This window comes from Mirounga leonina, unplaced genomic scaffold (assembly GCF_011800145.1).
Source record: "Mirounga leonina isolate KUSES-001 unplaced genomic scaffold, KU_Mleo_1.0 Mir_91, whole genome shotgun sequence".
NCBI lineage: Eukaryota > Metazoa > Chordata > Mammalia > Carnivora > Phocidae > Mirounga > Mirounga leonina.
The window spans coordinates 42,130,431-42,373,673 of record NW_023270839.1 but is presented as its reverse complement, the minus strand read 5'-3'; the positions used below and the strand labels follow the sequence as shown (position 1 = coordinate 42,373,673).

The following is a 243,243-nucleotide window of genomic DNA, read 5'->3' as shown; positions in this document are numbered from 1 at the left end:
CTCACCTGACACCCTGACTTGAGTTTCTTCACCTTTACACACAGACTGCTCTTAAACCAAGTGGTCTCCATTCTAATCTTGTGCTACTGGAATCCCAAGAAGCCGGAAGTGGAACCTTAGAAATTATTTGCTCTTGTTCCCCCATAGATGAGGACACTCAGAACCAGTGCAGTTAAGAGATAGCCCTAGGTTCCACAGCAAAATCCAACCTCATCCCAGGATTGCTCTCTCTTTCAAGCCAGTCATTATAGCCCAGCCTCGGGGGTCTTATGGAAGGAGAAGGCACTGATACAAAGTAACGATGGGAATATTTTTTCTCAAATGGTGAACCCCCAGTCAGAAGGGGAAACACGATCATGTTTCACTGGAGTCTTAACTCTCATGAGCTGAGCACCTGACTAAAGGAAATTTGATGAACCCACACTCACAAGTGTGTCATATGATTTAGCACCGAGTCTTCTGTCAAGCACCATCAACTCTGAGAATGCTTTCATGTGAAACCTGCCTTTTAGGGATTGGTAGTCACATTTTAAAAACCGCTATGTGCACCCACACTGCAGGCAGCCCAGAAGTGACCAAATCCAACCTCTGGGCCTTCAGGGGCAGCCTTTTCCCCCAGGGCTCCACGGTCCGTCCATGCCCCCACCCCACCCCGAGCCTACGGCAAGAACTGGATGGTCAAAGGCATAACTTGTAACTTCAAGGAGTTCAAGCCCTCCCCTTGTGTCTCTCTTCTCTTTCTCTTATCAATTCTCCCTTTCGGAATTTATCTGCTCTGGGGTATAAATGTTGGAGATGGACCTTAAAGAGTACCTGGTGGGGCCTCAGAGAAGATGCATTTCCTAGGGAGCAAAGCTCATGCTAGAGCAGTGCTCTTCAGGCCCAGGAGCTTGGAAAGATACCTATGCAAGGGCCCACCCCCAGATCCAGATTTAATTGGTTGGGAGGGTCCGGGCACCATCTTTGTTTCAGAGTTCCCCCCCTTCCCCTCCCCCATGACTCATGTGCAGAGTGGAGGTCAACGAGAAGGTAAATATATAGGCTAGAAAACAAATAAGGGGTTAACATGCCCAGGTGACCTTCCATTACGAGTAATGAGAACTATACTGTCGTCCTAATGTTCAAGTTAACCGACTCCAGCTTGGAGTTGGGAAGACCTTCTTGTTCCAGCAAGTCTCTGGAATGGGACCTGCTGCAGAGTTCACCCAGTTCTCCTGCATATCCAGAGCCCCAAGGGGACTCTTGGAGAAGTTGAACACATTTGCTATTGTCTGGAGGAGAGACGAATAGTAGTCTCTGAAGCAATTTTGGCATTTAGCGGCAAGCAGGCCAAAATGCAACCTCCAATCAACATAAAATTCATATTGTGGTTCACAGATGGGTATTATTAGCAGTGCTCTATTCTGTAGTCAAGAATAATTATTTATATTAAAAAAAAGAATAATTATTTATGATGGAGCTGAGGGCTGAACTCAAGAGTGCTAATCTGAAATGTAGCCAACTTAAAAAGGGTTCAGTCTTTTAAAAGCATTACCAGCCATCCTAGGCATTACTCTAAACAAGCTGCTTTGACTTTTGGGTGGCCCCGTGGTACTTGCTTAAGCAAGACTATAGCAAACAATCGCATGGGCGAAAAACACGGGGCAAGGTTTGACCCTTATAAACCAAATACCAACAAATGATGGTTTCAGAATTTGGTCCGTGGATTGTCCGGATTTCCCTAGTTCTAGGCTCACCGTCTCGTAGAGGAAAAACACAGGAGTTGTGAAATGAATCGTGAGAGATGTTCTGTGAGCTTCCACTGCTCTTCTCACATGGTGAGACCCCAGGTGGAATGGGGGTTCCCAGAAAAGATCCCGAAATTGAGGGGCAGGCCTTGGATGGCCTCAAGCCTTGTGCCACCAGTGCCCAGTGCTCTGCAGGGAAGTGGACCTCAGTTCTGGGTCCTTCACATCCAGCCAGCTGAGCAGGGAAAAGAAATCCAGGCAAGAGTGCTGCTTCTTTCTGGCATTAGATGGTGTGGGCACGTAAGCTTGCAGGACTAAGTGTGCCTCTTTGAGCACATGATCTATCCCGAGCTGAGCGTCTCAAAGTGGGATCCCAGAGCTGCCCAGATCAGAACCACGAACTAAGTTCCACCCCAGACCTCACAGATCCCATTTCTGTGAGGTTAATTCCAAGCACATTAAACTTATGGAACCAGCAATCTGGAGCCACCATATGCTCTTATTGTCTAGACTTCCATGTCAGTTTCTTGAGCAGTGTAGCCCTTCTCAGCTGCCCTTGGATCTCGGTGGCAGTGGTCATCAGCAAAACCCGCCCAGGGGTGTCCTTCCAGCACAAAGAGTGCAGTTTCCGGGTTTTCCTTTTGTTCAGGAAGGTGGTATTTTTAACAGATAGCTATCAGGTGGAAGGGGCAAAGTGCTAACACAAACACAACAGAGAGAGGGAGAATAAATGTGGAAGAGCTTCTGACAGAAGGTATGGACCTGGCCTTTCCTACAGGTCTTTAAAAGACAAGTTGCTGCCTCCATCAGCATTCAAGAGTTTTTCGTGTCAGTGCTCCCCCAGAATATGACACTAGCCTTCCGTCAGTCCCCCTGGCCTCAAGTCCCAGGATGCTAAGCACCCTGTAAGAGAAACGGCCAGCTTACTCATGGTCCTTTTCCGGCATGACTCACTCTAACCACACCTCACCCCAAACAATAAAGTGGCCAGGTCTCTCCACCACCAGATATGCCTTGGGTGGCTTAACTTAGTGGTTTTGAGTGGTCTCCTGTCTTCAGTCACCACCACATTGGCCTGTTTTTACCTTCAGTTAGCATCATGCCGGCCCTTTATTCTGCACTACTTCTATTTTTTTGAAATCCCCCAAAATTATCCTAATACTAGTATTAACATCAGCCAGGCTCCATGCAGAGGGCAGTCCAGCTTAACCGACCACATTAAAATTATGCCAGCCCTTCTGTGTCACCATCCATTCCGTTAGCTTTGACCTCACACTGAAGTAGGACACCATGTTCCACACAGACACTGAAGCAGGAACGGAGTTTTGCTGGTTAAGCGTGGAGAGGGGGTTAGAAGCCTGGCACCTGGGCTCTGAAACTTTTCAAGACTAGTATGTACCTAGCAAACTCACAAGATTTGAAGTAGGGTATGAGCAGAACATTTTCTTAAAAAAGGGGATACTATTCCCAAGTTTCAAAGTAGGGTACGAGCAGAACATTTTTTTTTAAAAGGGGGACACCATTCCTTAATGGATTTGTCCTTTCTAATCAGTTGTGCGCATTCTTTGTCCTCATCTCCCTGGCACTACATACAAAAATGACAAGCAACAACTCAAATGATAATGTTTTCTGAAATGTTTTCAGAAAATGGCCCAAGCCAGAGTCAAAAGGTAACATCGTGAACTTCTGTTTGGGAAATTAAAGTTAAAATCTGATGAGAAATAGAAAATCAGATTTTAGATAGGGGCATCTAGCTAGATGACAAGCTTATCGAGGGCAGGGATCATCTTTCTTGTTTTGGTATGCACGTCCGTGGCACAGTACCTCTGCTGGAGGCCGGAACACAACCCCGGTCCTGCTCTCAGGACAGACCAAGCACACCAAATGTACAAAGCCCAGGGGAATGAGACTAGAAAATTTTATCTAAGCTTGCCAACATGCTAAGTCTTTACGAACCACCTGAAATGTGCTTCTCATGTTGACATTTTCTAGATCAAGCATCTGATGAAATATATTACTACCAGTATTTTCTTTAGTCTGGTCATGTTACTTTAATAGAGCAGAAGTTACCTCGAAACAAAGAAAAAAAAAAAGGTTTAGAATTTGTCTGGGTGATTTCCAGAGGCCACCTGGATATTGCAGCCAGCATGCACCTGGCAGAGATGCTAAGGGGAGCTCTGTACCAGCCTGACAGTCTGATAGTCGAAGAGCATTGCTCACTGGGTCGAGACCCGGAGCTTACCCTGGGCTCTAACATTCAATCCTTGTGTGACCTTGAACGGACAAGTCACTTTTTTCTGGGTCTACCACCTCAGCTATAAAAAGAAGACTTGCACTAACTGGTGTTCTCAGGTCTCTATAAAGGGATGGGAAAGCTACCCTAAATCTAAATTTGAAAACATGGTCGTGCGGAGGATGTGCTCTAATACCACCATATGATAATACTCTGGGGGCAACCTTAACTAACGTTAATTAGGCAAATGAAAGAAATACAGAATATGAATACTGAAATGGGAAGGCAAAATAATCATTACTTGTAAATGATGTGTATCTGGGACATCCAAAAGAAGCAAGCGAAAAATTTCATTTTTTAAGAAAAGGCAAATCCATTAAGATGCCTATGTAAAAACATTAACATTTAGAAGTATACGTAATGGGAAAAAAATTCCTATCCATAATATAAACAAAGAACCTGATAATAAAAGGAAGATGTTTGTAAGAACTTCATTTAAAAAAAAAAAAGTCTTTAAAAAAATTCTCTAAGAGACGTAAGACTTCACTAAATGGGACTATCTTTCCTTTGGATAAAAAGGCTCAGACTTACAGAGACAGTCTCCCTAAATTAATCTGTTAAAGTCAATGATAAAATCATCTTTCAACATAACAGGACACCAAAATTCATCTGGAAAAAAAAAACATACACTAATAAAAGAATTAGATTCCCTCCGCAAAAGAAGGCAAATGAAGACATATTAGCCCCACTAGTGTTAATATTTAACATTTACCAAGCATTTCACTGCTATGTGTCAGGTACTTTGTTAAGTAAGCATCTTGATTCTCTCATTTGCTCATCACAGTCCAAGTTAAATATTATTGTCCCAATTTACAGAAACTAAAGCTTGGATAGAAAAGTAACTTGCCCAAGGTCACAGAGCTAGTAAGTGATACAGCCTTGACAATAATCCCCAGAGCTCCTTCACTCGGCCAGATCAACAGAATAGAAAAAAGAACCCAGAAAAAGATCCAATTATATTATGGAAATTTGGTTTATGATTGAACTCAGTGGAAAATAATTAAGGAAGTCTTTGGCTAGCTGGATCCCTTACATGAAAATAAATTCCAAAAACATAAAAAATAAAATAAATTCCAGGTAGATAAAAAATTTAAACCAAAGAAAAGGGGGGCGGGGGGAAGAAGGGAGAAGAGACGTGGAAGGGAGAAGCCATAAAAGCACTGGAAAAAAACATGGGTAAAAAAGATTTATGATCTTGGAATGGAGACAAGCAAGATACAAAATTCAGACTCCATTTTAAAAAATTATGATAAATTTGACTACATAAAAATGTAAATTTCTGATATAAAACTACTATATTCAAAATCAGAAAAACTATAAGCTGTGACATATGACAGGAAAAATTTCCTTAAACTTCCAAAGAATTTCTAACTAGTAAGAAAAAGACCCCAACCCAAAAGCAAGCAGAAGAAATACAAATGTGTCAGTAAATATATGAAAGTGTTGGGCACCTGGGTGGCTCAGTCGGTTGGTCATCTGCCTTGGGCTCAGGCCCTGATCCCAGGGTCCGGGTCCCGGTCCCGGTCCAGTCAGGTCCGTCCCACATCAGGCTCCCAGGAGGGAGCCTGCTTCTCTCTCTCCCCCTCTGCCCCTCCCCTCTGCTCATGCGCCCATGTGCACACGCTCTAATAAATAAAATCTTCAAAAAAAAAAAGTGTCAACCTCATTCATAATAAAGGAACACTAATCAAAACAATGAAATACTATTTTTCATTAAGCATCTTGGCAAAAACTAAACGATTAGGTAAAATCTGATGTCAATAATAGCATAGGTAGATGGAAGGCAATTTAATGACTTCTACCAAAATTTGAAATATTCAGCCACCAAACCAGAAATTCCAGTGCTAGGAATGAATTTGTTCTATGAATATAGAACATAAGGATGTTCAATGAAGCTTTATTTTTTTTTAAAGATTTTATTTATTTATTTGAGAGAGAGAGAATGAGAGAGAAAGAGAAAGCATGAAAGGCGAGAGGGTCAGAGGGAGGAGACTCCCCGCCAAGCAGGGAGCCTGACACGGGACTCGATCCTGCGACTCCAGAAATCATAACTTGAGCAGAAGGCAGTTGCTTAACCAACTGAGCCACCCAGGCGCCCCTGAAGCATTATTTAGAATATCAATAAAATGAAAACCTAGAAGTCCAACAACAAGGTCTGGTTAAATAAATGCTAAGCCCACTCATAAAATTAAATCTATAAAGTTGTTTAAAGAAGAAAAAAACTATAGATACCCATATGAAAAAGCCTAAGATATATTAAAGATTTATTTATTTATTTGACAGAGAGAGACACAAGCAGGGGGAGTGGGAGAGGGAGAAGCAGGCTTCCCACTGAGCAGGGAGCCCAATGCGGGGCTCGATCCCAGGACCCTGGGATCATGACCTGAGCCGAAGGCAGATGCTTAATGACTGAGCCACCCAAGTGCCCCCACCTAAGATATATTAAATGAAAAACACAAGATACAGAGGAGAGTAGGAGAAAGTTCATTTGCATTTTTAATAAATGAAAAGGAGAAAAAAACATACATATGCACAGAAAAATTCTGGGAAGCTACTCAAAAAAACTAGTAAATAGTGACTGCCCTCTTAAGAGTCCAAATGGGAGGCAGGTAGAGATGGGAAGGGCATTGGGTTTTTTTGTTTTTTACTATTTGAATTTTTCTTTACTATCTGAATTTTTTCCCCAGGCACATATAACTTTGACAACTCTTTTTTAAATGAATTCGACAAAAGATCATCTCCACTAACACACACTGCACAATAAAGACACAAACTTCAAGGCAGGTTTTTTTCTTTTTTCAAATATTTACTGAACATAAACACCATTTTTTTCCTTTTACACAGCAATATTGTTAGTTTCAAATTAGCTGGACTATTAGGACTGTCAATTGCCACGAAATTAAAAATGATTCTACATGTCAAACTCAAATAGAAAATGTCATGCAATATATAAATCACTAACAGACCTCTGGTGCAGTCAGGAAGTTTACTATGTTTATTAAATTCACGTAAATGGTTTGACAGAAGTGCACAACAGAATGACATCACTGGTTTGTTATAAATCACAGCGAATTACTAGAATACAACAAGGTCGTTTTTCTACACGAAGGATTACAGGATGGGGTGAATATTATAAAGGATAGGATCTTTTCAACACATTAGGGCCAGTCAGATTTTACTCCCCAACTATGTACCTCTGAAAAGATTGGTTAGCAAAGCTGAGGGGTTTTCCTCATCTTTTCTCCTCTACCAATTACTAATAAGCCACAACAAAAAAAGCCATGCACAAATTTTACAACACCTGATAAAAAAAAGATACAAAACCTTGTTTACTTTATCACTTGGCAAAGCTTGCATCTTCGCTCCTTCATTTTTCTGATTAGGCCACTCATCATATGACTCACCCCTAAATGAAAAGCTGTTAATAATTTAGCAATACTCACCCCTGCCCACATATCAAGATACGCTCCCCATGACCATCAAGTCAGTGTCCCTTCCCTGCACATTAACACAAATGAACACACCACAAACCTAGGACTAGAGACCACATTTACTTTACAGTTTTAAAAATTAATACATCTATCATCACTATCAGTGTATTTATGTCAGATCCCATATTTGGGAGAGGGGATGCTGTACATACACCCCAGGCCATCTGAGGATTCAGGCAAATCTGCCAGAAATGTATGAGAAAGCCCTGCAATGTGCCATACATAACCAGGAGCTTTCTAAAACCTTTCAGAGAGGGTATCCAGAGCAGAGCCGTGCATTTTCAGAGTAGGAATAAGCACAGAGCTTAACATCTTATAGACTAGTAACTTTTCATAGAGCATAAGGCAGAGTTTTGTTTTCTTTAATCCATTTTAATGTTACAGCATAGTCAGTGAGGAAAACAGAATAGTCATCTGTACGTAGATATACCTGGCTAGCCTAAAAAGGAACATGTAAGATTTTTACAGAAAAGCTACCATAAAAACAAGTCCTTTATTATACTCTTACCCATCTACTCACTAGTTCAATCACTGGCTGCTTCTAAACCCAGCAAACTGTAACCCAAGCTCCAGCAACTCACTCCCCACCCCGCCCCATTACAAAAAAGAAATGCTTCTGCGTGTATAATCCAAAATGGTCTTATCCATAAAGTAGCTGCCTCAGACTGCAGTGGAGACTGGTGACGGGGTGTTGTTCCCTTGGGATCTGAATTTTTAAAAACACTTGCCAAATGCAGAGTTGATAGGGAGCTGCTGCCCCCAAATCATGTTACTTCAGACAGTGCTATCGTACCTAAGTTTCTCATAATTATCAGTTATTAATCAACTATCAGTATAACGCAACAAAACCCTTCCCAGAAATGAGCAAGACCAAAGCTTACTTTTCGGTTGGTTTGTTTAAAGTTCCCACAGCAAAGAACCTTAAGGTAGTTGGACCGTGGCCTGCTAGAGCCATCCAGGGTAGACTGAAGAAAACTATGTTGTGTCAGAGTTCTTACATCAAAAATTTCCCCCTTCTTTATCAATTGAGGGGATGGATTTGCTGCCTTTTCCTTGAGTTAAATAGCTACCTAAGTTCAAGAGTTCAATTTCACCAACTCCATTAAAAGTATAAAACCCACCTAAGTTTCACATGGTTTGCCCAGGTATTCATCCACCTGGGCCTCTAGTTCAGCCAAATTTGTAGGACAATGACCGAGCAAGGCAAAGAAGTTTTGACTGAACTTGTATTATCAAGGAAGACTTCCAATCCGAAGCATATTTCTGCCAACAATAAACAGAAAGTGGCTGGAAATGGAGACAGCCTAGAGTTCTCAATGAGCCGAGATACAGAACTATTATCTTTCTTACCGATTTATTTTCCTTGAAACACGCACACGCACGCACGCACACACAAAACAAAACAAAACAAAAAAACCTTAAGCTTGGGAAGGATTTGGCTAAACATATTTAAAATAATTCTGCCAAAACAAATAAAAAACAGGCATGTAGATCACTTGTTTCAAGAATGGTTTTATACAGATGTTTCACAATACATATTTGGATTTATTTTACAAGACAAAATTAGATCCTTAGCAATAGAGTGCACAGTGTACTAGTATACTATAGTAAAAAAATTTGTTACCATTAGCAGAGTTCATAGTTTATTCCACCGTCTTCAAATTCCTTCTCCAACTGTCAGCATTTCAATCAGCAGTTCTTTCTCCAGCATTCATCCCTTCTCAAAAACACTTGTCATTAAATTTTGATGTCTGAATATGTACATATAATCATTATCCTCATTTTTATAAATAAGCAATATCTAAAATAGCGTTGGTCCTGGGTAGCCAAAGGGATGAAATGGTTTTTAAAACATGCAACATTATCTGATATTTTAAGTCTTGGTGTTTAAAAATCATACATTAATAATGGAACCAACTGAATACCAAGTATCCTAGCCACTCCTCAGACTATCAAAGAAGCGGGCCTCATAGTCTGAAAAACACAGGGTCTGATCTAAGCTGTGGAAAAGGCGGGATTCACTCACCTTGAGGCCATGCATTTTCTCTTTCAGGCCATGAGAGCTGCCAAGAGCAAGGTACAGTGTTTCCTTGGTTCATACCAGGAGGAGCAAGGCCGGTAATTTTCAAATTAGGCCTCATTCAAACACCTCCCTTTAAACCATCCTAAAAACCTCAGGTTAGGAAAACAGAAACATATTACCGTGACAGAATTTACCATCAAAACATTCCTAGCTGAAGCAAGAACATGAAGAGTAACTACAGTAGCTGTAAAAGTATCTTGCATTCTTGGGGGAAAAAGTTTTTAAGCTTCCCACCTGCCATTCCCTCCCACCCTTCAAACTATTTCATTTCGTGGGGTATCTATTTTATTTAAGGCCCTAGGTGCTAATTTTGGCTTGGTCATTACTACTGATCCAACTGCAACCCTTCTCTTATACTTCACAAAACAATACGCATACATAAAATGACCACTGAAACCATACAAGTTTGGGGGGGGGGTTGTTTCTGGTTTTTTTTTTTAGTTTATATCTGATGTTACTACATAATCATAATGCTTTTCATTAAAGAAAAAAAAGCTGCAGGTCTTCACTTACAGTACCATGCACTATGAGTAGCTAAGGCATTCATTTGGCACTAGAGAGAAAAATACAGATATAGCTAATTTTACTTAGGTGTGTACCCTTTACTTGAATTTCTGTGATGCTTAAAAGATAATCACAGAATACTCTTTTAGGCTGACAGTTAAAATGCTACCATTAAAACAGAACAGAAAAAACACAGAGACCTCTGCATAGCCTATCAGGATCCGTGACGTTTCGTGTTGGAAAAACTTGCACCTCTCACAGAAACACCCTTCAAAGGAGCATTGCAAATTATTTTTGTCATCAAAACCATTTAATTTCCTAAACCATACTAGTGATTTTCCTACTAGTTATAAGGGACAAGGTAAAGAAAGCGAAAAAATTACAAATATCCTGGGTTCCTTTTCATCCGTCAAAAACACCTTATTAGGGGGACACAAACAATGCCCTCTGGAAAAGCAGTTTCCAAATTTTAAAAGAGACCACACAGGAGGAAAGGGAGAAAGGGACAAAAATAGAACGTATAACTATATTATAACAATTTGTTTCATAAGAAAACACAGCATTCATAATTTTTACATGTCTGTGAGCTGAGTCAAATGCAGACTGCTGCAATTTAGAGAAAGTACATTAAAACAGACTTCAAAGAATTTTAGAATTTAAGCCTGAAGGCAAGTAGTCCAACAATACTCTCTGAAAAACTGCTTTAAGATTATTACTACTTTGTATATACCACCCAGCATAATGCAACAATTTCAATGGATTTAACTTAACAAATGTGTAACTATTATTAAATTAGCACATTTTCAGACTAATCTGCAGCTATATTTTTTCGAAATCCTCCTGATGTTTTAATGTGTTGTATCACTCCACATAAATGTTGGAAGAGCGAAAACTACCTGCAGCAGTTTGGCACGTGCAGAACACCTGGGTATCCCGTTACTTTTAATGGTCCTTTTTAGTTGTTTTTCTTCAGGAGATCCTCAAAACTGCTGCAAGGATAACACGCTGACACAGGCTTAACAGAAATACTTTTTTGTAGGCAGTTTTTTAAAACATTATCAACTTCAAATCATAAATGTCCCTTGTTACATAAACAAAATATTTTATACTCATTCCTTAAAAAAAAAATACAAATGTCGAATCATTATGTTGTACACCTGAAACTGATATAACGTATCTCAATTATACTTCAATAAGAAAGAAAAAGACACAAACGAAGAAGAAAAAAAAGTTAAGTGACCAATATCCAGATACCTTAGATTATAGTTACACCTAAACAATGTGGCTTTGTTTAAAGTGTATTTGAAATCAATAACCGTTATGAGGCAAAAAGACCAAATACAGAACTAAGGAAGGATGGGCAGGGAGGAAGGGTAGTGGAAAGAAAAGTAGAATTTATGAACACATAATTCTAATGTCTGTGATTAAAGTCCTTTACTTTTTAGCACCACATTAAACGATTTTACATATCCAGTCACTTAATGAAATCCAACAAACTCTTCAAGAGTTCTGGGGATCTGGTCTTGGTAGTTAATGTCATTAGCCCGAACTGCTCGGGCAGCCAGGCACTTGAGACTCATCTTCATTTGAGTTTTAAGTAGTATTTCAGATACCCCAGTGGTACTTTTGTCTAGTGGAGTCTTATTCTGTTTATTCGTCATGTCAGTGTGAGCGCCAGCTTCAACCAGGCTAATGATGATAGAGTGCAAGGTTAAAAAATCACTGATGGGCCTGTTGTACTGAACGATAATGTGAAGGGCACTGTTCCCCTCATTGTCTACAGCATTCACCTCAGCTCCACAGTCCAATAGCAGCTTTGTGACGAGTGCATTTGGAAAGCTGCAGACATCATTGGTGTGGAAATCATCAACCGGGGTATTCGAGTTGACAGCTAGATGCAACAAGGTGAAACCTTCCCGAGTTCTGGGATCAAGGTGAATCAGGTTGTAGATCTGCTTGTTAATTTTGCACTGATCTTCTTCACTGCACTGGGTTTTGGTGGAGATGCACACTAAATACAGAAAGGTATAGAGATTACATTCATAATTGTCCATAGCGTTGTGGACATCAGCATCTGGAATATTTTTTACTCTGTTCATACTCTGTTCTATTTCCAAAACACTGCATCTCAGAACACATTCTATGTCTGGGGCCTTCACAGTTTCATTCAAATGTATCATCTGTGAGAAAACTTGAGCAAATCGAAGAAGATCCTTGTGGGTATTCCTGTTACCTTTCTGTCTCAGGTGCAGGGCATGCAGCCACAACTTGATACACTGTTCGAATTCCATGTTATCTGCATACACAGCTCCCCTGTAAATGATGGGATGGGAAACATCAATATTGTCAGCACCTAAAATCCGTTCCCGAACTATAAGGCCTTCCATATGAAGAGCATCTCTGTCTTGCCGAATGGATTCCAGTTCCCGAGGATTTCTACACTCAGTTCTATTCCCATAAGCATGGATTGGCGGAAGAACCTCTTTCTCCAGAATGTTATCACCATCCTGAAACCTCTCCAACATGGCTAAATATAAATAGTGGTACGTCTTCATGATGTCATAGTTCTCACGGTCATTTGCAAAGGAGGCACCCAAGAGTTCCAAAGCTTCAATCCGACTTCTTCGGTCACAATCAGCATGAGAGAGCAACAGTTCGACGACATCGGCTTTACAGCTTTCGGCAGCTACTTTTAAGGGCGTCATCCCATGGCCGTTCACTACTATAGCAGCACGCCATTTTATCAGCTCTTTCACGATATCGATGTGCCCGGCTTCAGCTGCAAAGTGCAGTGCCGTGGCTCCACAGTGTGCCTTAGCGTTGGGATCAGCACGCTGCTCTAAAAGGTATCTGACCACGTCGGTGTGGCCCTTATATGCGGCAATCATCAGGCAGGTGTTGTCGTATTTGTTGGCAATGCTGATGTTGGCATTATTTTCAACCAAGTATTTCACAATGTCCAGTCTGCCGTCAAAGCACGCTGCCCGCAGGGGGGTTGAGTTGGTTACTGTGGTGTGGTTCACGTTGGCTCCGTGGCTGACTAGAAGCTTAACGACTTCAAAATGGCCGGCTCCTGCTGCACACCAAAGAGCGGTGGCACCATCAATGACATACCTATTCATGAGAAGGACGAACAGTTAGAGAACGGAGGCCACATGCCCTAACATAAGCGTCAAGAATGGATTCGTTTGCACTGACCAAAACCTCAATCTGCGGAACATGAACACAACATTAGTTTGGGTGAAAATAAAATCAGGTAACTTAAGTAAAGCACTCCGCATTGTACTTATACCCAGCAGAAGCTCAAGACACATTAGCTATTACGGTTATTGCTACAGTATATAATCCAAAAAAAAAACAATCACCAACTTTCTACTAGCAAAAGGAAATACATTTCAGAAAACACAGAGGAAACGCATGGAGGTTCATAACTTCTTTACCGCCAAGCTGATGCACTGGCTCTTAAAGAAAAACACGTTCTTCCTTCCCAGTATCCCCCAGGTACCAGTTACTCTCAATAGGCCACTAAGGAAGCTACCCCAGTCCCTACAGTAACACTGTCTTAGAAACTCCTTTAGGAAAAAAAAGTATTTATGCAGATAATTGTCCCCTAAGATTATCTAAGCTAATCAAACATACCTCTACTACAGCCATGAGAATGAAAAAATTCCTGCTCCATACAGTAGGGAGGGATCACATAAACATGATGCTGAGCAAAAGCAGTCAACCGAACATAGTACATATTATATTACTACATTTACATACCTATCTGTAGTGTTGAAGTTGGGATACTGTTTACTTTTAAGGGGAGTAGATAGTGGGAGGAAGCACAAAAGGAACTTTATTAAACAAATATATTCACTTTGTGAAACTTTTATACGCTTTCAATTAATGTATTTTTCTCCATCCATTCTACTCCTATTTAAAGCTCTTAAAAATATGTATGGATGTGTGTGTGTATTATGGGTCTATGTACATTCTTCAGCTAAACCACTGCGGGAAAATACTAACAGGAGGAAACAATTAGCACTTTCCTAAAACCAAGTGTGCATCTTCCCTGACCTTCGGGCCATGTTTGCACTCACAGTCACCACTTACTGTCCGATATGCACTAGGTTTGCTACTTATGATGGAATTAGACTCTTGCTAGGAGGCCAATCTTTCCCACCTTTCTACGTTCCATTTTTCCCCAACCTCAATTTTTCAATTGTTTATCCTGTTACTGACCATCAGACCTTTGTACAGACCATATAAATGTCCATAAAAAGTAGATTTTTGCTGCAGATACTTAGATATACTGTGCGTGAACCACTAAAATAAGTATACTTGCAAGTATTAAGGAAAAAGGTCAGTCAAAAGCAATATTTACTAGAGCAATTAAGTATTCATACCAAAATCTCACTGCTGAGCTTCTCACTATACAACCTAATGTTATAACACAGGTCAAACTATATCTCCCATGAAGTGAAAGAGTATAATCCCCTGGTAGAATATAAATAATCATAGTTTAACCCCAATTAACACCCCCAAAACACCACTGTCTGTTGTTTTTGCTGAAAACAAAAGACCCACTTCATAATAATTCAAGCAGTTACTTCTTCAGTTTCAAACAATGACACAAAATGACACAAAAGCCTTCTCACTAACAAGTACCTATGGAGTCACCTACAGGAAAGGGTGTAGGACTAACTGGGAAGAGGCTTAAAGCTACTGGAAATGTCCTAAATCTTGATATGGGTAGTGGCTTCATGGGTGGATATTTAGGAAAATTATTCATCAAACTGCACACTATGCTTAAAAATTAGGGAAGTAGCATAGATCTATATGAAAAGCAAAACCATAAGAGTTACTTAAAAAAAAAAAGTACACAATCTTCATGACCTTGGAGTTAATGATTATTTCTTAAACAGAATGCAAAAAAAGCACTAATCATAGAAATAGTTGATTTATTGAACTTCATTAAAATTAAGAACTTCAATTCATCAAAAGATATTATGAAGAAAGTGAATATGAAATCCACTCACTGGGAGAAGACATTTACATTAAATGTATTTGACAAATCAGTAAGAAAAAGGCAAACCACCCCACTAAAAAATGGGTGAAAAGACTAAACAACTAAACTTCACAAAAGATATTCAAGTGACCAGTAAATATATGAAAAGATGTTCAAGATAACTACTTAAGGCAAATTAAAATCATGAGTTACCAATACACAGCCACCAGAATAGCTAAAATTAGTAAGACTGACATGACAATACTAAGTGTTGGCCAGGATATGAAGTAACTCAAACTCTCGTTGCTGGGAGGAATGTAATTTGTTTCAACCACTTTCAGGAAAACTGTTTAGCAATAACTATGAAAGTTAAACATACACCAACCCCATGACCCAGCTATTCCACTCTTGGACATATATTGACAAGAAGTGAACACAAACACCCACCAGTGAAGACGTATACATAAAAATGTCCATAGCAGCTTTATCCGTTAATAAACACTGGAAACAACTAAAATACCTGTGTACAGGGTAAATAAGTTGTCATATATTCATACAACGGAATACTACAAAGCATAAAAAAAAAAAAAAACTACTGATACACGCAACTGCACAGATGAATCTCATAGACAATGTGTTAAGCAAAAAAAAGCCAGACAGAAAAGAGCACACTGTATGATTCCCTTTATAGGAAGTTCAAGTATAGACAAAACTAATCTATGGTGATAGAAGTCAGAATAATCATTACTTCTGGGAAAGGAAAGGAGAGGAACTGACTGAGAAGGGGCACAAGGGAAACTCTGATAAAAATATTCTGTATATTGATCTAGAAGGTGTTTACATGGATGTAAACATATTAAAATTTTATCACATCGTACACTTAAAATTTATGCACCTTTACTAGATGTTATACCTTAACTAAAAATAGTCATAATTAAAAACAAAAATGAAAAACAATTAAAGAAAAACAGTTTAAATGAACACAAATAGCTAGTAAGTATCTTCAATGTGCCAAGCATTCATTGTAGTAAGTGCTCGATATGCAATATATCTCACTTAATCCTCATAATAACCTCCTCCCAATAACCCTATGAGGCTGACACTATTATTATGCTCATTTTACAGATATATAATTTAAAAGGTTTACATGAGATTAAAATACAAAAGTACTCTAGTACATAGTACCCTATATATTAAGGAAACATAATACATGTCATCCAGTTTCAATTTAAAAAGCACTTTTTCAAAAAAATAAATGAAAAGCATTTTTTCAAACTAATTAATAGTAATCTATCAAAAATATATAGTAATATATAGTTACATTTTCATAGTTAAATGTTTCCTTGCACTTTAAAAATATGAAGTTATTATATGCCAGGAACATGAACCCAAACTATATAAAACTCAAAAATTTTACATTAAAATAGGCATTCACATACATTCTTTTTAACTCTCATAATAACCATAAAAGATAAATATGACCCCCATTTTAAAGATGAAAAAAAGAGACAATAAGTGATTAAAGTATTTTTCTCACCTCAAATTTCCCAGAATTAATGATGTAGGAGTAAAAATTAAATTACAAGTATATATTTCACTTGGTCTTTGTACAGTTTAATACTTTTTGTGGTGTAGCCTAATCATTTCCATTTTTCCATATAGTGATGTGACAGGAGCCTCAAGAAAGTTTCAATTATATACTTTTATTGAGGCAATTAAAGTTTTTAAATAGTTTAGGACAAAAATATTCACTGCAGAATGTATTAGAAAATGACTAGTCCTTCAGAAACATCAGCCTTAGCAAATTTTGAATTTCTACATCTAAACAAAAACATTAAACAGATTAAAGGGAATAAGCCTAAAATCTACGACATTCCTTTGTCCACAGACTTCAGCTGAAATAAGGAGCACAGACTTCCTCAAAACAACATACCAAACACATTTATAACAGAATATAAAAATATGATAAAATTAATGCAATATGTACTTAGTCCCTATGGGAGAAGTACTATAAGACAACGATCTTTCTAGACTCGGTCCAAAATTGCAATGCAAACTATTACGCATTTCATTTTAAAAAATCAAGAAACTGGGGGGCACCTGGGTGGATCAGTTGGTTAAGCATGACTTTTTTTTTTTAAGATTTTATTTATTTATTTATTTGAGACAGAGCAAGAGAGTGAGAAAGAACAAGCAGGGGAGGGGAGATGGGCAGAGGGAGAGGGAGAAGCAGGCTCTCCACTGAGCAGAGAGCCCGATGCAGGGCTTGATCTCAGGGTGGTGAGACTGAGCCCTGCCTGGGGCTCCAGGCTCACTGCAGAGTCACCTTGAGAGTCTCTGTCTCCCCCTGTCCCATTGCCCCTCCCCCCCAACAAGCAAGAACGAGCTCCTACGCACTCTCTTTAAATAAATAAAATCTTTAAACAACAACAACAACAAAAGAATCAAGAAACCGGGGCACCTGTTTGGTTGAGTTGTGGAGTGTATGACTCTGTATCTCAGGGTTGTGAGTTCGAGTCCCACGCTGGGGGTAGAGATTACATTAAAAATTAATTAAATAAATAAATAAAATAAAAATAAACTATAACCTGATATTCACCTTTTTAAACAAAATGTACACATTAGATGATGGAAACATTTCACAATAAAAGATAACATTTCTGATCACAAAACTAAGCTCAAACTATTTCCTGGTTCAATTTAAAATAAAAATGTCTGGTCAAGTATTTGAAATGGAAATAAAAATCATTAAATGTAAATGTAAATGAGCAACACTTTATTTTAACCAAAGTCCTTAAAATCATTTATTAGATCAAATGTAGTTTCTTGAAATACACACTGCGTGGCAATGACTTTTAAATGAAGCCAAATGATGATATGCCCCTCATGCCTGTTCTCTGCCTGAACCTTAAAAGTATTAGTACTAGTGCCAACGTTAAAAGAGAACTCAACAAAAAGCCTCAGAACTCCCAGAGGTCCTGTTCTCCTTCCCACTCCTGTCAGCAAACCTCTTTTAGGACAAGGGTTCTCCCACAAACTCCGGCACAGAGCTGTCAGGCCTTAGGAACTCAGGCCAGCACACTATTCCACAGTCACAGGACACCTCGCCTTTCTTCTGTTCCATTTCTGTAACATTCTCAACAGTTTCCCATTCTCCAACTAAAGGTTCTTTCATTTCTACTCAAGTAATTTTTCTTGCCCCCTCATCTGTCACTTTTAGTCTTCACATATTAAGCCATAAGTAAAATAATCTCAAATGTTACTCTTAAAAATATGAACAAGGGCTCAAATATCACCATGGGGCTTGATCTAGGTAGGTAGTCCCTTCTTCCTTGAGAATGTGTTATGAATCCACTTGAGTTTAAGGTATTATAGAAACTTTTAGGCAGAACACAGACTTTTACAAAATTTCTAATAAGCTATTTATTTTAATGTCTCTCTCACACACACATATACACACAAATCATACTATATCAAACCGATAATTATACAGATAACTGTTGCTTAGGATGAAGCTAAGAAGTGAAACTTTTTTTTTTAATATTAGGCAAAAAAAAAAGGAAAGGTAATCAATAATTTGACAAAAAATTGTGAAGATGGGGGCACCTGGGTGGCTCAGTTGTTAAGCGTCTGCCTTCGGCTCAGGTCATGATCCCAGGGTCCTGGGATCGAGCCCCGCATCGGGCTCCCTGCTTGGCGGGAAGCCTGCTTCTCCCTCTCCCACTCCCCCTGCTTGTGTTCCGTCTCTTGCTGTCTCTGTCAAATAAATAAATAAAATCTTAAAAAAAAAAAAAAATTGTGACGATGGTACACAGGTGACTAAAAACTAGGAAACACTGATCTACTTCAGCACACACAGAGAACCTGTTACTCCCCACCTGGCCATGGTTCTCAAGTGCTGAGGGAATCTAAAGGGGGATTTAAAAAAATAAAAATAAAAAAATAACGGGGGAGTTAGCTAAGTACCTCTCAAAACGCCAGCCCCCAAGAGGTGAGTGAGCTTCATACTGTTAACACCTCATTCAGATTATTTTCACAATATTCTCACAACTCTGGAGTGAGTGCAAAGTGAAATCATGACATTTGCAAATAACACTCTTTTTTATCTAGTTCTGAAATGCCAAAATGACTGGAATAAACTGCAAAATATCAGTGGTTTGACTAAGCAGAAAGGTGGCCATGAACTTCAATTCTCCCTTGTTAATTAATTGGCAAGCTCCTCAAAAAAAGCAAAAACCTTACATTTTTTTCTGTATCCTCCACAGAAGGTCTAATAGGGCTAGGCCCATCACAGGCATTTAATAAATAAAATTCTCCATTACCTTTACACAGCAGATAATAAATGCATAATTGTAATAATCCAGAAACAAAAAGGATAGTTTTAAGAATGCTCAGCCAAAATCTCGAATGACTGAACCGTTTGCAATTGCAGTCTCCCCAATGGGACTATTGATATTTTACACAACGATCATCAAAATAAGGCCTCCACCTTTCTCCAGTCTCCCACAATCTCTTTCTTAATTTCTCCAGCTTAAATTCCTTCCTACAACCACACTGAAACACTTGTCACTGCAAGTTCACCAGGCTGTTGCCTGACCCCCTTCTTCACTTCCTTTAAGACCCAAACTCAAGCATCACCTCACCAGGGGAGCCTTCCCTGATTCCCCCAGGCAAAGCTGAGCAATTCCTCTTCCCATACTCCCTCACTCATCCAACAGACTTCTAAAACTCTAAATGGCATGGCATCTGCAGTTACTCATCTTATATATCTATTTCTCTGTCTCCCCCGCTAAACTGTCTTCCTCCACAGTGGGAACAGTATGTTACTCACCCCTGCATACCCAATCCCTACCACACAGCCCAGCACACAGTAGGAGTTGAGTAAGTGTTTGCCTACTGAACCATTTAATTTCACTGCCCAGTCCAGAATACTGGGCAAGTATACAGGCTCAATGCTATATTTCTAGTCCTTTCTAGTAATTTCAGGTTCTTTTAATTCCATCTCAAAAGATCTTTCTCTTTGATGGTAAAAAAGACAGCAATAAGCAAAGCCTTTCCAAATGCTTTAGGAAACTTTTTTTTTTTTCACCACTATCCTCCCCTCATCCAAAAAGGCCTCAGCAAGTTCCTTAGCTGCGATGTTTCCAGAAGCTGTTATTGAGATTTGTATCTCAGTGAATGCATGTGCCTATACAACTGGAATGGTGCTGGAAGTTCAGGGGTCATTCTGTATCACTCCTTGTCTGGGTATAGGAAAGGCTGTGGGAATGCAGGGAGTTCTAGAAAGGACACAGAAGCCAGTAAGGGAAAGCCAGCATCAATCAGGTTGCCATCTTTAATCAACAGGAAAAAGACCATCTCCTTGATGTCTAAGGAGGTGGTACCAGAGATTAACCACCAACATGGTCTATCGTTTGATTAAAATGTAATGCTCTAAAATATTTTCTTCTCATCTAAAAATATCTTCCTCTCATCGTTTTATTATTTGAACCTAAAAAAGAACCAAATTCAACAATGCCCTAGTCATCTTCAAGAAGCGCTTTTTCTTTTCTTTTTTTTTTTTTAAAGATTTTATTTATTTATTTCAGAGAGAGAGAGAGAGACAGGAGAGAGGGAACACAAGCAGGCGGAGTGGGAGAGGGAGAAGCAGGCTCCCCGCTGAGCAGGGAGCCTGACATGGGGCTCAATCCCAGGACTCCGAGATCATGACCTGAGCCGAAGGCAGACGCTTAACGACTGAGCCACCCAGGCGCCCAAGCGCTTTTTCAATGAGGTTTTAACCAAGCAGTTTTCAATCCCCAAAACTAAAGATACATATCTTTATGCTTGGACCACATCTACCAAAAACAGAAGAAAATGCTACAACAGCTTACGTACTGGCACAAAAGTCAACGAAAACAAATGCAATCAATGAAGTTTGTAATCTGAAAAACACTTTATAATAATCCAGCACAGCAAAGAAGATGTCAAACCTGACAATTCTGTGTTAAACATTACCATACCCCCAAAATATGTATAATTAAACCTAAAAAACAAATTTTAACTATGACAATATGAATTTTTTAACTCCCCACCTGAAATAACATAAACCATCAAGTTTCCCCACAGTATCACAAGATAACATGGATTAACAATGGCATTATCTCCAATACCAGGTCCAGGCCATTTCTGCAGCCAACCTATCTACCCCAAGCTACGTGGAAGAGTCAGAATCATGTCTAGGGATGTCTGGCTGCCTGACCATCCCTCAAGAGGCTGGAGTTCTAGGGCCTTATTTTGACATTCAGGCCCCCGCAAACCCGTCTGAAGGGACCACTCACTCGAAGGAGTAAATATTGGGTGACCAAATAACTCATCAAACAGAGGTTTTCAATGTTAATTGCTGACCGCGTTAATTTCTGATCTCGCTTACAACCCCAATACCGATAAAGGAAAAATCTGGGAAGGTGCACCTCCTCCATACCTACTTGCTCACGGACCCTCCAGCGAAGAAGAATACCCATCAGATATCAAGACAGAGGGTGTGGCTATTTACCCATAGAGGAAATAAGGGGTAGGGGCCGATGAGGTTGAGCAGCAAACCACGGGATGAAGTACTAGGCCTGGAAGACGAAGTGGGCATTCATGCGGCAGGAGGATGCACAAAAGGGAAGAAGCGATACCTCCACGGAGAGAGAGTGAAGGAGGGGAGGACCTGTGAGGTGGTGGGTCCGCGCTCGTGGGAGAGGGGCTGGGGTGTACCTACCCGTCGAAGCGGACGGTGCCAGTCTGCTGAGTCTGCACCCGGTAATGTTCTAACAGCAAGCGCACCACCTTGGCGTGCCCATTGCGGGCCGCGATGATGAGGGGCGTGGAGCGCTGCCCTCCCTGCTGGCTGACATAGCCCAGCAGATAGCGGATGTCGCTTTCAGACCGGTTGAGAAGCAAGGCGGCCAGGGTCAGCACCTTGCCCTCGCTGGCCGCCTTGTACACATAGCCAGCCAGGCCCTCCATGGCCGCCGCCAACTCCAACACCCGTTTGGTCGCCACCGCTGCTGCTGCCTTGCGCCCCCGGAGGCCGCGTTCGCCAGCGCTTCAAACCCGGGCCCTCACAGCCCATTCAACAGGGCGCCGTCGCCGCCGCCGCGCCCACGCAGCAGCGCGGCCCGGGGAGGGCGGAGACGCAGAGGTGGCCGAAGGCCGCAGGGGGCACGTCCGCGACCCGGCCTCGGCAGGGAGGAGGGCGGTCAGGGCCGCCCCCGAGGCCCCAGGCGCCGGCCCTGGGCCGAGGGGATCTCCATGGCGGCCGCCGCCCCGGGCCTCAGGCCGGACCCCTCCTTCCTGCGGGCTGCGACAGGCGCGTGCCCGAGCTACGGGTCGCCGGCGAGGTCCCAAGAGGCCCGCACGCGCCCGGGATGGCGAACGCTGGGCGCGTCTCCCCAGCCCCGGCCCGCCGGGCCTGAGGCCTAAAAACTGCCTCGGCCTCCGCCTCCGCTCTGCGTCCTCGGCGGCTGGAGGAAACCCGCAGGTCCTCGCCCACCACAGCTCAGAAGCGCCAGACGCTGCCGATGGCTTCGCAGCTCCACGCCTGGGGGCCTCCGGCGCGAGGCGGAACGCTCCCGCGGCAGCAGCCCCCGAACTCGGGGTGGGCAGGAAGGCGCGCCTCCGCAGACTGGGCCGGGAGGGGGAGGGTGCGAGCGGGAGGAACGGTTAAGCCGGGTGTCTCCTCCAAAGCTGCCCGGCCGGCAAACGAGGCCTTGGTGAAGAAAGGTTCTACGGTGCGAAGTTGGCCCACCCCCTTTTCGGGCCTGAATGTCCTCATTGCCCTTGACGCCTGGGCCGTCCTCCTCGCCCCCACACGGTCGGGGGGCTCCCTAGCCTGGGAGGGGGCCAGAGTCGGGGACCTGAGGCGATACCAGCGGTGGGCCGGGGGACCCGTCCCATTTTACCCTGGACGGTGCGGGACTCCTCTGTGCCCTGATTGGTGGTCCAAGGGAGGAGGTTGCACGCGCCCGACAGGGTCCATCTTAAGAAAAGGGCGGCGTCTCTGAGCCCCCGAAATGTGGGAGGACTCGAGGGCTGGCGCCAGGCTCGGAGAGAGGATTGGAATTCCGGCCTGTCCTTCCTGGAGAGAGGGGGATCAAGTGTGTGAGAAGGGGCGGGGAGAGCTGCGCCCACCGTGGAGAGGTCGAGGTACCTGGAAGGAAGGCGAGGTCTGTCTGATTCTGATCCTCAGCCTGATGGAACCTTCCTTTTCTCACGTATCTCTCAAGATGGTTCGGGTTTGAAGAGCTCGTTTATCTAACGAATACTAGAGATCTACTACGTGCCAGGCTCTGCTTGGCATTAGAGATTCGGTGGTAGACAAGACAGACACAGCGTCTTCCCTTCTGGGGCTTGTGTTGTGAGGAAAATAGGCAATAAACAAGTAAACAAATGATAGACCAGACTGGTTGAGTTCGTATCATTACCATTTGCTGTGGGGGGTTCGCTGATCAGTTTGAGTGGTCAGGTAAGAAGAACAAAGGGTATTCTAGGCAAGGTGAATAGCTCGTCCCAAAGCCCTGAGGAGGTCACAGTCTTGGTGGGCGCAGAAACAAAGGTCAGTGTGGCGGCCACAGAATGGGCCTTAGGAAGAAAGATGGGAGGCGAAGTCAGCAGGGTGCAGGTCACCCTCCCGCCCAGTAACCCATGGTGAAGTGTTTAAATTCTACTCTCAGTGTGATGGGGGCGTTTGAAGAGTTTTCAACAGGAAAGTGACAAGATAATTTACATTTTTAAACAGCACTCTGGCTGTTGTGTGGAGAATAAACTCTCCGAGGCAATGGTAGAAGCAGGAAGGCCATTTAGGAAGCAAGGTCTTGGACTAGAAGCAGAGGTGATGAAGCTCCTGGGGCAGTCACGGAATGTACAAGCTCAATAGGGAAGTTTTCCTCTCTCCCACTTATCCCCCAAAGGACAATATCTACCACAGAGAAAGACCAAATCTATGTATTGGCCCCAAGGGACCAGGCTGGGCTCAACAAGTTCACATAAATTATTTTATTTGACACTCCCTCCCCCATGCCAATCCTAGTTGGTGAAGGCCTCCCCTCAGTTGCAGAGCTATTGGTGGGGTTTGGCCACTTCTCAAAAAAAAAATTCTCTCCTCCATTGGGCAGCACAACTTTACCTATTGGCAGAGCCCTACACAAACATCGTTTTCCCCAACTTAGGATATTAAACAAAAACAATGTTGAAAATGAGGGCTGAAGATGAGGTTCTACTGGTGGAAAAGAGGGGGAAGCTGGTTGGTTTCATTCTGGGGCTCTCAGAATTGGTGGAATATCCGGTTCCTGACAGGCTGATCCAGGCTTTTTTGGCCTCTGGGGACTTGGCAGTGACACATTCAGATGTGTGACCAGGGGCTCCCTTCCAAATGGTTTCCTTCTGTAGCTCTGTAGAGCAACCAGGCTCCCTGTCCCTTCTCTCCCCCCTACCCAGCCTTTTGCCCTGCATCATTTTTTTTCCACCTAACTTTTTGAAGAAGGTGATCCAGACACAGGCCCTTTCTTCCCTTCAGTTTGTTTTCTGAGGGAGACCCGATTCATTCAGCTATTCATCGTTGAATAAGAGATTTCCTTCTCCCTCCTCTCACCCTTGCAAGATAAACTAGGGTTCATGCTAGCACTGACACCTCAGTTTGGTGGTGTAACTGGGTGGTTGCTGGGAGGGGTGACTGGACCAAAAGTCATGTGAGAGAGGGGCTTGAAACTTGCACTGTGTGACCACGGCCCCCAGATAGGAATACGCTTCTGCTCCAGCAGTGCAAGGTCAAGAGTCTTAGGGTGCTCTTTTCTTCTATATTTATCATAGTTGCTTACTATAGGGTTCTGGACTCCCTTGGTTACTCAATAGCCATTGGCCAACTGGAGACTTATCTGGTTGCCTCTATTTACCTGGGCTCGGAGGGTGACATTTCTGTGGTCAGGTTGTGCAAATCTGGAGAGAGGATGTGTAAACAGGACAAAGCAGCTTTCCCAAAGGCCAGAGCCCAGAAATAGCTCCTTGTGCTTCTGACCTATTCCCCACGCCCTTGACAAGAGGCTACTGAGCAACTGAACAATAGTAAAATATAAGTGCAACTAGTAATATCTTGATGGAGGTCAATTTGCTGGTGACAATAAACTGCAGCCTTCCACCTGGACCAAAGACAGGACTGACCTCCAGCACTTCAGCTCATGGGGATTGGGAGGAGGCCTAGAGCAGAATGGACTACACCTTCCTCCCATGGAGCAGTCCTTTCCCCAAGCCAGGTTGGCCTGACCTGATAGCTCTGAGTCAGTGGAGTTTCTCAGATTTTGTATAAAGGATGACTGTCGGCGTTGAACAGATCTGGGTCGGACTCCCTGCTCCACGGGCTAGTTGTGGCCTTGGACAAGTTTCTACAATGGTGCTAAGAAATACTTTCCTTGCAGGGCTGGTATGATGGCAACATGCAAGCTCCTTCACCCAGCCTGGTCCTGCAAAGGAGTATGGGTCAGTACACATGAGTTTTACTTATCCTAGTCCCCACCCAACTGGCATCCTCCTACTGTGCCATTAATCTGTTCAAGAAAGGACTTCCCATCCATCTGCATTTTCCCTGCAGGAGTGTGTCTGCTTGTGAGAATGGAAAGTAAATCCACAGTATGCAAAGGGTTGAGGAGGCTAATTAAAAAGAGTTCAGAAATTCCAACACAGCTGCAGAAACCACTGAGGACCCTTCCCTATTAGCCCAGAGTACTGGTGGTCCATTGGTCTTTAACTCCTTGTCCTCCCACTCCTTACCTTTCCCTGAAAAGCAGATCCGGTGATTCTCAGAAACAAAACCTAAGGTGGGAAAGGGGGGAGCCAGTCTGTGTTGTTTTGTAATCCAATTCACCCCAGCAGATTTAGATTTACCAGGAGCAGATTGCAGTAGACATATGTGTCTGCTTTTCTTCTAACCCGATTCCTCCCTGAATCATACACCAATCAGGCTTTCTGGGACAATAATAACAGAAATAACAATGGCTAGCTCTTTTTTTTTTTTTTTAAGATTTTATTTATTTATTTGACAGAGAGAGACACAGTGAGAGAGGGAACACAAGCAGGGGGAGTGGGAGAGGGAGAAGCAGGCTTCCCTCCGAGCAGGGAGCCCGAAGTGGGGCTCGATTCCAGGACCCTGGGACCATGACCTGAGCCGAAGGCAGACGCTTAACAACTGAGCCACCCAGGCGCCCCAACAATGGCTAGATCTTATTGAGTGCTTACTGTGTGCCATGTATCAGAGTAAACACTTGAAACAAATGAGCATGTCAATTTTGGATACGCTCCTGAAGACACACCATTATCATTCCCGTTCTTCAGATGAGGAAACTGAGATACAGATGTTGTGTAACTTGCCCATGGCCTCCTAATCAGAGTGTGGTAGGATGGCAGGATTTGAACTCAGGCTGTCTTACCCCCACCCCTGGCCCTGTTACCAGCCTTCTGTGCCTTCATTTATCCCCCTCTGAGTGGCCCCCACCCCCCTTGCTCTCTGCAGGTGATTTCTGGTCCAGATCACCTCTTCACCTGGGCCAACATGCCAACTGGCTAATCTGATCAGCCATCCTGAGCTAATGGGGGAGGACTAGAGGAAACCTTCCCCACCACCACCCCATAACATCTGGACATTCTTCATTCCTACTTAGCATGGGTCCAAATCCAAAGCAAAGCCATCTCATCCTAGAGATTGTCCTTGGTTTTGCCCTAAGCTTTATACAACTTCAGGGTTTTTTTTTTAGATTTTATTTATTTATTTGAGAGAGAGAGTGAGTGAGAGAGAGAGACAGAGAGACCACAAGCAGAGGGAGGGAGAGGGAGAAGCAGACTCCCCGCTGAGCAGGGAGCCCGATGTGGGGCTCGATCCCAGGACCCCAGGATCATGACCTGAGCTGAAGGCAGACGCTTACCAGACTGAGCCACCCAGGCGCCCTTTATACCACTTTATATCTCTCTTGGGACTCTTACCTCTGTCTAATAATAACCTTGTCTGTACAGCTCTTTGTAGTCTACAAAGCACTTTCTGATCCACCTGATCTACCCACCTCTTCCTAGGCTCCTTAACCACCTTCTGTAAGTGGGGTAGCACAAAGCGTGGTGGTTCAGTGCCAGAGCTCTGGAGCCCACTGCCAGCATCCCAGATCGGCCACTTGCTAGCTGTGGGAGGTGGGACAAGCTGCTTATTAACTTCTCCCTATCTGCTTCCTCATCTGCGAAATGGGGATAATAATAGGACCTCTCCTGTCTGTCTGTTGTGAGGATTTAGGAAATAAACACACGCACAGAGCAAGCAAACCCAGTAAGTGTTGCCTATTGTTGTCTCACTAGATCCTCCTCCAAACTCTAAACAAAGCAAGTCAGTTCTTGTCATCAGTAAAAAATGAGTTGAAACCAAATAATCTCTTAGCTCTCTTCCAGCCCCATCAAGCTCTGATTCTACCATGAATCACATTTATTTATGGACACATCTTAGCTCTTCTATACTGTAACAACCTCCCCAAGGCCCAGCCTTTCACAGAGGGCCTTGTATACAGTGGGCTGTCCTGCAGGTCAGTGTTAGCACCTAACAATAGTCCCTGCCTCATCCAGGTATTGGGACGCACAAATGAGAAATTCCTGAATAGCATTTAGCATAGTGCCTGGCACTAAGTAAGCTCCTAATAAATCATAGTTACTGTTGTGGGCTTGTCTGACAGTGAGACTCCCAAACACGGTTGTTAACACAGACTCTGGAACCACACTGCTTGGGTTCCTCCTGGTACTGACCCTGTGAGGCCTTGAGCAAGTTAATCAACCAACCCGGCTGCAGTTGCCCCATCTCTAAGATGGACATGATGATAACAGCAAGTGCCTAATAAGGTTGTTGCGTAGATCAAATGAGTTAATATAAGAAAGACTCCTAGAACCATGCCTTTTGTATGCTTGGTGTATGTGAGTGCTTTTTGTCATCATTTACAGATGTTGAGACCCAGGCTCATAGGCCTCAAGTGACGATTCCAAGCAGCGGTGGATTTGGGATCCAAATCTAACCAAGTCTGCATAATTCCAGAGCCTCAATCCTAGTATTAGGATAGGCTGCTGCCCCAGATGATCCATATACATTTCACCAGGAGCCTCCTTAACGGTGGAGATCTCAGGAGCGGGAACAGTGAGTTGGCACAGAAGCTCTGGGGTGAGGGAGACCACAGGATGCCCTCAAATCATACCACAGAAAAAAGCAGCTTTTTCCTCACCTGCATCCAGCCAAAGGGCTTCAGCATTCCATCAGGGCCACAGCCTAGAAGCCTATAACCATGGCGCCCCCCACACCTGCCCTCTAGCCTGGAATCTGCAGCAAAACCCTCATTATGCACTTTGATGTCACACTCAAACCTTAGCCCCAGCTCTTCAACGCAGACAGGCCCTGGCCTTGGGGCTTTTTCCATTTCTGAGACATGATTCAGCCCAGGAGACAAGACCAGACAGCCTCCTTCCGAGGAAGCAGAACTGGATGGTGCATGGAGAGAGAGAAAAACAAACAGGAGAGACAGGCTGCAGGGGGAGGGAAGAAGAAGGAAGCAGAGGGAGCCTGCCTGCTCCAGAGCTGCACAAATCATAGCCGCCCACTGGCCGATTTATCTTCCTTGCAGTCAAATTTATTGATTTAAACGTGAATCCAACTGTGCTTCTAAATTTCCAGAAAAACACTAATATCATTACACATTTATGTAGCACAATATGATTGTCAAAGCACTTTCACACAAATAACCTTAATTTTGAGTTGCTTTTTTAAAATAATTTCCTTCTCAAGACGCCTGGGTGGCTCAGATGGTTAAGCGTCTGCCTTGGGCTCAGGTCATAACATCCAGGTCCTGGGATCAAGCTCCCACATCGCATTGGGCTCTCTGCTCAGCGGGGAGCCTGCTTCTCCCTCTCTCTCTGCCCCTCCCCCCAACTTGTGCACACTCTCTCTCCCTCTCTCCCAAAGGAATAAATAAAATCTTTAAAAATAATAAAATAGGAGCGTCTGGGTGGCTCAGTCGTTAAGCATCTGCCTTCGGCTCAGGTCATGATCTCAGGGTCCTGGGATGGAGCCCCGCATCGGGCTCCCTGCTTGGAGGGAAGCCTGCTTCTCCCTCTCCCACTCTCCCTGCTTGTGTTCCCTCTCTCACTATGTCTCTGTCTGTCAAATAAATAAAATCTTTAAAAAATAATAATAATAATAATAAAATAAATAAAATAATAAAATAATTTGCTTCTCTTATTACAAAGCAGCATATGCTTATTGAGAAATATAGGGGAAATTTATTATTATAAAATTAAAATTTTGTAATATATGTATATTATACCACTAGGGATAACATTTTCAGTAAATTTCCAACTAGTCTTTTTTTCTAAGTTTATATATATATATAATTCATTAAAAAGAATTGGAGGCACCTCACAAAGAGTTTTGCATTTTTTTTTTCACAACATAAAATCACAGGCATTTTTTTTTTAAAGATTATATTTATTTATTTGACAGAGAGAGAGAGTACAAGAAGGGGGAGCGGCAGGCAGAGGGAGCCCGATGTGGGACTCGATCCCAGGACCTGAGCCGAAAGCAGACGCTTAATAGACTGAGCTACCCAGGCGCCCCAAATCGTGGGCATTTTTTAATGTCACAGAATATTCTGCTCTGATAATTCATAATGACTGCATTTATCAGTATAGATGTGCCACAATTTTTGTAGCCATGCCTTAATTATTGGACATTCAAGATGTTTACAAAAATACTACGATTATAAATAATACTGCCATGAACATCTTTTCAATTACATTTTTGTCTGTACATCTGATTATGTCTAAAAATAATAAATTTCTAGTAATGGATTTGCTTGCTCAAAGGATTTGAATTTTTTTTAGTACCCAGAGCCAAGTTACTCTCCAGAAAATATGTTTACTTTACACTCCCACAGGCAATGTGTGAGAGTACACCTCTCAGTCTCTGTGTTGAGCCAGTGAGCCAGTGAGTTAGGTAACAAGTTTCTCACATTACAGATGAGGAAAACTGGACGCAAAAAGTTTAAGTAACTAGTGGGGCCTTCATACAGCTGAGACCCAAATTCTAGTCTCCTGGATTTGGCACCAGGGCCCTTCCCACTCTGCCCTCGTGACAAGGAGAGCTCTGAACAGGTTTTCCTGAGTAATGGAGTTGTATAATAATTTATTTTCATATCGTTACTTGGTGAAAATATTTTTTTAAGTCTTCCATTTCTTGACCTTATTTGTGCCATGGACTCCTTTGGCAATCTGGTTAAGCCTACCAACCCCTTCTCAGAATAATGCATTGATATGCATACGTTAAATAAAATTAAAAAGGAAACCAGTGATATTAAAATATAAAAGCAAAATGATGAAGGCATCTGGGTGGCTCAGTCGGTTAAGCGTCTGCCTTTGGCTCAGGTCATGATCCCAGAGTCCTGGGATCGAGCCCCGCATCAGGCTCCCTGTCCAGCGGGGAGTCTGCACATGCTCCTTCTCTCGCTCTCTCTCATGCTCTCTCTTGCAAAAGTAAATAAATAAAATCTTAAAAAAAGCAAAATGATAATGTGATAATTTATCTGCTCCTTTATAAACGCATTAAGAACAAGGTCTAGCACTACATGTGGGAGAGGCAGTCCACATGGGTCCTGAGTGTCTCTGTACATTCTTGCTGAGTGTGCCAGACTGCAAGGCTTATTCATCATTTAAAACTGGGCAGCATCAGTAGCTGATTACTTAGGCAACCAGACTAGCTTATTTGCTGCTTGCTACATTTGTTTCTTGCTCAAAAAGTACACCAGCCCTGGGCCCTAAATTCCTGTCTTTTTTTTTTTTTTTTAAGATTTTATTTATTTATTTGACAGAGACACAGTAAGAGAGGGAACACAAGCAGGGGGAGTGGGAGAGGGAGAAGCAGGCTTCCCACGGAGCAGGGAACCCGATGTGGGGCTCGATCCCAGGACCCTGAGATCATGACCTGAGCTGAAGGCAGATGCTTAACGACTGAGCCACCCAGGCGCCCCTAAATTCCTGTCTCTTAACAAAATCTACTACCCGTGTTCCTGTGACCTGCCCACCCCCCCGCCACCATCCCTGTGGAAATAAAAATTAGGGAAACAGCACAAACACACGGACACTCTGGCTACCCCTTTTTGCTATGAGTAATAAAGTCTGTCATCTCAGATCCAGGAGTTTTGTGTCTTCTGTCATGGTCCATGAAACTGTGGCAAGCTGACTTGTTAGCTTGTAAGTCGAGTAAAATCTCAGAGCCTTCATTAATCAACCTTACATTAATTTCAAAGTATTGGTGAGCATAAATGATATTTTGAGATATATGCAACAGCTATAATACAGATTGAAAGTACCTCTAATATTTACTGGTGACAAATGGTCATAATTTTTACTGGTGCTGTGGCTACAGTCACTGTAGTTTTTGCTTATATTCCTAGTTGAAAGAAATGCTAAATTTCAGTTACAGGTTTATGAAAATAAATGTCAGTTTTTTTCTCATTCGAGTTCACAGATCTTGTCTGCTGCCAACTCCCCAAAAGAACACCAGCGAAACCTGTTAGTCAAGTAACATAAGTCTAAGTTTATTAGATATTTACTGCAGCAAGGGAGAATAACACCTTGATAGAGATTTGGTAGTGTCTCAGAAAGGGGATTTCAAGAAAGGAGATTTATAGCATTTGGGGGACTGGGCTCAAGTGGTTTACGGTGGTTTTTCAAAGCAAGAAACTGATGGGGATTGGGCACAGTTATTTAAGACAATTTAGGATTCATAGATCCAGAGAAGCAATGGTCTTGAAACAAGTCTTGATAAATAAACTTTGTCATAATGGTGAGTTCTTTGCCAAGTGTGTAGTCTGTGGTCTTGATAGGAGAGCAGTCCGGATGAGCAAATTATTTGCCCAGATAAATTAATTTCTTGAGCTAGCAATTAATCTATTTATCTTCCTAGGCAAAAATTTTCTGGAACAGTTGTGTCATGTTGATATGGGTGGTGTCAGTTCTTACTCAACAACACCAGCTTCTTAGCCTGAAATCTCCTTTCTCACAAAAGTGGAGGCCTGCCTACTTTTGCCTATTTTTGCCATCTATCCTTTCCATACTGTGAGTTCACCATGGGTGGGGCCTAAATCTTCTATTCCCAGATGTGGGGTTAGTTTGTTTTCTACATATTTGTATTCAAAATGTATAATATATGCTATTTGTAATACTTGCCTTTGTTGATATTGCCTGCTTAAAAAAAAAAACCTTAATATTATATCCCATCATATTACACAATCTTTATAAAGACTACTCAGTGGATCTACTAAATATTGGGTTGTTGAGAATATATCCTTAGCTAGATTCCAAGAATAAAACTTTTTAGAACCTTGATAAACATTACCAATTGCTTTCCTAAATAATATTACCAATTTACACACCTTCCAGCCATATATGAGGGCTCTGTTTCACCAAACTCTCCATAACACTGGATATTAATATTTTTATTTGCTAACTTGATAGTATTGATAAGAGAAATCTGTGTCCTAAGATGGCCGACCGAGCCAGCGAGAGAGTCCCAGTCCTTGCCCAGGGGCTCTTCCGGGTTCTTCTCCCTGCTCTGCTTCCCGCGCGCACCAATCCGGGTCCTTCACCCTGCCCCGCTTCGCACATGCGCCAAAAGTGCCAAGTATGCGGAAGCAGAAGTGTATAAATTGCCCCCTTTCTTGTGCTCGGGGCTCAGACCTTTGGAGATCACTCTCCTCTGAGTCTGCCGTTGTTAAATAAACCTCCTATCCTCCAAGATCTCCGAGTGCCGCTTGGTTCTTCCGTCTGGTGATCCAGTCCAGGTTCCATAACATTTGGTTCCCTGACCAGGAAACCCAACCACGCTGGCCCATTGTTGCCACCAGTTTGGGGGCAACGGCGGGGCGGTGACAGAACACGGGATCATAACGGAGAAGGCGCGCCCTGCCTAATTTGCGGCAGTCTCCCACCCCGGTCACCTCGGGCCAGCCCCACTCCACTGTTCCCACCGGACTCGAGGAGACTTGGCAGGTGAGGACCTGGTCCCGACGTTGGATTCCGGTAAGGCCGGGGCCCCAGGACCCAGACAGGCCCACCCCCATTGGGGTGGAAGGGGAGCCTGGTCACCTCCCAGAGACCTCTTAGAGGTCTCACAGGTAGGGATTCCCAGGGAGGGAATGTAATAACTTCTGGAGTGTGAATGTGTGAGTGAATGTGCAGTCCGACCTGGCTTGCTCAAGCAGACTGATTCTGTGACTCCACGGGCGTGCACCCTTAAGGTCCCCAGAAGCCTATGGAGTCTGAATGGGCCCGTCTGCGATTCCGTGGTGAACGGCATATGGTCTATGGCGGCATTGGAATAGTTTCCGATCGTAAGTCACAACGCAGAGACCCCTACGGCTAAGCCTCACCTAAGCTCCTTCGGGATACGGCCAGACGGGCATCTGATTGGTCTCCTCACCTCAGGAGCACCCCCCCCTTTGTCTGTCTCTGTGCCACTGCACACGGGGACATCACCATGGGGTCAGGGCAGAGTAAACCTATGGTTCTAGAGACCATGATCAAAAATTTCAAGAAGGTCTGGCCAAATTGCCTAAGCCCAGTCGTGTGTGAAATGCTTCAGAACACTTGATGGAGACAAAGCAGAGCAACCAAAATTGAGATCATGAGACAGGCCTGGGGGTCTGGAATTTGTAGAGGTCAGAGGACCTGGGAGTCAAGTCGGCCTTCTCTAACAAGGCAAGATCTCCAGCTGTTTAGGTTCTTTAGCTTCACAGAGCACCTTTCCCTGTCATCTCTGGGTGGTGGGAGGTTGGGGCAAGCATCCCCCAGGGATGGGACAGGTCTCAGGTAGGGAGAGGCAGGGGACACTGGCTCTTCTGAGAGGACTGGGGCAAGGAAGCCGGCGGAGGAACCCTACTAAAATGAAAACAGAGAAGAGGTCAGATCAAAAGCCAAGCTACTACACTGTTCAAAGGCAGATTCCAGTTGTCTGTCTGGGGTAGGGCTGACATTGGCAATTTAAACGATACCGGAGGCGATACAGATCCTGCTGGTCCATTGGCCCCCCTCTGAACAGCAAGGCTTAGACATTGTTTCCAGACCTCCTTTATAAGAGTCACCTGGGAGGACCTTGTTAAAAAGGCAACTATTTGGGGGATGGGATAGCCAGGTGATGGATATTACAGAGAGCACATGCTGTGATGAGCACTGGGTGTAATACTATCCAGCCTATGCAAACCCACTGAATCAAAATGGGTGGGATGGGGGGAATATCCCAGAAGCTATGTATTTAAAAAGCAACCCCCAGGATGGGGGGAATATCCCAGAAGCTGTGTGTTTAAAAAGCAACCCCCAGGGGCACCTAAGTGGCTCAGGAAAAAACTGTCAGATTCAGGATACCAAGCCTCACGGAAGAAGGCACAAATCAGCCAACAACAGGTTCAATACCTTGGTTTTCTCCTCATCCAAGGGAAAAGAGAACTAGGGCCAGAGAGGAAAAGGATCACCATATCCCTGCCACAGCCCCAGACAAAAAGGGGCCTACAAGAATTCCTGGGGGCTGCAGGATTCTGCCACATCTGGATCCCTGGGTTCTCAGCAATAGCAAGATCTCTTAGGGGTACCAGATCAAGAAACCCCTGCCTGGACTGAAAAGGAAAAAATAGCACTCGGGGTACTCACCCAGACTGTTGGACCCTGGCAATGACCAGTTGCTTACCTGTCAAAGAAGCTGGACCCCATGGCAGCAGGATGGCCACCATGCCTCAGGGCACTGGCAGCCACAGTCCTACTCATCAAGGAGGTGGACAAACTTACCCTGGGGCAAGAACTTAACGTCAAGGTCCCTCATGCAGTTGTGTCCCTCATGAACACACAGGGACACCGCTTCCTTTCCAACTGTCGGCTAGCACAATACCAAGGGCTCCTCTGCAAAAACCCATGGGTCACCCTCGAAACAGTAAGGACATTAACCTTTCTCCCCACGGAAGAGGGGGAACCAGACCATGACTGCTCCGAGGTGACTGATGAAGTCTACGTGAGCCGTCCAGATCTGTGGGATCAAGCCATAAAGAATCCAGAGCTCCTGCCATTCAGCAATGGCAGCAGTTACCTCCAAGAGGGTGCCCGGAAAGCGGGTTATGCAGTGACCACAACCACTGAAGTCCTAGAAGCTAAGGCATTATCAGCTGGATGGTCAGCTCAACGGGCATCCAGAGGACGGGAGCAACCCCCTTCGAAAATGTAGAGGTAGAATTCAAAGATTTGCAGCTAAGCAGGGGGTTCGAATATTTCCTAGTAATAGCATGCACATACTCTGGGTGGGTCAAAGCCTTCCCAACCAGGATGGAGCAAAGCCGGGAAGTAGCTAAAGTCCTCTTGCAGGAGATCGTGCCCCGGTTCGGCCTGCCATTAACAATCTATAGTGACAACGGACCCGCATTTGTGGCAGCCATTGTACAGTCTTGACCAGATCTCTCAACATCACCTGGGGACTCCACACTGCTTAGCAGCCCCAAAGTTCAGGGAAAGGGGTTTTCGGGAGACTACTGAGTCAGGATGAACCCCAGCAAGTTGAGAACCCTATGTGAATTGGAATGGCCCACCTTTGATGTCGGGTGGCCTTCAGAAGGGACATTGGATGTCCCAACTATTCATCGAGTATGGCGAGTCGTAACAGGAGAACCAGGACACCCTGACCAGTTTCCGTACGTTGACTCCTGGCTAGGAATGGCTCAGACCCTTCCCCACTGGGTGCGATTCACTTGCAGTAGGCAGGGACAGACCAGGGTCTTAATCGCCTCATCCAAGCAACCTAAAGAAAATCAGCAAAAGCCCCAGTCTCCACAAATCCTAGCTGGAGATCCCGAGGATGAACCAAACCTGCCCCCACCGTAATACCCCCAAGACCGCCTACACCTGGCCCTTCAGCTCCAGACACTCCGCCACCATCGGGTTCACCAGTGTCCCCAGGCCCAAAGGATCCACTTTCTCCAGGACCAGCAGCCAGGCTGTGCCCCAGGCTGGGCGCAAGCGCCCTCCAAATGCCATAACGAGATGTAGGAACCTGAAAGGCACGATGAAGACAGGATGGTCCAACCCGGCTGTTCCATGATGTTATTATCAGCCCTACTCCACCACCAACCTTCTCAATTGGAAACATAACACCCCATCCTACTCTGAGAAACCACAGGCCATGGTAGACCTCATAGAATCCCTCTTCCAGGCTCATCGTCCAACCTGGGAAGACTGCCAACAGTTACTCCACACCCTGTTTAACACAGAGGAAAGGAGGAGAATAATGAAAGGTGCACGGCAGTACCTGGAAGAGCACGCACCAGCAGGAGTCATCGACCCTGCTGCCTGGGCTAATACAATACAGCCACACCCGAAAAGCACCCAGCATGGGACTTCACCACAACAGAGGGACAGGCCCACATCCGCCGGTACCAGGAGGTCCTCCTCCAGCAAGCTAAGAAACCCATGAACATGACTAAGGTATCCTCGGTCACTCAACAACCAGGGGAGTCCCCCGGGGACTACTACGAAAGACCATGTGAAGCCTACAGGATATACACTCCATTTGACCCCAAGGCACAAGAAAGCCAACAGATGGTAAACACCTCCTTCGTGGCTCAGGCCGCCCCAGACATCAGAAAAAAACTTCAGAAACTAGAGGGTTTTGCCGGGATGAACATCACCCAACTAAGAGAGATTGCCAAGAAGGTCTACATGAACAGGGAGGTCACAGCCAAATGGGAAGCCGACAAAAAGATGAAAAGGAAAGTCAGCCTCCTCACCGCTGCCCTGAAAGAAAAGGACAACACAAAGACGGGGAGACCCCAACCACTGAAAGGGGGAAGCCCAGAACCCCACTGGCAAGGGATCAATGTGCCTACTGTAAAGAGAAAGGGCATTGGAAAAATGAATGCCCAGCCACTACAAGGAAGAACCCCGAGAGGAGGACCTCCTAGGCCTTGCGGGAATAGACTCAGACTGAGGGGGACCGGGCACTTTCCTCTTGGCCCCCATAAGCCCATGGTCAGAATGAGGGTGGTCAGCCAACCAGTGACTTTTATGGTTGAATACTGGGACTGAGCACTCTGTTGTCACCTCCCCAGTGGCCCCTTTCAGCAAAAGGACTGCGACCATCCGTGGGGCCACCGGCACGCAGGCGATACAACAGCCCTTTTGCCAGGCTCACCAGTGTGAACTCGGGGGCCACAAGGTCCGACATGAATTCCTTTATCTGCCCGATTGCCCCACCCCTCTCCTGGGCCAAGAGCCTCCGACTGAACCCAAGGCAAGGGGAGATGGGGTCTCTGAACAGTAGAGCGAATGAATCACACCCTTAAGGGAACCTTAGCAAAGTTTTGTCAGGAGACTAACTTCCATGGCCAGATCTGCTACCCCTAGCTCTCCTGCATGCTCGCTGCATGCCCGGGACATCAGGTTTCTCCCCATTTGAATTAATATATGGACGGCCTCCCCCGTGCTTGGCAAGCCTTCCAGGAAACTTGCATCAGGTTGGAGATAAAGGAGCAGCTTCAGGCACTGGGGGCCTCCCTAAATAAATGACAAAAGTACACCTTTGAGAGGACCCCAATCTCCTTAGGGTCTCAGGTACACTCCTTCCAGACAGGGGACTCAGTTTGGGTCAAAGATTGGAAGAAAGAAGAAAGTTCATCATTCGGACAAGGAGCCGCGCCAGTGGAAAGTCCAGCCAGACTTCACAAACCCACTCCGGCTTCACCTTCAATGAGATCCCACTGACTGATGGACACCTGCTCACTGTGGTCCCTGGCTCTCATCAGTGTGATTTCCCTTATCTTGGGAGTCGGACTCTACACTGTTGCCCCTCCTGACTGGACTTTCCCCCCAAGCCTTCTACCTAAGGTCATAGATCCCACTTTTACTGGCCCTCTGCTGTCTACTCCTGAGCGCATTTCACCATGGTTTTCCTGGCCCCAGTCAGTCCTGGTCTTCTGCTACATGGTGTGCTGTTAAGTTTATGATTAAGTCCATGTCCCCAAGCCTTGCAGTCAACCCTCAGAGTTAAACAGAATGATGCCCTCTAAACTAGGTGCTTAAAGGGGCATCAAAGGGGGGAATGATAAGAAAAATCTGTGTCCTAAGATGGCCAACCGAGCCAGCGAGAGAGAGTCCCAGTCCTTGCCCTGGGGCTCTTCCAGGTCCTTCTCCCTGCCCCACTTCGCGCACGGGCCAAAAGTGCCAAGTATGCAGAAGTAGAAGTATATAAATTACCCCCCTTGTTTGTGCTCAGGGCTCAGACCTTTGGAGATCACTCTCCTCTGAGCCCGCCTGCGTTAAATAAACCTCCTATCCTCCAAGATCTCCGAGTGCCGCCTGGTTCTTCCATCGGGTGATCCAGTCTAGGTTCCATAACAGTATAACTAATATCTCATTGGTATATCCATATCCATATTCTCTGAGTCCTAAAAATGTTGGGATTTTTTCATATATTTGTTTCCTGTTTTATTTACTTTTTAAAATTATGTGTTTTCCTTTCTTTTTGAAATTGGAACTCAGGTGCAGAGAATTAATAAATCACACTTCTTGGTCCATAGTTTATTGCCATCACAGGTTGGTACAATGGCTCTCTCAAAATTTTTCTTTTTTCTCCCTTCTTCTCTGATATATATATGAGCAAAACAAACTATGAAAAGAGTAACTACTGTGTGACTCCATTTATATGAAGTTCAGAAAACAAAACTAATCTTTGATGATAGAAGAGAAGTTACCTTTTGCAAGGGTTATTTATTGTCTGGCAGGAGACAGGAAGTTTCTAGCATTTTACAAATGTTTTATTCTTGACTTGGATGATGATTATATTGAGACACTCATTTCTACAATCAGTTGAGTTTAATGTTTATGTGCTTTACTGAAATGTTTACCCAAAAATCCACAATAAAATATCTTTGTTCATTCATGGGAAATATTCACTTGGTGAGGAGGCTCTGCGCTGTATCCTTTTTCATATATATGTAATACTTGAAAAAAAAATTTTTTAAATACCCTTCTATTGGGGCACCGGGCTGGCTCAGCTTGTAGAGCATGTGACTGACCTTGATCTCGAGGTTGTGAGTTCCAGCCCCACATTGGACAGAGAGATTAGTTTGAAAAAAAAAATCAATAAAATCTTTTTTAAAGAAAAAGAAAAAAAATGGGGGTGCCTGGATGGCTCAGTCGTTAAGCATCTGCCTTGGGTTCAGGTCCTGATCCCAGAGTCCTGGGATCGAGCCCCGCATCGGGCTCCCTGCTCAGTGGGAGGCCTGCTTCTCCCTCTCCCACTCCCCTTGCTTGTGTTCCCTCTCTCGCTGTGTCTCTCTCTGTCAAATAAATAAATAAAATCTTTAAAAAAAAGAAAAAAAATCACCTTCTATTGACCTTCCTAGCTACTGATTCTTTTTCCTTTTTGCTCCTTTTTTACATTAAAATTGCTACAAAGAGCTATTTGTACCTATTCTAATTACTCTTTTCATTCTCTTTTTGAATAAACTCTTTTATTTGGAAAAATTCCAACATGAACAAAAGTACAGAGAATTGTAGAATATGCATCACTCAGATTTAACAGTCATAAGGTCATCGTCAATCTTGGTTCATCTGCACTTCATCCCACATACACTCCCACTGTGTTATTTTGAAGCAAATCTCAGACGTTGTATCATTTCATCAATAATTATTTTAGTAGATCTTTAAAAGATAAGATTTTTTAACCTAACCATAATGCCACAAATCTACAAAATAATATAATATCTAAAATGTCATATGATAAAATAGCATAATACCATAGTACCTTAAAATTAACAATGATTCCTTAATATAATATCAAATCGGGGTTCAAATTCCCAACCATCTTACAAATAATAACACATTTTTTGGTTTGAATCAGACCCTGAAAAGGCCCATATATTACATTTGGTTGCTATGAACCGTGAATTTTTTTTTTAATATTTTATTTATTTGAGAGAGAGGAGAGTGAAAAAGAGCACAAGCAGGGGAAGGAGCAGGCAGAGGGAGAGGGAGAAGCAGACTCCCCACTGAGCTGGGAGCCCAATGAGGGGCTCCATCCCAGGACCCTGGGATCATGACCTGAGCCTAAGGCAGATGCTTAACCAACTGACCTAGGCACCCCACCTTGAATTTATTTTAATTTAGAGATCCCTTCTCCCTCCTCTTTTTTTTCTTTTAATTTGTTTATTGAAGAAACTAGGTCACTTGAGTTTCCTACAGTTTGGATTTTGCTGATCCCATCCCCTTGATATGTTGCTCAACATGTTCTTATCCTTATTTTTTCCTGTAACTTGGTAGTTGGCAATTAACCCTGGTGACTTGATCAGATTCAAGTTTAGATGATTGGCAAGTATAGTTCAGAAACAACACAATGATCTCCTGTCAGGGGGCACAGGATGTCTAGCTATCTCTTTCTTACTTTGTCTCTCTTTTGCAATCATTGGTGATCATTGTCTATGGCTTTTTTTCAGTGGTTACATCATTCTTTCTCCATTTAACAATGAGAATACTTTTATAAAGAGAAATTTCCTCCCATCAACTATCCGGCTATCCTGATATGCGATATATAGGGTTGACATAGAAAAGACAGGTCACACTTGACCCCTTTCTTTTTTCATTTTGCTTGTTTTCAAAATCATGAATTGTTTCCCTAGCATCCTCCAGAAGTGAACTTTGAAAATTTGGGAGTTTTTGTGGTGTCCTTCCAAACTCATGGATCTCAACATATTTTATATGTTTCCACTCATTCTAATTGATGGAAATTCCATTTCTAATCTATCATATTGTCAAAGATCGTTGTCTGAAAGCATACAGTGTTAGTGAGGCTGTTGTAAAATGGTTCAACCTCTACTGACGGCAGTTTGGCAATCTTTAACAACTGATAAAATGTACATTTCCCTTGACCCATTTACTTTTAGGAATGTATCCTCCAGATACACTCACACATGTGCAAAGTGGTTGCATACAAAGATATTAATTGCAGCCTTGTTTATTTTAGCCAAAAATTGGAAAGAAGTATTTGTACACCCCTGTTCATAGCAGCATTATTCACAATAGCTGAAAGGTGGAAGTAACCCAAATGTTCCTTGATGGACGAATGAATAACGAACATGTGGTATATGCATGCAATGGAAAATTATTCACTCTTAACAAGGAAGGACATTCTGATACCTGCCACAATCTGGATGATGCTTAAGAAAATTATGCTACGTGAAACAGCCAATCACAAAAAGACAAATGTTATACGGTTTCAGTCAAACTCATAGAAACAGAAAGCAGAATGGTGGTTGCCAGGACTAGCGGGAGGAAGAAATGGAAGAAAGTCGGTGTTTCATGGGCATAGAGTTCCAGTTGTGCAGGATGAAAAATTCTGGAGATTGGCTGCACAGCATTTATTTTGGCAGCACATATACTAAAACTGGAGACCGGCCGCACAGCAACATGAATATACTTAATGCGATTGAGCCGCACAGTTAAAATGGTGTACATGGTAAATTTTATATGACATGTTTTTTTTTTTTTTAAGATTTTTTTTATTTATTTATTCATGAGAGACAGAGAGAGAGAGAGAGAGAGGCAGAGGGAGAAGCAGGCTCCCGAGGAGCAGGGAGCCCAATGCAGGACTCGATCCCAGGACCCTGGGATCATGACCTGAGCCGAAGGCAGACGCTTAACCATCTGAGCCACCCAGGCACCCTATATGACATGTATTTTAACCACAATTACAAATTTAAAAATTTTTTCAACCATTAGAAAATGTCAGGAAAAATTTAAGATTTTAATTATTAGCATGAATTTTTACCATTCTCTGTATTGTGTAATGCCAGTTTTAAATGCAAATCATTAGTATTTAACTCACAGGCGGAATCATAGAAATTTCACAATTTTCGTGGTTTGGCTTGTCTCCAGGGAGTGCCTGGAGCTCTCCAGAAGAGACAAACCCAAGAAAGAGTGAGGAAGGTTGGAAGGAGGACGACCCTCCCCCTACCCCACACCCCCCTTCTCTCCCCCAAGCTCAAAGCCAGACCAGGGCACGCTTTCTTTTCCAACTCAGACCTGCGTGCTGTTGGGTTCCGGCTCCCGCCAGCCGCTGACCCCGGTGCCGAGTCTGGAGAGAGTCCGGCCAGGTGTCTCGCCTCCCCAAGGGCGCGCTGCCCCAACCAGGCAGACAGGCAACTCCCAACGCGACCGTCACCTCCGCGGGGCGCCACTGGCGCTCCGCCCCTGGACCCGAATGGGCGAGAGACCCGGCTCGGCCGGAGCCCCAGAGCCGGGAAGGGATGGCCGCCACCGCCCCGCCCTGACAGTCCCCACGACCGCGCCCAGGACCCTGGTCCGGGCGGAAGGTGGCAGCAGTGGCCGTGCGGCTGGCTCCGGAAGCAGGGATCGCGAGCTCTGCTAGGAACATCTAAAGCAATGCTGTCCAATGGAAATAATATGAATCACATATGTGAGCCGGCAGTATGTAATTTTAAAATTTCTAAGAAAGTCAAAGGAAACAGATGACATTAATTTTAATAGTATATTTTATTTAACTTACATAAAATAGTATCAACAGGTAATCGATATGAATAATTATTAAACAGACATTAAGCTTTTTTTTATACTGTCTTCAAAATCCAAGGTGTATTTTACACTTAGGGCACATCTCATTCCTTTTTTTTTTTTTTATTCTTATGTTAATCCCCATACATTACATCATTAGCTCTAGATGAAGTGTTCCATGATTCATTGTTTGTGCATAACACCCAGTGCTCCATGCAGAACGTGCCCTCCTCAATACCCACGACCAGGCCAACCCATCCTCCCACCCCCCTCCCCTCTAGAACCCTCAGTTTGTTTTTCAGAGTCCATCGTCTCTCATGGTTCGTCCACCCCTCCGATTTCCCCCGCTTCATTCTTCCCCTCCCGCTACCTTCTTCTTCTTCTTTTTTTTTTCTTAACATATATTGCATTATTTGTTTCAGAGGTACAGATCTGAGATTCAACAGTCTTGCACAATTCACAGCGCTTACCAGAGCACATACCCTCCCCAGTGTCTATCACCCAGTCACCCCATCCCTCCCACCCCAACCCCCACTCCAACAACACTCAGTTTGTTTCCTGCGATTAAGAATTCCTCATATCAGTGAGATCATATGATACATGTCTTTCTCTGTTTGACTTATTTTGCTCAACATAATATCCTCCAGTTCCATCCACGTCATTGCAAATGGCAAGATCTCATTCCTTTTGATGGCTGCATAATATTCCATTGTATATATATACCACATCTTCTTTATCCATTCATCTGTCGATGGATATCTTGGCTCTTTCCACAGTTTGGCTATTGTGGACATTGCTGCTATAAACATCGGGGTGCAGGGCACATCTCATTCCAAGCGCTCAGTGCCACATGTGACTTAGCGGCTAATGTAGTGGACCGGGCAGGTCTAGAGAATGAAAAGAGAAATGGGTGGCTGGGGTACTGTGGCCACTTGGTGTCCTAACCCTGGCTGCTAAAACGAGTCTCTACCAACATCTGTCAGTACATCACATGAATACGCTATTGGGCACCACGATTCCTGTGAGTAATTTTGATGACTCTTGTGTTGCTATTTTAACATGGATTGTTACAAAGATTTCAATATTCCTGTATATATGATTATGATATCATGCAGATATTCATTAAACCGTGGTTCTAATGCTAGCACTGAAAAACATAGCCCCAGATCAATAAAGACAGAAGGGGAAGTTAGATGTGTCAGTTCTCCATGAGGGAGACCAAGTAATAAACCTCACGCTCTGTGATGTTTATTTAGGAACCATCACCTTGGGAAATATGGGAAAATGCTGAGAAATAAAAATCGACATTCCAGCAGATACACTTTTAAGTTTGCAAAATGGTGACATAACCAGGGCTAAAGAAAGGCAAAAAAACAAAGCCTGGTGCCCTGGCTTCGAGATCCTGGCCAGAGTAAGGCACACAGCCAAGCAGCCCCACTGCGCGTGTAAACACTGAGAATTCCCCTGCAGGCTCATGGCCACTAGAACGCTGCCATTACGAGGCATCTCCCTTCCCGCCAGCCTTTTCCTATTAGGAGTGGCTTTACTGACGGACTAGCCTGTCATGTAGTGGTGAACGAGGGTAACTACAAGCCACTCTATAAAAAGCTTAATGCCTAGTATTTGATACATCAAAAGAATAAATGCAGCATAAAATAAACTCCCGGAAACCCGCTGCTCAATTTAAGAACTAGAACATTACCTATTGGTGCATCCACCTGTGTGCCTCTTTCCTATCTTACCCTGCCTCCTCACCAGAGGGAACAGAGGCTTGAATTTTATGGTGCCCATTTTTTTTTAATTTTTAAAAATATGTAGCGGGCGCCTGGGTGGCTCAGTTGGTTGAGCGACTGCCTTCGGCTCAGGTCATGATCCTGGAGTCCCGGGATCGAGTCCCGCATCAGGCTCCCTGCTCAGCGAGGAGCCTGCTTCTCCCTCTGACCCTCCCCCCTCTCATGTACTCTCTCTCATTCTCGCTCTCTCAAATAAATAAATAAATCTTTAAAAAAAAAAATATGTAGCTTTATCATATGTGTATGCATCCCCAAACAAAATATTGTTTAGTTCACTTGTTTCAGCTTTGTGAGTGTGGTATCATGACGATGCAGTTTTCCGCAACCTGCCTTTTTCATACATTATATTTGACCAGGTTACATGTGTAGCTGTAGTTCATTCACTAGCTGAATATGTAGGTTTTTTATTGATACATTCTCCTATCAATGGACGTTCCGCAGCCTCCAGTTTTTTGCTCTTTTAAACAGTACTGTGAGGAATATTCTTATGCATGTGCAAGAATTTCTCTGTAATATATCTAGTTCAGTTTTATAAAATATTGCCAAAGTGTCTTTCAGTTGTACCAATTTACAATTAATAATTTGAATAATCTAACTTGTAGATTCTTTTATTGTTTCCTATGTACACAATTACATTAGCGGCAACTAATGACAGTATTGTTTCCTTCTTTCTCTTTATATCTGTGCTATGCTTGCCCTATTGAGCAGACACCGTTGTTTTGGTCTGTTCTCTAAGGAACAGCGACTTCCAATGATTCACCATTAAGAATGATGACTACTGTAGGCTTTTTTTAAAGAAAAGATAACCCTTTAATGTTAGGAAGTTTCATTTTATTCCTGCTTTACTAAGAGCTTTTCTCATGATTGGATGTTGACTTTTACTGAATGCCTTTACTATTTCTGTTGAGATAATCATATAACTTCTCCTTTAACCCATTAATGTGAAGAGTTAATGTTACAGGTTTTTATGTTGAATCATCCTAATATTCTTGGGGTAAATCTAGCTTAGTCATGATGAATTGTCTTTATCATACACTGTTGGACTCAATTTGCTAATATTTTGTTTATAACATTTCCATCTATGTTCATGAGGGATTCTGGTCTGTTATTTTCTTTCTCACACGGGCCTTGGCTCATTCTATTTCAAGGTTGTACTAATCTCATATGAGTTGGGGAGTATTGCTTCTTTTGATATTCTTTATAAGAGTTGGTATAAAATCAGAGTAGAGGCGCCGGAGTGGCTCAGTCGGTTAAGCGTCCAACTCTTGATTTTGGTTCAGGTCATGATCTCAGAGTTGTAAGACCAAGCCCTACATCCGGCTCTGTGCTCAGCAGGGAGTCTGCTTGAGATTCTCTCTCTCTCTCTCTCTCTCTCTCTCTCTCGGCCCGCCCCCCAACATGCACACGTGCTCTTGCTCTCTCTCCCTGAAATAAATGAATCTTAAAAATAAAGTAAAATAAAATAAAATTAGAATAATTTATCCTATGAAAACCTGCTAGTAATTGCCTAAAACCAGCTAAGCTTGATTTTTTTTTTTAAGCCACTGATTCAATTTCTTTAATACTATTGGAAACTCAGGCTTTCTTATTACAGCTTTGACAAAGTATGTTTTTCTAGAAATGTTTCCCTTAGGGGCGCCTCGGTGGCTCAGTCATTAAGCGCCTGCCTTCGGCTCAGATTATGATCCCAGCGTCCTGGGATCGAGCCCTGCATCGGGCTCTCTGCTCCCTGGGAAGCCTGCTTCTACCTCTCCCACTCCTCCTACTTGTGTTCCTGCTCTCTCTCTGTCAAATAAATAGAAATGTTTCCCTTTCTAATAAGTTTTAAAATTCACTTATGTAATGTTATCCGTGGTGTGTGCATCCTATCTTTTTAACCGCTTCTGTATTTGCAGCTTTCTTCTGTTCTTTATTATTGCTTATTCATGCATGCTACTACTCTCTTTCTTAATGAATCTTACCAGAAGATCTATTTTCTCTGGCGTCTGCTCGTTGATCATCTTTATGGTACATTTATTGCCCATGGCATTAGTTTTTGCTCTCATCTTTACCTCTCCCTTATGCTTTGAGTTTATTCTATGGGGGTGTTTTCTTTCCTCTTTTCCTTCCTCTCTGCTCTTCTCTAGCTCACTAATTTTCAGTCTTTTTTTCCTAATGTAAGCATCTAAAGGTATAAATTTCTCTATAATAATTACCATTTTTGCTGCATCCACCAGTTTTGATATGTAGAATTTTTATCACATATCCTATAGCTGTCTTTATACAATGTTCAGTTTCTATTATGAAGTCTTACTTGACTCATAAATTATTTAGAAGTGCACTTTCTTTTTTTTTTTTTTTAAATATTTATTTATTTATTTATTTATTAGTGAGCGAGTGAGAGAGAAACAGCATGAGAGGGGAGAGGGTCAGAGGGAGAAGCAGGCTCCCCGCTGAGCCGGGAGCCCAATGTGGGACTCGATCCCAGGACCCTGGGATCATGACCTGAGCCGAAGGCAGTCACTTAACCAACTGAGCCACCCAGGCGCCCAGAAGTGCACTTTCTAATTAATTTCCAAACTTGGGGGGGGTGTCATTTTTCTTTCTGTTTCAGACTTCTAGCTTAATTGCATAACTTAGATCTATGATCATAGGTCATGAAAAGTGATTTATGTAAACCATATCATTTGAAATTTGTTGAAACTAGCTTTATGGTATTTTATATGGTCAATTTTTAGAAATGTTCATGTGTACTTGAAAATGTCTATTCCTTGATGGATGGATGCAGACTAATTTACATCCACTAAATCAGACTGGTTGACTATATTATTCAAATCTTTCTTGACCTGTTAATAATTGAAAGCATTGTACTGAAATCTCCCATTATATTAGACTAGTCAATTTCTCTCCATAGTTCTATAAATTTTTATTTTATGCGTTTGGATGCTATTTTAGTAGGTACCCACAACTGTGGTATCTTCCTGATGAACTAAACCTTTTATCATGATAATGATAAAAGGCCCTAGTAATACTTTTTGCCTTATAGTCTATTTTGTCTCGTATCAGTAACTACACCAGCTCTCTTTTCATTAGTATATGGCTGGTATATCTTTTTTCATCATTTTACTTTCATCCTTTCCATGTTCTTTTATTTTAGTTGTGTCTAAGTTTTTTTCTTTTTATTCATTCATTTATTTATTTTCTTTTAGTGAGCTCTAAGTCCAATGTGGAGCTCGAACTAATGACCCTGAGATCAAGAATTGCATGCTCCACCAACTGAGCCAGCCAGGTGTCCCTAGGTATGTCTAATTTTTTTTTTTAATCTAAGACTGAGAATCATTTTTTTTTTAAGATTTTTAAAATTTATTTATTTGAGAGAGAGAGAGCGAGCCCTGGGGGGAGGGGCAGATGGAGAGGGAGAGAGAATCTCAAGCAGACTCCATACTGAGCACAGAGCCCTACGCAGGGCTCAATCCCACAACCTTGAGATCACAACCTGAGCTGAAACCAAGAGTCAGACACTTAACTGGCACCCCTGAGAATCAGTCTTTTAATTGCTTGCTACTTATACTTCTTATGATTACTGATAATATTTCCATTTCTACTATCTTTTTACTTTCTATTTGCTATTTTCTAAAAGTCTTTCTTCCCTTTTTTTTTTAACTGAGTTGATTTTTTCCCTAATTCTATCTTCTCCTCTACTGGTGTGGAAATTATATCTTCTCTGTTTTTAGTGATTATCCTTGAAATTTTACGGTTTAACAAAGTCTGAAGTGAGTCAGTACCTAAACCTTCTCAGGAAGTTCCTACAAGGAACTCCACTTGACTCTCATCAGCCTCACCTCCCCTTTCCCCATCATTATTGTCCAGACCTGGTTCCCATCCCTTGTCAACCCCACATATTGTACACCATCATCATCTTCCACTAGTAGATTTATGCAGACAGTGTTTGTTTGTATTTATCTACATGTTTACTAATTTCTTTGCCTACTGTTTCTTCTTGCATTTTTAGACCTTCTTTCTAGGATCATTTTCCTTCTTCCTGAAGTAACTCTTCTAGAAGTTGTTTTAGAGAAAGTCTGTTAATGGTAAAATTCTCAGTTTTTTCCTAAAAATATCCCTTGTACACCTTCATGTTTCTATTTCATACTCATTCTTGAAAGATAGTTGTGCTGAGTATACAATTCTGGGTTAATGGTTATTTTCTCTTATACTTTGAAAATATTTTTCTGCCTTATAAATTCATGGTTGCCATCACCATCTAATTATTGTTTCTTTGTAGATAATTTATCTTTTCTCTCTAGCTGCTTTTAAGATCTTTGCCTCTAGTGCTCTGTGTTGTCTCTACAATATGTTTAGGTGTGGGTTTCTTTTTTTTCTTTTTTTCTTTTTAACCTACTTGATGTATGTTGTGTTTCTTCTGTCCATGGGTTCATGTCTTTCATCAGTTCTGGAAATTTGTAGCCATTATTAGCTTTTCAAATATAGCTTTTCTTTTAAAAAAAATATTTTATTTTTAAGCAATCTCTACACCCAACATGGGGCTTGAACCCACAACCCCAAGATCAAGAGTCACATGCTCCACCGACTGAGCCAGCTGGGTGCCCCTAGCTTCTTCTTTCTTCTATCTTTCCCCTTCTTCTGGGATTCTGACTGGATATTTTTTAGACCTTCTCATTCCATTCTCCCTTCTCTTAACCCTTCCTTCATATTTCTCATCTCCCTATGTGGAACTCTAGGTAATTTTCTCAGATCTGTCTTCCAGTTCACTAATTCACTATTCAGCTGTGTTTAATCTGTTGTTTAGCCTATCCCCTGAATTTTTAATCCACAATTAAATTCCATTTGCTGCTTTTTCAGATATGTCCAGTCATTTACAATAGTCTCTTCACTTTGCTTATTTTTTTAAATGACAACTTTATTGAGATATAATTCACAAGCAATAAGATTCACCCTTTGAAAGTATACACTTTTATAGTACATTCACAGAAGTTGTGATACTATTACCATTATCTAATTCTAGAATATTTCTGTCACCCCAAAAAAGAAATTCCATGCCCATCAGCAGTGACTACAAATTTCTCTCCACCCCTATCCTCCAGAAACCACTAATCTATCTCCTGTCTATATAGATTTGCCTATTTTGGACATTCCATAATGTTTCTAAGGTTCATCCATGCTGTAGCGACTATCAGTACTTCATTCCTTCTTATGGCTGAATAACAGTCCATTGTGTGAATATACCACATTTTGTTTATTTATTTACTAGTTGATGGACATCTGGGCTGTTCCTGCTTTTGGCTATTATGAGTGATACTGCTCTGAACATTTATGTACAAGTTTTTGTGTAGATGTATATTTTCATGCTATAAGACATATAAAGAACTATGGGGCCAAGAGAACATACCCAAGAGACACAAACTTTGAAGGGGGGCTCCCTTCCCAAAGCTGAGCTTCAGACCTCACTGAAAATTATGTGGTTGCAGCCCACTGAATGGCAGAGAAGATTGGAAGGTGGCATGGGTCAGAGCCTGTCCTCAGTCTCTGGAAAGTCAAGAAATAACTTTCTGGGGCACAGGTGAGCCTCTCTCGGGGAGCAGGGGGGCAGGCAAGCAGGCACACATAAGCTGCATGGGCTCCGCTGCTGGACAGAGGCCTGGAGCACCTATTATCCATGTTAGCCCCTGCAAGGTGATCACCAGGCTGGACAGGGGCTGCAAGTTCATGGAGACTGTGCATTCTCAGTGTCTGGCTGGGACAGAGCACCACGGGAAGTCCTCCCATCCATACCACCCTCCAAAGGTTCAGCGCTAGAACCAGCAGGAGAAGCCCCTTCCTCCCCCAAAGTCCTTCCCGTGCCTTCTATGGGAAAAACTCATCATGCTCACTGTAAGGCAATATGGCTAAAGGAATGTTGCCTATTATCACACAGCAGGTATTGATGAGCGAATTCGGACCTGACAGTCAATAAATTGATGATTGGCACACCAAGTATCTAAGTCTTGAGTACAGGGAAATAGAAGCTTATACAACCATTGGATCAGTAAGGGGAGTAAAAAGAAGGGGGGCTTCAACTGTGACTTCTGTCTGTGGCTCCCACATGGGTGGTTCTCAAGGTTTGCCCCGAGGCTACTCTGATCTCTGTAGCCTCTTGGAAGCTCCCACCTACCCTTTCAAGCTCCAGCACCATTGCTGGTAATTCTCAAGCACATCCAGAAGCTGCTGTGAACTCACGTCTGCTCAGAAAGTCGGCCTGCAACACCTCTGGAGAATTGTACCCTTTCTGTTTCTCCTGCCTTCAGAGCCTCTCCCAAGGGCCTCTGGTTTGCAGACAATACTGGAAACCCACAGGGCAGAGGATTCTGGGAAATGTAGTTTCTGCTTCCCTGCACTGCAGAGGAAACCTCAGAAGGTGGGGACAGTGACAATACACAATCCCTTAGAGACCTGAGCTAAAGTGGAGTCTTGAGTCTTAGATCCCCCACATTGCCACTGGCTCAAGGGGGACTTCCCGGTAGCCCCAGTAGCCGCTGAAATGGACATCTGCCCTCAGGGCCACCCACCCTTCCCTTTGCTTTCCAGTCAGGGCTTCCTATACATCTCAGGTTTGGGATGTTTTGTTTGATTGATTTTAGTGCTGAAGGGCCTTGGAGATTTCCCCTACTTCCTGCATACCCAACAATACAAGTTTTTTTTTTTTTTTTTCAGGATGTGGTTTTTTAGGGAGGGAGCCCTTCAGAGAATCTAGTCTATCACACTGCCAAAAGCAGATGATCCAAGTGTGTATGTATGTATGTATGTGTGTATTTATTTAAAGTTGGCTCCTCACCCAGCATGGAGCCCAATACAGGGCTTGAACTCAAGACCCAGAGTTCAAGATCTGAGCTGACATCAAGAGTCGGATGCTTAACTGACTGAGCCACCCAGGTGCCCTGATCCAGATACTTTTTTTTTTTTTTTAAGATTTTATTTATTTGAGAGAGAGAATGAGAGAGAGCACATGAGAGGGGGGAGGGTCAGAGGGAGAAGCAGACTCCCCGCCGAGCAGGGACCCCGATGCGGGACTCGATCCAGGGACTCCGGGATCATGACCTGAGCCGAAGGCAGTCGCTTAACCAACTGAGCCACCCAGGCGCCCCCAGATACTTTTTTAAAGAAAATGATTCCAACTCTGAGCACTCCCACAAAGTCAGTGGAGTAATTTTGATGCTGCTGCTGGTAAGAGAAAAAAACTGAGAAAGAAGTGATTCAGCCTTGTGGCTGTATCCCAGAGGCCTTTGAGGATCTGATGAAAGCTATAATTAAAGAAAAATATATCCTCAAAACATGTTGTATACAATTTCAGGTGGTTCAAAGACCCCTGATGCCCATTCACAGACCCTAGCCATAGAGAGTAAGAACATGACCAAAGAGAAATAAGGCCCCATACAAAATCTTGGCCCAGCTTTTATAAAGAGGACAAAGCCATTGGGATTTTTCTCCCAGTGCTTTTTTTTTTTTTTTTTTTTTAAGATTTATTTATTTGACAGAGAGAGACACAGCGAGAGAGGGAACACAAGCAGGGGGAGTGGGAGAGGGAGAAGCAGACTTCCTGCTGAGCAGGGAGCCCTATGTGGGGCTCAATCCCAGGACCCTGGGATCATGACCTGAGCTGAAGGCAGACGCTTAATGACTGAGCCACCCAGGCGTCCCTCTCCCAGTGCTTTTCTAAAGAGAAAATAAAAGCATCTCTAGTTAAATGTTCAGTGTTCACCATTTTTAGCATATTAGCTTTAAATTATATCAAAGATATAGTTGAGTTTTTCATGTTGCATTAAAAAAATGTGCAGGGGGATGGACCCCTTTGTGTAGTTAATGCCTACACTGTCTTTATGCTTATTTCACAAAGACTGAGCATAGTTTCACTAATAAGTTATTATAAGAGTTTCTACTTGTAATAACTTTGCTTTTATGAGATTTTCGCCACTTAATTTATGTCAAGACCTTAATCAGGAACAAGCTCCCAACTCAAACAATGCTCTTATGGGGAAAAGAGTTTTATGCAACGGTCGGTTTTTTTCAGGAATGCCCCAGGTGAAAAACTGGACTGTCTTGTTTCATGCATGTTAGTCTTGCCCCCACTCCCGCCCCCTGGCTACCTTTCAGGGTCCCCAGGAAAGAAATGGCATAGCAGAAAGACCTGGGAGTCCACTCTGACTTCTGCCAGGAAGACTCCGGCAGATTAATTCACATCTCCAAATTTCCATTTAATCATCTGTCCAGGAACAATGACAATATCCACAGACTGCTTGGGCAAGGACAGTAAGGTTGCAAACAACATTGATTCCCTGCACACTATCCTGGTGCAGCTCAACAAATGTTTATTGACTGTAACTGAGAACTGGTTCTGGTTAATTGTCTAGCTAGGAAAAGGGATCCAGCTTTGTCTGCTCGGTCCATTTAGAATTATGACTTGCCCATTGTTCAGTGGGGGATCCTGTAGCCAAACAAATGAAATGTTAATTGAAAGCCAGGCAACGAGGGTTTTTTGCTTTAGGTGGAAACTTAATTCCCAGACAATCCATACATTATGTATAAACTGCCTTGACCTGCTTCTGTGCTTGGCACTCAGGCCAGCGCCCAGCACAGGAAGATCATGGGAGGGTATGGGGAGTGAGGGCAAGGGTAGGGGTGAGTGACCCAGTTTAGAGCTTCCCTCTCACGCTGCAGGGATGAGGATACTCCTGGCCATCGGGGATGAACGTGCAACTTGATTCATCATCAGGATACACCGTGGTCACCTCTGCTACAGTCCAGAAGGTAATCTTTCTGAACTCTCCTGCCAGGCAGAGTGCAGCTACTTCCAAAACCACTTTGCACTTTCTAATAAAGTGAAATATATCCTCACTGTATGACCCAGCAGTCCCGTTTACCGAAGAGGTACTTAACTAAGAGAAATGAACATTTGTCCACACAAAGACTTATGTGTGAATGTTCTAGCAGCTTTATCATAATAGCCCCAAACTGGAAACAGCTCAGATGTCCTTCAACTGGAGCATGAATTAACAAACTGTGGTCCATCCAGGCAAGAGAATTCTGCTCAGTAATAAAAGGAACTGAACTCTTGGGCGCCTGGGTGGCTCAGTTGGTTGGGTGACTGCCTTCGGCTCAGGTCATGATCCCAGGGTCCTGGGATCGAGCCCTGCATTGGGCTCCCCGCTCTGCGGGAAGCCTGCTTCTCCCTCTCCCACTCCCCCTGCTTGTGTTCCCTCTCTCGCTATCTCTTTCTCTGTCAAATAAATAAATAAAATCTTAAAAAAAAAAAAAAAAGGAACTGAACTCTTAATATATACGACAACATGAATGAATCTCAGGACCCCGAAGTCCTGAATCTCAAAAGCATCATACTAAGTGAAAGAATCCAGATGGAAAGAGCTAGATGATTTGTATTTATATGGAATTTAAGAAAAGGCACAATTATAATGGCGTAAAGAAGGTCAGCAGTTGTCAGGGACTGGGGGTGGTGGGAGGGGAGTGACTAAAAGGGGCACGAGGGCATTTTCTGAGGTGATATAATTATTCTGTAACATGACTGTGGTGGTGGTTACATGAAAAGATACAGTTATCAAATCTCATCGAATTGTGCTTAAGATTAAAGAATTTCATTGTAAATTGTACCTCAAAGAAGCTGATTTTTTTTAAAAATTATGTGACTTGCAGGTATCAAGTTTATCTTGCAGTAAAACCTGAGACTAGCGAAGCTTACTTGAGTTTGATCTCAGACTCATTTTTCAGGTAGGTCAACGGACCTCAAAAGAATTCCCTAGGACCTTGTTCTGAGCCTGTGGTAGCAAAAGCTGCCGCAGGCTTCTAGAACTGAGCTTATGTGGTGCTTTCTGCTTCAGGAGTCCATAGGTTCAATAGTCCAGAAAGGAATTCAGGTCATTCCTGTGTTGTGGAACAGAATACCGAACCACCTGGTGGGGCTCAAGGGGACCCCAAAGTCCTTCAGACGACCCCCGGGGGATGGGGCTGAGGGAGAGAGAGAATCCTCAAGCAGACTCCCCACTAAGCGAGGAGCTCGATACAGGCCTTGACCTCACAACCCTGAGATCATGACCTGAGCTGGAATCAAGTCAGACGCTTCCCCGACTGAGCCACCCAGGTGCCTGCTGATCTAGTCAGCACTTTCTGTGGATTAAGCATCACCTTCCCAGAGCTTCCCACCCAGGAAACATCGTTTTTGCCACCAGGATGATTATCACAAGTTGTCAATCTTCTACCACCTTCGTGGAGCCTCCCAATGACCTTGGAAGGCGGCTGTTGCGATTGTCCCCATTTTGTAGGTGAAGAAACCAAGACTCAGAGAGCTTGGGTGGCTGTTCCAGGACCACACAGCCCTGAATCAACCCAGAAAGGGCCAGACCCTACCTAAGGCTTCTCTCTTCAAAGCCCTCACTTTCGGCAGCATGCTGTCTCCCAAGTGAATGGCTCTCCTACTGTTAAAGGATCAGGCCTCTGAAGATACTTTAAGAAGCTAAGGTTTTCTGAAGACTAATAGCTCTGGGTCTCTGTAACACTCCCATAGGTGCTTAAATTTCAAAGTCTGACAACAGAGTTCAGAGCTAACAATTCTTTTGTTTGTTTGTTTGTTTGTTTTTTAAATGTTTTATTTATTTATTCATGAGAGAGAGAGAGAGGCAGACGCAGAGGGAGAAGCAGGCTCCCCGCCTAGCAGGGAGCCCGATGCGGGACTCGATCCCAGGACCCTGGGATCATGACCTGAGCCGAAGGCAGACGCTTAACCGACAGAGCCACTCAGGCGCCCCAGAGCTAACAATTCTTAAACCGTTTTTAGAAGCAGGTATTACTCATCGCTGGCTATGGCCATGGGAAACACTCCCTCGGGCCTGCATGGCCTGTCCCAGCAGTTCGTGTGGGGGATTCTGAAGTACACAGGCCCCAGAGGAAGGACTACACTATTGACAGGCTGCGTGGTTTGGGGCAGGTGACTCGGCTTCTCTGTGCCTGAGTTTCCTCATCTGTCAGTGAGGGAAAAGTTATTCCTACCCCTTAGGGTGGTTGTGAGGATTAAAGGAAATCCTATACAAAAAGCCCTTGGGGCACCTGGGTGGCTCAGGTCATGGAGTCGGGGTCCTGGGATCCAGCCTGCTCAGCGGGGAGTCTGCCTCCGCCCCTCGCCTCCCCTCTCCTCTCCTGCTCTCTCGTTCTCCAGTGCTCTCTCTCAAATAAATAAATAAAATCTTAAAAAATAAAAATAAAAAAAATCTTTAAAAGCCCTGAGACCAGGACATAGCACACAGCAATTGTGCAATAAATATTAGTTACGACTGAAAGAAAAGGACCCTGAATTCCTTTCTGGGCTTTGAAACTATGGACTCCCGAAGCAGAAAACCCCACATAAGCTCTGGTTCTAGAAGCCTCCAACAGCCTTTCCCACCACAGGCTCAGAACAAGGTCCCTGGGAATTCTTTTGAGGCCCACTGACCTGCCTGAAAAAAGAGTCGAAAATCAAACAGAAGTAAACTTCACTAGTGTTCATTTCAGCGCTAAGGATATGACATCAGGACCCTGGCGGGCCCTCTCAGCTTCTTCCAGCTCTCAGCAACAGATGGGGTGGTGAGGGGGCTAGCTGAGCACAATTCAGCTTTAGGCTGCACTGGGGGAGGCAGGCTTCTGGACTAGGTTTGAATTTATAGCCACATGTAGATGAGACTGAGCTCTTTCATTAAGGAGTCGGGAAAGAGCACAGAATCTCCTGGTTCAGGGCTTTTGTTCGAGGGTGCAAGCCCAAGGAGTGAACTGTCCCCTTCAGCTTCTCCTGCCCATCAGATCAGAAAGGGAGCAGCCCTGGTTATGTACTACCTGGCCTCACTGATCGGCCCAGGGTGGGCACCTGCCTCAAGCCAGGCCAACCAGAATCCCTCACTGATGATTTAGAATTGTGCCCAGAAGAGTCTGGGCTCATTCTGCTTATCACCGTGGAAGAGAGGTGAACTTGGAAGCTGCTCTCTGAGGCCATTTGCTGTCATGCTCCCTAGGATGCAGGGAAAGCCAGGTTTCAGGGAGATAGAAAGATGGAACAGAAACAGAGTTGGAGGAAAGTGACTTTCTGGGTTCTCCAAACCCAGGCCCTGGGTCTCATCTCTTCTCCAAGACCCAGCTGCATCCTTGTGCTTAGATTTCTTAAGATGTCCCTGTATCCTTATACTATAAAATCCCCTTTTGTTATCAACCTGTCCCCAGTTGTTTCTAACAGTCTCAGCCCCAAGAATCTTCCTGAAAGCAACTTGAGGCAAACACCTCTTTCTGTCTTCTTCCCCATGGTGTGACTTCTGGTCACCTTCCCAGCTTCCTGGAGGGCAACTTCAACCTGAACAAGGGTGTCCCCCGGGCGACACCACTGGACAGGGGAGGCCAGTCTCCAGCTCCTTCTGTGGCCCCTCCCTCTCCCCCCAGTCCTGGCCCCCACTCTTCTCTGGGGCCTGTCCTTGTGCAGCCTTCCAAACACACATCATCCCTGTTTCCTGCACGCAGAGGTCCCCAGACCAGGTGTTTCCTGACTACCTTTCTTCCCTGTCCCAGTTCCTCTTTGTCTGCCCCCGTGGCTCTGTGTGTCATACCTCCCAGGTGGTGGCTGCCAGTTAACGGGGCCTTCAAAGTCTCCCAGGCAGCCAGTGCGGGGAGATGTTTGGGAAAAAGAAACATTTTCAGAAGTTCTTAAATGGACTTGAAAGAAAGAGTGCTGGCTTTGGAGTGAGGAGACCGGATTCTGGTCTAGCTTCGCTTCTAACTTGCTGTGTGACTTTAGGTTCCAGTTGCTTCAGCTGCTGAGTGACAGAAATAGATGAGATCAAAGGCTTGCCAGGGAGCCCCCTCGAGGTGCCTGGGTCATCACCTTGGAAACCGTATCAAAGGAAAAGGGATGGCCCTGTGGGGCTCCGTTTCTCTTCGCTCAGAGTGGCCCCACTGGTATCCGCTTTCTACCCTGAGCATCCTTGCCAGATGCTGCCTTAGCCCAGGTTCCCTAGAAGCAGAGCTCTAGGCAGAGTGTGTATGCCGCCACTTGGTGAGGGAGTGCGGTGCCAGGGAAGCTGCAGTGAGGAAAAGGGGGTGAGACAGACGAGGACAGAGAGCTTTGCTGAGGTGGCCACCATGAGCATCAACGATGCTAGATCCTGTGGGACCTTCTCTAAAGAGGCTCTGTGAAAGAGGGAGACAAATCATAAGAGACTCTTTAAAAAAAATTTTTTTTTAAAGATTTTATTTATTTATTTGACAGAGAGAGGCACAGCGAGAGAGGGAACACAAGCAGGGGGAGTGGGAGAGGGAGAAGCAGGCTTCGCGCCGAGCAGGGAGCCTGATGCGGGGCTCGATCCCAGCACCCCGGGATCATGACCTGAGCCGAAGGCAGACGCTTAACAACTGAGCCACCCAGGCGCCCCAAGAGACTCTTAATCATAGGAAACAAACTGAGGGTTGCTGGAGGGGACGGTGGGGGGATGGGGTAACTGGGTGATGGGCATTAAGGAGGGCATGTGATGGAATGAGCACTGGGTGTTATATGTAACTGATGAATCACTGAACTCTACCTCTGAAACTAATAATACATTATAGTTAATGAATTGAATTTAAAATAAAATAATGAAATAAAACAAAACAAAACAAAACAAAAATAAAAGAGGCTCTGTGAAGCTTAGGACAGTTCATCCAGAAAGAAGAGAAGATTTCTCTGCCAACCCGTCTCTTGTTGGTCAAAGGTCCACTTGAGGCCAGAAGTTCGGGGGGGGGGCATGCGTGTGGTTGGCTTGTGCTGGAACGAGACAGGCGGCAAGCACCTGGAAGATAAGTGTGGCTGAGGGGATCTTAGGTGGCGCATCAGAAAGTATCTGGTATGGCTATCTTTGAAAAGGAGTGAGAGGGCGCCTGGGTGGCTCAGTTGGTTAAGCGACTGCCTTCGGCTCAGGTCATGATCCCGGAGTCCCGGGATCGAGTCCCGCATCGGGCTCCCTGCTCGGCAGGGAGTCTGCTTCTCCCTCGGACCCTCCTCCCTCTCATGCTCTCTGTCTCTTATTCTCTCTCTCTCAAATAAATACATAAAATCTTAAAAAAAAAAAAAAAGAAAAGAAAAAGAAAAGGAGTGAGAACATCTGCTACATAAAAGTTGAAGGAATCTTCCCAGCTGAAAAGTGCCTTGACACTTTTCAGTGGAATGGCAGCTCAGAGGGCTGAGACCGTTCGCCCTTCTTGTGTGCAGGAACCATGTCCCAGAGAGTTGCAAGCGAGATACCTGGAAATGTGTACCCCTCAGTGCCCAAAGGTTGGTGCCACCTTTGCTCTGTCTCCGCTCCCCAAATGTCCGTGCAGTTTGAGAGTACATGAAGATGATGTTCTTAAAGAGTCCTGATGGGACAGGAAAGAGAGGGACTGATAATCCCAACAGGCTCGGGGAGGGGGGCAGTGGTATTCATCATGTTCATTCAGGGAGGCCTGGCCCCTGCTGCGAGCCTGGGCCCCCCTCCACTCAGGGGCAGCTGCCGGCTCCAGATGGGAGATAGATTTGTTGGTATTTAAGGGATTGGAAGATTAAATGGGCCAGAGAAGCTTCCTCCACACAGCCTCATCCTCTAACGACTGGAAGCCCAACCTTGGGTGTTATTAAACCGATACTACATCATAGGCACTTCACGCCCCTTCCTTTGAAGTCCAGCAGGCTTGCAAAGCCGGCAGAGAATAAGAGATTGGGGTCAGAGCTGGAAGCCTCAATCCTTCTTCTCTGGCATATACATAGAGCCATCTGTAGAACAAGATCAGACTCTCCAAAATCAAACCAGGAATCCAGTCTGAGCATTGTTGTTGGCTGACCTTGGGGACACTACTTCAGCTCAGGATACTGGCTTTCTCTGCTGCCAAATAGGGACATCGGAGCAAATGAGAGGGAAAAAAGCTATAAAGCCAACATGCTCTTTAGTGGGGCTGGGGTGGGCACTGGGGTGTGTGGCCTGTGGGCTGCTGGAGCCCGGGGGCGGGGGCGGGGGGAGCTGATGGAAAATGACCCCAAGGCAGGCCCCAGTCACAGCCAAGATAGGACATGGGCTCAAATCTAAATGAGAAGGAATAAAACTCAATAAAAGTCTCCCAAAGGAAAGTAGAGGCAAGAAAATGGAATGGAAATAGGCTCAAACCCATCATCTCACTCAGGAAACATCAGGTCTAGGGTCAGACTACGGCTCCGAACAAACCCACCAGCACCAAGCTCTGTGCCAAGCGCTCCATCTGCATGACGTCCTGTAACCATCACATCCCCCATGCAGTAGATGCAACAGGTTTCTCCTTGTTGCAGATGGGTAAACTGAGGCTGGAAGGGGTTGAGCAATTTACCCCAGTGTCACAGCTAGTTAGGACCAGTACCAGGATTGAAACCCAGGCAGTCAGCTTGCTGATTGTTCTCAGGTTTTGCCCTTTGTTCTTTCTTCTCACAGGGACACTGTCCCCCCAAGCAGCCTCTTAGGTTCAGATTATCATCTCTACTCCCCTGATTCACAAGTCAGTCTGCCCTGCTCCCAGGTCTGGCCTAAGCTTCAGATCCACGGGCCCAACAGCCTTCCTGACCCACCTCAAGCATATGTCCAAGGAAGAATTCTCATTTACCATAAACTTGCTCTAGCCCCCTTCCCAGAGGGCGCCTCCACCCCCCACCCAGCTGCAGAACCTGGCCAGAGCCTGGACTCTTCTCTCCTCACCCCTGACACCGGAGGCACCACCATGGTACCCACCATGCAACTGGGCTCATCAACTCTCTCCTTCCCACCATGGCTTTGAGCAGTGCAGGACCCTCCCTAGAACAAATGCACATCACGTGCTCCACCTGGTGGTCTCCGGTCCTGCCTCTTCTCATCCACCCCATTTGTCTCATCCAAAACACAAATATGATGGTGCCACTTCCCTACCCCCAAACTCTTGAACTGCTTCCCGTTGTTCCCAGGATAAAGGCCCTCTTCATCTGCACCCTTCCCCAGGCCACCTCCTGTTGCTCTTCCTTCATGCACTCTGCTGCTCTCACTGAACTTTCCTTTTCTCCAAACACCAGCTTCTCTCTGGATGCTGAGCCTCCTAGCTGGCTGTTCCCTCTGCCTGGAACACTTTCCCCCACTCACTGTGTTCCCTCCACTCCTGCTCAGACTTCAGTGTCATCTCAGAAGTCCAAAGTCACAACGGGAATGTCCATCCTCCAGAAGCCTGGTCTGACCCCACCCCCTCCAAGTCTCCGCTCACACCCTTTACCAATGCCTCCTTCCAGCCACCAAACGTACACCTTACTAGAGCTGGGTTCGTCCATTCCTGTCCACACAGTGTGCTACTCACAGCAGGGAGTTAATACATGTTTGGGAGGGATAGAGAGCAAGTGACTTTTCCAAAGCCACAAAGTCCGAAAGAGTGACAAATCCAGAATTAGAATCTGCATCAACCCACTCCACGCCACCCCAGGTTGGAAAGAATTCGCTGCTCCTCTCCGTCCTACCCTCTGATCCCGCCCTTTATTTAATTCCTAGCGTCAAGGGCCACAGAGGTGACATTTTAGGAAGCGACATCTTCCATCTGAAAAAGGAAAGCGCGTGGCGCAGTGTGGGAGGACATAATTCCCCCCACCCCCGTCCCTGTCCCCAAAGACAAGGGAAATCCAGCCTCGCCTCCTCCCCAGGGGAGCATCTGGAACAGGTGAGTCGTACCCCGGGTCCCTACCCCCCCAACACCCGTATCCGGTGTTGCCTAGGCCAAGCTTCCCGCCCGGACGTCGCCGGCGACCCCAGCAACGTCCAGCCCCCACCGGGCCACACGCGTTGCGTGCGCAGGCCCGTGCCCCGCTCCACGCCGCGGACGCCACCACCGTCGCGTCCCTCCGCCCCCGGGCCCGGCGCGCCCCGCCTCCCCCGCTCCGTCCGTCCCTCCCCGCGCCCCTCCCCGCGCCCCTCCCCGCGTCCCTCCCCTTCCTCCCCGCCCGCGCCGGCCCCGCCCCCCGGGCTGAGCGCTCTCACGCCCCCGCCCGCCCCGTGCCCGGTGGCTGCTCTGGCCGCCGCCCCGCCGCCGCCGGGCCAGCAGAGCGCTTCCCCAGCTTGAAAAGCGGGCCGAGGCGCCGGCCGCCGGCAGGGCAGCCATGGAGGCAGCGGCGCGGAGGCGGCAGCATCCGGGAGCGGCGGGCGGCGCGAGCGCGCAGCCGGGCGCCTCCTTCGTGCAGGCCAGGTGGGCGCGCGCCGGCGCGGGGAGCGAGGCCGCGGCCCCCACGTGATGCGGGGCGGGCGGCGGGGGCCCGGCTGGAGGAGCCCGGGGTGGGCCGGGGGCTGCGGCCGGAGTCAGTCTCCCCTGCGCTGCCCTCGCTGCGCCCTGGCGCCTGGGCCCCGTCTCCACCGCCCTTTCTCTTCCTGGGGACGCCCCGGGCCCAGGCAGGCTCAGCAGCCCCCGGCGCCCCCTTCCCCCCGGGCCGGCTCGAGGACAGTCGCGCCTCTGGGGAGACCAATCTAGGGGTCCAAGAAACTCGGGGTGGGGCGGCGGGCCCCAGGACCCCGGCGCACACTCCGCCCCCAACGCACCTGCACGCCCGGGGCGCCACCTCCAAGTTCTCGGGGTCCCTCCAAGCGGAATAGGACTTGGATTCTGGTGTCAATCGGGAGGCTCACTCCTTATCCCAAGAATGTGAGAATGGAAATTCAAGAGACAGCGAAGTGTGTGGAAGCTCCCCTCCCGAGAAAGAACGAGGAAGGGCTTTTCTCGTTTGGCCGTTCCCTTTTCTCACTAAGGGCAAGAAGTTACTGGTTTATATAGTTGAGACCAGGAGGGGCAGAATAAGAAACACAGAAACCACGTTTTAGTCTTTCCCTCCATTCTGCCTTCATCCTGTTGTGCAGGCCAGAAACACTCCTTGCATTAAGTATCGTTGGTGTGCCTAGTGCTGTGGTGGGCACTGAAGGGGTGGGTGAGGTGAAGCCAGAAGGGGCTAAGAGGTCATCTTGGAGAGCTTCGTGGAGGAAGTGGCACTTGAGCTGAGTCCAGAGTATTCAGTAGGTGACTCAGGGAGGAAAAGCTGTTCCAGTTGGGGGAGGAGGTGGTGGAAAGTTTGGGGAGAGGCAAGGGGTCAGTGGTGCTGGAGCTTTCTGGTATACAGCTGCAAGAGGATGTGGACTGACTGGGAAGGGCCTTTCCTGGCAGCAGGGCTGGGACTAGAATGAAAGCCTAGACTGCAAATTTTAAAGAAATTTAAGGAGACGCTCACTCTCGGGCACCCCTGTGTTGGGCCCTGTGTGCCTCACTTGCCTCACCCTAGTTCCTGCCCTAAATGGCAGGTTAAAAATGTAGCCTTTTTCTGGTAAGCACATGGGAGCCTCGGAAGGTTTTTGAGCACTGGTGTGCTCAGAGTCAATTTTAGGAAGTCTGTGGTATGATTTGAGATGAGGGGAGAAGTCTGAGAGACTTGGCTAAGGGTAGCTCTTTCTCCTGCTACTGAGGGTCGTTTCTGTTCTGGATCCCCTTCAAGTTGGGGGTCTTTGACTGCCCTGAACTGTAGCAGCCCAATTAGAACAATCTGTGGGTATCAGATATGATCTCACTTTATCTCATGTGTGGGGCTTCCTAAGCAGTATCTTAGTCTGGTTCTATTTTGTATATGTGGAAACATATACATACATATTTTGTATATGTACAAAAACATATTTCGTATATGAGGCCCAGAGAGATAATATCATTTGCTGGCAAGAACCAGGGTCTAAACCCAGGGCTTCTGTACTATTCCACTTGGGCTGCTGCCAGCCACGGTGCTCGCTGGGGATGGCACAAGGGCTGACTCACTTCCAGGGTATCCCTGCCACCCTGCTAGGGTAACTCTAGGACCATTTTCAGTATCATTGTAGCTTAAGACAGTAGGCAGAATCAACCTGTCCAGTTCCTAAGATGCTTGGATTTCCTCTCCTGCATCCATGCTTAGCTTACACACCTCTGATGACACAGTGTTCACTATCTTTCGAGGTAGCCCATTCCAGCTTCTGCCTGCTCTGTTGATAGTTTTTGTATTGCTATCAAAGTAATACATGCCTATCGTTAAATAGCACCGAAGGGCTTAGAGTAAAAAGCAATGGTTCTCTGTTCCACCTTTCCCTGGCACCAGAGACATCCACAGTAGCTTCTTTTAGCTGTTTCTACTAGAATTAAATTCATATTTTAAAATAGTATTAACAAATACTATGTAACACTTTCCATGGACCAGAGCCCACTCTAAAGTTTTGCACGTAAAATTCAACCACAACTCTTGAGGTAGGATCTACTGTTACCACTCATTTTATAGATGGGAACATTGAGGCCCAAGAGAGGTTAAGTAACTTGCTCAAGATCTGGTTGGTGGCAAAGCTAGGATGTGAACCCAGGTGGTCTCCAAAGTCCATATTCTTAAAAGCTATGCTCAACTGCCATTTCCTGATTTATCATTTTTTAAAAAGATTTTATTTATTTCTTTATTTGACAGAGCACAAGCAGAGGGAGCAGCAGTGGGAGAAGGAGAAGCAGGCTCCCCGGTGAGCAGGGAGCCGGATGCGGGGCTTGATCCCAGGACCCTGGGATCATGACCTGAGCTGAAGGCAGACACTTAACCGACTGAACCGCCCAGGCACCCCTTGATTTATCATTTGTACCTTCTAAGATAATATTTACTGATTTCCTGTTATGATTTGGCTCGCTTATACCTCCCTCATCTTCACAAGATGGTTCATCTATTCTCAGTTTTTAAACTATTCTTAGTTTTTCTCTTTGTTACCTTTGTAGCCTTAGGGAACATCCATACACCATTATTTCCTTTTGGGGGAACTATAGGCATTATCTCTTTATTCCTTTTTCAAAGAAGAATAATAGGGCGCCTGGGTGGCTCAGTTGGTTAAGCGACTGCCTTCGGCTCAGGTCATGATCCTGGAGTCCCAGGATTGAGTCCCGCATCGGGCTCCTTGCTCAGCAGGGAGTCTGCTTCTCCCTCTGACCCTCCCCCCTCTCATGCTCTCTCTCTCTATCTCATTCTCTCTCAAATAAATAAATAAAATCTTAAAAAAAAAAAAAAAAGAAGAAGAAGAAGAAGAATAGTCCCCTACCCTAACGTTTGGCTTTCCCTACCCTTTCCCCTAACTCCTATCCTCTATAGTTTTACTTTCATGTTCTCAAGTTTAATGGTATTTACCTGCTGTTTTTAGGCATAGTTGTCTTCCATGTTTTGTGTGTGCATGGATTCTAAACTTTGAAAATCAGTATGCAATGTTTTTATGTTTAATGTTTAATGTTTTAAGCCATGTAAACATTCCCTACAGAGCCAAGGAATGTTTAACAGTACCATATGCTCTCTTATATTGTTTTTGTTTTTCCTGGGGTTTCTAATTGCCTTTCTTTTTCCCTCTTATTTGCCTTCATTTTCTCATTTTTTGTTCAAGCTTTCCATCATGTCAGGTATTTTACCATTCTTTATATAGAACCAAAATTATTCCCGCTATAGTCCCCTGCTTGACTCCACCATGGCTGAGTCCTTCCTTTTCTCCCAGGCAATCCTGCAGATGCTGACTGCTTTGAATATTTCAGCTGTATGTTATGTGTTCCCCACCTGTCATGGTATCAGTTCCCCCATATGGTAGACTTGGAAAGCTGTGGAAGAGAGAAAAGGCCATCCTTGTCTTGGGTTACCTGCCATGGACTGATGTTCTCAGCTGCAGTTTCTGATGACTGAGATCTAGAGCTGGCACAGGCTGGGGGCTCAGTGTGTGAAGTCTGTGGAGTCAGGAACTTGGGACGGGCTTGAGGTTGCTCATCCTCAGGACAAGGACTAGGGGAGAGGATGCCTTCACCCTCCATAATCTGCCACCTGTGGTCATAGTCCCAACAGAAGAAAACCAGTCAGATGCTAACCAATCTTGATTTCCAAGTTGAATGCCCTGTATCTGTCCTTTTTTTTCCTGCCTGCTAAGCCAGGCTGGACTACTGATGGGGATCTCCACTAACTGAGATGCCATCTTGGGTAGAGGAGGAAATAATTACTGAGCCCCTAGTATATGCTAGGTATCCACAGCTTCCAGAGACCCATACCTGAGTACTTCCCCAGGCTTTCAAAATACGTTTCTCTTCTGTAGCAAACATCCTACTCCTTGCCCAGTTTGGAGGTTTCCAGAATAAAACATTGAGGGTTGTTATCCTCTTTCTCCCACCAAGTTCTTCAGGCCTGGAGGTTCTCACCACCTGCTTTTTGAGGCCTTGACTGATAGTCACTAAGGGGAAGGGCAGGTGGGCCCTCTAAGCCAGTCCCTCATCTCAGACCCATGTCAGAGCAGTCCTCACAGCGAGTTTCTGACTATCTGCCCAGTCTGAAGCCCAGCCATTCTCTCACTTCTCTTCCTCTCTACTGATAAGCCGGGGCATTCGACTCCATGCAGCGCCTTCGTTCCTTCCACTCCAGGTCTTCATTCCCACTCTCCTGCTTTTCTGCCTACTTAAATCCACCCATCCATGCTTTCAGGCTCTCTTCCTTCATGCAGGCTTTGCATACTGCCCCAGGCCTTACTGAGCCTTCTCTGTCTTGATCTCTTCATATGGCACATAGTTTATTGTAACAGAAACAGAAGAGGAAACTATTTAGAGCACAGTTCTTGAGTTCATATAGACACAGGTTTGAATTTATCCTGTTCGGGACTCCTGAGTTGCAAGTGACATAAAGCCAGTGTGAACTATAGCTCCCTTAGCAAAAAGGAATATATTGGCTCATGTGGCCAAACCGTTACCTGGGGGCTGCCTAGAACTCTCAGGGCTTTGCCTCTTCCTTTTTCCTGGTCTTCTCTGCAGGGTTGCTTCATTCTCGCCTGGCTGTCCTTTGAGGCTGGCTCCTTGGCCACAGGCAGCCCGGGACTTGCATCCTTAGCACCCCAGCGCCAGAAGGGAAGGCACTCTTTCCACCAACTCTGATGGGAAAAGTCCCACCGGGCTGGCTTAGGTTACAGGCCCTCCCTGTGGCCAAGGGAACATCATCTCTTACTAGAAGAGGCATGGAGTGGGAAATAGGCTGACAAAAAGAGTAGTTGCTGTAGCCCCTTACTACGGGGGTGGTCTTGGCTAAGCGCTCAACCCCTTTAAGCCTCAGCATCCTCATCTGTCACACAAGAGGGGAACGACCTCCTGGTATTGCTCAGTCAGTGAGATGGTGCAGGTGAAGCTCCGAGCACAGCACACACTCAGCACTCAATAAGTTGGGGGGTGGGCACTGAGTAAAGGAACAAGAAGACTTAGTTGACCCAAGAAAGGCCCACCCCACCTGTCTTGCCAGCCATCAGAGGATGGTGGGACCCCCTGTCCCCCACCCCAGGAGCTTGCCCCTCTGCCTCTGGGCTGCTTTACAAGCCCACTGTGGGCCGTTCTTCGATTGGCTGAGAGGGATCCCCAAAAGTTACAGAAGCAATAGGAGCACTGAGAAGACCTTCATGTCGCCTCTAATATTTGCCAGTAAAACGAATGAGTAACTAGAGATTGAGATGGTTTTAAATCAGCCAGTAATTGCTAAGTGTAAACCAAGAACTGAGCTGAGAACTCTGGGTAATATGGGCCATTCACACAGCTCTGCTCTTGGCACAAATAGAGCAATAAAACTCACACCTCAGTCATCTTAGGAAGTAGCAGGCTGCTTGTCACTGGAGGCATGCAAGTAGTGTCAGGGACATCGTAAAGAGGATTTGGACTCTGATGCGGTGGGTGAGTTGAGAGAACCTTAAAAGTCACTCATCTTCTTGAGGGGCTAGATATAAGCAAAACTCCAGGCCTGTGATGTCATGGCTAGACTAGGAGTTAGAGATGAAGCACCCCTGTAGTGGGGCTGGTGGGGTTTTGGGAAAAGCTTCATCGGGGAAGCCTTCCTGGAGGAAGTTGCGGATGCACTGGCCCTTGAACTTCAGCTCATCTGTGAAAAGCAGATGGCCAACGGCTTTGCAGGAGGGACAGGCATCCAAAGATGTGATGTCAGATGATGTTCCACTTCTTGCCGTGTCTCTTGGATCAGCTTGTCCCCTGCTGGCTCGTTGCACTGTGGGTTAGTGAGAAGAGTGACTCCAGCAGCCCTGTTCTTACTTCCTCCTAGTCCAGGAACTGAGGGAAAGGGCCTCTTGATCCCAGTCTGCGGTCTATAAGGCAGATCTCACTAGAGGCCGCTGATGGGTCCAGCTCAGGTCACATGCCCATCTGGTGGCCCAATCACTGTGGATGTGATGATGGCAGAGAGGTTAAAAATATAAGCTATGGAGTCTCATCATTTAGGCACACATATTTGGCTATGTAAAATGGGGATAATATTCCAACCTCAAAGGATTTCTGTGTGGATTAAATGAGATAATGCATGCAAGCAGCTATAATGGGCCCGGACTATAGTAAATGTTCAATAAAGGTTCACTGCTGTCATCTGTCATCATGATTCACATTTTCCAGCCACATTGCATCCTCTGCCCCATTTCGTCTCCCCGTCATTCTATAGGCGAGAATGCCCAATACCAGTTTGGCAGTTTCCTTCCTGAACCACAGAGAAGCTAAGCTAACAATAGGGCAGCTGGAATCCATTCCCAGGACACGTTCCCCTTGGCCTCAGAGCCAGTATTTCCAGCAAAATTCCTAGAAATTAATCCTCCTGCCCTCAAATCCCCATATCTCTCTGTGGCTCATCTCGGGGAAGATTGTCCTGGGCGGAGAGAAGAGCTGACCCCTGTTGTCCGGTTCCTTCCCAGGCACAGCGCCGCCAAGGCTGATGAAGCTGCAGGCACAGCTCCCTTCCACCTTGACCTCTGGTTCTACTTCACCCTGCAGAACTGGGTTCTGGACTTTGGCCGCCCCATTGCCATGGTGAGTGTGAAGCCGTGGACAGAGCCCCTACCAGCGGTGAGGACACAGTGTGACTTGAATTAGCCGAGTGACCTTAGACAAGTCACTTTCTCTACAGTAAACTGCGAGAATAGGCCTGGATGCTTGCATGTCCTTTAGCTCTGTGTGTGTGCCAGCAAGCGGGGGTCCTGGGGGCCTGCATAGTCATACTGTGCCCTGACTCTCACAGGGGAACCAGTGGCCCTAAACAGGGAGAATGTGCCCCTCCCCCACCCCACCGTCCCACACCCGGCTTTAACCAAATCACCAAGCCATACAACGGGGTGTGGGAAAGAAAGCAGAGCATTCCCCACGGCCTTGGTATAATATTATTTTTCTGGAGGTAAAGAGTATAGGCTGATTTTGCATATTATCTATGACTCTGAGCCTCAGGGAAGTGTTCATGCTGGCTTGTGACACCATCCGCTTCCCTCCAGGGTACTCCGTGCATCAGTGGACAGTGGTGGCCTCCACAGAGATTAATACCGGGAGAGGGCCCAAGCCCCTGGCTTGTAATAAGGACATACGTAGATAGATAAATAGGTAACAGAATGTGAACAAATTGAGTGAGGTACCACCATGTACCAAATTGTTAATTTGTGTGTGCGTCTGGTCACGATAACTATATCCAAAACTGGAACGGACATCTTGCACATGCTAGTGATAATGCAAATTAGTAGAGCCCTTTGGGAAAGCAGTTTGTCAAGGGGACAGCTAGGCACCTAGAACAGTTCCTGGCCTAAGCGCTCGATGCATTTTTACTTTTTTTATTTTTTTGAGATTTATTTTTTTTATTTTTTTATTTTTTTTAGAGATTTTATTTATTTATTTGACAGAGAGAGAGATAGCGAGAGCAGGAACACAAGCAGGGGGAGTGGGAGAGGGAGAAGCAGGCTTCCCGCCAAGCAGGGAGCCCGATGCGGGGCTCGATCCCAGGATCCTGGGATCATGACCTGAGCCGAAGGCAGACGCTTAACAACTGAGCCACCCAGGCGCCCCGAGATTTATTTATTTTAGAGAGAGAGAGCGTGCGCACACGTGAGCGGGGGAGGGGCAGAGGGAGAGAGAGAATCTTTTTTTTTTTTTTTAAAGATTTTATTTATTTATTCATGAGAGATAGAGAGAGAGAGAGAGGCAGAGGCAGAGGGAGAAGCAGGCTCCCCGCAGAGCAGGGAGCCCGATGCGAGACTCCATCCCAGGACTCTGGGATCATGACCTGAGCTGAAGGCAGACGCTTAACCGACTGAGCCACCCAGGCGTCCCAGGAGAGAGAGAATCTTAAGTAGACTCCACGCTGAGTGCGGAGCCTGACTCAGGGTGGATCTAAGGACCCTGAGATCATGACCTGAAATCAAGAGTCAGACACTCAACTGACTGAGCCACCCAGGCGCCCCTCAAAGCACTTTTATTGAAGGAACAATGATAATAATCATAATAATGGGAAAGTAGAAATAGTGGTTAACGTGCATTGAGTGCTCACTCTGTTCTAAACCCTTTATGTGTTTAAACTTATTGAATCCTTGCCTCAGCACTCTTGCTAATCTCGATTTTATAGATGGGAAGACTCATGGGTCACCCGAGTAGCAAGTGGAAGAGCCAGCATCTTCACGCAAACATCTGGCCCCAGAGCCTACCCCCTTGCTGTCATGTATATCTGCAGAACCCTAATATGTTCGTCCCTCCTGACCCAGTAAGACCCCTTCGAGAATCTGCCCTGAAGCTGTAATCAGCAAGAGGACAACAGCCTCTGTACGCAAAGCTGTTCCTTGCAGTGTTGCTTACCTTGGATGTGATTTCAGTGTCCAGCAGTAGGGACTGGGTACATCAGCTTTCTGTATCCGGTACAGAAAACGTCCTCTGGCCATGAAACAGGAATCCTGGGTACTCTAGAGCAGCGGGGGTCGTTCGAGGGGAGAAAAGGGGTGGTGGCGGTGTACATACTGCCCGATGGCAAGTCAGTGACGATCTCAGCATCTTGTACACATGGGTCAGAGACTCGAAGGGGATACGAAAAGCTAATCTGGGGCGCCTGGGTGGCTCAGTCGGTTAGGCAGCTGACTCTTGATTTCAGCTCAGGACAAAATCTCAGGGTCCTAGGATCGAGCCCCGCATCAGGCTCTGCACTCAGCGCAGAGTCTGCTTGGGATTCTCTCCCTCCCCCTACTCATTCTTGCGTGCGCTCTCTCTCTCTCTCAAATAAATACATCTTTATTATTTTTTTAAGATTTTATTTATTTATTTGACAGACACAGCGAGAGAGGGAACACAAGCAGGGGGAGTGGGAGAGGGAGAAGCAGGCTTCCCGCGGAGCAGGGAGCCCGATGCGGGGCTCGATCCCAGGACTCCGGGATCATGACCTGAGCCGAAGGCTGACGCTTAATGACTGAGCCACCCAGGCGCCCCAAGAAATACGTCTTTAGCAAAACAAAGCTATTCTGGCGGCACTGTTGGGGCAGATTTGGGGTGGATGCTGTTTCTCCTTTCTGCAGACTCTCTGTAAGGCTTACATGTTGTTTAAGTGTAGGAGAAAGAAAAGAGACTGAGCCAGGAGTCAGGGCACCTGGTCAGCTTTGTGGGTGGCTTTAGGCAAGTCACTGTCTGCTGGGCTCTGGTTCTCTCCTCCGTAAGAAGGCTGGTGGGCCTGGTTGCTCCAAGCCCCCTTCCCGCATGAAGGTCGCACACACTGGGGGCCAAAGGAGCTGCCCATCACACTGATGCTATGGAGAGGGGGAAATGAGGCCCGGAGCTGGCTCATGGCTGTCCTCTGCCCTCACTCCTTGGGACTCAGCCACAGCTGGCCAGGGCGGTGTCCCGCAGGGCAAATCACTTCCCCAGCCTGCCCAGCAACCTAGGTGGGCTTGTTAGGAGAGTATACATTTGAAAAGCTCCTGTATACTCTGGAGCTTTTGAAAGGTAGGCATGACATTCCCGAATCTGTAATAACGAAAACCAAACTCGTACAAGTTATAAAAGGTAGTATGTAGTAGTTGTAACGAGTCAACTAATGCCTAGGTCTATGCAGAAGTGTTCGATTCTCCCTTTCCAGTCCCACCCCTGACGGTCTGGGGCACAGCCACCCACTCCTTTCTCCGCTCCTGCAAACATATTCTATATTCTCTTTCCTTTTCCACCTGAAATGAGATCTTACTTTACGCCTATCCTACAGCTTGCTTGCTTTACCTTAGGATATACGATGGCTGTCTTTCCACGTCAGTACCCATAAGGGGTCATTTCTGATAATGGCTACTTCACCTGCTATGGTAAAGATGCGCTATAACGTATTCAGCTCGCCTGGTTAGATGAAGAGTCAGCCTGTTCCTGGTATTTTGCTATCACAAAGAGTATTGCAGCCGCTGTATGTATCTTTTTTAAAGAAATTTAAGTAGAGTTGACGTACAGTGTTTTATTAGCTTTGGGTGTACAACAAAGTGCTTTGACAGTTTTACGTTGTCCGTGCTTGGCGCACTAAACATAGGCACCATACCGCATCAATACATGACTGTATTCCTTAGGCGATACTTTTCAGCCCCATGACTTACTTATTTGGTAACTGGAAGTTTGTGCCTCCTAATCCCCTCCACCTATTTTGCCCATCTGGCAATCACCAATTCTCTGTATTTATGATTCTACTTCTGTGTTTGTTTGTTCATTGTTGTTGTTTTTTTAATTCCACATGTTTAGTGAAATCATATGGCATTTATCTTTCTCTGACTTACATCACTTAGCATAATACCCTCTAGGTCCATCCATATTGTTGCAAATGGGAAGATTCTTTTTGTGGCTGAATAATGTGTTGGCGAGGATGTGGTGAAAAGGTAACCCTTGTGTGCTGTTGGTAGAAATGTAAATTGGTTCAGCCACTGTGGAAAACAGTATGGAGTTTCCTAAAAAAAAATTAAAAACAGAAATACCGTACAATCCAGTAATTCCACTACTGGGTATTTACCCAAAGAAAATGAAAACACCAATTCGAAAAGATGTATGCCCCGCTATGTTCATTGTGGCATTATTTCCAATCGCCAAATGATGGAAGCACCCTAAGTGTCCATCAGTAAATGAATGGATAAAGAAGATGTGGTGTAGATATCCAAATATATATCTTGATATAGGTGAAGATACAGAGATACACACCGAGTAAGAGAGAAAGAGAGGGACAGAGTTTATATCCTGGGAGTTTTTATATGTGTGGGTTAGTTTTAACCAATGTGGCATTTCTGAATTAAAAGAGAGAAACATTTACAATTTCAGTTGAAATTTGTGGTCATTGCCTGTGTTCTCAGTCAACAGATCCCGGAAATACAGTTTGGGGGGTCATAACTTGTTTTGACTTTGCACGGGGGTTTTCACACTGACCCGGACAAGGCCAGGACCCACTGGGGTAGACCAATAAGAGAGGACTTTCCAGGCAGAGGAACTGCCCCTGACCTGCCTCTTCTCTCAGGGAAGGCAAGAAAGAAAGAACTGAAGCTACTTTGTAGAACTCGCTTATTTTCTCCTTTGTTTCCTAACGTATACTTTTGACCTGATTTGGAAGCAGTCCATCTGTTCCATGCATAGAGCATGGGGCCTAGTGGTCAGGAGATCATCATCATAGGACCTGAAGCGTCAGACTCCTAAGGGCCCAAGTCGACCACCTGGGTCACATTTCTTGGGTTGCAGAGGGGGAAACCAAGGGTCACCACGAAGTCCCAAAGCAGCCTCCAGCTCCCAGACCAGTACCCAGGGACATTTGTTTAGTACCCACTGGGAGCGGGGCACAGAGTCAGGCCCTGGATTTGCATCTACTAGTATGCCTGGGACAAGTCCATTTACCTTCTTTGGGACTCAGTTTCTCTGCTAGGTACCCCAGGGCTGCCAAGAGGATCCCCAGAGATCACAGAAAGAGTTAAGTGTGTGTGGAGAGGTGGGGGCTGATTCGCCGAGGGCCTTGTGGGGCTCTGCCCGCGTGAACACCGTTCCTCCCTTTGCTCCCCAGCTGGTGTTCCCTCTCGAATGGTTTCCACTCAACAAGCCCAGCGTGGGGGACTACTTCCACATGGCCTACAACGTCATCACGCCCTTCCTCCTGCTCAAGGTACAGTCCCGGGCTCCCTGCTCCACCTTCCCACCCTCATCCCCTCCTCCTCAGGCAAGAAGCTGGTGCCGAGCCCTGGGAGTCATGGAAGCAGGTGGAAACAGGCCTACCCTGCCTCAGCCTGGGGGGCGAAGGCTGTGATGGAGGGACACATCAAAGGCCTGGCCAGGAGGGATGGAGAAGCCCTCCCCAAGGAGGGGTGTCTGATTTGGGCGTCAGCCTCGTGTGCCAGGGGATGATGTGGGAGAGGTGGTCAAGCAAAAGGACCTGAAGACAGGCTCATGCTTGTGAAACTACAGTACATTTGGGGAGGCTGAGGCATAAGGAGTGAGTGGGTTGGTTGTCTGGGGAGAAGTCAGGGACCAGTTGGGAAGGCAATTAGGGTCCAGGTGGCAGCAACAGAGGTGACCTCTACTCTGGCCTAGGACTCCGGGATTTGGAGATGTCACAGAGCTAGCCAGGGCTGCCGGCTTTGCACGTCCAAATAAGGACTCTTAAAACAACTATCGCCATCTACCATCCCCATCATTTTGTTTCTAGAAAGATGTTTCTAATCACCAAAAGTAGCAGGGTATAAAATTAGAATTCAGAGGAGTCCTAAGTTAAATAGTTTGGTTTCCAAAGCATCCTCCCCACCCCCACCCCCCCACTTCCCTGACATTTTCTTCGTGATTACCATGCACCAGTGGCTCAAAATCAGAGGGTCCCGCCTCCACTGAGCCAGCCCAGCCACCCAGAGGCACAGCTGGGAATAGGGAGAGGGCCAGGCCTGGAGCCTGCATGCGACCTTGGGCAATCAGCTAGTCCCTCTGAGCCTGCTTCTTCTCTGAGGAAAGGGGGTGCTGTTTCCCAGTTCCTGCTGGCTTCACAGGGATCCTATGAGACTCTGGAGGCTGGCTTAGCCTGCTAAAGGGACCCAATTTCCGAGTGACTTTTCAGCCAGTGGCATCCATCCGATGCCAGGCAGCGGGGGAGAGACCAGGGGGTGTCTCATGTTGTGGAGGACGCTGAGTCATGTGTCCGGCGTCCCTCTGACCCCAGCTCATCGAGCGGTCCCCTCGAACCCTGCCGCGCTCCATGATCTACATCAGCATCATCACCTTCGTCATGGGCGCCAGCATCCACCTGGTGGGCGACTCCGTGAACCACCGCTTGCTCTTCAGTGGCTACCAGCACCACCTGTCTGTCCGGGAGAATCCCATCATCAAGAATCTCAAGCCAGAGACGCTGGTGAGGCCGCCTCCCCCACTGCATGTAAAGCCTTTGGGCACAGTCTGTCCTGGAGGCCAAAGAGATCACCCCGACCCATCACTGTGCTTGACCTGCTAAAGGCATTCCGCTGGGTGAGGGCACTGGACCCGCCGAGCTAGGATGCACTTTAGGAAGTGGCACTTTGACTGGGTGCTCCCACCCGGGCCCCCTGCAGTAGAGGGCAAGACCGAGGGTGGGGAATGAGGGCTGCTGGCGGGGAACCCGGGCCTGGGGAAGGGTGGGCTGCATGGGCCCCAGCAGCCCGCCCCCCGCCGCCATGCACCTGCCGCTCTCACCTGCCATGCCCCTGTCCTCAGATCGACTCCTTCGAGCTGCTCTACTACTACGACGAGTACCTGGGCCACTCCATGTGGTGAGTGTTGGGGCCAGTCTCAGCCAGGGAGGCAGCGCCAGCCGGCCTGCCTCCCCAGGGACCCAGGGCCCGGCCTCGCGGACACTGGACGAGCCTCTGGGTGTGGGGCGCGGGGCCCTCCGGGTCTCAGCGCGGCGGTGCCCGCGGCGGCCACTAGAGGGCAGCGAGCGGCTGTCCCTCCCCGGCCCTGCCGGAGCCTGGGGGGAGGGCCCAAGGCCCGCCCTCGGGCCGCGGTGGGGTGAGCGTGGGCGCCGAGCGGGGACCCCGCCGTGTCAGGACGCGGTCTTTGGGAGTGGAGGTCGGGACGAAGCCGAGGAGGGCCAGCTGGCCCCGAGGGGGGAGGAGCTGTCTGTCCCGCTCCTCGAACTCCGGGGAGGGCCCCCCTTCACCCCAAAGGCGGCGGGAACCTCCCAGCTGTGCACAGCCGCGGGAGAGCCGGGGCCCCAGCTGCCGGCAGCTGTCTGTTCCGCCCCCCACCTCACAGGAGGAGCTGGGGCCAGTGAGAGGGTTTGCTGGGGGGGCGGGGGGGGGGGGAAGCCAGCAAGCCCTGCACCCCGTAGCCTCAGCCCTGAGTGAGCTGGCTGGCTCCTGGCACACCGGGCCTACACTCCTGTTTCCAGGATCCATTTAGAACAGGCAGAGTTGGTCCTCTTGGCTGCGAGTCCAGGGGCCCTGGACAGGCCTTTGCCAGAGACCTTCCCCCGGGGAAGTTTGGGAAGGGAGGGGGGGGGCCGCGTGAGGGGGAGACAGGGTAGCTGAGAGAAGGGGCTGTGGGAGAGGAAGCCTGTGTGGAGAGGACAGAGGCTGGTACTTTTGGGTGGGATGCTGTGTGTGGGGAAGGGGTGAGGCTGTGGGTTAGGTATGGGCGGGGGGCTTTACAAAGCCCCTTGGAGGACCCCAGCAGGTATGGTTCCCTCTTTCTCATTCTCTCTTTTTTTTTTCACCTGGACCTGGAGGCTTTCCCCCCTTGGCCCTGCTGGGTACACCTGTTCCGGGGCGGGGGGGGTACTGCTGGTGTGAGGGGTGCCAGGGTGAGACAGGCTCCCCCTACACACACCCCCGCAGAGTGAGGTGGCTAGGGCCGCGTGGGAGGGTCCCCCCACCACGGCCTATGGGCCTCTGATTTGCCTGTGCCAGGAGCAGGCCTCCTCTTCCTGCTTCCTTCCTGCCCCACCCTGGACCCCCCGCACGGGGAGGTCTGGCGGGGAGGAGTGCCCTGGCCTAAACCGGGTGTTCTGTAAACCAGAAAGCAACCTGCATGGGATGGTGCAAGGGAGCAGCCCCAGGAGGGGCAGGGCCGGGTGGAGGGGCGATCGGCTGGGCAGGCCTCTGAGGCCCTGGCCTCCCTGTTGCAGGTACGTCCCCTTCTTCCTCATCCTCTTCATATACTTCAGCGGTTGTTTCACTCCCGCCAAAGCTGAGAGTTCGATGCCAGGGGCGGCCCTGCTCCTGGTGATGCCCAGTGGCCTGTACTATTGGTGAGTGACCTCAGACCTGGGGGAGGGTGGGTGGGGACACTTAGTGAGCCAGGCAGTAAAAATGTGCTCTTGACCACAGTCCCGCTCTGGGCTCCTGCTTCCTCCTCTGTCTAGTGGGGACAGTGACAGTGCTTTGTGGTAGCGTCTCTGTTACCAGGAAGCCAGGCCTGAGTGCCCCTCTCCATTCTCATGCTCCTCTGCCCTCCCTCCCGGAACCCCAGTGCCATAGAATCCACCAGTAATATTGAGCCCATAGAGCCCTGTAGGCCTCAGTTTCCTCCTTTGGGAAATTGGGACAGCCCCTGCTTGTCTCCCTCTCAGGAGATAGTGAGGATCTAGAAGGAGGCAAAGAGGCTTCATAAACTATAAAGCACTATGAAGGTGACAAGGACAGATAAGGGGGAAGTTCCTTGCCTGGTTTCTTTGTGCCTTCCAGAGCTCTCCTCCCATTTCAGAGGACTCAGGCCTCAGCCAGGCCCCTACCTCTGTTCTGTCACTTCTGCCCCGGGGACAGGCTCCCCCTGAGCATTGGTGGGTGTCATAGGAAGGACTGGACCCCTCTCTGATGGAAAGCTTGCCTCAGATTGAAAAGGGCCTTCTTTCCTAGGGCCAGGTCCCTAGGATCCACCCCTGGGTCCATCCCCGGCCAGGTGGAGAGGGTCGACCAGGGCCAATCTGTATGCGCCCTGAAGGCAGGATGAAAAAGAATGAGTGGCAACCACAGCAAGAAGGAAAGTGGTTCGACACGCAGAGGGCTTCTTGCCTGGCTCTCCCTGCCCCAGCGTGTCAGTGCAGAGATGGCCACAGTAGGAACAGTGACTGTTTTTGTTGAGCAGCGTGCTTTTCCAAGTAAGAGATGTACACAGCTCTTGTCAGTCTCTTACGTCTTGAGAGATAGGGCCACTTATGTCCCCTTTCTAAGTAAGAACACAGAAGCTCCAGGATGTCAAGGTTCCACAGCCACTGAGTTGCAGAGCTGTCATTCCTTGAGTGGAATGGGTCAGCATCATGTTTCTCTCTAGAGGCAGGGAGTGGACCAGACAACGTCTCAGAAGCCCTCCAACAAATGCTACCGATTCCTGGCTATGTGCTAGGTACTGTCTTAGAAGCTGCAGAGAACCCTGGGAGATCTGAGCCTGTCCCAGCCCTCAAGGAGACAGTAATGACAACCCTATGAATTGCAGCTGCATTCCCAAACTCAAATGCCTATAGGAACCAAGCTGGTAACAGAAGGGCATCAAGTAGGCCTCAAGTAAGGCAATAGGGAATGGTGGGGACTGTGGCAAACAGCAGAACCATGCTCTTTCTAGAGGGACAGCCATTTTCTCCTGTAATCAGTTTCGTGCGGGTATAGGGGCCTGACATGACCAAAGAAACCAGAAATCCGCATGTTCTGCTAATCTGTTAGTTAAATGTTGATAACAAACTCAACATTTTTAAAAAATAGCAACTCTACAAGCCAAATCAATATGCTGCCTGTGGGCCGTGGCTCAGAGTAGGATGGTTCCCTGCTCCTCCATGAGATGAGCTGCTCTGACTGACCCGGAGGCAGCCTGGTATGGGGGTACAGGGGGGGATGCCGGGCAGGATAGAGCCTCTGACTCACCTCCCCCACTGGCCTCTTCAGGTACCTGGTCACCGAGGGCCAGATCTTCATCCTCTTCATCTTCACCTTCTTTGCCATGCTGGCCCTTGCCCTGCACCAGAAGCGCAAGCGCCTCTTCCTGGACAGCAACGGCCTCTTCCTCTTCTACTCCTTCGCCCTCACCCTCCTGCTTGTGGCACTGTGGGTCGCCTGGCTGTGGAATGACACGGTACTCAGGAAGAAGTACCCGGGTGTCATCTACGTCCCTGAGCCCTGGGCCTTCTACACCCTGCACGTCAGCAGCCGACGCTGAGTCCCTGGCACCAGCCGCCGGTGCTCTGCCTGGCGGGAGACGGGCCGCAGAGTGGCTGAGCGGGGATGTGCGTGCATGCGTGTGTGCAGACGCGTGTATCCACCCGTGTGTGCGCTCTCCTAACAGCAGCCGGCCGGATGCGCATTGTGCACATGGACAGGGGTGTGTGTACACGCGCGCGTGCAGAGAGCATCGTCGTAAGACGCGATTGTTTGGCCCAAGTTTCTCTTCGGTTTGGATCTTTCCAGGATGGGCTATAGTTGGAGGCCGGGTGTCCAGGCCGAGGCGTGGGCCTGCCTTCTCGTGCACCTGACTGGAGTGGGGCCCTCTCGCTCACCGCTCAGGGCGGGTCTCTTCCTGCGGTGGCTTCTGGTAGGCCTGGCGGGTGGGGCAGCAGTGGTGAGGGGACTGGGCATATCACCCGCCACCTGGCTCACCCCTCAGGCCTGCCCTGACCCTGGAGGCCAGATTACAAAGGTTAAGTTAACTCTCTGGGTATTGTTGAGCAAAGCACATCCCTCCTCTGGGCCTCATTTGCACCAGCTGGGAGCAGGGCCCAAAGTGTGTCAGTGGGCTGGTTGTTGGGGCAGCCCTGGGATGGACAGATCGTTCTCTCGTCGCTGCCCTCTGCTGCCCCGGGAAGGGTGTGCGCGCCGCAGATCCTCACCCAGACTCAGGTCACACGGAGTGTTGTGCCGCCCGACTCCCCTGAGCACCATTTCGCTCTGCCAGAAGCTGTCTCCCTGCTCCCCGCCCCCCATAACTGTGGCACCCCTTCCTGGCAGCCTGACCAGCATGTCTGAGCTGCAGCTGAAGGCTGTGTCCTCAAACACTTGCAGTATTTCCTGAGCCCCATTATAGGGCCAGGGGGCATTTGGGGGATGTTGGGAGTGGGGCGGATCTGGAGGCTCTCCCCTGTAGGCCTTGTCTCAGCCTGAATCTCATGGCTTCTGCTCGTGGCCCTGCTCCCAGAAAAGGGAGGCTTCATTCCCATAGGACACCCCGGGCCCGCCTTCCCCCAGGCCTTGGGGCCACATCTGCCCCCCCAGCTGCCGGCACCAGTCTCATTTCCCAGCCAGCACTGGCTCGGCGAGCTTGTGGGTCTCAGGGGGCCTGCCCTGCCTTCCCCGGGCCCTGCCTCCTCTCCTGTGTTTTCAGGGAGCCCCGTGCCTCAGATGCTCCTTTCATGCAGCCCCCTTAGAGGGCCCCCAGCCCCGGTTCCATGGGCGGAGAGAGGTGTGAATAAAGACCAGTGTGGAGCCCAGCCTGGCTGGTGGCTGCTTCTTGCTCTGGGTGTGAATTTGGGCGGCAGGAGGGAGATCCCTGGGGCCAGGGAGACAGTGGCTGGTCTGAGGCCGGTCAGGGGCTGCGAGCGGGCCCTGCTACTGTCCGTTGGCCTTCTGTGCCACCCTGTGGGATGCTGGGGGTGGGGGGCAAGAAGGGCCTCCTCCAGTCAGTCCCAGCTCTCTTGTGAGGAGTCTGGGGGGCATGGGGGGCGGGGAGCCAGGATAGGGCATCTCCAGGCCTGCCTCTCCGAGATGGCCCCTCAAGCCTCCCCGCTCTGCTGCAAGCCCACTCCAGAGGCTGAAACAGAGAAGGTGCCCTTTGGGGGAAGGTGGGGAGGCTGGTTTGTTGGAGGTTGGCACCGAGCCTTGGGCAAGTCGCTTACTCCCTCGGGGTCTCAGACTCACCACACAGCCCCCAGGACTTACTGGGGCTCCTGTTAGCAGACAACACTGGACAGGAGATGCTCGACGTCGCATCGTCATAGGATGTGCCCCCACCTGCCCAGCAACCTCACTGGATTCCTGTCTCTGGCCTCTTCTCCACAACAAGACTTGCTGGGTGTCTTATGAGCAGGCACAGGCCTGGTCATGTGGGGCCTGGAGCTTATACAGCTTGGGGGGGTCCTTGATAAGAAAACAAAAAAAAGTGAATAAAAAATTAGGTATGAGGGGCGCCTGGGTGGCTCAGTCAGTTAAGTGACTTTTGATTTTGGCTCAGGGCACCATCTCAGGGTCATGAAATCAAGCCCCGCATTGGGCTCTGCACTTAGCTGAGAGTCTGCTTCAGATTCTCTCTGGCCTGGCCCCTGAAGGCCTCCCCACAAGCCTCAGCTCTGTGTCGTTCCCCCCCCCCCCCGCCGGCCTCTAAGGCCCCACATGACTTCGCCTCACTTCTCTCCACAAGGCTATTAGCAGAAGCTCCCTCCTCTCCTGCCTCCTGCATCCTGCCCATCTTTCCTCTTCTCAGCCCCAACAGAGAGGAGTCAAATCCTAGAAACAGATGTGAAGAGGAGACTCAGGAGACATCATCTGGGGGAAAAGAGAATCTTCCATGTGGACACGGTCAGGAAGGAGGGAGGGAGGGAGAGCAGACCAAGGGCAGGCCCTCTGTCCACGCCATACACATTAGCAAGAGGTCCCCCTTCCTGCAGGCACGTGCAGCGCCTCACCAGGACCCACGCGTCCCCTGGGCTGGGGGCCCTTGTGCCAAGCACGGCCTGTTGGGCCCTCCACGCCAGTCCTAACAAGGCGGGGGGTGCCCTGGAGTTGGAGCCCCACAGGCTGGGAGCCAGCAGCTGGGGAGGAGAGGAAGGGTGAGACCCAGCTGTGCCCAGCGCAGTGTCCCTAGGGAACCACCCCACTTCTGGGGCGAGGAGATGGGGACAGGCTGATGGGGGCCTGGGGGCAGTTCTGGGGGGCAGAAGAGGGAAATGAAGAAGAGGAGCCTTCCTGGCTGGGGAAAGTCACCTAAGAGGCCTCCCTGTGAGCCCCCCCCCCAGGGTAGCTGGCGGTGGGGCCTGAGACCCCACTGCAGGCACCACCCCACCCCTACCCTCAGGGTCCCCAGAAGGAAGGAAGTGGAGAACCGATCGTGCTCTGGCCCTTTGATTCTCTCGACAGCCCTGTGATGAGGCCCGGCGCAGAAACTGAGGCACAGCGCAGTGAAATGACATGCCAAGGTCACTCAGCAAATGGACCTGAGGGAAGGATTTGAATCCAGCCCAAGAGCAAGGAGCTTGGGCTCCCTCTCCAGAGTGCATCCCAAGGCCTTGGCAGTGGGGGCGTCCCATCATGGCAGGGTCTCCTTCCTGCCCAGAGGATGCTGTGTGATGGGTCTTCTTTAAGAGTGCAAAGCACCGGGGCGCCTGGGTGGCTCAGTCGTTAAGCGTCTGCCTTCGGCTCAGGTCATGATCCCAGGGTCCTGGGATCGAGCCCCGCATCGGGCTCCCTGCTCGGCAGGAAGCCTGCTTCTCCCTCTCCCACTCCCCCTGCTTCTGTTCTCTCTCTCGCTATGTCTCTCTCTGTCAAATAAATAAATAAACAAAATCTTAAAAAAAAAAAAAAAAAAAAGAGTGCAAAGCACCCGACACCTAGGAGTTGTCTGCCCCAGCCTAGTCCCAGGGGGGAGAAAGGAAAGATCCCCGAGGCACCCCCTTTCTGTGTATCACCGCCCCCACCCCCGTCCACGGAGGGCCCCCCCCGGGAAGGAATGGTGGCATGTGTCCATTTGCCAGAGAGCACCAGCTTCCCGATGCAGGACGAGTCGTGGGGAGCCCTTGTGCAGCCCCATTTACTTACAGGGAAACGTGTCGCCCTGCCCGGTGGGGGGCCGGGGCATCAGCTGTGCACGGGAAGCTGGAATCTGACCCCGGGGCGGGCGCTGGGCCTGGTCGCCATGGCAGCCGCGGATTTATTACTGGGGCCTCCACCCAGCTTGGCGGACTTTCGACTTTCGACTTGAAGCCGGGAGGAAGGGGACTGAGTGGGCAGTTGTGGGAGCCTCGAGCCCACAGGCGACAGCCTGAGGCCCCAGAATGGTGAGTAGGGGGCTGTGTCCTCGAGCCTGGCTGCCCCGGGCTGGGGGTGCGGGAGGCGCTTTCACAGAGTCCCCTCCCTGACTGTTTTCCTCTGTCTGCTACAGGCCAAGTTTCTGTCCCAGGACCAAATTAATGGTAGGTTGGCTTTGCTCTTTAATTAGCAACTCGCAGCAAAATATGGATCTCATTAGGCAATTTGCTCTGCTCTTTTTTTTTCTGTCGGTGGGAAGGAAGATGGCTGGTGGGAGAGCCGGGCCCACCCACAGGCAGGGGGCCACCTGCTGCAGGGGGACACCACTGGGGGGGTGGGTAGTGACCACCACCACTAGCTGCGGCGGGGGGGCAGTGTGGAGGGGGGCTCAGAGGTGGAAGTGTGGCGTTACATTTGTCAGTGGGACTTAGCAGTGGGGGAGATAGGAGAGGGCTCCCGCTAGGTGCTCCTCCAGGCCCGATAGCTGGATTCGGGAGGAGGGATGGGAGATTGGGGGGTGCCACCAGTAACTGGCTGTGGAACAAAAGAAGGGGCTGAGAGGGAAAAGAGCCCTGGTCTGCACTCTCGGGCAGGCGCTTCTACTCTCTGGGCCTCAGTCTCCCCATCTGTGAAATGGGGGTGGCCTGAGGTGGCCTCTGCGGTCTCCGGTGCCCTGACATCAAGCTGTGTTTGGAGCATTTACTCCCCGAGGCCCCTAGCCAGCCCGCCGCCTAGTGTAGCACAGCACGGAGTTGTGTTTCCAGAAGGCCAGGAGGGGAGAGTTGGGTTACACAGAACCCAGGGGCCTGGCAGAGCCCAGCTAGGGTCCCGCAGACGCTGGAGGTGTGCTTAGGGTTACTTGGGCAGGGATGCCAGAGTTCTGGGTCCTCGGAGCTTGGTCTAAAGCAGGTGGGGGGCAGGGGTTGCAGGCTCCAGGTGGGCACCTTGTCTTAGATGGCTCAACATCCTCACCCCAAGAAGAGGGCCAGAGCAGGGACTGTGAAAACCTAAGGCCCAGGGCAAGGGCCTCTCCTGCCCAGGTCTGAAGGGCAGACTGAGTGGCAACTCAAGGCTGGAGTCCAGCCATCAGCCTCAGGAACCCCCCTCCACCAACCCACACCTAGTTCTGAGGCTCAGTGACCCTCCCTTCCTGGGATCTCCCAGAAGGGAAGGAGGGAAGCTTCCCTTTGTATCCCCGTATCTGACATCAAGAAAGTGGCCACTAATGTTTCGTGGATGAGAGGTTGCCCAGAGGTAGGCCACTAGAGTGGGAAGGGCAGGGCTCTCGGACGCAGCAGACCGGAGGTCCAGTCACCTCTGAGCCTCAGCTTTCTCCTCTGTGAAGGAGGGAGAAGGACACGGCTTCACCAGGCCGCTATGAGCGAGGGGCGGAGAGGATGTCAGTCAAACACATGACCCTGGGCCTAGCTCAGGCCGGCTGTCCCCCAGACTCGCTCTAGCTAGCATGAGCTGGGTGGTACAATTTTAGGAACATTTTGAGCTGTTAAAATCAGCCATTATTAAATAACGCAGCATCAAACCATGTTTCAATCCCTGCCTCTATACAGTGGACGTTTTAAAATAACCCCACTGCAATCAGCGGTGCTGAAGATTTGAAAGAGGTTTCAGTTTAATGAATGTAATTTGTACGAGGGTGGGAAAGTGTCACAGTAGCTCACTTAACAGAGTTAATGACAATACATTCACGGGGAAAGAGCTGCTTCATCGGCATGCGGCCTCCCTTGGCAAACCACGGAAGCTATAGGTTGGCAACGGACACGAGAGTTGGCAAAACTCACTTGTGATAGTCAGCTGGCTAGAAAGGAACTTATAAAGAATAGTGCACATTTTATCATTATTTATAAATGGTGTGCTACACATCCTTTATGTCTGTAAAAGTTATAATAAACTTGTGTCCATATATCATCAGAGCGGGTTATTAGACATGCACGCGCACAGAGCCGTGATGCTGTAGGCCCTGGGGAGGATTCTCTCCTGCCCCGGGGCATTTGCATTCTCAAAGGGAAGACCTGAGGGGGATTTTTAACCAATTTATTCTTTCCTTCACCAAATACGAGTCCTTTCTTTGTGCCAGGCCAGTTCTAGGCACTAAGATACGGCAGCGAACGCAATGGACAAAATCCGTTCGCTCACTCACACTTGAGGGAGGAGGGGGGGCAACAAAAGCAGTAATATATATAGGCTGTTAAATGGCCTGCCCGTCTGAAGAAAAGGCTGGAAAGGGGAGCAGAGGGGTGGGGGGGTCATGGTGGCTGGAGAGGGGCTGCAAGGAGAACAGCCTGCTGTCCTGTTCCAGGACAGGAGTCCCCATTCAGATCTGGCCTTCCAGGTCTTTCGATGGTATATTTGTCAAGGTGGGAAGATAGAACGTATTTTATCTAACCGTTTGTTAGGAGATGGGACTCCATTTGTCCCCGGCCCTGATGATGTCAGGGGCATCGTCCCAGGTACTGATCCACGTGGGAGAGGAAGTTTGCCCGTCCGTAAGGCCTGGCCAATTCCAAGCAAGGGTGTGATGCCTGCCCTCCAGCACGGGGGCGAGGCAGGGACAAGTGTCATAGGTTGAGGTCTCAGGGGGCAAACTCTGACAGAAGACAAGGTGGGTGGCCATGAGAGGTCCCCAGGAAGGGCGCTGGGGGAGTTGCAAGCCCTACATGTGGGGTGGCTCCCTCTCTGTGCCCCCTGGAAGTGAGGACATCACCCCCACTGGCACGGGGCCCTCTTGGAGGGAGTTAGGTTTTGCAGGAACCAAAGGTGGGATCTTAGGCCAGGCTCTGGTGCTGCTTCCCCTGGGCCACTTCAGTTCCTGCCCCCTGGTCATGTCTGTGTTCTGGCCCTCTCCAAGCCCAGGCTCTGGAAAGTTCTGAAAGGGCTAGGCTTTCCCCTTCAACCTCTCCACAGGCACGAAGGTGGCTAATTGTCCCTAAACCCCACCAGGGAAGCTGCCTTTTTTTAGCAGCACCCCTGAAATCCTCAAGGAGAGGCCTTAATTGGGCAACAGGAAGAGGCCTTAGGGCAGGAGCCGGGGGCCTCCCTTCAGCTTCCCCCTACTCCCTTCCGCCCTCCGGTGGCCTCTGCCTGGGAATCCAGGATCCAGAGTGACCTCGTGGGTGGAGCTCTGTTTCAGGGACCAGGCTGCCTCTCCCCCCACCAGGCCCTCAGCCGCCCCAGCCTTCAGTGGCCCCCCTGCACAATGGGAAGAGCAGAGGCATGGCATCACGCACCACGGGGCCATTGCAGGATGGAACAGTAGTGTGAGCCTGCCATCGGTTTTGTTATGACCAGCTGAGGAGCGGCTGGCCCAGGCCTCCGAGGCACCAGCCAGGTGGTGTGAGGAGCAGGGCAGCTGGGTGCCGAGAGGCGCGGATGGGGCTCAAGCAGTGGCTCCACACTGTGGGCCTCAGGGATTGGAGAGTCACCCAGGCAGCTCTTGACCAACTCTGACCGCAGCCCCACCCCAGCCTGTATGGGAATCTCAGTGGTGGGGCCCAGGCACACCTTCCCCAGCTCCCTAGCTGGCCTCACCGTGCCCCCAGGGCAGGGAGCTGGGCTCTGCTGGGCTGCCAGACGGGGGTCTAGAGGACGCTTAGCTCCGGCAGCCATTGCATTTCCTCCCCGGAGCTAGGGGTGGGGAGGGCAGCCAGCCAGATCTAGTCAGAGCCTGGTAGAGCCCCTAAAGCCTTTTTTTTTTTTTTTAAAGATTTTTTATTTATTTGAGAGAGAGAATGAGAGAGAGAGAGCGAGCATGAGAGGGGGGAGGGGCAGAGGGAGAAGCAGACTCCCCGCTGAGCAGGGAGCCCGATGCGGGACTCGATCCCGGGACTCCGGGATCATGACCTGAGCCGAAGGCAGTCGCTTAACCAACTGAGCCACCCAGGCGCCCGCCCCTGAAGTCTTTAAGAACAGGACCAGGGCTGTGTCCCACGACAGCTGGAGGGTTCAGCAACCTGGAAGTGGCGGGCTGGAGAGCGGGGTCAGCAGTGCCCACCACATAGGACAGCCATTCTCTGCCAGGCCCCCCAGAGGGGATTCCTGCTCCTTTCAGTAACCCAGAGGCATTATTACCCTGGTTTCCCAAATAAGCTGTCTTTGCAAAGGTACCCTGGATCCTGCACGCCCTCCTGTAGACTCCTGGTCTCCATGGGCTGGGCCTGGAGGGTAGGATTGCTTTCCTTTGGTGTTAGTCAGTTAGGGAAGGGGAGAAAAGAGGAAAAGAAAAAAGAGAAGGAAGGGAGGAGGGAGGAGGCAGAAGGGAAGTCAGGAGGGGGAGGGGATAGGGTTGCCAGATAAAATACAGGCCACCCAGTTAAATTTGGATTTCAGATGAACAGCAAAAACTTTTGAGTATAAGTATATCCCATGCAAAATGCGGGACATACTTATACTAAATATGTATTCACTGTTTATCTGAAATTCAGTTTAACTTGGCAGCCCTGTATTTTTATTTGCTGTATCTGGAAACTCTAAGGGGGGAGGAGGAGAGCAAAAGGAAGGGGAAAGGAAGGGAAAGGGAGAGAGGGCAGAGAAGGCATGGGGGTGGAGAGCAATTACATGCCGCCGACTCTTCCTTCTGCGCTGTGCACAGAGTACAAGGAATGCTTCTCGCTGTATGACAAGGAGCAGCGGGGGAAGATAAAAGCCACTGACCTCATGGTGGTGATGAGGTGCCTGGGGGCCAGCCCGACACCAGGGGAGGTGCAGCGGCACCTGCGGACCCACGGGATCGGTGAGTGGGCTGGGCCAGAGGCGGCTGCTGGAGGGGCATACACCATCTGGGCTGGGGGGAGAGGCCCCCGAGCCCTGCAGCTGTGGTCCTGGGGCAGGACCCAGCAGGTGGGTAAGGATGGTGGGGGCAGGCAGCGCTCAGACGTTTGAGGGGCAGGTGGGAGTCAGAGCTCACCAGCAGAAGCTATGGCGACATTTGGCCAGGTGTGCCGCGTATCACTCAGGCTTCCTCGAATCCCCACAGCAACCAGCGACATGCCCGTCTGTCACAGAGGACCACGGGATCTAGGCATTCCATCAAGGTTATCACAAACCTGCAGTAAAGACAGTGTTAACAGTGCTCCCGTGTGTCAGGAGAAAACAATTTCCCTTCACTGAGTATCGGTCACATGCTTAGCTCAAACAACTCTGTGAAGTAGGCACCATCCCTACTCTGTTTTACAGGTAAGGATCAAGGTTCAGAGCCATTAGGTAATTTGCCCAAGTTCTTAAGCCAGTGGTGGAATCAGGGTTGGGACCCGATTCTTCTTTCAAAGACTGACCTCCTAAAAACTATGCAACACTCCGGGGCGCCTGGGTGGCTCAGTCGTTAAGCGTCTGCCTTCGGCTCAGGTCATGATCCCAGGGTCCTGGGATCGAGCCCCGCGTTGGGCTCCCTGCTCCGCAGGAAGCCTGCTTCTCCCTCTCCCTCTCCCACTCCGCCTGCTTGTGTTCCCTCTCTCGCTGTGTCTCTCTCTGTCAAAATAAATAAATAAAATCTTTAAAAAAAAATAAAATAAAATAAAAAAAACTATGCAACACTCCGAGAGAAAAGGTAGAAGAAAACCCACCCAAAGATTGTTCTCTCTGGTGAGGGGATTAGGGATGATTTTCATTCCCTTTATTGTTTCTTGTATGTTTGACAATGGGAACATCTGGGACTTTTATAACCAGAAACAAGTTTTATTTTTTAAAAAACAAAAATGAGAAAAACCAGAGAGGTGTCAGAGGCCGGGGTGGATGTTTGCATTGGTGGTTGGACACACAGGAAGGAAAGCCTGGCCCAGAGGGAGGAGGTGGACTGGAAAGAGCACTTGACCTGGAGCCCAGAGGTGACTTCTTGGTGTCTGGACCTCGTTTCCTCCTCTTTCAGATGGATTCGCGCCATCTGCTAGGGTTGCTCTGAGGTCCCATCAGAGTGTACCTGCGGCAGCGCTGGGAGCCCCTCAGGGGCGGGGGTGGGCCTCTAAAGATCTGGAGCCGGCTGATGGGGTGCTCAGTGACTGAGATCCCGTTTCTAGCTCTGAAGGGGTTGTGGTTTCCTTTGGCTTCTGTCTCCTCCAAACAGGAAGTTGTGGTCAGGGGAAGTTCCGATTTCGTGCAGTTGTAGCTGGCCAGGGCCTGGGCTGAGGCCCCCAGGCATGCTTGGAGGAGGGGCATGGGCTGGGGAGACTGGGGCGGATGCTGCAGTGAGGGGGAAGGCAGATGAGCAGGTGGGACTGGGGCTTGAGGCTTCAGGCGGGGTCACCTGTCCGTCCTTGTAGATGTGCTACTGTGGCCGCCAAGGAAGGATGGATGCATGGTGTATTTCCCTCCAGTTCAGGGCAGGAGGGGGGTACCCGGAAGGGAGCAGAGGAAGTGTGCCCCATCCTGGTCCTGCCACCGCCCTGTGAGGTGACTCCACACTCTGGGGCCTCCGTCTCCTTAGTGGGCAAAATGGGGCAATGGTCATCCTGGTCACTGAGGGTTATTGAGAGGATTAACAAGGCAGATCCATGGTGGGGGCTCAGTAGGAGGGGCTGCATCCTCCTCACGATAACACTGTCACCACCATGGCACTTCCTGAATTTTAGGGGGCCCTTGAACTGGCCATAAAAACTTGGGCAGGAGGCCACTGAGCCTCTTCAAGAAGAGCCTTTTCCTCCCTGCTCACTCTGCTGTGTTTGGGGGTTTCCCAGACAGAGATGGAGAGCTGGATTTCTCCACTTTCCTGACCATTATGCACACGCAAATAAAACAAGAGGATCCAAAGAACGAAATTCTTTTGGCCATGCTGATGACAGACAAGGAGAAGAAAGGCTACATCATGGCATCTGAGCTACGGTCCAAACTCATGAAACTGGGGGAGAAGCTCACCCACAAGGAAGGTAAAGGCCTGAGTCCCTCTTTCCCAACAGTGGGGGAGGGGTAGGGAGCTCGGGGAGGACAGCAAAGGCCAGTCCCTGCCAGCAGGACCGTGCAGACACCGCAGGTGATGCTTGCCTCCAACAGCTGCAACGAGACGTCACCTCAGTCACCTCGAGCCCGAGGGAGAAAGTGGAGGCCCGGAGAGTGACGGGAGAAGTCTGCCGGGGGGAGGGAAGGCCTGGGGAGAGCTAGCTAGGATCTACTTGGGCCTTCATTTAGTGCTCACAAGACCCCTGGGGGCACTGACAGGTGACAGGCTGGGGCTTGAATGCAAGTCGGTTAGACACACATAGGCCCCCTCAGACTTTTGCCCCTTGCCAAAGCGTCTTCTGAAGTTGTTGCTAATGCCATGAGTTTCCAAACTGAGATGCTCCTTTGCCCCCCTCCTCACGACTCAGCCAGTTTGAAGAGCTCTTCCAGAAGGAGCGTCTGCGGTGGTCTTTGCCTCGCACCTTCCAGCAGGCCAGTGTGTCTTCCCACCTCGGAGCAGGCCGAGGGACTGGGTCTTCTGGGCACGCCCTGTGGACACTGTAGAGGGTGACCCCCGTGCTGGGCCGTCAGCCGGCATTCTTCCAGCCTAGCCCCTCGGCCCTGGCCCAGCAGCCGTCCCGGGGCCACCACCGGAGGCTGGCATTTCCAGCTAGGCCGCTGGGCCTGCCTGTGGCGGGGACGGGGATGCCTTGCTAGGACACACACGGGTGGAGGGAAAGGCTTCGAGAACTTCAGCCTTTGGTTAAATCACAACAAACCAGTGGCTTGAATTCAATTTGACGCCTGGCTCCCCCTCATTCTGGGGACCCTCTGAGGCGTTTCTTAACCTCTCTCGCCCTCCTCAGCTTCCTGGTTGGGAAACGAGGTTACAATACACAGTCCCTCAGGTCCCTCCAAGGGCTAGCATTCTGTAAAGCAGTCTACTTAGATTTTATCGGCAGTCACTAAGGCACAGCGCGAAGCATTTAAAAATAGCGCTACAGGGACATGTGGGTGGCTCAGTCGGTTAAGCGTCTGCCTTCAGCTCAGGTCATGACCCGCGGGTCCTGGGATTGAGTCCTGCATCAGGCTCCCTGCTCAACGGGGAGCCTGCTTCTCCCTCTGCCTGCCGCTCCCCCTGCTTGTGCTCTCTCTCTGACAAATAAATAAATAATATCTTTAAAAAATAAAAATAGCACGACAGACGGCACACCGAGCTCTCCCTGCTTTCTCAGGCTGGCAGTGAGCGTGAGCTCATCTTTCACCGTGGCCGTGTTAATGTGAATGGGGGAAGCATGGGCTCTCCTTCGCTCTCAGGCTCTGAGGACCCTGCTCGGCCTTTTAATGTTCCAGGTGGAGTGTTGGCGCGGGTGGGGGGGCCAGCCGGGGCCTCCATTCTTACGGTTAACGATTTCTGTCTAAAGCAATACCATGGCCCCCAAACTCGCACCCATCTCTTGTTTGTTTAACCAGGGAAGAAGCATTTCAAACCAACTGGTAATGTGTTCCAGACAAGCAGGAAGATCCATTTCCCTTCCTCTTGCTGTGGGAGAGAGGAAAGATGACACTAGAAGTAGGAATCTTTCACCCAGGGTGACTGAAAGAACAAGTTCAATTTTTGTCAAGAAGCTGAAGAAGGCTGCTGGGGCGGCCTGATTTCCACCCCCCGGGGTCTCTGTGGACAGGAGGGGCCTGCAGTGCCTGAGCTGCAGCTGACGTTGGACCTGTCCACTGGAAAGGGTTGAACCCAGTGGCTGATGGGTAGAAGCTTCTCCATGAAATAAGATAAATTGCAGTCTCCTCAACATTCTAAAAATACTCAGAACTACCATCGGCTTAGGCACAGAGCACAGTAATTACATTTTAGAGGAGGATGGATGGTTAAGCGGAGAATCACGGGATATTTTCCAACCCCCCAGAACTATGTGTCGGGGACATCTAGCGCCAGGGAAGTTGACAAAGGGCAGTGAAACAGTTTTTGCAAGGGGATGAGGATGGGCCCAAAGAGCCAAAGGTAGGTTGGCCCCAAGAGGCCACTGTGGAGAAATGGAAGCAGAAATGCCCTTGCTTGCCAACATCTGGGACTAGCTAGTATTTTGTCCCAAGAATCCAGAACCAGAAGAAACAAGTAAATGAAGTGATTTTTTTTTTTTGAGCAATATCAGAGAACAATGACAGTTTTGTACACTTTGGGCTTTAGACACAGTTGAATTTATTTTCTCTCCTACTACCCCAACCCCCTAAACACACATGTTTTAAAAAAGAGGTGATGGTGGCAGACACCACTTGCCACCAAGTCCCCTCTTCGGGTGGGGCTTGCCAATTAGGAAGGGAAGGCAGGCAGGCCGGGGACAGGCCAAGGCCACAGGCAGCGTGGCCCAGGATGGGGCTGCTGAGGGGGTCTGTTCTGCTGGGAGGCTGAGAGGGTGGGCTACAGAAGGTAACGTCCATATCAAGCGTTTCTGGAAATATATGCACAGGGGTCAGACATTTTCTTAAAAAAAAAAAAGCAAGCAAGCACAAGGTGACTTCAGTGACTTAATTGTCATTAGCAACCTCCCGACCCTCTACCTGGGCCCCTGCAGAAAGCCTGATTCACTCCAAATGGCATCAGTGGCCTTCAGGGATAGGGGGTGGGTTGTCCTGTTCTGTTCACTGGTTTATTTCCTGGTCTACAGGAACGGGTCCATTGGACACAAGGAAAGGCCTTTGGGGAGCCCCAACCCCCAATAACTAACTCGATGTCCTATAATGTAACACTACAGCCAACCTGAAAAATTAATGTGATTTATTGCAGTGGATGATCTTTTCAGGGAAGCAAATATCGAACCAAATGGTAAAGTGAAGTATGATGAATTTATCCACAAGATCACCATTCCTGTGCGGAACTACTGAATGAAGAGAATGCGAGAGAGCCTCCCTTGGGCCTGAGAACTCAGACTGAGAAGTTTTTGAAAAGAAAAGGGGTCTTTCACTTGGGGGGGGGGGGGGGGGGATGGTAAACTCAGCAGCAGGATGACATGACCTGACGGCAGCAGGGGGTAACTTGGCGGTGACACAAAATGGTTTCAGCCTGGCATTAGTATGGCTTTAATAAAAGATTTGTATTGATTTTAACAACTGCCATGAGTCCAGCCCTTTATAGCATCGGAAGAGCCTGTGGTTTGGAGTTGGGCCTGGGTTCCAGTTCTGACTCTGCCATTTCCCAGCTATGTGACTCTGGGTAAGTCATTTCACCCCTCAAAGCCTCAGTCAGATCCCTAAACTCAACTGGGACTCCTACTTCTTACCTCATGGAACCTACCAAGGGTGGTCTGAGAGAAGGACTTGAAAACGCCATTGCAAACTGTAGAGCACTGTGCAATCCTGAGTCACCACGGCGGCACGTCTCCTAAACAGGGCAGTCTACCAAAAGACGCTATTCTGTATTTGGGTGCTGGAACCATCTTCCACATTTCCAAGGTAAAGCCAGTGCTGGCGGAGAACCAGCATCAAGCAAAGAGCTAAAACAAACGGAAAAGTATGGTTAACATTTCTGGCAGCACCACGGGGCCACTTACACATTCTTAGTCCCAGCGCGACACACAGGGACATGGTTCAGGATACTCATTCATAAACACAGAGTATAGAGTGACCCGAGTCGCGTTAAAACAAGCGGCATCAGCTAGACCGCAGGAAGAGCGACGGGGCTTTGCAGCCCACACCGCAGGACACCGGATGTGACATGCTGCATTCCTCAGAGCCTTGCCGAGCGGGAGGAGCTCGGGCCGGAATTTCGAGCTCTATTGTTATCAGAGAGGATGGTCTGCTCAAGTGGGTCACACTGATCATGGCTTCAAGCCGTTTCCCCAAGACTGATGGAAAGTAACGAAGGCACGGAACAGGCCATGGCCGGGATACAGCAAGAGCCCCACTGGGCCCTGTTCCAGCCGGAGCGGGGTCGTGAGTGAGTGGTGCAGCCAGGAGGTGCCAGGCTGGCGCTGCCTGTGTGCTCAACACGCTTGTGGATCTGTTGGTAGTGGCAGCACAGCCCTGAAAAGGGCTGGAGTCACACACCAGCACGCGGAGCAGGGGGAGGCCAGAGCTCCAAGTTCAGAGATTTTCATCCTTATAGGTCTCAAAATTGGGCTCTCTGGGCTGTGGCTCTGTTTAATGGCGCCTTAGTGGCTCAAGCAAAAGAAAACCAAATGAAGAGGGAGGTGTGTCTTTTGGAAGGTTACACAAAACGCAAACCTAAGGGCTAAGCACCAGGGAAACGGCAGGGGACAAATCAGTGCAGACGAGATAATCTGCAATTATCTGACGATGCTGTGGCCGTCAGACCCAACCAAGGTCCTCAGAAAGGAGAGACAGTTCATTTTCCCAGCGGTGTTAACTGCCAGTAGGGGCGGGCAGGAACTCCTAAAAGCTGTAGAAGGGGGCAGGCAGTAAATGGCCCAGACACCAAGCAGGTGAGGTCGCTACCATCTAGCTGGGGGAGCCCAGGTTCACACAGTGCAGGGGCACATCCAGATTTTGTGCGGTCTGAGGCTTATACTACTGGATGGCCTTCTTTCAAGAATACGTGAATAGAAATACAGAATTGCCAGGGCCACTCACTCCTAGGACCCTTTTAGAGGCCAGAGTGGGGGCGGGGCACACACTGGTGCTTAAACTTCATTACCTGAGGCCCCTCTGGCACCCCCTAGGGAACGGCTGTATTTCACTTTCAGGGAAGGCTCAAGGGGCTTGCCCCCACGTCTCCTTTTGACTCATCATGGACATTAGGAAGTAAGTCCTGCACAGCTGATCTGGAATACCACGGCTGAGGCAGTAGATACCTAGGAGTTAGATGGGACAGGAAAAGGAAGTTCTGGGCCAGAATAATAACAAGGGTACCTTCCCTCAAAGATTTTTAAATGTCTCTGTCACTGAATGGTCCCAGGATGGTTTTAAAGCAAGTTTTATTAATCTCATTTGCCAAACAGGAATCTGAAGTATAGCTTGCCAAAAGCACCTAAGTGGTGTGGAGCGGTCACTAGAACCTGGGGCTCATCTCTGTGGACTCAGTGCTCCTAACTAAGGGTGTTCGGTGGCTAGGATTCTAAGATCCTGTGACACGTCCTGATGTAAACCTCTACCCCAGGAAAGGCTTTTTATACTACCCCAAGTCCAGGTTTCTCATTCATCCCTGAAATTCCAGTTGGCTTACTTAGCACCTAGAGTTGTTTACAAAAAAGGCCACACTGCTCTTAGCACTCAAACTGCAGATTACTAAACAGATTTAAAACTAAACAGATGCTATGGCTCAGTACAAAGCTTGCCACATTTCAGCAAGAAAGGGGAACGATGGCCGTATATGCCATTACTTACCTCAAAGCAAGTTGCAAGAGAATTAGTTAATTGCCATGCTTTGAAATCTCTGGATGAAAGGTGCTTTGGAAGCACAAAGCATTATCATTTTTCTCATAGGGACTGTCCCTTGAATACCCACAGTATTATTTTACAGAAGACAAATTAACTGAAGGCTTTTCTTTTATTACATCTAAAGAGCTCTACATAAACAGGTAACATTCAATAGGTAAACAATTTTTTTCCAATGCATGTAATAAATATTTCCACTTGGTACTTTTATACAAACTGACATTGGTCTACTATACATTTTTAAAAGCCATTTTACTGGTTTGGCATGCGGTATGGAAATTCTAGGAGAGAAAGTTTTAAGGCAATGAATCACAGATTTAAGTTCATGGAATTTATGGTAACTTTTGTATCTGTTTATATACATTTCCCCTTTGTTAATTAGACAATTAAGAGCAGCACACTCTGGGACCACCAGCTAGTCTCCCTCCCTCTTTCTGAAACCTAAGCTTTGTGTTGTTGCGCTTTTTTTAATTAAAAAACAATTCAACACGTATTGATAAAACAAAATTCTTACTAAAATAATCTTAAATGTGCTTTACAGTCCTGAAGATCTTGAAGTGTCTTACGTATTTAAACTTGGAATTGTTTAAAAATGTTCTTTCCACAATTAGTTCATTTAAAATTGGTATATATTTTCATTCAGTTTCAGACATTTGACTCTAAGGAAAATCTGCCAAGAAATCACATTTATCAGAAGCTTAAGTGCAATCTTTCTTAAGTCAGTAATGATACAGAAATGTGAAAATATCTAAATTAACAGAAGAAAAGTTTTAATGCTCAAAATAAATTAGTCAACCAAGTGTGATATGGTTAAGGTTCAGATTGTTTTAAAAAGATGTGTCCAATAATGCCCACAAAAATAATTAAAAGCCACTTCAACCCTGCTAAGTCAAACAGCTATTTTATCAAAGATGTGTGCGTATATACACACACCCACACAGAGAGTCCTACAGAAATACAATCATATGCACACCCTATTATGAAAGACCAAGGCAAGGGGATGGTGGCAGCTTGCCAAAAGACTGAGAATCGCTATTTGTCCACAGACAGCAAGCATGTCAGTGTTGGTGTGGGTGGGGGAGTGAGGGTAGGCTAAGGAAAAAACAGATGAAATGACTATGCACTTCTTTTAACTTAGAACAGTGCAGTGCAGGACTCTACCAGTAACTAGTACAGATCATGACAGTCTGACTGACTGGTATCGACCGTAAGACGAACAGAGTGATCGCTACCACCCATGCAACACTTTGGAAAGTCAACAACTTTCCAAAGAAACAAGCTCCTTAGAGTGGAATGAGCATCAAAAGACAATCGAATGGTTCGTTTCTCCTGTGGAGACATGACCAAAGCCACTAGACAGACATTTCTTTCTCCCTACTACCTGTTTTCCCTTAGGTTGGTATAATGCAGGACACTGAGGGAAACTCACCATCCCCAAAACTGGGCTGAAGAAAGGAGAGGGATGGGTTTTCAACTGGATCATTCAGAGTTTGGAATTCAGCATCATACACAGTTATTGATCAGAATTTTGAGACCACTAACGACGACAGAAAAACAAAAAAAGAGAATACAGAAAACTATTCATTTTAGGTAGCTGAATTAATAGAAATGTTTCCTATTACAGTGTGAAATAAGAAGCAACACCCCACAACTGGAGTGATTTCTATCCCAATCTGAATTTAGACACAAATTACGGTACCATTAAATATTAGCCTAAGTTAATATAGCTATGAGAGTTCTTAAAAGAGTTTACTCACCATAATAGCAGATTCATTAAAAAGCTTAACTAATTCCTGTTTTCACTGACAATGAATCTTTTTTGTTTTTATTGCAAATTGTTTAGTGACTATAACTCAGCCATGTATGTGTGGAATACACATGCGTTGGGGAAGACTATATAACTCACGTGTCACTCACACTTGTCTATAAATACATATATACACACACACATATACATATCAACACCAACTTGTTTTTCAAAATTCAAGTCAACAATTTAGTGGCAGAGAGATGCTGTAAAAAACATATTATTTTTAGATGCCACACAGTCATGTGAACCGTTAATTTTATCATACAACTGAAGATACAGCCATCTTGAATTCTACCTGGAAAAAGTAGGTCACTTGTTACCACTGCAAGGTTGAAGCAACACTTTTATACACAAAGGTGGTCCTTCCTCAACTCTGAGAACAACTCTGAGAACCTGAACAGTTGTGACAGAAAAATCCAGGCTGGGAAACTGGCAATTGTTATGCCCCTTCCTTCTTTCTATCTTTTCTGTTAAGCCGCCTAAGCCTCTCCATCAGCTAGAAGATACTTTCCACACCCTCAGGTGCTCCCTGAAGAACGTGACACCTTCTCTAAAGAGGATTTTGGAACACAAGTAGAACCACCTTCCTTCCCTCCAGCCCACATTCATCTCCTGAAAAACAGTTCTCACTATATTTACATGTTCCATTATGAATAAATAGATGAGATTGATCCATGAATTGTAGGGGAAAAAAAAAAAATTTCACTTTCCTATGTCATGCTTCTCTTTAAAAGGTGAAGAAAAAATAAAACAAACAAGATAGCTAGGCTAAGAAAAGAAGTACACTCAGATCCAGAGAGTAAAAATGACCAAGGATCAAGCCTATTTTGCATTTCAACTGTTTATCAGATAGTGGATTTCTAGACTGACATGTGTGCTACACTGTATTTTCCGAAGAGAATTTACTTTTAGGATAATTGACTTTCTTTCTTTTTCAAGGTGATGTAACCTTACCTCTGTCAGCTGCACAAGACACCCAACACGGCTTTCGAAGCTATTTTTACTTCCTACTTTGGCATGAAGATCTCACATGAAAACTTGTTACCCTGTGGCCAAAAAGGCAGGTGTTCACAGACTTGGTTTAAATACATAATACTGGCAATCCAAATTTAGAAGAAAGAACTAGACTAAAGTGTATTATTCACAGGTCTGCCAAGCCTACTCCTTATCCAGACAGCTTTACTCCAAATCTCTAAAACATATTCTCAGGGGGTATCTAGCAAATAAGAGAGAATATGTGATGGAGAACATGCAATTGGGATATCAATAAAGATGCTCATATGTGAGTTCAAGACCTTCAAAGCACTTTGAAAGAAGCAGGCAACTGATTTATCAACTGAATGCAAACTTGGGAGGAGAAGGAACAGTAACAACGGAAAAATATACACAGACACACACACTGAACACACACCCCCACGAGCTAGGTCCTGAAAATACACAGGGAATGCAGTGGGACAGATGAGATTTATAACTTAAGGCTGGATATAATATGCACACACACAAAGAGAATCCAAGTCTGTCCTTTTTAGAAAATGGAAATGAAAACTATCCCCCCCAGGCCCCTCCCCACAACAAAGAAAAGCCCACAATTTAAAACTTCATACATGCAATTCCTTTTCTGTTATTGCAAATAAAATAATGCCATTGAAGTAAAATAAAACCAAAACCATAGGACAAATGATGAAAAAAAAAAAATCTTCAGAATCCAGAAAAAAAATGAACTGAAGGTGGTTTGTGGGTACTGGTTTTTTTTTTTTTTTTTTCTTTTCTTTTCTTTCCTTTTTTTTTTTGTTTTTTGTTTTTTACAAGTGTTTTATCAGACAGGCAGTCTTAGATTTATATACAAAAGTAAAACTGAAAATATAGTTTTGTTCTCTGTACATTTCTTTTAATTTTTTCCCTAAAAAAAAGGAAAAAAACACGCTTGTGTACTTTTCTAAACAGAATAAGGTAAAACATAGCACAAAGTTCTCTTCTTTCTGCCAAGTTCATTTAATCTGGGGTGGGGGTGGGAGCAGCAGGGGCAAGGGAATCAGTCCAATGAAATAATGTCTGGTATGATGCCAAAGATGGAGGCCGTGTCCGAGCCGCTCCTGTTGGCGACGCCGTGGCCATGGCCGTCCCGCAGGCTGTTGGAGGACACGAGGCTGCTGTTACTGCCGCTACTGCTGCCGTTGGTGGCCGGCAGAGAAGTGCTGCCTCCTGCGCTTAACTGATCGAGAAACATCTGCGAGGAGGTATACGGGAAAAACCGAGACGAGTGTAAGAGGTCTTGATCGTCTGACACTGCTGCGGCGGCGGCAGCCAGGAGGGAGGTGTTATAATGCTGGCGGAGGGGGGGACGGGGAACAGAAGACACAAAACCCATCAGTTCTAATTCATAAACCTTCTTCTCAGCAGAACAGAGTCCTCGATGTAATATTACTGCATAGCTGCTACGTCTGAGATACCGAATAAAACATTTCGCAAAATCAGATGGCCTTAGGTAATGATCACAACCTTGATCTTGAGAGACATTTTTGTACTTTAAACTGGGGGGGAATACCAAAATAAAATTGGTACTGTTTTTTTTTGTTTTAATTTGTAATGCAAACAATTCTCAAAATTCTATTTCCAAAGAGGCGTATGCTCAGAAGCAGCAGGAAAGAAGACAGTCCACCCTCTTTCTCTTATGGAGATATTTGGCCAAGAATCTGTCAATTGATTTACTGCCCTGTTTCTTCATAAAAAAGTACTGGAAACCAACAAATAGATACTGTTCCTACTATATACTCAGACACAGTAGAAACAAGGGGATTTTCATATAAATTCTTAAAACCTTAACAATAATGAGTAGGGTGACTCTGAATTTCCTAAGAAATTTATCTTCTCTCTCAGCTACATTATACTTATAAATATTTTAATGTGCAATTAAAACAACAGCATTTTTTTTCATATAACATACCTGATTGTCTCCTGATAAGAAAGGAAAGAAATCTAATCCTGTGAGAAAAAAAATTATTTTAGTTTTGAAAAACAAAAGAAAAAACCCTCCCTAACGCCCCCAATACTCCAGAAACAAATAAAATGCTAATTCTAAATTCATTTAGAATTTAAACAACAGTGGAGCTGAATGTTGTACGTCTCTCCCATCTCTAGATTACCAAGGCTGAAGTCCAAGCCATGATTTGCCCTCCTTGTAACTCCGTTTGTGGGATCTGGGCCACTGCTGCCCTGTTGGATCCAACACTGATCCCTTAAACTGACAGAGCACTTTTCACTAAATGTTCTCATCAACTCCTCTTAAGTAACATTTCAAACTACTCTAATTTACTCCTCACAAGCACCTATGAGGTAGGTCATTATTTCTGGCTGCATTTTGTGGGTGAGAAAAGTTTTATGTAGAAGGAAGTTAAGCAAGCTGGAGCACAGATTTTTTTTCTTTCTCAAATTTGCCTGCTCGCCACTATCTGTACCAGATTCTAACTCAGAGACCCTCCAGTGGCAAGAGGAGAGCGGGGGAAGAGATCTGAAGGGTGTCTGGTTGCTGGGGTGGTGCATCACAGAAGGACCAGCTCTGATTCCTGGCTGCCGGGGAGTCAATGCAAGCTGCCCCTTCTAATTCCCACTCTTGTATCACTCAATGTGTAATGTAATGAAGAACAAGAAAACCCATGTGAATAAAATGCCTTATTATGAGGTCTCAACTTGGCGGAAAGGACAACAAGCAGATGTAGTGAAAAATATGACAACAACACAAACACTCTGGGAATCCATCCACTATCTACACTAGAACAGATTATAACATGAGGACCTGCAAAATGGATAGCACTGTGGTTCATGATAGTGAGACTGGGCAGTAGCCTAAGTGAGAAACAGGGCTGCACTTAACCACATGATGTGGGTATCTAAATTTATTAAGATGAAGTAAAATGAAAAACTCAGTTCTTCAATCACACTAGCCATGTTTCAAATGCTCAGTAACCTTATGTGGCTAATGGCCACTGTAAATTACAACATTGCCCTCACTGCAGAAGGTTCTATTGGACTGAGCTCAAATAGGGTTTTCCTAACAATCACTAAGAATCTACTCAACTATCTCAGCTTCCAAGAATCTTTGCACCGGATTCTTGGCCCCGGCTTTTTCTGTAGGGGAGGGGTGGAGGAAAACTTCCATTTTAATTTTTTTTTTAATTTTCTACAATGAGCATATATAGCTTTTTTGGAATAAAAATGTCCCTAGATATACAAATTATTAAATTACAAAGATATAGGAGAAAAACCAATAATTTTTTGATAATGTAAATGATTATTATCAACTCAAAATACATTGTGCAGTGAGTACACTGACATTTCAAACTACTTTTAAAAGGAAGAATCAGGTTCACTGGAACAAAAATTAAAACTTTCCAACGTCTCAATTCAGCACTATTTTAAAGATAATACAACACAGTTACCCACGTTGCCTGTTGCATTATAACTGGATTCAGGGAACAAAGAATAATTTTCATAAATATTAAAATTCAAAGCAACATACTGAAAGTCACCCCAAAACAACTTGCAGACTATTTTGAGGCTCACAAAACCTAAAGATCATCACACGACATTCACCACTGGTAGTAAAACACTGGCTACTGATGAAGGTCCAAGCAAAAAACTGGATCTCTATCTATTTATGACCACAGTATATATTTCTCCCAGTTCCCTAGGCCCAAGCCCCCATTTTATCAATCTTTCCATTCTTCCTTAGACTCACCCGGAGGAAGACTATGTAGATGAAAGGTATTTATAATGCTATGTGACAACAGAGAAGGACCGGTGACTCACCTTGTAGGTCATAAGGCATGGGTGTCATGTGGAAAGGGTGCCTGTAGTCTTGGATGAGGGAAGTATTAATGTAGCTTGTGTCTACAGCAGGGAGGCTTGGGGTGCGGGACACCGGAGACGCTTGATGTGGAAGACTTAATATGCTAGAAGAAGGAAAAGGTTCGCTTAATTTTCATGAGTTAGCTGAACTTCTAGGTTCAACAAAGGGACTGTATCTCACAAAATGAGTCCTAGCTTTTGTGCTGGAAATAAAAAGACAAGCAAAGCAATATATAATTTAGACTATCACTAGGAAATAATCTGCATATACAGTAGCACTTTGCAGGGGCTATGAGAAATGGATGGGTGCAACGGTATATCCAACATTCATAAATCGCATGCTGTCTCATCTACACTTTTAGAATGCACGGCTGAGCCACTTCAGTGAGAGATGAGCGAAAGATATCTATAGCAGCTGAGATTCTGAAACCTTTTAAAAATAAGCACTGAGTGTTGTCTAGTAAAAAGTATAGGTACGTCCTCGCAAAGAAAACACATACAGACGAGCCTGGGGGACGGTAGCAATCTGAGCAGTAGAGTTAACAGCTGGCCCCCAGACTTGTGAGCTTTATGGAACAGAGACAAGGAACTGTTTATCCTGGTATTCCTAATGCCCCGCACACTCATCAGCACACTGTTTGCACACAAGGCCTGCTGAATGCACGAAGGCAGTGAGACAAGAAGAGATGCTCCAAAATGAACAGGTGGTGGAAAGGTTTTAAAGGGAGTACAGAACTGTTGCGGGGCGGGGGGCGGGGGGGACACAACAAAAAAAGGGATTCTGGAAGAACAGCATGAAATGTTTAAGTAACGGAGAAGTTAAATCTTTTTTTCTTTTTAAAAAAGATTTATTTATTTATTCCAGAGAGAGAGAGTGCATGAGCGAATGAGCATGGGGGAGGGGCAGAGGGAGAGAGAATCCCAAGCAGACTCCATGCTGACTGTGGAGCCCGATGGAGGCTCGATCTCATGATTCCAACGTCATGACCTAAGCTAAACCAAGAGTCGGATGCTTAACTGACTGTGCTACTCAGGCGTCCCTAAATTTTTTTTTTTAACAAAAAAATTAAGTAAAAAGCAAAAAGGTGTGAGAAAGAGATGAAAAAGAAAAGGAAGAATTGAGTGCAAACATAAGGGTCATGTCCTATCCCAACCATAAAGAGGCTAACAGGCATGTAAGTTTTGGAAAATAAAGAGAAAAGAAGGTATAAAGAGGCTGTTTTTTGCTTGTAAAACTTCATATAAAGTACTTGGGTGTGGAGATGCAATTTCAATGGTGCAATGCAAGATCAGAATATTTCAAAAGAGGCCAAGGCTGGATTTCTAGGAATAGAGTTCTACTTATGATCATCTACCACAGTTTCATGAATGGAATATGAAGCATAAAATATACTCTCATCTGCCTCATAAAAATGTTTTGTCTAATGGAAACTTAATTAATTAAACCTCTTACATCCATAAAAAGTACCATTTTCCATTAGCTGTCTCCTCTGACAATGCCTAAGGGATTACAAGAGAGAAGAAAGCAGATGAAATGCTAGCCTTTGAAAACATCTTGGTATACCAAACAGGAAAGGAAACTTCTGGATGAATGCTAAACACTTGGCAGCTGAAGATAGCAAAATGCTTTACATTTACTAATGTTTGTCTCTAATTCCCGGCTGGCAACTTCCCTTTCAATTTTGTGATAATATTCTGAAAATGCATTTCCACCTTTACACTGCACAATAACAAATACAATATGCTTAGGGTTCAGGTTTTTATTTATTGGATAGTCATTATTGTAAAATGGCCACTAGTGTTGAATATGGCGTTATTCTTCTAAAAATGCCATAAACTTTCAGGCTGCTTGTTTTTATCCAAAAACAGAGAAAGGTCTGACATTTGTAAATACTGTATCTGGGTTTACTTGGTCACTGGGAATCTCAGGAAGTAGTTAATGCATCTAATGTCGTTTTCTAAACATAAAAAACACAACTATTTTTGGAAAAACAGCAAATATCCAAAGAATTGAAATATTAGATTTTTAAACACTCAAAAGTTTCTCTTAAGGAAAAATGTATAGTCAAGAGAGCAAAATTACCGCACAGTTCACATATATATATGTGACTACTATAAATATTCTAAAGAGTAGAACTAACTTACACATAATGGTGCTTTTATTCCACAAAGTATTTACACACCCAGAGATTTATGAAATATCTTTTAATGTTGCAATTATGGTATTTAAAGAAATAATGTGATAATGTGTATTTGGTCATAATATGGTTTGATATATAAAATATCTCAGAATCAAGATTATATCGGTATCTGTTTTAACTACACCAACTTTTGGCCATTTGACTTTTCTTTTTCTCCCACTCAGATTTATAAAATAAGTTGGTGTAGTAACAAGGTCAGGCTTGTTGGGCAGCAGACATCAAGGCAGGCTTTCATCAGAGGTAAATCTTCATAAAGTAGGATTTAAAGTAGAAATTAGTGTTTAGATAATTCATTCTTTTTTAGAATAATACTGCTATTAATGTCTTTATTGCTGTCTGATGTTTGCTAAGCTACTCGAGAGTGAAAATACCAACCCATGTAACAGGTCTGATTGTATTATGAAGATTCCTGAAACAGTCAAAGTTTTTAACAAGTGAGATACATTTGTCACTATTATGCTTTTACTGTTGCACCTTTCCAGTAATTACAAATATTCTCAAACAGAAGATCTTTTATCTCATCAGTCTCAAACCTGAAAATTATTTCACTCCAAGCATGGAAATGCTCGCTCTTGGTCTGGTGTTAACTTTCCCTCTTGAACCTTGAAATCTTGCAACAATGCCTTCTGTGGACCTTCCTTCTCTCACTTAACATTCTTTCTTCAGGCAGGAGATTTTTTGAATAGCTCCTATTCAGTTCCAAAGCACTACATCATTCTCCTGATACACACCTAAAAAGGGGCACACCTATTTCTAGATTTACCTTTAGTGTGCTACAACTGTGCCTCAGCAAAACATGAAGCTTTTTGTTGAGAATCCCCGATAGGTCTCATGAGGCTGAGTCTATTTAAGAGTACAGCTACAGGGCGCCTGGGTGGCTCAGTCGGTTAAGCGACTGCCTTCGGCTCAGGTCATGATCCTGGAGTCCCGGGATCGAGTCCCGCATCGGGCTCCCTGCTCAGCTGGGAGTCTGCTTCTCCCTCTGACCCTCCTCCCTCTCATGCTCTCTGTCTCTCATTCTCTCTCTCAAATAAATAAATAAAATCTTAAAAAAAAAAAAAAAAAGAGTACAGCTACAGCTGGCTACTTGTTTTACCATCCTCCACAAAATGTTAAACCTTTAAGGTCAGGACTGTACTTGCTCATTTTATTATCATCCATGTTAGGCACAGGGTGTTTTACCTAAAGCAGATAACAGTGTTTGCTAAACTGAACTGAAGCATAACCAAGGTACATTATTACTGATAGGAGACTAATGGGAAATATGGGAAATGAGCTAGCAAAACAGAAGGCATTGTGCCCTGCAACTTCAGGCTCCGACTTCTTTCACTGCCAACCTCACACACACCGAAGCAGGTTTGTTTTTTTTTTAAGATTTTATTTATTTATTTGTCAGAGAGAGAGAGAGAGCACAAGCAGGGGGAGTGGCAGGCAGAGGGAGAGGGAGAAGTGGGACTCGATCCCAGGACCCTGAGATCATGACCGGAGCCAAAGGCAGTCGCTTAACCGACTGAGCCACCCAGGTGCCCTCCGAGGCAGGTTTAAAGCATTCCTCTGGTCTACCTCTGTTTTCTACTTGAAAGACTCAACTCAGGATTAATCTTACAGCATACATTTCCAGTTTGAGTAAATGTTTTAGATCCTACGAGCAGCATTAAGATCACCTAAGAACTGATCAGAGATACGAATTTTCTCAGTCCCTACTCCTGAGTCAGACATGGGGGAATAGGGGAGCAATGTGTGTTTTAATGAGCCCTCTGGGTGATTCTGCTGTACACCAAAGTTTAAGAATCACTGTACTAGAGTATCTTTTGGTATGATAAATACTGTACCCAAGGGACTCCTTTAATGCATTATCCCAGCCCCTCAAGAATATCACACACTTAGGGAAAATCCAACCTATTCTTTGATTACTAAGTTAAGTTTTACAATCATGCATAATCATTTTATTTGGCAGATCTTTTAAATTGTATTTGCAAAATTAACTTTCACAGTGACTTTTCAAGGTCTCAGTACTTACCCTTTATTATTTAGTGGTGATGTGGGAGATAGGGAAGGACAGGTCCTCTTGGCAGACGGCTCTTCTTCCTCTTCATCAGATGAACTGTCTATGGTTAAATCAATCACCTCTACTTTCTTATTTTTATTTGAGGACTGGTGGTGAGAAGCCACCTGATGCTCCAATGTGGAGCTCAAACATCCTGTGTGGGAATGATCAAAACACAAGGCAAAAAAGACCTATGACACCTCTCTTTTCTTCCTCAGTGTGCCTTATGGATTAGTTTATCAATTACAGTTTAGACTTACAATACTGCTGGGGTCAAAGAGTAGTAGCTCTGGTCCCCTAAGCTTAAAGCTACTATTTATTATTGGTTGTTAAAGGGGTTTTTTTGTTTTGTTTTGTTTTTTTTGAAAGACAATTCTGAATTAGGGCAAACAATCAAAATGTATGTCTACTTCAGAATAAAAGCAGTTTGAGGATAAAGACTATATATTACACATGTACCTGGGATACTTAAGAAATGCATGGTAACATTTTTAAAAGTCATAGCTTCCTTCCAGCAAAAACATACTAAAAACCAGAAAAATAACATAAATGAAGAAGAAACATTCACTAATCTTTACCAAATCTCTTAAACATTTAAAAGGATACCATTTCAAAAGCATGACCTTACAAATGACTTATTAGATTACGTTGCTTTTAATCTTGTATCCCAAAAATTTTAAAGCTGGCAAAGTGAATTTAAAAAGAGTTCTCTACTACTTCTGAACATTTAATCAATAATTTAATAAGAGTTACTGAGCTACCCATAAACTGCTGAATTTTTCAGAAATGTATACTTTTTTAAAAGTTTATTTTTTTTTTTTAGTAATCTCCGCACCCAACGTGAGGCTCAAACTCACAAACCCAAGATCAAGAGTCACATGCTCTGCTGACTGAGCCAGCCAGGCGCCCCCAGAAATATGTTATGTTTTAATACTGAAAAGCAGGGCTATGCAACAGCAGGGAGACCGCCCCACCCTTCTGGAAACCAGCACTCACCATCAACTCCATTGTAAGAGGCAGAGACTTCCTGTACTTCCTTTTTTGATCTCATAGGTGCCCAAGAGCCATCCTCCTTAAACTGTATCTCATCACAGTCTGTACAGTACTTTAGGATCTCCATGAACAAGCTACAAAAAACACGTGGTCCTCTGAATATCACATTCTAAATGAAAGCAGACTAGAAGCATTGCTTTTCAAAAAACATTCAGACCGCCTATGTTTTGCATAAGTATAAATGAGAAAGAAGAAAGGAGAACAGACAAGTTATATTTGTTCTCAAAATCAAGACCTATTTTAGGGAAATATTACTTAGATTATGGTACCTTATACAAGGTACCTTATATAACCATGAAAAATGAGATTTTCAAATATTTTTAATAATATGGGAAAATATTCACAGAAAGTGAAAAGAGGCCAAGAAAATACAATTCTGTGTGTGAATGGTACATAAAACAGCAGTTATTTCTGAGTGGGGACATCATGAGTATTTCTTTTTCTCCTTTATATTCTTGTGCATCGTCCAAACTATCTACAATAAGCATATCTTACTGAAGCAATACATACAAAAATATGTACTGAATGTTACACCTCCTTGAAAAATATCATGCAGATATTAAGAAGTGAGATTTGCAAAAACAATGTGTAAAAGTGTCAAATTCTGAAATGAAACCAAAGGATAAAAAATATTAATACTGTACTGTACAATCACAATTCTGTAAAAACAAAAATCAGAAAATACACCACAAAGCTCTTTTATTAATTCCTGTTTTCCAATTTTTTCTTTAAATGTGTGTATAGATACGTGTGTGTGTGTGTGTGTGTGTGGCTTTTAAAATAAAGAAAGATCCCAACTGACGGAGGAGGGGATCTAAAGCTATATAATATACAGTGTTGGCAAAATATTATTTAATTTAGATTTATTAGTGATCACTGTCATTTCTGAACAATTAAACATAAAACATTTAAGTGACACATTTACTTTTTTCCCATGATTGGTCTGCCATCTTTCAAGCTCCATGTGACACTGTATTGTTAAATATATCCCCTTTCTAATGGTACATCTTCAGACTCCTGAGTTTTCTCAAATGCTGTAGATAAGTTGCCTTAAGTGTTTTGCTGGCGAGTATAGGAACTATCAAGAAGATCCTTCTTTCCACAATTTATCTTTGTTCAGTGGCAAAAAGGACAAGGAAGGAGGCTAGAGGATAGGGGTACCTTTAAAGAAACACTCCAAGATGTCTGGAAGGACAGATAAAACAAAGGAGTGTTTAAAAAAACAAACAAACAAAAAACCCTGATTGTTGTGATGCCGTAGGGGACAAGAAAGACAAAGACAAGTATTTCAGAGGAAACAGAGAAACCAAGAAAGCTGCTATTCAGCATGCTGATCACTTTTAGCAGCAGCCCTTACGGTGGGGAATAGGTTTGATGAACCATGACTGAAGCATGAGAAAAATCTGCAAAAACAGGTTAACTTCCACTAAAAAGCCCAATTTGGGTGAGCTTAAGTAACCAGAGTTTCACAATGCTTTCACTCTTTCTCTGATATGGTCTGCATGGCTAGGGGTAGATGGATTCATGTGAGGAATAGGTGTAAGCATACCTTACTTAGAACCCGTGGTACTTCAAATAGTAAAAGTCAGGAGAAACAGATGGTAAAGCATGCACTGCCCACACAGGAGGATGTCAACGTAAAAAGGAAAAATGCTCACAATATTACTTACTTATTTTGAAAACTACTGATTTCTAGAATCAGGAAAATCCTAAAAATATATTACTCAGAAAACACTACCTATAGAATTTTCATCCTAAACCTGACAGATAACAAATCCAAATAAGAGATGGTCATTCCAAGGTATAAGGAAACACTTTAAATTGACATACCCATCAATAATAAGGTGTTCATACGGAGCCTTCTTATCACAGACAGGACAAACCCAGGTTGGTTTTTTCTCATTCATCTGAATATAAAGAGTTGCATCAAAACACTGCAGATGAGAACATGTCAGGGCCCGGCATGGAATTGTCAGCCGCATTTTACCAAGCTTTAAAAGATGGAGACAAAAGTAAATATTAGGCAACTGTTATTCAATTTAAGTTTTGATAAAAATCTCCTGAAACACAATGTGTATGTATTCTGACTTAAAGCATATTATATTTACTTTTCATCAATATGGAAGAAGATTAAACACATTTTCTATGAAACCTACATGTTTAAAAAATTATAGTATTTCTTTAGATATTAAACATAGTGACTATGGAAAGTCTATATAGCAAGGGTTATTCCCCCGCCCCCAAGCTCATAGATCAGCTTTTGGGGGAAAGAACCACGAACTCCTTAAAATTATATGTAAAATTTTGCAAGTTTGTACATTTCCCCAGAGAGAGCACTTTCACCAAATTTTTTTTTAAAGATTTTTTAAATTTATTCACTTGAGAGCGAGTGGGGGAGGGGCAAAGGGAGAGGGGGAAGCAGACTCCCTGCTCAGCAGGGAGTCTAACGCAGGGCTCAATCCCGGGACCCCAGGATCACGGCCTGAGCCAAAGGCAGACGCTTAACTGACTGAGCCACCCAGACGCCCCACCAAATTCTCAGAGTAGTCTCTGATCCAAAAAAGTTAAGAACCACTTTACTAGGGATTTGGGAAATGGAAAAAGAATGTCTTATTAAACACTGTAGGATACAGATATAAAGTCATCCAACCTGATCTCTGAATGAGGGTAGTTCACATGTGAAAACAGAACGAAGGGCACGCATTCCCCAGGATGTTTGGCAGAGTTGCCAAATGGCAGCTCTGAGAAGGAAGTCAAGTGTGTGCACTCTGTTTTTCCTCCCTTACTGCGCACTATCACAGACAATTCGGCAAACATCCCTAGACCTCTAGCATCTCCACCACGTTATGAGACTTTTCTCTTCTCGCCTTGCAAATGCTGCTTAAGCTGAGGTTGAGTCTGTCCTGTGAAAAACGAAACCTAGTTCATCCGGTCCCTGAGCTGCTAGCTTGGGCTCAGGGCACGGAAGCTGCACTGAGAGCTGTCACATCACAGCTCCTTCCCTGGAGGCCACCTCACAGAGTGCAGCTGGGTGACCACTGTGGGGCCCCCCTGGAGGCAACAATGGCCAACCAGTAGAGAAGTTATCTACTTTCAATAACCACACTGTTTGCTATCCAGGAAAAGATTTCCCACATACTTGCAAGCTTGAAAAACATAAAGGCTTGAAAAGGATATGAGTTAAATGAGGAAAGAAAGAGGAAAAGGATTTTGGCTTAGAAGAATTTCAGGGAAATGTGCAATTTCCTAGGAAGTCTACCAAGGAAATTAACTGTCATTTGTAGCCCTAAATAATTGTTCTGGTACCAATGATTTACTGTGCCTCTAGGAAAGGCACTTAACCTTTCTGGGCCTCTTTTTCTATCTCCAAAGTAACACTGTTTCCTCCTTACTTCAACAGGATGTAGTGATGAAGAACAAAACAGGACCCAGGCTGTGCCGTAAGCTTATGAGAAGGGAGTAGTGCCAAATTACAGTGTTAGAAGTACAGGCCGGAGAGACACAGAGCAAACGGACAGCTCCCTTCTCTGTGTGCGCCCAACTCCACCCTGTGCATGATTATGGACTACTTGTTTATGTATGTGTCTCCTCCTGCTAGAAATACATCAAACTCAATCCCTTATCCCTGGCACTTGGAAATGTATGTGCTACACAGCAGGAAGATGGTCATGTGTTTGGACTGATAAGGCTTTGGCTGTGCTTCACTGAGCAGCTCTAGGAGGGACCACTCATGGAGAGTGTGGGGGCCGCATGCAGTACTTTACGAGGCAGGCCGGAGTATGAATTCTGGAGTTAGACTACCTAGATTTGAATCCTGGCCCCACTACTTACAGTGGGAATCCTGATCTCATGTAGTGTCCCTGAGCCTCAGCTTTGTAAAACAGGGATAAAAATACCATCTACATCATAAGACTGTGGGATTTAAATTATGTTATGTTGTGTTATGTTAAATTATGTTATGTGTTATGTTAAATTATGTTATATGCCTGACATATAGTAAGTGCTCAATATATGTCACCCATTATAATTAAAGTACAGAAACATTATCTGCTCAAATCACTTGGTAAGCTAATGGGAGACACACCCATATCAGCTCAGTCCTTCTTCCATTCTATGCTCACGTTAAGATTAAACAACTCTTTACTCCCCTTTACTCTTCTATTACTCAATTTTCATGATTTGATGTATACAAGCTCCTGATGAAAAGGCAAAAAAAAGAACAAACTAGTTCTTATAACAGAAGAATCATATATTTATTATTAGCCAAAACATGTTGCATTAGTCCAGAAACATTTTCCAAATAATGAACTGCTTGGTGGTGCTAAATTAAATTTTTATATCTTAAAGCAGACCTTAACTTACCTGTGAAGTACAAATTGCTACTGAGCAGGTATTTTTCCTAATGCTTAAATACTTAATAGAGAAACTGCAGACTGGAAAATCCTAGACAAATACAGTAATTGTAGACAAAGTCCACATATCGCAGAATTAGTAGGCCACTTTGGATAGTTTATGAAGACAGTGCATAAGAAGGTAAAACATAAAGCTGGTTTCAGAATCCAAGCTATAGGCCACAGAACTTAAACTCTGAAAAGCAGTTATTCTCTAAACAATCATCTCACAGACTTTCCTCCCACTAATCCCCACTTGTCAGCTCATTTTTTGGTGAGAGAGCTACTCTCAAGCCCGTATGATCAGCCACACTGACAAATTTACCCAGAGTCTTTAAGGACCACTGCTACGTGAAGGATGTAGGAAAGACATTTATAAATGGGTACAGAAAAGGAAAAGTTCACTTCCAAATGCGCTGTTTATTAGCTGTCACAGAAATGCTTTGCTTCAAAGAATCACTAAGTGTTATGTGATAATACTCCTCATATTTCTGATTTTAAAAACAATCTCTAGGGCACCTGGGTAGCTCAGTTGGTTAAACAACTGCCTTCAGCTCAGGTCGTGATCCTGGAGTCCCAGGATCGAGTCCCACATCGGGCTCCCTGCTCAGTGGGGAGTCTGGTTCTCCCTCTGACCCTCTCCCCTCTCATGCTCTCTCTCACTCTCTCTCTCTCAAATAAATAAAATCTTTAAAGAAAAAAATCTCTAAATCCTAAACACTTATCTATAAATGGACACTGATTTCTCCTGACAAGGAGAAAAGCAGAGTTTTAAACATCTTCATCTTATAATCCTAAATTCCTCCCTTTCCTTTATAGGGCATGTGGATATTTACATCATTTGCAAAACACTCTGAAAACAGCCCCCAAACAAGTCTTCCAATGACACTACCCTTACTATAACATATAATAGTACTATTTAGTAACTGAGGATGCTGCAGGAGAAAATACACTACCTAGGTATGTTAAACTAGCTTATATATCAAAAGGACCCTAAAAAGTCAATATGTATTTTTTCCTTGTAAGAAGAAAGGAATAGTGATATCAAGAATAATTTCACAACTTCTTCATTACCATCATCAATATTTCATAAATGAATTTCCGAGGAATTTTTTTTTTTCTTCTTCTACCAATTCCAAGTCATTTGTATTGAAATTCATAGGTCTGGAGAATAAATATCTCACAAAGTAGGTTCTCAAACATTCTCCCAGCTGTTTTTTGTTTTTTAAGATTTTTTTATGTTAGAGAAAGAGAGTGCACAAGCGGGTGGCGGGGGGGAGAGAATCTCAAGCAGACTCCCTACTGAGTGGGGAGCCGAATGCAGGGATGTGGGGCTCGATCTCACAACCCTGAGATCATGACCTGACCCGAAACCAAGAGTTGGACACTCAACCAACTGAGCCACCCAGGCGCCCCTCTTCCAGCTGTATTTTTAATAAATCGGAACTAAAAAATTCCCAAAGAGCAGAAACATTTCTAATTATTTTCATTGCCTTTAGCTAAATGGCACACAAACAACAGAAACTCATTTATTTTGAGCTGTGTATATCAAAACAAAGGCAATCCAAATGCACAGTCAGACGTCATATTTACATATTTCAAAGGGAACAAATCTCTATTATTATCCTATAAATTTGATATATAGATGAGTTGTCATTACCAAGTTTTACTTTTTAGAATAAAAAAATACCTAAAATATATTGCCTTGATGTTCCAGAATAATTGTAAAGGGATTTTCCCTTTAGCCAAATAGAAATCTATAAAAGTATTATAATTATGGATTATATATATATATAGAGAGAGAGAGAGAGTTTTTCTATAATCTGAATTTTAAAAGCAGATGTCAATTTAAAATGAACTGCTAAAGCTGCTGCAACTAAAAAGGGAGGAAACGGGAGATATGGTAAGAAACATTAAAGATGGCCCACTAAATTAAGAGGTGTGAGAGGCAAAAACTGATTAACATTTTCTAAGATAAAGATCACCTGAACTATAAAATTCAAAACTAGTTCTAGAAGTAAAAACGTCAAGATTTATGTTACAGTGCTTATCTATATGAATAAATGCTTCATCTAATGATATAAACATCACATATATTAGAACTGTAAACATTTTTTTTAAAGGAGATTGAAGAAAAACAAGACTTCTTCCAGTGATTATGGAAAATGAAGCTTCTGTACTTTTCTAAATTTCTCATAGTCTCTGAACTGGTATTTTATAATGGAATGGGATGGCAAGAAATCATGGGGGAGGAAAATACACAAATAGGGGCTTGGCGGGGAAGGAGGGTAGAATAAGTAGGTTATCTTTTTTTTTTTTTTTTTTTAATCTTTGTCTTCTTCCTACCTTCCACTTACTTGGTCTGTGAGCTATTTTCCTAAATGTTAAAAAAAATGCCAGCTTCCTTTACACCATAATCTGTTACAAAATTTATCTGGTGGGTGCCTGGGTGGCTCAGTGGGTTAAGCGTCTGCCTTCAGCTCAGGTCTTGATCCCAGGGTCCTGGGATGGAGTCCTGCATCGGGCTCCCTGCTCAGCGGGGAGTCTGCTTCTCCCTCTGCCCCTCCCTGCTGCTCCTGCTCTCACACGCTCGTGCTTTCTCTCACGCGCGCGCAAAAACAAACAAATAAAATCTTAAAAAAAAAAAAAAAATTCATCTGGTTACTTAAGAACCCACCCCATGACTCTGCGGCCTATATTTTTTATTGCGGTAAAAAACATGTAACATTAAATTTACCACCTTAACCATTTTTAAGCATGCAATTCAGTAGTGTTAAGTATATTCACATTATTGTGTAAGAGATTTCTCAAGCTTTTTCATCTTGTAACACTGAAACCTGATACCCACTAACACTAATTCCTCCTCCCCTCAGTCCTTGGTAACCACCTTTTATTTTCTGTTTCTATGATTTTGACTGCTTCAGACACTGTTTTTTTTAAATTTGCTTATTTATCAGAAAGAGAGCACAAGCAGGGGAAGCAGCAGAGGTAGAGGGAGAAGCAGGCTCCCCGCTGAGCAGGGAGCCCGACATGGGACTCGATTCCAGGACCCTGGGATCATGACCTGAGCTGAAGGCAGAAGCTTAACCGACTGAGCCACTCAAGCGTCCCTGCTTTAGACAATTCTTATGAGTGGAATCATAGTGTTTATGTTTTTGTGACTGGCTTATTTGCTCATCAGAATGATTTAGAGGTTCATCCATGTTGTGGCATATGACAGGGTTTTCTTTTAAATGGCTCATCGTATTCCACTGTATGTATTTAACCACATTTTCTTTATCCGTTCATCGCCCAATACACATTTGGGTTATTTCTACCTCTTGGCTATTGTGAATGTTGTAATGAACATGGCTGTGCAAATTTTCTCTTTGAGATCCTGCTTTGAATTCTTTTGGATATATACCCAGAAGAGGAATTGCTGAATCATATGGTAAACCTATTTTTACTTTTTTGGAGAAACTTGCACACTGTTTTCCACAATGGCTGCAGCATTTTATATTCCCACCAAAAGGGCATAAGGGTTCCAGTGTCTCTGCATCCTCACCAACACTTGGTATCTTTTGTTCTTTTGATAGTGGCCATCCTGACGGGTATGAAGTGATAACCCATGTGGCTTTACTTGCATTTCCTTAGTGATTAGTGATGTAGAACATCCTTCCATGTTTGTTGGCCACTTGTGAATCTTCTTTGGAAAAATGTCTATTCAAGTCCTTTGCCCATTTTTTAATCAGGTTATTACTGTTGTTGTTGAGTTGGAGAAGTTTCTTATATTGTTAATCCCTTATCAGATACATGATCTGCTCCCATGCCATCGGTTGTCTTTTCACTCTCATTTTTTTCCTTTTTTTGACATGCAGAAGTTTTTAAGTTTGGTGTAGTCCATTTGTCTATTTTTGCTTTTGTTGCCTATGCTTTTGGAGTTATGTCCAAGAAATCATTGTAAAATTCAATGAAGCTATCCCCCTACATTTTCTTCTAGGAGTTTAAAAGTTTAAGGTCTTATGTTTTAGGTCTTTAATTCATTTTGAGTTCTTTCTTGCATGTGGTATAAAGAAAGGGCCCAACTTCCTTACTTTGCATGTGAATATCTAGTTTTCTCAATGCCCTTTGTTGAAGAGACGGTCTTTTCCCCTTGTGTAGTCTTGGAACTCTTGTTGAAGGTCAACTTGGCACATAAATGCAAGAGTTTATTTCTAGGTTCTCTCTTCTGTTCCATTAGTCTACATTATCTATCTTCATGTCCTTACCACACTATCTTAATTACAGTTGCTGTGTATTATGTTCTGGTATCAGGGAATGTGAGGGCTCAAACTTGTACTCTTTAAAATACTGTTTTTGGCTCTATGGAGTCTTTTGAAATTCTACAGGAATTTTAGTAGGACTTTTTTTTCTATTTCTGCAAAAAAATGCCACTGGGATTTTGATAGGGATTACACTGAATCTGTAAATCACTTCGGGTAGTATAGATACTTTAACAATAATCAGCCTCCCAATCCATGAACCTGGGATATCTTTCCATTTCCAGTCTTTAATTGCTTTCAGCAGTATTTTATAGTTTTCAGTGTGCAAATCTTTTGTTTCCTTGGCTAAGGTTATTCCTGAGTAATTTATTCTTTTTGATGCTATTGTAAATAGGACTGTTTTCTTAATTTCCATTCTGGACTGTTTATGGTTAGTGTTTAAAAACACAACTAAATTTGTTCTTGATTTTGTATCCTGTAACACTGTTTTGTTTTTTTGTGGAATCTTTAGGGTTTTCTACATAAAAGATCATGACATCTGTGAACAGAGATCATTTTACTTCCTTTCCAATTTGTATGTCTTATTTCTTTTTCTTGTGTAATTGCTCTGGCCAGAATTTCTGGTACTGTGTTGAATAGCAGTGATGAGGGTGGGCATTCTTATCTTGTTGAGTATCATGTTTGCTGTCGGCTTTTTATATATGACTTTTATTATGTTGCAGAAGCTTCTTTCTATTCCTATTAGTTGAGTGTTTTTATGATGAAAGAGTACTGAACTTTGCAAAATGATTTTTCTGAATCCACTGAGATACTCATGTGGTTTTTGTCCTTCATTTTGTTAATGTGGTATATTACATTGATTTTTTTAAAAAACATTTTATTTATTTGAGAGAGAGAGTGTGTGTGTGAACAGTAGGAAGGGACACAGGGAGAGGGAGAAACAGACCACCTGCTGAGCAGGGAGCTTGATGTGGGGCTCGACCCCAGGACCTGGAGATCATGACCTGAGCCCAAGGCAGATGCTTAACCAAGTGAGTCACCCAGCCGCCCCACATTGATTGACTTTTTGTATGCGGAACCATCTTTACATTCCAGCTACAAATCCCACTTGGTCACGGTGTGATTTTTTTTTTTTTTAGTGGTTTGGTTTTGTCTAGTCTGGGGATCAGGGTAATACTAGCTTCAGAGAATGAGTATGAGCATATTCCCTGTTCTTCAATTCTCTGGAAGAGTTTGAAAATGACTTGGTGTTAAATGTACTTTATTTAAACATTATGGAGGATGCTCTGGTGAAGCCATGGGGTGCTGGGTTTTTCTTTGTTGGGAGATTTTTGATTGGTGCTTCAATTTCCTCACTAGATATAGGTTTGTTCAGATTTCTTATTTCTTCATGATCCAGTCTTGGTAGATTGTTATGTTTCTAGGAATTTATTTCTTTTAAGTTATCCAGTTTGTTGACACATACTTGTTCATAGTAGTATCTTATAATCCTTTTTATTTCTGTTGCATCAGTTCATCAGTTGTAGTTATCGTCTTTCATTTCTTTTTTTTTTTTTAAAGATTTTATTTATTTATTCTTGAGAGACAGAGAGACAGAGAGAGAGAGAGAGAGAAGCAGAGGGAGAAGTAGGCTCCCAAAGAGCAGGGAGCCTGATGCAGGACTCGATCCCAGGACCCTGGGACCATGACCTGAGCCGAAGGCAGACGCTTAACCATCTGAGCCACCCAGGCGCCCCTTCTCTTTCATTTCTAATTTTGGCTATTGGAGTCCCCCCTCTTTTTTTCTTAGTCTAGCTAAGGGTTTGTCAATCTTGTTGATCTTTTTGAAAAACCAAAACCAATGAAACTTGGTCTCGTTTTTTTTTTTCTATTGTTTTTCTATTCTCTGTTTCGTTTATCTCTGTGTTAATCTTTGTTATTTCCTTCCTTCTGCTGACTTTGGGTTTAGTTTGTTTTTCTAGCATCTTGAGGCATAATGTTAAGATAGTTGATTTGAGATCTTACTTCTTTTATAATGTAAGTATTAACAGCTATAAACATCCCTCTTCCTACTGCTTTTGCTGCATCCCGTAAGTTTTGGAGTATTGTATTTTCATTTGTCTCCAGATATTTTCTAAATTCCCTGTGACAACTTCTTTGGCTGTTTAAAAGAGTGTGTTGTTTAATTTCCACCGATTTGTGGACTTTCCTGTTTTCCTTCTGCTGTTAATTTCTAGTTTCATCCCACTGTGGTCAAAGAAGATACTTTGTATGACTTAAACTTGTTAAGGCTTGTTTTGTGGTCTAACACATGGTCTATACTGAAGAATGTTCCATGTGCACTTGAGAACAATGTGTAATCTGCTGTTGTTGGGTGGGGTATTATATATATTGAAAGGTCCAGTTGGTCTACAGTGTTTAAGTCCTCTGCTTCTTTAGTGACTTTCTGTCTGGTTATTCTATTCATAACTGAAAGTGGGGTATCAAGTCTTCTACTATTATTTTGCTTCCTATTTCTCCTTTCAGTTCTGTCAATGATTGCATCATATATTTGGGAAAGAATTTTAATAACAACATTAAAAAGACTGGAATCAAAATATTTTCCCTAAGAAAAAGATTTATTGTAAGGAATAAAAAGATAGAAGGATATATACAAAGTGATAGGATTTGGGGGTTTTATTAACTCCACTGTTATTTCTATAATTTTACAAAAGCCTAATAATGAACAGGGGTTCCTTAGCAGTATTATAAAACAAAAAAGTTTTGTTTTTTTTTTTAAAGATTTTATTTATTTATTTGACAGAGAGAGAGACAGTGAGAGAGGGAGCACAAGGAGGGGGAGTGGGAGGGGGCGGGGAGAAGCAGGCTTCCTGCTGAGCTAGGAGCCAGGACCCCAGGATCATGACCTGAGCCGAAGGCAGACGCTTAACCATCTGAGCCACCCAGGCGCTCAACAAAAAAGTTTTTTAAGAGCTACATCAAATACAGTATTATAAACTAATTCGTGAGCTAATGACTTTTTCATCTTGTGTTTGCGATTTTATAAATTACAAAAGGCTAAGATGTAGGACAAATAAAATTTAGTTTCTGTTTAAATTATTTGTTTAAGAATACAATAACTTCATCTTCATCTTAGATTAGTAGGATTTCAATATTAAAAGCTTTCAACAATCCAGGCAAATCAGGAAACAGCTGTGTCCTCTTATTCTTCATACTTTCTCCCCAATTTAGATATGATTAATTTGATTAATTATAGAACAAAAGGTAATTAAAATGTCAAAGTAATTTACTCCTAGTTTTTCACATATTTCTGTATGAAAGCCACATTCAATTACCACTCCTACAATTGGTGGACCTAACATCAAACTGGTTAAGAAACAGATCTTAACACGTTTTGGGGGGAAACTTTTTCACTACAAGTTTAATCATCTGGTATGTTTTGGACCTTATATCCATTTTGTACAAATGATTGATTCTGACCTCATTTTCTGGTTTAAAAATATTTCTAGGTTATTTTTACATGCATAACCAATTCAGTTATTCAGGCTAAATAGAACAGTTTTTCATTGGTGGAGTCTTTTTTTTTTTAAAGATTTTATTTATTTATTTATTGGAAAGCGAGTGAAAGAGAAACAGCATGAGAGAGGAGAGGGTCAGAGGGAGAAGCAGGCTCCCCGCCGAGCCGGGAGCCCGATGCGGAACTCGATCCCAGGACCCCGGGATCATGACCTGTGCCGAAGGCAGTCGCTTAACCAACTGAGCCACCCAGGCGCCCTCATTGGTGGAGTCTTACAATGTAGTCATTGTTGGCAAAATGGTTAAACTGAATGTATGGGTAAATCGTAGCTAGATTTCTATTCAAAATGATACTATTTTTTAAAATACAATTTTAATAAATATACCAAGATAATGCCCATTCCTTATTTGAAGACTTTACACTTGAGTCTGAGAGAGAATCATTAATCACAAGCAATATTTAAACACAGTTTACTAAGAGTAGAAAATTTTTACAGACTTAAAATTTTGGTTAGATTCCAAATCCTATGACTAAATAATAATGTCTTTCTACTTTTCAGAAACTGTGACAAAGGTGGGCATATTTCAAAAGTAAACATCATTTTGCAAATACTGGAAATACTTCATAAAAGGAGAAAAATGTATGTTGAATCTTCTGGAAAGCAAGTATTAGTTAACACTTACTGGACATAGTAGAGAAACCCTTAGGCTGGTTGTAGCTATTTCACTGTCTGGATCCGCGGTCAATTTCTCTTTAACTGACATTCATTGAAGAGAGAACAAACAAACAGAGCATGTTTATTAAAGATACATCAGTGATGCAACATAAGAAAAAGAACAAGGAACTTAAAATGAGGAAGCTTAAAAAAATGAACTCAAAAATAATGTTTAATTATTTCCAATTAACTGGATGGAAAAATAAAAACAATTACATGGTTTATAATTTCTATCATAGGCAAAAGAAGAAAAACAACCATATATCTATAGACTGACTATATTTCCTGTAAGTTCCCTATTTCTCATCCATGAACAAAAACTGCATTGCAGTAACATAAAGGAAATTTCTATAGTAAGCTGACATATTCAACCAATGGCAGAAACTTTTCCTTTTATAACTCTAAGAAACTGAATGAAGTTTTTCTTTCTTTTAAATCATGACCAATATTTTTATGCCAATATTATTTTATAAATTTTTCCAAAGCTCAGATAATAAAATATATTACCATATTTTATATGTTAATACATTAATTCTATTTTTCTATTAGTTCTATTTTTAAATTATGAAAATATATTAATTCTATTTTCAAATTATGAAAAGAAAAAAAGTTCAATTGCTTTTTCCCCATACGAGTTTTATATTTATTTATCCATAAACTAATTAAGCTATCTTAGACAAGTCAATCCTCCTCTCTGAGCTTAATTTTGCTTCTAGCAAAATAAGAACCCACACCAGATAATCTCTAAATCTTTTCAGCTCAAACCTCCTGTGGTTCTTAAGATTTGAACAGACACTGCATCAAAGAAGCTATAAGGATACCAAATAAGCACGTGACATCATTAGTCATTAGGAAAATGCAAATTAAAACCATAATGAGATACTACTAAACACTGACCAGAATAGCCAAAAATCAAAGCAGCCTGACAACACCAAGCACTAGTGATGATGGAGAAAAACTCGAAATCACATACATCATTGGTAGGAATACACAAAAGGCATATACATTTTATAAGAAACTGCCAATCTGTTTTCCATACACATTTCATGTGACCCAGCTATCTGAGTCCTAAATATTTACCCAAGAGAAACAAAAACATATGTCTACAAAACTGGAATGTCCACAGGCAAAATGTAAATATTCTAGCAGCTTTACTTGTGATAATGTAAAACTGGAAACAACCTAACTGTCCACTGAATGATAAATGGATAAACAAATGATGGTACAGATAAATGGAATACTACTCAGTAATAAAGAACAAACTACATGGATGAGCCTCAAAAGCATTTACTAAGTTAAAGAAGCCAAACATAAAAAGCTACAGGCTGCAGGACTTCGAATAGCTGACATTTTAGAAAAGACAAAACTATGGAGACAGAAATCACACCAATGGTTACAGGAACGGGGAATAAGGGGATGAAATGAACTGCAAGAGGCCACAGGGGAACTTTCTAGGATGAAGGATGTTCTATATTTTGATTGTGGCTGTGGTTCATGATTCCATGCACCTGTAAAATTCATCAATCTGTAAAAAGGTGAATTTTTACTTTCGTAAACTATACTTCAAAAAACATAACCAAAAGAAAGAAGAGAAAGGGGGGAGAATCACCATGTTAAATTTAATCACAAGAAAGTGAGGAAAACCAAAGATACAAAAGTAGGGATCCGAAAGGGTACGTGCACCCCGATGTTTATAGCAGCAATGTCCACAATAGCTAAACTGTGGAAAGAGCCAAGATGTCCATCGACAGATGGATGGATAAAGAAGATGTGGTATATATATATACAATGGAATATTATGCAACCATCAAAAGGAATGAGATCTTGCCATTTGCAATGACGTGGATGGAACTGGAGGGTATTATGTTGAGTGAAATAAGTCAAACAGAGAAAGACATGTATCACATGATCTCACTGATATGAGGAATTCTTAATTGCAGGAAACAAACTGAGGGTTGCTGGAGTGGGGGGTGGGGTGGGAGGGATGGGGTGACTGGGTGATAGACACTGGGGAGGGTATGTGCTATGGTGAGCGCTGTGAATTCTGTGAGACTGTTGAATCACAGATCTGTACCTCTGAAACAAATAATGCAATATATGTTAAGAAAAAAAAAAAAGAAGAAGAAGAAGGTAGCGGAAGGGGAAGAATGAAGCAGGGGAAATCGGAGGGGTAGATGAACCATGAGAGATGATGGACTCTGAAAATCAAACTGAGGGTTCTAGAGGGGAGGGGGGTGGGAGGATGGGTAAGCCTGGTGATGGGTATTGAGGAGGGCACATTCTGCATGGAGCACTGGGTGTTATGCATAAACAATGAATCATGGAACACTTCATCTAAAACTAATGATGTAATGTATGGGGATTAACATAAGAATAAAAAAATTAAAAAAAAAAAAAAAGAAAGTGAGGAAAAATAAAATAAGCAAATCCTTCTAATGTGTGGGCAAGGGAGTAAAAAATAAAGACAAGTCATAATATTTACCCTGCAACATCAACCAACGTGTGGGAAGTCTTCCGGGAATTAAAGTTTTCCTGTGTCACTGTGAGTGCAGTGGTTAACAGTATTTTATTATTTGACCTATAATAAAGTTATAGCGAGCCACATTTAACCTTTTTAAAAATCTCTGTTGTCATGACCTATGAGAGTTAGCCACTAGTCAGTCACACTTAGCTATATTTAAATTTAAATTAAATATAATTTAAAATTCAGTTCCTCAGTTGCACTGGCCACATTTCAGAGCTCAAGAGCCACATGTTGCTGCAAATGTACAAAATTTCCATCATCACAGATTTCTCTATTTCTGCTGCTTTAGGGCTGGGTTTTTTGTTTGTTTGTTTAATTATTTCTATCATTCCTTAATATCAGATTATTTTATAGTCATCCTTTTAGAACTTTAAGGCTGTAAACACCTGAACCTATTAAGGCCAATACTTCATTTTATAGGCAAGGAAACAGAGGCACAGAGACCGGATTTTTATTCTACCTTTCTTTTAATCAGTTTACCTCAACAAAAATCTGAGGATCTGCTATGCGCCAGGAACTGTGCACTAGGAATTCAAAGATAAGTAAGATTAAATTCCTGCCCAGAGGAACTCAGAGTCTAGTAGAGAGTAAAGATGCTCAGTGGGATCATCTGTAATGTGCTCTAATGCAAATGTGTTCAAGGACCTAGCTGAAAGTCAACTCGCCCACTCCGGGGGTTCTGAGATGCCTCCTGGAAAAAGTGAAGTATGAAGGATAACTGGAGTCAGGCAAAGAAGAGGGAAGTTCGGAGGCACAGAGAACAATACTGGCAGAGCAGTGCATAAAAGAAAAGAATTCAGTATTTATGGAATATAACGTATAAGAATAAGAGTGAATACAGATGACCCTGGGAAGCAGTAAGCAGGTGCCACTTCATGGAAAGCTACATCTGTCATGCTAACAAAGTGGGGAGTTTTTACTTCACGACGTTAAGAAGCTATGGATTGCAAGGGAATGGTAAGATTAGATCTGCATTAATCACTTAGGTTGCTACCAGGAGAGAGATATGAAGAGGGGCCAAGAACGAAGAGGGATAGATTACTTAAGAATAGGTTTTTTAAACAAAGACAGAATATGAGAGCTTAAACGAGGGCAGCGATGGTAGGGAGAGAGAGAGAGAAGACGGATTTGAGAAATATTTAGGGTGGAAGTTTGATAGGATTTGGTGAGTTTGGTTTTAAATAACTGAATCTGAGGAACCAGTGGAATGTTTTGGTGAAGGCAGTTAGCCAGCTATACATATCTGTATTTGAAACTCAGGGGAAGGTCTGGGAAGAAGGTATTTGGGAGCTGGTGCTCATTTAAACCGTAAGACTAGAGGTGATTATCTCTAGGTAAAGTATGCAGAAAATGGACCAGGGATGACACCCCAGGGAAAATAATGCTTCCCTTAGGAGAATCCACTGAAGGCAAGTAACTGAGAAAAAAATAGAGAAGAGTCTTTCAAGGAGAAAGAGGTTGGTAGGAAATGCAGCAAAAATATCTAAGATGAAAACTGGAAAGAAAGTTTAAATTTGGCAATCAGACTGTCAGCAGTGACACAGTGGAATGATGAGAGTTAAAAGAGCACATGGCTTGCAATGAGGAGGTGGACAGCAAGTGTAGACCACTCTCTGAAGAAAGTAGGATGAGGACAACCGGAGGAACACAGAGCTCTATCTAGAGTAGAGAATAGCCTGTTTGTGTACTTTTTAAAGGATGAAAAAGACCTGACAGGTAAGGCTGACAGGAAGAGTTTATAGAGGGACAGAGAACAGATAAATGAGGGAGTGAGGTCTCATAACACTGCTTCTAAGCATCTCCACCTGGATGTCTCACAGACATCTCAAATACTAGTGTAAGCATACACTCTGATCTTTCCTCCTTTACCTCAATCTTTTCCACACTGTTCTCCATTTCAGTAAATGGCCCTACCATGTAACTCCTCCTAGACTTCTCCTTTTCCTTCACTCCCCACATGTAATCTGCCACCACGGCTACCCTTCAACAGTTCTCGAGCCATCAACTTCTATGTCCATCACCATTACCTATGTTTAAGACACCATCACCTCTTACCTGGACAACAGGTTCCTCAGTGGCCTCATCTTATCAGTCCAGCCTCTCCTCAATTCAGTCTTCAGAGCAACCTTCTTATTGCCCAAATCTGATGATGTCACTGCTTAAAAATCTTTTCAGGGTTTTCTATCATCTACCTTTATGTCATCTGTATGAACTCACCCCGTGGCTATCTCTCTGGCCACTGTCCTCCTTTGTTCTCTTTTCTCTAGCTCCACTGCCCTCGTCTCTTGGCATATTCCCCTCTCATCTTGGGGCTTAACTCCTCCTCACCCTTATAATCTTATCTTAAACATCACAGTACCAGAGAGGACTACGTTCTTCTGTTATTACCTCCAGAGTTCCCTGTCTTTTTTCTTTAAGGCACATGTCACAACTGTAATTCATTAATGACTCGTTCAGTCACTTAATTCTGTCTTTCCCACCAGACTGCAAACTTCTAAGGGATGCAGAGACGGTGTGTGTCTTGTTTAATGCTATATTCTCCTGTGCCTGGAACACTGTAGACTCTTAATATAACTTCCTGAATGAGAAGAATAAATGAATACAAGATTAACTTTGAGCAGAAAAAGGGACATTTCCTCCTAAGACTGAAGAGAATAGTAAGGATAGGTACAAGTGTAGATAAGCTGAAAAGCAGTTATGGCAGCACTAAGATTAAGGAAGAAATGGACATTTGAGGGAATTCACCTCTTGTAGCCCAATTTTCTTGCAGTGGCAGTGTGCTGCGAGAGGGGGAGTAGTGTCTGAGTAAACTATGGCCAAGGTTTAAAGTGACTGCTGCAAGGAGAGGAGACAGGAACGTGACCAAAAATTAGTCAAGGGCTGCCTTTGCGATAGAGGAGACAACTCTACACAAAGGTGAAAACCACAAGACAAAAATCTACTAAATCTACTAAATCTACTAAATCAAATGAATCAGAGTAGATGTCTCTGTGAAAAGTCTCAATATTACTAAGTTTATTCTTTCAAGAATATAATAGTGCCTGATTTGATGAATACAACTCTGCCAGCAGATTTACTGATAAGATTAAGAATGACTTACAATGAATATATTTTTAGGCCATTTGATTTTTCAAAAATCTGGAGAAACCTGTCAACATTTTCTTCTGTCAAGTTGTTTTATACAGTCTTTTAATTACACAATTAATTTATTCAGAAAGTTATTTCTTTATAGATAGTATAAAGGCAAACAATCTGTTCTTTGGTCAATTACAACGAATATCTTACTACTAGGATCCTAATTAATGTTTTATTGGTTCTCCAGGCCAGTAAGTAAGATAAGATATAAACTGTCACAAAAATCCCACTCACTCTGCAACTACTCTCCACTTCCAGCATTGTATCAGAGATGAAATAAATAGCCTCTGAATTAAGAAGTTGTTGCTGCTTAATAGTGACTAACAGTGGTTCCTTCCAGAAAATAAAATAATCCTGGCTCACCTTCCTACTCTCCCTCCAGATGGTGCTACAAAGCAGATGTCTGTCTGTTCTTCTTTGTCCCTGCCAACTGGTGCTTCCTCTCCCCTAGACCCCAAACCAGTGCTGTCATTCTAGCTCTCCACTGTCTTTTGAGGAATGTCTACAGAGGCATTAGCCAAAAGTGTGCTCCTCTTGACTCAGGATTATTTGCATTTTAAAAAGGGTTCTTTTAATGCAGAAAAGTCCTTTAATGAACTACTGAGGGCATACTGCTATTCAGAAGTAGTGGGATCTTTTACTCTGGCACAGAAACAGGTTAGCAAAAAAAGATAAAAGCTACACAGAGGAAAGTGAGAGGAAAGCTGGCCTTACTACTTTAGTTCTTTTCACCAGAGTGTGCCTAACTAAATCTGAGAGTGGGTTTCATTAATCAACTCACATCAAGAACTCTTAAAGAGGAGCTATCTAATCCCTGCCTGTAAAAGTTTTGTTTCCTGTGTCCAGACCCATCTCTGAATTCATCCATCCATAAAGAATCTATCTCTCACAAAGAAGAGAACAAAAGAAGAACTTATTTCTCCTCCTGGGAAAGGCTGCCAACCTCTGGCCTTCATCCTCAAAAACTGAGGCTAGAACGGTCAATTTGTAGAACTTGCTGCATCTCAAATTCTACACAACTCTACGAACCATCTAGTTATTCATAACTATGAGCCCAGACTTTGGAGGAGCTTTAGAAATCACATAGTAACAACCTCTTATTACAGATGAGGAACATGAAACTCAGAGAAGTAGAGTGACTTGTCCAAGGCCTACATAACTGATTAACAGAACCTGCTTCATTATTATTTTTACCATCCCACTATCTTTTTACTTTATTAATTCAGGGATATAGTCATCACGTACCCTGCACATTTCTCCTGGGTAAACCTTAAATACAAAATAATTCTCATGAAATACATGCCAAGATTTCCTTCCTGTCTCCTAGAATTCCATAAACATTTATTTTATGAAGTTACAGTAAAATATTCTTCCATATTCATTTACTGGCTTTCTAAAGTTACTTTTAAGGTCAGTAAAATAGAGATTATAAAATATAGGTCATAACGAAGATATTAAAACTACTTCTAAGTCTTGATTTACTTTATTCAGAAAACAAGCTTTCAGTGTTTTGAATCCTCTATAACAAGCTCTAGTGAAAAGAAATTTCTTTCATTGAAAATATACTACTCTAACCTTTACCAAAATAGTTCAGCTGCATAAATGAAATAAGTTTATCATACGTACTTAAAGCTCTAGAATGATCCGGATTCCTTATTCCCTTTGCTCGTAACCTCTGAAGAAGAACTGTTGAGGACAACTGTTTTACAAGATACACTGCCATGGAATAGTTCTGGAAAAAAAAAAAAAAAGATGTAGAAAAACAACATACGTAAGTAAATAGTACATCTATTTTAATCCCACAATGATAGGGAAAGAAAACTAACACTTGTTAAAACACCTACTATGTGGCCAGGCACTATCAGGTGTTTTCATGAACAGGAATTAATTTAGTCCTAACCAAAAAGCTGCTGAGGTGGTCATAAACCTACTTTTATGGACGAGGAAAGGGAAGTATAGAGAAGTAAAAGAATTTTGCAACTTTCAAGCAATAAAGCCAGGTCTGTCATGCTTCTATATTACCTGACTACCTATGCTCAAAGCTAATCAATTTGAGGCACCTCTATAAAAAAAAAAAAAATTGTTAAAACTGAAATATAAACCAAGGCCAATAAGATGTCAAAATCACCATAAACCACATTTAGTAGGTAACAGGTCTAAAATAGTAGCTATTTAAAAATTACAAATTAGATTGGCTTCCTAATCTATACCATCGAATCTCTCTTTATAGCGCTAACTAGTTTTGAAAGACCCTACGTGGGCCATTATCACAAAGGGAATACTAAAGATTTTCAAAGAGAAGCTGCTGGTTTGGCAAATGAATAGATGAATATCCATTACCAGCAGAGGACTGGTAGAGAAGATGGTAGCAGGAGAAGGGAACAAAGAAAACAGTTAATCAATAAAGCCAACGCGGAGTGAAGGGTACATGACTGGATAAGAGGAAGAAAAGAAGGCTGAGGCTTATTAAGGGTAGGAGAGAGATCTAAATGAGAAGGGCCACTTTCCATTTGGTGTTGGGATCAAGAAGAAGATCAAGAGATTTGGAAAGAAGCAAAAGAAAGAATACTTACTGCCACCTTCTAGCTTACAGCTACATACAATTTCTGAAGCACTCTTAACATATATTATCTGCTTAATTTAAACCTCGCAGAAGGCCTATACGAGACAGGTAGGATAAGTATTTTTCTAAGTAAAGAGTTCATTAAAAGGAGGCACAAAAAGATATGTCATCTGCTCATGATCATGCATCTGCTTGGTGACAGAGCTGGCACTAGAACCCAGGAAGAAAGAATAGGGCTGTCAGGACAGTGGACTTAATGGCCAAGGCTAGTGGAGTTCTCAACAGTTCTTGCAATAACACACCTTGTTTGCTTTGACCCTCCCAACCAACTTTCAGACTTTTCAAATATGCATTCCCCTTCTGACAACAAGAGGAAATATCCTCAGTATCCTCCGGAAGGCCAAATTTTCACTTAGAGTTCAGAAACCTATCCATGTTCGTATGTTACATATTTTATGGGGAAAAAATGAAGTGTCAAAAAAGCTAATTTACAAGGAACCTTAAAACTTGCCTAAACTTTACAGCATACAACACACCAATCTAAAATAAAACTAAAAGGCTTCCTCTGGGGGAAAAAAAAACCTTATTCACCTTTATTATTTATTTGATTAATATTTCGAGTATGACAGAAACCGGAGAAATGCTAATTAACACTGTGAAATTATGTACTGACAGCTTGAATCTTCAGTACTAGAAATCCCCCTCAGGCTTTTTATAATTTTTTAAGGAGAGATCAAGTAGAAACCACAACTACAAGTTCAGTGAAAAGGTATGTTCACTCTAGTTGAAACATGTAACCAAATGTAAAAAAAAGCAGCAGCAGCAAAAAGAATGTCAGGTATTAACAAATGCCACTTGTACTGATAATATGGAATTCAGTTTTGTATCACTTGAAAGAGATTCAGCAGCATAAAACCCCAAACCTTCACAGTGGCAAGCTATCTCGTCTAGGTAGATAATATACTGTTTCTGCTAACCCTTCAAAGTGCTACTTAATTCCAACTACTCATAAATACTGCATTACACTGATGTTTTTGTCAAATGCCTTCTCCAAAGTCTTCAAAATTGTCTATCAAGTTCAAAGGGCATTTTCTCCATATTAAGATATAATCTACTCATGAAGTGTCCTTTATACCAGTATCTAAATAACTTTTCTATAAACAATGAGGTTTAATAAATGCTAAATGCAGTGATTACCCTGAGGTAGGATAAGAAGTTACAATACAGTTCACTTATTTCCTTCAAGCACTACACAGGCTCTTCTTTAAAAAAGAAAAAAAAATATATATATATACATATATATATTGTCTTTTTAAAATTGAGATATAATTGACATATAACACTGTGTACATTTAAGGTGAACAACATGTTCATTTGACACATTTATATATTGTAATATGATTACCACCTTAGCTTTAGCTAACACTAACTCTGCTATTTCCTTTGCAGATGTATTTTTAACACTTCTCAGTAGTAACTTATAATCCCCAAAACAGTAAGAGATCTTATGCAAATGAATAGAGTATCCTTACAAGTTGAATTAAAACTAGTGACAGAAAAACATTATAATAAGTTATCTTCTGGGCTTTGGTAAAGAAAATTTTCTTTCAATGTTTTACTTCAAAAAGAAGGTCTCTAACTTGTAGACTGTGGTCTATACAAAGATCTTACCTAGTAGACCACTTTCAAATCACTGAACATACTGTCTTCTTTCTGAGGTTTGAAAGGCTTTCCTCTCTTCTCTAATGCTTTGTATCAGCACCACATTTCCCTCCTCTGCCGAAGTTTGGGCCTTCTTTCATAGTTCATTGTAAACACCCTGGTAGGCTATACGTTTCACACCCACAGGCAAAAAACCCAATACAAAACAAAAAACATTTTTCAATATCCTCTTCAAAAAGGGAGACAAAGGCAAACCCCCAAAGTACACTAGAAGTAAAACATTTAAAAGGATTTCAAAAACCTAACAGTGATATATTTAATTAAGGAAAAAAAATATAACCTTGATAGGTGTCAAAAAGGATTCTGATAAAATTCAAAATCCATGTCTCACAAAGATATCCAGTAAAAGAGCAATACAGGAGTATACTGTTGATGTAATTAAGTTCTGTCAAAAATTAATTACATCGGCCGCCTGGGTGGCTCAGTTGGTTAAGCGACTGCCTTCGGCTCAGGTCATGATCCTGGAGTCCCGGGATCGAGTCCCGCAGCGGGCTCCCCACTCAGCAGGGAGTCTGCTTCTCCCTCTGACCCTCCCCCTTCTCATGCTCTCTCTCGCTCTCTCTCATTCTCTCTCTCAAATAAATAAAATCTTTAAAAAAAAATCTTTAAAAAAAAAATTTAATTACATCATTATTTGTACTAGTAGTATTCTCATTTTCGTAAGAAACAGTTGAGCATGTCCACTAGCACTCCCATTATTTAACATTGTTCTGAAGGTTCTAGCCAGCACAACAGAAAACAAGAAATTATGACATAAGTACTAGGATTATCATTATTTGTATAACGATACATCTTTTCAAACTCAGAACTGCCCACCTGGAAAAACCAAGAAACCAACTAAAAAGCTGTTGGAACCAATATATGAATGCAAGTATTAAGTAAATATTCAACAATAACTAGCTTTTAAATAAACCAACAATAAATAAAGTCTTTAGAAAATATAATAGAAAAAAGATCTACTTAACAACAGCAACTATAACAATAAACAATATAGGAATTAATAAAAAATATGGAAGATCTATAAGAAGAAACTTATTAAATGACTGAGGAACATAAAAGTTCTGAATAAAGGGAGAAACATACAGCTCCTGGAATGGAAATATTAAATACTGTAAATAAATTAATCCTAACTCAATGTACTAATTTAAAGCAATCTCATTCCAATTCCCAGAAAGATTTGGGGGAGCAATTCAGGGGAATGTGGCTCCCTCTCTGTAATTACTCTTCCAACACTTCTGCTCTCCTCACAGCCTCCCTCACCCTTAGCTCACATTTTCTTCTCTAGCCCAAACTTACCTTCTGAGTCTAATATCAATTGCCTATTTAGAACGTCTCCCAGGCATCTCAAACTCAAAAGCTTCAAAACTGAACTCATGATTTTCTTCATCATCTAGTTCTCCAACACTCCTTCCTCCAAGGCAATGAAATGACCAAAAACATGCCTAAACTCAATCCTTTTTCAGTGTTTCCTCTATCTCGGTAATATTATCATTTACCTTCTCATTCCAGCCAGAAACCCAGGAGTCATCCCTGACATCTCCTGGTTTTCTCCGCCCCTACTTGTAATTTCTTGCTCAGTCCTACTGACCCCTGACTTCTCTCCATCCCTACTGCCACTGCTCTAGGCTAACACCCGCTCTCTTCCACTAATACTTCAGCAATAGCTTGTTCCTAAGAGGTGACTGCTCTGCATGATTCTGGCCTCCATTCAAACTGTTTACCACTCTGAAGAATAACTTTTTGTAAACAGAAACATACTACTGTAAAATTCTCACTTAAAAAGAGAATATCCTGGGGCACCTGGGTGGCTCAGCCGTTAAGCGTCTGCCTTTAGCTCAGGTCATGATCCCGGGGTCCTGGGATCGAGCCCCGCATCGGGATCCCTGCTGAGTGGGGAGCCTGCTTCTCCCTGTCCCACTCCCCCTGCTTGTGTTCCCTCTCTCGCTGTGTCTCTGTCAAATAAATAAAATCTTAAAAAAAAAAAGAGAGAATATCCTTGGGGCGCCTGGGTGGCTCAGTCGGTTAAGTGTATGCCTCCAGCTCAGGTCGTGATCCCAGGTCCTAGAATCAAGCCCTGCATCGGGCTCGCTGCATTGGGCTCCCTGCTCCTTGGGAGTCTGCTTCTCCCTCTCCCTCTGTCCCTCCCCGCTGCCTGTGCACGTGCATGCTCTCTCTCTCCAGCATGCTCTTTCTCAAATAAATAAATTTTTAAAAAAAGAGAGAGAGAGAGAGAATATCCTTAACATTAACAGTACCTCACAGGCCCTGCATGGCCTGACCCTTTCTTACCTCTATAGCCTCATCCTGTACACTGCTCTTCCCCACTCTCTGCACTCCAGCCCCAGTGGCTCCCTCTCAGTTTCCTGAAAAGAACCAGGCTCACCCCTGCCACTGAGCTGTTGTGCAGGTTGTGTCCTCTGAACCTTTAGCCCAAACTGCTTCCTTCTACCCTTCTCTTAACTCTTGGCTCAGTCACTACTTCCTCAACAAAGCCCTACCTGACCTCTGCCTAATACAAAGTACCCTTTAATATACTCTAAAATCACCGCACACCTCTCCCTCCATAGTCCTTCTGCTAAGTATGTTCACCTTTTTTGTGTCTGACCACCTGGCTCCAGACCTCAGGCTCTAAAAGAATGAGGACTTTCTTTTCTCACTATGGTACTGTCAGTTTTCAGTAAAGGCACGGCATACAGTAAGCATTCAATGAATTTCAAATGAATTAATGAATAGACATAAGCTCACATTATAACACTGAAATAATCAAAAACATTCTGAAATTGTCCCAGAAAAAGAATGCAAGACTAAGGAACAATATAAAAAAATTCAGAAACACACATAGGATAAATAAAAGTCAAACACATAGTAATGGTGGCTTCTGAATCAGCATTTATTTAGTTAATGGTGTCAGACCACCTGGCTACTGAAAAAATGAAAGTAAATTTTTATTTCACACCACATAGAACTTGCGATGGATTATTTAAAGGTAAAACAAAAAACCTCAAAAGTCTAGAAGAAAATATAAACAAATATTTATGTAAGGTTGGGAAGGGCAGACAGACTTAAGTGTGACGGGGACTGAGGAGGAAAGAACACACACACACACACACACAACTGGTTAAAAATTGGCTCTATAATAATTTAAGTCCTCTAAATATTAAATAATCACATAAATAAAAGTAAAAGGCAAACAAACTGGAAACAAATATTTGCAACATGTGAAAGAGGTTAAGGCTTAATATATAAAGAATTCATAAATAAGAATAAGAAAAACAGCAATAGAGAAATAAATATGGATATAATTTTAAAATGTAAATCACAACAAAATATGTTCAATCTCAGTAATAAAAGGAGCACTAATCAAAACAACATGGTGCCTTTATCTACCTACTAAACTTGGTAAAGATTTTAAAGAAGATAAAAGTATTGATAGGGTATGGGTCAAGGGGCACACAAACACTGAAAGTCAGAGAATAAATTTGTACATCTTCTGGTAAGGCAATCTGTCAAAGTACACAACATTTCTTTAAATTCTGCATGCTCTTTGACTCAGGAATTCCACTTCTGGGAATTTAAGGAAATTATGATATATGTTTGCAAAAGCATAGCTACTAGGATGATCTTTGAAACAGCAATGAATCGATCAATCAATAAATCAACTAACTGCTCAACAATAGGGATAGACTAAATTATGGCATATTCATACTGGAATATGACCTAGCCATTAGAAATCATGCAGATGAACACGTAATAACATAAAAAGACGTTCATGATAAATGGCTGAGTGAAAGGATCAGGTTATAAAACAATGAATACTGCATGATCCCATTTTTTAAATGGGAACATGTTGAAAATTCATTGTGAGACAAAAATAAATCCTTTTGCAACTCATTTTACATTATCATTTACATATAAGCTCAGGTAGCCATGGAGATCATCCCTTCCTTATAATACTAAAATCTAGTAGAAATAAAAATTTACTTACTCTTCCAATTTCTGCAGTCCAAGAAACAACAATGGTGTTTGGTACTGTTGTGGACAATCGGACAAGTGAGGTGATATTGATTGGTCGGCTGGGTCGCTTTGGTTCCACACCATTTTTTGTAGGTGGAAGATAACCCTAAGGATAAAATATCATTTATTTCCACTTACTATTTCCACAATCATTTCAACTTCCATTCCTAAAACAAACAAAAAGCCCCCACAAACTACATACCAGAATATAAATATTTTCATTAAAAATTAGAGAAGCAAACATTTACAAGATTATTTCTCTAAACAACCCTACAGTCTCATTATAGTAAGCCTGAGAATAATACTGGCGATAGAAGTTACAAATCTCTAAAACTTAGGAATCAGGATGAATTCATAAAGAGCTTGGATAAGTATATAAGGATCATTTTAAAGGTGACCAATAATAGCCTGCACTCTCATTCTCTATTTAAGACACAGCATTCTTCCCCTATTCTACCGCAGGCTTCCAGACTCACAAGAGTACTGCTGAGGTTTTGTTGAAACAATTTCTTGTCTCTCAAAATCCAGTATAACAATAAAACTGCCACACCCAACTCCAAGGCCTAGACTTTGTCTCCACAGCTAATGTCACAGCTGTTAATTATACATAGTTGGTACAAGTGTTTTACACAGTCACGTGAATATACATCCAAAATAAAGATGTTTTCTTAATGAAAAACTATGATTAACAACAGCTGTCATGACTTATTTGATAGCTATATTGCCAATGCATTTAAAAAATAGCTTTTAGGACTTACCGGAAGGCTGCAAGGTTTTGTATTCACTTTCACACAAAGATTGGGTGGGAAGTGATCTTCTTGTGGACAACTGGTTTCTGATAAACAAAACCTAAACAATAAAGGACAAGTTTAACTTCCTTTATTAAAGGATGACCTCAATATTTTTGTTCAATAGCTAATCTAAAAGGTTGCTAAATTTAACAACAAAAACTACTAGAGCTAGACATTTCACATGATGAATAAGCACATTACACAAACTGAAAATAAATAATTCTGTCAATGTAAAGTTTCAATGATCACAACTATCAACCTACAATTGTCTTCATAATATTGCCGATCATTTGCTTAAGCATGTTCTAGGAAGGAAAAAAAGGCTCTGTAGTGGAATAAATTAAAGACATTCTGAATCAAAAAATTAAATTATCTTAATATAGAACACCTCAGAGCTAGGGTAACATGCACTGTAACTTTCTAAGAGGGAGATATAATACACAGTATCTCTCAAACTTATCTGCTTATAAAATAGTCATTTCTTGGTTCTTAGCAGAATATACTGAAAATGCTATAAGTCCATCCCTAAGACCAAATTCTACCCACTAAGCCAAGGTACTCCATTATTCCCTGAGAAGTGAAGGTGTTGAAAAATAATATTATTTGTACTATATCTACATACATTTAAAACACTATTTTAGAAACTCATAATTGTTTAAGAAAACTATGGACAGCTACATAATTTGTAAATTCTCGTTCTGTTCATGCTTACATAAAGAAACAAATTATTAATTTGCTATTTAAGACATCTTAGTAACTTCCTTATTCCCAATATACAGCTGAGGCTCATCCCACCTTTTTTTTTTTTTTTTTTTAAGATTTTATTTATTTATGAGAGAGAAGAAAAAGCTAGGGGAGCGCCAAGCAGAGGGAGAAGCAGGCTCCTCGCTGGGCAAGGAGCCCAATGCGGGACCTGTTCCCAGGACCCTGGGATCATGACCTGAGCCAAAGGTAGATGCTTAAACGACCTGAGCCACCCAGGCATCCCAGCTCATCCCACCTTTAGAGAACATTCACAGCATCTTTGAGTTATATGTTAAAAAGAACCCTATCTGAATTCTGTGAAATATTCATCACACACAAACATCTTCCCTCACCATCTATGGTGTAGGGTCTTAACCTGCCGGCTATGGAATCTGTATGTGGAAGGATCCACAAGCTGGACAATTTTCTATGTACATATATACATTCATCTGTATGGGGAAACAATCTGTAGCTTCCATCAGATTCTCAAAGGGTAAGGGACCTACCCATAAAGGAGTTAAGAATTACTGATCTACAAAGATTTTCTTGAAATATACATAGCAACACAGATGAAAATACACAGACATCAAAGCTCATAGGATCATCTCTAACCCCAGCAAAACCTGTTACAGGACAATCTTTTGTACTGCAACAGTAAAAGAATGCCACAAAGTTTTTAATAAATTATTCCAATGCAGTGATAAATTTAAAACACAGAGTCTGGCTGCCTGAAGCTACAGAAAAGAATGATTTATATGACAAGTTGACTCCTATTCATTTAAGTAAAAGGCAAAAATCTAAGGCACCCTAACAAACCAAAGGGAAAAGAAGAAAAAAGAGGAATAGCAAAAAGTTGCTGTGAAGGAGTTCGTGGTGGTGGGGAGGGGAAACAGGTACATAAATGAGAACAGACTAGGAATCTAATAGAGAAAACAGTGACCCTAATCCTGACCAAATTATTTTCATGCTTTAGACACAATTTATAATTAAGATAATAGGTATACACTCCCAACTTAAATAATACACGGGGATTGTAGACCTTGTTATCGAGGGTAAGGGGATTAGGATGAAAAATAACCATTTTATCAAATCGCAAAGAACCACCTAACAATTACCAACTCTAATACAAAATGGTTCTTTTTTCATCAAGTTCTGGAGATGAATGTGAATTGAAAATGGCTAAACCATTTATTTATTTTTATCTATCTATCTATTTATTTATTTATGGGCTAAACCTTTTTTTTTTTTAAGATTTTTTATTTATTTATTTGACAGAGGGAGAGAGACAGCGAGAGAGGGAACACAAGCAGGGGGAGTGGGAGAGGGAGAAGCAGGCTTCCCGCCGGGCAGGGAGCCCGATGCGGGGCTCGATCCCAGGACCCTGGGATCATGACCTGAGCCGAAGGCAGACGCTGAACGACTGAGCCACCCAGGCACCCCAACCATTTTTTAACCACCAAGATTCCCTTGAAACCACTGAAATAGAGGGCTGATCTATCTTAAACAGAAAACATTCCTTTGGAAGGTGAACCATACCTGTTGCTGTGTTATAGAATGCATGTATATTAATATAAAATACTGAAGACAGGAACTAGATCTTTTGTTCTAGAACTATGGTTTTCAAATTTTATTTTAGTCTTGGGACTCTTTCTTCAAATGAAAACTAACCCAGAAGTCAAACATGCAAAATAGATCAAAGCAGTACTACTTTGGTTCAGAGTGTGTGTTGGGGGGTGTGAGGGACCTAGCACAGACCCCTATGGGTGGCTCCAGGCAACAGTTTAAAAAACAGTTTCAAACGATAATGTCACACATCAGTATGAACAAAAGAAAACTGCTGATGCAGAAGTAAGCAAAATTACAGCACTATATAATTACGAAGGCATCAAACTTTAGTCCTTTAATTTATTCAGTCATTATCATGTTCTGCCCCGACAGAGGATAAAGTACCTTTTATATAGGAACATCTTTGTCAGTGCACTCTGAAATCAAGACTTCAGGGGTGCTGGGTGGTTAACCAGCTCAGCTGGTTAAGAGTTTGCCTTCAGGGGCGCCTGGGTGGCTCAGTTGGTTAAGCGACTGCCTTCGGCTCAGGTCATGATCCTGGAGTCCCTGGATCGAGTCCCGCATTGGGCTCCCTGCTCGGCAGCGAGTCTGCTTCTCCTTTTTACCCTCCTCCCTCTCATGCTCTCTATCTCATTCTCTCTCTCAAATAAATAAATAAAATCTTAAAAAAAAAAAAAAAAGAGTTTGCCTTCAGCTCAGGTCATGATCTCAGAGTCCTGGGATGGAGCCCTGCATCAGGCTCCCCGCTCAGCAGGGAGTCTGCTTCTCCCACTCCCTCTGCCTCTCCCCCCCTGCTCATGCTCTCTCTGTCTCTGTTTCTTTCTCTGTTCTCTCTCAAATAAATAAATAAAATCTTTAAAAATAAATAAAACTTAAAAAAAATAATAAAATCAAGATTTCAACCTCTCCTCTGCTTTCTCACTGTTTTCATCACTGTATTTTTAAGCCAATTTCAGAGTTTTTCACATCATTCCCTAAAGCACTGAGCGGGTGCTTTATTCTCTTTTCTGACCTCCTAATGTATTTATAATTTGTACATACAACTTCGGATCCAATTAGTGAGATTGTGGCTATCTGTCTGACTGATCCTTCCCACTTTAGGGAAAACAGCTTATGGAGGAAAACATCGGTCTTATACTCGCTCTTCTATCCCTACTGAGACAAGACTAGTGTGGAGCAGTTAGGTTCCTACAGGGATAGTCAAAGAGTAAAAAGAGTACCATAAGATGGTTTATATAAGACAGAGAGACATATTAACATAAAAGAATTCTTAGATATCCTTAGAAAAAATGAGCTAAGAAAAGAAACTGAATAAGGGGAATCTGTGAATCCATGCTAGAAAATTTTCCATTCGTCTTTGCAAAACTATCAAGAGAGGTCTCATGAAGTCTAGAATAGAGTTTTTAAATTAATGATTTAAAATACAGGACAAAGCAAATTAGACTGTTTTGGTTTTTGGTAGTCTGTGAGACACTTAACCTAAGTACTAGTTCTGTATTTACAGTAGTTTGTCATCCTTTGCACATTCACAAAAGAGTAGTTCTAAAGAGCTCACACTATCATATCATTTAAACATATCATTAGCTGGAGCTTCTCAACCAACTAAAGGCAACCAAAACGGAGAAAGGTGGTTAGATATATGGTACATGACTCGCTATATTAAAATCTAAACTGTATAAAAATTAGGATATTTCATAACAGGAGAAGGTCTTCCCTCACCCAAACATCTAAACCTAGTACTTTCAATATACTTATTGAAAATTACATAATTTATAAGACTCTTTAAGGAATATTAACTTTTAAACATTGGATATATACTATAGACAATACTGTACCTTAACTGGACCTGCACTGTGAAGTCACATTTGGTCCCAGAAATATCCCTAGAAAAGACAGGGTAGGAACTACAATTATTTTTAAAATATGCACATGAAAGCTGATTCAAAGACACTGTTACTCCTAAAGTTCTTCAAATTATCAGAGATATAACTGTTCTTCAGATAACTAACACTATAATAGCATTTTCAATACTAATATTCGCATGACACTAATACTCACCCAATACACTGCTTTTAAAAATCACTTATTCTAGACATTACTGGTTTCAAAGGCCAAACTGCAAGTTACACTTGAAGAGAACTTACATGGAACTACTGATCTGCTGCACTTGCTGTGGTGTCAATGCAAATGCAAAACAGGTTTCTCGAAAGCGCTGGCTGTTGTCTGATGCTAAAGAAGAAAAGAATTATACTTTTAATTACCTTCAAATTCATCAATAGAGAACATAACAGCCAGAAAAAAAAAAAAGCCCAATTATTCACATGACTTTAATTAACTGGAATATATTCTAGAGTTTAGATAACAAGGCAATTAAAGCACTGAAAAGTAAGAAATGTGCCAGTTGTAATGTAACAGAAATAGACACCAAAATGGCTAATTTCAAAAGCCATATCAGGATTCAAATTCAGAAAATACATAATCAAAGAAACACTAACTGAAAATTATCTAATCATATAAATGTGTGCATCTAAAAAAGCACACTTGTATAAAAACATGCTTATATTAATTTTATTTAAAGTAGAAAAATATAAACCCATTTAAAGACACATGGTTTCTGAGCTAAGTAACAAACATACACATCTGGAGATCTGCAAAGGTGAGGTGACATTTGGTCTTGAAGGCAAAATACGAATTTTATCATCTCCTGCCTAACTATACCATGCAAGTGTTACACAGTAAATACCATAAATAGTTTCTCCTAAACTTAGATGATCTGACTTCATAATCTGCCTGTGGTCACTATCTCAAAGAAGGAAAGAGCTACAAAAAGAGGGGAAGGAAGGGAATGAAGAGAGGAAGGGAGGGAGGAGAAGGGACGTAGGGAGAATGAAACAAACAAGAGAGCAGGCAAGCACGGACAGGTCTGTGTAAGAGCAGGGATTCCTACAGTATGCTGCTGTGAGCAACAGTAATTCTATTGGCTTATACCAGTTACATGCATATTTTAAAAATCAGCCCTAATGTTTCCTCAGTGCTTGGCACAAGAAGCAATGAATGATTGCTGAACGAAGAAAAGAATATGACAACTTAAAAATATGAAACTATTTAAACTATACCTTTCAAGGGTAATTTTCTAGAAAAAAGGATCACTAAAAGTTACTATCAAGGAAATCCTGGCCTGTGGGCCACTTAAACCCATGCAGAAAAAGTAGCTGAATTTGGCCATCTCTTTGTTTAAACAGGGTTTGATCTGACTTGTAAACAACACTTCCTCTACAATTACCACCAAGCTGCAGTATGTCATGCCGAAAAATCTGTACAAATGTATCACGATGAGAAAAAAAATGGAAAAGATCACTGCTGATCTACAATTTCATCTCAATATAGAAGCATCTTTTAAAGGCCAGATTTGCATTTCTGCTTTCTGTGAACTGGGAAGGCTTTTACTTAAAAAATCTATCCCCAAGAAAGAGTTACTAACCAGAAAGTTACCTTAATTGTGAGGTACCGACCCGGCAAATGACTGATAACCAAGGACTAGAAGGCAGAAAAGAAGATCACTTCCTCCCTCAAACAATGCAAATAAATAACTCCTTTGCTTCTTAAAGGATATCTCTCTATGAAGATTTTAATCCAGTAGGCTTAGCCTAATTTAGATTTCTGGCTCCATTCTAAAACAGTGCTAAAATAATTTCCCAAGTACAAATATTCATATTTCTCTTTAGGCAAATTTCAGATTCATTTTAGAATATATGAGTACAGTAAGTTTTGGACACATACATGCAGATTTAGATAAAGAAGACATGACCAAAATAAAGAGACAGTTGCTTGTGCCACACACAGAAATGAGGCTTATTACTTAGTAATAACCCCTATTTACAAACTCTTTTTAGATTGTACTGCTCATGAAGTTATTACAATTGATCTGGAAAAGCACCTTTCATCTATGTGGTTTTCAGGCTTAATTTCCACAATGAATGCCAGTGAAGAACTTCAGAGTTTTGTCTTAGGTAACAGACTATCTTAAAAACTTTTCTGAAAGGCAATTAAGCTATTATTATCCCTTTCAGGAAAACTCAGGCCAAACAGAATCACAGAATCCTCATACTGAAAAAGGAGTCCAACGTATCCAAAACAATGACTTCCAATGTTGGGGGTATGCATCTCAGAAGGTACACAAGACAATCCACAGGGATACAAGAAAAAGTACCTACCTACTATAAATGTAAGTTTTAAAAAGTTGAGATTTTACATGAAATCTCTAATTTATAAAAATATCTAAAATTGTATGTAAAATCTTAACTTTTGTAACTTCTATTTTTTGTTTTATAACATAGAGAATATTAGTATAATAGCTTAATAGATATGACATATATATACACACACATATATGCTAAATTATTTTACTGAGAGGGGCATATTAACACATAAGTTTGCAGACCACCAATTTAGAGTTCAACCTTCCTTTCAACTTTTCCTCACACTTTTTTTGAATCCATTTAGAGGTGAGAGAAGAGTGGCCATGACTTTGTCAGGCAGAAGATGGCTGATATTAACAGTTTAATTATAAGAAAGCATGCAGCCCTACAGAGTAGCAAAATTTAGTGGAAAGAGATGAGGTCACATAGACCTAGATTCCAAAATGGTTTTGCCACTTACTTGCCATATGACCATAGGTACTTATCCACTCTGTGACTGTTTCCTCCTCCAATATTTAAACATAAACACACACACATACCCACAACTTCACAGGGTTATTTTGAAGAATATAAATGAAGTAAGATATTAAAAACAACCAACAATTTCCTTTTCTATCCACTTTCCTCCTTGCTCCCTTATACTGAGTCAAAATACATAATGCTGCAATTTCTACCCACCAGTGTCATACTCCATATCCAGTGACAGCCATTCTTCAAGTATTTTAGACAGCATTAACAAGCCCCTCTTTTTCAACTCTTCTCACTGTATTTCAGGGGAGACTGCAGAATTACTCACCATCCTGATCCTCTGGACATACTTCAGGTTGTCACACCCTTAAAGCAACAGCAAGAACTGTACACACTCTGTCACAATATATATATATATTTATTCTAAATAAGATTATTCCAGTGCCACTGACATTAGCCTTGGCCAGTGAAATGTGAGTGGAAGTATACCACTTCTAGGCAGACCTTTATGAGTTCTCCTTTGGTTTCACCATCTTTCGTTCCAGTCCACCCTTGATTCTAGAGTGAAAAGAACATAAAACACAGCCACAGCCAATCTGCAGCTAGTAAGTAACATAAGCCAGACATAAACCTTACTTGTTTGCCACTGAGATTTATGGTTGCTTATAAACTGATGTATTAGTCCAAATGTGATGTGACTAAGAGTATTTTTATCAACAACTACCATCTACTGTTAATCTATACACCAATGAAGAAAATGTATCTGCTCCTTTTTCAGATTTAGAAATTGATGTTCAAAGTTGTTATGTAACTGTCAAGGCCTCATATTAGGTTAAGTGGAAGCAGAACTGGAACTCAGATCTAAACATCTCCAAAGCCCATGTTCTTCTTATAATACAGGTCCATCAGCTCCCCTGATCTGGGTGGTATACTTCTTTCTCTACATGCAGCTTAGCATTATATTGGATCATAGAAAACAGGAAAAGAATGACCCACTATCCCTTCATGATAACTGCTTATCATTTTTACATATTTCCTTTTAGTCACTTTTATATCAAATTGTATGGACAATTTGAATGTTCACTTCAAAAAAATCACCCTTATGACATTTTTCAATTATAATCTCTATTACCATATTTTAATTATTGCATTGTACTCTATCTATGGGATATAATGAAAATTTTAATTACTCCCTTGATTAGCTATTTAGGTTGTTTCTAATTTTTCATTATTTGAAACAATTCTGTGAACATCTTTGGGCTCATGTTTGTTTTTTGAAAGGGGGGGTAGTTATTACTTTCTTTGGATCAAGTCCCAGATGTAGCATTTCTGGATCAAAAAGTATGGAGATTTTTATGAATCTTGACACATTGCAGAAGTGATTTTCAAATGGTTGTAACATTATATATAAGACCACCAGCAATTTATGCATCTACTAATTGCACCCTACTCTGGCCTGCATGGGAGTTGTGCTAATTTAATGGATGGATCATGGTAAGTCCTCAGTAGATTAATTTGCATTAAAGAGTTTTTCCCTGTTTATTTTTGTTTGGTTTCCAAACAAAATTTTTATTTTATTTTTATTTTATTTTGTTTGGTTTAGTTAATTGTCCAATCTTGTCCTGCACCCAGTTTTATATTTGCATAGGGATTTCATATATAAGAACATTAACCCATGGAAATTTGCTGTAAATTTTTCCCCCAGTCTGCTATATTTTTTTCATTTGGCTACATTTTTGGATGATATACAAGTTAAACTTTCATGTAATTTAATCTGTCAACCATGTCCTTTGCAAATTCTAACTGTTCCCTTTCTTAGGTTCAATCAATATATAATTGAAGTTTTTGGCTTATTGTTTCTATGTAATTATTAGTCCATCTGGAACTTATTTTAGTATGTGATATTTTTAAAAATCTAAATTTCTGTTATTCCAAATTGCTTACTGTTATACTAACACCATATGTTAAATAATCCTTCCCTTCCCTATGGATGTGTGTTTCCTTTCTCATATATTAAATCCTTATATCCAACATGTTCCATTTCTGGGCTATCATCCCATTGGTCCTTTTTATCCTGGTGCTGGCACTCTAGTTCTTAATTGTTATAGATTCATTATGTTTTAATATCTTATAGTTAGGTTTCTCTCCACCCATTCTTTTTTCAGAACTTTAACAACAACTTTAATATTTATTCACCTATATGAACTCCTGAATAGTTTTGCTATGATTTTTAAAACCTAATGGTATTTTGAGTAGAACTGCAATAAACCTACAAATTATTTTGACAGCTGGCATCTTTATATCTTTACATCTTTAACCTTGCCATCCTGGAGTATTGTACCTGTGTCCATTTATTCATATCCTGAAGGTTCTGTCATTTTCATCACATAGTTACACAGTTCCCATTAAGATTATTCTTATGCCAAATATCAATCAATAGGAGAATGAATAAATACTCATATAATAAAACACTCTGCAACCAAAAAAAAAAGAGAGAGAGAGAGAGAGAAATCAGTAACACCAAAGGTGGTTTCTTTCTGAAGATCAGTAAAACTGATATGCCTCTAGCCCAACTAATAAGAAAAAGAAGAGAGGACACAAATGACCAATATCAAGAGTAAGAGGTGACATCACTACTGATCCTCCATATATTAAAAACATATAATGAACTATTATAAACACCTTTTTTTTTTAATTTTATTATGTTATGTTAGTCACCATACATCATTAGTTTTTGATGTAGTGATCCACGATCCATTGTTTTCGTATAACACCCAGTGCTCCATGCAGTACGTGCCCTCCTTAATACCCATCATCGGGCTAACCAATCCCCCCTCCCCCCTCCCCTCTAAAACCCTGTTTGTTTCTTAGGTCCATAGTCTCTCATGGTTCATCTCTCCCTCCAATCCCCCCTCCCCCATTTTCCCTTCCTTCTCCTAATGTCCTCCATGTTATTCCTTATGTTCCACAAATAAGTGAAACCATATGACAATTGACTTTCTCTGCTTGACTTATTTCACTTAGCATAATCTCCTCCAGTCCCATCCATGTTGATGTAAAAGTTGGGTATTCATCTTTTCTGATGGCTGAGTAATATTCCATTGTATATATGGACCACATCTTCTTTATCCATTCATCTGTTGAAGGGCATCTCGGCTCTTTCCACAGTTTGGCTATTGCGGACATTGCTGCTATGAACATCGGGGTGCATATGGCCCTTCTTTTCACTACATCTGTGTCTTTGGGGTAAATACCCAGTAGTGCAATTGCTGGGTCATAGGGTAGCTCTATTTTTAAATTTTTGAGGAACCTCCACACTGTTTTCCAAAGTGGCTGTACCAACTTGCATTCCCACCAACAGTGTAAGAGGTACAAACACCTTTAGACCAAAAATTCTGACAACTCAAAAAACCAAATTTCTTGAAAAACAGAAACAACCAAAGTGCACTCAAGAAGAAACAGGTAAAATGAATAGCCCTGTAACTATTAAAGAAATTGAATTTGTAGTTAAATATCTTTCCTCAAAATTGATATTCCTCAAATATCAACCAAATATTGAAGAAAAAAAAATAGCAGTTCTACATAAATTGCTTCAAAAAACTGAATAATTCCATCAAACATTTACAAGTTCTAAACAAACTCTCCCCCAAAAAAATTAAAAAGGAGGGACTATACCTTAACTCATTCTATAAGGTCAGTATTACTCCAATACCAAAACAAGACAAAGATATTATAAGAAAATTATCAACCATTACCTCATATAAGCATAAACACAAACATTCTTAGCATAACTTCAGCAAATCAAATCTAACTATATATTAAAAAGGATAGTACATTATAACCAAGTAAGATTTCTCCCAGGAATGTAGGAACCAACAACCAACATTCAAGTCACCAGATTAACTAAAAAAAAAATGCCATACTGTCATTTTAATAGATGTAGAAAATGCATTTGACAAAAATTCAACATCCATTCTGGATTAAAAAACAAACTCTTGGCAAACCAGGCATAGATATGAACTTTCTCAACCCAATAAAAAATTCTTATAAGAAACTTATAGCCAACATTATACTTAAAAGTGAAAGACCAAATACTATTCCTAAAAAACCAGAAACAAGGTAATGATAACCACTCTCATCATTTCTATTCAACAATGTACTAGACATTCTTGCCCAGGCAACAAGGCAAGAAAAAGAAAAACATCAAGACTGGAAAATAAGTGAAACTGTCCATCACAGACAATATGATGACTTATGTAGAAAATCTGACAGAATCTCCAAAAAGCTCTTAGAATAAGTGAATTTAGTGGGTTATGATGATATGCAAAAATCTGGTGTATTCTATATACTAGGAGCAAACAATTAGAAATTGGCATTTTAGGGGTGCCTGGGTGGCTCAGTCGTTAAGTGTCTGCCTTCAGCTCAGGTCATGATCCCAGGGTCCTGGGATCGAGCCCCGCATCGGGCTCCCTGCTTGGCGGGAAGCCTGCTTCTCCCTCTCCCACTCCCCCTGCTTGTGTTCCCTCTCTCGCTGTGTCTCTCTCTGTCAAATAAATAAATTTTTTTTAAAAATCTTTAAAAAAAAAAAAAAAAGAAATTGGCATTTTAAAAACATACTTACAATAGCATCCCCTCAGAATGAAATACTTAGGGATGAATATCACAGGGGGTATAAGACATTTAAAAATGCCAAACACTGCTCAGAGAAATTAAGAACTCAAATAAATGAAGAGATATACAGTGTTCATGGATCAGAAGGTATCAGTTGTTTCCAAACTGATCAGTAGATTCAATGTAATCCGATTAAAATCTTAGCTAGGTGTTTTGAGGAGGAGGGATAGTAATTGACAAGGTGCTTCTAAAACTCACTTGGAAATGCAAAGGACCTAGAAGAACCAAACCATTTCAAAAAAGAAGACAAAACTGAAGGGCTAACACTAGTTGATTTTAAGACATTATAAAAGTGTAGTAATTAAGACAGTGTGATGTTGGTGTCAAGACAGTATAATCTATGGAGCAGAACAGAGTCTCAAAATATACCCACATATATATGAACAACTAATTTCTGACAAAGGTACAAAGGCAATTTAGTTGAAAATGAATAGTCTTTTCAATGAATGATGCTGGAACAACTGGACGCCCATGTATGCAGAAGGAAAAATAGGAGCTTCAAATCATACAGTACACCATATGCAAACATTAATTCAAAACAGGTCATAAGTAACATCACAGAGGAAGCTCCCGGGGTTAGTCCCTCCTCTAAAACAACCACTGAGCTGGGGAAAAGTCTATCAGAATCAATGATTTCAGAACTCTGAAACCTGATCAGACACTTAACAGTAACCAAGGGATTTGTCTGATAGACAAGACTGCTAAAATTTGTTTAAAAAGTTATATGAGTAATCCAGCAACTATCCCCCACCATTTCTGAGCCCCACTGTGGCTGTGGGGACCATGGTCTGAGTTCCTAGAGAGGCTGATGGGGTAATATGGACAGTAAGAACCTAGTCCTCCAAAAATTTGGGGTTGTACATTTTGTATGGTCTGGTAGTTCCCTAACGGACCACAGCAGAGGTTTCCCTTTGTTTCAAGAACTGCTCTAGCGGGCGCCTGGGTGGCTCAGTTGGTTAAGCGACTGCCTTCGGCTCAGGTCATGATCCTGGAGTCCCTGGATCGAGTCCTGCATCGGGCTCCCTGCTCGGCAGGGAGTCTGCTTCTCCCTCTCCCACTCCCCGTTTGTGTTCCCTCTCTCGCTGTGTCTTTCTCTGTCAAATAAATAAAATCTTAAAAAAAAAAAAAGAACTGCTCTAGCTTCAGCAGCTTCCCTGTCAGCATCTACTAGAAGATTTAAAGAGATGTACAAACTTTGGTTTTTTTAGATCCAGACATCTGGAGAAAACTCTGTCAGATCATAGGCTGATTGAAGACACAATGAAACAGACAATTCACAAACCATACACAACAAGGAATATAGACTTTGCAGAAATAGTGTAGAAAAGTCACTATACAAAACAGACAGCTGCACCCCTCAACAAGTAACAAAAGCAATCACTGAAGAGGGAGAATCTGATTTCCAGAGTTAGCAAATTAAGGTACTCAAAACAATCAGTTCTCCACAAAAATTTGCAAGGATAGACAGAGTAATTGAATACAACTGAGAGCCCAGACACACACCCTCACATCTATGGTCAACTGATTTTCGACAAGTATGCTAAGAATATTAAATGGGAAAAGAAGAGTCTCTTCAACAAATGGTAGGAAAACTGGTTATCCACAGGCAATGATGTTAGACCCCTACCTTACATCATACACAAAAATTAACTCAAAATGGATCAAAGACTAAATTTAAGAGCTAAAAAGTAAAAATTTTTAGAAGGAAACAATCTTCATGACCTTGGATTTTGCAGTGGTTTCTTTAAATAGGATGTTTAAAAGTACAGGCAAAAAAATAATAATAAATTGGACTCCATTAAAATTAAAAATGTACATCAAAGGACATAAAAAGAGTGAAAAGACAATGCACAGAATGGGAGAAAATATTAGCAATCATATACCTGATACGAGTTTAATATCTAGAATATATGAAGAATTCCTACAACTCAACAACAGAAACAACCCAGTTTTTAAAATGGGCAAAGAATGTGAATAGATGTTTCTAAAGAATACATACAAAAGGCCAATAGGCACATGAAAAGATGCTCAATATCTTTACATGGGAAATGCAAATTAAAACTACAATGAGATATGCACCCAGTAGAATGTCTAAATTTTAAAAATGACACAACCAAGTGTTGACAAAGATGGAGAACAACTGGGAAGCTCATTCACTGCTGGTGGGAACACTTTCAAAAATAGCTTGGCAACTACTTAAAAAGTTAAACCTACATCTGTCATATGACCCATTTATTCCATTCCTTAGCAATTTACCCAAGAAAAATATAAGCATATAACAACGCAAAGGTTTGGGTCTCAATTTTTTTTTTTTTTTTAAGATTTTATTTATTTTTTAGAGAGAAACAGCATGAGAGGGGAGAGGGTCAGAGGGAGAAACAGGCTCCCCGCTGAGCCGGGAGCCCGATGGGGGACTCGATCCCAGGACCCTGGGATCATGACCTGAGCTGAAGGCAGACGCTTAACCATCTGAGCCACCCAGGCGCCCGGCTCTCAATTTTCATAGCAGGTTTGTTTTCAACAATCCAAAACTGTAAACAACCCAATGTCTATTAACAGGTGAATGACCAGTGTTACATGTATATAATCAAATACTGCCCAGCAATAAAATGGAATAAACTAATGATACACACAACAACACAGATAAGTCTTAGTTATAATCCTGAGTAAAAGAAGATCAACACCTCCTCCTATGTATATAACCCATGATTCCATTAAAAAAACTTAGGAAATGCAAATTAATCTAGATATAACATTCATAATGTGACAGAAAACACATCCAATCTAGGGGCTGGGTGAGAATAGAAGGCGTAGCAGGGAAGGATTACTAATGGGATGAGGAAACTTTGGGGAGTGATGGATATGTTCATTATTTTTATAATGATGATGAATTCACAGGAAAAATGTATTAAACTGTACATTTTAAATATGTGCAGCTTATGATACGCCAAGGATATTTCAATAAAGCTGTTTTTAAAACATAGTGACTAAAGCAAAAGGGCGGGGGAGGCAGAGAAGGAGAGGGATGAACAAAAAAACCTGAGGAACTACCAACATTAAAGGCTCAAATCAAGGAAGAAATAGCCAGGGGCACCTGGGTGGCTCAGTTGCTTAAGCATCTACCTTCAGCTCAGGTCATGATCCCAGGGTCCTGGGATGGAGCCCCGCATTGGGCTCCCTGCTCAGCAGGGAGTCTGCTTCTCCCTCTGCCTCTCCCCCCTAGCTTGTGCTCTCTCTCTCTCTCACACTTACTCTCTTTCTCTCAAATACATAAATAAAATCTTTTTAAAAAAGGAAAGAAATAGCCAGAAATTCAAAAAGAAAAGCAGGGGGAAATGGTGTCCTTGATACGAAGGGAAGAGAATTTCACAGCAAATGTGGACAGTGTTAAATGTTCAGAGGTCAGGTAAGACGAGAGTTGAGAACTAGATTTAACAACCAGCAAGTAATAGGTGATCTCCGCTGGATGTGTTTCAGTGGAATGGGAAGAGCAAAAACCAGAGTGCAATGGGTTCAGGTGTGAATGGTTTAAGTTACGGATTGTAACATTTAAATATGAGATGTTCAATTGTTTTCATATCTGCAACAAGAAATTATATTAATGTCTCAGGGTTCTGCATTAATTACTATACTGTTTTGAATCACTGGAACCAATCCTGAAGGTCTCCAAAGTTCTAGAATGTATAGTAATTTGAAACTTCTAAAATTTTGCTAAGACCAGAGTTCGACTGCTGGCTGTTTGGGGGATGAAGGATTATGTCTTTCAGGTAGTACGTCAGCCTGTCAATGTGACCTGAATTGCTGTACCCTTGTAGTCACTGAAGGTAAAACAGAAGTCACTCAGATTTTCACTTACTTTATGGTCCAATTTAGAGAAAAGATGAAATTTTCTAGTGGTGTTCATAATTAAGGATATTTACAAAGGTTATGGGGGAATATCTCTTATAAATATTAAGGGCTTACTGTACTCGTAAGAGATTTTCAATAACCTTCCCTAAGTTATAATTACTAACATTTCATCTGTAAGAAAAGTAATGCCCACAATAACCAGGATAAAATTATAATTCAAAATACACAAAATGTGCAGAGAGAAAGTTAAGGTTTTAAAATTTCATCTTTTTTTATATATTGTTCCACAGAGAGATGAACTAAAGAGAGAAAGAGGAATCACGCTGCAATTTACATAAACTCAAAACACTGGAAGGTAAAACCTAGATACATAAAATAAACAAGGTTATTGAGATTCTGATGATAGAAACACTGAGCTAATCTAAGTGGCTGTACTTTCAACTGCTCTAAAAATATTCACTATTCCACCTCACCAGCAGAAAGAAAAGCTAAAAATAGTCATCTTTCTGTTATAGAATATTTCTTGCTGTCTTGGGGAAAGTGAAACTAAAGTACCTATCTACAAATGTCAGCCTTAAAATCCTTAATGAGATCTCTAGTTTTTTCAAACAAACAAAAAACCTGGACAACTATGTAATTTTTGAAAACAGAGTTGGAATGATGTATTTTCAGCCACTGAGCTGCTAACTACTATTAAGACAGAAGGTTGCAGAAAATTTATTTCCTCCAATAAAGGCATATACACCGAATCATCAAAAGCCTAAGAGTGCTTTGACGAACTACTTTATCTTTAAAATGGGAGGTCTCTTTAAGTAAACAATATTTAATGAAATGACAACACAATCATAAAATATTAAGAAAAAAAGGCGAGACAGAAACTTGAAATGTACAGCATAAGCAAAATTATGTGTGTGTGTATGCACTATTGAAAGAACAAAAGAGGCAGCAGGTTTTTTGTAACTTTATTTTTAAAAATTCTTCAGATTGCATTATGTATTGCTCTTACAATAATTTTTTTGTTTTACATATCTTGTACAAAAACCAATGTAATATCACACACACATTAAATATAGAGCTGTGATGTTCTACTGCTAGACTTTAAGAATTTTCATGATGGCAAATACTTCACAATAAAATCTGGCTAAAGTTCTTTGTGGCACAACAAAAGTTACACATGAATTTTTCAACTCACACAGAACAAAAATTACCAATACTAAGAAACAGGAAACAATTGTTTTTTGTTTGTTTGTTTGTTTGTTTAAGATTTTATTTATTTGCGAGAGAGAGAATGAGAGACAGAGAGCATGAGAGGGAGGAGGGTCAGAGGGAGAAGCAGACTCCCTGCTGAGCAGGGAGCCTGATGCGGGACTCGATCCCGGGACTCCGGGATCATGACCTGAGCCGAAGGCAGTTGCTTAATCAACTGAGCCACCCAGGCGCCCCGAAACAGGAAACAATTGTAACATGCAATAATACTATTAGACTTCAGCTCCATAAAACCCTTTGATTTCATTTTATCATACCCTAACTGCAAGTTCCTAATAAACTCATTTTCAGTATGCTTGCCTGTGCGTTTCATGATCTTTTTCCTCTGGAGTTTAACTCCTATTTATTTTGTCTTTCTATTATTTTTTGATAGTTTACTGAGTTAGTAGCTGGTTTCCTGATAGACTTAATCAAATGAGCCTATAGATTCCTGGGCAACTTTAAAGCTAAAAGTATGGTAAATATTTTATCTGGCCCATCTATTCTCTCATGGTGGGCAGGCCATGAGGCTATTTTAAGTCCAGTGGGTTAAGAAACAGCACTGGGTCAAATCAAGCCAGCCACCTATGAACCAAGTCTGATGATCAATGTTTAAATGTGAAAACAGAAAAAGGAAACAGACTATAATTATGAAGTTAGTGTTCTCTCTTACTTTTGCAATTTCTTTTCATTTCCTTTTTTTTTTTTATTAATAATACAACCATTCCAAGTTAAGGAAAAAAATCTAAAAGTTCATGATAGCAGCTAAAAAACTGTCGTATATACTCTTCCAGGCATTTTCCCATATATATACACGTACGCACATATATATACCCATGAGTGTAAGATAGCAGTTTCCCACAGAAACTGCAATAAATACACTTTTCACTTCAAAATGTGTAACAAAATCTTTCCATGTCAATAAACATATCTTTGTCATCATTTTAAGTGGCTACGTGGTAGTCTATTATAGAGATGTGCCATAATATAACTAATCTTATTCCTGGACATTTATATCATTTTTAATTTTTTCCTTCCACAATCAATGCCTTTCTTCTCTCTTGGATGCATGTGTGCATGTGTGTATCTATATAATCTTTATTTCCTTAGGACATCCTCTTAGAAAAGGAATGGGTTGCAAAGATATAAATGTAGTGATCCGAAGGGATACGTGCACCCCAATGTTTATAGCAGGAATGTTCACAATAGCCAAACTATGGAAAGAGCCAAGATGTCCATCAACAGATGAACGGATAAAGAAGATGTGGTATATATGTATAATGGAATATTATGCAGCCATCAAAAAAAAAAAAGAAATCTTGCCATTTGCAGTGACGTGGAAGGAACTAGAGGGTATTATGCTAAGTGAAATACGTCAATCAGAGAAAGACATGTACCATATGACCTCACTGATATGATGAATTTGAGAAACAAGACAGATGATCACAGGGGAAGGGAGGGAAAAATGAAACAAGATGAAACCAGAGAGGGAGACAAACCATAAGAGACTTTTAATCTCAGGAAACAAACTGAGAGTTGCTGGAGTGGAGGGGGGTTGGAAGGGATGGACATTGGGGAGGCTATGTGCTATGGTGAGTGCTGTGAATTGTGTAAGACTGATGAATCACAGACCTGTACCCCTGAAACAAATAATACATTATATGTTAACAAGAAAATTAAAATAATAAAAACTTTTTTTAAAAAGGAATGGGAAGGGGGCGCCTGGGTGGCTCAGTTGGTTGAGCGACTGCCTTCGGCTCAGGTCATGATCCTGGAGTCCTGGGATGGAGTCCCACATCGGGCTCCCTGCTCGGTGGGGGGTCTGCTTCCCCCTCTGCCCTCTTCCCTCTCGTGCTGTCTCTCATTCTCTCTCTCTCAAATAAATAAATAAAATCTTTAAAAAAAAATAAAATAAAATAAATAAAAAGGAATGGGAGGGTCAAAAGATAGATGTATTCTTAAAGCTTTTGTACAGGTGCCAAACTGCTTCCAGAAATGTTCACTTGCATAAGTGAAGTGATATATGAGAGTTCTAGATTTCCTTTGCAACACTGGGCAGTAGGTTAAAAACATCTTATTGTCTTAAATTTGCCTTTCTTTGGCTACTCTCTAAGTTGACTATTTTTTCATACCCTTACTGGCTTTCTTTGCATTGTGAATCACACTACTCTGCTGTGTTAGTCATCTTTTCATTTTCTCTCTTGATGCGTCAAAACTGAGAAATGACCAGTGCTTTTAGTGACATTACAGTCACTGATGACCTAGATAAGAGCAGTTTCTTTAGCATGGGGTAGGTGCAAACCTACTTGGAAACAGTTCACGAAAGAAAAGGAGAAAAGAAATAGGAGACAGTAAACTGAGACACCCCTGGCAAGAAATTCTGTGATGAAGGAAAAGAAACGGGGGTATAGCTGGAAGGAAATTAGGAGAAAAGTAGTTTAAGAGGGAAAGTTAGCCTAAAGTTGTATATTAATGGGAATGATCTAGTAAAGAGGCAAAAAGTTGATGATGCACAAAGTGTTAAGGACTGGACTGAGCCCAGAGACTTCATCCAGGGTCCCAGAAAAAAAAAAACAACGTAGATATGGGCAGAGATGCAGGTAGGTGGATATAAGGTACTTACGATGGTGGGAACTTATAAAAGTTAACTTCTGGTTGGTCCCATCTTCTCAGTGAAGGAGAAATAAAAAGGAAATGTATCAGCGAAGACAGTAGAAGAATAGTTGTGAATGAATAAGTATGAAACGGTAATTTAGCAGAGTGGGAAAGTATGGACTAGGGTAACACTGTCTGATGGCTGAGTAGGACATCCACACACATGATTTTCAACACCCTTTCACATATAAAGATATGTAATATGGTCAGATATTGTAAACAGTTTCCCTTGGTTTACTTATTGTGCCATTTAATATAATAAAGTTTTGGGTTTTTTTGTTTTGGTTTGGTTTTTGGTTTTTTTGAGTCTTCACCATGAAATCATGTTTTCTTCCATTAGGAAAATTCTTTCTTTACCCCAATATTATTTAAGGATTATTTATGTACTTTAATGCATTCATTTAAATGCAACCTATATTTCCCTCTGACATTGTTTTAGTTTCATCTCTAAGCATTTATTTATTTAAAGATTTTATTTATTTGACAGAGACACAGCGAGAGAGGGAACACAAGCAGGGGTAGTGGGAGAGGGAGAAACAGGCTTCCCGCTGAACAGGGAGTCTGATGCGGGGCTCGATCCCAGGACCCTGGGATCATGACCTGAGCCGAAGGCAGACGCTTAACGACTGAGCCACCCAGGCACCCCTCATCTCTAAGCATTTAAATCTTTAAGCCATTTTGACAGTATTCTGGTAAGTTGCAAGGTAGGAATCTTACTTTTTAATGGTTAATTAGGAACTCCTGAACAATTTAGTATCTAATTCATGCTACTAATTAGAAATTTCACTTTCATGTTATTTTTAAATTGTATTCCTACTACATTAACTGCTTATTCAGGCACCAGCTTCACAGTTTCAACTACTGTGCCTTTGCCACATATAAAGACTGTATATTCTATATGTGGTATGGTGTATAGCCCTTTGTCAGAAATCCTCTATTCTTATTTTTCTTTCTCAATTATACTGGACATTTTAGTCATGGTACCTACACCACATCCAACTTTCCCTTCTAACTGAATCTTCCCAGCTCACATATCCCACCAGGAAAGCAGCTCTAGGCTGTTTTCTGCACTGAACATTCATAGGACCAGGGAGCATAATTTTTCTAAGGGTGGACTACGCACTGACTTCTGGGCAACTCACAAAATGACTGGGCTTGAAGGAATCCATCCATTATCAACATATTAACTAAAATCAATTCAAAGTAGCTTCTTCCAGCATTTGGAGGGTGGAACATGCAGGGTCTCTGAGAGCTCTTTGTAGCCAGAGGAAAACAAAACAGATGCTTAGAGAGATACAGAGGTGCCATAGAGGGAAAGAAGGCATGTAACCAGACAGAGAAAGTACATGATCATAACTTTCTGATTCCGGTTTTAATTCCTATATATCCTTACATTAAACTTTTCTTAGGTAACATGAGGTATTATTACCCTTCCTTGAAATCAAAAAAGCCTGTAACACAAAGGAATTTTAGAATCATTTGATAAAGCTCTCTTCCTCTTCCTTTCACCTCCCTATTAAGTTGGATTTTTAATGACATCTATATGAAATTACTAAGAATAGACATCTTTCAAAGGACTGTCTTTCTATATATTAAGATCTTTAAGGGTCTATAAACTTTTTTTTCTTCAAGTAAGTCCTGTACATTTGAGGAGTATTCTTTTGTATTTTTTTTTATTGTTCCATGAGCTTTTTCTTCAATTTTATAACCAGTTCTTAGTAAGCATATCAATATTTCTCATAGTGTGGCCCATAAGAATACACTTTGAGATGTTCTAAAAGGGTTCTGAAAAGGGAAAGATGCCCTATAAAGGGAAAGGATTCCACATTCAAAGAATTTTGGGAAGTTGTTGCATAAAACATCTTCCACTTAGAGATTCACAGAGCACATGATCATATTTAAAGCCCTGAGAAATTCCACAGTAACAAAATTACTTAAATTTAAGTTTCCAAACTTAATGGGACGTGGTCAAAGAACACCTACTGACATCCCATGGAACCAGTATCCAAGGATCACATTTTGCATAACTGTGGTATATAAGCTAATAGACATTTCTTGTATACTTATTCAGGGGCACCTTCTATTCCCCCAATAGACATTTTTGTTTGTGGCTTTACTTCCAGTCTCAGAATGGAGCATATAACCAAAGTCTAGGTCAAAAAGTACGTTACATTCCCCTGCCAGGGTTGGTTGATCAAGGGCTGGACATGACATTTAAAATAATTCAATCATAATGAACCTCAGGACTTCCCCTGGAAATGCTGAGACAAAGACTTTTCCTCTTTTCAGGTAGATGGGAATCTGAAAGGAACTACTGGGAACCACATAAGTGCCTAAAAAAATGGGACCAACATCAAGGAAGTAAAGCCATGAAATGGAGAACATGAACCTGACTGTTACACATTCATTCAACAAATACTTATTGAGCACCTAGTATGTTTTAAGATACTATTCTAGAGTGCCTGAAATAATCAATGAACAAGAGACCAAAACTTCTACCCTTATCGCACTTACATTCTGATGGGCAAAGAGAGTGCCCAGCTGGCTCAGTGGGTAAAGTATGAGACTCCTCATTTCTAACGGGCAAAGAAAGATAAATAATATGAAATAAAAGTATATTAGAAGGTGAGAAACATTATGGAAATAATAAGGCAGGGTAATGGGGATTGGAAGGAATGAGGTGCAATTTTAAATAGGGAGTCTAGGTAAGTCTCATTAAAAATAGTAATACTTTGATTTGAGGAAGGTGAAGGAGATAGCCATGTGAGTATCTGTGGGAACAGTATTGCAGGTAAAGAAAATACCCATACCGGGGCACCTGGGTGGCTCAGTCGGTTAAGCATCTGCCTTCGGCTCAGGTCATGATCTCAGGGTCCTGGGATCGAGTCCCGCATCAGGCTCCTGGCTCAGTGGGGAGTCTGCTTCTCCCTCTCCCTCTCCCCTTCTCTCCACTCATCCTCTCTCTGTCTCTCTCTCTCAAATAAATAAAATCTTAAAAAAAAAAAAAAGAAAATACCCATACCAAGGCTCTAAGACAAGAACATACCATGTATCTGAGCAACAGCAAGAAAGCCAGTGTAGTTAGAGTCCAGTTAACAAAGAGAATACTCCAGTTAACAAAGAGAATTAGGTAACAAAGAGAAGGCTAGATCATAAGGATTTGGGATTTTACTGAGTCCCATGGGAGGCCAAAGAGTTTTAAACAGAGAAGTAACATGATTAGTTCACATTTAAAAGTATGACTCTGGCTTCTAAGTTGAGAATATTGTAAAGGGGGCAATGGTAGAAGTAGGGAGATCCAGGTGAGAGATGATGATGGCTCAGTTTAGGGCAGTAGCAGCGAAGGTAATGGGAAATGGTAAAATTCTGGATATATTTTAAAGGTAGACCCAGCAGAACTTCCCAACTAATTAGACTGGGACATAATAAAAGAGAAAAATCCAGGATGACTCTAATGATTTCAGTCTGAGCAACTAGAAGGATGAAGATTCTGTTTGGGACAAAAGAGAACAAAAATTCACTTCTGGACATACGAAGTTTGAGACAGACATCCAAATGGTGATTTTCTATAGGCGGTTATGGTCTCATGAAACAGGTCTTGGCTAAAGATATAAATTTAGGGTCAATGATGTGTAATGACTATTTAAAAGCTTGAGACTAGATTAAATCACCAAAGAAATGTAGGCAGAAAAGAATCTGGGAGAAAGAGAGGAACAAGCAAAGAGGTATAAGAAGAAATGACCGGTGAGATGAAAGGAAAAACAAGAAGAGAGGGTAGTATCCTGGAAACCAAGTGGCAAAGTGCTGCAAGCAGCAGAACCTATGTCAAATGCTGCTAACAGATAAAGTAAGCAGGGTCTTAGAGAAGGGACCATGGGCTTCCATCACATATCTTCTTGACAAGGGAGGTTTCAGTGCGTGACTGTAGCAAAAGGCTGACTGGAATGGACTTACAGGTGAATGGAAGGTGAGGAACTGGAGACATACTGCGGAAGACTTGCCCATGGAATTTTGCCATAATGAGGAGCAAAGCGATGGGGTGGAAGCTGGCAGGGGAAGCAGAACGTCAAAAAAAGGATCTTGGTGTTCACTGAGCTCAGCATCAAGCCCCTTATTCTTTGGTTATATGAACTAAAGGATTAGCTTTTATGTTAATGCCAGTTTGGGGTGGATTTTCTATCATTTGCAGTAAAAAGAATACTGATTTTTTTTTTCCACATTAACTATTAACTAGCTCTCATGCTGAACTCTTAATTAGTTCTAACAGTTCCTCACTGTTGACTTTCTAGTAGTTTTCTTGTACATGAGTGCTTGTATAAAACCTACCTAGAAGTTTCTGGCTACACTATAACTCTAGACTAGAAAGGGAAATTATTTTTTTTTTTTTAAAGATTTTATTTATTTATTTGACAGAGAGAGACACAGCGAGAGAGGGAACACAAACAGGGGGAGTGGGAGAGGGAGAAGCAGGCTTCCCGCTGAGCAGGGAGCCCAATGCGGGGCTTGATCCCAGGACCCTGAGATCATGACCTGAGCCGAAGGCAGACATGCAAACCAACTGAGCCACCCAGGCGCCCTGAAGTGTTTTCCTTAAATGTGTATTTTCTCTGGCTAAGTATAAGCATTAAGTATTTACTGTCAACTTTTTCTCGTTTATAAATGTTGGCCACTTTATCTTTCATCATATATTACTATTAACTGTATAACTGCATTTAGATATGGTTTAATAGCCATTTTCAAATCCATTCTACACTATCCTTTCTTTCTTAAAGAATAAAATATTAAAATTTGAAAAAGAGTCTAAATTCATAAACCCAGAAAAGGCTCCAAAGACTATAATTATCTAGTGTAAACATTAGGTATTTAATTACATTTGCCTGTAACTAATTTTATAGTTACAAAAGACAAACTAGAAATTCTAGGCATTTGGGTAAATACTGATTTGCACCCCTAAAATATACTGCATAAAAGAACTCAATCTTGCAAACTATGATGTTTACTTTCCCTTAGGAAGAAATGAATTTCCTCCTGATAAGGATTAAGAGGACTCATGAGATGAAGGTGGTGGCAAGAGCCCAAACCTAAGGATACCTGCTATGAAGAGTGATTAGAGGAAAAATACTGTAAGTTAATGGGAAATCTCTGACAAACACCTAAGTTACAAACAAGCAAACATATACAAGTAGCTACTACTGTCCTGGACTCCCACCCCTAAAGTGGGGAGCCTACAGGTTCACATATGAATATGAATATGAAATAGAAATATGAATAACAAGATTACTTTAATGGAGCTGACACCCAGAAGAATGCTCAAGCAAATGTAGATTTCTTAGATTTCACTCATTCTCAAAAGCATCTTCCCCCTATGGTGCCAAATAATTATAAATAATGCCAGACATTCTGTTGGCCCACAGTTCCCAGGTTAGAAGAAAAGTGTGGTTATCTCAGTCAGTGTGTCTCTGTACTATCCCAAGGAGAGTATCTCACCATGTTATGTTAGTCTTTTAAAGATCCAGTAACGATTTTTCACACAACGTCCCCCCTAAACATAAGCCAACCTCATCTGTGTTCAAGTAAAGAAAACAGCAATGTGACCCAATACTGGAGGAAAACTTATAGTATTTAGATATGGCACACTATTGCGACTGATGGAAAATTTCAGGAATTCTCAGCAGTCAGGCTAATATATTGACTTTTACAACCAACTCACTTTATATAAGTCAGATTGCTTTCTTTCATTTTACAGATAATATGAGAAGGAAAATAGAGGAGTTCTGTGGGGTTTAATAAGAGGTATATCTGCAGGCCTGCGGAAAAGTGCCACAGTGAGGAGCTAGAGACACCAGGCGCCTAAGAAGGTGGGAGAAGCACGAAAAAACAAATAGGGAGATGCCAAAGACAACTTGCCACTGAAATCTGGCCTGAGTCAGTTTTGTGACAGGTAAGAGAGTATTTTCTTCTTGCTCCTTCCTATACCACGAACCCTCTCCCACTCAGATCATCTAGAAGGTCTAGAAGCAAAGGTTACTTTCCTCAGGGGCACAAAGACAGATACTTAACCATCACTTTTAGCTTTGATAGGGAAGGAAGGGAAGTACCAGCAGTTCAGTATCTCTAACAGGTATATTCTCGTTTCTTTCTCGTCCTTTCTCCAACTCTAGGTGCAAAGGAATGCACTCTCTTATACACACATAGTCATTTTTGCAGATGCATGTATTCAGAAACTAGGGTACAGAAAATCAACTGGGAAAGGAAATTATCACCTTTAATTGAATCAGTATCTAAACTGTAGTTTGCCATAGAGCAAAACTACACTTTGCAATGACCCTAAGTTGAAGAACTGAATTAGACAGGTAATTACCACTTTTTCAAAATAGTAAAATGTTTATTTATGTGAGATGATTTCTTAGGAATAAAAAAAAATTAGTGTCTATCCTCTAAGTTTATATAGAAAAGTTCATCTATGTAAGGCAATGAGCTATAACAAACCACTATCATTAAAAACTGTAATTTCATTTTATATAAAGTTAAAACACATTTCAGAGGTTAAGTTAAAAGCACAACAGGGGTAAAACTAGAGGTGACATGCTAGATTGGAAAGAAAGGGAAAAGGAAGCTGCAGACTTAGGCTAACAGAGACTGTTCATGACGTAGTAAAAGCTCCAGTGTTTTTATTCTAGTCACACCAAATACAGTATCATTCTTCTCCAAATATTCTTCTGATTTAGCAAATCTAGATCTTACGGTGGGAAGGTGAGAATTAATATGAAAAAACCACCACATACATAAATATAAACTTGTCTTAAAATTGACTTCAAAAGTACTCCATGATCTACACAAACATAAGCAAATTACACACAAATACACAGACCATAAATACATAGGGCCTGATTTACTTTATCTAAAAATAACCATGGGATGAATTCTAGAGAAACTTCAACTTTAAATAAAAATGTAATACTATCAAGGCTATCTGTTAAACAATAATGTATTATTTATACTAAAGAGGGAGTTAACAATCCACATCCTGAGTTAATTTGAAAATCTGAATTTCCTAATCTGCTAGATGGATACAATTACAATTTGACATGTTAAATATTGTTAGAGCTCCAGCTCCACTCTACTGGTTGAACTTTAACTCAATTTTCAATGTATCCATCAGACTTTCTTATCCCCTCCCCACCTACCTTGAGTTGAATGACTACTTCTTAGCTTTGGATTCTATAGACTAGAGTCCTCTCAAAATAATCTGAAGTAAAGCACTAAAGATGAATGTACATTTCTCCATTGGACAGCAATTCTTTCATAGCCATAATTATTCAGTCTATTAAGATTTTGACTCCTATGCAATGAGGGAAAATGCTTCTTCTGTCAATGACTCCTAATGTAAGCTTTAATTGTTAATAGAAAATTTGAGGAATAATCTATTAACACATTTCTAAAAAACCAATGAACAAATTAATGAAGGGGGAAAGAGAAACAAGACACACTGATTACATTGAAATTTTATTGATGTGAGTAAGAAGATTTAGGTTTAAATTTTGGTATTTTGGTATTTATTTGGTGTTAGGTAAATTTCAAACAGTAACTTATAAAACAAACAAGGGAGAATTCCCAAACCACTAGAAAATGAAAGGGAAACGAAGAAAGCATAATTCATCTCACAGAGGTCAGGAAAGAAAAATAAACGACAAAAAGAAACAAAGATGGCAGAATAAACACCAAATGTAACAGTGAAAACATTACAATAAGTTACATTTTTAGACTGAGTTTTTAAAAAACCAGCCACAGTCTTGTTATTTATAAAATAGAAACCTGCCACAATCAGATACGTCACACCCACCAGGTTGGCTATAATCAAGACATACAATAACAAGCCTTGACAAGGATGTGGAGAACTAGGAACCCTCACATGTTATTGGTTAGAATGTAAAATGGTGCCACTGCTTTGGAAACGTCTGGCAGTACATCAAATGTTAAATACAGAACTACCACATGACCCAATAATCCCACTCCTAGGTATATGATGAAGAGAATTAAAAACATACATCCCCACAAAATCTTGTACATGAATATTCATTCACAACAGCAATATTCATAATTTCAAAAGAGCAGAAACAACCCAGATATCCCTCAATGATGAATGGATCAAAACATGTGGTATATCCATACAATAAAATGTTATTTTGCCATAAAAAATGAATGAAGTACTGATACATGCCATAACATGAATGACCTTGGAAACATTATGTTAGGTAAAGAAGTCAGTCACAAAGATCACATATTGTATGACACCACTTATATGACATGTCTAGAGCAGGCAAATCCACAGAGACAGAAACTACATCATTAGTTCCAGAGGGTGGGGACAGGTGGGAATGAGGAATGGTTGATGAGGAATAAGGGTCTCTTTTTGGGGTGATGAAAATGTTCTAAAATTGAGAGTGGTGATGGTGGCACAACTCTATGACTATACTAAAACCAATGAACTGTGTACACTTTGACAGAGGTGATTTTATAGTATGTGAATTATATCTCAATAAAACTGTTATTTAAAAAACAAAAAACATCCTAAAATAAAATGCCAGAAAAGGTTAAAAAAAAACAAAGAAAGTTTCTATTAAGCAAATGCTAATAAAAATGAAACTTAAATAAGAATAATGATAAGAAACAAGGTAGACTTCAAGGGGAAAAGTCCAAAAGCAGAAAAAAAAAAAATTAGTTTATCTTGAGGCTTTCCCCCCTAAGATTGAACTCTAAGAAAGGACTTTCATTCTCAACAGTATTAACACAGTATTGGAATCCCAAACAGTGCGGTTAGGCAAGGTAAATGAATGAAAGGCATATAGATGGTAAAAAGAAATAAAAGTTCCTATTTGCAGATAACATAATAATCTATCTAGAAAATCCCAAAAAATTTACAAAAAAACTTCCTAAAACTAAGAGTGACCTTCAGCAAGGTCACAAGATACAAAATCAACAAGAACAAAAATCAACTATACATCTATATACTGACAGTGAAAAGCAAAATTCTTAAATACAGTAACATCTATAATCACTCCAAAAAGTAAAATACTGAGGTACAGCTCTAACAAACAAGTGCAGGGCTTGTAGACTGAAAATTACAAAATGCTGATCAACAAAATCAAAGATCTAAATAAATGAAGAGACAAACCATGTTCACATACTGGAAGAATCAACATAGAAAAACAATTATCCTTAAATTGATATTCAGGTTTAATGCAATTCCTATCAAACACTCAGTAAGATTCTTTTTGTAGAGATAGAAGAGATAACTTGAAAATCTGTATGTAAAAAGGCAAAAAAAAACTAGAATAGCTAAAATAATTTTTAAACAAAAGAATAAAGTTAGAGAAATCACTTTACCTGATTTTTATGGCTTCTTCGATAGCCACAGTAATAAAGATCATGTGGTACAGGCAGAAAATAGACACACGGATCAGTGGAAAAGAAAAAGGACCCAGAAACAGACTCATACAAGTGTGGACAACTAATTTCTGAAAAGGTACAAAAGCAATACATTGCAGAAAGGATATGATTTTCAGCAAATGGTACTGGAGCAATTAACCAGCCATCAAAGAACCTCAACCTAAGCCTCACCTTATGTAAAAAGTAACAACAAATGAGTCACAAATTTAGCATTTTTTTTTAAAGATTTATTTATTTTAGAGAGAGAGCACACACACGCAGAGGGGCAGAGAGGGAGGGAGAAAGAGAGCAGCAGATTCCCTGCAGAGCAAGGAACCCAAAGTTGGGCTTGATCCCAGGACCCATGAGATCACCGAGAGTCAGATGCTTAACCAGCTGAGCCACCCAGGCACCCCACAAGTCACAAATTTAAATGTAAAACATAGAAATATAAAACTTTTAGGAAAAAGCATAAAAGAAAATCTTTCAAATCTAGGGTTAGGCAAAGAGTATGCAAACTTGACACCAAAAGTATAATCTATGAAAGAAAAAAAAAACTTTTAACTTTGCTCTTGCACAAGACCCTATTAAGAAGATTAAAAAAAAAAACTACAAAGCAGAAGAAAATAATTGCAAACCACATACTCAACAAAGGAATAGTATCTAGAATATATAAAGAATTCAGAAAACTCATTAGAAAAATTCCCAAACACTCCAATTAAAAATGGACAAAAGATGTGAAGAGTACACCCAGATGGCAAATAAGCAAATAAAAAGATGTTTAACGTCATTAACCATTAAGGTAATGAAAATTAAACCACAATGAGGTATCACTACACATCTATCAAAATGGCTAAAACAGAAAATAATGAGAGTACCAAATGCTAACAAGGATGCAGAGAAACTGGATCATTTAGACATGGCAGGTAGTAATATAAAATGGAATAGTGACTGTGGAAAATAATTTTGCAGTTCCTTTTAAAACTAAAAATGAACTTACCATACGGCCCAGCAACTGAACTACTGGACATTTATCTCAGAGAAATGAACACTTATTTCTACACAGAAAACTTCTATGAATGGTCACAGCAACTTTATTCATGATAGCCAAACACTGAAAACTATTTAAATGTCCTTCGGTGGGTAAAATGGTCAAACAAATGGTAGTATATCACACAATAAAATAATTCTTAGCAATAAAAAAGAACTACTGGGGCACCTGGGTAGCTCAGTCACTTAAGTGGCCTACTCTTGATTTCGGCTCAGGTCACATGATCTCGGGGTCGTGAGATCAAGCTCTGCGTTGGACTCTGTGCTCAGCGGGGAGTCTGCTTGAGAGTCTCTCTCCCTCTCCCTCTGCGCCCGCCACCTGCACCCCACACTCTCTCTAAAATAAATAAATCTTTAAAAAAAGAACTACCAATGTACACCACAACTTGGATGAACCTGAAAGAAATTATGCTGAATGAAAAAAAGCCAATCTTCAAATACATAAAGCATGATTCCTTTTATAAAACATTGGTGAAACACATAATCTACAGATAGAGAACTGATTAGTGGCTGCCAGGGACTAGGGACTGGGGAAGGGGGTGAGTGAAGCTATAAAATGGCAACAAGGAGTCTTGTGGTGTCTTGATTATGGTGGTAGTTACATTACATGAAACTATACATGTAATAAAACTGCATAAACTTGCACACACACAAATGAGTACGTGAATAACTAGTAGAAGTTGAATAAGCCCTGTGAATGTCCATTTCTTGCTTTTGATATTACACTATGATTAGGAAAGAGCTAACAATGGGGGAAGCTGAATGAAGAGTACACAGGACATTCCTTCCTGTACACTTGTTTACAATTTCCTATAAATTAATAATTATTTCAAAATCAAAAGGTCAAAAAAAAAAAGAAACACAAGTTACAGACTGAAAAAAAAATCTGCAAACCACATACCTAAGGCCTAGTATCTAGAATACATAAAGCAACTCTCACTACCTACCTATTTAAACACCTAAAATTAAAAAGTGACAATAACAAATATGCTGGTAAGGATGCAGAAAAACTGGACCTCAGATATTGCTAGTAGAAGTGGAAAATGGTACAAACTCTGGAAAATGGTTGGTGTTTTTCTCAAAAAATTAAATACACACTTACACATATGATCCAGCAATCTCACTCCTGGGCATATAGCCAAGAAAGAGGAAACTTATGTCCATACTAAAACCTATTTGTGAATGCTTATAACATTATTTATGATAGACAAAAATTGGAAACAACCAAAATGCCCTTCAATAGGTGAAAAGGGCACAGCGATACAACCATACCATGAAATACTACTTAAACAACTAAAGGAATCGATGGCAAATTTCCAACACCAGTCATAAATAAAGTCAAAAGGTATCACACTGGGGGGAAATAAATGGCTGCAATTTATATCACAAAGTGCTAAATTCCTTCTACAAATCAGAGGAAAAGTTTCCCAATTTTTAAATGGGAAAAGTTAATGAACGACTCAAATAAAAAGAAATACAATATACATATTAAAAAAACCTTCACTTTAAGAAAAAAATGAAAGCTAAAACTAAGAGTTACAAATATCCACCTATTATTTTAAAATGATCAAAAAGTATAAAAACACACGGTATTATTGAAGGCACAGGAGAAAACACACTCTCCATAGCCAAAAGGATTATGAATTAGCACAAATCTTCTATGAACGGAAATTTAGCAACAACTATCAAAATTTTAAATACACATTCTACCTCTAGGAATTTATCTTATAAAAATATTTTATACAGTTAGACATGTGCACACTGATATATGTTACAAAACATTCTCCGTAGTGCTGTTTTTAAAAGCAGGAAACTATCTAAATGTTAATCGGTAGGAGAATATTTAATAAAGCATAGTCCAATCAATCACATAGTAAGTAGATGCTAAAAAAAAAAAAAAAGAATGTGGCAAATGTTTGCATATGCAGAGAACTCTCTGGGAAGATAAAAAAGGAACTGAAAGCAACACCTGTGGTTGAGATAAAGGTAGGAGAGGAACTTCTTTTTCATTATAAAGCCTTTTGTAATTTTTGGTTTTTGTACCAAGGAAATATATTATTGATTCGAAAGTTTTAAAACAAGCAAAAATATTAAGTAAACTAATTCCATGTTAGTGGAGAAATACACAAACAAATCAGCAGTACCGAATAAGATCCAAAAAAACATTCAAAAAAATTTTTGGAGACAATAAGAGCTTTACCCTCCCGTAAGTAAAAATAAAATCTAGAGTTGATTAAAAACACACACACATACTAATGTCAGAAATGGATATGTAAGGCACTTTTAATTTACTCATCTTGGAGAGAGGATAGATCATCAAAAATCAGACAAAATCCAAAGCCACTGTTTAACATATGAAAAGCAATCAATTAGACCATGTTAATAGACTAAAGAACAAAGACCACAGAATCGTCTCAATAAATGGACAAAAAGCATTTAAACAAATTCCAACACACTCATGATTTAAAAAAAAAATTCCACAAAAAAGGCATCTATGAAAAAATCTACAGCCAACAGACTCAGTGGTGAAAGACTAGATACATTCCCTCTAAAGAGCTGTAAGAATGTCCACTCTTCAAATTCAACAGCATATGAAAAGGATTATACACCATGAGCAAGTGGGGTTTATTTGTGGAATGCAAGGATGGTTCAAAATATGAAAATTAATGAATGTACCACATTAACAGAATGAAAGAAAAAAAACACATGATCATTCCAATTGAGGGAAGGCATCTGACAAAATTCAACACCCTTTCAGGATAAAAACACTCAACAAACTAGGAATATAAGGAGACTATTTCAACAAAATAGAGGCGATATACGAAAAACCTACAGCTAACATCATAGTCAATGGTAAAAGACTGAAAGCTTTTTTTCTAAAATCAAGAACTATTAACATTGGTACTAGAAAGAAATTATGTACCCAAAGAAATAAAAGGCATCCTATCTGAAAGGAAGAAAATCATCTTTGTTCATACACGACATGATTTATATGTAGAAAACTCTAAAGATTCCACGAAAAAACTATTAGAATAAACAAACTCATGAAGTTGTAGGATACAAAATCAACACTCAAAAATCAGTTGTGTTTCTAACATTTACAATGACCAATCTGAAAAGGAAATTAAGAAAATAATCCCATTTTTGATAGCATCAAAAAGGATGAAATACTTAGGATAAACTTAACCAAAGAGATAAAAGACATATGGGGAAAATTACAAAGAAATGTTGAAATCAACACAAATAAATGGAAATACATCCAGTGCTCATGGATCAGAAGACTTAATATTATTAAAATGTCCATACTTCAGTACAGTATTTCACAGTGATCTACAGATTCAGTGCAATCCCTATCAAAATCCCAGTGGCATTTTCTGTAACAAAATCATCTTAAAATTCATATGAAATCTCAAAGGACTCTGAGAAGCCAAAACAATCTTGAAAAAGTCAGAAGCTTCAGTATTTCCTGATGTCAAAACACATAGCAAAGCTATAATAACCAAAACAGTGTGTTACTGGCATAAAGACAGACACACAGACCAATGGAACAGGTATAAGCTCAGAAATAAACCCTCACACATCAGGTCAAATGATCTTCAAAAAAAGTGCTAGGACCACACAACGGGGAAAGAACAGTACCTTCAACAAGTGGTGCTGGGGAAGCTAAATATCCACATGCAAAATAATGAGACCTTCCGTTACAATATATACAAAAATTAACTAAAAATGGATTAAAGACCTGAAGCTATAAAACTTCTAGAAGAAAACACAGGGGAGACACTTCATGATAATAGATTTGGCAATGATTTTTTTGGATATAACACCAAAAGCACAGGCAACAGATACGTGGGACTACATCAAACTTAAAATCTTCTACTCATCAAAGGAAACAACCAATAGAATGAAAGGCAACCTATGGAATGGCAGAAAATATCTGGAAATCATATATCTGATCATGGGGTAATATCCAAAATAAATAAAGAACTCCAAAAACTCAACAACAACAAAAAACCCAATTAAAAAATAGGCAAAGGACTTGATATAGATGATTTTCCAAATAAGATAGACAAATGGCCACAAGCATATGAATACATGTTCATCATTATAAATTAATAGAGAAATGCAAATCAAAACCACAATGAAATACCACTTCACAGCCATTAAGATAGCCACAAAAAAAGAGATAGAGAGAGAGAAAATAAGTGTTAGTGAGGATACAGGGAAACTGGAACCCTTGCACACTGTTAGTGGGAACATAAAAGGATGCAGCCACTATGGAAAACAGTATGGTGGCTACTCAAATAAATAGAATTACCATATGATTCAGCATTCTCACTTCTTGGATATATATCCAAAAGAAATGAAAGCAGAATCTCAAGGAGATACTTGCACACCATGTTCATAGCAGCATTATTCACAATAGCCAAGAAGTGAAAGCAACCTAAATGTTCATCTACAGATGAATGGTTTAGCCAAATGTAGTATATGCATACAAAGGAGTATTAGCCTTAAAAAGGAAGGAAATCCTGTCACATGCCTCAAGGATGAACCTTGAGGGTGCTGTGTTAAGTGAAATAGGCCAGTCACAAAGACAAATACTGAAGGATTCCACTTAGATTCTAAACTAGTCCAATTTTTAGAAACAAAAAATACAATAGTGGTTACCAAAGGGCTAAGGGTAGGAGAAAATGAGGAATTGTTTAATGAGTATCGTTTCAGTTTTGCAAGATAAAAAGGTCTAGCAGTCTGTTGCAAACAATCTGAATATACTTAACACTAACTGAATTGTACACTTAAAAATGGTTAAGAGGGCAAATATTTTACCTCAATTTTTTTTTGAGAGAGAGAGCATGAGCAGGAGGGGAGAGGCAAAGGGAGAGGACAAAGAGAATCCCAAGCAGGATCCACACTCAGCTCAACACAGAGAGATCATGACCTGAGCTGAAACCAAGAGTCGGACGCTCAACCAACCGACTGAGCCACCCAGGCGCCCCAACTTTACCATAATTTTTAAAATTAAAAAGGAAATTCGAGGGGTGCCTGGGTGGCTCACTTAGGTGTCAGACTCTTGGTTTCAGCTCAGCTCATGATCTCGAGGTCATGGGATTGAGCCCCATGTCCAGCTCTGCGCTTGGCGGCCAATCTGCTGGAGAGTCTCTCCCTCTCGCTCTTCCCCTCCCCCTGCTGGCACACACTCTCTCAAATAAATAAATCTTTTTTTCTTTAAAAAGGAAATTAGACATACCTCATTAAAAATTATATACCCCCCCAAAAGAATGAAGTACTACTGATGCATGCTATAACACTGATGAACCCTGAAAACATCAAGCTAAGTAAAAGAAGCCAGGCACAAAAGGCCATATATTATATGAGTCCATTTATATGAAACAGGCAGAATAGGCAAATCTACAGAGACAGAAAGATGATTAGTGGTTTTCAAGGACTGGGAAGAGAGAGGAATGATTGCTAATCAGTACAGTGTTTCTTTTCAGAGTGATGAAAAATTTTTAAATTAAACTGTGGTGATGGATGCGTAACTCCATGAATATACTAAAAAAACACTGAATTGTATACTTTTAACAGGGTGAAATTTAAAGTATGTGAACTATATCTCAATGAGGCTGTTATCAAACACCATAAAAGTAATAGCTAACAGATTTGACAACTTAATTGTTTTCAACTTCTGTGTAATGAAAGATTTTATAAATTACATAATAAGGTAAGTAACAAGCTGAGATAAAATATTTACAACATATAATAAAGAGCTGACTAGTATGCAGTACTCACAATAAACAAATCAATAAGAGGGGCGCCTGGGTGGCTCAGTTGGTTAAGCGACTGCCTTCGGCTCAGGTCATGATCCTGGAGTCCCTGGATCGAGTCCCATATCGGGCTCCCTGCTCAGCAGGGAGTCTGCTTCTCCCTCTGACCCTCCCCCCTCTCATGTGCTCTCTCTCTCATTCTCTCTCTCTCAAATAAATAAAATCTTTAAAAAAAAAAACAACAACAAAAAACACCAAAAACAAAAACAAATCAATAAGAAAAAAACAGACTAGGAAAATGAGCAAGAATATGAACAAGCAATAGGAACTACAATTGGTTAATGATCATAAAAACATTCAACTTGAGCAGTAAGCAAAGGTATACAAATTAAAACAAGGTATTTTCATTTTTTCAGTTTACAAAATTTCTTAAATTATTGATAAAACTGTGGGTAATAGGCACTCAAGAATGTTCACAGGAGTATAACTCTTTGTTTTAGGGTCAGGGATGCAATTGACAGTAGCAAATTAGAAATATGATATCCTTTCACCTAGTAAAACTACTTCAGATTTAAAGAAATAACATACATACAAAATGTATGTGTTCAATGTTATATATTTAAGGATGTTCACTGGTATAAGTAGCAAAAAAATGGAAACAACCTATATGTTCACGGAAAGGAGAAAGCTTAAGTTTATGATTATACATGATACATTCTGAAGGAGTTCAAAGAAACGAGGTGACCTTTATGGGAAGGTATGTATATACCCTGACCCTTGAACAACACAGAGGTTAGGGGCACTGACCCCAATGCAGCTGAAAATATGCATATAACGGAACTCGCCCAAAACTTTTCTAATAGCCTACTGTTGACCAGAAGCCTTACTGATAACATAAACAGTCAACACATTCTGCATGTTATATGTATTATATACTGTACTCTTACAATAAAGGGAGAAGAAAAGCATAAGGAAAAGAAAATACATTTACAGTGCAGTACTATATTTATCCAAAAAAACCCAAAAACACAAAAAAACTGCATTAAGTGGACCCATCCAGTTTAAACCATGTAGTTCAAGGGTGAAATGTACTATGACACTAAATACAATTCAGATCTGGGCTGTGGAAAATCTCTATTTTTAATGAGCACCTTCAGTAATTCTGATTCCACTATTCATAAAACAAAAATGTTAAATTCATGATCCCTGGTAAATAAAATCCCTTTCATTTTTATTCTTAGGTTATGCCTTTTAGTTTACTTGGTCTTGTATTTCTAAGATGAACTAATGGATTTTTCATTCCTCCACTAAATCATGAACTCCTTGAAGAACCATGTCTTTTTTCTAAGTTTTTAGTTATTCATTTATTTAAGTAATCTTTATACCCAACATGGAGCTCAAACATACAACCACAAGAACAAGGGTCACACATTATTCTGACTGAGCCAGCCAGGCAGCCCAAACCATGTCTTAATCTTTCCCAGCAACCAAAATGGTGTTTGGCACAAAGGCACTTAATAGGGCACCTGCATGGCTCAGTGATTAAGCATCTGCCTTCAGCTCAGGTCATGATCTCAGGGTCTTGGGATCGAGTCCCATGTCGGGCTCCCTGCTCAGCCAGGAGTCTGCTTCTCACTCTGCCTCTGCCCCTCCCCACTGCTTGTGGGCTCACGCTCTCTCTCAAATAAATAAAATCTTTAAAAAAAAAAATTAAAATTAAAAAACCAGGGTGCCTGGGTGGCTCAGTTGTTAAGCGTCTGCCTTCAGCTCGGGTGATGATCCCGGGGTCCTAGGATCGAGCCCTGCATCAGGGTCCCTGCTCTGCAAGAGGCCTGCTTCTCCCTCTCCCACTCCCCCTGCTTGTGTTCCCTCTCTCACTGTCTCTCTCTGTCAAATAAATAAATCTTAAAAAAAAAAAAAAAAAGGCACTTAATAAATATTAGTTGAATGAATAAATTTTTTAAAAAACATTTTATTTACTTGAGAGAGTGCACGTGAGAGAGAGAGAGCAGACTCCCCACTGAGCAGGGAGCCTGACGTGGAGCTGGATCCCAGGACCCTGAGATCATGACCTGAGTTGAAGGCAAATGGTTAACCAACTGAGCCACCCAGGCGCCCCTGAATGAATAAATTTTTAAAAACCAAGAATAATTTTTAAAGTTATGTTGTTTAAAAAGTCACAAATTTCTTGGCAGGAAGGGATGGAGAAGATTCTACTTCTATGACCATGGGTAGTCACATAAAAAGGAAAACATACTTTATTAAGGTCTTTGTTCTTTTGGAATGTTTTACAGTGGCTTGATCCATATGAAAAGGATAAAAATCAGAAAAAGAAAAAGAGAGAGAAAGAACTGAAGAAAATTACCAAAAGAAATAAGGAGTATTCTATAACTCCATTTTATTTCTCTTTCATTCAAGTAATTTTAGAGGAACTTAAAAAAATTCATTTTTTCTCTACTCCAAAATATTAAAAATCATCAGAAAGACTTTGAGATTAACTACAAATACATGACATTTTAAGAGAATGAATGTTAGCAAAAAACTAAAACCTAGACACCACTGGAAAAAAGTTGAGTTTTCTTTAAAATATTTGGGTATTGCGTTATGAAGGGTCTATAATTTTAACATACTTTTTTTTTTAATCTAAGGGCTAACATCTAGAGGTAATAAATCGGAATTCCTCATATGTGCTGTGAATTTCATACAAGTCCAAATTGATTTGTTGAAATAAAACTCCATTTCACTTATAGTGTGTGCTGGTAAAGATTATCATGTAAAATTAAAATCTCAAACACTCTTTCAATGTATGTATATGGAATACAAAAACACTTTCAATAGTACTCCAAAAGTAGATTTCAAAACAGTGATCCCATTTGTAGATCCAATGAATTCTTTTTTTTGTTGTTTAAAGATTTTATTTATTTGTCAAAGAGAGAGAGAGAGAGCACACAAGCAGGGGGAGCGGCAGGCAGAGGGAGAAGCAGGCTCCCCACTGAGCAAGGAGACAGATGTGGGACTCAATCCCAGGACCCGGGGATCGTGACCTGAGCCAAAGGCAGACTCAACCAACTGAGCCAGCCACCCAGGCGTCCCACAAAGAATTCTACTAAAGAAAAAATTCAAGTTTTTTTCCTAAATAAAATTGAGAGCAAAAGATGTTATAAAACTGATAACGTACTTGAAAGAACAATTTAAAAAACCTTTTTATTTTTATCTTATGTTATATAATAGGAAGAACACTGGCTTTGGAAGCGAACTTGTATTCAAATTCTGGCCCCATCACTTAAGTTTTGTGAATTACCTTGTGCAGACCTCAGCTACTTCTTACGAAATATTTAGGCTATTGGTCTAAACTTCCAAAGTTGTTTGGAAGCTTAAATGAGATAACAAATATAAAGCTCCTAGCTTAATGCTTGTCCAAGTTGGTGTCCAATAATTTTTATTTATGTACCTCATTTCTCTCCTTAACTCATATTAAAGACTTCATGATAATCATTTTTTAAAAGATTTATTCATTTTAGAGAGAGGGAGAGAGAAAATCCTCAAGTACACTCCCCACTGAACCTGACATGGGGCTGGATCCCAGGACCTTGAGATCATGACCTGAGCCCAAATCAGCAGTCAACCACTTAACTAACTGAGCCACCCAGGCACCCCTTCATAATAATCATTTTTAACTCAGCCTTAAAATATTCTACATAGGGGCACCTGGGTGGCTCAGTTGTTAAGCGTCTGCCTTCGGCTCAGGTCATGATCCCAGGGTGCTGGGATAGAGCCCTGCATCAGGCTCCCTGCTCGGAGGGGGCCCTCTTTTCCCTCTCCCACTCCCCCTGATTGTGTTCCCTCTCTCGCTGTGTCTCTGTCAAATAAATAAAATCTTAAAAAAAAAAAATTCTACATAGTAGCTATATCACAGGTTAAGTGTTTTCTATTATTGGATATTTAGGTTATTTCTAATTTTTGTATTAGTAATAATGTTACAGTGAATATTCTTAGATTTTTGGTTCCCAAAGGTGGAATTAATAGATCAGGAAGTATTTTTTTCAAGATTTTATTTATTTGAGAGAGAGAGAGAGACAGAGATAGCGACAGAGAACACTAGCAAGCACAAGCTGGGAGGAAAGGGAGAAGCAGGCTCCCCACTGAGCAGGACACCTGACGTAGGGCTCGATCCCAGGACCCTGGGAACATGACCTGAGCTGAAGGCAGACGCTTAACTGACTGAGCAACTCAGGCGCCCCTCAGAAGTATTTTTAAGCTCTTGCTACATATTGCCAAACTGTACTCTCAAAGAGCTGATATTGCTACCAGCAGTTTACATACATTTCAACAAATCTTATCAATATGGGACAGAAATATATATTTTTATATCTAGTACTACAGATAAGATTTAAAACCTTGATGTTTCCTAGTTGCATTTCCTCTTTACTAACATACTAACTTTCCTTATTCATACATTTTGCCTAATAGAATCTTAGTAGACTCCCCCATATTGATTTGTGAGAGTTCTTTCCTTTAGTCTTATGTTTGATTAAAATATTTTCTATTTGGTATTTACTTTTATACTTGGGCTTTTTTTTAAAAACCATGATGCACACATAGAGGTTTAACATCTTTATGTAATCAACTCTATCCATCATTTTCTTTGTGATTTCCTAAAATTGTATATAAACATAAACTGCTGACTTTACATTTAAAGTTTATGTGGTATAGGGACGCCTGGGTGGCTCAGTTGGTTAAGTAGCTGACTCTTGGTTTCAGCGCAGGTTGTGATCCTGTGGTCATGTGACTGAGCCCCGAGTTGGGCTCTGTGCTCAGTGTGGAGTCTGCTTCAGATTCTTATTCCTGCTCCCTCTCCTTCCTGCTCACGTGCTCTCTCCCTCACACTCTTTCAAATAAATAAATAAAATCTTTAAAAAAATAAAGTTTATGTGGGGAGGTGGTGAAAAGAAGCATAAAATGTTATGAGTATTTATATTATACACAAGTGATTTTCCCTTCTGATCCATCTTATGTATTAAAATCATTAATTCTAAAATTAAAACAAAATTTAGGAGGAGAAATAAAATATTCAAAAATATGGCTGTAAAATAAACAGTGAAGCAAAATTCTAGGAACTGCAAAGGACATGTAGAAATAATTTAGCCTTTTTATTTTTACCTACCTTAAAGTGATTTAATTCTCACATTACGTTCAACATCCAGCTTCTTTTGAACTGCAATATCCCCATATCTGGCACATCTAAAGCTTATTTACATTTTTGTCTTTATAAATTTAGCAGTAGTGCCAAAGAATTAGAACTAATCTCTGCTCAAATCTGCAGGTACTGTAGCAATAAAGTACTATGGCTCAAGAAAAGCAATGGCTTAAATTATCTTCCAGTCACCCAGATATCTACTGACAAATTTCTTTTTAAAAAAAAAAAACAAAAAAGGAAAGAAGAGCCCCTGGGTGGTTCAGATGGTTAAGCATCTGTCTTCGGTTCAGGTCATGAGCTCCAGGTCTTAGGATCAAGCCCCAAATTGGGCTCCCAGCTCAGTGGGGGAGTCTGCTTCCCCCCCCTCTCTTTGCCTCCCCCCCTGCTTGTGCTCTGTCTCTCTCTCTCTCAAATGAATAAATAAAATCTTTTTAAAAACAAAAATAAATATATATACACATATATTTTTTTAAAAAGGAAAAAAATGGATTGCCAAAATTGGGTTCTTCCTTTGATGGACCATCCTACCTGCCCCATGATTACCACACCCAAGTCCTCCAGCTAGCTGGTCTGCAACTCATATGAAACTCTCTTTGTGCTGGGGAGACTGGGCCAAAGTAGTGTAGAACCCACTGGCAAAGTCTGAAATGTTGCATTTCAAACACCATATATACTATATGTCTGATCTTTAAATTCCTTCCCAGTAAAATCTTATATGTTGGATTTCTTTGTTAAACTGTACGTCCTTGCTTCTGAATCTAAATGGCTGGCTCATTAATGTCACAATTTAAGATTTTTAATTTCATATTTACAATTACATAGAGCGGTTCTTTACTGATTCTGATTGTCAAGATGCCTTTCCAACCCAAAGAAGTCTTTCATTCTTAGTTCCCAAGAACTAAGAACCCTTAAAAACAAACACACCTATTTACTAAACACAGATGCCTTCGGGCTTCTGGACCACTACAGAAACATTAATCAAAATATTAAATAAAAAGACAGAATATTGGGGGCGCCTGGGTGGCTGAGTCGTTAAGCGTCTGCCTTCGGCTCGGGTCACGATCCCAGGGTCCTGGGATCGAGCCCCGCATCGGGCTCCCTGCTCCGCAGGAGGCCTGCTTCTCCCTCTCCCACTCCCCCTGCTTGTGTTCCTGCTCTCGTTGTCTCTCTGTCAAATAAATAAATCTTTAAAAAAAAATAAAAAAATAAAAAAATAAAAGACAGAATATTATCTACAAAGGAATATAGATTTAGAAGGTAAATCTTAGATTTTGTTTTGAAAGTCAGAAGCCAGTGCTGCCAAATTAGGAAGAAAACTTTCTTGGAAAAAAACCCACCTACAGAAAAAATTAGTGCTCTGATTTTCCAAAATTCAAGTACAGAAGAGCACAGCTTGTATTGAATTGTTAGAAGGCAAATTTTCTAAAAGCACAGAAGAGTGAATCATAAAACCTTTGAATGCCCTTTCCAATACTTATCAGAGCCTGCGTCCTTGAATTTGCATCACCTTATCTCCAGGCAGTGGCTATCAGGCCTGTGGAGGAAGGCAAACTCAATTATAAAAAAATGAGAGGAGAAGGAAACTGTGAAATCTAATCCAATGCCAGAGGAGCCCTTGGCAGAAAACACTGGTAACCAACGTTATTAAGATATAGCAGAAACCTTACCCGTGCTGCACAAAACAAGATGGATCATTTTAACTATTTAGAAGTGCTGAAGCATCTGCTGCCTTTCTTCCTAAGGCAAAACCCAAATTTATACATACACACACACACACACACTACACACACATCTATATATATGAATTTTATATATATGAATTATATATATATGAATTATATATTTCAAACCTTTTCCATAAATTATTCATACATCTTCCCAAGCCTAAAATAATTGTCATTTTCTATATAGAAGTGTTCTATTTTAAAAAGGAAAGAAATCAACCTAGCTTTGTAAAATACTGAGACTATAAACCCAATATACCTAGGTTGTTGGTCTTCCCTAGGAAGTATTGGTATATTGTCCCACAATGAAGTTAGAGCTAGTTGTAACAAAGCTCAGGAAAATCCAAATATATGTAACCCAGACGAAAGATATTCATGGTGTTTAATGCAAAAGACTGTTTAACAAACATTAAAACTTAAACAGAAGCCACCTTCCAAGATTTAAAAAGAGAAAGATAGGGGGCGCCTGGCTGGCTCAGTTGGTAGAGTATGCGACAGTTGTTAAGTTGTAAATTCCCCATCTTGGATGTAGAGATTCCTTAAAAATAAAATCTTAAAAAAAAAAAAAAATGAGGGCGCCTGGGTGGCTCAGTTGGTTAAGCGACTGCCTTCAGCTCAGGTCATGATCCTGGAGTCCCAGGATCGAGTCCCATGTCGGGCTCCCCGCTCGGCGGGGAGTCCGCTTCTCCCTCTGACCCTCCCCCCTCTCATGCTCTCTATCTCATTCTCTCTCTCAAATAAATAAATAAAATCTTAAAAAAAAAAAAAAATGATAGGGCACCTGGGTGGCTCAGTTGGTTAAGCAACTGCCTTCGGCTCAGGTCATGATCCTAGAGTCCCTGGATCGAGTCCCGCATCGTGCTCCCTGCTCGGCAGGGAGTCTGCTTCTCCCTCTGACCCTCCCCCCTCTCATGCTCTCTCTCTCATTCTCTCTCTCAAATAAATAAACAAAATCTTTAAAAAAAAAATGATAAAACATAAACAAGTGACTTGTTTAATCACAAATTGAAGAAATGACATCCATGTGATCAATTAAAATGTGTCTTAGTATTCCAGATACTTCAGTCTGCAGCATCCAAATGCTTTCCAAAAAATATTACATGTTAAGAATTGAGAAGGACCAAGAGGAGACCATCTTCACAACTTCCAATTTTTTATGATAATTCTTAGTTAAAAACCAGATTTAAGAAAAAATGCCTGTGAATTTACTTCATTTTATCCTTTTCTTTATAGTCCGTGTCCTCAATGAGAAAAGAATTAAACTATAATGAGTTCTAAAGACTACAAACATAAAATTGTATGATTAAAAACATCATTTACTTATTAGTTCCTTACTTCTTCTAAACTTCTTGCCATCTACCCCCCTCTCAAAGAGGTGACAGGAAGATAAAAGTAGTTTTTCTTTTCTTTCTTTCTTTTTTTTTTTTTTAAGAGAGAGGGCATGTGCCAGCGGGGAACGGAGGGGGTCAGACGGAGAGAGAGAAACAATCTTAAGCAGGCTCCACACCCAGCACAGAGCCCCAAGTGGGGCTCCATCTCACAACCCTGAGATCACGCATGACCTGAGCCAAAATCAAGAGTCTGATGCTTAACCAACTGAGCCACCCAGATACCCCAAAAGTAGCTTTCTTTAAAAACAAACAATAAAAAACACCTCAACCATAAAAATTATGATCCACATTATTCCTCCAAAGAAGAAACCACTTAAATTATTCTCAAGCAAGAGAACAAATAAACTTCTAATTTCCTTGTCTTTGGAGAGTTAAGTAAGAATGGTTGCAAAAGAAAATCAGTAGAAACCCTCTTACTGGCCTGCTCTTAACTGAACTGATGTTCTCCGTTGCCTCTACACATCCTGACTGGTGCTCTGGCAAGCTGACTGCTTGTACCAACAGACCACTTTCCAGTGCAGAAGCACTGGGGAGCCAGAGGTGTTTATTCTCACACCTGTGTATGCCAGTTGCACTTGCAATTATGAAACTTAAATATTATAAAACTGATGAAATATAAGTGCAAAAAGAAAGAGTTGCTGTTTTTATGAACACTAAGCTGAATGCTCTGCAAAGAGCTAACAAAAGCAAGCTGCTTTAAAAAAAAATGCAATGAAATTAAGTGAGTGGTATAACTATAAAAGACTTTTTTCCCGGGCGCCTGGGTGGCTCAGTCGTTAAGCATCTGCCTTCGGCTCAGGTCATGATCCCAGGGTCCTGGGATCGAGTCCCACATCGGGCTCCCTGCTTGGTGGGAAGCCTGCTTCTCCCTCTCCCACTCCCCCTGCTTGTGTTCCTGCTCTCACTGTCTCTCTCTGTGTCAGATAAATAAAATCTTTAAAAAAAAAAAAAAAAGATTTTTTTCCCAAGTTGTAACAGATTCTGCAAATTGCTGCACAAAAGTCTTTAAAAAAAAAAACCACCAAAACTAAAACTGGAAAACCTGCAGTCTCAAAGAAAGGCCCTGACCTACACCAAAAGACTGGCAAGTGGATATACATTAATATGTTTTACATTAAAATAAAATGTTTAAGTTATTAAATATCATTATCAGTTGGTTCCAATCTGGTTAAGAGAAAATGTTGTATCCTTTGGTAATCAAGTAGAACACTGAATGAGAACATCAGAAATAATGCTCAACAATTATTATTCCTCATACCAATCTATGGGAAATGCATAGACACATGATATGAACTTATTCAGACATACTACTTAAGACTTTTAAAAACCTGAGAAGGGGGTACCTGGCTGGCTCACTCAATAGAGCACGTGACTCTCGATCTCGGGGTTGTGAGTTTGAGCCCCCCTTTGGGTGTAGAGATTACTTAGAAATAAAATCTTTTAAAAAATGAATTAATCAATGAAAAATAAAAACCTGAAGACATTCCTTGAGAAGGTATAATTTGGCTTAAATTTGATATAAAGCAAACCTTGCGATGATGCAATGAACTTTACACAAGTACTCTAAATGAAGGCAAAGCTGTTTTCTGTTAGCCTTTGAAATAATTAAAACTACTAAAAATATTTAAAGGCACCATTTTTAAAAAATGTAGTTGCTCTTTCAAAAATTTACCTGAGTCAAGGAAAACAGAAATAACTAAAACACTAAACATAAAACTGAGTGTTAATGGATGTTTACCCACGTCTGAGTCAAACCAAACATTCTTTTGATCGCTGTAAAAATATTTTGTTTTTGCCATGATGTTCTAACACAGGCCAACCAACATAACCAATATAAACAATAATACTCTAAAAAAAACCCAAAACAATATACTCTAAACAATTTTATTATTCTAAATAAAATTTTAAAGAACTGAAGGAAAATCTCTTGCCTCTGAACGAACATAAGATAATTTTAATCCAAAATGACTTGTCCTTTTGACTTTCATAATTGTAAATTCGATAGCTGAGCAGCACCAAGAGTGACACATTGTACAAATAAGATATTTCAAACAAAGTACACTTCTAACACATGGTGCTCAGTATACTATGAAGATTAAAATTTCCTGTACCCCATTTTTTATTGATATGGGTCAACAATATATGTGCCTAAGAATCTCCTGGGTTAAGTCAGTTAGTATTTGAGATTCTCCTCTTCATTAAAACAAAATCAGAAATAAACACAAACACATACACACACAAAACAATGACTGACTAGAACACAACAGAAATATTTTAAAATTACTCTCTGAAGTAAGTAGTGTCTGTGGATTTAAACATGTGATATATATTAAACATGTGATATATATATCTTTGTAATTAGGGGAAAAAATGTAGAGTATATTAAATATCCAAGTCACTGATTGACCATAGGGATCAGAATGGGGGTGGAAACAATAAAGGGGAGGATACCTCTTTTCTCCCTACTCTATTTCCCATCCCTACCATAAGCCACTATTTATGATAGATAACGTGGTATGCCTTGGTTGTATTTGAATGGTAAAATGATTAAAATTCACTGAATTAGAGTGAAGTAAAAGACTCTATCTACTGTATTTAAATAAACTGGAGAGCTAATAAACGTTAGCTCTACTACCGTGGTAGCCGAACTACCATGTAACAGATTCATAGATAGCTATTATGGGAATATATAGATGAATACAGCAGAACCCTTCCATTTTGAGGAACTAACAACAAAATGTTATAGGAACATGCAAGAAAGTGAAATCAATTCTGGATGGGGGAAGGAACAGACAGATATAGGGGAAAATCTTAAAAAGATTCATGGAAAAGGTTTTAAAGCATTTAAAATAAGCCTAATAGAACAAATAGGATTTGGGGGCGCCTGGGTGGCTCAGTTGTTGGGCATCTGCCTTCAGCTAGAGTCATGATCCCAGGGTCCTGGGATCGAGCCCTGCATTGGGCTCTCTGCTCCACGGGAGGCCTGCTTCTCCCTCTCCCGCTCCCCCCTTGCGTTCCTGCTCCCGCTATCTCTTTCTGTGTGTCAAATAAATAAAATCTTTAAAAACAAAAACAAAAACAAAAACCCAGGATTTTAATGATAGGCAAAAATAATGAACCAAGCATTTTACTTTGCAACCACCTTTACTTCATCTCCCAATTCTTCTAGTTAACTAAGGACAGTGAAAAGAATTCCCTTTAATATGTGGTTCCAAAATGAAAGACTTAAATTACTCATTGTTCAAGAAATAACAAAATGAGTTTAAGAATGGATAACAATTACCTAATAAAACTGGGGATACCAAAACTATTGTGATTTTGGCTAGAAACATGAACCATACAGAAAACCATTCAAGTTACATCAGAACATCTCAAAATCCATTTAAATCTAATGGTTAAGGCCAAAAGGCAGGGGTGAAAAATTAAATTTACTTGTCACATTCTGGACTCAAGTGATAATTGTGATGAACTAGCTGGCTATAGGTTAAAACTAACTCTTATGAGCTTGTAATGATTTTAAATATATATATATATGTTTAGAAACAAAGAGAATGTCAGAAACCATTTAATTTTTCAAAAAATACTGTTTTCCTATATTCAAAACAAATGATCTACTGGCAAAAGTAATCCTTTAGAAAAGTGAATTCTGTGATGAAGTAGTCACGGAAGACTGAAGGAGAAACAGTCTTTTAATAACATTAAAGCATCTTATAGATTCTTTTATTTTGTTCTTTGCCAAATAGGGCTTTAAAAGATGTTCATCCTAAACTCTGCAAATTACTCAAAATCTTTTTTCAATAAATCTTTTTCATATTCACTGAACATTCCCTCCCCTGAATATTTACTGAATCAATAAACCTCCACAAATTACTTTCTGGTAAGATCGTTTTATGCATAACGAAAATAATGACTTTTCATTCTATGGTAACAATGAGAAATTAGAAATCTATTTATATACCACCAAGCAATTCTGTAACACCTATTTATTGTGTGTATACCACAAACAATGGATTTATTCAATAAAAACTAGTATTCAAATCAAATTATACTTTAAATGTACAGTCAATTTTTTTTTTTTAAGATTTTATTTATTTATTTGACAGAGAGAGACACAGCGAGAGAGGGAACACAAGCAGGGGGAGTGGGAGAGGGAGAAGCAGGCTTCCCGCCGAGCAGGGAGCCCAATGCGGGGCTCGATCCCAGGACCCTGGGTTCATGACCTGAGCCAAAGGCAGACGCTTAACGACTGAGCCACCCAGGCGCCCCTACAGTCAATTTTTATTATGTGTGGTAATTGTTATATAAAGTCACCACAAACAATGAATTAGTGAATACTGAACCACTGCTCCTAGGGAATACACAGGGCTAGGTTCCTGCAAGCCCTGATCACATTTTCATCAACTAATCACTATGTAACCTTGTTTTAGATACATTTCTGCTCAAGGACACCTTATTTAATATATAATTTATGTATTACTTAATAATAATTTTAATTTAATAATATAATTCATTAACATTGACCTCACAGCCAATAGCATTAATTCATGTCTGAACAAAACTGAATACATACATATTTTTTCTCCATTAGGTACATCACAGCCTTTCTGCATTTAGGAACACTAGACAGAGCTTCAGCACTATGGCTGGGGGCTATTTAACACTGAGATCACCAACAAAAAGCACAAAAATGCAAAAAACATGGCACTAAATAGAGCACAAAAGAGGACATGTCCTTACAGTATGAGAGCTGAAAACAAGAAGGCAGGAGTCACCTTGTGTGAAAGTGCGAGTCAGAAGACTCAAATTTTTCACCACTCAGCGCATGTCCATAAATAACCATGAAACTGTTGTAATGATTTTGGACTTACAGATAAATGAGATAGCAGACATTCACAAACACAGAATGTGCAAATAACGAGAATTGACAGTACAAAGAAAGCCTAATTAAATAAATCTCATGGGAAATATCTGAGTACTTCAATCCAGTCAATTTTATAAATACAAGGGTTTACTTACTGGTCATCAAGGATGGGAAAAACTTTATAGCATTGTTTTTAAATTATCACACAAAAACACCAGATTGAAGCAATTTATAAGTTTCCAGATAAAGAATAAAGATGGAAAAATTTATTTAAAATTTACTGCCAAGGGACGCCTGGGTGGCTCAGTTGGTTAAGCGTCTGCCTTCAGCTCAGGTCATGATTCCAGGGTTCTGGGATCGAGTCCTGCATTGGGCTCCTTGCTCAGTGGGGAGCCTGCTTCTCCCTTCTCCCTTCTCCCTCTATGCTCTCTCTCTGTCTCAAGTAAATAAACAAAATCTTTAAAAAAAAAAAAAAAAAGGCAGTAAGATACAAAATGTAAATTATGATAGAAAAAGGCATGAAAAGACTATCAGTGTAGATAATTAGAAATTAACACAACAAATATATTCAAGCAAAGTACCTCAGTGAAATAAAAATGAACTTAAAATTCTCTCAATTCTAATTTATTTAAACTATTATCCAGTACAACTATAATTTGTGTCCAGTTTGCATTTCTACTCTTTATAACAAAATTTAGATCCATGTGTAAACATCATCTATCACACTGGTACCTGAAATTTATATTACTGAAAATGAAAACAGCAAGATACATTAATTAAGACCAGAAGAGAATTTGAGAACTGGGAATCAAATCAAATAAAAGCCACCAACATTTTTTTCCTTTTAAATTTCAGATGATATTCACTATAGCACAGTTTTTGGCAGCAAAAAACTAGAAAAATCTGTCTTTTAACAGAGGACTTATTTAAATCATGGAATAGTATATAGTTTTTTAATAAGAAATGAGCTAGAATGTGTGTGTGTGTGTGTGTGTGTGTGTATATATATGCATCTGCTCACATACTGTATGTGTGTATACATGGCCTTCAATTAAAAATGTGAAACAAGACAGACGAGAGATGTCTATATTAGGGGAAAAAAAGGCAAGTCACAGAACACGGTGTAAAGTATGATTCCTTCTTGAAAAACAAGAAATGTAACTTGTTTATATATGCATACACACTGAACCACTAATGAGGAAGGGACTTTGACACTTTCATTTTTTATAATGAGCATGTATAAGTTTTATAAGCATACAATAGGTTCTTGACAAGTGTTAGATTACCTTGTTATAGTTATTTTTAAAATAAAATAATGCAATATAAAATTCATGTTGTTTGAAAATGATTCCTATAAACTTATTCAGGTAAATCCTGTTAAATATAATTAAAAACAAACATTTCCCAATTCAAAGAATTTCAGTATGTTCTCAAAATTTAACACTAACCAATCCCCCCAAGCTAAAATGTTTATTGATTTATAACAAGGGTCAGCAAACTTTTTCTGTAAATGTCAGACAGTAAATATTTTAGGTTTTGCAGACAAACATGGTCTCTGCTACATATTATTCTTTTTGTTCCAGTCTTTGGTTTTTTTAACAACCCTTTGGGAATATAAAACACACATACACATACACACACACACACCACACATATTAGCTTATTAGATCCATAAAAAACAGACCACAGGCTGAATTTGCCTTGCTGGCCACAGCTTGTCAACCACTAATTTATGACAATAAACCAGCAACTGGACATCTGATATCTTAAATATATTATGACAAAGGTATCAGAAATCACAACAGTTTTATTCTACGTTAAATAAAGCAAGGTAGTATTGGAGAAATTAAAATTACAGGTCAATTAATACACTGAATTCTATTAATATGTTAGACATTAATCAAACAATGATAAAACACAGCAAATAAAATTTTAAGTATTCATATTATAAAACCATGATCATGTGTGCACCTGCAAAGCACACATATCCACTTGAAAAAGTAAGCTGAAACTAAAATACTACACATCAAAGCTTAAATCTCCTTTTATAATAATTAAAACCATTTATTCATTCAAATAATCAAAACTAGCCAGTCATTTGTTTTATATGTCATCAACCCTTGAAAATTAAGAATTGAATTCAGAGGCTGGTAGTATTACTAGGTCTTTTTTAATTTGTAAGGGTTATTATAAAATATTAATCAACAATCTAAAACATTACACTTTAAAAGTTTATATTCTGGGAAACTTTTTAATATTTACTGTGTCAGCAACCATCACTGGAAACGTGACTATACTTTTTTTCTTTGCCTAAAAGATAGCTTTTATATATTTGATTTTGTTTAAAACTGAAAGATCCTTATTGTAATCTGAATGCTACTACCAAAGGAAAATCCCATTATGAATAATAAACTGGGTCAAATTGAAACTCTAAAACGAAAATGTATCTCCCCACCCCCACCCCAAGTAACCAAATAACCATTATAGAATAATCTTACCTAGACTGGTGGGTTTTATCAGTTCATCCAGTAAATCATAAAATGGTAATTTTTGAAGTTTTATATCCGGATGGACTGGGTGAAGAGCTGATGTAAGATGTGGAAGTTCCAGTTCATGTTTAGGTCCCAGAAGAGAAACAGGGAGTAACGGTGATGATGCAGGGTGACCATCGTAAGTGAGTTGTGGAATGGTAGATGGAGACAGAGTTGCTGGCATAGGACTTGAATGGACATTGGGGATGGACAAGTCCGCGGGCGTCATGATTTTCTGGGGGAACCTCCGCCGATAGAGTTCTTTAATTTTCATTTGTACAGCAGGACTGCAGCCAGCCTTTAGCAAATGCAGGGCTTTTGTGAGAAGTTCGTGTTTGCGTCCGTGCTTGTTTCTCCCAGCGTAGCCCAACAGTACTTGGAGTTCAGAAACTCTAAGGCTCATAACCATTTGCTTAGAGACAAAACAAAATGTAAAACGTTAGTATTCCAATAGTATAATTTACAACATTAAACAATACCTTATTCTAACCCTTTCCCCTCATGGTTTACTTTAACGGCCAGCTCAGTTATAATCAGTTCTAGTTATTTCCAACTTAAAATAAGTAGCCAAAAAAATGTAAAAATTAATACTCATAAATTCAGTGACTTCTACCCAAGATTATGAAAGATGTAAGATGAAGTATACACCAGGTAGAACCACATCTCACCTCATTCCACTGTTTCGATGCAATTGTCAGCTATTCATCAAGCACTTACTGAGTCTTCAGGAGAGTGCTGAGTGCTATGTGGATGGCAAAATATTAGGATGAGCCCTCAAGAACATTTGTTTTCTTGGGGGGAAAAGTATATAACTATACATGAAACACATAAATGCCCACCTTAAACATCAGATGCAAGCAGGGTATAAATAACATACTACCAGGTATTACATTCTATGCTGACCCTGGAATTTGTAGGACTTAAAAACTATATATCCTTTCTGACCCAGTATTTACCAGATATACTTGGTATTTTCATATGGGTGTCACTAAATCTTTATTATTTCCACAAGGTGTTATCCCCTTCCTTCTTTACACATGAAGAAACTATGTAGTTAAGAAAGGTCAAATAACTTACCTACGGCCACATAGCTACTATGTAGCAGTCAGGATTCAAACCCAGATATGTATGATTCTAAAGCCCACTCTCTTTTCACTAAACCTTTAGGAAAAGGACAGAGCTGGAAACATAATACTGACTCACTCCACTGGCAAGGCCAGGCTAAAAAGTCCAGGAATTCAATCCACATGCCATAATGTGGAAGGTTGTAATAAAGAAATCTATTTAACTTTAACTCTTTGTTCCCAAACTTGTTTGGTCGCTGTTTCTCCTTTTTCTCCAATTACTAAGAGACCACCAACAGGAAATGCCCAACTATACCAATCCTCTCATTTTAAAGTGGAAGAAAATGGAATCCAGAGAGAAGAAATGGTTTACCCAAGATCAGACAGTATTAACACCAGAATCCTGACTTGATCACCACTGACAGGGAGGTATTAGGGTAGAAGACACAGGTAAGCTTACCACTGGCTCTCTATTTCCCCAACTGTTTTATCCCCTCACCTCAGACCTAATAGCAATACACAAAAGATAAACTGCCTTCCCTAATTCACTGCCACTCCCTGAGAGGCCACCCTACCCTAGTCAATCCTCTGGAAGCTATTTAAACAGCGCAAAACAATTAAGTAAAAAAAATCGAATAGTGAGAAAACAGTATATAAAGAGCCTTATATATAATATAGCTGGTTATCAAACATATATTAACCCTTCCCCTACTTCTCTGGCCTGAAAAATACTTTGTTTCCTCAAATTCTAGCTTTTGTCAGCCTTAGTCCATTAGGCCTGGCAACATTAATGACTCTTTTCTATTTTTACTAGCCATTTTGCGTATCTTTATTTAGCACTTGTCTTGCTTTTTTCTAATTTTCTATTTGTACAAGTGATTCCATGACCAGTTTGAGGTCCTCCAGGGCACAAGCCAATGTCACCCTCAGCATCCAACACTAGGGTCTGACAACAGTAGAAATACATCAAATGCCTAGACAATAAATAAATAAATGAATGAAAGAACGAAATAAATAAGAAAGTCACACCAGAAGAAAGGGTAGGGTGGAATCTACAATGGTAAATTATACATACAACTATAATATAAATGCAAATAAACCCCCAAACTCTTACATTCAATAGAAGGCACACAAAGAAATACTACAGGCCTTACAAATAAAGCCTACCCCAAATCCTATAAATGCTTCTCTTTTTTAGATATGATCAGAGATTAATTACTAACTACAGTGTCAGCAAGCTATCAATTTCTCCCTACTATCCAAAATGTCCTAAGAGTACAAAACAGTTTTAAAGATTTTTATTACTTATTTTACAAGGAACTGGGACTTCAACCAAAAAGTACTATATTAATAAGTAAGCTTCTGCTTTTGGAGAAATAACAGAAATTATACTTCAAAGATTATCAGTTAAAAATAAATTTAGGTTGGCATTGGTCAAATGCACTTCATTTTACAGAGAAAGTAGTATAAATTTTAGAAAGAGAACAACGTCTTCCTACTTCAACTGCATTCTCCTAGGTCAAACACAAATAAACCTGAATTCAGTGATTACCACAGGCCTTTCACTGATGATAGTTTTTGTCCTTACTCTATGGGTATTAAGGATTTAAATGCAGCACAGATGTATTATTGTTTTACTTATATGGAAGTACACATTGTCAATTCACATAAAATAAAATCTCTTGCGTGATGGTCAAAAGAAAAAAGATGACATAAGTTTTTTTACAGGATGTGTAATTAACCATCAAAATTATGAGGCAGGTACTGTCCTCATTTTACAGATAGGAAAACTGAGGCCTAAGCAGGTTAAGAAATTTGTTGAATATTATACAACTACTCCAAATATTATGCTCTTAAACTATGATACTGTCTTTTAGAGAAAACAAACCACATGCCTTTCAATTAGGAAAGAGAAAAACCTTTTAAAAGACTAATTGATTTAATATTCAATCTCCATTTCAAGCCTCAATATTTTGGCTTTAAAAAAATTGGTTCAGGGGCGCCTGGGTAGCTCAGTTGGTTAAGCGACTGCCTTTGGCTCAGGTCATGATCCTGGAGTCCCGGGATCGAGTCCCACATCGGGCTCCTTGCTCGGCGGGGAGTCTGCTGCTCCCTCTGCCCTTCCCCCCTCTCATGCTCTCTCTCTCTCTAATAAATAAATAAATCAATCTTAAAAAAAAAAAATTGGTGGTTCAGATAAGAAAAGAATGCATCTGGATTCAAATTAACCACTGCACCTTAAAATCAGGTTTAGTGAAAGATGGGGTACTATCCACCGCTATTATTGGAGCAGCTGCTGCATACTCTTAAGGACTGTAATAAGCATACAGTATTTTTAAAAACTAAATAAAAGGGGGCGGGAAACACAAACATCTGATGCATCACTCAACCGAAAAGCTTCAGAGAAGCATGGAGCAGTCAATTCACACTGCAAAGTGTTGACAACACAGAGGAAAACTAAACCCTTACATCTGAGATGTTGAAATGCAATATATTTTAATCTGTCATGTGTTTAAAAATCTCCATTTGTGGGGCGCCTGGGTGGCTCAGTCGGTTAAGCGACTGCCTTCGGCTCAGGTCATGATCCCAGGGCCCTGGGATGGAGCCCCGCATCGGGCTCCCTGCTCGGCGGGAAGCCTGCTTCTCCCTCTCCCACTCCCCCTGCTTGTGTTCCCTCTCTCGCTGTGTCTCTGTCTGTCAAATAAATAAATATTAAAAAAATAAAAAATAAAAATAAAAATAAATAAAAATAAAAATCTCCATTTGTTAGCACTACAACAAAATGAATATTTATAACTAAGGATAACATCAACCACTGCTACTACTAGAAATCATTACCTCCCTAAATAGCATTCTGCTGACTCTACATCCCCAAATGATAGAGATGTCAGAACCCTAGGAATTTCAGAGCCTGAGAGATGTATATACACTGTACAGAAAGCTTTCTGTGAGGGGCATCTTTTTAAAATTAATTTTTTTTTTAATCAAGCAGATATGCACACAGTTTAAAAAGTCAAATAGTGTGATGAGAAAACAGGTGTCCCTTGCCTCGCCCCTACTTTTCACATCCCTGAGGCAATCTCTTTCAAGTCTTTTGGCTATTCCTTCTGGCATTTTTCACTATATTCTATACAGCAGGTCTTTGTGTTCTTAAAATTTTTCCTTCTAGGAAAAAACTGACTTATTATAAACAATAATGGTTTAGCTCTGTGACATCTCTACCCCCATATTCCCACAACAATTTTCAGTTGAATCAGTTGTTGTTTACATTACTACAGCTGTAAATAATATACACATTTGAGCCAAAGTACATCGTGATTACTCTTCCGTTTCTGTAGAACCTTGGCTTTCCTTAGTTAATAACTGCACCCTTTGTGCATTTGCTTTGTTTTCTAGGTAACTACTAATTCATCTGCAAACTGATGAAAGTGTAACTTTCGGGACCCCTGGGTGGCTCAGCCAGTTAAGCGTCTGCCTTTGGCTCAGGTCATGGTCCCAGGGTCCTGGGATGGAGCCCCACATCGGGCTCCCTGCTCAGCAGAGAGCCTGCCTCCCCCTCTCCCTCTGCTGCTCCCCCTGCTTGTGCCCCCTCTCTCTCTGTCAAATAAATAAAAAAATCTTTAAAAAAAAAAAAAAGTGTAACTTTCAACATATTCAAATACATCAGGTAAAACTGTTTTCATTTCTTTCTTAATATATGCCTTCTGTAGCCCTCTATCAGGTTCCAATTTGGACTGCTTACTCTCTAGACCTGGTACACAACCATGGTCATAGAATTTCCCTTCAACATATCTTTGTAATTTCCTGTCCTTCTTCCATATTGGATCCCATTTCACTGACCTCACTTTTTCTTCTTACTTTTCTCTTTTTAGTAGAGTATTTCCTCCATTAGCTTCCTAAGAAGGAAATGGAAGCTACGGTTTTTTATTCTTTGCATTGTCCAAAAATATATTCATTTACCGATACTTAATAACTGAGTTTGGCTCAGTATTTGAATTCTAGACAGGAAAGCATGTTCTGTCAGAATTTTAACAGCCTCTCCTCACTGTCTTCTGGCTTCCGGTGTTGCTGTTAAGAAGCCTAGCATCATCCTGATCCCCAATGCTTCACAGTAGCCTGTACATCCCCTTAAGGAAGCTTATATAGAAGCTTCTTGGGGCGCCCGGGGGGCTCAGTCGGTGAAGCGTCTGACCTGGGCTCAGGTCATGATCTCAGGGTCCAGGGATCCAGCCCTGCGTCAGGCTCTGCACTCTGCAGGGAGTCCGCTTCTCCTTCTCCCTCTGCTCATGCTCTCTCTCACATAAATAAAATCTTTTTTTTTTTAAAGCTTCTTTCTATGTGCTCTGCAATTTTACAGTGTTGCATCTTGGGGTTGGGTTGGTTTTTCTGTGGGGCTTTGTTTTTGCTTTAATTGTATGAACTGGTAATTGCTGTCTTTTAAATTGAGAGATGTACATTTCTTGTGTGCCTATTATTTAGGTACTGGCCTTCTTTGACCGATTCTCCAATTTTCCTTTACTCTATTTTCTTTTTTTTTCTTGCATTTTACATCTCTTGCATTTAGCTCTATTTTCTGAGAGATTTCCTTAACTTGATCTTCTAACGCTTCTATTAAAATTTTCATTCCCATGAGCTCTGTTCTGTTTGTTACATGCCTTTTTTCTTTTCTTTTTCCCCTACATCTTGCTCTTAGTTTTCATGAATGGAGTATCTTGTTTTCTCTCTGACGATATAAATAAATTGGGTATTTGGCGTTGTTATTGTTTTCTTTTGCTGTGTGCATGGTCTCTGTAACCTCTGGGTTCTTTTTCGCTATCTGCTTTGGTCTCTGCCTTTTAGTCCTGATGTTTTCCTCAAATGACAGGCGATCGCTGGCTGTCCATTTATATTTAAGAGTAAGATAGTAAAAACATGATCAAATGATCTGTGTGAGTGAGCAGATTGGGGTACTTCATTCTAGGATGATCAGGTAGGAATCTGGCTGTTTTGAGGATTCCTTTTTTCCTTTTATCTAATCACCTTTGACAGAGGAATCCTCCAATGTTCTGCTTTGGCAGTATGACTGGCTTCCAGTGTTCTCAGGATAATGCGGAGAAAGGAGGGAGAGGTCCCCACCATTCAAAAAGAAGACATTTCAACTTAATCCCCTTTTCAGATATGTAAAATTTTACACTTGCGCGCGTGTGTGTGTCTGTGTGTGAATGAGAACAACTATGCCAACCACAGGGGCAGGGACCACATTCTGAGAAAGATAAATACAGACAATATTCAAGCAATATCAACAAGTACTAAAGACAGAGTGCTTTTTGCAATTAAATAAAAAGTGCCAGTATTATTGTTCTTTAGTTATGACCTTACATTATTAAAGGTCATACCTAAATTGTGAATAAGAATTAAGAACTTCCTGTTGAGCAATATAATTACTTTCATTCACACACCCCACTTCAGTAGTTTAGAGGATTAATCATAATAAAGCAGACTCTATATTATGAATCTTTATCTGGTATCAATTTATAACCAATAGTAAACCAAAATGAATTGTGAACATAGACAAATTAGGCATTTAACAATGTTGTAATATTTCATTTATACTTTTGCTTTCTATCCACAACAGCAATCATCAAAAGTTCTATAATTGCATACATTAAAGCCTCTACAGTACAACAAAAATATTATTTTTAAAGTCAGATGCTTCATCTAATGAAAATGACTTCTGCATCACTTCTAAACCTCTCCATTTGAAATAGTTAATAAGCAGCTGTTAGATTAGTAATTTGTCAACAATGCCCAGTTCAACCAGAAAACCTAGTTAGACAGTTTCTACTAAAGGAGCAAGTCAGGTTGGTTATCTCCATAATCTTGTTCAACCCAATTTCTCATTATTTTATTTATTTCTCAATATAAGATAACTGAAAAGTGACCTCTAGAGCCTACTCCTCTAGTTGATCTTCTCTGTCTTCTCCTGGTCTCTAATTCCATCATACCAGCTGCATTTAGTCGCACATAATGACAAAATATGGAGATCTCACTCTCCTTTAAGCAGAGTATAAACCTAGTACTGTTAAATTAGTGTACCACGGCTTTAACTTCTGACAGATGATTTAAACATCACACCCATTTAGGTACCACCACATTTCATGAAACATATGGATGTGTCCTTCAAAAGGCTCCTTCCAGATGACAACTTGGATATTAAAAATAACAAACCTAACTCAGAACATTTTAAAATTTGGATAAAATTTTTTTTCTAATAAAAAACAAAGTTTAGAGTGTAAGATTCTAACACACTGCCAAACTTCTTACGCAGGTAGGAAAATATGACTTTTATTTAAGTAAAAGGCTGTTCTGCACACAGATGTTCAATAAATGTTTTCTGGATCAATGCACAGCCCTAAACGAGTATGAAGAAAAAGGGAATACAGGAACAATGAACACATACAGAGAAGCTAGTCTTCAGAGACAGACATACATAATCACCATTTTAACTCGATTCTCAAAAGTTACTGAACACCTACTATGTGCTAGGTACATGTATAATATAATATGGTACCAGCACACACAGAATTTGGATTCCAGCATCAACCTGACCACTAATTTACTGAATCGCAATCTTTCAGAGGGTCTGTTTTCTCACATCAAAAAATGAGAGATTCACTAGAGGTTCTCAAAAATTCCTTAAAATTTCAAAATTCTATAATGTTATAACTCTATTAAATGAAATCTTTCTTCTCATTCTTCTACCCTTCCATAGTTAAGGAAATATAAACAATCTGTAAAGTCAGTGAATCTAGGTTAGTAATGTTTTCAATCAAAATTTTAAGTGTCATTTACCTGGGCTGACAGAATGAAAATAATGATAAACCTAATATATGTTACATGCTTATAATATGCCAACCATATTTACTAATTATAGTAAACATGATTAACTTATTTAACCCTCACATGAACCCAAGAGACAGACCATTATTATTCCCACTGCATGGATAAGAAAACTGATGCTAAACCTGAAATCAAACACTAAATAAGTGATGGAGACAGAGCTCAAACCCAACCTGACTCCAGAGCCTAAGCTCATAAACACTAACCAAGAGAAGTGTCTTATCACAAATCTTAGCTAAAGCAGAATATTTGTTACACTGGGACAGGGAGCACTAAAATGACATAAGGAATTTAGACTACACAGAGTAAACAAGCATATTTGGGGGCAGTGAAAATGTGATAAAAAGTGTTTAAGGCTATCCAAGCAGCCACCTGTAGGACAGATGAAAAAAAAAATTAGTAAGATTTCTAGCTAAAATATATAGCAACAAGAACTACTTATCTACATATAAGGGAAGAAGGAAATGTGACAGTCAACACAGAGGAGACAGGACCAAGAAATACTGCAAAGAAAAACTGCCGGTCACATGCAATATCTTAGCTACAGGTGCCTCTTTTCACAATTAGTACCGTACATGATCATGAGAACAATCAACATTCGCTTTTCAAATAAAATCTAGCATTTAAAAATAATAAGCAGGGCTTAAAGAAATTTTAATTCTATCAAATTATAAAAGATTGAGGATTCTCTTCCAAACTCCCCCAACCATAAACAAGCAAAACACTGCATGTGCAACTGGGAGATACCATCTCATCTAATTTAAGTTTCAGACAAGACAAGAAGCTATGAAAGAAACAATATACTCTGAAAGTTGAGAAGCTTAAAAGAAAGAAAAGACAAGTATGAACAAAACAAAAAGTGAGGGGGAAAAACGCACTCTATAACTAAACAAAAAGTCTTTAAATCATAGCCTTCTGAATCCCAGAAAAGAGATTAAGGTGAAGCCCTAGAGGGAAATTATCAAGGGAACTATTTCAGAGTAACAGATGTAACCTACGCAAGGTTACAGAGCTAGCAAGTAATGCAGTCCAACTCAAAAGTCAGATGCCAAAGTCCACACAATGCTACAGAGTACTGACAATGATAGACACTATTAGGTAATTGGAAAATGATGGTTTTTGGAAACAGGAGAATCACAACATCAAATAAAACTTTGGAAATCTTCTTGTCCAACTCTCCATCTAATATATGAAGTTTTACTGTAACCTCCTCAACTGATGGTCTCCCAGTCTCTGCTGAAACTCTAAGACTTCACAACCTAATCTTAAAGTGACCTACCTTACTGAAAAGCTCTATGAATCAAAACTTTCCTTTAACTCCACCCAATGGTTCTAAAGTTTTGTCCTATTGGTGTTCCACAGTCTATTCTTTAAACGTGTTAAGAGGGCTCTTTTCCTTCAACAGGTTTGGTTTCTAGACCCCTTCCCATCCTGATCATTTTTCTCTGGAGCTTTAGCAGTCCACTGTACTTGAGTGATTGAAATAATCCAGATAACAGCCTAATCTTGAATACAGCAGTATGACCACCTCTCTTATTATGAACACAGTATTTCTCCCAATATAACCAAATAAGGCATTCAAAGTTTAGGCTAACTGGTTTGTTTTACCTGTGCAAGGGGAAGGATGTGTTATGTGTTACGTTTTTGTTTTAGCAATGAGGGGGAGTTGCATCCACATCATATAGTTGCTCATACTAAGCTTGAAGTTAACTAAAACTTTTAACTGATTTTTTTATATGAACTGCTTTTAGGTTAAACCTTACGCTTTAATACAAATTTTTTAAATTTAAAACTTTGTATTAGGTTCTGTTAAACTTCACTTTTTTTTTCCAGTTCATCATTCCAGCCTTTTAAAACCCCTCTGAGGAACTGCACTCTCCACCCTCTACCGCAGCACATATATGGTATTATAAATTGTTGATTTTCTGGTCTATGTCCTCCCCTAGACTTTGAGCTTTTCAAGGACAAGCACTTATCTCCCTATCACCTATGCTAAGTATAGTACATGACACTTGGAAACTGCCCAGGAGACGATGAACTAACTCCCTTTGATTCTGTCATCTAACATATTCTTCCCAGGGCCACCTACAAAACCAGAAATATTCATACTGGTCATCCTTAAAACTTGGGAGTCAAAACTACAGAGCCCTGTGGCACATAAGAAATTCCCCTTCACATAACAATAAAGTTTAAGGTTACAAATAACAATGCTCAACTACTTAGGATGTAGATGACTATTTTCCCCAATATTCCCCAATCTTAAGGTTATTATTCAATACACCCTGTCCGGGGTGCCCAAGAAAAATAATTAAAGCTATCCTATTTCAATCCTGATTTATAGGCTTGCTTTTCAGAGAAAAATAAGCTTAGAAAAGATGTACACAAATTTTCTAAAAACCTTGATGGGGGGTCCCTGGGGGTTAAGCATCTACCTTTGGCTCAGGTCATGATCCCAGGGTCCTGGGATAGAGCCAGTGTCTGGCTTCCTGCCCAATGGGGAGTCTGCTCTTCTCCTTCTCCCTCTGCCCCTGCCCCCCCCCCACTCCTTTCTCTCTCAAATAAATAAAATCTTTTTTAAAAAAAAGACAAAAAACCTTGGGAATGGGATGCCTGGCTGGCTCAGTCAGAAGAGCATGTGGCTCTTGATCTTGAGGTCATGAGTTCGAGCCCCAGGATGGGTGTAGAGATTATGTAAATAAACAAACTTTTAAAAAATAAAATAAAAGCCCTGGAAATGATTTCTCAAAACTACAGAGAAATATTAAAAAGAAAAAACAGGCTGCAGGAAAATGTTGTTCAGGTCTTATAATGACAGTTTGCCTAAGGTTTGGGGTGAGGGGAGAGAGAGAATCTTAAACAGGTCCCAGGCCCAGTGCAGAGCTTGACATGGGGCTCAATCTCAAGACCCTGAGTTCATGACCTGAGGTGAAATCAAAAGTTGGACACTTAACCAACTGAGGCACCCCCAAATTTACTTATTTTAATACGGTTAGCTGCCTAGACATCACCTATCAAAATCCCAAAATAAAACTCATAACTAAGATGCAATCTGATTGGGCTTCATGTTAAAGAGCTTTAATTTAAATAACAGGATACTCTAAATCAGCATTTTCCAAACTAGGTTCATAATGTTAATGGATATTCAGAGAAATAGGGTTCTACAGCAAAATAAGTTCAAGAAACTCAAGATTCTATAATTCCCCACCATGCCCTCCTTTCTCAAGTCACATCTGAACACATTAAAGGTCCCAAGAAGTCCAACAGAAATGTTAATGCTGCATTTAACATTTTGCAAATTTACTTAGCCACAAAACCTTCTTTATTATCATTGTTTAATCTATTACCATCTAATTTCTTAGCACTTCACAAAAGAAGAAATATAGAACAAATTACAAGATCTTCAAGTTGTCCAGGAGTTCCATTTTATGCTTGTTGTTCCAGCAAAATTATTAAAAGCTTCCCCCTTCCATACTTAAAAGTGCCCCAGTATGGATGATAAATTATCTAGTCATAGAATTAACACTCCAAAACTAAATATGAGTTATAGAACATGTGAACCACCTTTACCAAATGTCAAATTAACATGGCCATGTTACTGCATGCAGTTAAAATGTTACATAGATGATGATTAATCTTGAACCCTTTTCCCAAACTTCTTGAAGAATTCTCCGCTAGTAATCTTACATATATTTTCAAAATACTCTAGACTAATAAATTCTTGCTAACTGAACTCACGAACCAAACAGATATAGACAGTGAAAGATATCTGTAATTGCAAAATTTTAAAGAGTCCATTATATCAAATTGTAAGGAAAGGCAGTATCTTAAAAACATTAAAGCAGTCCATAAAAGATGTTTAAAGTTTTAAAAGATATTTTAAAAAATTATTCCAGGTCTTAACTATGAGAATTCCTCTCTATTCTTTTTTTTTTTTTTTTTAAGATTTTATTTATTTTTATTTGAGAGAGAGGGAGTACATGAGAGGGGGGAGGGTCAGAGGGAAAAGCAGACTCCCTGCCGAGCAGGGAGCCCGATGCGGGACTCGATCCAGGGACTCCAGGATCATGACCTGAGCCGAAGGCAGTCGCTTAACCAACTGAGCCACCCAGGCGCCCGATTCCTCTCTATTCTTGACCCTATTTTCACTCAGACCAGTCTTTCTGGATGACCTCATCCATCTCATGACTTCAAAATGCCATCTCATCTCTAAGCTGTTAATTCCCAAATCCACTTCGTTTATGTCCCACACATACTCAACTCAACATGTCCAAACCTAATACATCAAATTTCTCTCAAACCTTCCATCCACCTAACCAGTTGTCCAAGCCAGAAACTTCTACACCACCTTCTCCTTCACTCATGTCTATTTACCAAGTAATATCAATCCTACTACCTTAAAATGTCTAAGTCCCTACTATCACTTTATTTTTTTGATGCTTTTGCCTTTTGATTTTTTTATTGCTCAGAAAAGCTTCTTTTTTTGTTTTTTGTTTTTTTTAATTTGGCTTTCTGACCCTGCGCTTCTGTCTTCAATACTTCCACCATTATTTTTTTTTTTTTAAGATTTTATTTATTTGACAGAGAGAGAGAGAGAGAGAGCGAGCGAGCGCGCACAAGCAGGCAGAGCAGTAGGCAGAGGGAGAGGCTCGCTGAACAGAGAGCCCGATGTGGGGCTCGATCCCAGGACCCTGGGTTCATGACCTGAGCCGAAGGCAGACGTTTAACTGACTGAGCCACCCAGGCGCCCCTCACCATGATTTTCTGCTCCTCCATAAGGAAAGCCCACTTGATCGTGTTGCAAACACACTTTGCACACATGGACCCACCAAAGGCCCTGCTGAAATGTTTTTCTGTTTTATTTTTATTTTTTTATAAGATTTTATTTTATTTGACAGAGAGAAAGGGATCACAAGTAGGCAGAGTGGCAGGCAGAGGGAGAGGGAGAAGCAGGCCCCCTGCTGAGCAGAGAGCCCACACTTCAGGGCTCCATCCCAGGACCCTGGGACCATGACCTGAGCCAAAGGTTGACACTTAACCAACTGAGCCATCCAGGCGCCTGTTTTTTTGTTTTAGACAACCTTTTAAGGACTTTAGGTCACAGAGCATGAACTCCTCTAAGTCAACCTAGGCATACGCTAATGCGAATTTTGGTGCTAGAAAGGTAAACATTTCTATTACCAGGGGTTCAGGACAGCCTAGTTTTTTTAGAGGCTATTGTAGGACAGCCTACAATGGTATGTCAAATGCTGGACCATTCTGAATGCCTATGAATGCCGTCCCCTGAAGAGCCCTATTTACCACTTTAATTCAGACTACCACTATCTCTAGTCTCCCGATCTCCATTATCCCCTCCAAGTCATTCTCCATACTAGTGATCTTCCTAAAATATGTCTGATCGTGTCATTCTCATGCTTAAACCTTGCAGTGATTATCCACTACACTCAGGATAGAGGCCAAACTTCCTAGCATGGCCTAAAATATACTTCATGATCCAGTCTCAGCCATTGCCACTAACCCCCTTTACCTGCTCCCCCTCATCCAGGACTTGTATATACATGCTGTTTTTTCAGCAAGTAATTCTTTTCCCTCTCTCATCCCAACCTTTTTCTAGCTAACTTCAACTCATTCAGGTGTCAAATTAGAGGTCATCACCTTTGGGATACTTTCTTCAGTCCACCCTCAACATTAGTAAATTTACCCTCCTATACGCTCCATAGATTAACACAATACAGCCCTTATGTTATACGTAGATAAGTCCTGTTTACTGGTCTCTTCTCTATCAAACTACAAGCTGTCTATACAGACTGTGTCTTGCTCATTGTCAATAAATGTGAGTAATGATGATCTGACATCTGTCTTAATTATTATGAACCATACTGGTAGTGCAAACCTATTAGAAATACACACATTACCTCCTTAAAATAAAGACATTATATAATTCTGCCCAATGCCCAGTCAGTATGTTACTGGTATCCAAACAATAGATTACTTAGTTAGGATGGCTAAAGAATTTTGTTCTTACTCCTACAAAGAACGGTTCAAATTGCAGGAAATGGAGGGGGTGGGGAAGAAACTGACATATAATTAAAAAGTCAATGTGACTGAAGAGTAAGTGAACTGAAAAGGGAAATTAAGATAGGAGACCAATTTAGAGATTGTTGATTAACACCAAAATGATACTATGAGAATGAAATAATAAGGTGGTAGTTGGGAAGGAAAGAAAGACATAACATTAAGAAAGACGTGACAAGACTTCTTTGTGGAGGGATTTTGTAGTTCAGAAGGTTCAGAAACAGGGAAGCCTTCCTTGAGCACCCAAACCAGGTCAGGTCTCCTTGTTACATGTACTTATAGAATTCTGTCCTTTTCCTTTATAGAACTTACTACAGTTTCAGACTCATAATTTCAATGTGACAATCTATCCCCAACTTCCCAGAATTTGCATTACTCTCCTATGTATATCTCCACACATGAATTTACTGGGTGTTCCATAAAATATACCTCAGTGTTTTTTCTCCACATTACCTTTGTTCATTGTTGTTCCCTCTGCTTGAAATAACTTTCCTATGATCAACTATCAAGTCTTCTCCTTTAAGGCCCAGTTTGAAATAAGCTTAACCAGAAGTGACCTCTTCCCCTTATGAATACATTGTTAACTATTCATATGGTTACTCTTTTATGTTGCTCTCATTTATAGTTGTTCTGGACATTTCTCTCCTCCATATGTATGAGGCAAACTCCCTGAGGTCAGGTATGGGGCAAAGGGAGCTGAGGTAGGTCTGGAGAGGCTAAATAGAAGGAAACTCTAAGCACAAAAAACAGCTGAAGAGAAAGCATCAGAGAAGCAATGAAAATCCACTCCCTCTCCAAAAGGGTTCTACACTGGGTTCTACAGAGACCCCTACAGATATCTTCCCTTCTAATCCTCATACTACTTGCTGTTCATACTATTTCATACTATTTCTAGAAAATCATTGCCCAAAAGAAAGATATTATAAGCTCCAAATTCAAGCTACACATGTAATTTTAAATTTTCTAGTAACTATACTTTGATTTTCTTTAAGATCTTATTTATTTGAGAGAGACAGAAAGAGAAAGCATGAGCAGAGAGAGGGAGAAGCAGACTCCCTGCTGGGCAGGGAGCCCAATGCAAGGCTCAATCCCAGGACCCTAAGATCATGACCTGAGCTGAAGGCAGATGCTTAACTGAGCCACCCAGGTGCCTCCTAACTATACTTTTAAAAATCAAAAGAAACAAGTAAAATCAGTAATATATTTTACCTAACCCAATATATCCAAAATACTATCAGTCCAACATGTAATCAATATAAAAATTATTAGAGATATTTTCATCCCCAAACACACTACGTCCTCAAAATCCATTATATATTTGCACTTCCAGCACACCTCAATTCAGATCAGCCACATTCCAAATGCTCAACAGCCACATATGACTAGTCACTACCATATTGGACAGTGCAGCTCTAGAACAATATCCCTGCCATTCACTGAAGGTTTTAGCACCTGCCTCAACTATCCAAACTCCAACCCAATACCCTCAGCGGTATTTCTTAACTTTTTATCATTACTCTCCACCCTCAACCACTCACTCCTGTAGCCACACCTTGGACCTTTCTACCAAAACCTGCGCCACTTCCAAAATCACTAATTCTACACTGAATCCTCCAACTACCACCTCCTATACTTGCTTATGTACCTCCACTGCAACTATTCAACATCATAAATATCAATCACTCTCTATCCATCTGCCCTCTTATATCCAGCTTAGAGAGATTCCACGGTCCATCATTAAATTTTCCTTTGCAAAATTCCCTTCCCCCTCTATGCCTGGCACCCTCAACTGGTTCCAAATTTACAACACAGGCAGGCAGAAGAATGCATGCACACAGGCAAACAGATGTTACTATACATCCATAATTGTCAATGGCAGGGATATTGTTCTAGAGCTGCACTGTCCAACATGGTCATGATCTCAGGGGCTCAGGTCATGATCTCAGGGTCGTGGGATGGGGGCCCATATCCAGCTCCGCAGAGTTTGCTTCTCTCCCTCTCCTGCTCCCCCTCCCAATGCTCGCATGCTCACACCCTCACTCTCTCTCTTTCTCTCTAAAATAAATAATAAAACTTTAAAAAAAAAGACTTCCAAAATTTAAAAACAGAATTTTTTGCTAATTATAAAAATGTGTGCTTTATAAAAATTCAGATATAGAAAGGTGCAAGAGAACCGAGCTATTTTTCATGTACTTAACTGGAATACTAGAATATAAGTTTCACAAGGGCCAAGACTCAAATCTATTTCACTTCCAAGTAACGACTGAGCATCTAACACAGTATCTGACAGGTAAACCAGCTCTCATTTTTATACTGATGGAATGAGATCCTTGCCTTAAGCAACTGGGATAGGATAGGCCAAACTTGAAACAGGGAAAAGGCAAGGCAAGGGGAGAGTGCTTATTTGTTTTCAAGGGTTAGCACAGAATGTATATAGCCCAGTAAAGGAATAATTATGTTTTACTTTACTTGAAACCTTCTTAAATGTATCGAACAAAATAATGGAAAAAATGTATTAAGTGTAACACAAACTTTAATGGTTTATGCTTCCACAAAAAGTTAACTTTTCTCACCACTTCAACTTCTTCATGGTTTACAGGACACATAAAAATCTAAGCACTTTTCAAGATTTAACTAAGTGTCTATCACTGTTGCAATTAACTTAAGCCCCTTTGTCTTCCCCAAACATCAATAGGCATAACTGCTAGATTCTATGGGCATATATATTTACCACAGCTATGCATGTTTTCAAAATGAGGTCTCCAAAACTTTCTTCTCCACCTCCACCTATGGAATCTTCCTCTTCAAATGCTATACCAAATTTGGAAAATTTATAAGACTATGATATTTAATTAGATGGTTTAATTAGAGGCAACAGCTTAAAAACAACCTTACAAGTAAATAATATACATAACTAATATTTCACCACCAGTTTTGATTTTAAAAGCAACTTATTAATATAAATTATGTAAAAGGAACTAGGGAGGAAATAGGATGAGGGTGTACCAAAAAAGGCCTCAAAGTTTTGGAATACTCTATTAAGTTTGATGTTTTATTAGTCTCCTATAAGTTATACATTCCTCAAAGTTATACATATTATTTTGTATATATATTTTCTTAAAGCAATCTAGACTTCTCAAAAAAGAACACAATTTCTATTATCACTAAATATAAATCTTCATTCAACACTGGCAACTATTTAAGAATGGTTACCATATATTAATATAGTTCATATTATGAGCTTCACAGAGTTTACAATGTCCACCAATGATCATACACAAACACCGACCATATTCCCTCCCTAAAAGGAAACAAAATCACATTTAAAAAAGGAAAAAAGAAAAGTTAAGTCACAAGCACAAAGAGCAAAAGACAATAATCAACTGGTTAAAAAAAAAAAGTAGGGGGGCGCCTGGGTGGCTCAATTGGTTAAGTGACTGCCTTCGGCTCAGGTCATGATCCTGGAGTCCCAGGATCGAGTCCCGCATCGGGCTCCCTGCTCGGCGGGGAGTCTGCTTCTCTCTCTGACCCTCCCCCTCTCATGCTCTATCTATCTCATTCTCTCTCTCAAATAAATAAATAAAATCTTAAAAAAAAAAAAAAAAGTAGGGGCGCCTGGGTGGCTCAGTCAGTTGAGCATCTGACTCCTGATTTCAGCTCAGGTCTTGATCTCAGGCTCACGACTTCAAGCCCCATGCTGGGCTCCACACTGGGCGTGGAGCCCATTAAAAAAATAAATTAATAAAAAAAAAAAAAAAAGGAAAGGCACAGGTCCAGTCCTCTAACAACAGAAAACAGAAAATGAAAGGGAGAATATTACTGAAGAATTAATACAAGACAATTCCCTAGAAGTGAAGGACATGTGTCTCCAGACTATGCCATCAAGTACCTTAGCACAACAACTGAAAAATACCCATTCTAAGGCATTTCATCATGAAGTCTGAGCACACCAGGAATAAAGATCCTAAAAGCTCCAGATAGGTCACATGTAAAGGTTCAGGAATGAAATGGCACTCTGTACCATGTACAATGAAGAACTCATCTTTATGTTATAAAAGGCAAGTATACACAATAGAAAATGTCTGTTCTAACTGTTCAAAATTCTACCATACTTCAAATTGTCTAGTTTCATTCAAGAGAAAAAACTAGCCCTTGGAGAAAATTTTCTAAAACCCTAAGATATCTCAAAGATCTAACAGTAAGCTAACTTTCTGTAAGATCATTATTAAAGTTCAGGGGCGCCTGGGTGGTTCAGTCGTTAAGTGTCTGCCTTCGGCTCAGGTCATGATCTCGGGGTCCTGGGACCAAGCCCCACATTGGGCTCTTTGCTCAGCAGAGAGCCTGCTTCTCCCTCTTCCACTCCCCCTGCTTGTGTTCCCTCTCTCATTGTGTCTCTCCCTGTCAAATAAATAAAATCTAAAAAAAAAAAAATCATTATTAAAGTTCAACCTTAACTTTACTTAAAGTCCTTCGCTCCTAATAGATTTTGGTCAATTTAGCTTGGCAAAATACTAACCTAAAAATGAAGGATCCTTTTTTAAAACCATGGGTCAGGCAGGAAGGGAGGTGGGCAGGGGGCAGGCATTTGGACAGGAGGGATACAAAAATCTCAAAACAAAAAACTGTAGTAAGGTGGTTTTTTTTTTTAAGATTTTATTTATTTATTTGAGCGACAGAGACACAGCAAGAGAGGGAACACAAGCAGGGGAAGTGGGAGAGGGAGAAGCAGACCTCCGGCCGAGCAGGGAACCCCATGTGGGGCTCAATCCCAGGACCCTGAGATCATGATCTGAGCCGAAGGCAGATGCTTAACGACTGAGCCACCCAGGCGCCCCTACAGTAAGTTTTTCAAAAGAGTTAAGTTATGTTAACTTTTTTTTTCCCTACCAATCTAGTTAATTCTTATGTGAAAGTTGAGGAGAAACAATCTTAAATATAATAATTCAGGGGGCGCCTGAGTGGCTCAGTCGTTAAGTGTCTGCCTTCGGCTCAGGTCATGATCTCAGGGTCCTGGTATCGAGCCCCACATCGGGCTCCCTGCTCGGTGGGAAGCCTGCTTCTCCCTCTCCCACTCCCCCTGCTTGTGTTCCCTCTCTCGCTGTGTCTCTCTCTGTCAAATAAATAAAATATTTAAAAATATATATATATAATAATTCAGGGCACCTGGGTGGCTCAGTCAGTTGGGCGTCTGCCTTCAGCTCAGGTCATGATGATCCCAGGGTCCTGGGATCTAGTCCCCCGTTCTGCTCCCTGCTCAGCAGGAAGTCTGCTTCTCTCTCTACCCCTACCCTCTGCTCGTGATCTCTTTCTCATGCTCTCTCGCTCTCAAATAAATGAATAAAATCTTGAAAAAAATAATTCAGAAATATAGAGATTCAAAGTTAAGTAAAATGTACACATCAACCATGCATGGCTCTATTACTGGTCTTAACCAGATAATTATGATGCAAGATAGTATGTATCTGTCTCTCCACCAGATTGAGTTCCTTTCCAACAGGAATTGTTCTAATTATCCCTGTATACTGATGACTAGCACAATACCAGACACACAGTATACACTCAAATATTAACTGAATAAATACATGACTGTATGAGAAGACCTAACTATATAGGAAGTAAAATAAGTTCTCTTCAACACCATGTTTTTAATGAGCCACATAAGATTATAAAAGGGAAAACATTAATGGATGAAGCAATTTTTAAATCAAGTGAAAAAAATTATTTTTATATTCATTAAGATATTAGTTCTTTAATCAAATACCCTAAACCCATAGCTAATTAATAAAAGCTTGAGTTTAACTATTTGCACTTCACATCAGTATCACTTTTCCTTTGATTAACTTTACCTGCAGAATTATGTTCAATGGAGGACATGCCCCTTGAATTCCAACAGCATTCACAGCATCCTCAGCACCACTACCCCCACCATAGAAACACAAACATCACCCCATTCCTTCAAATGGATTATGCAGTTAGGATGACAAGACATTTGAACATCAAAAACTGGGCCACTTTTACTAAAGCTACAGATAAAACTAGAAACTGTATGCAAAACAAAATGTTAAGTATCACTCTCCACACTCAACAGAATTACCTATTAAGATCAGCAGATTCCAGAAAATAACTCAGGACAATATGAAGTGTTTACCTACAAGAAAATATGTTCTAAACAATTATCAACCAATCTGTAAGTAGCAAAGTTGAACCTACTCAACCAAGCTGTTCAAGAGTTACAGCACATTTTTATATGCAAATAATGCTGCTCATTACAGGTGAATCTTATCTAATATCCTTTCCATTGGGCACAGCAGGGTTGCCCCATGGAAAAACTTTTTATTTTTTTTTAAGTAGGCTCCACTCCCAATGTGGGGCTTGAACTCACAACCCCAAGATCAAGAGCCACAAGCTCCAGCGACTGAGCCAACCAGATGCCCCAGAAAAACTTTTTAACATAGTTGCCACATATACCAAGAAGTAACTTTTTAAAAATAGTCTGGAATTAAGGGTTATTAACTTTAACGGTTCCCCTTTCTCATTAGTAATTGCACTATTCCTGGGATTACTATTTAAATTTAGGAGTGAAAAATAATGGCAATCCTAAATTCATTTTCTTTCCCCTAATTAGGATTCAATTACCCACAAAATACCATACTTAAAAAAAAACTTTCACCTTTAAGATGTTACTTTATTTTGAAATCACAGGTTAGAATAAGTTTTGCACAAAAATCTTTGTTTTCTAGTATTACCTTGACACCCTGGGGAAAGACACTTGAGGAATACAGAGGCTGAAGCTTTTCAGATACAACTCTAAGGAAAGGTAAAAAGAAACTAGAAAAGCATTCAGAGTTTTATAATCTCTAGGTTCCACTTTCAATCCCACAAGAGGGAAAGGAAGAAAACAAAATAGGTCAAATGCAAACCAATTATCTTAGGTATTTGGTAAGACCTAGTAAGAACTGCTGAAGAGGAAATTATTGGCTAAAATAGGTTAGGGGACATCTGTATGGATTTTTCATTTACCCAAGCTATTTCTATCCCCTACTACAATCAAGGGTTGAGACAAAACCTTGAGAAAATAAAAAGTTACACAATCCCCACACCATTACTGATTTAAAGCACTTGTGAGTAGAGTCATTCAATGCAATGCAAACCATTAGTATTTTTACTACAGAGATGCAAGATACAATTAAACAGTTTCTGCTTACAAACCTGCCTTGTAAATGAGATCACCATTAACTATAAGCAAACTATTTTTTCTTTTAAATAAAAAAAAAAAAAAATGCCAGGGCGAGAAGGTGAAAGGGATAGTCTGACTTTAAGCTATAGACTCCTGGTACTGTAAATCTTATATAAACTGTTCAAGTTCTCAAAGTTTTTGCTCTCAGGACTCTTTTATAGTCTAGAAAATGGAGGACCCCAAAAAACTTTGTTGATTAAATCTATCGATATTGGGGCACCTGGGTGCCTGAGTCAGTTAAGCATCCAACTCTTGGTTTCCGCTCAGGGAGCAATCTTAGGTTCGTGAGATGGAGCCCTGCATGGGACTCCACGCTCAGCAGGGAGTCTACCTGAGATTCTCTCTCTCTCTCTTCCTCTGCTCCTTGCCCCCCACACTCTCTCTCGCTTTCAAATAAATAAATCTTTTTTAAAAATCTAACCATATTTACTGTGTTAGAAACTAGAACAATTTTAATGATTTATCATCCTTTAAAAATAATTATGCTAACATATTAATGTTAACATATTAATTTTAAAAACTACATTCCAAGACAAAAATATATTACCAAGACTATCATTGTTTTACATTTTTGCAAACCGCTTTAATGTCTGACTTAAAAAGACAGCCTGATTCTCATATCTGCTTTTGCATTTAATCTGCTCCATGACGGTGTTCTGACTGAAGTACAGGAAGAAAATTCAGCCTCATGCAGGTATGTAGTTGGAAAAAGATAGTATTTCAATAGCCTTTTCAGATAACTGTGGATATTCTTTGATTCTTCACCAAAACTCAACAAGCAGCAGTTTCTTTAATGCTGTTGCAATATGAAATCTGAAACCGTATCAAGTGAATACTTCCTACTCTGATTTATTGAAATCCATTGGTCTATCTTCCATTTCCAGTGGATCTTTTTATCCATGCATGAATTTACAATACCATACATTATAACTCAGCTTCACTGAGTTACGCAGTTCTTCCAAATGTTGACACTTTCAATATATCGCATTCATTAGTACCACCACTGATCTTATCAAAAAGTATTGGGAAGCCGTCAAACTCACAGTAGCAAATACAAGTATTCCAAAATTCCATTTTCGTTTGAAAACTTGAATTTTATCATCAGCAACAAATATTGTCAGTTGTTTTTTTTGTAGAGAAAATGTCCTGATTATCCAAGTCTGTATAACCATACTCTGTCAGCCATTCTTTCAAGTAAAAATGGTATTCCATTAAAAAAGCAGCTAGTTCAGCCCACAACTCAGACAACTGCACAAGATCCTTTCTTGGATTTGGTACTCAGTAAAAGTACTTTTACAGGTACTTCCCATTTCATCACACAAAATATATTTCCAAATGGATTTAAGGATTGAGACATAATCAAATTAATACTTTCTTTTTTGCTTAATTAAGGATACTAAGGATAACTGGCATTTATTTTTTAATTCCAAATGTATGGTGACGTACTAAACTAGTACAGTTTAGTGCCACTGCCTTAATTCATGCTAAGGCACCAGCAATTTTACCCACCACTGATTCTGCAAATGCCAATAAATAGTGCCTTACTACTATTAGAAGAATAGTTTTAGGGGCGCCTGGGTGGCTCAGTCGTTAAGCGTCTGCCTTCGGCTCAGGTCATGATCCCAGGGTCCTGGGATCGAGCCCCGCATCAGGCTCCCTGCCCCGTGAGAAGCCTGCTTCTCCCTCTCCTATTCCCCCTGCTTGTGTTCCCTCTCTCGCTAGTGTCTCTCTCTGTCAAATAAATAAATACTTAAAAAAAAAAAAATAGTTTTAGACTTGGACCACCCCCAGAAAGAGCCTAGACAGCCACCAGAAGCCTGAAAAACGGACTTTGAGAACCACTGTAATAGCTGATACACTACTTGTATGATTTAAAAAAGGTAATTTTTTAAATAAATATCCCATTATAACAAGAATATCTAAATACATACATATACACAGAGATATACTTAAACCACTGATAGCCTGATACCTCAGAGTTGGAACTCAAAAATTATGAATGACAGAATGTGATAGATAACTTCCTGAATAAGTAACAAATTATTGCCAAGTACCTACCATCAGCTAGGCGCCTCTACATTCCCTTTCTTGGGTAACTTACAGAACCCTAGAGGAGACCAGAACGATGATTTTAATGTAAGAGAAAAATGTTTATCTGAAATCTTTCCGATCTTTTTTTAAGATTAGACATACACGACTGCAAGAAAAGTCTTAAAAATTCACCATAAAGCACAAGATAGCATGTTAAATTCTATTTTAAGCACTATGCCATGAAGCTAAAAACAGGCTTGCTCACATTCAGAAACCCAAATACAAAATGAACTGCTTTGGTTGTGCACTGCCAGAATCCCATAAAGAGCCTACATTCCATTTCTCCTCAAGCCAAACAACCTTTACCTGTTTTAGTTTTTATTCCTATTTTTCAGTGAAACTCCAATGCTAATACCATAGATATGATATTAAATGTGGCAACTGTTTTAAAAAAAAGCAACAGTGTAACAAAACTATCAAAACAAGTTAAGAACTTTTAGACATATACATTGATAAATTCAAGAGGTAAACCTCTATAAATATACATACAAAATATGTGCACTGTTAAAAAAAGAATGAGATGATCTCACTTTGGGATATGACATGGAAAGATCTTCAATATATATTATATTAAGTGAAAAAAGCAAGTTAAAGGATATTAGGTATAGTATGATCCCACTTGTGTTTTTAGAAAATATATTTATGTACATGTACATTCATTTAGTAATAAATGAATGTGTGCCCTTCTGTATGCCCAGTCATATCTGAATCTAGATATATACATACAATAAATTAAAAATATTATACAGGCACAGTTAATGCCCATCCAAAGAAAAATGAACAGATCAGACACAGAAGACTATATATTATTTCATATATATGAAATGTCCAAAATAGTCAAATCTACAGAGGCCAAAAGCAGATTAGCAGCTGCCTCAGGGTGAAATGAGTTGTGGGCAGTGGGGGTGATAGCCGAAAGGTACAGGATTTCTTTTGGGGGTAAGGAAAATATTCTAAAATTGATTATGTTGATGGTTGTACAACTTTGTAAATGTATTAAAAACCAGTTAATTCTGTACTTCAAATAGATGAACTGTATGGTATGCGAATTGTATCTCAATAAAGCTGTTATGCTCCCCACCCCCCAAAAAAATAATAGATACCGAAGTGATTACCTCTGGGGGAGGGGAGGGTTGAAGATGATGAAGGTCTTTAAAATTGTACTCTATTTACTGCCATATCACTACAATCAGAAATGTAGTCACTTATTATCTTTATAACGTAAAAAAATATAAAAGGCAAACCTAAAACAGTCTTTCATAAATTATTCTAGATTTTCTTTATTTTTTTTAAAGGTTTTATTTATTTGTCAGAGAGAGAGAGGGGAGAGCGAGAGCATACAAGCAGAGGGAGCGGCAGGCACAGGGACAAGTAGGCTCCCTGCTGAGCAGGAAGCCTGATGTGGCACTTGATCCCAGGACCCTGGGACCATGACCTGAGCAGAAGGCAGATGCTTAACCAACTGAGCCACCCAGGCACCCCATAAATTATTCTAGATTTAACGTTATTCAAGTTCATCTACAAAGCAGCCATAAAATAAAATGTGATGATGTGAACATTTACAATTGAGACTGTCATATAGACATGTGCATCAGCCCCCTTACTAGAAGAAACGAATTTTGAACATAATTTGTTCATTTCACAAATGTATCTTAAGCACCTACTACGTACACAGGGTACGAATGGGGGAAAATGAAGTGGTGTACAAAGCAGAACACCAGTCAACAAAAAGAAGCAAACTAACAGCTCTGGCTTTAAGTTAAGGACTTTTGCCATAGAGTACAGGAGACAAAATACACAAAAAGTGGACTGGGATCAGACTATAGAAAATCCTGAATACCTGAGGGCTAAGACTTTATCTTGTTTTCAATGGAAAGCCATTGGAGTGACAGGATGAAAAGAAATGTTTTGGGAAAATTAACCTGGCAGCCAAAGGGGGGAAAATTGAAAGCAAAAAAGAATAGCAGGAAAGGTAAGAGGAGATGAAGTTTTAAAAAAATAGGCACATTTGCAACAATCTCCAGAGAGTTATTGATATTTCAAAGTTACTAGTTAATGTTCAAAGGATTTATATTTATTTTGTTTGATCTAAGGTGAAACAGAAAAGGGAAAAAGGTAATTTCTTCATTTTACTGAGTTTTAGAAATTCATTACAAAGAAGGAAGTTTTACCAGGTAATTCTGAAGGGAGGAGTTTGGGGGCTATCATTTCATGTGATACCACTTAAACCAAAAGTAGAAGGAATGAAAAATAGTGGGGGTTCCACAGTTTTTAACATGGAAAGGGAAGTATAATCACAAATGTTTTGTAATAAGAGTAGCAAAAAGTGCATAGCAATTATGAAACTGATAATAAAACACAACCATGTACTCAAAATTTCCTTTCACCTATTTTTAAAAATCCTAATGGTAAAACTTGTTATATAAATTCAAGTTTACATGGACTAAATCTGACATGTCAAATTTAGAGTTTGATCACTTTCATGCCCTTAATCTCATCAACTATTCCTTCTACAGTGCAGTACTTCCCAGATGTTGCACAAATAATATTCTTAACTCAACTGACATATCCATTTATTGATTTAACCCATAAAGGTTCACATATGCATTTATTAGTTAATTTAACCCATAAAGACTTCTTCTTAAAATAGAAAAATATTTTCATTGCCTCTGTAACCTCTTTTCTATAACAGCCTCCTCAAAACAATGTTATCTACCAAACTAATACTTTGGCAACATTTAGTTTTGAGAAAAAAATATGAGTAAGGCAAATTCTCATTTCCACTTTATATTAATGCTCAGCACTACTTTTCTTAAATGTCAGTTAAAAACAGGTGCACATCTAAACAAGGCACATAAACTTCCAATATTTGATTACTATGATATAATTTCCAAAATCAAACATACTTGAAATAAATTATAAATGCTGTTTCATAGTCTATTTCATACTTTATCAAATGTTTACTTACATTTTTATAGAATATACTCTGCCATCATTTAATAATCTTATCTGATAGGTTTATAGAAACAGAAACAAAGGCATAGACAATGAACAAATCAAGAATTACTTATTTCACTCACAACACTTCATCTAATCAAAATACCCTTAGCATTGCTCCCTAAAGCACAGAAAAAGTTCTGTCATATCAATGTATTCTGTTAGAATAAAACACGTGCAACCTTTATATCAGGCTGTTTGTCAAGACATTATTTAAAAGAGCAAAAAAGTAGAAATATCTAATTGTCCAATGATAAGGGACTAGCTGAATTAAATACAGTGTTACCTTTCAAATGATCACACAGACCTATATTTACTTACCTAGAAAGTTAGCCATGAAAATAGCAGATTACACATAAAAACATGATCTCTTTTTGTGATGAATATACATATACATACGCTCACAGAGATAAAGTCTAAGCAGATAGATACCCAGATGTTAACCATGATATTTCTAAGTGCTGGGATTACAGGTGTCTTTTTTTTTTTCCTGCTTATTTTTCAGTATTCTCTGAAATTTTGGCAAAATGACATTTGCAAGAATTAACATCTATGATTCCAACTAACAAACTCCAAAATATTCCTTGCAAAAGGCTCAAGGAATATCCAAAAATACCCTGGCATAGAGCAAGAGGGAAAGTATTAGCAACAACATAACTGGAATTCTTTGTGAGCGAGGCACCCTAGAGGGCTCCAGGACAGACATGGCACCTTTACAGCAGCCTATACAGTACAGGGTTTGAAATCATTAAGACCTAGGGTCAAGTTCCTGCCACTTTTACTTGTATGACCTTGGGCTAGTCACTTACTCTTTCTGGGCTCACTTCATCAATCAAAGAGATGTGACCTGCCTTCCTACCTCAAAGAACTGTTGGAAAGATCAGATGAGATAATGTGATACATTATAAAATGCAACATTATAAAGTGCAAAGTACTATACAAAAATATTATTCATTCAAATACGAAAAAAAGAAAAAGCTGCTAAATGCCAGAGCAAAATACTTCAGAAAGCACTACAATCAATTCTACAAAGTAATGAACCAGGGGTCTTAATAAAGGCTACATCTTATCATAAACACCCAGTTTTTCAGAAACTCAGATACTTCTTCCCAGTTCCCACTACAACCATGAGCCATTTTATTTTCTTATCCCCAGTTACCACCAGGAAAGGGTACAAATCACACTGAACTCAAAAAGCCTCAGCAAGCAACCTGGAGCAGCACGTTGATGTAGTTCACCAGGAGAAACCCAAGGTCAATCAGCTATGGACTCACCACTAAGCACTATTGCAATCCACAGTGGTTACAAGAGACTCTTTGAAGAGAAAGACAATACAATGACCTAGGAGAAAACTGTAGATGAAAACGCAGTATTTCAAAACAATTCTATGAAATACTTAAAAACTAAAGTGTTTTATAAATTGTTTTTAAATACTCTTCATAAAAATGGTGACTTAAAACAAAAGCTATCTAAATGTGGCACTTGACACCAAACCAAATTAGGGAGAGTCAAATCAAATTCACACATCAACTGTAAGGTTTATTTCCTTCTATCTGAAATTAAAGCAGACAAATCACAACACAAAGATTAAAATTAAGTGGCTATTTCTTGAAAATAAAGAGGCAGAATATGACAACAGAATTTACTGACATGCTTATACTTTAAAAGCATATAGTGTCAAAAGTATGGCTTCTCTTCCCATTGAATTCCATTATTTTATTCCACTAAAATGATGAACTTCTTCCTCCCCACTGTTCCTCCTGTGAGTTAAAATGGCAATATAACTTGATTTGAGAGTTAATGCCAAAAAATTGTAATAAAAAAAGTACTTTGGGGCGCCTAGGTGGCTCAGCTGGTTAAGCATCCGACTCTTGATTTCTGCTCAGGTCATCTTAGCATTGTGAGATCAAGCCCTTGAGCCCCTCCACCCCCACCCCACCCCAGGCTCCATGCTCAGCAGGAAGTCTGCTTGAGATTTTCCTCCTCTCCCTCTGCCCCTCCCTCAACTTGCCCTCGAGCAAGGGCATGCACTGTCTCTCTCTAAAATAAATAAATAAATCTTAAAAAAAAAAAAGTACTTTAAGAGGAACTACATGAAGCTGTCAGATTTTTAACTTCCAAGATCATCTGGCCATCACACCCTCCTGCTTTTTAAGTTCCTAAAGATAATAAAATGCTCACTCTCGACCTTCTTACACATGTCATTTATGGGTATTCCCCTAATGAAAAAATTAAACCTTTCATAAACAAACGCGCATAGAGAATTTTTTTTTTAAGATTTTATTTATTTATTTGAGAGAGAGTAAGAGAGAGCACATGAGAGGGGGGAGGGTCAGAGGGAGAAGCAGACTCCCTGCCGAGCAGGGAGCCCGATGCGGGACTCGATCCAGGGACTCCAGGATCATGACCTGAGCCGAAGGCAGTCGCTTAACCAACTGAGCCACCCAGGCGCCCAGAGAATACTTTTTGATATGTATGACCCACAATCTAATTTTTATTGGCAGTATCTTCAAGTGTTGCAGCTTGCACTATTCCTACAGGAGATACAGATCTATCCATTTTTCCCATCCGATCTTTGTAGATTTGTTATAGATTTAAAAGGACTCACTCAAATGGGCCATGTGGAAAGTAATTATGAATACAATCCACAGCAAGATGAAATGTGGGTTGTGAATTAAGATAACAAAAAAGTCACTGTATTTACTCAAAGCCTCATAGTTGGAAAGCTATTGTCAGTACTATATTTTCACCTAAAGCTGAGAAATCTGGGTTTTTTTAAAATTTTATTCTGACTTATTCTATCTCATTAAGAACAAATGCTACTTACTTCCAAAACAAAAAAGAAAAACCATCAGAAAATGTAATTTCCAAAAAGAGTATCTTCCAAAGCTTACTGCACAGAAAATTATATACACACATTCTCAAATAACTATGGTAGGCGTTCCTAAGATCATCTACCCCTTCAAAAAAAAAAAAAAAAAAGCCCAGCAAATTTAACCACAATCAAGTACTAAAATTTTTAACACAGCTACCACCAGCTAAGCAATTTATCACAGCTTCTCAAAGTACTGGGAACACACAATGCCAAACCAGTAGGTCAAAACAGTTACTATAATTTGAAAAAAATTGTACTACAGGAACACAAGAGTAGTTTTTCCTCTGAAAAAAACTCAAGTAGATTTTTGAGAGAGCAAAAAGGGAGACCATTTTTAGAAAAATAATGTTTCCCCCAAGTGTTCAGCATTTATCTGATACAGGCTCATTTTTGTAAAGAGAAACTTTACCTAACAAGACTCACACCAGGGATCTGATCTATCCCCAAAGGCACTTTCTTTAAAATGAGAAAGAACAAAGGAGGAAATCTCCCAGCATGTGCTTTCCATACCAGTTTCTTTGGACAGCATCAAGAGTGACAATATAACCAGACAAGCTTTTCAGCTTTATTCTGTGGCCCATGTATAACAGAACTGATTAGCTATCATTCAAAAGGATTCCAAACAAAATAAATATTAGAAGTCAAAGATCACAGCAACACTGTGACTACATCTTAAGAGTGAAGCTATAGAAAACATGTATCTTAAAGTTGTGTACTTTGTATTTCAAGAGTTAATGACCTCAAAAATATTCCAAATGCTGAGGCTTTTTAATTTCAGTCAATAGTTTGAAACTGGAAAAAAAACGAGACCAACCATTCCAAATCTGCTCTCTCTTCAATTAATTTGTAATTAGAAGTAAATTTTAAAAGAATGACATTCAAAGCCAGCGCCTTAGTATACAAATTTTGGAATGTTAACATTGCAAAATTATTGAGGAAACTGATCTTTCAGCGAAGCTTTCCACAGAAAAACTCCAGAAACAAACCTGGTGTTTGCCTGTTCTAGAAGCTGTCGTTCCAGTATAACGGAGAAATTTTTTAAAAATAATTTTTATTAAATAGAGACAGAGGACCCTCCCCAAAGATTTACAACTGTATATCCCAATCGCCACTCTGACAGAGATGTCAGTTCTCTGGGTCAAGATATAGCCAGCTGCTTGGTTCACACACAGGAAGCCACAGAGAGGGGAATATCGCGTTCAGAGCCTCGAAATAATACGCGTTAGTTAAAACTGCCTGCTACTAAACCAAAATTATTCAAGCGGAGCCCCATTTGTCACAATCCAATCATAAGGGTTCCACCCCCCTCCCCCAACAGCTTGTGTAGTGGTATATCTGCTTCGGTAAAGAAGCCATCATCAGGTAAAGAAGATTGGGGTGGGAGAAAAAGCGGGGAAAAGGGGGCACCCTTTCATCCAATTTCGCGAGGCGTGAGTAATTGGTACAGTTGAGAGGAACGGAGGAACGTTCTATTTATTGGGGGTTGAAGTAGGATGAGGGGAGAATTTCGTTCAAATCAACATGGCCAGCAAGATGTCCCTACAAACAAAAGGCAACGGGGGGATATAAACACGAACCATTCACCTCCATCAGCTATAGCATCGCCATCATGGTGTGTGCAGAGACCCCCAAAGGCTCCTCTCACCCTCCACACCAGGCAAAGGAAGAGAAGGAAAAGAAGGGAGAGGTAGCTGCTTCCCACCACCCACCACTGCTTCCAAATACACACCCTTCGAGGGGGGTTCTTCCCCCCCCCCCCCCCCCCCTCAGAATCAGAGAGAAAGTAACGTCCCGCCCAGGCAGACTACCCCGCTACCCCTCAGCCGAACCCCAACGCCGGCCCGGGGCTCACTAAACTTTACCGGAGCTTGTCCCCACATCCCCGCCCCATAGCCCCAGGATCGCGCTAGCCACAAGCGGGGCACCCCGGGCGCCTCCTGACAGGCGGGCAGCCGCGTAGAGCCGAGTCCGGGGCGGGGGCGGCAGGGAGCCACGGAGGGGCGGGGCGGCCGAAGCCAAGTTCCCGGGGGTCTGAGGAGAGCTCCTGACAGCAGCCCGGGACTGCAAAGGAGGAAGAGGAAGCGGCGGCGGGTAGCTTTCCCAATCCCCCCCTACACGAACACTCTGCCCCAGCCCCCGTTCCCCCATGGGGGGGCGGGGAGGCTGGTGGAAGGTGAAGAAGCCGAGCCCAGGGGGCAGCCGAGGCCCCTACCTCCCGACTCCCGATCTCTTCCCTCGCCACCCCCGCCAGAGGCGCCCACAACAATAACACGCCGGGGACGACCCGTCAGCGCCCCCGAGGCACCCGGGGCCCGCGGCCCGCCGCTGCCGGGCCCCCTCAGCTGGGGCCGGGCGCGCCGCTCCTCCCTACAACTCCAGGCCCGGGTGGAGTCAGGCCCGAGCGGCCCCCCAGGGCCGGACCCATCCCCCTCGGCACCAGCGGCGCCGTCTCCGCGGCCGAATATTAGAAGTGAATTCGAGCTGCGCTTTACCTTTAGTTCCGCACTGTCCGCCATCTTGCGTCTGTCAGCGCAAGCGCACTGAACCTCGCCGGGGGCCGCCGCTAGACCCGCCCCTCTAGCCAGCCTGGCCCCGCCCTGGCCCGTCCCCTCTCGCCCCTCCACCTCCCCGTCCTGCCTCCGGCCTCCGCCCCTCTCCCGGCGCTCGGAGCCCCGCCCCGGGCACGTACAGCAGCGAGACCGGCACGTAGCATTTAAATAATGGCGCCAAATGGGGAGGTTTGACAGTTACTCCCCCCTTGACCTCCCCGCCCCCCACCCTCTCCGGGCTAGCGCCTCCAGGGAAAGGCCGGAGCGAGGGGGCTGCGGGCCTGAGCCCCGCCCCTCCGCGGCCTGCGGAGCCCTTCTGCAAAGCCTCGATGCCTACAGTCACAGAACCTATAATGGCCCCCTCCCCCAATCAGGGAGTCCTTTTGGGCACCTGCTACCTGCCAGGCTACGCGTGGGCTAAAAATAACAATCCGTTACATTTGAGGATCATTTGATGATGCATTTCCAGATTTATTAGCTCAGATCCTCCTTCTGACAGCGCTTTGAGGTGGGCAGAGAAAAGATTACAATTCACGTGGTATGTATATAGTCAGAAATGAGGGCTCAGAGAGGAAAAGTGACTTGTCCAAACACTTAACAGGGGTGACCTAAGACAAAATTCTGAAGACGTTCATTCATTAATTCTTTGTTTCAACAAGTAATTATTTAGTGATTATGTAACAGTCCTGTTTCTTTATGTATACATCGGGAAATTAAAAACAAAGTAACCGCCCTCCTGTACTTCTCTAATGGAGGAACAGACAAGTGAACCAATAAAGACACAATTACAACTGGTGATGAGTACCAGAAAAGAGCAAGGGGGTTCAGTGAGAGAATAGCGGTTGGAAGGAGATGTACTTAATACCTGGAGGGCTTTCTCCAATAAATTGACATTTAAGTAGATGTGATGAAAGAATTATTTCACACCTTTTCCCCTCTACTGAAAGCCTTCTATACCTCCTCCCTAACCCCCACTTTCTGCTCTCCATTTTGCTTCATTCCTCATTGAAAAAATGAAAAGAAGACAGACATGAACTCCCTGATCTACTCACCATCAAAACTATTCCTACAGGCATAGTAACATTTGGGTTACTATGAATGAAGAAGGGCCCCTGTGCCTATGAAGGCCAGTCCCTCTACCAGTGACCTGGATTCCTTTCCTCCCACATTCCTAAGAACTTTACTCCTACAATCACCTCGCCTTCCAGCCTCATTACTTTTTCCCCTATTAGATTACTCCTATCAGCATATAAACATACTGAAATTCCTCCCACCTAAAACAAAACCTCCCTTTACTCCAAAATCTCCTCCAGAACTGCTGTTTCTCTCCACTGCAAAAATTCTCGGGTATTTCAAGATCTCTCTACAGTGATTGTTCTCCCTTCCTCACATCACATTCCCTTCTCTGCCTACTCTGATCCAGCCTTGACTTCTCTCATCAGGATCACCTATCAAGATTATTAATGATCTCCAGGTTTCCAAAACCAATTGTCAATTCCCCATTATCTAAAATGACCTCTCAGGAGAACTGTAAACAGTGGACAAGACTCCTTTCTCTTGAAACACGTTTCCCCCTGAACTTCCTTTAACATCTCCCTGTCCTGATTTTCCTGTTCCTTCACTGAGCCTCCTTGTCAAAATCATCTGCTGATTTCTCCTCTTTGGCTCAAATTTTAAATGTTGTAGCCCTCCAGGGCTCAGTCCTCACCCTCTTATCTTCTCTTTTTACACTCCCCAGGTGAATTTATCCAGCTCGTTGACATTCAAATTTCTGTCTAGCCCAGACCTCCCCACCAAAATCCAGGTTCACAAATCCAACTGGCTACTTAATAGCTCTATTTCATGACTCCTAGTCATCTCAAGATTTCCATGTCAAATAGTGCCTTGATTTTACCCCTAGCCCTGTTCCTTTCCCACTATTCTCCGTGGACGGCACCATCATTCAGCCAGTTGTTCAAACCAAAAATCCGGAAATCATCCTTGGTCCCTCTCTTTCATTCACCTCTCACATCCAATCCTTCAGCCAATCCAGCTGACTCTGCCTCTAAAACATATCCCAAGCCTGTCCATTTCACTGGCCATCCACTACCATCACCCTATTCCAAGATGCCATAATTTCACAAATGGACTGCTAGGAAGGCTACTCAACTGACAGGACCACATTATGACTTTCATTGCCCTACACTTTTGCCTTCTAGGGACTATTCTATAATAAAAAATATATTTATGGGGGCGCCTGGGTGGCTCAGTTGGTTAAGCGACTGCCTTCAGCTCAGGACATGATCCCGGGGTCCTGGGATCGAGTCCCGCATCGGGCTCCCTGCTCTGCGGGGAGCCTGCTTCTCCCTCTCCCACTCCCCCTGCTTGTGTTCCCTCTCTCGCTGTGTCTCTCTCTGTCAAATAAATAAATAAAATCTTTAAAAATAAAAATAAAAAAATTAAAAATATATATATGACTTCGTCCCTGGTTCCTGGCACAGAGTTCCTAAAACCTTTAAAATTTCTGGACGATAGGATTGTCTTTCATTATTCATGATGAGCCCCTTTCCACCATACCTGAGCTTATACTAATGAGGTGAGAGAGTATGGCTCCTCGGGAGCTTCAGGATGGGAGACTAAACACAAAGACTAAATACATGATTAGATGGGGGTTAGTAAATACATGGAAGTACTGGAAGGCAGGTGCCCAGAGAGGGCAAGGGCGCTCTGCATCCCCACCCTTCATGCATTACCCTATGCATCTCTTCCATTTGGCTGTTCCTGAGTTATTTCCTTTATAATAAACTGGTAAATCTAAGTAAAGTGTTTTCCTGAGTTTTGTGAGCCCACTCTAATGAATTATCAAAACTGAGCAGGAATTATAGGAATCCTCAAATTTGGTAAGTCAGCAGTACAAGTGGCCTATGGGACTGGCACCTGGTATCTGAAGTAGGGGCAGTCTTGTGAGGTCTGAGCTTCTGCCTGGAGTTGGTGTCAAAACTGAATTGTTGGGGGCGCCTGGGTGGCTCAGATGGTTAAGCGACTGCCTTCAGCTCAGGTCATAATCCTGGAGTCCCTGGATCGAGTCCCGCATCGGGCTCCCTGCTCGGTGGGGAGTCTGCTTCTCCCTCTGACCCTCCCCCCTCTCATGTGCTCTCTCTCTCTCATTCTCTCTGTCTCAGATAAATAAATAAAATCTTAGAAAAAAAAACTGAATTGTTCGATACTTAGTTGGTGTTGGAGAATTGGTGTGGAAAGATATCACATATTTGGTGTCAGAAAGAACCTCAGAGACCCCTTCTTCCATAAATATATAAATATATTAAGTATGTATATATTAAAAAATCACATTTTAAAAAAACTACATTTTACATTTGTATTGGTATAAAGACTAATGCAATCCAAGCAGAGTATACTTACCTTTTCTTCTGATTTTAAAGATTTAAAACATTTTTGTGGGCCCTAAAATTATTGTCCCACCCAGCATACAAAAATTAACTCAGAATTAATCATAGACCTAAATATGAGTTAAAACTATAGAACTCTGGGCGCCTGGGTGGCTCAGTTGGTTAAGCGACTGCCTTTGGCTCAGGTCATGATCCTGGAGTCCCGGGATCGAGTCCCGCATCGGGCTCCCTGCTCAGCGGGGAGTCTGCTTCTCCCTCTGATCCTCCCCCCTCTCATGTGCTCTCTCTCTCATTCTCTCTCAAATAAAGAAATAAAATCTTAAAAAAAAAAAAACAACTATAAAACTCTTAGGAGTAAATCTCTATAACCTTGAATGAAACATAGCTTTCTTAGACATGGATCACACATGTGTTTGTGGTAGGAATGGTATAGCCACTTTGAAAAATAGGTTTGGCAGTTCTTTGAACACTGAAAATGTATTCACCATACAACTCAACAATTCTTGGACATTTATCCCAGAGAAAGGGAGACTTCTTTCCATGCAGGAAATTGTACAAGAATGTTCATAGCAGTTTTATTTATAAGAGCCCCAAACTAGAAACTATCCAAATCTCCTTTAATGGGTAAATGGCTAAACAAACCGTGATGCATGTATACCATGGAATACTACTCAGCAATCTAAAAAGAAAAAGAAAAAGAAAAAAAACTGTTGACACACACAACAACTTGGATAAACCCCAGGGAAATTATACTGGCAGAAAAAAACTAATCCCAAAAGGATGCTTATTGCCTGATTCTATTTATGTAACATTAATGAAATAACATAATTACAGAGATGGTGAATAGACTAGTGGGTGCCAGGCAGTTAGGAATGAGGGGAAAGGGTGGTTCTTACCAATGTTAATTTCATGGTTTTGGTATTACACTGTCGTTCAGTAAAATGTTAACTTTGGGGGAGATGGAGGAAAGGATGAGTGTGGCTTCGCTGTACATTTCTTTGCAACCTCCTGTGAATCTGTAATTACTTCAATATAAAAGTACACATTTTTTCACATATATATGAATATGTATATCTGAAAAGTATACATGTATATAAATATTGAAGATACAATGTATGGAAATTGTGGCGAGAGAGACATCATCAAAACGGCAGAATAGGCAACTCAAACTCCCCTACCTTCACGGAAACTTTAAATAATAACCAGCAACTGTCAGACCAACTTTGTCAGAGCTCTGAAAAATAGTCAAAGGTTTATAGCAACCAAGCAAATGCTCAATCCAAAAAAAAAAAAGACAACTTAAGAATGGTAAGAAAACTTTATGGTACTTTCACTTACCCCTGCCGTACTCCCCCCTGACTTGGCAGCAGTCTTGAAGACAGCAGCCTACCTTCCCAGGATGGAGCCCTGGTACCTGGAAATCATTGTGTTCCTCTGTTCTAACCTTCCTGGGAGCTAGCTGAAGGACTAATGTAAGGCCTATCTCTGTTTTGCTTAACCTGAAACCCACAATGGAAAAGCCACAGACATTGCTTGAAAACACTGTAAGATGAATAAACAACCTGCAACTGCCTGGGGCCAAAGATTACAATTGGTACCTAAATAGACCACCTAAAGCTTGGGAATAAAAGCTGGGGAGAGAAATTTACTGAGAAATTAGGTCATTCAAACTGAAAAATGCTCATGAACACTGGGGCACATGTGCCTGAGACAAGATACATCTCAGGAAAGACCCAAGAAAGCCCTAAGATTCCACCATTGACTGATAAATATGCTCGGTGCAACCAGAAAGTGAAGGCTCAGGAAGAATTTCAAACGGCCAAGTTAAGTGTTAAAAGAAATACCCCACACAGAGCCAAACCACAAAGATTGGGAAAGGTGTTTTGTTTGTTTGTTTAAGTTCCCAGTGTTCAAGGAAATCTCAGTAAAAACACTGGCTGAACATAAGCTGAGGCTTCAACAATCAAGAACAGTAAACCCTGGAGAAGGGAGAGCATTTGAGTCCCAGAGATAACACATTATAATATTCGAATGCTCAGTTTTTTGATGACACCTAAAGCCTGTCGTCAAAGACTTTAAATCCAGTGTTTTAAATATTCTCAAAGAGCTAAAGGAAATGAGGTAAATAATGTATGAACAAAATGAAAATATGAATAAAGAGATAGAAATTGTTAAAAGGAAAGAAGTAGAAATTCTGGAGCTGAAAAGTAGAATAACTAAAATGAAAAAATCACTAGAGGGGTTCCAGAACAGATTTAAACAGTCAGAAGAAAGTAGAGGAAATCTTGAAAGCAGGAAGAGTAAATCAATTTATCATACACACGTATTCTCTTTTTTTTTTTTTTTTTTAATTTGCGAGAGAGAGAATGAGAGACAGAGAGCATGAGAGGGAGGAGGGTCAGAGGGAGAAGCAGACTCCCTGCTGAGCAGGGAGCCTGATGTGGGACTCAATCCCAGGACTCCAGGATCATGACCTGAGCTGAAGGCAGTCGCTTAACCAACTGAGCCACCCAGGCGCCCATACACACGTATTCTCAATCAGACTTAAAGCCAGTTTCTCATCAGAAACAGTCGAGGCTGCAGAGCAATGGGGTTCCATATTTAAAGTGCTGCTGTAAATAAACCCTGCCAAATAAGAATTCTATATCCAGCAAAATTATCCTTCAAGAATGAAGGCTAATATAAGGGGCACCTAGGTGGCTCAGTTGGTTAAGAATCTGCCTTCGGCTCAGGTCATGATCCTGGGGTCCTGGGATTGAGCCCCAAGTCTTTGGGCTCCCTGCTCAGCAGGGAGTCTGCTTCTTCCTCTCCCTCTGCCCCTCCCCCACTTGTGTGCACATTCTCTCTCTCTCTCAAATGAATGCATAAAAATCTTTAAAAAAAGAATGAAGTCTAAGACATTTCAAGATAAATAAAAGCTAAGAGAGCTTACTACTAACAAACCTGCCCTAGAAGGAATGCTAAAGAGAATCTTTTAGGTTAAAAGGAAAGGACAGTGAACAGTAACTCAAAGCCATGTGAAGAAATAAAGAACACTGGTAAAGGTAACGACATAGGTAAATAAAAGTCAATATTATTATACTTTTGGTTTGTAACTCTTCCCCCTTTTTTCTATATGATCTAAAATATAAATGCTCAGGGAGCCCAGGTGGCTCAGTGGTTAAGTGTCTGCCTTCAGCTCAGGTCATGATCTCAGGGTCCTGTGATCAAACCCCCCACTGGGCTCCCTGCTTAGCAGGGGGTCTGCTTCTTCCACTGCTTGTGCTCTCTCTCTCTCAAAAATAAATAAAACCTTTAAAAATAAAATATAAAATATAAATGCTCAAAATAATAACCATATATCGATGTTAATGGGCATATCATGTATAAAGGTGCAATCTGTGACAATAAAAGGGAAGGAACAGAGATGTATGATAGCAGAGTGCTTGTTATTGAAATTTAGTTGGTACTATTCAGATTAGGTTGGAAAATCACTAAAATATGTACAGGAAAGTTAAGAATAACGGAATCAGGGACACCTGGTTGGCTCAGTTGTTAAGCGTCTGCTTTCCGCTCAGGTCATGATCCTAGGGTCCTGGGATTCAGCCACGCATCAGGCTCCCTGCTCAGCGGGAAGCCTGCTTCTCCCTCTCCCACTCCCTCTGCTTGTATTCCCTCTCTTGCTGTGTCTTTCTCTGTCAAATAAATAAAATCTTTAAAAAAAAAAAAAAAAGAATAACAGAATCAGAACACTATAAAAAATTCAGCCAGATACGAAAAAAAGGCAGTAATGGAGGAATTGAGGAATAAAAAGTACATAAATCATACAGAAAAGAAATAGTTAAGTGGCAGAAAGAAGTCCTTTCTTATCAGTAATTACTTTAAATGTAAACAGATTAAACTCTCCACTTAACAGAGAGATATTGTTAGAACAGAAAAAAAATGATTCATTTATATGCTATCTACAAGAGACACCTTTTAGATATAAAGGCACAAAGAGATTGAAAGTGGGAAAAAATACTCCACACAAATAATAACCAAAAGAGAGTGGTTATATATTATTATCAGACAAAATAGATTTTAAATTTAAAAAGTTATGAGACAAAGAAGGGCATTATATACAGATAAAAGTTTGTTGTTTTTTTTTTAATTCCTTCTGACAGGGATACCTGGGTGGCTCAGTCAGTTAAGCGTCTGCCTTCGGCTCGAGTCATGATCCCAGGGTCCTAAGATCGAGCCCCATATGGGGCTCCTTGCTTAGCAGGGAGCCTGCTTTCCCTCTGCCTGCTGCTCCCCCTGCTTGTGTTCCCTCTCTCCCTGTGTCTCTCTCTGTCAAATAAATAAAATCTTTAAAAAATAAATAAATAGAGGCGCCTGGGTGGCTCAGTCGTTAAGCGTCTGCCTTCGGCTCAGGTCATGAACCCAGGGTCCTGGGATCGAGCCCTGCATCGGGCTCCTTGCTCAGCGGGAAGCCTGCTTCTCCCTCTCCCACTCCCCCTGCTTGTGTTCCCTCTCTCGCTGTGTCTCTCTCTGTCAATTAAATAAATAAAATCTTTTTAAAAAAATTTTTTTAATAAATAAATAAATAAATAAATAAAATCCATTCTGACAATCTGTCTTTTAATTGGAGAGTCTAATCCATTTACATTTGTACTGACAAAGATTTAATACATATAGAAGATACAACACATATAAACATATATGTACATATTGGCAGAGCCCCAAAATATATGAAGCAAGGGCACATGAAATATTCTCCAGGATAGACTATATGTTAGTCCACAAAACAAGTCTTAATAAATACACAAATATTGAAATTATACAAAATATCTTTTCCAATCACAATAGAATGAAACTAGAAATTAATGACCAAAGGAAAACTGAAAAATGCACAATATATGGAAATCAAACAACACAATCAACTTCATGGTAATGAAAAAAATTACAAGAGAATACTATGACAACTGTACTCCAACCAGTTGGATAACCTAGATGAAATGGACAAATTCCTAGAAACACACAAGCTATCAAAGTGACTCATGAAGAAATAGAAAATCTGAATAGACTCATAACAAGTAAGGAGATTGAATTCATAATTAAAAAAAAAAAAATCCTCCCAACAAAGAAATCCCAGGACCAGATGATTTCACTGATGACTTCTACCAAATATTTGAAGGAGAATTAACACCAATCCTTCTCAAACTCTTCCCCCAAAATGAAGAGAACATAGTACTTTCTTATTCTGTAAAACTGGCATTAACCTGATACTGAAATCAGACAAAGACATTACAATGAAAGAAAATTATAGACTAGTATCTCTTATGAATCCTTCGGTTAAATTTACTCCTAAGAATTTTATTTTTATTGATACCATTATAAATGAAGTTATTTTCTTTTTTCTTTTTTCTTTTTTAAGATTTTTATTCATTTCTTTGACAGAGAGAGACATAGCAAGAGAGGGAACACAAGCAGGGGGAGTGGGAGAGAGAGAAGCATGCTTCCTGCCAAGCAGGGAGCCGGATGCAGGGCTCGATCCCAGGACCCTGGGACCATGACCCAAGCCAAAGGCAGATGCTTAATGACTGAGCCACCCAGGTGCCCCAAATGAAATTATTTTCTTAATTTCTTTTTCAAACTGTTCATTGCTAGTATAGAAACACAACTGATTTTTGTGTGTTGGTTTTTGTATTTCACACCTTTGTTGAATTTGTTTAACTTGTAAGTGGCAACTTTTGTGTTATACAATTTACCATAATTTTTAAAGTAATAAAACAAACTTAGAAATTTAGAGCCATGTATGCCTATATTAGAAAAATTTTTAAGTTGAAAATCAATTATGTAAGTTTCCATCTCAGAAAGACATTATGAGAACACCAAATCAAACTCAAGCTAGCAGTAAGGAAATAATAAAAATAAGAGCAGATATAAAATTTATAACAAATATAAGATATAGAAGATCAACAAAGCTGAAAGTTGGCTATTTAACATTTTTAATAAAATTGGTTACCCCTAATAAGGCTGATCAAGAAGAAAAAAAAGAGAAATTATCACTACCACAAATGAACAAAAGAACACTACAGATCCTGTAGACACTAAAAGAGATAAGAGACTACTATGAACAGCCTGTTTGCAATACAGCTGATGATTTAAATAAAATAAACAAATTCCATAAAACATATAACTTACCAAAACTGACTCAAGAAGAAATAGAAAATAAGAATAGTCCTATATATATCAAAGAAATTGAATCCATTATTTAAAACCTTCTTACAAAAGAAAACTTTAGACACAGATGATTTCACCAGTGAATTTCCCAGACAATTAAGGAAGAAACAATAACCAATCTTACACAAAGTCTTCCCAAGGTTAGGAAAAGATATACTCAACTCTTTATGAGGCCAGGTTTGAAACCAAAACCTGACAAGAATACTACAAGAAAAAAAAAGTATAGACAATTCTCTCTCATTTCCATAGGAGCAAAACTCTTGAATACATCAATATATAAAAGCAAAATAGAATATAGCCAAGAGGCACTTATCCTAGGAACACAAAAAGTTGTTTAACATTTAAAAACCAATCATCTTGGGACGCCTGGGTGGCTCAGTCAGTTAAGCATCTGCCTTCAGTTCAGGTCACAGGTCCCAGGGTCCTGGGATGGAGTCCTGCATTGGGCTCCCTGCTCAGCAGGAAGCCTGCTTCTCCCTCTCCCACTCCCCCTGCTTGTGTTCCTGCTGTCACTATCTTTGTCTCTGTCAAATAAACAAATAAAATCTTTTAATAAATAAATAAATAATAAATAAAAACCAATCTTTATTCACCACATTAACAGACACAGAAAGTGAAAAGTCATATGATCATGTTGATAGATGCAGAAAAAGCATTTAATAAAAATTTAATACCTATTCATGATATCAACTTTAATAAACTAGTCATAGAAGGAAACTCCTTTGTATGATTATAAGAATCTACCAAAAACATACAGAAAACCTAGTTAATGGTAAAATATTGAAAATATACCTTTTGATAATGGCATTGAGAAAGGTAATAAGGTAAATAGAAGAAAATATCAGGATTAGAAAAAAGTGTAATAAAATTGTCATTTACATGTTTGTGCCTGGAGAACATCTAAAATAATTTCCTGAAAAACTATTAGATAATAGAATTAATAAGTGAATTTATCAAGTTTACTTGATGCATGGTGAGCTAACAAAAATCAATTCTATTTCTACATATCAGCAGTAAACAAATAGAAAATATAATTCAGGAAAAGATACCAATTACAATAACTCTTTTATTTTTACTTTTATCTTTTTTTTTAAGGAAGCTCTACACCCAATGTAGAACTCACAACTCACAACCCCCAGATCGAGAGTCACATGCTCTACTGACTGAGCCAGCCAGGCACCCCTACAATAGCATTTTTAAAATAGCAAAAGATATCTTGGAACACACCTTTTATAAAAGGCCTCTACACTGAAAACTATTAAAATTTCACTGAAATTAAAGACCCAAATAACTAAAGGAATTATACTTTTTTCAGAGATTTGAATACTCAATATTGTAAAGATGTCAGTTTGCCCCAAATTGGTACATATTTCGTTGGAATATATTCAATGTAATTGCGACCAGAGCCCTACCATATTTGTTGTAAATATTAATAAACTGATTCTAATATTTACAGAAATGCAATGATTCAGGAATAGCAAATACAATCTCAAAGGAAACAACCTAAGTGGATGCCTCACAGTACCAGATATCAAGACATAGCAACCTAAAGTGATTAAATCGTGAATATTAGCACAAGGATAGGTAAGTAGACCAAGAAACAGAAGATATAGTTCAGAGACACTTGGGGGGAAAGCATGATCTTTTCAATAAAAGATAAAGGTCAACTGGATATCATTTAGCATAAAATGAATCTTGACCCCCTATCTCAAATTGCACATAGAAAGCAATTCTAGATAGATAATAAATCTAAATATGAAATGTAAAAATATAAATAAATCTTTTATAACATAGAGGAATATCTTTATGATCTTAAAGTAAGTGAGATTTTTTTTTTTTTAAGATTTATTTCTTTATTTGAGAGAGAGAGAGAGAAAACATGGGAGGGGCAGAAGGAGAGGATGAGAGAGAATCTCAAGCAGACTCCCCACTGAGCACAGAGCCTGACAAGGGGCTCAATCCCATGACCCTGAGATCATGGCCTGAGCCAAAATCAAGAGTTGGATTCCTAACCAACTGAGCCACTCAGGTGCCTCTAGGCAGAGATTATTTATTTATTTATTTATTTATTTATTTATTTTAAAAATTTTATTTATTTGTCAGAGAGAGAGAAAGAGAGAGGAGAGCACAAGCAGGGGGAGTGGCAGGCAGAGGGAGAAGCAGACTCCCGCAGAGCAAGGAGCCTGATGAGGGACTCGATCCCAGGACTCTGGGATCACGACCTGAGCCAAAGGCAGGTGCCCAACCGACTGAGCCACCCAGGTGTCCCTGGGCAGAGATTTTTTAAATAGCACACAAAAAGTGCCAACCACAAAGGAAAGCATTCATTGGAGCATGTTAAAATTTAAAAACTTCTTTTCATCGTAAGACACTATTAAGAGAGAAAAAAAAGCAAGTCAATAGTGGGAGGGATATTTGAAATACATGTATCCAACAAAAGAGATCATTTAGAACATTATACTACAAGCTTATAAACTCCTTCAAATCAATTTAACAGAACAAAGAGCATGCAACCCAATACAGCAAATAGACAAGAGACTTCAATTGGCACTTCACTAAAGATCATATTCCAAATGGTCTATAGATACATGAAAAGATGTTCAACTTTGTCAGTCACCAGGGAAACACTCATTAAAACCATGGTGTGACAAACTTGGGAAGAAGAAAGGAACAGGCTTGGCTCAGCTTAAATGTTACTTTCTCTGAGATACCTTCTTATCTAAAGACAGTAGGTGGTAGAGTTTATTTCAACCTTCGTCAACATTTGCCCTATTTTTGGCTGACCCACATCTAAGTCACCTTCACTATAATAGACCTCAAAGAGGGAATTCCCCACCGTGGGAGTTTTGGTGGGAGGGGAGTGCCAAGAGCTAGACACCCAACCTGAAGGCCAGAAGCTGAGAGAGAACAGCTTCATGGTTCAGCTAGGGGGACAGGTGTGTGAGCCAAGCCCAATCAAGCAAAACCTCACTGCGGGCTCCCTGTTTCTCTGTGGAGACATGGGGACACCAAGGCAGAGACCCAGCAAACATAGCTTTCTGTAGCATCTCAGTTCCTGCTACCTACTCCCCAATCCCTCAGGATTCTACTTCACCTTCCAAGCCTACTCATTCAGGCTCCCTTTGATCATAAAAGCTCCCAATTATCTTCCTGGTTATTTTTTCTTTTTTCTTTTTTTTTAGGTAATTTCTATGCCCAATGTGGAGCTTGAACTCACCACATGAGGATCAAGAGTTGCATGCTCTATCGACTGAGCCAGCCAGGAACCACTCTTTTTTCCTTTTAAATGGATATCCTTGCTTGCCATCAAGAATCCAGACTGATACAGCATTGCCTGGCTGGCTTAGTGGGAAGAGCATGTGACTCTTGATCTCAGGGTCATGAGTTCAAGCCCCACACTGGGAGCAAAAATTAAATAAATAAATAAATAACTTAAAAAAAAAAAAAAAGAATCCACGAATCCTGACTGATGCACTATTCTCTTATTCACTTTTTCACTGTATTGATCTCAGTGTATAATGATTTTATTCAATTGCTTGTCTAGTTGGTGCTGACCCACACCAAAAGTAAGCTCCTGGAGGTCAGGGTTCCTACCTATCTTGTTTTCCACTGTACCCCCTGCACTTAGCATAGGGCCTGACCTATAACAGGGACCCAATGAATGTTAGTTGAATGAATGAATGTCTTCTTTGCTTGTGACCTTGGGTGCTTATTCACAGAAAGGGGTTTTCAACAGCCATCTTTTTTTTTTTAAGATTTTATTTATTTATCTGAGAGAGAGAGAGAGCCAATTGTGGGGGAGGGGCAGAGGGAAGAGGAGAAGCAGACTTCCCACTGACCCGGGAGCCTGACATGGGGCTGGATCCCAGGACCCTGGGATCATGACCTGAGCTGAAGGCAGACACTTAACTAACTGAGCCACCCAGGCGCCCCTCAGCAGCCATCTTTACGAAAATGTTTAACTTGACATATTTTCTGTCAGGGCATTTTCAACCAATGATTTAAAAGCCTGGATTTAGTAAGACTAGCTTCAAGACAGTCCTAGGATCTAATTTCAGGATGAAAGATTAGAAAGCTGTCTCATGTTGCTACGAAGCTCTCAAATATGCCTAGATATTTATATTAGTTGCTAAACAACAGCTCTGTTTTCTTTCTCACTAACATTCTTCCATTCAGCGAAGTAGATAATCATAACCTTAAGAATATCCATTATTTTAGAACTAAATTAAGCCATTTTAAAATTTTTGAATAAAAGCAAAAACAAAACAAAACTTTCATTTTGAATAAAAACAAACACTTGTAATTTTTCTGAATTGACCTTCTCACAAAACATGTTATTAACCATGGTCTTCAGTCTCTGATAGAATTACAGAAGGAAATGTCAGATAAGGAAGGGGGATAGAATAAAGAAACATCTGAATTATAACTTCTGTCGAATGGGTGTGGCTTAAGTGGAAGGAACTCAGTCTTAAGGATTAGGTATTTTTATTCAGGTGTAAAGCAAAATTAAATTTTGAGGGTGGGCTTAGAATATGATGGCCTCTTATCACAACAACAAAAAATAGAGTAGCAGAAGTCCCACATGGAGTTATAAAATTAGACCCAAGTATATGGATAATTGTTACCTGTAGTCTATTTCACTGCAATAAATTCTCAAAACAAAAATACCTGTGATAGCCATTAAGATCATTCACAAGTATGCAGGTTCTCTTTTCTGTGAATCTGATAAGATGGACTCTTCCCCGAACCTTTTGAACCTAGGCATACTTGTGTGATTCACTTTGAATAAGAAAGTATTAGGAAAAGGAAGATGTGCCCCTTCTAGGCAGAGCCATGGATTTGTGCCATGTCCCCTCTCTCCCTGCTGGGATGATTGTGGAAGCATATAATGAAGAGCAGCTCCCATCAGCCACGGTTCCTGAGTGGCTTTAAAGAGCAGATGTCCCTGCTGATCCACACCGGACACGTAGCATAGGCAAGAAATAATCGTATCGTTGTTAGCAATTGAGATTTTGGAGTTTGTTACTTACACCCTAGCCTATCTTGACCGATCCCTAATGTGAAATGCAGCCAGAACAAAAACTTAAAAAGGTGTCACTGGCACTGATAAGGATGGTGAGCCATATTACACAGTAGTGAAACATTTGGTAAAAATGTTGCCAAAGTTACTTGGAAGGTAGATTATGTACCTAATGAACTTGTACTCTAGAAGAAGCAGTTAGAAAACATAATATTAGGGATACCTGGCTGGCTCAGTCAGAAGAGCATGGGACTCTTGATTTCAGGGTTGTAAGTCTGAGCCCCATGTTGGGTGTAGAGATTACTTGAGAATAAAATCTTTAAAAAGAGAGAGAGAACATAATATTAACGGTGTGCCTTAGCTGTATTTGACAAGATTTCAGAGAGAGATAGAGATGTAGAAAGATAGAGAAGGAGGGGTGGGGCGGGGAGAGAACCACAGAGAGAGAGAGAAATTGGCTCGTTGGCAAGTAGAAATGAAAAGCAAAAGAGTCCACAGATTCAGAGATTTGCAGAGTTGGAAGACAGACTGCTTCTCATTACAGATTAGATGAAAGATGAAACAGTGAGGGCGCCTGGGTGGCTCAGTTGGTTAAGCGACTGCCTTCGGCTCAGGTCATGATCCTGGAGTCCCAAGATCGAGTCCCACATCCGGCTCCCTGCTCAGCGAGGAGCCTGCTTCTCCCTCTGACCCTCCCCCCTCTCATGTGCTCTCTCTCTCTCATTCTCTCTGTCTCAAATAAATAAATAAAATCTTAAAAAAAAAAAAAAGAAAGAAAGAAAGAAAGATGAAACAGTGAAAACTCAACCTTACAACAAGGATCTAATAAAAAATATCGCTTTCACATCCACATTAAAAACCTCTGAGTGGATTAAGGTGTCAGAATACAGGTCCATCCAGAATGAGACTCTGGGGTTGACTGCCTCAGAAAGGATGAGTGAGGCTATTTTGCCCATGGGGATGGCATTTGGTGGCCAGAAATGTGGATTACAGAGAGTCTCTGATTTAGCAATGGTTCAACTTACTGATTTTTTTACTTTATGATGGTGCAAAAGCCTTCAATAGAAACTGTACTCCCAGGAATGAATTTGGGTCTGTTCCTGGGCTAGTGATGTATGGTACAATCCTCTCTGGTGACCCTGCGCAGGGGCAGCAGGCACAGGAAACAGGCAGCCAGGCCATCACAAGGGTAAACAACCAATAGCCTTAGAACCACTCCATACCCAGACATCCATTCTGTTGCCCACTTTCAGTACAGGATTCAACAAATCACTTGAGATATTCAACACTTTCTTATAAACTAGGCTTTGTGTTAGAGGATTTGGCCCAACTGTAGGCTTATGTAAGTGTTCTGAGCACATTTCAGGCAGGCGAGGCTGGGCTATGATGCTTGGTAGGTGTGTTAGATGCATTTTTTTTTAAAAGATTTTATTTATTTATTTGACAGAGAGAGACACAGCGAGAGAGGGAACACAAGCAGGGGGAGTGGGAGAGGGAGAAGCAGGCTCCCCACAGAGCAGGGAGCCCAATGCGGGACTCGATTCCAGGACCCTGGGATCATGACCTGAGCCGAAGGCAGTCGCTTAACCAACTGAGCCACCCAGGCGCCCTAGATGCATTTTTGACTGACGATATTTTAGGCTTAGGATGGGTTTATCGTGAGGTAACCACATCATAAGTCGAGGAAGATCTGTATAGTAGTCCTTATTGTTACCTGAAACTGGGTTTGCCTCTTGGTGTGTGTTGAACCAAAAGACACAATCAAGCCAAAGAATTGGAAAAGGAAGGGTTTTACTTGCAATAAGCAAAGGAGAACACCGGGGATGTTTCCCTAAAGCAGTGTCTCCCTGAACAACAAGACTGGGGAAATTTTAAGCTAAGCGTGCATACATATTCATAAAGGGGCTTGCACAATGAGGAATACAGCATGGAATTGGGACAGAAGTCACCTTAAGGTGACTAAGTCCAGGTTAAAGTCATGAGGCTGGCAAGGATCAGCATCAACAATTCTCGGGCTCCAGTTGGTCAGGTATCTAAATGCTCAAAGAGGTTCAGATTCTACAAAGATAAGTCAAGAATTTGTGTCAGGTCAATCTTTCCTTTTGAATCAGCACTAGGAGTTTTACCACTGATTTATTGTCCCTGATATGATTGGCTACCTCCTGGCCTGATAGTGGCTGTTTAGTCTTTTTTTTTTTTTTAGTGGCTGCTTTTCTTACATTCTTTCACAAGATGGCCAGGGTCCTAAAATGACTTTACTTTTTTTTCTCTTTTTTTAGAATTTATTTATGTATTTATGTATTTGAGAGAAAGAACATGAGCAGGGGGTGTGGCAGAGAGAGGGGGAGAGAAGCAGACTCCCTGCTGAGCAGGGAACCCCACACGGGGCTCAATCCCAGGACTCCAGGATCATGACCTGAGCCGAAGGCAGACGCTCAACTGACCGAGCCACCCAAGTGCCCCTAAAATGACTTTTCTTATGTTAGGTAAGCTCCGCCTATCTTTCTTTTTCCAGGGACCCCTAACTCTTTCTGCTTACATTGCGGCTATTCCCAAATATTTTGGTTCTCTTCTCCTAAGCACATGGTAAGATTGTACTTCCCCAATTCATTTCAAATTAATCTTGATCATGTGACTGAATTTTTTCAATAAAATGTGAAAGGAAACCATGTATGTCATTTGGGGGCAGAAACTTTAAGAGCTAATGCTTACTTACTGATCATTTCTTGAGATGGAGCCTCCCCTCCATCAGCCTGGGTCCCCGAGTGACTACAACCAGTAGGGAGCTTTCTTTCAACCTAACACATAGTGTGAGCAAGAAATACTTCACTTGAGTTACTCCACTGAAATTTTAGAGGTTGTTTGTTTTCTCACCATAGCATCCTTAGCCTATCCTGACCAATCTAGTGACAAGTGTGCTTATCTTTGTAGGAGGAAACCATTATTAAGCAAAAAAGGAAATCCACAGCCATAAAGTGAAAGAAAGTTACATCGGACAATATTCTAATTTTAATTTTCACACAGCAAAAAGTCACTATAAGAAACTACATGCTGGGAAAGCATTTTCCACACATATACAAAGGGTTAACATAGCTATACTCAAAGCACATCCGTAAACCGATGACAGAACAACCGAATAGAAACAATAGGGCAAAGGATATGAGGAAGTTGGGGACATTTGTTGTTTCCTTCTCCAGCATTGTTTGTCCTTCTCCTGCTAAAAGCACCTAGATTTTCTTCGGGGGAACTGCCCCTCTCCCGTTCTCAGGCATGTGATTTGAGTAGGTTTGACCACACCAGCCTGCAGCTGCGGGTGGGGCTCAGACTGGATTGGGGTCACATGCCGAACCTGAGCCAATCAGTGAGACTGGGAGTGATTGGATCAATTTTCGCATTTCCATGAGATATTGCTGAGCTATCTATCATCTATCTATCTATCTATCTATCTATCTATCATCTATCTATCTGTCTGTCTAAGCACTTAAAAAAAATGAGATATCGGGCGCCTGGGTGGCTCAGTTGGTTAAGCGACTGCCTTCGGCTCAGGTCATGATCCTGGAGTCCCAGGATCGAGTCCCGCATCAGGCTCCCTGCTCGGCAGGGAGTCTGCTTCTCCCTCTGATCCTCCTCCCTCTCATGCTCTCTGTCTCTCATTCTCTCTGTCTCAAATAAATAAATAAAATCTTAAAAAAAAAAAAATGAGATAGCTCTTGTGTGCTTATATGAAAGGATGTGCATGATCTATTGTTCAATGAAACATGCAAGTTTCCGAGTAATGCGTATGATAGGACCACATTTTTTCTAAATAAGAAAGAGGGGGAAAGCCTGTAATACATCTTTGGATGAGCACAGAGAAAGTCTGTAATGCTACAGGCCAAATTGTTAACAGTGTGTGTTCGTGATTAGGCTCTCGTCTCAGGTCCACACCAATCCTTCAGTTCTTCTTTGTGATGCCAGGATGAGACTCCGCAAACTACACTCCTGCTTTGCCAGCTTCTCTGTGACACTCCGGGGTTCTAGGAGGCTGGAGGAGGAACTTCCTGTTCCCGTCCTGAGGGCTTCCGGTTCGCTTCCTGAGGGCTTCCGGTTCGCTTCCTGAGGGCTTCCGGTTCCTATCAGAGTATCCCCGGTCACTTTTCACCCTGGCGGCAGCACCTGGTTCTGGTTTCCAGTGCTTCCCACGTGCCCAGAATGAGCTTCGGAGTGCCCACCCCTCAGAGGTCTGGGTGCCTGCTCCACAGGCCCCTTCTCCACGATTCTGGGTTCAGTGACTCAGCCGGTTCCCTTTGTTCCTCAGGCCTGGGGTTGGGAGCCAGCTCCCGCTGTTCCTCTCTGATCTCAGCAGTCCCTTTGCCTCTGCTACCCGTGGAGTCCATTGCCTTAGTTTGTCATTGCTGCTGTAATAGAGCACTTAGGGGCTTAAAACAACACACGTTTGTTGTCTTACAGTTCTGGATGTCAGAGTCCAAAGTGGGTTTCACGTGGTTAAAATCAAGGTGTCAGCAAAGCTTCACTCCTGGAAGCTCTGGGGAAGTCTACTTCTTTGCGTTTTCTAGCTTCTAGAAGCAGCCTGCATTCTTGGGTTCGTGGCCCTTTCCTCCACGTTCAAGGACAGCCACGCAGCATCTTCAAATCTTTCTCTGACTTTCCTGCCTCCTCTGGCCCTTATAAGGACCCTGTGATTACCCTGGACTCACATAGATAATCCACGATCCTCTCCCCATCTCAAAATCCTTAATGTAGTCACACCTGCAGAGTCCCTGTCGCCATGTCAGGTAAGCAAACAGGTTCTGGAAATTAGGACATGGACAACTTTGGGGACTATAAGTCTGTCTACTGTCCCAAGCCCCTAGATCAGAGGTTTGTAAACTTTTCCTGTAAAAGACCAGACAGTAAATATTTTAAGCTATGCAGACCATATGGTGTCTGTCACAACTCTTCAACTCTGCTGTCATAGAATGAAAGCAGCCATAGAGGATACAGAAAGGGATGAGCTTGGCTATATTCCAATAAAACTTTATTTACAAAACTATGCGATGGGTGGGATTTGGCCTGTGGGCCTTAGTGTGCCAACTCCATCCTAGATAAAATTTTGTCTGTTAAAATGCTGATGTATTTTCTGTTTTCCTGACTGATAAGCTTTAATTACCTAAGGAGGGTGAAATTGAAGAAGATAGTGAGGAGATTATTAAATTTTCTGTATATAGATTTCTATATCATTTGGCTTGTCACAATTAGAATATATTTCTTCTATGACTAAAACATCCAATAAACAAAAAATGTATCTATTGTATGATCTTATCTCTGTATAAAAATATGTTCTTATAATAGCAAATATTGGAAATAACCTAAATGTCCAACCAATGCCTGAATTGGTTGGCTAAATTACAGATTTACACAATAGGACCAGTGGTTCCCCATTTCACTCACACCAAAAATAAAAATCCTTACAATGGCCTATAAGGCCCTACAATTATTTATTTATTATGGGGTTTTGTTTGTTTGTTTTTTAATGTCTGTCTCCTCCTGCTAAAATGTAAGTTACATGAGGACAAGAATTATTCTCATTTTTGTGAACTGATGTATCCCAAGAGCCCAGGACAATACCTCTCACATAGTAGGGCTCAATTATTATTTTTTTTTTTTTTAAGATTTTATTTATTTATTCATGAGAGATAGAGAGAGAGAGAGGGAGAGGGAGAAGCAGGCTCCCAAGGAGCAAGAAGCCCGATGCGGGACTCGATCCCAGGACCCTGAGATCATGACCTGAGCCGAAGGCAGACGCTTAACCATCTGAGCCACCCAGGCGCCCGGGCTCAATTATTATTTACAGAGTAAGTGAATAATGGAATATTTCACAACCATTAAAAATAATTTTATAGAATTAAATTTTCACCTTTAATCATGTGGGGAAATGTTCGAGATATATTAAGTGGGAAAAAGCCCATTACAAGATAATATATACCCTATAACTTAATTTTCAAAAGTTATATTTATACATGGAAGAATATGGACTGGTATACTCTGATATATTAAACAGTGGTTATCTCAGAGTATGGGATCTTGAGTAGTTTTTATTTTAAAATTTTATTTTCTGGGGCACCTGGGTGGCTCAGTCGGCTGAGCATCCAACTCTTGATTTCGGCTCAGGTCATGAACTCAGGGTCTTGAGATTGAGCCCTGCATCTGGCTCTCCACTCAGCAGGGAGTCTGCTTCTCTCCCTCTGCCCCTCCCCCCACTTGGGCACACGCTCGCTTGCTCTCTCAAATAAATAAATAATAAAAAATAAATCTTAAAAAATTTTTATTTTCGGGCACCTGGGTGGCTCAGATGGTTAGGCGTCTGCCTTCGGCTCAGGTCATGATCTCAGGGTCCTGGGATCGAGTCCCGCATCGGGCTTCCTGCTCCTTGGGAGCCTGCTTCTCCCTCTACCTCTCTCTCTCTCTCTGTCTCTCATGAATAAATAAATAAAATCTTTAAAAAAAAAAATTTATTTTCTTATATTTTTTTAAGATACAAGTTAGACTAGCTATCTTTGAGATACGTTTTAGGGGTCCCACTGCTTTTTCTCATGTGACTCTTTAGCTACAGAGAAATAGTACAATTCCTAAGTCACTGCCTTTCCTTGTCCCAAACAACAAAAAACAAAACAAACAAAATAGCTCTGAGACAAACCAACCAGCTGTCCTGATCCTAGTAAGAATTCCTGGAGAGCTAGCTGGCTATTTTTCAAGGTCTACATGGCCAAGAGCAAACCTCCTGTCAATCTCCTCCTCCTGTCACTTCCGGTGAATGTCATGCCACCTCCTCTAAATGCCCTAGACACTTTTTTTTTTTTAAAGATTTTATTTATTTGACAGAGAGAGACACAGCGAGAGAGGGAACACAAGCAGGGGGAGCGGGAGAGGGAGAAGCAGGCTTCCCGCGGAGCAGGGAGCCCGATGTGGGGCCCGATCCCAGGACTCTGGGATCATAACCTGAGCTGAAGGCAGTCACTTGACCAACTGAGCCACCCAGGCGCCCCATGCCCTAGACACTTTATTGGCCCTTCAGAGGCACTCATTATGTAAGAATCCTCCCACCTAAGAATAGAAGCACCCTGGGAGCAGGAATCACATTTTAGGCTGAGAATTAGTCTAGGTTAGTAATAAGAGTGATAGCTTGGAGGTCATTAAGACCTACTTGATCTTGGGCAAGTTTCTGGACTTCTTGGACTCTCAGTATTCTCATTGGCAATTTGGGATAAAAAGGTCCACGTGACATGACTGTAGAGCTGTAATCATTAAGAGCAAGGGCCTTGCGGGGCGCCTGGGGGGCTCAGGCGGTTAAGAGTCTGCCTTTGGCTCAGGTCCTGATCCCAGAGTCCCAGGATTGGGCCCCAAATCTGGCTCCCTGCTCAGCAGGGAGTCTGCTTCTCCCTCTGCCCCTCACCTTGCTCTAGTTCTCACTCTCATTCTCTCTCTCTCTCTGTCAAATAAAATAAATAAAATCTTAAAAATAAATAAATAAATAAGCTTTAAAGAACAAGGGCCTTGGGGTGCCTGGCTGGCTCAGTAGGTAGAGCATGCAACTCTTGATATAAGGGTCACCAGTTCAAGCCCCATGTTGGGTGTTGAGATTACTTCAAAAATAAAAATAAAAAAGAACAAGGGCCCTGGAGTGAGAGTGGGCTTCATATCCAAGCTCTGCCACTCTGTGCTCTGTATCCTTAGACAAGTCACTTTACCTCTGATCCTGAGGATCCTCCTCTGTATGAAGGATCATTATAGTACCCATTTCAAAGGTACAGTGGAGGGTAAAATGCAGTTGTAAACACTGTGACCTCCCTGGTCTGTGAATCATCCTCATCTCTCCCTCAGTTGACTGCAGTGGCCTCCTCATATGTCCCTGCTTCTCCCTGCAGTCTCTTCCCAACACAGCAGCCGGGGGCCTCTAGTTAAAGCGCAGTTAGATCCTGTCATTCCTTTAATGTGGGGCTCAGCAAACTACGGCTCACAGGCCAGACACAGCTCGTAAGCTCAGAATAGTTTTCACATTTTCAAAGAGTTGGGAAAAAAAAAATCAAAAGAGGAACAATATTTTGTGACACATGAAAATTATATGACATTCAAACCGCTCGTATAAATAAGGTTTTGTCAGAGAACAGCGACATTCATCTGCTTATGCATTCTCTCTGGCTACTTTCACTTCATTGGCAGCCGGCAAAGCACACAACAATATTTACTATCTGGCCCTTTCCAGAAAAAGTTAGTTTACCAACCCCTGCTCTAACACACAGATTAACAAAAGAAAGCAAACTATAAGCACTCTGATGGCTTCCGTCCCCCTCAGAGGAAAAGACAAAGGTCCTTCGTATAATCCCGCCCTCTCCTTTCCAGTCACTCTGACCTCCCTGGTGTTCAGAAACAGTCACTCCCGGGCTCGGGGCCTTTGCCCTGGCTGTTCCTTCGCCCTGAAACACTCTTCCTCAGGTATCTGCACAGCTCAGTCCCTCACCTCCTTCAGCTGAATCTTGGCTCAAGGGTCATCTTCCCGGGGAGGACCCCCGGAGCACTAGCTTAGTATTCGAGCCCCCCTCTGTGCCTCCCAAATGGGCATGAGCCACCTAATCCAGCTCCATTCATTGCTGTCTTCTGGACACTCCACTTAATTTACTTATTTTTTACCTCTGTGGGTCTGTCCTTCCCACCAGAATGAAATCTCCAGGGCAGGGATTTTATTGTCCACTGTTATTTCCAAGCATTTACTACCTAGTAGATGCTAAAACAAATGTGTGGAGTGAGTGAATGAAATAAAAGAGAACAGAAAACATTAAGCACTGGGCTTCACCCATAGGAAGTACTTCGAAGTGCTTACTATCGTTGGTATAATTATTACTATTCAATGTTGGTAGCTAAACAAGCGCCTGGTGTAAAACAAACTCTTAGTAGATTTGAATCCCCCTTCCCTTCCCTTTCTATGTCTTACAGCGCTTAGGACGGTCCCTTACCTGTACTGAGCACTCTCCTCTCTCACCTCTGTGCCCCTCCCTGTCACTAAGACCACTGGCCACAATGGCAAGCTAAATCCTGGGCCTCTGATCCTTGTCCCTCTCCACCCCCCCAACACTCAGCTCTGTGACTCGGGGCCTCTGTGACCAGGGGGAGAGCGTGCATGTGATTAAGGTGATGCTGGTGGCCTCACCTTACCAGATTTGCCTGCACAGCTATGGACTGCTTTGTGGAGGACTCCAGCTCCGGTGTCAAACATTTGAAAGACTATTCAAATGCAAAAGACTTAGAAGGTATGGAGGCTTGGTCCTGAAATAAAATTGTTATAAAGTCTCCAGGGGTTGGAAAAAACCAGGCTATGTAATCACCATAGCTGGGCTTTGTTTAAATAAGAGTGTTTGAGGAATGTGTTGAGGATTATTTAAACTCAGACCATTCAAACTCTAAAGAATTCAAAAAGTAAGGGTAAACACTTGAATGACTTTAAAGATTTGCAAGATAAGAGGCTATATAACTTATATAGTTATAACCTCCATCCATCATTCGGAGGATCATGTCATTAAAAATGGCATGTCTGGGGGAAACAAAGGTGGGGAGGGGAGATGGAGTCCATGTGTAGGTGTACAATGAGATCATACATCCTGGATTGTCTGGGGTCAAGTCCAATATAAAATATTCTGGCATAGGCAGTCAGTGTATCTTAGATTTTTGTTTCTGAAAATATAGCCACCATTTTAGTTCATTGGGATCATCGATTCCAACACCCTTATGTTACAAAGAAGAATGTGAGATCCAGAGATGGACTTAGCAATGCTAGGTACAATTCCTGGCATATAGGTGCTAACTAAATATTTGCCAAATGATGAAACTTGGGCTGATGACTTGCTTAAAATTAGTGAGTTGTGGAGTTGAAACTCTTCCTCTGGCCCTCTCAGCTGGAGACCATCCAGCCCACTGTGTGCAGGATCCAAGCCAATACTGACCATGGAAGAGAGTATTGTCAACCACAGAGCCTTCAGGCAAGTGGTTTTGGGATTAAGTGAGGCTCTTCAACTTTACTGGGGCCTCTGGGCACCAGTTGCACATTTCCCCAACACCTGCCTTAATGGTAGTACATGATGCCATTCTTACAGGCCCTTCCGAGAAAAAATGTCTTGCTCTGAGGCAGGTAGCTCTCCATCCTATGCCCCAACTGATTAGATGGAGGATCAGGCCCAAGTCAATGGTGGCCGTCTTTATAAACTGGAAATGAAGGAAGTCGTAGGGTGCCAGGCATAAGAACACTGACAAACAGGCAGTGAGTCCCCCAGGACTACTCTCAGGGGACAGTCAGAAGATGTAGGAGATGTTATGATGTGCCACCTCACTCCCCTTCAGGACTGAAGCGCTCATTTCTTCTGCTGCTGGCTTTATTGGCTGTTGACAACCCACTACTGAGTCCCTCTTCTAGAACTGTCCTCAGCCAAATGATACTCCTTTTCCAGGAGCAGCCAGCATCCAATGCCTAGTGAGAGTCCAAAGGCCTGACCCCACCATCTCAATTTGGAGCAACTCGGAAAGGCCACCCCAGCTCCAGAACTCCCCAGGGGGTTGGCTGAGGCCTCTGTATTGACTACATCGAAGTCCAACTTCTCCCTCGGCCCTCACTCCTCACAGATGTTGACACTGAGAGTTCCCCCCAATTAACTTCCTGCATACAAATATGCACCTGAGAGTCTTTTTCCTACGGAATCCATCCTAAGACAGAGGGGGAAGCAGATAGTGGAGCAGAAGCCTCGAGACCATTAGAGAAGACAGTGAACAAAAGCCGGGAGATAGCAGACACCAAGACCTCGCAGAAACTATTCAGAAGTCAGGAGCTCCCATTAAAAAGAGAGAAGAAAAGTAGAGGGAGACAAAATCACTTTCTCAATGCATCCTTAGAATCAGGGGACGTAACCTGAGTTGTTTCCCTTCCAACCTAAAAGAACCCCTCAGGACCATCCACGGGCTGGCATCGGCCTTGCGTCCTTATTGTCTTTCCACTTCCTGCCGTGATCCTGGGGCCACATGACTGGGATACTGTGCCCACATTTGTCAGCCTCTCCCTTTGAGGAACTGGCCAGTGTTGTCTAAACCCCCAGCTTGTGGCTGCAGTCTTGTTCTGAATCAACTGATGACCCAGAACAAAGGTGCTTCCGCCTGTCTGACTCTGAGTACTGTGTGTCCCTCTGGACACTGTCTTGGATGGCCAACGGCTCCCCTGGGGGCTAGTCTGATAGCAGGGTCATTTTCTCTAGCTCCATCCCCTCAGGCTCCGGCTCCCCTTCTCCCTCCATTAACCCGTGATGTTGAGGGTACAGCCAAGTACACTCGTGTTCTAATAATCTCCTCTTCCTTTCTGGCTTTAGTTTCCCCTCTAAGAAAATACAGACATGGCTCCTTACAATTTTAGGGTTCCCCCC

General features: G+C 41.7%; 4 protein-coding genes across 8 annotated transcripts; 2 read left to right on the top strand and 2 right to left on the bottom strand.

The window, feature by feature from the left end:
- Window positions 1-6,992: 6,992 nt before the first annotated feature.
- FEM1B (fem-1 homolog B) lies at window positions 6,993-22,818 on the bottom strand. Its single transcript, XM_034994825.1, has 2 exons — window positions 21,837-22,818; window positions 6,993-13,212 (listed from the first exon to the last, which is right to left on the bottom strand). The coding sequence occupies exons 1-2, from the start codon at window positions 22,082-22,084 to the stop codon at window positions 11,577-11,579; spliced, it is 1,884 nt and encodes a 627-aa protein (XP_034850716.1). The 5' UTR covers window positions 22,085-22,818; the 3' UTR covers window positions 6,993-11,576.
- Window positions 22,819-61,534: 38,716 nt separating this feature from the next.
- CLN6 (CLN6 transmembrane ER protein) lies at window positions 61,535-81,678 on the top strand. 3 transcript variants are annotated; one of them, XM_034993905.1, is made up of 7 exons: window positions 61,535-61,728; window positions 68,259-68,409; window positions 73,367-73,465; window positions 74,507-74,695; window positions 75,034-75,089; window positions 76,445-76,567; window positions 81,372-81,678. In XM_034993905.1, exons 1-7 carry the CDS (start codon window positions 61,643-61,645, stop codon window positions 81,463-81,465), a joined length of 798 nt encoding a protein of 265 aa, XP_034849796.1. In that variant the 5' UTR covers window positions 61,535-61,642; the 3' UTR covers window positions 81,466-81,678. The 3 variants fall into 3 exon arrangements, with proteins under 3 accessions (XP_034849796.1, XP_034849795.1, XP_034849794.1); XM_034993904.1 differs by lacking the exon at window positions 81,372-81,678 and adding an exon at window positions 78,195-79,359 and having other exon boundaries at window positions 68,259-68,373; XM_034993903.1 differs by lacking the exon at window positions 81,372-81,678 and adding an exon at window positions 78,195-79,359.
- Window positions 81,679-81,946: 268 nt separating this feature from the next.
- CALML4 (calmodulin like 4) lies at window positions 81,947-92,089 on the top strand. Its single transcript, XM_034993906.1, is given in 6 exon segments — window positions 81,947-82,197; window positions 82,199-82,288; window positions 82,393-82,423; window positions 86,866-87,006; window positions 88,943-89,131; window positions 91,939-92,089. Coding segments are annotated over 6 exon segments (786 nt in total). The 5' UTR covers window positions 81,947-81,960; the 3' UTR covers window positions 92,037-92,089.
- Window positions 92,090-98,152: 6,063 nt separating this feature from the next.
- On the bottom strand, window positions 98,153-217,210 carry PIAS1 (protein inhibitor of activated STAT 1). 3 transcript variants are annotated; one of them, XM_034993899.1, is made up of 14 exons: window positions 217,142-217,210; window positions 185,402-185,846; window positions 138,547-138,631; window positions 138,238-138,285; window positions 134,060-134,150; window positions 133,273-133,407; window positions 126,629-126,734; window positions 119,312-119,385; window positions 108,331-108,491; window positions 106,444-106,574; window positions 105,421-105,601; window positions 101,161-101,303; window positions 99,299-99,336; window positions 98,153-98,680 (listed from the first exon to the last, which is right to left on the bottom strand). In XM_034993899.1, the coding sequence occupies exons 1-14, from the start codon at window positions 217,163-217,165 to the stop codon at window positions 98,387-98,389; spliced, it is 1,956 nt and encodes a 651-aa protein (XP_034849790.1). In that variant the 5' UTR covers window positions 217,166-217,210; the 3' UTR covers window positions 98,153-98,386. The 3 variants fall into 3 exon arrangements, with proteins under 3 accessions (XP_034849790.1, XP_034849792.1, XP_034849791.1); XM_034993901.1 differs by having other exon boundaries at window positions 98,221-98,680; window positions 105,421-105,508; XM_034993900.1 differs by lacking the exon at window positions 217,142-217,210 and adding an exon at window positions 186,103-186,190 and having other exon boundaries at window positions 98,221-98,680.
- Window positions 217,211-243,243: the final 26,033 nt, after the last annotated feature.

Bases quoted from the DNA above. Each gene is read 5' to 3' on its own strand.
- CLN6 (XM_034993903.1), top strand. From the start codon at position 61,643: ATGGAGGCAGCGGCGCGGAGGCGGCAGCATCCGGGAGCGGCGGGCGGC. The intron at 74,696-75,033 runs GTGAGGCCGCCT...CCCTGTCCTCAG, and splicing joins ATCTCAAGCCAGAGACGCTG to ATCGACTCCTTCGAGCTGCT. The intron at 76,568-78,194 runs GTGAGTGACCTC...TGGCCTCTTCAG, and splicing joins CCCAGTGGCCTGTACTATTG to GTACCTGGTCACCGAGGGCC.
- PIAS1 (XM_034993899.1), bottom strand. From the start codon at position 217,165: ATGGCGGACAGTGCGGAACTAAAG. The intron at 138,632-185,401 runs GTAAGATTATTC...TTTCTTCTTTAG, and splicing joins GATAAAACCCACCAGTCTAG to CATCAGACAACAGCCAGCGC. The intron at 101,304-105,420 runs GTAAGTACTGAG...TCCTTCTTCTAG, and splicing joins TCACCACTAAATAATAAAGG to CATATTAAGTCTTCCACATC.
- FEM1B (XM_034994825.1), bottom strand. From the start codon at position 22,084: ATGGAGGGCCTGGCTGGCTATGTGTACAAGGCGGCCAGCGAGGGCAAG. The intron at 13,213-21,836 runs GTAGGTACACCC...TCTCATGAATAG, and splicing joins GGCACCGTCCGCTTCGACGG to GTATGTCATTGATGGTGCCA.